This window comes from Coffea eugenioides, chromosome 4, assembly GCF_003713205.1.
Source record: "Coffea eugenioides isolate CCC68of chromosome 4, Ceug_1.0, whole genome shotgun sequence".
NCBI classification, from domain to species: domain Eukaryota; kingdom Viridiplantae; phylum Streptophyta; class Magnoliopsida; order Gentianales; family Rubiaceae; genus Coffea; species Coffea eugenioides.
Window position 1 is genome coordinate 5,395,861 of NC_040038.1, and position 242,603 is coordinate 5,638,463.

General features: G+C 37.0%; 33 protein-coding genes and 3 non-coding genes across 46 annotated transcripts; 16 read left to right on the forward strand and 20 right to left on the reverse strand.

The window, feature by feature from the left end:
* Positions 1-706: 706 nt before the first annotated feature.
* LOC113767972 (lipid phosphate phosphatase 2) lies at positions 707-2,656 on the reverse strand. Its single transcript, XM_027312180.1, has 7 exons — positions 2,414-2,656; positions 2,207-2,294; positions 1,998-2,107; positions 1,814-1,907; positions 1,277-1,465; positions 1,125-1,184; positions 707-861 (listed from the first exon to the last, which is right to left on the reverse strand). Exons 1-7 carry the CDS (start codon positions 2,630-2,632, stop codon positions 707-709), a joined length of 915 nt encoding a protein of 304 aa, XP_027167981.1. The 5' UTR covers positions 2,633-2,656.
* Positions 2,657-6,181: 3,525 nt separating this feature from the next.
* On the forward strand, positions 6,182-8,937 carry LOC113767353. The gene is made up of 2 exons (XM_027311412.1): positions 6,182-7,371; positions 7,875-8,937. The coding sequence occupies exons 1-2, from the start codon at positions 6,182-6,184 to the stop codon at positions 8,722-8,724; spliced, it is 2,040 nt and encodes a 679-aa protein (XP_027167213.1). The 3' UTR covers positions 8,725-8,937.
* Positions 8,938-9,597: 660 nt separating this feature from the next.
* LOC113768258 (UDP-N-acetylglucosamine--N-acetylmuramyl-(pentapeptide) pyrophosphoryl-undecaprenol N-acetylglucosamine transferase) lies at positions 9,598-12,485 on the forward strand. Of its 2 annotated transcripts, XM_027312535.1 has the most exons (5): positions 9,598-9,726; positions 9,829-10,689; positions 10,838-10,946; positions 11,478-11,613; positions 11,996-12,485. In XM_027312535.1, exons 1-5 carry the CDS (start codon positions 9,668-9,670, stop codon positions 12,106-12,108), a joined length of 1,278 nt encoding a protein of 425 aa, XP_027168336.1. In that variant the 5' UTR covers positions 9,598-9,667; the 3' UTR covers positions 12,109-12,485. The 2 variants fall into 2 exon arrangements, with proteins under 2 accessions (XP_027168336.1, XP_027168337.1); XM_027312536.1 differs by lacking the exons at positions 11,478-11,613; positions 11,996-12,485 and adding an exon at positions 11,045-11,469.
* A 1,164-nt stretch (positions 12,486-13,649) lies between these two features.
* On the forward strand, positions 13,650-17,811 carry LOC113767973. The gene is given in 12 exon segments (XM_027312181.1): positions 13,650-13,907; positions 13,999-14,076; positions 14,610-14,824; positions 14,962-15,023; positions 15,065-15,208; positions 15,211-15,356; positions 15,543-15,645; positions 16,378-16,478; positions 16,585-16,759; positions 17,184-17,356; positions 17,448-17,548; positions 17,634-17,811. Coding segments are annotated over 11 exon segments (1,464 nt in total). The 3' UTR covers positions 17,457-17,548; positions 17,634-17,811.
* A 352-nt stretch (positions 17,812-18,163) lies between these two features.
* On the reverse strand, positions 18,164-22,449 carry LOC113768331 (E3 ubiquitin-protein ligase RNF126-A). The gene is made up of 5 exons (XM_027312640.1): positions 21,304-22,449; positions 20,406-20,561; positions 18,855-18,953; positions 18,598-18,753; positions 18,164-18,490 (listed from the first exon to the last, which is right to left on the reverse strand). Exons 1-5 carry the CDS (start codon positions 21,955-21,957, stop codon positions 18,356-18,358), a joined length of 1,200 nt encoding a protein of 399 aa, XP_027168441.1. The 5' UTR covers positions 21,958-22,449; the 3' UTR covers positions 18,164-18,355.
* Positions 22,450-30,493: 8,044 nt separating this feature from the next.
* On the forward strand, positions 30,494-31,566 carry LOC113769483. Its single transcript, XM_027313939.1, has 2 exons — positions 30,494-30,736; positions 31,170-31,566. Exons 1-2 carry the CDS (start codon positions 30,502-30,504, stop codon positions 31,364-31,366), a joined length of 432 nt encoding a protein of 143 aa, XP_027169740.1. The 5' UTR covers positions 30,494-30,501; the 3' UTR covers positions 31,367-31,566.
* A 1,117-nt stretch (positions 31,567-32,683) lies between these two features.
* LOC113768065 lies at positions 32,684-36,419 on the forward strand. The gene is made up of 4 exons (XM_027312295.1): positions 32,684-32,966; positions 33,609-34,007; positions 35,194-35,605; positions 35,915-36,419. The coding sequence occupies exons 1-4, from the start codon at positions 32,753-32,755 to the stop codon at positions 36,114-36,116; spliced, it is 1,227 nt and encodes a 408-aa protein (XP_027168096.1). The 5' UTR covers positions 32,684-32,752; the 3' UTR covers positions 36,117-36,419.
* A 1,742-nt stretch (positions 36,420-38,161) lies between these two features.
* Positions 38,162-38,242, reverse strand: TRNAL-CAG. The gene has a single exon. It is a non-coding gene; the product is annotated as a tRNA-Leu (tRNA).
* Positions 38,243-40,687: 2,445 nt separating this feature from the next.
* On the reverse strand, positions 40,688-42,435 carry LOC113768435 (reticulon-like protein B9). The gene is made up of 5 exons (XM_027312783.1): positions 42,135-42,435; positions 41,758-41,938; positions 41,417-41,558; positions 41,257-41,326; positions 40,688-41,173 (listed from the first exon to the last, which is right to left on the reverse strand). The coding sequence occupies exons 1-5, from the start codon at positions 42,235-42,237 to the stop codon at positions 41,004-41,006; spliced, it is 666 nt and encodes a 221-aa protein (XP_027168584.1). The 5' UTR covers positions 42,238-42,435; the 3' UTR covers positions 40,688-41,003.
* A 14,950-nt stretch (positions 42,436-57,385) lies between these two features.
* LOC113768310 (L-Ala-D/L-amino acid epimerase) lies at positions 57,386-62,282 on the forward strand. 3 transcript variants are annotated; one of them, XM_027312605.1, is made up of 7 exons: positions 57,386-58,157; positions 59,251-59,361; positions 59,543-59,759; positions 59,996-60,329; positions 60,627-60,688; positions 60,817-60,889; positions 61,803-62,282. In XM_027312605.1, exons 1-7 carry the CDS (start codon positions 57,657-57,659, stop codon positions 61,816-61,818), a joined length of 1,314 nt encoding a protein of 437 aa, XP_027168406.1. In that variant the 5' UTR covers positions 57,386-57,656; the 3' UTR covers positions 61,819-62,282. The 3 variants fall into 3 exon arrangements, with proteins under 3 accessions (XP_027168406.1, XP_027168407.1, XP_027168408.1); XM_027312606.1 differs by having other exon boundaries at positions 61,806-62,282; XM_027312607.1 differs by having other exon boundaries at positions 61,851-62,282.
* Positions 62,283-63,878: 1,596 nt separating this feature from the next.
* LOC113767697 (non-specific lipid-transfer protein 2-like) lies at positions 63,879-64,531 on the forward strand. The gene has a single exon (XM_027311875.1). The coding sequence runs from the start codon at positions 63,993-63,995 to the stop codon at positions 64,275-64,277; it is 285 nt and encodes a 94-aa protein (XP_027167676.1). The 5' UTR covers positions 63,879-63,992; the 3' UTR covers positions 64,278-64,531.
* A 3,463-nt stretch (positions 64,532-67,994) lies between these two features.
* LOC113768131 (kinesin-like protein NACK1) lies at positions 67,995-74,071 on the reverse strand. 2 transcript variants are annotated; one of them, XM_027312377.1, is made up of 15 exons: positions 73,961-74,071; positions 72,778-73,136; positions 72,539-72,625; positions 72,357-72,457; positions 72,094-72,210; positions 71,918-71,999; positions 71,756-71,823; positions 71,596-71,655; positions 71,388-71,512; positions 70,540-70,738; positions 70,316-70,426; positions 70,125-70,214; positions 69,057-69,992; positions 68,585-68,910; positions 67,995-68,477 (listed from the first exon to the last, which is right to left on the reverse strand). In XM_027312377.1, exons 2-15 carry the CDS (start codon positions 73,013-73,015, stop codon positions 68,153-68,155), a joined length of 2,865 nt encoding a protein of 954 aa, XP_027168178.1. In that variant the 5' UTR covers positions 73,016-73,136; positions 73,961-74,071; the 3' UTR covers positions 67,995-68,152. The 2 variants fall into 2 exon arrangements, with proteins under 2 accessions (XP_027168178.1, XP_027168177.1); XM_027312376.1 differs by having other exon boundaries at positions 72,778-73,161.
* Positions 74,072-76,523: 2,452 nt separating this feature from the next.
* LOC113767637 (protein NPG1) lies at positions 76,524-81,969 on the forward strand. Of its 3 annotated transcripts, none has more exons than XM_027311792.1 (6): positions 76,524-76,833; positions 77,395-77,633; positions 78,315-78,564; positions 78,747-79,957; positions 80,230-80,377; positions 81,408-81,969. In XM_027311792.1, exons 2-6 carry the CDS (start codon positions 77,460-77,462, stop codon positions 81,725-81,727), a joined length of 2,103 nt encoding a protein of 700 aa, XP_027167593.1. In that variant the 5' UTR covers positions 76,524-76,833; positions 77,395-77,459; the 3' UTR covers positions 81,728-81,969. The 3 variants fall into 3 exon arrangements, with proteins under 3 accessions (XP_027167593.1, XP_027167592.1, XP_027167594.1); XM_027311791.1 differs by having other exon boundaries at positions 77,438-77,633; XM_027311793.1 differs by having other exon boundaries at positions 77,447-77,633.
* A 2,196-nt stretch (positions 81,970-84,165) lies between these two features.
* Positions 84,166-85,427, forward strand: LOC113767976 (LEAF RUST 10 DISEASE-RESISTANCE LOCUS RECEPTOR-LIKE PROTEIN KINASE-like 1.2). Its single transcript, XM_027312184.1, has 2 exons — positions 84,166-85,004; positions 85,109-85,427. The coding sequence occupies exons 1-2, from the start codon at positions 84,166-84,168 to the stop codon at positions 85,425-85,427; spliced, it is 1,158 nt and encodes a 385-aa protein (XP_027167985.1).
* Positions 85,428-90,006: 4,579 nt separating this feature from the next.
* LOC113767639 (LEAF RUST 10 DISEASE-RESISTANCE LOCUS RECEPTOR-LIKE PROTEIN KINASE-like 1.2) lies at positions 90,007-93,011 on the forward strand. The gene is made up of 4 exons (XM_027311794.1): positions 90,007-90,949; positions 91,209-91,244; positions 91,358-91,618; positions 91,706-93,011. The coding sequence occupies exons 1-4, from the start codon at positions 90,202-90,204 to the stop codon at positions 92,632-92,634; spliced, it is 1,974 nt and encodes a 657-aa protein (XP_027167595.1). The 5' UTR covers positions 90,007-90,201; the 3' UTR covers positions 92,635-93,011.
* A 468-nt stretch (positions 93,012-93,479) lies between these two features.
* Positions 93,480-102,648, reverse strand: LOC113767977 (LEAF RUST 10 DISEASE-RESISTANCE LOCUS RECEPTOR-LIKE PROTEIN KINASE-like 2.8). Its single transcript, XM_027312185.1, has 7 exons — positions 102,093-102,648; positions 101,193-101,222; positions 99,960-101,111; positions 99,791-99,844; positions 95,974-96,756; positions 95,036-95,065; positions 93,480-94,948 (listed from the first exon to the last, which is right to left on the reverse strand). The coding sequence occupies exons 1-7, from the start codon at positions 102,565-102,567 to the stop codon at positions 93,825-93,827; spliced, it is 3,648 nt and encodes a 1,215-aa protein (XP_027167986.1). The 5' UTR covers positions 102,568-102,648; the 3' UTR covers positions 93,480-93,824.
* A 1,064-nt stretch (positions 102,649-103,712) lies between these two features.
* LOC113767558 (LEAF RUST 10 DISEASE-RESISTANCE LOCUS RECEPTOR-LIKE PROTEIN KINASE-like 2.4) lies at positions 103,713-106,725 on the reverse strand. Its single transcript, XM_027311696.1, has 4 exons — positions 105,830-106,725; positions 105,544-105,618; positions 104,292-105,438; positions 103,713-103,778 (listed from the first exon to the last, which is right to left on the reverse strand). Exons 1-3 carry the CDS (start codon positions 106,716-106,718, stop codon positions 104,330-104,332), a joined length of 2,073 nt encoding a protein of 690 aa, XP_027167497.1. The 5' UTR covers positions 106,719-106,725; the 3' UTR covers positions 103,713-103,778; positions 104,292-104,329.
* A 2,412-nt stretch (positions 106,726-109,137) lies between these two features.
* LOC113767307 (protein SAR DEFICIENT 1) lies at positions 109,138-112,593 on the reverse strand. Its single transcript, XM_027311354.1, has 7 exons — positions 112,426-112,593; positions 112,185-112,260; positions 111,255-111,813; positions 110,543-110,703; positions 109,995-110,189; positions 109,754-109,850; positions 109,138-109,659 (listed from the first exon to the last, which is right to left on the reverse strand). Exons 1-7 carry the CDS (start codon positions 112,518-112,520, stop codon positions 109,430-109,432), a joined length of 1,413 nt encoding a protein of 470 aa, XP_027167155.1. The 5' UTR covers positions 112,521-112,593; the 3' UTR covers positions 109,138-109,429.
* A 2,618-nt stretch (positions 112,594-115,211) lies between these two features.
* On the reverse strand, positions 115,212-118,733 carry LOC113767978 (glycine-rich cell wall structural protein 1-like). Its single transcript, XM_027312186.1, has 2 exons — positions 118,648-118,733; positions 115,212-115,452 (listed from the first exon to the last, which is right to left on the reverse strand). Exons 1-2 carry the CDS (start codon positions 118,731-118,733, stop codon positions 115,212-115,214), a joined length of 327 nt encoding a protein of 108 aa, XP_027167987.1.
* Positions 118,734-120,952: 2,219 nt separating this feature from the next.
* On the reverse strand, positions 120,953-126,390 carry LOC113767979. Its single transcript, XM_027312187.1, has 2 exons — positions 125,752-126,390; positions 120,953-121,714 (listed from the first exon to the last, which is right to left on the reverse strand). The coding sequence occupies exons 1-2, from the start codon at positions 126,388-126,390 to the stop codon at positions 121,073-121,075; spliced, it is 1,281 nt and encodes a 426-aa protein (XP_027167988.1). The 3' UTR covers positions 120,953-121,072.
* Positions 126,391-130,075: 3,685 nt separating this feature from the next.
* Positions 130,076-132,063, reverse strand: LOC113767981. Its single transcript, XM_027312190.1, has 2 exons — positions 131,482-132,063; positions 130,076-130,714 (listed from the first exon to the last, which is right to left on the reverse strand). The coding sequence occupies exons 1-2, from the start codon at positions 132,061-132,063 to the stop codon at positions 130,076-130,078; spliced, it is 1,221 nt and encodes a 406-aa protein (XP_027167991.1).
* A 1,503-nt stretch (positions 132,064-133,566) lies between these two features.
* Positions 133,567-136,804, reverse strand: LOC113767323 (AP-3 complex subunit delta). The gene has a single exon (XM_027311374.1). It carries the CDS (start codon positions 136,690-136,692, stop codon positions 133,774-133,776), a length of 2,919 nt encoding a protein of 972 aa, XP_027167175.1. The 5' UTR covers positions 136,693-136,804; the 3' UTR covers positions 133,567-133,773.
* A 972-nt stretch (positions 136,805-137,776) lies between these two features.
* On the forward strand, positions 137,777-144,437 carry LOC113768785 (HBS1-like protein). 4 transcript variants are annotated; one of them, XM_027313267.1, is made up of 13 exons: positions 137,777-137,948; positions 138,388-138,578; positions 138,681-138,809; positions 139,889-140,053; positions 140,358-140,561; positions 140,734-140,811; positions 141,040-141,359; positions 141,468-141,578; positions 141,657-142,141; positions 142,562-142,730; positions 143,409-143,648; positions 143,748-143,882; positions 144,021-144,437. In XM_027313267.1, exons 3-13 carry the CDS (start codon positions 138,692-138,694, stop codon positions 144,150-144,152), a joined length of 2,157 nt encoding a protein of 718 aa, XP_027169068.1. In that variant the 5' UTR covers positions 137,777-137,948; positions 138,388-138,578; positions 138,681-138,691; the 3' UTR covers positions 144,153-144,437. The 4 variants fall into 4 exon arrangements, with proteins under 4 accessions (XP_027169068.1, XP_027169069.1, XP_027169070.1 ...); XM_027313268.1 differs by having other exon boundaries at positions 138,413-138,578; XM_027313269.1 differs by lacking the exon at positions 140,358-140,561 and having other exon boundaries at positions 137,778-137,948.
* A 1,873-nt stretch (positions 144,438-146,310) lies between these two features.
* On the forward strand, positions 146,311-158,113 carry LOC113768539 (zinc finger protein BRUTUS-like). Its single transcript, XM_027312941.1, has 14 exons — positions 146,311-146,981; positions 149,921-150,130; positions 151,364-151,558; positions 151,706-152,076; positions 152,287-152,515; positions 152,829-152,997; positions 153,089-154,291; positions 154,411-154,582; positions 154,742-154,960; positions 155,038-155,175; positions 156,462-156,696; positions 156,840-156,899; positions 157,299-157,370; positions 157,722-158,113. Exons 1-14 carry the CDS (start codon positions 146,652-146,654, stop codon positions 157,878-157,880), a joined length of 3,762 nt encoding a protein of 1,253 aa, XP_027168742.1. The 5' UTR covers positions 146,311-146,651; the 3' UTR covers positions 157,881-158,113.
* A 3,564-nt stretch (positions 158,114-161,677) lies between these two features.
* LOC113767982 lies at positions 161,678-162,367 on the forward strand. The gene is made up of 2 exons (XM_027312191.1): positions 161,678-162,148; positions 162,278-162,367. The coding sequence occupies exons 1-2, from the start codon at positions 161,678-161,680 to the stop codon at positions 162,365-162,367; spliced, it is 561 nt and encodes a 186-aa protein (XP_027167992.1).
* A 7,691-nt stretch (positions 162,368-170,058) lies between these two features.
* On the reverse strand, positions 170,059-171,599 carry LOC113767434. Its single transcript, XM_027311537.1, has one exon. It carries the CDS (start codon positions 171,153-171,155, stop codon positions 170,295-170,297), a length of 861 nt encoding a protein of 286 aa, XP_027167338.1. The 5' UTR covers positions 171,156-171,599; the 3' UTR covers positions 170,059-170,294.
* A 3,939-nt stretch (positions 171,600-175,538) lies between these two features.
* On the reverse strand, positions 175,539-181,447 carry LOC113768805 (AMSH-like ubiquitin thioesterase 1). The gene is made up of 14 exons (XM_027313301.1): positions 181,129-181,447; positions 179,651-179,715; positions 179,397-179,472; positions 179,160-179,324; positions 178,983-179,077; positions 178,371-178,476; positions 178,252-178,298; positions 177,700-178,057; positions 177,406-177,495; positions 177,241-177,303; positions 177,092-177,166; positions 176,323-176,385; positions 175,975-176,027; positions 175,539-175,892 (listed from the first exon to the last, which is right to left on the reverse strand). The coding sequence occupies exons 1-14, from the start codon at positions 181,264-181,266 to the stop codon at positions 175,718-175,720; spliced, it is 1,569 nt and encodes a 522-aa protein (XP_027169102.1). The 5' UTR covers positions 181,267-181,447; the 3' UTR covers positions 175,539-175,717.
* Positions 181,448-186,518: 5,071 nt separating this feature from the next.
* Positions 186,519-189,755, reverse strand: LOC113768153 (probable pre-mRNA-splicing factor ATP-dependent RNA helicase DEAH3). The gene is made up of 2 exons (XM_027312401.1): positions 189,286-189,755; positions 186,519-188,812 (listed from the first exon to the last, which is right to left on the reverse strand). Exons 1-2 carry the CDS (start codon positions 189,517-189,519, stop codon positions 186,764-186,766), a joined length of 2,283 nt encoding a protein of 760 aa, XP_027168202.1. The 5' UTR covers positions 189,520-189,755; the 3' UTR covers positions 186,519-186,763.
* A 1,475-nt stretch (positions 189,756-191,230) lies between these two features.
* Positions 191,231-194,883, forward strand: LOC113768412 (G-type lectin S-receptor-like serine/threonine-protein kinase RKS1). The gene is made up of 5 exons (XM_027312756.1): positions 191,231-191,760; positions 193,291-193,501; positions 193,590-193,827; positions 193,940-194,090; positions 194,201-194,883. The coding sequence occupies exons 1-5, from the start codon at positions 191,563-191,565 to the stop codon at positions 194,579-194,581; spliced, it is 1,179 nt and encodes a 392-aa protein (XP_027168557.1). The 5' UTR covers positions 191,231-191,562; the 3' UTR covers positions 194,582-194,883.
* Positions 194,884-196,305: 1,422 nt separating this feature from the next.
* On the forward strand, positions 196,306-199,285 carry LOC113768762. The gene is made up of 10 exons (XM_027313232.1): positions 196,306-196,564; positions 196,713-196,808; positions 197,086-197,170; positions 197,282-197,403; positions 197,760-197,784; positions 197,873-197,956; positions 198,106-198,135; positions 198,218-198,323; positions 198,448-198,512; positions 198,944-199,285. The coding sequence occupies exons 1-9, from the start codon at positions 196,475-196,477 to the stop codon at positions 198,509-198,511; spliced, it is 702 nt and encodes a 233-aa protein (XP_027169033.1). The 5' UTR covers positions 196,306-196,474; the 3' UTR covers position 198,512; positions 198,944-199,285.
* A 524-nt stretch (positions 199,286-199,809) lies between these two features.
* Positions 199,810-202,798, reverse strand: LOC113768115 (40S ribosomal protein S7). Of its 2 annotated transcripts, none has more exons than XM_027312356.1 (6): positions 202,714-202,798; positions 201,578-201,662; positions 201,427-201,500; positions 201,216-201,339; positions 200,515-200,697; positions 199,810-200,160 (listed from the first exon to the last, which is right to left on the reverse strand). In XM_027312356.1, the coding sequence occupies exons 2-6, from the start codon at positions 201,650-201,652 to the stop codon at positions 200,041-200,043; spliced, it is 576 nt and encodes a 191-aa protein (XP_027168157.1). In that variant the 5' UTR covers positions 201,653-201,662; positions 202,714-202,798; the 3' UTR covers positions 199,810-200,040. The 2 variants fall into 2 exon arrangements, with proteins under 2 accessions (XP_027168157.1, XP_027168158.1); XM_027312357.1 differs by having other exon boundaries at positions 201,578-201,719.
* Positions 200,960-201,053, reverse strand: LOC113769747. Its single transcript, XR_003468292.1, has one exon. It is a non-coding gene; the product is annotated as a small nucleolar RNA snoR69Y (small nucleolar RNA).
* Positions 202,799-214,198: 11,400 nt separating the features above from the next.
* LOC113768594 (transcription factor MYB62-like) lies at positions 214,199-215,780 on the reverse strand. Its single transcript, XM_027313019.1, has 3 exons — positions 215,538-215,780; positions 215,298-215,427; positions 214,199-215,011 (listed from the first exon to the last, which is right to left on the reverse strand). Exons 1-3 carry the CDS (start codon positions 215,701-215,703, stop codon positions 214,360-214,362), a joined length of 948 nt encoding a protein of 315 aa, XP_027168820.1. The 5' UTR covers positions 215,704-215,780; the 3' UTR covers positions 214,199-214,359.
* A 7,232-nt stretch (positions 215,781-223,012) lies between these two features.
* LOC113767930 lies at positions 223,013-224,168 on the reverse strand. Its single transcript, XM_027312134.1, has 3 exons — positions 223,882-224,168; positions 223,680-223,749; positions 223,013-223,450 (listed from the first exon to the last, which is right to left on the reverse strand). The coding sequence occupies exons 1-3, from the start codon at positions 224,021-224,023 to the stop codon at positions 223,306-223,308; spliced, it is 357 nt and encodes a 118-aa protein (XP_027167935.1). The 5' UTR covers positions 224,024-224,168; the 3' UTR covers positions 223,013-223,305.
* Positions 224,169-225,443: 1,275 nt separating this feature from the next.
* TRNAN-GUU lies at positions 225,444-225,517 on the reverse strand. Its single transcript has one exon. It is a non-coding gene; the product is annotated as a tRNA-Asn (tRNA).
* Positions 225,518-226,911: 1,394 nt separating this feature from the next.
* Positions 226,912-228,767, forward strand: LOC113768741 (transcription factor BEE 3). The gene is made up of 6 exons (XM_027313203.1): positions 226,912-227,316; positions 227,437-227,565; positions 227,753-227,818; positions 227,935-228,003; positions 228,093-228,170; positions 228,436-228,767. Exons 1-6 carry the CDS (start codon positions 226,915-226,917, stop codon positions 228,565-228,567), a joined length of 876 nt encoding a protein of 291 aa, XP_027169004.1. The 5' UTR covers positions 226,912-226,914; the 3' UTR covers positions 228,568-228,767.
* Positions 228,768-242,603: the final 13,836 nt, after the last annotated feature.

Below are 242,603 nucleotides of genomic sequence, written 5' to 3' on the forward strand. Positions count from 1 at the left end.
AGTGGATCTCCTTGATGATGGGCTCCAAGAACTGGAAAGCCGACAAATTGTGAATTTTGATCAAGTTTGATCCTAAGCAATACGTTTCATCTGCTCTTTCAGACAATTTATATGCTCAATATGTTGTGGATGGTTAGATAATTCTCTGCACAATTTACATGTGGCAGTCTTGAAAGCAATGAACATGGCAAAGATACCAGGTGAATCCAGGACAGCAAATTTTGCGGGTACACGGGAAAAAGTTTCTATCGCCGTTTGGATTACTATTTTCTGGAGTTCTTTGTAGAAAGATATATTATAACGATTTAATATACGTGAAATAAAGAAGTAATTGAAAAATGTGTTCATGAAAAAACGTAAAAATTTTTGAGGAAAAATGGCAATCCAAACAAGGTAATTTAATGTGCAACATCCAATGAACCATAAAGAGAATGTAATAATTCAGGATTCATGTCAAATCAAAATTGAATTTAAGCAATATCTGCATAGCTACAGAAAGAGCCCAAAAGTGTGGGATAATTGGCGAAGGGGGATAAGGTTATGTGTGATCTTTGAGGCTGTAGGTTGTACTTGATTCTCTTACGCTTCTGATAACCAGATTGAGATTTTACAAGTACAAACAAAGAATTTGTAGAAGCTATATATTGATAATTCCTATGTAGCAGCCAGGTCTAACATAATATGTACTGAATCTGAGAATTTGCAATCAATATCTCCTTCCATTTTCCATTGCATCTAAATCTTGGCTTCTGGATTCAGGAGTTGCTGTTACGTGGTTTCGCATGTGATCCATTTCTATGTTTGTTGAATTCTTTGAACCATTTTCCTCCAGCAGTCGAAGAAATGTATGAGTAGCCCCCCCTGCATTTTGCAGAAAGAGTAAGAGAATCAAATTACTGAAGAGTTCCTATACAATATTTATTCAGGATCAAAATGGACATTCGAAAAACAGAATTATGGATATTCAAAGTTAATGTACGACTTCGAATGCATGCTTTGTTTTCTGATAAGCTGAACATTTCAATCAACAGGGACCAAATGCTTAACTTATTAGCTGAAGGGATTCAGCTCATATTCTGGAAAAATGACTTTCCCAGAACCACGAGCAAGTTGTTTAAACTCACCATTTATGCCATGTGGAAAGGGGAAGAACTGCAGGTAGCACAAAGAGCAAACTACTGATCCTGCATTTTGCAACAGGTTACTATTAAGAGATCTTTACAGTGCTTGCTCAAGGAAGAACTCTTTCAACTTTCGTTTAGTTAGTTTGACAAACCTATTAAAGCTCCAGCAAATACATCCGTCCAGTGATGCCAATAGTCATCCACACGTGAAATACCAATTAGTGCAGCAACAAGAAGAGGAAGAATGACAAGGCAGAGTTTTGCCACATGCCCCCTCTGATCAAATGCTTTAATTTTCCCGCATAAGTACCATGACAAGAAACCAAGGCCAGCAAAGGACCCTGCATGGGGAAGGTACTTCGATTAGATTATCAGAAGTTAATTAGATGGAAGAAAGAAACATGTGCACAATTACGTTTTGTGTCTGTAGACTCTAGTCAGATGTGACCTTTTACTTAAGGTGGTGACCTGTACCAAAAACACTACAATTACAAACACATTTTCCAAACATATTGTCTACAAATGGTGTCATGAACTGGTGACAAGAAAAGAGCATGTGCTATCTGTTAAAGAGATCAAAAGCAAGAAAGCTTGAATGAGAAATCACAGCTCATTATTGATGAACTGAAGGCAGATTTTTCATATCCAGACTGAAGAATCATCTGATACTGACAGGTATTCTGACTTACATGAAGTATGCCCGCTTGGAAAGCTTTTGTATCCTTCTTTGATAATACTTTGGTCTCCTGAGCACAGCACATCCCCATTTCCCTTCTTAAACACCTAGACATTAACAAGACAATCCATTTAGCAGGTAATACATAAAGACTGGCATAAGCATAAGCCCTTTGCTGAGCAATATATAGTACACACCGGCACTCCATCAGGGAAGCACCTCCAGAAAAAGTCAGGGCGTGGTCGACCAACGGCATCTTTGATGGAATCCGTGATGACTGCAGTTACGAGTATCGAAAATAGAATGCCTGCAATAGGATTGCCCATCAATGACAAAATGAACTACTTTAGATGAGCAAAAACCAAAGAATAATGAAATCTTAGTTTCAGTTAACTGTAAGTATTACCTAATGTAGCATGATGCAAATCATAAACATCCCTTCTGATGAGATAATAGATGAGAAATATTGTGCAGGGGACAATTATTGCAAAAATCTGTTATACAGAGAGCATGATCAGGAACACGACAGGCGATAATATTTCATAGAAAGCTACAAATTCCAAAGGCAGTTTTGCGTAGGCCAAAACAGGATTTGTAGGATTGGCTTACGTACTGGAACTGCCCAAAATGGTATAGTGTCTGGAATTTTCAAGGGGTATTTCAGATCTGTCATCATCTCAGGCCCAACGTAGCGATGAAATGGTTCTATAAGATTTAAGCCAGCATCTATTAGTACCAAGAGCAGGAGAATTATCCAGTCATGCAAGTGGACTCTTGCAACCTTTGTTCCATGGGATTTCAAAGTGTGCCCCCCAAATTGAATTCCTGGCATCTTTACAAGTAATCTGCATCAACAGAATTGAATTGTAAACACTAAAACTTGACAACAAGGAATAAAGCATTCAATTAGCATCTTAGACGTGTAAGAGGGAAGCTAATACAACCATGACAAGAACTCAACTAAATTACAAAGAGGAAGTTCTGGTACTTTGATTTCCATAACAGCCTTGAACAGGAAACTTGAAGCATGAGATGGAAAGTCCAAAATGCACTTCTTAAGAACTAAGAACTGTATGCAATAATGCAAAAGTGCATGTCTTTCCTAGGGGTGAATGGAATGAAAGGACTCTGTGAAGGTTTTAGCATCAAATGTTTATTGCAATACATGGATAACTATGCAGATGCACTTAAACTGTAACAATATCCTTATTGCAGTATTAAAGTCCTTTTTCAACCAGAATGAACTGTGAACCAATTCTAGTGTTTTTCACAATTAAGGCTCAATTGATTTTGTAAACAAGCAAAAACAAGAAGATACGTACAATTTAGTTAACTATATGTAATCACCAACATTATGTCTATATGGTAGAAATGACCTGAGCTGAAACAGCATCAAATTCAAGAAGAATTAGCCCCGTATGACTTCTGAGACAGATGAATGGACGATTTTATTCTTGAAATAAATTTATGCGAGGAGGAATAGCCTCTCATATCCTCAAAGAAATCCAGTAAATCATCAACCAAATCATAAATGCTAAGCATTTCTGCATCTGACATTACTAAAATGAAAGAGGGAATTCGTACTTCACGGAAAACTAATCCAGGGATTGCAGGAGCACGCGAACATGGGGGGACTCCTCGGAATGTGGCTATGAAGAACACATGCAATGACCTGAAATTCAATAACTGAATAGATGAATAAGATTCTCAAAAGGGTTTATGGCATAATTGTTTAAAAGTTGGTTATCCATTGAAATCGGCAACAAGAAGAAAACCTGAATAGGATGCTCGAAAATCTTGTAAATTTCCTAAAAATTTCTTAAAGTGCTGACTTTTGGGGAAAAAAAATTAAGGTAACTTTAGCATATATCATTAATACATCCTTGAAAAATAGTGTAAGCGGAAATAAATTATTGATGCACCTATGATTGTGGCTAGAAGAAAGGATCCAAATCCTGACGTCCAACACATTCCAGAGAGTGTCCAGGATTATTTCTAGTGGGGGAGAGTTTTACGTGCATGTGATACTTGGATGCTGCATGCCAATTAATTAGTACTGCTATATAATAGGAAGCCCCCTAACCTTAAATTCTTTATGCCCATATAGTACTTGAGGAGGTATGCTAGCCTAGCACCCATACTATCTGAAGACAGCATCTAGTCCTGAAGATAAAGAAGAAGATCATTTTAGAATGGCTAAGCATATTGTGTTTGGTAGAACTTACTTGACGTGTCTATTAGGATACATCTGCAGGAATTATGCATATCAAAGGTTGGTATGGTCAATATTTTTTTTTTCACTTTTTGATCTCATAATCCTTGCTACATTTTGCTTTATCCATTTGACAACAAAAAGATATATATCCCATAATTCACTTCATTCTATTTAGTGATAGGAGAAAAGGTGAAAAGGGATAAACAATATACAGCTAATTAATGTCCTCTAGCTACTAGCATGATTTTCAGAGTTTTTACTCGATTGTTTGGTTTAAGCCATAATTAATCACTTGACACAATGGCACCGAACCTATGATCATAGCCCCTTACAGGATACAATGGCTTGTGGTTTACGCAACTATTATTGCAAATGAATTAAACATGCAACCATGAGGTGAAACCTACTAAGTGCATGCAAATATGTATATATTTATTTGGTTAAAAAAAAGTTTAGATTCTTATTAATCGCTTATCAATACAGTTCTCGCCTCGTCGACAGCAGAATTCAAAACACATGAATTTTGTTGAGAAAGTGGCTCAATTGTATACTCCTTTTTTTTTGTGTGTGTGATCAAACTCAGAGAGATTTGAAAGTGTTAACTACCAATGAATGGGCTATAACATCCTTAAAGTACTAGCCCTCAACAATTAAATTTCGGACAAGGGGCACGGACGGTTGCAGGTACAACCGTCTCCAACGGTTTTGGCCATTTTCAATAGCGCGTAACTTTGATTACATACGGCATAACTTTATTTGTACAACGTGTAACTTTAGTACAAAATTTTGCGAGCCCCACACACGGCGTAAAAATCAATGTACAGCTTGTTATTTGAACCGCACAAATTTTTTTGGCCAAATCATGACCTTTTAACTGCTCAGGAACGGTCATCAGAATGACCGTCCCTGCCCCATTTCCTTAAATTTCGAGTTTCACCAAATAGATTGGGATGGTTCCATTGCCCACTGGCTGGCTACTGTGTGCAGTGTTCCCTACAAATCGTTAACTCTCTTGGGATCCACTCTTGACTCAACCATCACAAGTTCGCAAATCTTAAGGAAGCACAAAGCCAGAAGATTTCATAGATTTGAGGATTGCTTTAATTGCCCGCCATTTTACTCACTATTATTCATGCATTTACCATATTTTTAGGTCACCATTCATCTGCATCAATTCATTCTTTTATCATATTTTCTGTTGTACCACACGTGATCCTTTCTCCTAGCGTGTTTTTCTAGCCTATTCTTTCTTGACAGTTGTAAGTTGATCATACAAGTATTATATCAATGTGGGATCCTATATTTCTTTTGCCTAACATGAAGTTTTTTGTTTCGTGTGGATATGCTATTGAGACTTCAGAGAGAGTAAAAAAGAAAATGAACTTTAAACTTCAAAGAAAGGATCACAAAATACGTTTTATGCTACTTGCACTACTCGTGAGAAAGTGGCATATGCATTCTTATCCATGATTGAGAAGTGAAGCAAGATTATCCATCCAATTTCAACTCAAAATCTCCAGAAAATTACACAAGTTTCATAGTTGATCAATATGTGATTTATGTGGATCCAATGGTTTTTTTTTTTTTTTTAACCGAACTTAGAATGGCACACCAGACATTGAGCAAGAAAATTAACAGTAGTTGACACCCAACTTACATTCCTTTCGCTTTGTATACAGACTCACGCACACCCCCCCCCCTCCCCCAACAGAAAAAAAAACCCACAAATTTGTCAGCTTAAGATCAGCTGAACCATGTACATTTTGTTCATTAGTTTGGTGAAATCACTTTTATCGTGCTCGCCATTTCTGTTGTTTAGTAAGTAGTAAATTTTTTGTGCTTTTTAACCAACCCTCGAACAAAGCAAACAAGCTAAGATGTAAACATGGTGTGGACTTTTTTGCTGCGTTAAGTGCTAAGCCTCACTTGCAACTACTAGATGTAAATTTAAATTTACTTTGGATTGTGCAGATAGGCAAGCTGTATCCATTGAGTAATCCAAAAGCACTTTTAGGAGTTGTCAAAAATAGTACAGGACATCAGTAAAAATCAAGCATTCAGGATTCAGCTGGTCCTTGTACATCTTTTACACTAGTGTTCCCCATCTAAAAGGTCACAACCCTTTTTTCTTTTGTGAAAAGCCACCATCCTTTCAACACCAGGCTGATGGATCCACCACCCCATCCTTCCATGATACCTGCATCTATTCAAACTGCTACAACCACCAATAATCACCAGATTCACCAGAACTACCCTGATTCAACGAACTCTTCGCCACGGTCTCAACATATAGATACATGGGATGAACCTCTACCACCAGTTCCGGGTGCCAAATTGCGCCTGATGTGCAGCTATGGAGGTCACATTATTCCTCGTCCTCATGACAAGTCTCTCTGCTATTTAGGTGGTGATACACGCATTGTCGTGGTGGACCGCCATGCCTCTCTCTCAGACTTCCATTCGAGGCTCTCCCAGACACTCCTCAATGGCCGCCAATTCGTTCTCAAGTATCAGCTTCCCAATGAAGACCTGGACTCCCTTGTCTCCATCACTACTGATGAGGACCTGGAAAACATGATAGAAGAGTATGATAGAATAAACTCAGCTTCACCCTTGAAACCTCCTCGCCTTCGCTTATTTCTCTTTGCTGTCAAGCCTGAAACTGCAGCTTCAATGGGATGCCTGCTTGACGATGCAAAGTCTGAAACGTGGTTTGTTGATGCTTTAAATGGTGCTGGTTTGCTTCCTAGAGGACTTTCAGATTCAGCTGCTGTTGATAAGTTGCTGGAACTTGATGAGCCTCGAGTAAACGTGGATTCTGGTACAGTTATAGAGGCTCAAACTTTGACTTCAGGTGGCAACAAGCAAGCGATTAATAACGCCATTCAGGATGTACAATCAACATTTTCTGATTCACCTATGGTTGAAACAACCTCTTCAGTTGAGTCTAGTGTTTCGTCTCCATCAATGTCGAATCTTCCTCCTATTAAGGTTAGGATTGATGAGACAAATGCAAGATTGGGTGGATTGGATGAACAGTTCTCTCAGATGAATGTTGCTTCAAATGCGCAAAAGCAAGATGATCGATCCATTCATATGGGAACTTCACAACCACCTATTCCTATAATCGTTGGTGGGGTTGGGGTGCAGTCTGGAGCTGTTACAGGGGAGAATGTGACTCGCATTATCTCAGATGATGAGAAATCAGATCTTGGAGCACCACCTGGTGGACCCCGGAAACCTCCTCTGCCTTTGCAGTCTGTACCAAGAAAATTTGGAGATGCTTATAATTTGCCATCACCAGATTCGAAGCATGCTGGAGGTTACAACTTGCCTTCACCTGATTCTGTAGCCAGGTAACACAATCTCTATGATGTTCTCTGTTTCTTGAGTACCTTATTTTTTTCGGCTGAACAAGTTCATAGAGGACTAAATAGCCTAAAGGGATTATAGAGGCGGCTCAATCAGACTCACAAGCTCGTCTCCATCACTTTCAAATATAACAGCTGTAGAAAAAGTCTCAACATTTATTAGATCTTTTACCATTTTCTTCCTTATGCCACATTTGCGTCTCGCTTTGTTAAAAGTAGAAATGTAGTTATGTAGCATGTGCTACAGACAATCCTCAAATTAGGGTGAGACCATTCCTTTTAGGAATTGGGACCCAAAATTTGATGGATGGAACAAAGTGACATATACAGGGTTATTTTTTCACAATGGTTTAGGTATTGTTGGAAATGAACCAGAGATTGGAGTTCCTATTTCTATCTGACAAGAAAAATCTGTTGAACTTCAGGATAATTTTCTCTTTCTAGCATGAGACGTTTCATTGACTTACATTAACGATTTCATTTTCCAGTGATTCAAGCATTGCATCTTCTGCCTCTCTTTCCAAACACACAATTTACCAGGACCCTGCTTCCTCTGCAACCAGAGAGAATAGAATTCCTTCTTCTGGGGTTGATCACCAGAGTAATATTACGGATCCAAGCCCTCTATTTCAAATGCAGCAAGTTCAAGAGACAATGGTTCTGCCACCCTCGCAGCAAAACCAGCTCCAACAACAGTTCATTCAAACCAGTGCACATTATATCCAGCATGCTGCAACGGGTCAAGTGCCAGTCTCATCTTACTATCCCGTTTATGCACCCCCACCGCAACAGGCAATTCATCAACAAATTGATCAGCAGTATCCAGTGTACTTGCTGCCTGTTACTCAAACCCAACCTTACAACCTAGCAGTGCAGTCCAATATAGTTGATGCAACATCAGTAGCCGCAGCCCGACCACCAACACCAACTCCAAGCTATGTTCCTTCCACTGCTTACAAGGAAATTGCTCCACAAATTTACCCTGCAAAAACAATTACAACAAAGCCTGAAGTGCCAGCCAATTTATACAGAACAGCTGGTACTGCAACCCCAACATTAGTTCAAGTTCCTGCCAACCAGTTTCAGCAACAATACTATAGCCTTTCTCAAATGCCTCCTCCATCACAGTCCATTCCAGGTGTTTCTGCATCTGTTACAAATTATGGCTATGAATATGCTCACCCAACACATGATCAGGCATACTATGCTCAACATCCAACTGCAACACTACCTCAGTACCAAACAATTTCCCCAGCTGCAGCAATAATGTTATCACAGACTTCTACTCAATTGGCTACAGACGACACCTCACAACAAATAAGTAGCACACAATTATAGATCGAACGAGGATTCGATTGAGGTGCTCCACTTATTCAGGCTCTGATTGGACAGTTTCTTTGCAGGCAATGTGGTAATTTGGATTGGGAGTTGTGGGCTGTTTTGGCATTTTGGATGTGGTTGCAATAGGATTGTGTCTTTCATGTGTCAGGTGGTGGTGAATGTGGCTGCTAAATTATTGTCTAATTACGTATTTGTCCTTCATAATCATTTGTGCCCTTATGGTTCAGTTGGTGGATTATAAAATAATAATTAATGGTGGGATAATGGGTACTAGCCTGGTATATTGTTTACTTTTTATGTACTCTTGTTTGCTGTTGGTTTCAATTAGCATCAGACTCCAAGTTTTCTAATTTAACGATTCGCTCTGCGTTTCTTCGGACATCTGGCACTTATTGTTGAGTTTTAATTTTTGCATTTGTTCTTGATTGTTGTTTTATGAGACTAGTATTTTACTGTTAAGTTGGGCTGTGTTTGAAGAGAGTCCTCCTCAACAGGAATGAGAGTAGCACCAATTAAACCAGATCCGTTTGGGACCGTAGCATACGTTAACAAAAGAACCTCTTACTGCATTTACTTCACATGTACGACGAACACATGTTATGTTATTGTCTGACTATTCCAGTTCCAATTTCCACACTCCCAATGAGGACGTGATGCAAAAGAAAGCTCATCAAGTATAAACAACATTTTTTTTTTTTGTTGGGGTACGATGTATAAAGTATAAACAACATCTAAACTTGTACTTGGGGACCCATCCATGACTAAAATCCTAAGAAAGCATGGACTTTTGTAGTTTTTGAGTTCTGTCCTCGTGATGATATAAATTGGAATCTAGTAACATCTGGATTTTAATCCTTGGAAGTATCAAGAGCAACCCCTGCAAACTGAAAGTGAAAGATGTTTCACACACTAGTTCACCTTCAATTTCACACACTGTAAAATGGCAACCATTTCCTACTCTTTTTCCACTCCTAAGCTCTCAACGCTCCACTATTCCAGGCAAGCTCTGGTCTTTCTGAAAGTGCCAAGTTCACCATAACAGATACTTAAAAGCTTCAAATCAAGGTAAACTAACCGTTTTTTCCTTTTCTTCTTAAGCAGGAATTTCAAGACCAACAGCTGTCTTTCTCTCAATCAACCTAGTGCAAAAACCACCAATGCCTCAGCAGCGGCAGCCGCCTCAGAAACTCTCAAAGTTGCATTCGCCGCCGGTGGGACCGGAGGCCACATATCCCCCGCTGTGGCAATTGCAGATGAGCTTAAAAACCAAAACCCTGACATCCAAATCCTCTTCATAGGCACCCCAACCGGGATGGAAAGCGCCGCCGTCCCCTTCGCCGGCTACCCATTTGTCGCCATCCCGGCAGCCCCTTTAGCCCGCCCTTTAATCTCTGTTCACAACATCTTCATCCTTCCTTTCCTTCTGACAAAATCCCTCGTCAAAAGCTTCCAAACCCTTCAAGAGTTCAGCCCACAAATAGTAATCGGCACTGGTGGCTATGTTTCTTTCCCCATTTGCCTTGCTGCAGCAATGAAAGGTTTAAAATTGGTAATACAAGAGCAAAATTCAGTTCCTGGAATTGCAAATTGGGTGCTTTCTTTATTTGCTGAGAGAGTTTTTGTAGCATTTAATTCTAGTGTGGACTGTTTTTGGCAAAGGAATAAGTGTATAGTCTGTGGGAATCCAGTGAGGTTTTCTTTGAGCAAGAATGTGGTGAAGGCTGATGCAAGAAAGCATTTTTTCCCTAAGGCAGTTGAGGGTATAGGGAAGGGACAAGGGAAGGTAGTTTTGGTTCTTGGAGGATCTTTGGGTGCCAGTGCGATCAATATTGCATTGTTGAATTCTTATTATGAGATGTTGAATCAGCGTGAGGATTTATTCATCATTTGGCAAACTGGGGTGGAATCATTTGATGAAATGGAAAGTCTTGTCAAGAACCATCCTAGACTGATTCTGAAGTCGTGAGTTTTTGTTTCTCTCGAATGCTTTCTTGTTTTCTTATTTATTCTTATTTGCTTGGATTACGGTTAGTCCTTACATCGTTTTAGGGCTAATGTTCTCTGTTTCTCGTTATTTTTTTGGATTCTGATTAGCTTTTGTATTGTGAAGGTTCTTGCATTCTATGCATTTGGCATATGCTGCAGCAGACCTAATCATATCAAGGGCTGGGGCAATGACTTGTTCTGAGATTTTGGCAACCGGAAAACCTTGTATTCTGGTATTAAAGAATTCTTAGTTGTCTGATATGTATCAAATGTGGTTAGTTGATTTAGTTAAATGATTCATCGTGCCAAACTATGATTTCGTGGTTGCCAGGTTTCCAACCCTGAGAATTTTGATGCCACTAGGTTGCAGCTTTGGTTCCCTTCACCTCACACACCCCTCTCCTCTGGACCCAAAGATATTCCCCCTACTTCTTGAATAACCTTAGAGAAGACACATGATTTCTTCTGATAGTACTATCCTTCCATTCGAGGACAACTATTGCATGCTCATGACGATTAGCAAAACGTTGCAAAGTCTTTGATAGGTTTCTCTGACTGCAGAAGTTAAGCTCTGCAATTTGTATTGATAACTAAATACTCCTTCATTGCTAATCATAATAGAAGAATTTCATGGGAATTTCATTGCTGATCTATAAGCTGTAGTTGTGGTATTTACATTATTAGATACTTAGAAAAACAACTATCCATACAAACTCTATTGGTGAGTTCAACCATGATTGTTAACCATCTTTTGAGTTTTGTAGATACCATCACCCAACGTTGATGAAGGGCATCAGCTTAAAAATGCATTTTTGATGGCTGATTTAGCTGGTTCAAGAGTTATAACAGAAGATGAACTTGACTCAACAACCCTCAGAACTGCCGTTGAAGAAATTCTAGGTATAATCAGTTTACCACCCTGTAAGATCCTTGCTACAGTAGTTCAGAAGAAAAAATGTGAGTTATTTCACTCATGCAGTTGTTTTGATGGCTCTGACATATTTATGCTTCTCCTTCTGTCTTTTGAAGGTCATGTATGCGCAATCTATCAGAAAATCAGAACGTAGTTATTTTATCTAGTGTCTGCTCCTGTATATTTTTGTATATATTCGTCCAAATGCAGCTGTGTTCTTGCCAAAGAGAACCCTTAGTATAGTCCTAGCATATTTGTTCAGTAGCAATATTCCTTTGTGGACTGAATATCTTTGCTTCCATAGTGATCCATTTCCTTACTCCAACAGTGCTATACCACTGAATAGTGTACATACTTCGATATATGCAGACAATGAGAGCTTGATGGTAGAGATGTCTCAGAGGGCTCTCCAGGCTGCAAAGCCAAATGCCTCCATTGAAATTGCTCAATACATTCTTTCTGTTGTCAGTTCATCAAAGTGAACAAAATGAAGGTGAATCTGTGAAGGATGTGAAATTTAATGTTCAACAGTTCTGACAGAATCAAGGTGTGTCGACTTCAGAGACTGCCATTTCTTTTGACCATTTAAAGTGATTAAGGATTCTCGAACCAATCAGATAGGTATCTCACTGGAGGTCAGAAGATTTGTCCCGAAGACTGATCTGCAAGTCTAAGTTTTGAGATGGTTGTTGAGTATTCCTGTTCGGTGAGACTCCTTGCTGTTGCTGGGCTCAATCTACCAATTTAGACACATTAGCAAAATTGTGGATCTTGCTTTGATGTTTTTCTTTTTCTTACCACGATGAGAGATACGTATACAGGAAGAATTTATTAATCATTTCAACTGATTCGTTTCTTATCATGCTTGGTTTTGTCCTGATTGACATTTTGCTTTAACTTCATGATTATTTTATTACATTGTATCTAATCATTGCTTTAACAACATAATACCTTTTTAATCATGGCTAATTAATTTGTGTGCATTGGATTAGATCCCAAAACTGGCAGCACTTCCAAAAGAAGAGAATTTAGAGGACTAACGAGAAAAAACCAGGTACAATGTATGAAAATTGAGTATATAATGAAGTATGGGTGGACGTGTTTGAGCTTTTCGACAAAGGAGGTCATAAGCCAAGAAGTTATTCAACAAGTTTCGTCCACCAAATGTACTAGGACACAATTGCTATAGAACTTGCCCCTATTCCACCTCCTACCAACAAACTGAAACAATTGACTACTTGATGATGCCTGTTTCAGTCTCCAGCCATAGTGAAGAACTTATTAATTGTTTCAATTACTATGGATCATTAACCTAATTTATGATTTTCTAATGCTGAGGGTTCTTATTAATTTCTTTCATATTAGAACAGGAAGAAAACAATAATGTAATGTACATTATTACATTAAGCATCGACCCAATTGAGCTCATTGAAAACCAACGAGAACTAAACTATTATCAGATCACATGAGTGCACAGACCTCCTATCCCATCGAGACTTTAAGTCTTATGTGATGGCTAACAGCCCAAACAGCTGTTGGTCAATAGATAGTACTACATGATAAGCTACATTCTAAAAAATTAGAAACAAGGAGGTTTAACATCTCTACTTCTATTAAATGCAATTTAATTGCTAAAATTAAATGGAGAAATAACTGTCAGCCCTTTACCAAAAGATAGGTGTTATTTTCCCTTTTCTTCCTACCTTCAACAAATAAATTCACTTGTGTCAACAAGCAAGTTTAATAAAATTTTGTTTTGACTTAAAAAAAAAAAGAAGTTAATTCCACTTCAAATTTTAGATAATGATTTGTACGCATGAAGAAAATGATTTATAGGTATGGTAGGCCATGTTGCGACCATGCACGTAATATCTCCAGAAGCAGTAATGTTGGCTGTCCCCCAAGCAACTCTACCTCTTTCTTGGAAAAAAAGACACTTTACTATTTTCTCCACAAATATCTACTAACTAATGAAGAACCAATGCACATTTAGATTTGAGAGAACTTGTAAAAAGACCCAATCATGAAACATGTTGGTTTTCTCCGATTGGAAGTCCGGTCGCCGACCCACTTCCCAGCCGGTAGCTCCAGACCTGATGCCCCTGTCATCGTGCATTCGGCGGCGAAACTTAACATGCGAGCTGTTAGCAGCATTGCCGGCGCCGGCGGAAAGGTTTCCGATAAGCCCTCCATTTGTACAGCTGACGAGCTCCACTACGTACCGGTGCCGGACTCCCATTGGCGCCTCGCTCTATGGCGCTACAGGCCCTCCTCCCCTGGGGTATGCATTTAAATTAACGTCCGTTTTCTTATTTGCCTTTCTGCACTTTTACGAAATTTAGTTTTGTGCTGGCTATCTTTTTCTTTGGTAGGGGATTAAGAGGAACCATCCCCTGTTATTGTTGTCTGGATTGGGAACAAATGCAATTGGCTATGATCTTGCTCCCGGGGTGAGTTTCCTTGATTTTTTTTCTTGGCCTTTTTTTAGCTTTTTCTTTCTGCTTTAGCCTTCTTTGGGCTATTTTCACCTTGATTGCTCCTTTTTTTTTTTAATTCCATATTACAAAACTGCTGATACTTATTTCCATGAGTATGTAGACGTCTATTCCTCAGAAATCAACTTTAAAGTTGAATTGGTACCAGTTTTTGGCCATTCTATTGAATAACTTGGATTTATGTTCATTTTTTCCCCTGGTGATTATAGATGGATTTGTGGAAAACAAACATTTTTCAGTTCAAGGGCAGAAAATTGGTTTGTCAACTCTTGGAATTGGATAAGAGTATACACTAGAAATCAGAACAGCCATGCTAGCCATCTCCACAAGAAGCGCTCTATTATCCTGTATTTGTAGATTGGCATTTTGCTGAGCTTTGTCCTTTTACTGCCAAGCTAACTGCTAGCTGACCTTGTCATTGCATGTCATTGTATTGTTTTGGGCATCATGTATTTACATTCTTCGGGTATGAACTGACCTTATTGCAGTCTTCTTTTGCACGCTTCATGTCCGTCCAAGGATTTGATACTTGGATTCTGGAAGTCCGAGGTGCAGGCTTGAGTGAAAATGATGGTATCCATGAATTAATACCTGCGCTTCAATGCTACTTTTTATCAAGTTGCTTCAAGTATAAACATTACGCAAAGAATCAATCATCCAAAGAAATCAGATGGTTAACTTTCCAAGCTAATTTTTTATCCAAGTTGCTTAAGTTATAAACATTTCGCAAAGAATTACTGGCAAATATTAATTCCCATACTTCTGAAAAATCCAGAAAGTTTGTTCACTTTAAGTACAGAAATCAGAAGCAGTCAAAAGATCTGATGATTTTCTCTTAAGGGAGAAACTGAAGGATGCTTTTGTGCATATAGCTGAAGGATTCTCTAACTTGCTGAATGAAGGTGAGCCGGTTGTGTGCTTTAGGTGTTTGAATGAAACATAGAAGCGCAGAATATAGATACTAAATTGTCAAACTTATTAAAGATGCTCAGTAGTTTGAAACCAATTGCACTTGGCAACCTATCAGGCTTAGCACGAGCCAGACAAGATTCTGCTGCAAACCAAGTAAGGAATTGGAGCCAAAGCTTGGAAACATCTTTGCAGGTGGTCAAAAATCAGTTGGTCTGCAGGAGCAGTTTTCTTTGCTGATGGATGACTTTCAGAAACAGCTTGATCTCATTCTCAAGTACAATTGGGACTTTGATCACTATTTGGAGGAGGATGTGCCTGCTGCGGTGAGGTGACATTTCCCCATTAGTGATGAGTTTAGACCTCATACAAACTCTCTTCTTCTGTTTAAGTTATATTTCTATTTAGTACTTATCTTGATTTTAAATATTTTATATGTGCAAATTCAAGAGAATCTTGATATTGGATAATATTGTATGCGTAAATTCAAGTTAAAGTTTCTATTAATGCAGATGGAGTATGTAAGGACCCAATGTAAACCAAAGGATGATAGGTTGCTTGCAATTGGCCACTCCATGGGAGGCATCCTGTTATATGCAATGCTTTCTCAGAATGGTATGATTTTATGATTATTTCCTCAATCTTTTTCCTGTCCATACCGTTAAGAGATATTGATGCAATTGTTAAGTTTACTTTTGAGGACTTTGTTCTGCTGATTTTCAGCTTCAACGGAATATAATTGCTCCTGTGTGCTGTCATGATTGTTATTCTTTGGTAGTATTTAGCACATTTTGGCCCCTCAATTTACCTTAATTCAAAAGGTCATGGATGTGATATGTTAAACTCAAATGTGATGGCATAAAGTGGGAGAGTTGAAGCTCCTAAACGCGAATGGTCCGGTGAAACTCTTTTCTGTATCCATCCATCTATTTGTGTAGAAATTGCTCACTTGACTACAAAAAGAGAAGAAAGGAAAGCATGAAATAAAAAATCCTTTTTTAACTTTTCTAACAGACGGGTTGATCTTAGGAGGTTGAAGTTCAATATTCAAGCCCTCATTTGACGTCAAGAGATGACTAAAGAGAAAGGAATACACGGAGCCATTTAGCAATATTAGACACTGAAAGTTCTCATCGCAATACTTTTGAACATTCTTCATATAATGCACACCTTATCTGATTTGAGCATTTATTTATTGCTGGAACTTATTTTCCAGAATTTTGATCTCTTGGCTTTTCAACATGGACATTGCATACCCAGTTCATAGATCTAAAGATATCCTCTGTAGTCTGCTAGTATTGTATCAAATTACGTTGTTAAATAAGCAATATTTATTCACTCCTGAAGGTTACAAAGGACGGCACTCTGAGTTGGCATCAATTGTCACGCTGGGATCATCTCTTGATTACTCTACTTCAAGATCATCACTTAGACTACTGTTGCCCCTAGTAAGTCAAAAGAAACATATCCTGCTTCTTCCTACTTCTAAATTTCTCAAGGGTGGCTTCTTTGTGCATTCATCAAACCTTACGAGACGATGGTCTTCTTTCACAGGTAGATCCTGCACAAGCTTTGAGTGTCCCTGTTGTTCCATTAGGAGCATTCATGGCAGCTGCTTTTCCTCTTGCATCTCGTCCTCCATACTTTTTGTCTTGGTTAAACCCACAGGTTTCTGCACAAAACATGATGCGACCAGAGATGCTTGAGAAGCTTGTCTTGAACAATTTCTGTAAGTATGAGAGCATTTTTCTTCTCTCTCAACTATTCAGGGGATAATTTATTGAAATCAAACTCGTTATTTGGTGATTGAATGCTGGAAAAAGTTAGCTGACCTTGGCATGATTTCTTCTCTAACACTCTACTTAGGAGCAGCCTTCAAACTTGAGCATTAAGGAAATGAAGTGGCTTCGTGCCTTTGCAAGTGCTTCTGAACTAGTTTGTAATGCCAATCGTTTCCTGTCAAAGCAAAATTAACACCTACAGCTAGTTTTATGTCAACTTGTTTGCAACACTGTAGACCATTGCACTTAACCCCTTGGAGTTGAAATCCTGTGCAGCCCTTCTACCAAATATTTCTTCTGCTATTATTTTATTGCACTTATTCTTAATATCATTGTGCTATCATATGCTTTAAAGCTGTGTATGATATGCAGGCACTATACCTGCTAATCTTCTCGTGCAATTAAGAACAGTATTCCAAGAGGGTGGACTACGTAATAGGAACGAAACCTTCATTTACAAGCATCATCTGAACAAGAGCAAGGTTCCCATTTTGGCACTTGCGGGAGACCAAGACCTCATATGTCCTCCTGAAGCTGTATTTACGGTAGAAACTCACTACACTTATCTGTAGGTATTATAGAAGATTGTATCAACCTATTCTTTATGTTCTCTCCATCTCTTTTCACGTTGACTAGAAACTGTAAAGCTAGTTCCGGGAAGTTTTGTGAAATTCAAAGTTCTTGGAGAGCCGAGAGGTCCACACTATGCTCACTATGATCTAGTTGGGGGTCGCTTGGTATGTGTCCATTCTGTAACCTTCCAATTTGCAGATTTATGGTTCCTCAATGCAATTCATTATTGGAGCAAATTTCCAACTGCAGGCACCAAAAGAAGTTTACCCATGCATTGTAGAATTTCTTCAGCATCACGATCTGACTTGAAATCTTCGGGAGACCACAGAGTGCATATGATATCTGTCTCTGTTGATAAAGAGGGTAGCCAAATGAAGAATTGCGCCAGAAATTCTGTACAAAAGTGCTGGCCAATTACATAAATCTGAAAATGTACTGATATCTTGTAATGAAGAATTGCTGGTGTCTATGTCCATCAACCTGTTCTACTTCAACTGCTTTTCCTTCCAACTTGCAGTAGTCTTTTTTGGCTGTGTTATAGCAATGTTTCTGGGGAAAAGTATGATAACCAAACAAACACTCGATCTTCAGCATTCTAATTGTTCCAGAGTCCATTAATTCACTTTCAATTAAGGACTTCAAGCCTGAAGCTCTCAAGAACCCAAAAAGCACCGAGTTTTGGTTCACTGAATCTACAGAATGACACTGTATGTCCATCTAAAACACCGAGTTTTGGAGGCATATGGAAGAAAATTTATAACATTTGTAATGCAAGACTATTGAAAGCTCAAGTCATGCTCTCTGAATTTCATAACCACAATCTTACATGATGATGAGGTTGCTGAAAACAAAAAGCTCATCAATTCGCTGAGCATATAGAATTGAGATACCACCTCAAAGAATAACTTTGATTTTCAACATAATGAATTCTATACAATGAAAACATTAACCGTCTGCAAGCTTCATCTAATCTAACCACGTGAAACAGCCTCAGTCTTACAAATAGGACAGGCATTTTTTTGGGTAAGCCACTTCTTTATGCATTGAATGTGAAATTGATGTCCGCAGTTCAGCTTGCCCATCTCATCATCAGCATCATATTCCTCCTATACAAGAAACACAGAAGCAAAATTTACGAAAATAAACAAAGAAGCAGCCGATGGATGAAACTCAAAATCAAGAACTACGGTAACAATATTTTTGCAAAACAAACCTGACAGACACTGCACTTCTTTTCCACTTCTATGATCAAACTGGACCGCAAATTATCCGTAACAGGGTTTCTCGTTCTCCTCAGACAATGAGTTATATCATCTTCTCTCAATCCTGTGCTTACATACCCAATTCTATCACCAAGTTCCAGCAATTCCTGTTTATCCCGGGCCAAGATTGTATATGTGTCAGATGCTATATAAAAGTGAAAGCAAAACCAATCAAAACAAGCGCAATATTCATGATAAACTCTCTCACCTCGTACGACATACTATCAATATCAAGTCTCCAATCCCTAAATCGATCTGCACCTTCTGATCTTCCTCCCATCAGAAGATTACTTTGTAGCATCACAATCTGTATTTAGACATTTAGACTTCAGCTATTACTCGTACACTCAACAGAGACTATAAAACTAGCTGATGATTTGCGTGTTAAACTTAGAACTTCGAATTTATTGCATACAGGGACACGACTTTTTCAAGAAACAGCATCCCATAGAACTTGTGACATCTATATTTATGGAATCAAATCCAACATTAATTCTACCACCTATCAAATACCATCCTTTCTTTTTGGAATCTCATACAATTAAATGATACACTCAAACTTTTAATCAGAAGCGTAGAATTAAGCAAGGGGACCCACATGACTAATTAATCGTGTGGCAGCTTACAAGAGTTGCGGGCCATATCATGAACCTTGGTGTAGGCAAGTTTTTACCTCTTTTAGATCATATAAAGGTAAGTAACCAAAAGGATTCCCAGTCTCCTCGATTGAATTGTGGTTCTCAACTAGTCAATTTTGGACCAATCCTACATATCATGGTTTAAATTATTCTAGAATTTTATTGAATTCCATGTATGGACTGGTTATGCCAAAAACTGTACATGAATTTTGCTAATTCTAACGTTTCCAAATGTCAAAAGGAATGACAGACAAAATATAAGGGATTGTAGGGAGAATAATTGCAAAATAATAATGATAATTGGACCATAGGTTCTTTTGTGCAAGTTAACGTGACACATCACAAAACAAGTTGCACTATTTACATAGAGAATAGGAAAGGAGCCTGAGTGTTGTACAGAAACCATTCATCTATTATATAGTAATTGGGTATGATTTTGCGCTTTCTGTGGATTAGGATTCTTCAATGTATACTGTCTTCAAATAATGATTTAATTGCAAGGAGAAAGCTTTTTGCCATTTTATCTACATAGCTTGCAGTAGAAGCTTCGAGGGAAAAACATATTGAAGCATTTTTTCCATCTTAGGATTCACTAGTTTTCAACTCTTGGACTTGATTTTTAAGTGGCAAGACTGCATTATTGCAATAATGCCAAAACTACACATCTCAGAGGATTTGGCAACTGCAGTCATGGTGGACAACCTAACCTACGATGCCAAAACGATAATGGGCTCATAGAGCTTTGCCTGAAGTGTGACATTTTGACATTCACATGCTCAGTGGCTCTAATCCAAAGTAAGGTTGTCCTCTGCAACCTTGCATATCAGAAGTCCTGTAGTAAAAGTGTATATAGCTTTATCGCACTAATGAATAAATTCCTCACGGGCAAGCGATGTGCCAAGTATAGATGGTAACGGTAGAGGCATTATATGCAAGAACGCTAATCAAGACTGCAGAAGCATGCAACCTCAAGGATCAGTCAGTAAGGCCTCTCTATCCAAATGGAATTTGATCTGCTTCAGAGTTGAAATGTCATGGTGCAAGATATTGAGGGAAGCATTAAAACAGATTTTGTGCTCAACACGGAAAAGACTAAGCAAGGAAACAAAGCATAGACAAACCTCAGCAAGCCCTTCTGGGAAACCATGCCGAGCATGGCGATGATGCCTCGATCCAAATGCATCTAACCGAGAGCGTGGGATGGAAAATGTAGCATCAGAATCAAGAAAAGGGATCTCCTCAGGGGTCACCATCCTCCTTACAGAATATGAAGGACGCTGGCAAAAAGCAGAGTCAGTTCAAGAATACAAAAGAAAGAAAGTCCATTACAAATTCCAAACCACTCAAAACAGTAAGGTCCCACGAGAAGGAAGGAAACTAAAGGTACAAGCCACGAAAAAGGAATCCAAAGATTGACAGTGAATAAGGAATATTTGACAACTGCAATGAGGGGAAAGACCATCAAGTGGAAAAATGCAGTAGCCATAAATTAAAAATTTAGATGCAAAACTAAACATTGACTAACTCGTTGGTGCAGATTGCAAAAGCAATATAGAGTACATAGTAAGGTGATTACCACACGACATGAAAAGCTATCTTTCTGAAATAATTCAAATGGCCTAAAATTACAGACTCCTACAACATAAGAAATTGAAAGAAAAATAACCTAGCCATCCAAAAACAGACCAGTGGAAACAATTACTCAGCCCGAATGGAGGGCCGGAAAAAATGCCTCTTCAAACTAATTAACTAATCCTCCCAAGATTCAATTTTTCTTAAACAAATCCCAGAGTTTAGCTATCATCCTTGACAAAGACATGTCAAGGCACATAAACAAAGTACAAATAAAACATGGGAACCACGTATTATCACAAACCAAGACCAAACGAAGCAGCAAATGGAAACAAAAAATGCACAAGCCCAATTCCTAAGCAAACAAAAGTGCTATCTTGGATACAATTTCTTTTCAGAAAGAAAACAAGAAGAATAAGGCAATTTGCCACAGAAGCCAAAGATTACCTCCCTATGGCTCGTCTTTTCAACATCAACTTTTCCTCTCCCAGTGACAGGCCTTCTTGAAACAACACAATCCACAGAAGCAGCATCAGTGGTTAACCCCATTCCAGGGCCACACCAAACATCAGGTACAGCCACACAACTCGAAGATAATGATAATGATAAAGGATTGGTATTGTTGTTGTTATTATTATTATTATTATGATTACTATTGCTGGTGTTAGTATTAGTCAAAGATGCCGTTGAATTAATATTTGTTCCGCCCAAAACGACAGCTGCAGCTGCAGCTGCTGAAGAACTGTGGTCCTTGTTTTTCTTGCTCTTCTGCTTTTTCTTCTTGACTTTCTTGGGGTCCCAATCAGCTGATGTTCTGATAACAGCAGGAACTGAGACTTGTGATGATGCAGTACAGCCCAATCCCCTGAAAGTTCCTGATGAAAAGTTCTTCTTTTTATGAGAGGCTGATGTGTGATGGTCATTGGTGGGGAAAAGTAGAGAGGAAATGGTTGATTTTGAGCGATTTGAGTCGACAAGTGAAGGGATTGGATCTGTTTCTGAGATGGGTTGGTGTTGATTTTGGCTGAAGTTAAGGTTTCTTGATCTTCTATATCTACCGGTATCGCCAATTGCTGAACTTTCTGGTATCACCATTGGCATGGCTGTGTAGGGAGGAAGAAAAGGATAGACAGCACACCAGTTTGAAATGATCTCTAGATAGAGACAGAGGAAGAGGGCCACTTTTGTTTTGATGAAGAAATTGAAAGAACAGAAAAAATTTTATATCTCTCCCCCCCAATAGGAGCCTGTTTCTCGAATGCGTGTAGCGTGCGTGATTTGAAAGGGCGTTTGTGCGTGAGAAAGAGGAGAAATGTTAAAGGGAATGAGCTGCAGTAGAAAGTGAGAAGTTTGTGAGATGAGAAAGCAAGAAAAATGGATGCTCAAATAGTGGAGGAGGAATGGAATTAGAAGCAGGAGGGAATACGGGAAAAGAGATTTGAAGACAGTAGTGGGATGGGGAGGTGGAGTAAAGAATTGGAATTTGTTTGGAGATATGGGATTTCTCTTTATTTGATTAGAGTTGAATTTGGTAAAGGTGCAGAGAAGGATGAGCACATTTCTTTTCTTTATAGATTGGAAACGTCATAAGTGGGCTCAGTTTTGTCTTCTTGTTGGCAGTGTGGGCGACTGAACGACTTAAATAGTGGCCATATATGGCTGCAGAGGTGAGAGGCCTGCAGGCAGGCTGCAGTCCTTAGGTCCTTAGGTCTGAATTCCTGCAATGTACGTCTATTTTTTTACTAGAAATTTGCTTTTGCTTTAGCATATAGCTTAATGATTTAAATTAGAAGGAAAATACTACACTTTAACAAAATGATAAAGACCTGTATCCCTCCCTCCTCTTTATTTGGATTCTGTCTCTTTTCCATACCATACATGTACCAAGTAATTCTCTTGTTCCTTGTGATTTAAATTTTGAAGTTTCTTCCTTTTTCCCGACAAGTCAACCCCATCTAGGTGCATTTGAACTTAAACTTGGAACCTGAATAATCGAACTGAATGTTAAACGATGATCAATTCTAGCTAATTGGATTAAGAGCACACGATAATTCATGTGTTTGATAAAATCCATTAGACTGTCTCAGTTGGGAGGAGAGCCTGCTGCAAATTCACATCTTTTGTCACATGAGGAAGAAGAAGAGTCAACAATCATGACAAGGGTAAGTACTTAATGCACCATGATATCATCCTCGCAGTTTGTTGGGGAAAGAACAGATTTAATCATGCGAGGAAAGTCTGTATTGACTCTTGGGATGTCTTCAATGGAAAGCATCAAACAAGCAGAAAGGGAGGGTCCAATGAGGCCATGACTCCTTCGTAGTCTTTGGACTGTCATTCTTCTGAGTTTCTTTCTTGGTAATTCCAGCTCTTTTTGCCTATAGTCGTATTTGAGGACCTTGCTGCCAGATAAGAGTACATTAAATGATGGTTGGAATGCATTGATGGGATTGTTGCCAATTGTTCATACATGAACATGATACATCACTCCAATTTTCCTTCATGCCCACTGCTCTATACTACTGGCTATTTCCTACTTTTATCAAATGACGGTGATATGTGAGCAGTAAAATTTTACTAGTAAAGTGAATTATTTTCCATTATGGACAAGAATGTTTCAACACAAAGCCCTGTTTGACAATTGAATTTTTTTTTATGTTTGTCTGAAATTTTACTGTAACTTATTGTAGAAGTTGTAGAAAAATGTTTTGAAGTATGTAAATTTTTGAATATTTTGAAGTGTATAGTTTAAAATTTTTAAGAAGTTTTTAAGGTTACTGTGGTTAAAGTTATTAAAAAACTTGTAGCAGATAAACTTGACCAAAAACTTGCTTGCCAAACAACGCCAAAATCTTCCTCCCTTGAGACTTTAGAGAAATGCAGGTTTAGTCATGTACATCTCACTATCCAAACAAACTCAAACTTGTGTTTTTGGTGGAAAGAAGATAATGATGATTGATGTAAATTTCTTTTTCTTTCAATTGATGCGGTCGTAAGTATGAAGTACTAGTAATTAAAGGTGATGCATCTTTAGTTTGGACCACAAAACTTTCTTCTCATACGCGTTAGTGCAACATGTAAATGCAATTTTGAGATTTTTTTTTTCTTTTTTACTATAATTATGTGAAAAGTAAAGATAAAAAACGTGTAGGACTAAGGTGCAACTTTAGTTGCAGAAAGAACTTGCCCTAATGTTGAGGCTTCTAACGGTGGAAGTCGGACATTATTTTTCTCATGCATGGCGACATTGTACTTTAGGTTTGTGCCATGACCAGTCATATTGCAGCTTAGACCGTACTTCTGACTTTTTGTACTTTGATCCAAAATTGAGTGATGTCTTTGAGTGAATAAATATGAAACATTGATCATTTAGTGTACCTAGATAGGGAAAATGTATTTATGAGTGAATAATTTCTATAACATTTTTTGCGATGATATGATGTACATGAAGTAAAAAATGATTGAAAAGATTAAAAAAATTGTGTTAAAAAATGTATTTATGATGCACGTAATAATTTTTTAGCAGATAATTCCTATCCAAACACACTTGAATTCATTTATTCTTGAAAAGGACCAAAAAAACAAAAACACTACATAATTGGGTAGAGGGAAGGATGGCCTTCTTTCATTTATTCTTCTAGTGTACGTACAATAAAGAACCGGCAAAGCAATAATAAGAAAATGGGGCTCAAAACATTATTGATCATGTTGGATTCATTAATTTGGATGGAGCCATTTAAATTCGTTTATTTATGCCTGTAAAGCTAATTAGACAAGTACTAGTATCCAAGGCATTGCCTTCTTTTTTTCCTCATTCATAAAATAGATTAAATGGTTTGTTTGGATAGTGAAATTATCCCGAATAATATTTCGCTTGCATCATAGACACATTTTCCAACTCACCTTTCTATATTCCCAACCATCTTTTTATCTCACATATATCACATCACAGAAAGTGCTACAGTAATTATTCCAAATAATATTTCAAATAATATCCTATCCAAACAAACCGATTCGGTTGAGTGGCACAAAGGGGACACACAAAAATCCGAAAGAGAAGTGTGCAAGTTACCTCCACAAAAACAAAACTGATACTACTGATACTCCCATCCCATGCATTATTGTTTTAGGGATTAAGAACCCGACCCTGTAATTATTGTTCTTTATCCATTGCTTTACGTTAGCAGAAGGAATAAAGTTATGCTTATTAGAAACAAGAAGATTATACATGTCTCAGTTCACTTTCAAAATAATTACACTTCTTTCTGATTTAGTACCCTCTAACTCACTTGCAAAGATATTTCCCAAATTGTTGCCTGGCACTTTTTCTAGTGTGTATTCTGTCTTTCATCAAAGCAAAGCTTCTCATTATGTGATAGAAAATCCAAGATCGAGGTATCCCACACGCTTCACATCTTTTGTTCCGTAGAAGAAAATTTTGTAGCCCAAAAAAAAAAAAAGGTGGGGGATTTTTAAGACCCTTTTATTTGCATTGTTTTGGTTATAGATTGGTTTGAAACTCTTCTTTTTTGAAACTTTTGACAAAGAAAACAACCAAACGGTGAAAGTGAAAGTGAAAGTGATTTTATTGACAAATGTGAAACTACAAAAAGAAGAGAAGCTGATTGGTACTTTTCATTTGGTAGCAAAGCTGACGGAGTTAACCATTATTGGTGCTTTTTGACCATTCTTTTTTTTTTTTTTCCATTGGTGATGACAATAATCATATTTTCACTGCTCCCAAAAATGTTTTTTTTTTTCCCTTCTTCTTTTTCTAACTTGTCAACACCATAGCTGTAAAAAATTAATCGAGCACTGTGTTATCTTATACTACTATTCTTCCTCGCATTAGCTTAGAAAGGACAACTACTTTTGGACTTGTTAGGAATAATTATACTTAAGTAGAAGATTAGAAGACACATGCTATGCTAATCTACTCTATGCATTGCTATGTAGTTTGTTCCACCGTTTTTGCTAGCAATTAGGTGGATTACTAACACACTGAGAAGATCGATGTCAGCATCTTTCCAAATTGTATATTCAAGAATCGATGATAAAAAATACATCAAACAAATATGACACTAATATAAATAAATTTGAAATTAATGACAGATTTGTTTAAATGAAATGATCTTTTCTATATATATATATAAAAAAAGAATCCATTAACTAAGGATCATCATAGGAATATCAGTGGAATTTGGATTTTGGAGGTGAATTTCTAACCCATTAGGAAACTTTATTAGGACGTCTCTTCATTGCTTATGATGCTAACTAATACAACAGTGAGAGGTGAGACTGTGGGTGATAATCATGACAGGGTTTCATGTGATATTACAGTTGTATCAAATTCATGATAGATGCATTCAAATGTGACTGCTGGCTCTTCGGCTCAATCCATTCAATTTGGCTGGCAAAGGAATGACCCAATTCGACCGCTTGATGTGTCATAATTAATTTTAGGGTTAAATGCAGAAAACCACCTGAACTCTCATATGAGTTGCACAATACACCCTCAAATATGTTTATAGGCAGAACGCACCCAAGGTCCCCTGAAAAGTAACGGATATTTATACACCGTTTATTTTAGGACTCAAATGACAACTTTATCCTCAAATAATAACTGAACGGACAAAATCACCCTTCTTCTCCTCCAAACCCATCATGTCGGCCCCACAAATTGATCCATAATAAATTGGGTGTGTCAAAAGTCCTAGCCCCCACAATACAGATTATAAACATTACATGCCCGTGTCCGCTTGCTATATAAACCATCACCCGCTACTCTTCTTTTGCTCCCATACTATTATCATACTGCTACGAACCACCACTGGCAAGATTGCAGCAGTTGTGAAAAAAACACAGGCGAAGGCGAACAGCTCCAAAACTCCGAAAGGTGGGTGAGTGGATGGGTGATCACTTATCCGTATCAGCGACGAGTGTGGTGTGGTGGTGATGTCGGCGGACGAGTCAACAACTTTGGAGCTCATAAGACAGCATCTGCTTGGAGACTTCACTTCTAATGATACGGAATCTTTTCTTAACAACCTTAGTCTTCGTTTCGCAGATGTCTGCAACGACGATGATCATAATAAAACCACAATCAGCTCCGGAAGCCCGACCCAACAATTTCCGAGTCGGATTCCGGCTCTTTCATTTCAGACCCCCCAAAACAACCCGACACCCCCGTTTCTCGTTACCTCAAACTCGAGCCCGATTTCTTCGAATTCGAAACGAAACCCACCGTCCTCATCGACTCCATACTCAGAAAATCCCTTCAGGCCCGCTTCGGCCTCGGGAAGTCCGACCCGTTTGGAAATGGGCCCGGCGGGCATTACAGAGGGGTAAGGAGGAGGCCCTGGGGAAAGTATGCCGCGGAGATCCGAGACCCGGTCCGCAAGGGATCCCGGGTCTGGTTGGGGACGTTTGACACCGCCATGGACGCTGCAAAAGCCTATGACTCTGCAGCGTTCAAGATGAGAGGAAGAAAGGCCATCCTCAACTTCCCCTTGGACGAATTTTCTTCCTGGATTTTGAATGGTCCATGAAGTGCGTACGGGTGCTTTTTTTCCACACCTGTATCTTGAGTTGAAGTTTGTTGCATGGTGTGCATTGCTTGAGCTGCAACTATTTGGACTGTGTTCCATATGAGTAGAAATTGTGTATCTGTGTAGAAGAGGAAATACAAGGGGGAAAATGAGAAGTGATGGTAGGTTGTTCTCATTTATATGCACTGGAAAGAGGGCAATTCTGTCAGCAAATTCAACGGACAGAAAGTGGCTTCCACGCGTTTTGTTTCACCGTGAAATGTGTGAACGGTCGTTTTTTTAGGGTGCAAAATGCCTATAAACATATTTCTGGGTGTTTTGTGCAACTTCCATGAAAGTTCGTGGGTGTTTTCTGCATTTAACCCTTAATTTTAATGTATCTACCTTCTGTAGACTACGTGTGATTAGAAAAAAAAAGTCATCTTTTCCAAAAAAGAGCACCATTCCTGATGATAATAATGATAATAGCATTTCAGTTCCACACAACTGTATCCCTTTTAGCTTCGTTCGGATTGCGGTGTTTTTGATAAAAAGTACTTTTAACTGTTAAAAAGTATTTTCAAAACGTTAGGTGAATTTTATCTCATAAAATTTGAAATAGAATTTTTGATGTTAAAAGCATTCTTTTAGAGCAGCTTTTGTGATTTAAAAAAAATAAAATATTAAATTTAATTATTTAATCTTATATTATAAACTAAATAAAGAGATAAATACATTTAAAAATTTTCAAATCACACGCTATCCAATACAATAAGTACTTATTGAACTATATCTCCAAACAGTATGCTTAAAAATACTTAAATATTTAGTAAGTACTTTTATTAAAAGTTCCATTGTGAGAGTACCATCGCAACTCCAAACGAGTTCTGTACTAATTCTTAAGAGATGAAATATTACTCATATTTGCTTATAAAGATAAATTCAATTTTGTATTTTTTTTATCGTATTAAATTAATCCTAGAAATAAAACCACATCCGGCGATGTCAATATCAGCATCCCTCGAATGAAACGCAGCGGTTGGAAGAATAATTTCTTAGCATATCTTGGCTTTGCCTAGTGAATGTAATATGACTTTGGGTATGCTTTGTTTAATGAAACGCAGTGGTTGAACCGATAGATTTTCAAACTGTCGCCTCCTTAAATGTAAAAAATTTAAAGAAAAGATGTATTCTTTAATTTTTGTACCCATCTTTGTTCTTCTTTACAAATTACTGTTTGAAGTTTGAACTTTATAAATTTTGTTTGGATAGTGTATTATTTGAAATATTATTTGGAATAATTACTGTAGCACTTTTTGTGATGTGATGTACGTGAGATAAAAAGGTGATTGGAAATATAAAAAGATAGGTTGGGAAATGTGTTTGTGATGCAAGCAAAATATTATTTGAAATAATGGAGATATCCAAACACTCATAGTACTAGTATTTCAGCAGAACCCAGATTAGAAATTTTCTTGAACTCCATCAATCGTCATTTGCCACCCCTATCAGCAAATCAATTCATAACCAAAATTTTTTCTTTAGGTACATCCAAAGTGTAAAGTAATCTTCTCATACATCATGTAAAGACAGACAAAAAGGCAAGTGACCAACTCTTACCAAGCTCGCAAGGCTCTGAAGTAGTCTGAAAGAGTGAAGAGGCAATTATTGACTAACTGTAGAGTCCATACGTCCAAAAGGGTAGACTATATCCCTTGATGTTTCTTCTGCAGAAGGTATAGAAATTGGCACTTTGCACCTACTTTAGATTGGTTGAATAAGTCCAATATTGCCAAGCCACCTGCCTCAGCTGACCCTGATCGAGTTCAAGGATATATACATATGCAACCACATACTTTTAATATAATCTGTATGTTTTAGCAGGATGGACTGTTATGTGCATATTTCTGATTAGTCTCTCTTTTGTTTTCTAATGAACGTGAAGAAAAGAAGTGATAAGGTTGCAGGAGATTTCATCACTGAATTAACGATGACAGTTGTATACTTAATTTGGCAGGTCTCTGTTGTCAAATCACGAGGGAATTAGTCTTGCTTTTCATGAATCTCTTCATGGTTTTCTAGGAGATGAGAGAAATTAAGAAGGGAAAGAGTAGTAGTGTTAAAAGTGAAAACAAGACATATTATTTAGCCCAAATATTTGGATGAAATATCTGTTCATCATTTTATTTCAAGTGCATGGGGCAATTTTTTTTAATCAGACGGTAATACCTAGTCTAATTAATTCCTATTCCTACTCCTATTCTAGTTTACATTAGAAGGGGAGAGGCCTAACAGGTCCAGAGAAATCGATGAGAATTGAACCACCATCGAATTAGATAGATGTACTGTGCACCTGTATGAATTTAGAAGAATCAGCGTATAATTTGACTCTTTTTTTTTTGGCCTTTTTCTTTCCAATATTGACAAAGGCAGAACCTTGGAAGTCATCAATCCGTGTCAAAGTAGGGGCGAATCAATGGATGCTGTCCTACTAATCTAAAGGGATTTTACCATATGGCAAACAAACCAAATCCCTTGTACACTTTTATCAGCACTCGTGGCGAAAGCCTACTAATTTCCAATGCACTGGCACAGGTCTTTAAACTTTTCATGATACTTATAAACTGTTCTTGATAAACTTCAGGGGTGAGCTCCATGATGAGATTGGACCATGGGCTTTGTAAGCCTACTAAATTTCTTTAAACTTGTTCTTAACCCACCAAAGTGAAAGCATTGGGAAAAAGTATTAAGAACTGTTTGCAATTTTTCTTAAAAAAAAAAAAGAAGAAGAACTGTTTGCAATTTATTACGTTGCAGGTTTCAGTTATCTAATTTTACAACTTAGGTGGCATGGTGAAAATGTAGCAATGAGGCAATTTTGGCCAACAGCAATAATTCTTCTTTCCTTATTTTTTCCTAAATTGGAATTACAAAGTTTTAAATAAGCTTATTTTTATTTAAATATGTTTATTTTTATTTTCCTTCTTGGCCCAAAAAAATGTGAAAATAAAAATTAAAATAAAGTTAAAAACCATGATAAATAATGCCCAAGAGGACAACTACAAAGATCAAAACCCCTTCTAAAACCCCCGCAAAACTACAGAGGGAAATTGGAACCATGAATCGATTTCTTGCTAGAAACATCTCGTCGTACGCTGCCAATCTTGTTCTCCCTTTCCGTTCCACTTCTGCACCAAACCTTCTTCATTTCTCCTCACCCGTCTGCTCTACTTTCTCTTCTTTATCTGCCTTGAACTACAACAGGCTTTTCTCGTCGGAAGCTTCTAAGCCGTCTGACTCAAATTTGGGCCCATCCCAGGGCAGTGATGATGCAGACAAACTCAGCAACCAAGGTAAGTGTTTTATAGAATTGAAGTTTCAGCTCCACCAATTTGGTACCTTATATTCAAGAAATTGTGGAAATAGAAGGTGAATTAGTTAAATTTCTCGTGGATTAAGTGATGAAAAGGAGGGACTTTCTTACTCTTCTTTTTTTTTTTTTTTGGTGTTCAATTGTTTGATACTATGTTATAAGAATTTGATTTTGATATTAGGGTCAGTGATGAAGTTAGTAAATGGTGAGTTTTCAACATTAGCCATTCATTCTGTAAGAAAGCTGGCTGCTAAAGATTTTGGAGGGTTGAAGATGGAAATAGATTTTTGATACATGCTTTTATCCTATGATTTGTTCTCAAATTGATTGATTGACTCTGGGGAAAAAAATATGAAACAATATCGGGGATTAAATGTGGGGTCTTTGTGTTTGCGTGTGTTTTTGTGTTTCAGAGCTGAAACAGCAGATAGAGAAGTTGTATGGCGGGGATGAAGAGGCATTTGCATCAGTTTTTGAAGCAATATTGAGGAGGAAGTTATCAGGGAAGACTGATGAGATAGATGAGGAGCTGATAAAGGAATTGCCGAACCAGCCACGAGTGGATGGTGAGGAGAGTGATGATCAAGAGACTGACAGCGATTCTGATTAGATCTTGTTTCTTGATGAATTAGAAAGAGAATTAGTAAATGTTTGTTGAAGTATAATTATCAATTATGGATAGTTTGTTTCTTAATGTATGGTATGGTGATGGTGCCTCGTTAATTCAGGATTTTCATTGGACACAGAATCATGTATGAGGTTTATAACTTTCATACTCACTCACAAGCACAGCTTCATGCTGCATGAATTCAAGGCTTCAAATTTGTCCCCTTTTTTCGTGTCTTCTGGTTGATTATATCTTGGCTGATTTTGGATAACGGAGACATTCATATGCCAACTGGAGCAAAAATCTCCCTAGAGGATCACATTAATTATCTGGTTTAGTTCTTCAAGGCTAATCACAGTGCAGAATGTAGAACTCTGATTAATGTCAGCATGGTTTAGTACCTCTGGTCTCCCCCATTCTTGCCCCCAGATTGAGATGTTTGTTGGCTGGATGAACTCAAGTTACTCAACTGATAATAGAAGTAATTCAGAGTTTATCGTGCATTCATTTTCTTGGCCAAGATTAGCGCTATAAATTAATAACTTTGAACCGTATGAACTCTATTAATTTAAAGAGGTATTAATTAATCAATAAATCAATGATTTATTAAGTGTACTTATAATTCAAAGAAACACTCATTTAAAATGGATCTAAATTACCCATTGAATTATATGGGGTGAAAATGATAAAAGTTCAGAGATCTTAAGTTTAGAAGAAATTATTGCTAGCATCATTGAAAATCTTGCTAATAATGAAGTTGAGGATGATACAAAAAAAACTTTGGAGTTTGTTACACACTCAAAGCATCAATAATTTTTCATAATTTCTTATTGCAATATGAGATTTTAAGAAAATACAATATGTAATTTTAGTGAATTATTAATTTATGATATGAATGGAACCAAAGGATTATATAAAGTTTTAAAAAATATTATCTTATTATTTTATTAAAAATATTAATTTAGCTTAGTAGGTTAAGTCGAGACTACAAAAAATTATTATTTAATAGAAGTTATTAATTTAGAGAGGTTTTGCTGTACTTTTACACTGAGATGTTTTCTTTTTTCCGCAAAAAACAAATATTAGTTAGGCGCGACATCAACACCCTACACAATATTTCCCCTCGTTGTATTAAACTAAATAGACAATTTATTTCCCCTCATTGTATTAAAGATTTTCCCAAATTCACTCCTTCTTTCGCCACTAAGAGGGATTTTTAAAAAAATAAAAAAAATAATTGTTGCCTCCCCCTCCCATATTTCCGCTACTAAACGACATCGTCCTTCGCTTTCCCATTCACTATGCTCCAGTAAACAGGAAGCCACTGGTTCACTGACAGCCGGAGCTGGGTAATTTCTGGAACTAAAACCCTGAAAAAACCCAAGAAAGATGCGGAGAGCTTTATCTCTCTGTCTTCGCAATCTCCACCAATCTCCCCACCTCAAACTATACCCTAACAATCTGAACCACCCCAAAAAGCTCAGATTTTTCTCTTCTTCCTCAGAAACTGGAAATGATTCCTCTAACCAAACGACCCCTGATCCGAACCCAACCCCACAACCCGACGAGAAAGAGCTCGCGCTTGAAGATGTCGATAACAAAGGTATATAACGTAGGAATTCAGGATGAAATGTTTAGTCTTTAGTATTAAAATTCTTCATAATTTTTGTCTGCTTTCTGTTTTTAATTGGGATTGTAATGATGCCATGGGTAAAAAGGAAAAAAGATGGGACTTTTATTTGGCTGTGGAGTTATCTTGTCAATTAAGTAGCTGCTTTAAGCGTAATTATTCAAAGTTATTACATTTAGAATTTCAACGGCTTGGTTTGCTAGTTGGGTTTTACTTTGGTTGTGAACTTGTGAACGTTAGAAAATGTAGTGAGATTGGAATTTTCGAATATACATATTTGGGTTATATCTGGGTAAATTACATTTCTCTGGTTAAACTTTTGTTTATAATATGTACTTATTACTGATTTAGAAGGGGAGGGTTGGGGACTGAAGAAATAACTAGGGAGGGGAATAGGGTTGGTGAGAATAATGGATATTGCTTTTCTTCTGCTTTGCTATGTTGTTAGGTTTTTCAGAAAGAAGCTTGTTTAACATGCTTGTCGATTGTTTGAGTAGATTGATTAACATGCCTGTTAAGTAGTTAATTATTCCGAAGTTTTAGTATGCTAATTGAAACCTACTGTGATCTCATGTTCTATTTAATGATGATTCATCTTGTTTTCTCTGGTTTCAGAGCTGAAGCTGCGGATAGATGATTATTTCAAGAAAGGGAATGAAGAGGCACTGCCATCGATCTTTGAAGCGATCTTACAGAGGAGGTTGACTGGGAAGCATGAGGAAACAGATGATGAAGTGATGAGTGAATTAGAAATGCAACCACTTGATGACGTAAAGGACCGAGATTTTGAATCAGATTTTGAGGAGGTCTATGAGACTGATGAGGAGATTGAAGACTTGTACAATGCAAGGGATATTGTGACAAAGAGGATGGTTCAAGATGAGTATTTCAATATGGATGACAGGAAATGGGATGACATGGTTAGAGAGGCAACTGAGAAGGGTTATCTCAAGGATACAAAGGAGTGTGAGGAGATACTAGAGGATATGCTTAACTGGGACAAGCTTCTACCAGGTAGAACTCTCAATGTCCCACAGATTCTCTTTCAATGCAGATTTTAATGTTTGATTTGACTGTTTAATTGATGCTCATGGAGCTTGAACGCTAGTCCTCCTTGTTTTCTATTTAGTTATTTTTGTTTTTAAAACTTTTTTATGTGATATTTACTTCTTTGTTTCTTTTATGCATGACAATAAACTCTTCTGATTCGCTCTAAGTTAATGTGGCTCGCTGAACTTGGTGTTTAAGATGCTTGGTTTGGCTGTCGAGTTCGTTCTACCAATTTTCATTCTGCTTGGTCAGATGCTGGGCCCTATCTTTTAAGATTATTTATTCTGCTTCAGAGAGTTGTGTTCTACTCCTGTCAAGATCCCTTTTGGGTCTTAGATGATTAAAAATTTGCATTTACATAGAGAAGAACCTTTTTAAGCAGAAGAAGAATACAATGAGAATTTGAATGGTCTTTGTGGTTTGGAGTGGAGTCAATAGGCAATTTCTGAAAAAAAGAGGCTAGCTGACTCCTGAGATCAGATTGAATTAGATAAACAGAGTGAGGTATGGCTGCTGTCTATCTGGACAAATGTGGATTGAAGGTGGAAACAGATTTTACCCAAAGTGCCTACACTTAACCTGGGAAATTGTCATGGAAAGTGTACCATTTGCAAGGAGGCTTGTAGAAACCTTCTAGGGCTTCGGTGAGCATGATCATGTGCTTCTATGCCAGTGTAAAACCTCTCCACGACATCTTCTATTTCATCAAAGGAGGTGGATATTGCTGTTGCATGTGGAGTAAAAATTGTTTTTGCTCAGGCAGTGCTTCAATCTAGGATTACCATGTTCTGCTGTTAGTTTTCCCTTTTTTTTTTGTTTTGTTTTGGTATCATGCTATTATTCAGGGGACTTGTAAGTTTCATCAGTCTATATAATGTTCTTTTCTTTGATCCATTTGCCTGTGATGGTTGGATTCTAATTAGTTGTCATCATATATGGATTTGGGTCTTTAGTTATGTTGCAAATTGGGAGCACTATTACTCAGTCTGAAGCTTAGTAGGGAAATCGAGAGTACCGGAAACTTATGTTTTATGTTCTATAAACCTATTCAACAAATTTATTATGCGTGCGTTCGAAGTAGATGTTGTTTATAAATTTGTGCTGTCCATATTATATTTAGTCATGTTTTTCTTTTCGTATTGACCCTCAGACGAGATTAAGCAGAAGGTGGAAAAGAAATTTGATGAGATAGGAGCTAGGGTTGAAAATGGTGAACTTGAAGTTGAAGAAGGTTATGCTCTGTTCAAGGAGTACGAGGACCAGATGGTCATGGAATGTGCTAAACTAATGGAGGCAGAGGCTCCACAGTTTGATGACAGTACTGTGCCTGATAAGAAGAAGGATTTGGATGATCCACCTGGTGAGGGTCCGATTCTTAGGTGGCAAACACGTGTGGTCTTCGCTCCAGGGGGTGATGCATGGCACCCAAAAAATCGCAAAGTGAAATTGGCTGTTACTGTGAAAGAGCTTGGGCTGTCAAAGCATCAGTTCCGCCGTCTCAGAGAACTGGTTGGAAAGCGGTACCATCCAGGCAAAGATGAGCTCACTATAACCAGTGAGAGGTAAGTCATCCGTGCAAGTTGCTGTTCACCTTATCAACGTAAATGTTTGCACTTATTATAAATTTGTGCAGAACTTTGTTCCGTTCAGCTGAAGAGTATGGCTTTGCATCTGGTCTTTAGGTTCTTGCAATACTATTCAGAATCATATGCTATTCAGATTTTGATTTTGGTGTAATTTGACTCTGTATCTACTAATAGTCATGACCTTGTGTCTAGTGGCTAGGTTCTGCATACAGATTATTAGTGCAATACTATTTCTCCCTTGCTTGCCTTTTTAAGAATAACACTCTCTTACATTCTGTTCGTCAGGTTTGAGCATCGGGAAGAGAACAGAAAGGATTGTCTCAGGACACTGCTTTCTTTAATTGAGGAGGCTGGGAAGGCAAACAAGCTGGTAGACGATGCTCGAACTTCATATTTGAAGGAGAGACTTAGATCTAATCCACATTTCATGGGGAGGTTAAACGCGAAGATTACGAGAAAAGGGGAATTGAGCCTATCATCTGCATGAAACAGATTGTCTCGACAATGCACTGGCTTTGAAGTTTCAAGTTAAAGATGGACAATGGCTTCTGCTCCTAGTCTTTGCATTACTTATGTGGGAAGCTTTTGAACAGGAATTTTCGAGCATTGTCTCTTTTTGTTAGCTATTTTTTCAGCCCCTCGTGGCTAATTTGTTTGGAAGAAGACTGAAGGGAGACTTGGTCCCTAACGTGCCTGTTGAAGTGAAGTTGTCCTCGGGAGCAGGGACGGGTTTTTTCCAATTGTACAGTAATGTGCTGTCCTGAGAATGTCAATTGGGCCTGGTTCCGTTCAATAAAGATGAAGAGCCCATAAAGTATAAATACGGAGTTTTAATTCTTCCAAAAAAAAAAAAAAGGTAATGAACAAATAAAAAAGAGAAAAAGAGATTAGAAAAGTGTGCAAGTTATATAACAGATAAAAGTTTATTTTCAAATTTAAGCTTTATTAAAATTCTTTATAATTTTGTTGTCTGGCTTCTGTTTTTCATTTGGATTTTAATGATGCCATGGGTAAAAAACAAAAACGGAGACTTTTATTTGGCTTTTGTTTTTCATTTGGGAGTTTTTTGTGTTTGATGGGGGGGGGGGGGGGGTTTACTTTTGGTTGTAAACTTGTGAATGTTAGAAAATGTAGTGAGATTGGAATTTTAGAACATGCATATTTGGATTGTCTCTGGGTAAAATACATTTCTCCAGTTAAACTTCAGGCCGTGTGGGAGTGGCTATCAAACGACCTGGATATAACTTCAGGCCTTGAACAATTGTGGCTGATACAGAATGCGAATTTCTCTTGGTAGTAGGATTATGGGCCTAAGGTAAGGGCTTCCTGCACGGAATATCTTTATCACCATGGAACCTGACATGCGGACGGCAAAAAGATATTCCACCTTGAAACTAAAGGAATGAAAAGGCAGAGAGAAAGAACAAAGATGACCATAAAGTTTGAAGCGTAAAATGTGTTGTTATGATCCTATTTCGATCATGATAGCATTAACACCAAGATATGAGTGATTATGTAGGGAGAACTTCTGAAGGGTTTGATGACATTTGTTAACTTTCAAGCTTTTATCACCCAAAAAAAAAGGAGAAAGAAAACAGAAAAGTGATCAGCTATCAAATATGAACCTAACTTTTGAGGTTAATTATATGCATGTGATGTGGCCTGAAAGAGTGGTCTTTCTCCCGACACTAATTTAGCATAAGGAATGTCAAGGAAATATTCTCTCTTCATGCTGAAGGAATAAAAGCAAGAAAAAGCAAGTATGATTGAGGGTACAATTTTGAACTATATAATTAATGACATATTCATGCCTTGGTTGCTCAGGAGATAAGCTGCTGCAGTGCCTCTTGGGAGTCTGCAAATGGCTCAAAGGGGTCCAAATTCTTGCTCTTCTTCTGGGCAGTTTTCCTACGCCAGTCTTGCTACTACCACTTCTTCCTCTCCTTTCAAGGACACAACGTCTTGCTGGTATAAGGTGGGGGAGTGCGTATGTAGCATGTGCCTGTTCAGCGTATGCTGTCCATTGTCTACGGTTTGGTGTTGTGTCAAGATGCCTTGCAAGATTGGGTGGAGTTTGGCACAGCAAGCTAAGAAGGGAGCTTCTTGTTGTTTTGGATCACAAAGGAGGATGCATGCATCATATTCATCATTCTCAGATATGGATTCTGATGATTACATGCCTAAGGGGAATGATTCTTGCAAGGACATTATACCTCCTGCCAAGAAGAGGTGGAAATTATGCTCTTGATCCTAAACTTAGCATCCTTGTTCTTGTTAACAAGTAGTTCTTTGTTTTTCTTGATTTTTTTTCTTTTTTTTTTGGGGTTTTGAAACTTATTCCTATTACGGTATTACCAAAAAGAAAGCTTGCTGCTGTTGATGGGAAAAATTCATTTCTTTGATTTCAAGTTTTCTTCCCAGGTTTCATTAGGAAAGGAAAAGGGTAGGGAACGGCATCATTTTTACTTGCAATCCCTTGCTAGGGATTTTAGTAGTTTAGCATCAGCGTGTGCGTCGATAAAAAGTTTTGGATGTCAAGAATGGGATTCGAACCCATGCCCTTTCGGACCAGTACCTGAAACTGGCGCCTTAGACCAACTCGGCCATCTTGACTTGATGTTTAGGGTTGCCTCGAGTCTTTATTTCTTCCCTTCCTCGCCCGATTGCATCATCTCAAAAGCGGGAATGCGGACAAAATGGAAGTTGGAATCTGATGTTGGCCCACTTTGGACGTAGGTTGGTATATCATTCGTGTCCACCCAAAGAAACTGTATATACATTTCTTGGCTAGAACTTGAAGTAGCAGTAATTTAGGCAGCTTAGCTTAGTCTCTCATTCACGGCTCGGGATGCTCTTTTTTTTTTTTTTTCCTTTCTTTCTTGATGAGAAGGAAAAGAATCACCAGTCTTCTGTAACAAGAAGAAAAGAGGGCTCAAAAACTATCTTCTTGACATCTCATTAGGTTGGTTGCTATAATAAGTCCACTTTAGAAACAGCTTTACCACAATTCCTTCTCCATCAGTTCTTTTCTCGTAGAATATATTGGTGTCAGCAAACATTGGCATACCAACTACAAATTACAATCCCAATAAATGGTTTCATTATTAAATCATGAACTCATGGCGGCAACAGAGCAGAAACTCCCATGGCGAAAATAATATTTGACGTGATTTTTTAAGGAGGAGACTTATTCAGTGCTGCAGTTTGTCTGCACAAGGAATGGTTACTTACATCTAGGATACATCATGGAGACACTGGACATGATTTTTACTCCCAAGAATCACTGCATAAAGTGGACATCAAGACGAAATAGAAGAAAGAAGTAAAGAGAAGAAACATGAAAGGTGTCACTCATGACTGTGAAGTGACATGGTCTAGTCCTCTTGGGTTGACAAAATGACGATGATCGTAGTAGGTTAAGGTCGGGTGAGTGAATCAGTAGAACTATCCTAACCACTGCTGCTGGTCAAGTTTGGGAGATGCTGATGATCAATAGAGGGCGAAGTCAGGCACCGCAGGCTGCACCACACGCAGTAGCACATCCACTAGTAGGAGCACCAACATAAACACTTGATTCTGCAGCATCATCTTTGTTTCTTGGTACAGCACCATCAGCACAAGAGAAGACTATGATTGAGATGAGAACAATGGTGGTAAGAGATAGCCACAAGACAACAAAAACATTACCACCAAAACCATTTTCTCCTCCTCTATCTATCAATTCTTTCCATTCCCTTGCCATTTCTTTATATTTAACTCTCCTTTTTGTGAATATCTCCTTGTATTGTGAAGAGTTGACAAGAATATATTAGCCTTTTATAGTTGCTCGAAGAGTCAATTTAACTGTTCTCTAACGACCTTTCCTTCTTGCTAAACGGTTATTATAGATTTATAATCATTGTCTACTCAGACCTTCACGCAAGCAATGGGTCTTCCAAATGTGGGCATTGAGCCTGTGGGTCAATACCACCACTATAAATGAAGTTTCTGTTCGTTGGCACTCCTGGTTCCACTCTTCCTTGTCACCGTGGATAATGTGCAAGAAAAGTAGCAATCTACGACCGTTGTAAAACACTTTTACATGATGAAAGTTAAACAAGGATCACGTTTCTTGAGAGAAATGTGTGATTGGCATCTGGCACTAGCAAGGTTCAATAATTTGAACCTTTTCTCCCCATCACACAATTTGTTTAACTTTAACTTTATTACCGACTTTAACTTGGGTAGGTTTGATTCAGTGTTGGTTGATCTTATCCATAATGAGTGCCTATATAGCCTGCAGACATTTGATTCAGTGCCCTCCTCTAGTCATCTTAAAGTTGGCATCTTTGTAATAATGGGATATTTGTAACAGTAGCAGAAACAGTTCCATGTGTCACCAATTCCGTTGCTTTTAGGCAGGAAATCTTTGGAAGCTAGAACTTGCAGTCTCTTCTGTCTTTGTTTCTTCTTGCCCTTTCTGAATTTATCTCAAATAGTTATATAAAGATCTGACCTTACTTCTACATTTGTATAAAGCTATGTTTCATTCCTGTTGGCACAATAGAGACCTACAGTTACCAGAAATTTTGGTTACTGATAAGCTTAGAATACTCAAATAATAACAGTTACATAAGCGTCGTTTGAGCTTTCCAGAGGGAAATGGATGGTCTATGTACCTCGTAACTTCTTTGATGAAATGGACAAATCCAGAAAAACCTAGTAAAAGATTTTCTTTGTGGCTGTCTTATTCAAAGTGACGGGGATGTGTAGCATATCAGCTGTGATTTTCTTTTTATGGTGATGACTGTACACCCCACAAGGTAGTAAAAACAAAATGCGAAATCGAATTAAGTATGCGACAACTACCATGCAAATGACCTGTATCACTGAGTGGTGGTTTATTCTAGCATTTGCATTCTGGAATAGCCAGATTTACCCCTTTTGCTAATCATGGAGATCTTGTGAACATGTCTTCTTTTTGGATAGATCCAGTTGAAAGCTAACAATCTTCATATAGAACGTAAAATTTTATGAAGCAATTTTCTCAGACTTTATTTGTTTGTATTGCATCACCTCTTGAAAATTGCACCAGGTCTTAATTCATCAAACATTACGCAAAATCTTCTATGCCAATTTGAAAAGATATTTTCTTGCACCCTTTTGTGAATTGATAAACATTCTATCTTCTGCAACTAAAAGCCTTATAACACAGTAATACTTATGGTTTTGGCATGCTTGTATTGCATGTCATTATATTGTATGTTGGTCCGTCTCAGCAAATAACTTTCATGGACGCAATACATAAACCAATTATGTACACTTCGCTTTGTGGTGATGTGGAACTCCAATTGGAGAACAGTTGGAAAATTCACTCAAATTGTGTCTTCCCATACTAGGTCTCCTTTTTCTCCTTCACTGGTCCTCTAGGTATTTTTGCAAGAACATCAGCTTCAACTTTCCTATATGTGCTCCTCATCTGTTTGTACAGTTTACCAGCAAGATTATCTGCTTCTTCCTCGTATTGCTCGTAGAGGAATGGTAGGGTTTCCGCACAGAGTATGCCTGGTTGAAATCATTGAAAATTCATGACAAAATCAGCTCAATGATCATCACTCAAAAAATGGAGGGTGGAGGAACTTTCTTACTGAAAAACAGGAGGTTCAAGGTGCTTATATAATTCCCTATTACTCCGAGGATCCAGAGAGAAATCAATCCCTGGAAATTAACAAAAAGTGAGGAAGCAGTCATAATTTTTTGCAAGTTCTTGTCTGATGGAGCATCAGAATTATTCATTTCTTCACTTACCAGAAAGAAGAGCTTTGGTTCATTTCCACAGGCTACACGAAGAAGTTCGGATAAAATCTGGTTAAATTTTGAGTGGAAGGTTGAAGCAACTTCTGTAAATGTGGACTCTTTCAATACGGTTTTGGGAATGTTTGGAGGAGTCCTGAAGAAAGATAACCCCAAAGTTAAGTTTCATCCAACAATCCAGATGCAAAAATATATATATATATATGATGAAGTAAATTATTTCTGGCAAATTACCCCTTGTGTTTACTCTATTCAATTCCATGAACTTTCATACTTCAAATGCGAATGTAGAATAAAGAGGTGGTAACACGCATAATATCAAGTAAAGAAGTTACCATTGGAAGAAGTTTGCCGCTGTAGACCAAATGAACAATGCTAACATTGAAGTGATCAAGACATGGCAGAGCAGAGTTATGAAGTTGTATTCAACAACCTCAAACAGATACCACACAACTGCAACTCCAGCTAGAACGGCACCTGCAACTCTTTTCTTCCTCCATAACAACAAATCAGCAGCTGCAAACTCAAATCATCATGACCCTTTCATCAATCAAATGCAGAAAAAAGAAGGATTAAACTAAAACCATAGGATATGTATATTTGGCTAGTGTCCATGAATTTTGAGCTAACTGAGTGGAGTTAGCATCCAATGTGCGAAAATAGTACATATTTTCTCGTACCAGCAAGTTCAATGTGCTTGGATTCATAATACCTTTGCCACCTCCTAGAGCATCATGAATTGACCTTTGGCCACGGCCAAATAGCTTCACCTTTGTTGCTGTTCCATTGTCAGAAGCACGCAGACGAGAAGCCATGTTAAGAACGGGAAGTTATGAACCGAGATGGAATTCATCCCACCAAAAGTTATCAGATTTGAGTTTATAGTAGATTGGCCGGTTCCAAGCTTGTTAACAAAGGAAGTAACAATGCCAGAAGAAAGGGATTTCTTGAGCATGATTTTTGTATTAACTTCACATTCCCGCATTTCACAGATTGGTTATGCTTTTTGGTGTCTGACAAAAGGTAACATACACGCATCCTTTCCTTGGTGGCTTCTTGGGTCCGGTTATAGAACATACGAGTGACTTTACTTTGTGATTGTTCTACTGCTTCTCTCCATAAAAAACACTAATCCGATAAATGCCAATCTGCTATAAATTACATTTACAAGTTGATCACAACAGTTAAAGAATCTTCCTTTTCTTTGATTTGATCTATATAGTATCAAAAGAATCAACATTTATAAGGTCAAAAGCTATCAACTTAAAACTGGGAATGTCGATTTGCATCTTGCTAGGATGCAAAGATATAAGAAATGGAACACAGCGAAATACAACAGACACTTCCTAACTCCACAACAATCTTCGCCTTTGAAAAAAAAAAAAAAAAAAAAGCTTCAAAACAGTTTCCACATGGTTGCAATTTTCCTCTGTCAACATAATTATATATTTTTTGCCAGACGGGACGGCATTGACGCATGTGAAGACGTTGGAGTCAAGAAACAAAAGGGAGCGACCCGATCTGATTCAGCAGCCGCTTTGTGCCAAAATAGGGATATTAATGGTCGTTCATTATTCTGCTGAACCACATGATCACAAATTAAGAAAGCGGTCTTTTTTATTATGAACTCACCTATGCCTTTTTTATTATGAACTCACCGTTGGGTATGACAACTCATTATGTTGAAGCCTCAGAGACAACCGTCTTAGAGCAGCTGGATAGATTTCACCCACCGGAGTAGCAAGCGATGACAACGGCGATACACCCAGTAGAGCCTCTAATACCAGACCCTGCCATTTCTCCCCAAACCGATATTCATGTAAGTTCAACAACCACAACTGTAAACCATAGTATCTCCCAGACACAACTTCAACTTCCCTCACACTCTGTTTCGCCTGAAATTCATAATTCCACTTCCATCCTCCATGCCCCAAAGTCCCCAAAACGCTCCTACAAGGACTGCCTCATATCTGATAAAACCTCTTCAATCATTCAACTAGACCTCACCCAAACTGAAATAGCGTCCCCTATAAACTTTTCTGAAACCCATACCCAAACCGGGTCCCTTACCATAGATTTCCCCCCCAAACTCACAGATAGACTCAGAGAACCTTGGAAATTCACTCTGATTGCTAAACCTCTGGGGAGAAGCACGGGTTTTAGATACTTCGACCAAAAAATTCGTCATATCTGGAAACCTAGTGGCGAAATAGCAATCCTAGATCTGGGTAGGGATTTCTTCGCAGTTAGATTTAAAAACCCGGAAGATCATCTTAGAATCTTTAACGGGCGGCCCGTGGTTTATCAATAAATCTCTTATTTCCATTCGCAACTGGTGCCCATTTTTTAATGCTTTCGATGCGAAAGCATCCACAACAACTGTCTGGATCAGACTACCAGGACTCCCCCTAGAATTTTATGATCAAGAAGCACTCTCTCTCATTGGAAATAAAATCGGGAAGCTCATTAGAATTGATGCAAGGACGGCCAATACAGAACGTGGAAGATTCGCCAGGATGTGCATCGAGCTAGACATTACTCGCCCTCTGCCTACCTCAATCCAACTAGATGGACACCATCAGTTACTGATCGTAGAAGCTCTGTCCTTCTGTCCTAGTTGTGGTATGTTGGGTCACGACCAAGCTTACTGCCCTAAGCCCACCTCCGATGAACAAACGGAAGCACAGCCGGGAGGAGGGACATGGAGACGTGTTCAGGCGTTCGCCGGCAAATCGTTTTCTATGTCAGGAAAGCGACCTCTCCTTCGTAAACCCAACGGTCAGCATTTTTCAATTTCAAACGTTAAGTCCAGGCCTTCCCGACCCATAAGGCCTCATGGCCCAGGTGTTGGTCAACCCAAAACCCAAACCTCTAACCGGGTCCCTATATTCGGTACCACAGATATCCCTATTAGAAATAATTTTGACTTGCTTTCTGATGTTGACTCTGTGCTTTCCAACGGCGCCAAAATTGCTGAGCCACCCAGACCTGCCACCAAACATCAGTCCCAAAATTTCCTGCCTAGTGCTCCTTCTCCTACATTGAAACTTCCGAGCAAACAGTTGGGAGAAATTTTGCGGGAAGTGCACTTTCCAACCTCCTCCACCTCCTGCTTCCAAAAATGACCTGTCGAAAGCCAGCTTCGATTACCTCCCTTCGGAAGACAGGCTTAGGCCCCCCGCCATCAGCTACATATCCAAAACCGGAGAAGTTCTTTCATCCACCTCAACCTCAGAAAAACCCTACGTTATTCTCACCAAAACCTCCCCAGCTCAGTATGAACCACCAACAAGCCTCAGCAATGTCCCGGAGGACGAGAACCAACCTGAGAAACTCTCACCCCTCTTACCAAACCCACCAAGTTTGGAACCACTACCCCCCTCACAGATTGGAAGAACACCCCCAAGCACCGCATCTCAACCACATGTTCAGGGAGGAGGAGTGATGCGGTGGAGCACGAGGCCCAAAGTGTACAAGTAGACCCTGTGAAGGTGCCCCAAGGCACAGTGACACGAGCACGAGCTAAGAGATTCAAGGAGTCCCTCCAAGCCTTGGTACGTGCTATCCAAAACCAAGAGAAACCGAGCATTGAAGGGATTGAGTTGGAATATCCTTGCACGACTACTAAAATGCTGCTTACAATTGAAGATGCAAGTGTCCAAGCTCCAAACGGTGGGCTGAGCCGCAGTTAAGTACCCTCGCTGAGCCGAACTTTCCTTAGTTAGTTGGGCTAGCTTTCGGTCAAGTGAAGGCCCAAGGGGCTGGCCGAACTTTCCTTGTTATTTTTCCAGTTTATTAGGTCTTAGTCACGGCTATTAATAGCCTCAAGCCGCATGTTACATTCAGTTTTTGAGAGTATTGAATAAAATTTCCAGAATTTCGTCCATCCCTTGTGGCAAATTCCCTTAGCTTGTGAAAGCTAAGTTGAACATCCTAGAGTCGATCCTAGGCTGTTCTTGACTTATCAATCAAGCACACATACTTGATTGTGGCGTCCTCTACCGTTAAATCTGTTCTTGAGTGGTCCAAGTTCGGGTTCAACTCCATCAAATCTTCATCGTGTTCCTCTAGATCCGAAGTAGCTTCCGCGTCTCGCATCAGCTGGCATCAGAGCTAGTTAGAGGTATCACGAATATCCTTTTTTATCATTTTTAGATCTATTTTAGTCTTCTAAATTCGTAGCTCAAGTGCTCGGGTTTGTCAAGTCCGAAATCTGTCTTTGTTGTTTCCTTGTCAGAAATCTGTCTTGGTTGTTTCCTTGTCAGAAATCTGTCTTTGTTGTTTAGTTGTTGTCCGAAATTTTCTGTCCAGTTTTGTCTTGTGTTTATGTTCTGTTTAAATCCAGAAAAAAAAAAATCTCTTGTGTTGCATACCTTATTGTCATTCCCTTGAGTCGTTGCTGGAATTAATTGCTGGGTTGCCGAATCTGTTTGCACTTGTTTCTTGAACCTTTGTGTTGTTGCTTTGCAAAACTCGAACATCAAAACCTTATTGGGGAAGTCTTGAGCTTCTTGGATCAAAGAGGTTAATCTTCGCAGTCTTGAAACCTGAAATAAACCTTCAACCGTGTTCTTGTTTTCATGGAACTTTGATCTTGAAACCAAATCTGTCCAAGTTGTTTACGTTAATTGCTGTGAAATTGTGGTCTAAACTAGCTGGCTATTGTGTGAAAACACCCCAACAGAAGTCAAAAAAAAATTTCAAGAAAGACGGCTCTAGTTTCCAATTCTTGACCAGCCTTCAAGTTTTACCAAATCTGATTCAAAGGTCAAAAAAAAAATTTTTCAAGAAAGACGGCTCTAGTTTCCAATTCTTGACCAGCCTTCAAGTTTTACCAAATCTGATTCAAACTTGGACTTTCAAATCTGAACAGCCCTAGTCTTGGTCAGCATTCAAGCCACCAAATCTGATTCAAACTTGGACTTCCAAATCTGAACAACATCCAATTCTTGACAGCCTACAAGTTTACCAAATTTGGTGCAAAATCTGACTTCCAAATCTGACCAGCTCCAAAATTTCGAATTTGGACCACTTGGGACTCCCAAATCTGACCAAACTCCAAGGTTTCTAATCTTGGCAACCCCAAGTGTCCAAATCAGATCACGGACCAAAAAGACCACGGACCAGCAGCTCAACAAATTCCAGAAAATTGGGTTTCGGGTAGAGTTTTCTAGGATTTTCAAAATTTCAGCATTCAAGTTAATTGTCTTACTTTCTTTTGAGTCGTTAGTTATTGTCCAGCTATATTCTGAGTCTTGAGTCGTGTCTAGGTCGTCAGTCATACACCTCCATTTATTTCTACTAGCTTGTGTGTCACTTGTTGACTAGTCAAGAACGTATACTGCGGTAACACCTAGTTTGTTCAACCAAGCAACTAGCAAGCCAAGGAATTGCTTGGTAAGATTATTAGAGAGTGATACACTTGAGTGAAATACGAGTGTGAGTGACCTATACATCGTATTTAAAAAAAAAAAAAAAAGAGAGCAAGGAACTCGTTTTTGTTTATTTATTTTGCAGGTGGACTAAATATGTCTAGTGAAGTTGGTGAACAAACCATGGACATCAAACTACAATTGTAAGCCATGTGTGGGAGGAAAATTCCTTTGCACTACTAACCGTTTTGCAGGTCACATAGTCATGGCCACTAGAGTTGCATCTTGCTCATACAATCAAGAATTCATGGAGACCGAACCTTTCAAGAGGAGAGGTCCCAAGCGAAGTACCTCCAAGTACTTTAGCCCCATGCAATCCAGTTCACAATGTGGGTATCATTCACTCCGGGAGGAGATGCAACGCCACCGTGCTTTGTGTGTGTATGAAAGGTATAAACAAGATTGTGATGAGTATGAGAAGGAGCAAAGCAGTTTGCGTAGAGCATCTAAATCAAGGTCAACTTCAAGCAAACAAGGTTCATCTAAGAAGTGTCTTGACAATCAAGACGAAGGGCTCGAGAATTTTCGAATTGAGTCAAAGCTTCGTGAATCAATGGATAAATTCGAACGTCGGACTGAAGCATTGATTGATGATATGATGGAAAGACTTAGCCAAGTGCTGGATTCACACCTGGAGCAACTTAACCATGTGCCAACCGGTGGTAATAAAGGGAAAATTCATCCTAGTCCCTCGTTGATTGAAGAGCCAAATATGAATGAGTTACAACTGAGCCATGAACATGAGCTAGACAATGAAAATCAAACCTCATGTACAATGCGTGAGCAATGGTCCGAGAAGAATGGAGTGGAAAAAGACAAGAATAATTTGGCCTTAGTGAAGAGTAAAAAGGAGGAGTTGGCCATGTTTACAAAGGCTGAAAGTGTGACCATTTTGTTTGCTAACCGGCTAACATGTGTTTTGTTTAGCACCTCTTCTTTTGTTCAAGTTACACAAAGTCAAGTAGAGTTGATCATGGCATGTTCCATCCCGAAGTCACTTGGACACTTTGCGAGTTTCCATGGAATTGGTCTTCTAGGAACTAAATCTCTTTGGTATCAATTCATGGAACAATGTCCATTCAAATCTGTCCGCACCATTGGAGGATTCATTCGAGCTCATCTTAAAAGGGAAATTCCAGAATCTACTTCTTGTTCTTTACCTATGTGTCAAGGACTAGCACTGGAATCTCAAGTTGAATCAATTGGTGGAAGGAATATCGAAGTGTCAAAGGGAGTTTTCTCATTTAAATCTCGTTCTACACCTTCTTACCATCTAGCTAATAATGTCCCATTAGTCCTTTACCCGATTTCTGAATTGCTCCAAGTTGAAGGTTATTTTGTTTTCATAGGTTGTAACGCTGTCCACAATTTTCCAACTACGGCTAAAGACTTGCAACCCGATTTCGTGCTTATTCCTGCTGCAAGTGGTGCACGTTCGTGCTTCTTCACATGTCCAAAAGCTAGTCACCACGAGCTTACTTCACCAACCCCAACTTGTGCAAATTCATGCGATTCGTATGGAGTGCATTTCACTTCATTGCTGCCACTTATGTCACGTGACAATATGACAATCCATGGCCGAAGGTTGATTAGAGAGCTTTGGATTGCTACCTGGAAGTTTCGTGAGCCTTACACAAGCTTTTTCCTATCTTGGCGCATGTCCTTGTTTGAGGGCCTCATGAAACTGACCAAACGACATTTAACTTGGCTCGTGACCTTTCATTTGTTCCCAACGTGGTTGACCTCCAAACGCACTGTCGACATCCCCATCTAGATTTGAGGACAAATCCTTTTCAAGAGGAGGGGAATGATGCGGTGGAGCACGAGGCCCAAAGTGTACAAGTAGACCCTGTGAAGGTGCCCCAAGGCACAGTGACACGAGCACGAGCTAAGAGATTCAAGGAGTCCCTCCAAGCCTTGGTACGTGCTATCCAAAACCAAGAGAAACCGAGCATTGAAGGGATTGAGTTGGAATATCCTTGCACGACTACTAAAATGCTGCTTACAATTGAAGATGCAAGTGTCCAAGCTCCAAACGGTGGGCTGAGCCGCAGTTAAGTACCCTCGCTGAGCCGAACTTTCCTTAGTTAGTTGGGCTAGCTTTCGGTCAAGTGAAGGCCCAAGGGGCTGGCCGAACTTTCCTTGTTATTTTTCCAGTTTATTAGGTCTTAGTCACGGCTATTAATAGCCTCAAGCCGCATGTTACATTCAGTTTTTGAGAGTATTGAATAAAATTTCCAGAATTTCGTCCATCCCTTGTGGCAAATTCCCTTAGCTTGTGAAAGCTAAGTTGAACATCCTAGAGTCGATCCTAGGCTGTTCTTGACTTATCAATCAAGCACACATACTTGATTGTGGCGTCCTCTACCGTTAAATCTGTTCTTGAGTGGTCCAAGTTCGGGTTCAACTCCATCAAATCTTCATCGTGTTCCTCTAGATCCGAAGTAGCTTCCGCGTCTCGCATCAAGGAGTGGGTTCTGATATGCTCCCACAGAGTGGTAGACCCACTCCTAGTCGCGAACTCACATCTCTCCTTGGAAGAGATCCGCTAAATCCAGGACCAACACAGTTTGGGAAGAATACAGATTTGGGCAACTCAAACCAGGATAGCTTTTATCACAGACCTGGACCCAGAAGACCAGCTAACATCAAGGAACAGGGAGGTGAGGGGAATCGGAGCAGGGAGACCTCCATACGAACAACACCACCAAAGGCCAAACCGCCCACACAACCGGCCACATCAGCCCCAGACTCAGCCAGAAAGGGACTACCCGGAACCAAGGAGACACTCAAACCGCCACTATCGTTGGAACCCATCATGGAGGAGGACTCAGAATCGCCCAGCGACAGCTCAGGAGACTTCTCAGAGGAGAGATGCCCAGGAACCCACGGGCTCAAACCCCGCTCCAGAATACGAAACATTGCCACAACTGTACGTCCGGCAAGAAGTACTCTCCATATCCCCACTTTCAGTCACTGCCAGAGACTCTCAAAGCTCTGTCACAATTATCACGCCGATAAAAGAAATGTTAGCCGTAAAAATATTCATGACGGCCATCGAACTGCTAGGCGTAGACTCCAGAGACCACTCCTTAACACTACGCCCAAGATTCAGTCGAGAGTTTCACTTTCCCGTCAATATCTACGACGGAAATCCCAGCTCCCAAGTGAGGCCTCAGAGCCCACCAGAGCCGATGATGCCCAACCCATTTCCTGACTCTATGAAGATCCTTTTCTGGAATGTCAGGGGTGCGGGACACCCGAATTTCAAAAATCACTTTCTTCAACTTGTCCAGCTCCATAATCCCGCAATTGCTATTCTAGTAGAAACTAAACTCCACGGAGACAGAGCACGCCATATTTGCAGTCAACTCCCGTTTGACAATTTCTCAGTGGTCGACTCTTCCGGGTTCAAAGGTGGAATGTGGCTACTGTGGAACAAGGCAGAAGTTCGCGTAGATCCTATCTCAAACCTTTCGCAGGTCATCCACGCTTCAGTCCAGGTAACCCCCTATTCACCCCCTTGGATTCTTTGTGGAATTTATGCTAGCCCACGGTTTCAGGAAAGAATCCAATTATGGAATAGTTTGTGTTCCTCTAATAACCCCAATCTCCCTTGTGTTTGGATGGGGGACTTTAATGAGATTTTAATGAGTTCGGACAAGAAAGGGGGTAACCCGATTAGTCCAAATAGAGCCTGTTTATTCAAAGAGTGTTTGGACTCTTGTAACATGTTGGACTTAGGGTTCAATGGGCCTCGTTACACCTGGCGGTGTTTTAGAAGGGATCTAGGCCATATTTACGAACGGCTGGATCGCGCCTTTTGTAACCCTGAATGGATTAACCTTTTTCCTGAGGCACAAATACACCACCTTGCAAGAATTCATTCAGATCATTGTCCAATTCTTCTAGACCTCCAACCGGCTATTAGTAATTCCTTAAACAGACCTTTTAGACTGGAGAAATTTTGGATGTCTCACCCAGAATTCCCACAACTCCTTCATCAATCTTGGTCTGGGCCCCCCTCTGTTATCTCCAATTCTATCGAAAACCTCACTTCTAACATCCTTTCCTGGAGTAAAAAGACCTTTGGGAATATTTTCTTTAAAAAAAAGAGGATCCTAGCCAGACTCCAAGGGGCTCAAAAAGCGATGCAATCTCACCATTCTATATTCCTAGAGTCTTTAGAAAAACAGTTGCTCTTTGAGTATGAGGAAATCCTTCATCAGGAAAAATCCCTCTGGATTATGAAATCTAGATTGGACTATGCTATATCAGATGACCTCAATACCAAATTTCTACAAACTTCTACCCTCTGTAGAAGGAAACGGAATAAAATTGTTTCCTTGAGAGATAATGAAGGTAAATGGCTGACCAATAGTGATGTTGTTAAAAACCATATCCTTGATTTCTTCTCTTCCCTATTTACTTCTCACCACTCTCAGTCATCCTTTTACCCACAGAATTTCCCTTTTCAGAAATCTTATCTGGAGGAAGAAACCAAAATATCCCTAGTCACCCTCCCAACCATCCAAGAAATTAAAAAGGCTGTTTTTGATTTGAAACCTCTCAAATGTCCTGGGCCGGATGGCTATCACCCTATTTTCTACCAGAAATTTTGGAATTTCCTTGCTCCTTCAATCACCCAATTCATACATGATGCTTTCAATCAAGGGATAATTTCAGAAACCTCCCCTGAGGTTTCTGACACTTTCACTGACATCCCCTGAGGTTCTCAAAATTTCACTTACCTCCCTTGATAAAAAATTGGGCCCCTTTTCTGACGTCATCAGGGCCAAAATTACAGATATATCCCAAGTAGTTGGGGTTAATTACTACCGTTTATGTTTAAGTTACATAATGAATTTTCTTATTCTTTACGTACCTATTCTTGTCATGCAAGATTACACGCCTGACTTCAAATTACGTACTTTGCAAGAAAATGTCTGTGGAGTCATTTGTTACAAGACAAGAAGTTCAATCAAATAAGAACAATTTATGTACACAGGTGGGATTGGGAATTCAAGCTTGTCCTTTTTGGTATTTAGGATAATGTTTTTATATGAACTCAAGGAAGATGGATAGCCTATTTTGCAAGGTTATTAGGTAATTTACCTTTGTGGAATTCTTGATATCAAGCCATTTGATTGCTAATGTGGACAGGTGGCTTAAGCGCGTAATAAGTGCCATGGATTCGAAGTTCGGCTGAAATATCACATATCGAACGAAGTCTTTATTAGAAACCTAATTAGAAACCTATTAGAGTTCAGTGAGCTCTCGTACTAAGCTCCACCGCCAACCCTCCATTTCGAAAAAAAAAGACAAAAGCAAAACAAAAGCAAACACACGAAGTGCAGAATAACGTTGAAACCCGCAAGCGGGATTATGTGTTTTTTCTATTTCAAGGTTAGCTCGCATGCGGGTTAATGTTATATTTGAGCGCGAGAAGAAAAAATTGGTAATTAGGCTCTTTGGGCATTATAAGTAAATATTTAAATTAATGGCAGTTTTATTACACCAATATTATTGTATTATCATTATTATGATTATTGTATTATTTCTTATGCAAATATAACATTTAATTATTTAAATTTGATTTTATTTTTACAATTTATAAAATTTTTATCACTTATATAATATTTTTAAAACCCTAATACATCTAAATTTGATTTTATTTTTCAAATTTATAAGATTTTTATTTAAAAAAATGGGATACGGATAAGATATCCGGTTGGTTCGATTTGCATAGGTGCATATGAGAATATCCGAATACTCCTGAAACCCGCAAGCGGGATTCTGTGTTTTTTCTATTTCAAGGTTAGCTCGCATGCGGGTTAATGTTATATTTGAGCGCGAGAAGAAAAAATTGGTAATTAGGCTCTTTGGGCATTATAAGTAAATATTTAAATTAATGGCAGTTTTATTACACCAATATTATTGTATTATCATTATTATGATTATTGTATTATTTCTTATGCAAATATAACATTTAATTATCCAAGCAGTTTGATTTTATTTTTACAATTTATAAAATTTTTATCACTTATATAATATTTTTAAAACCCTAATACATCTAAATTTGAATCTAATTTTCTACAAGTCATACTTATAAATGCGAAATCTAACAAAAAAGTTAAATACAATTTTTGCAGGTCAAATTTAACAAATGCGAGCTATTTGCAAAATTTTAAATATTTGCAACATTTTTTAAAACAAAAATTAGAAGCTTTCTGCAAATAATTCCCTACCTCTCAAAAAATACCAAAATAAAAAAGATAAGAGCTCGCATTTGCTTCCTAGAAATAATTCCCTAGCTCTTAAAAAAGGAAAAAAAAAAATTGAGAAGAGCTCGCATTCGTGGAATGCGAGCTCAATAACCAGAGCTCGCATTCCACGAATGCGAGCTCTTGTAAGCTCGCATTTGTGAAATTCACAAATGCGAAGACCCCCCTGACGGAAATTAAACCCAAAATCACCCCTTTTGTAGAATTTTTTTAAAATTCATCACAAAGTTGGAAATTTCTCAATAGAAATACAACTTGTCTGGATTCCTTTCACTCTCTGATATCATTACGGTTGCTTTGCGATTACAGCGGCAAAACCTGTTTTTAATGGAGAAAGATGTAGGTGAATTCCATGATTCTCCCCTATGGCTTGAAGAGGCCATGGTTGCAGCTAAAACTTTTTACTCAGAGCTCTAATTGTAGCACAGCAAATGCACTTGTTATCACTCCAAATTAGTAGCAAAGAATGTTAATAGCTTGAAACCTCAGAGGTAGTTAAGTTGCTTTGCTTTATATGCTATTGCTACTGAAACAGCAAACCTTCTGGCCGTTGCAATTTGCAGCTAGCCGTTGCAAAATCTGCCAAATAACTGTTGCATGGCACATCTGGTGCATGCAATTTTTTGTATTGCACTTACCCCCCCTCAACTTTACTAATTAGTCCAAATCATTTATTCTTCTTTGAATCTTCTACTAATACAACTTCTGCAAAGGGTAGCTATGGAATAAAAATACCTTCTCACACATGAAAATAATATTTTAATCTGATTTGGACTGGATTGTTACCACAAAATCAAAAGCAAGGGAGGTAAGTGAAATTTTGAGAACCTCAGGGGATGTCAGTGAAAGTGTCAGAAACCTCAGGGGAGGTTTCTGAAATTATCCCTTCAATCAAAAGCCCCTTCCAGTCGGGATTAACGATACTTTAATTTGCTTGATTCCCAAACTTGACAACCCGGATATCATTCAGCAGTTTAGACCCATAGGACTCTGCAATACCACTTATAAAATACTAGCCAAGACCATTGTTAATAAACTTAGACCAATCCTTTCAACCATCATCTCCCCTCTCCAATCCAGCTTCATCTCGGGTAGAAGTGGAACAGATAACATCATGCTTGTCCAAGAAGCCATTCACAGGCTAAAAAATAAAAAGGGCAAATATGGGTTGTGTGCCATCAAGCTTGATCTTCATAAGGCGTATGATAGTCTTGAATGGTCTTTTATTCATCAAGCCCTCACTTTCTTTGATTTTCCCCCATCCCTCATCAACCTCATTCTTCATTGCATTACATCTACCAATTTGGCCATACTCATAAATGGATCCCCAACAAACTTTTTTTCCCCTTCTAGAGGCATTCGACAAGGAGACCCTTTATCCCCATACATCTTCATTATTTGCATGGAGTACCTGTCAATGGCTATCACCAAAGAAGTGGATGGTAACAACTGGACCCCTCTCAAGTTTGGGAGATCTAGACATTGTCTGTCACATTGTCTGTTTGCAGATGACATCATCCTCTTCTCAAGGACAGATGATACCTCTATAACCACTATCCAAAATATTCTGAACATTTTTGGGGACCTCTCTGGCCTCCGTATCAACCACTCCAAGTCAAGGATTCTACTTTCCCCAAACACCCTTGAATTCACTAAAAACTCTATCACCAGGACTCTAAACATTCAGGGTACCCGAGACCTAGGAAAATACCTTGGCTTTCCACTTAGTGTTAAGAAAGCAACAACCAAAACCTTCCACTTCCTTTTGGAAAAAATTCAATCCAAACTCCAAGGCTGGAAAGCAAACCTGTTGTCCTTTGCTGGGAGAAAGACAATTATCCAACAATGCATATCTTCCATCCCTACCTATTTCTTCCAAGCAGCACATATCCCAAAAAAAATCTGTGATGCCATCGATAGAGAACAGAAAAATTTCCTCTGGGGCTCCACAGAGGGGAAGAAAAAACTCCACTTGATTAAGTGGGAAACTGTTACCCTCCCCAAAAAGGAGGGTGGTTTGGGATTGAGACAATCAGCCCTTTTGAACAAAGCTAATTTGGCCAAACTCAATTGGCAGATGATGAAAAACACACATCGTCCTTGGGTTCAAATTCTTTCAGATCTCTACTTACATAGAAACCAACCTTTGAAAGAATCCCCTCTTAGCTTCTGCAAATCTAGAGGTTCCATAAACCTCAGGAATATCATACACGGTAACAACATCTTCAACCAAGGGTTGGGTTGGAACATAGGAGATGGTAAAACAATTAAAGTGTGGTCTGGAAAATGGTTCTCAGCAAGCACCCTCAGATCCTTAATTGAAGGACCACTCCTACCAGAGGAAGATCAACTACTCCTATCAGATCTTTTTGACAGCAATGGTAATTGGAATTTCAATAATATTTCCTTCCATCTACCCCCTTCCATTACCGACCTGCTAAAAGCTATTCCTAGACCTCACCATTCTAAACAAGCAGACAACCTTATATGGAGGAATTCTCCTGATGGTGAGTTCAGTCTAAAATCTGCATATGAGATCACTAGTTTGCTATATATTCAGGCCAAACCCAATGTCCAAACACCCCATCCTCCAAGCCAGTCTTTCACTTGGATTTGGACTACTCACACATCCCATCGAACCAAATTATTCCTCTGGTTAGCTTCTCAAGACAAACTAGCAACAAGATACCTCCTTCATAAGAGAAACATCCTCCCTGATAATATCTGCCCTTTCTGCCCAGGACTGATAGAGGATACTAATCATGTCTTGCGCAAATGTGTCCACGCCCAAGCTGTTTGGATGGAGCTCAATCCCAATTACTATCTATCCACTCTACACATTCCTTTTCACATCTGGATTAGGGAAGGTTGTAAACTTTCCACACCCTCCCCTTTCTACAATATTCCTTGGGGCACACTCTTTGCCTTTACTTGCTCCACCATTTGGAAATCCAGGAATAAAAAGATTTTCGAGCCCAACAGAACACAACCTCCTCCAACCAAAACCAGCATCAAGTTGGCCACTGAGTTCTACTCCCTTGGCCCAAATTCTGGCCACCCCCCTCGCAGAAAATCCCATATTCTTATCAGATGGATTCCTCCAATCCTCCATTGGTTCAAGCTCAATTCAGACGGCTCAGCCTTAGGAAACCCAGGTCCAGCGGGAGCTGGAGGTGTTATCAGAGACGCCTCCGGATGTTGGATTAAAGGATACTGCAGAAACTTAGGTTCTACAAACAGCATGCTGGCGGAATGTTGGGGTATCTGAGATGGACTAGAAATAGCCCTTTCCTTAAAAATTTCTCAACTTGAAGTTGAAGTTGACTGCGAAGCTATTATTACTTTGTTAACAGCTGTTGCCAATCCTAATCACCTTTTGAACTCTATCATTTCGGATTGCAGATCCCTCCTTTCGCAGCTGCGGCATGTTAAAATATCCCACATATACCGGGAGGCAAATAGATGCGCGGACGCACTCGCAAGAATGGGAGGCAGATTACAATCCAACTTTGTAACTTTTGCTAATTGTCCTCAAGAACTCGCTTTTGTCTATGATGAGGACTTGAAAGGGATCTGTTTTCCCCGCACTATCTCTTTTGCTTTGTAATAGATAGGGCTAAACTCTGTTGATTATTAATATTTAATCCCTATTTTCACCAAAAAAAAAAAACAAATTAAGAAAGCAGCCTTAGGAGGAATTTAAGAGACATTAAATGATTACAAATTAAGAAAACAGCCTTGGGAGGAATTTAAGAGACATTAAATGACTACTAACAGCTCCATATAATAATTTCCTAAAGGAAAAAAGATTAATCTTCGGTTCCTTTGTCTACCACACTATGCAAGGTTATTGAACCTCAAATCAAGCTGACGTAGAATCCAAATCAGAATATACCTAGGTACAACAACAATAATATTTGCCAAGCGATATTAAATTTACAAAATGATATCAAATTTTGTGTTATTGACTTGAGAGAGTAACTAGGCTAAGCACATATTGTTTGACTATAAACACAATCACTACAAGTCTAATAGATCATTACCTGACTAGCAAACTAGCATGCAACTCAAATTCTTGATACCGTATTTTTACTAAAAAATAAAAAAAGAAAAGAAAATATTTTAGTTACATTAGCACGGAAAAAAGAAGCGGAAAAAAAAACAGAAAACGCTTTCTTTATCATGACCTTGGCTGAATAATGGCTGCCTTCCTTCCACTGGCACCCTAATGATGGTCTCAAGTTCTGGCCGCCGCCAAAGCCGGACAAAGAGCATCGGAAAAACCAGCACATGCATGATGAAACAAAGAAAGATGAAATTTTTATGCTAAAAAAACTCACCTTTTGAATTAAAAAAAAGCCCTCCATTATTCAACTCTTCGCGATCACCTAACACAATACAAGAAATTACAGTATATAACAATGGCAGCTCTTCACATCAGCTTTTCCCTTTCGGTTTCGGAACCCAATCAAACACTCCCGAATCACTCCAAACCACTCCAAAGTTCCTCTATACCAAATGGGTCCAATTGGGTTTTCTCTATGCTCCCCATCTCAATCCCTCTTCCTCTCTTCTCCCCTGCATGCAAGAATATATAAAGCCCCAAACTTTGCGCCCAATGTCAAGAAATCCGCCCCCAGAATTACAGCTTCTTGCATGGAGACGGTGCAGAAAGGTAAAGGTACAACCTTTGGGTTCAAGAATTTGATGGCAACGTTCACAGTTAATGTTCATAGAGCAGAGGGAAGGCGCCTGAATGTGCCTTTGATTGCCCCTTTTACAATTGCCACATCAAGGCTTGACAAAGTGGAGAATGTGGCAATCAGGATTGAGTTGAGTAATGGGTGTGTGGGGTGGGGTGAGGCTCCAATTCTTCCATTTGTGACGGCAGAAGATCAGCCTACAGCTTTAGCCAAGGCAGAAGAGGCATGCGAGTTTCTGAGGCAGAGTTCTGGGAAAAGTATGTGTTTCATATTGGGGGAGATTGGTCAAATTCTTCCGGGACATCAATTTGCTTCTGTGAGTTACAGTACAGTTTATTTGTTTACCAGTATCATTTTCCTATTGACTCAAAAACAATATCATTTTCCCTGTGGTTGATAGAATTGTACTTTAATGGGCATCTGGGATATCTTGGATACCAAAAATAAAAAGACACACATCTGGGCATTTGATTGACAAAATTGGATACTTGGTGATCATCTTGCTGCATTACTTTTCTTTATTCGATGATTTTTGTCTGTCATGAAATTGTTTTAAAAGGTGCACTATTTGCAAACCAATATATCACACAATCTTTGTAGGAGAAAATGCTGTGTTTTTCTTAGTTAATTTATGGAAGAAAGAAGCATTACCATTTTACTGCCTCAAACATACGTCTCTAAGACATCCTCTGTTGCCAGTTTTCTTGCCAAAAAGTAGATGTGTCGAGAGTCAAACCAAGGATCTCTTAGTCACTTAATTTAGTACTAGGTTTCAGTGAGGTATCAATCTATGCTTTTAGTTTGTGGCTGTCAAGTTCTATGTCATACATGTCACAAGAAGTATCAATTGCCTACTACGGGGCTCCTTCTATTCTGTTTCTCCATTGTTTCCAGTTACTGGCAAACTGAAAAAAAAATTTCATTTATTTTGTTCACTTTTCAAGTATGATACCATGTTGACTAGTTGAATTTGTTTCCCATTAACTTCAGAATTTCACTTGCTACAGTTTCTAGACCTTTTTCACTGAAAATCAGGAGAGAAAGAAAAAAGTGTAATTGGTGAATATTTCTACTTCAGCAAACGAGACATTATTATATAGAATTTCCTTAAACACATGAAGTTTGTTAAACTCGAACTAGTAACTAACCTCATGACAAGCCAAACCAAAAGCTGTCTAAGCCCTTGGAATTACTCAACAGTTTTCACTTCCTTGAAATCCCTAAATGCCTATTGCCACAACCTTTTCTACATTAGGTCCATCTACAAAAATTGCTTGTAAAACACCTCTAGTCTACAATAACATGCAGAAACATTCAATTGGCATAAAATGCAACAAAAAAAATCCTTTCAATCATTTAGTGTTCTGAATGGTTTTGTGGTACTCACCCGGTTACATTTGTCACTGAAGGTAAGAGCTGGAATTGAGATGGCATTGATTGATGCAGCTGCAACCAGCACTGGAATACCTTTGTGGAGACTGTTCGGTGGAGCTTCAAATACTATTACCACTGATATAACAGTTCAGTTCTAATTTTTCTACTACATCAACAGTAATATAATTTATTACTTCTATTAACATCAAATGAATCAGATAGGTTGTAGCTGTCAAATGCATATGCTAGTGAATATTGTGATAATGGAACCAAAAATAAATGTTCTTTGATGTATCAATCTAAGTTATAAGCTTATGATCTTTATAGATTCCAATAGTTTCAGCTGCTGAAGCATCTGAGCTAGCTTCAAAGTATTGTACTCGAGGATTTAAAACATTGAAGCTCAAAGTAGGCAAGAATCAATGTGGAGACATTGAAGTGCTTCAAGCTATCCGCAAGGCCCACCCAGATTGCTTGTTCATCTTAGATGCAAATGAAGGCTACACGTCCAAGGAAGCTATTGAAGTTCTGGAAAAACTACATGGTAAAATGTCGTTCAAAATAAGTTATTGTATCCCCAAATGTGAGGAAACGAATGAAAATCTTCTGTTTTGTAGCTGTTCATTCTTAATTTGAAGGAGAAAATGAAAAGATAGAAAAATATTGTCCGCCTGTTTCTTTGTGTGTGGTTGTAACTACTGTGTATGAGAGTAAAGTACACCCTCAGCCATGCTTTTGTGATTTAAGCATCATAACATGACTATCATTGCCATCATGCAGAAATGGACGTGACTCCTATCCTTTTCGAGCAACCTGTTCATAGAGATGATTGGGAAGGTCTTGGTCAGGTTACAGCCATTGCAACAAACAAATATGGGGTGTCGGTTGCGGCTGATGAAAGCTGTCGGAGTTTAGCTGATGTTCAGAGGATAGTGAAAGAGAAGCTTGCAGATGTGGTTAACATTAAGCTTGCTAAAGTTGGGGTACTCGGTGCTCTAGAAATAATTGAGTTTGCAAGGGCATCTGGATTGGATCTGATGATTGGTGGTATGGTTGAGACTAGACTAGGAATGGGCTTTGCTAGTCATCTTGCTGCTGGCTTTGGGTGTTTCAAGTAAGCACTAATTCTCCTTTCATTTTACCAAGTATCTTGTATATTTTGTGATTATATAAAATTCTCATTGAAAGTGTTTGTTGTTCCAAGACATGCACTTATCAAATCAAATTTCTACATACTTCTCAGAGTACATTTGAGCATGGTGGTATTGCAAAACTTCTAGCATTATGGGAACTAAGCTAGGTTTGGTGTTTAGGAGATGGCATATGCAATTTTCAAGGATAAATTATTGATGATAAACTCCATTACTAAAACGATTGTTCGTATGTTCTTGTTCTTGTTTCGATGATGCAGATTCATTGATTTGGATACACCCCTTCTGTTAGCAGAGGATCCAGTTCTTGAGGGTTATGAAGGTATATCAACTCATGAAATTTCTTCCGAGTCCATCTGTATGAAAATGAATTGATATTCTTGTGTGATGCTTGTAGCTTCTGCAGTGACATCTTCCTCTAATTAATAACTTGAACTTTTTCTTGGATAGTGTCTGGGCCAAATTACAAGTTCTCAAATGCTAGAGGCCATGGTGGTTACCTTCATTGGAAAAATGTTGCATGGTGAGTCTGTGACTTTTGATGTTCACGTTGACTTCATTCAGAATTTCAAGATGGATAATCTCTGCATGTACTAACATACTTTCATGTTCATGCACTTGCATCACCTATGATTTTAGATATGCTGTCATCTAAAAAGTGTGAATCAGATTACACATTTTGGTCATGGAGTTGAGGATGGTTCAAGTGGCATAAAAGTTTATAACTATGTCGTTTCCTAATCCTAATAGGAGAAACTGATAGCTCGAGTATCAATGTTTTCTATGCTTTTCTGGTATAAGATCAACCAAAAAGTTAGCTACATAATAAATTATATTGACTTAGAAATAAAACTAATGATAGTCAAAACTTGTTCTGCCTTTTTTAGCTCCTGATGACAAATTAAAATTCCCGCTTCTAATCTGACACAATAACTTTGGATCGGCTAACCACAGAATCTTCATAAAGTGAGTATAAGTATGAAAAGATAATTGGATATCTGTATTAATATTTGAAGTATGGGTCAGCATTCTATATATACATTCAATCTGCTGCAGTACCTCTTATTTTTTGCTAATATGGCGTCAATCTAGAAGTTATCAAATTCGATTAGACATTGTGTTGGTGGGAGTCAAGTCAGCTGGGGCAGGGCAAGAGCCCACATTACCTAAATCCGTAAAATTATGATGCAAATTACAAGGAAGATATATGGTAAACCTGTGTGTTGTTTGTTCGTTCATCTGTATAACTTACTTTGTGTTGGATAAGGACAATGATACTCTAAAATTTGCTCTACATTTTAATACTTCAAATTAAAAATCTCTGAAACGATTAAATTAGTATTGTCCACCTCATAATGTGGTATTTGGCATATTTTCCCTTTTATATTCTTGTATTTCAGCAGCAATAATATAACTAATGAACATTTGATGCTTAGCAGAAAAGTGAACTAGTTTTGCTCTCTCTCTTCTCCTGACTGCCAAAGAGCTGTGCTTCTTTGAGATCCAAATGCTGCCTATTTTCAGAAGGTTAGGGCTGGGACAATCTATTGAGGATGGGTTTTCTTACAAATAACTTGGGGTCCGAGGCAGAGTCCAAATATGAAAGTTTCTGTATGATGATGAGTAATGAACGTGATCTGCAAGTGCAGAAGAATCCCTTTTACATGGATAGATCCAGAGACTATAATACACTTGGAGCAGCTTTTTGTTCCTGCAGATGTTACTCAAATGCAGAGTACTTTCTGAAGCAGTTCTCATTTTACTTCAAATCATGGATGATGCTTTCTAAACTGCCCTGTACAAATTATGATGTCTATGTAAAATTTCTTCTATTAACATCCTCATATAGTATTTCTTTTCTGTTTGACTAGAACGATCTCTATGCTCATCCATTTTGTTTGGTTAATGGTTTAACATAAGAATTTCCTCTTTGTCACCGATAACAGATAAATTACCTGCATAACATGTTTTTTCATCTTTCAATGTAAATCTGATGCAAAGTGATTTTACACAATGTTGAAACTACTTATATGGCCATTAAAGGCTGGAGTACAAGAGAAATGGACGTTAGACAATCTTGAGGGAGCTGAATTTACTCCCGTGATAGGTGAAAAAGCTGATGTTTTCAATGAACTAGTTTGTCAGGTGCTTGAGAAAACCAAATCCAAATCATGGGTTCTAATGAGTGCTGTACTTTTTGGTGGCAAGCTTACTAAGGTGCCACCACCCTCCAACCCATGGTGTATCAATTGATTCTTACGGCTGTTTAATTACAATTTACAAAGAGTGCTACACATTTTCTATTCCCCATACCAGCGATGCATATCTCGTTTGGAGAAACAATGGTAAGTTTCAATCATCAGAACAAAAGATTTACAATGGGTAAAACTTCAGCAGAAGTATTTCTGACTAGTCTGGTATATATGTCAGAATAGGAAGAGGGGCAGGAACGGTTCCTATCAGTTCATGGTCAAGATTTGGCTAAAAAAAATTATAAGGTTCAGAGTTTATCTTGTACCTCATTTTTAACATGTGTGAGACCCACAAAATTTTGTTCTAAAGTTCCACGTTGTTGAAAGTAAATTATATTATGTGCAAACAAAGTTACGCCGTATGCAACATGCACGTAACCTTCAGAAGTGGTTGTTTCTGCAACCGTTCCTGCCCCGGGTCCATCAGAATAATACCGCAGACCCAACTTTGTGTTGCTTCTTGTAGGAAGTCTGAGGACACTTGGGTTAATTGTAATGCATCAAAGTCGAATCAGAAGGTTCTTCAAATTTACTCCAAAAAAAAATTTTTTAAAAGTTGCTGAAAAAATGCTTCCAATAAAGTCGGTGATTTAATTCTCATATCGACATCTGAACGTGGCACTTGCAAACGCCACACTTTTGCTGCAGAAACCCATCGGCAAGTACCATGCATGTAATTGTGCTTGCAGCTAATGTGTCTAGTGCTCCCATTTTCCAGCCAAACTTAAAATCGTGTAGTTTTCCTTCGTTTTAGTACAACATTTTTACAACTGGTCCTGTACTATGGCAAAGGAGGAGGGGAATAGCAACGGACTCAATTAAAGCATTGAGAATTCGGTGAGAACTAAACTATCTCCGAAAATGTTCCGGAAAATTGGGTGCATTGAGTACAAAAAACCAACGATATTAAATTCTCTTGTGAAGACACACTTTTAAAATTCTAGAATGACTATACTGTTTAGTAACGTGCAACTCCGTCCATAGTAAATAAAATTATTCCATACTTTGGACGAGGCAAGATCAGATTGGTAATTAAGCAGGTGCCTCTTATTTCATCCCAGTATACTTTGAAAGTGATCTTTCACCACCAACCAAAGGAGAATATTAAATTCGAAGTAACCATTTGTTTCTCGCATGACCATTAACCACATTGATGGGATATTTATTAATGCTGCACGTAAATTATGCAAAAGTGGTTAAACACCTCGCATTTTTTTCACAAGGGGAGGCTAACTTCACCTATAAATTGAGCTCAACAACTTAGCCCAAATGAATCTCGTCCCAACTCCCTACTTCTAGTCCTCCCCCACCTAAACTGAAGCCTCGATCAACTATCAACTTTGCAAAATCCTTCAACAGGGCTAGCTAACAAAAATGAAGGCATCGCCATTCAACACAATTGGTGCTGTGCTAATGCTGCTTTTGTTGGTTGAAGCCAACTTCTCAGAAGCTGTAACCTGCAATCCAAATGAGCTGAACCCTTGTGCTGGGGCAATCCGATCGTCCTCCCCACCAAGTTCACAATGCTGCAGCAAGATCAAAGAGCAGAAGCCTTGCCTTTGCCAGTACGTCAAGAACCCTATGTTCAAACAGTTTGTTACCTCTCCCAGTGCCCAGAAAGTTGCTAAAACTTGTGGGGTTCCCATCCCTAAGTGTTGAAAAACACGAGACTGAATTAAAGCCTATTCTCGAGGGACTTTGCATCTTATAGCTTCTACATATAGCTGTATGCATGGTTAATGAATCTATCTTGCACAACTCAGCAGTGTTGTGGAAAGAATATCTATGCTTGCGAATAATGGCACACCACATATGGTGTTTGTGAGAAAATTGTGTTACGATGTACCACTATTTTGAATGCATGAAGCATCCAACTTTTCAATTAAAATCTAGTTTGGTCCCTATTTTATTAATTATTACCGGCAGCGGATGCAAGAGTAACAATAATTAATTGTGTAGTAGCAACATCTTTCTTTTGTATCACCTTGGCCAATACTTTGGAGTACAGGTGAGAAAAATATTAATTCCAAACGACAGAAAGAGTGATAACCTGCAATATCAAAGTGAAACGAAGTGGTAAAAAAATTTTTACAAAAAAAAAAATTAAAATCAGGAGCTGATAAATCACTAATCGATTAAGCTTTCTGGCCAAGCCCCAGAAAGCCTGAAAATTTTAAGGATATCGAGGACAAATTAAGGAGTCAAATATGTCTTCCTCATTTACATGCTCAATGCCTCGACAATGTTTTAAAAAAAATATATTCCAAGAACATGATGATTTTTCTAACCTACGTAACAAATTAAAATAAATGTGAACAGAATAGCCTCCTCAGCCTAGGCATGGGGTAAGTGAATAAGTGGAATAAAAGAAGAATGAAAAGAAGCCACCTATCCAACACATTTTGTCTTCTCTCTTAACCCTTTCTTGAGAGGAGTTTGGTAGGGGTTGTAAGTTGTAAGGGAATGTGATAGTCATTCACTCATCTATAAATTGAGGTGAGCATTAGTAGAGGCAAATGAACGAAACTCATCCAAGAAAACTCCCCTCCAACTCTGATTACCGAATTCAGAGCGCACTCTTCAGAAAGCTAAACCAAAAATGAAGGCATCATACCTCGCAGTCTTTGCCATGCTGGTCCTCTTCTTGTCTGATCAGCCAAATGTCTCGATCGCAGTAACATGCACCCCAAATTCAAATGAACTGAGCCCTTGCGCTTCGGCTTTCAAATCACAAGTGAGTCAAACTTGCTGTATTAAGCTCAAGGAGCAGGAGCCTTGCTTTTGCAAGTATGCCACAGACCCCAAGTATCGAGCTTTTCTTGACTCTCCCATTGCCCATAAAATTTCTAAAGCTTGCAACATTGCCATCCCCAAGTGTACCTAAAGATACTACCATATAGGAGAGTCTTCCCCTGCTGGAATTCCCAAATAATTTTCCCTATCTTACAGCTTTAATTTCTAGCTAAAATAGTAGTATCCCCAATTGCCTTTTGTGATGTATTTCACACAATAATGTCACTCAGTTGTGGCCTCTATGCATCTGTGTTTATCTTTTGTACAATGGTGCACTAGCACTAATATATATTACAAAATGTTTGCCACGCGCATTAACAAATTTCTTTAGCAATTCGATACAACTCAGTCCAACTCGCCGATTTATCAAAAATACGCATCAAAACCTTGCAACTCGTCTGATATCGACCGAATTATTGTGAGTCATCTTGAATATAGCTAAATCTGTGATTCGAAGATCAATATCATACTGATTTCCATCGTTCCGGTTATGTTTTGGCCGAGATGACGAACCATGATTAGAACATCCATAAGTGCAAACATAGAAAGAAGTAAAATTTATTTTTCCCCGTATGTCCGCACAAGTTCATCTAACCACAAGCCAAAAAGTAAGTCCATCACAAAAGGCAGAGCCCATTTGAAGAAAAAAAAAACTTACATAATAGATACATCCTCATGTTTATTAGGTTTTAAGAAATTATAATAGAAGAAGAATTGAGAGTCTGATAAAGCCATTGTTAAACTGAGGAGAGGAGGAGAATAGAAATAGGAGCAGCGTGTGAAGTGATTCTTATTTATGACACGGCGAATTGTGTACCTTTCGACCCACCTGTAGACCGAATCTACTCAAGTTCTTGTCCCAACGCATCAGTTGTATAAAGTTATTATTCAACAAAAAAAAAAAGTTGCATAAAGTTGATATTTCACAAGTAGAACGTTATTTTTCAGACAAAGAAAACAACCAAGACTATATCTAATTTCATAAGTAGATGGAATCACCACCAAACCTCCAAACACCATCTGTACTCTATGCTACGTTTTAGGTGACTAGTTCGAAGCCGGACGTTACGGAGGAGCAAGTGACCCAATTTTTCATCTCAATTGGTGCTCTGCAATCCGTTCATATCTGCAGAGATGGAATTTCGCCAAACTGCTGTGTTTTATTAATTTTCTCCTCCTTCGGATGGTATTTCCTCTCTGCTCTTTATTGAATAATAAATTTTATATACACTGATAACACTGTGAATGCACGGCACATAACTAAAATTAAAATTCTTGATATCAATTGAACAAAAACCTGTTCCGCGGATCGTGTTTTGAGACAAAGAATCAATTTCTACTGACCCATATTTGGAATATTCGCATTTTTATGCGTACGCCTGAGTCATCTCAAATCACAAGTTATACAAACTCCCTGTTTGGATTGTCATTTTCTGCCGGAAAATTATGTCGTTTTCCGTAATCACATTTTCTTATTATTTTTTTTCCTCATATACATCAAATCGTTACAGTATTTTTTCCATGAAAAAGGCAATCCAAACGGGCATTAAAGGTTACTAAATACGATGTCACAGGATCCCCCTACTGCTATACTGTTGTAGGTTTGCTTTCACATATAAATATGTTGTATATTTATGTATAATTATTACGTAGAGAGAGGATGCTGCATGGGAAAAGTCGAATCCTGGAAGGATTTAGCTTTCAGTCTCATACGAGGAAGTGCAAACCTTTAGGAAACTATGACTCCCGCTCTTTTTTGCACTAATTATGATCTGGGCTTTTACGCCCAACCCATAATCACTCCCTCATGCCTCCTGTTACTTGGGCGTGTTTTCTAAGTCCAAAAAGTGTCGTTCGCTTCATTCATACAGTGTAGTCTAAAGCATGATCGTCGAATAGAATGCTCGTTCAACATTTTCGTTGCCAACTCTTATATTAAACTAAGAATTAAACTCCTATCCTGCCCTAATATTAAACTAATTATAAGTTCTTTACGTATTTCATGAGCAATGTGCCTTTTGTTTTTTGTCACTTCAAATGAGAGAAAATAGCCTCACTTAGAACGAGAAGGTCAAAGTGTGTTGTTCAATTATTATGTAGCTTAACATTTTCGATTATTGTGACAGAAGACCCCATATCAAAGTGTTGAAATTAGTCATGCGTTACGTACAAATTCGTGAGCATATGTATGCGTCAAAATGTCATTATTATGAATGACAATTGAGATTAATACTAGTGTATGTTGAAAGAAACTCACATGTGGTAACTGGAATCTGAAGCTCATTTTATGTGTCTATTTCAAAGAACTAAGTTGTTATACATTCTCTCTGGTAAATGTCTATTGCTTGGAGGTAAGTGATTTTTTTAAAAATATTAAAGATGTTAAGTGAAATTGTTAGAAACCTTAAGGGAGGTTTTTGAAATTACCAAAAAAAAAAAAAGGCGACAAGGGTCCTTGCACACCATATCCTCGACTCTTGCAGAAAAATCTCACACTTAACTCTCTGGTTGGATATTATTGTTATTCATCAATTAGGTACGTAAACATTGCTGTTGTATAAAGTAACTTGTAAAAATCCTTGGTGCACTCAAATTCAATAATGAAAGGTGAATGGAATTCAGCAGCATGTAATTAACAAGAACAAATCCAATAGACTCCAAAATTCTAGGAGTCTCCAAAATCAATATACAGGAAAAGAACATAATTCCCTAATCTAATTACACAAAGGAATTGTTATCTTTCACAGATGAAGAAGATCTGAGATTTGGTTCCAACCGACAATCCATGGCCTCTTATCAGATGGAAGCACGAAATTGAGCTCAAACATCTCTTTTGACATATTTCCACTTTCGCATAACCCTACAAGCTTGGCAATTATGTCGGCACTCTCTTTAACGTGCTTTTCATCATGTGGATTCCTCCAGAGCTTATTGATGAACTGGATCCTCCTTTGCTGTCCTTCCAGTGGAACATCCCATTTTATGTACAGTGCATCTCTTTCTTCCTCTGGCAAACGCTTCAACCTCTTCGCAAGAAACTCCCTTTCCCGCTTCAATGCTCGGATGCTGAACAGAGAACAATGTTTGCAATAAACAACAAAGCAACGTGTGATCTATGTTGCAATCGTCAAAGGTAAAAACACCACATTCCATGTCTAGAAATGAGAAAGAACCTGGATGACAAAGAGATTGTGGGCTCATTTCCCGTGTGAGCCGGGCTTGCATTTCCAAGCTCTGCTAGATGCTGTTGCAGCCAAGTCAAACGCCTCAGTTCTACTTCCAAGTATATCTGGTCAGCAGGGTCACCTTTAAACAATAAGTAAAACTGTGTCCTATGAATTATGGAAACATGACAAACATCCCATAATTCAATAATCTGCTGTCTTTGCTCTCTAAAAATTGCTTGCCAAGATGCTGGAGATTCCTCTTGGATTGGAGGGATGCCTTCATCATTCTCCAAATCATATCCAGCTGCTTCATTTGCTTCAAGCTCAAGTACCTGAATACATATGTAGATCAAAATCAAACTAATCTTTGTATTTGTGGATAGATGACAAGGAAAAGAACTCTCCTCAGTTAACCAGTCATGCATTTCTTCACTTAGAAACAGATTTCAAGAAGAATGTATCTTGAAAATGGAAATACCTGGCATACAAGAAGTTGCTTTTGGTACTGGAGCTTGGCAACACGCTCTTTAAGTTCAGTAACATATGCTTTGATGCTTCTAACATTCTCTTCTGCTGCATGTTGAAACATCTTCTGCATTTTCCTCATGTTAACAGAACTTGAACGTCTGTATGGAGTCCCTTCCTTTGAAGAAGTATCTTCACTCTTTGAGGGAGTCTCTTTCTCAGCCACTGGTTGAGCTTCATCATATTGTGGAGCATGATTTTCTATATCATTATCCAATACATCTTGAGTAGCCGACAGTGGAGAGCATGGTGATCTTATGAAGTTCTGCCTGTTTATACTGTTGCTTGAAGCAAGTGGAAGCAACTTTTTCCTTTTCAATTGATTCTTGGACTTCAGAGGCGAGTTCTCAGAGTTTGGTTCCTGTTCTGTGTTGGCAGGAAGAGACATAACCAATTTGTCAATTGATCTCTGAACATTTTCCAGCTGCTCTTCGAGATCAGCAATGGTGCTTCCTTGCGAGTGAAGTCTAGTTATCTCTTCCTTGAGGTTTGCTCCGACACTCTTATTGACAGCAACAACATTATTGACTTCAACTTCCTTGGGAGCTGGCTTGACAGAACGCATCTCCCTTATCTCTGCTTGCAGTTTAGCAATAGTCTCTGCAGCATCTTGGTTACCTAGCCTGTGGCATGCTACCTCCTTCTGCAGTATTTCCAGTGCTCGATTTGCTTCTTCTCCAAGTTGCTCTTGGAGATGCTCAAGTTTCCTAATTTCATGCATAAGTGTGAAAGGAGCAGTTGATGATTGTCTCATTGTCTGCCTTCCCATGGTATTTCTAGTTCTATCAAGACGACCTGGCTCCTGTCCGTCAAGGTTCGAAGACAGTACTGCAGAAAATGAAAGACACTTCTTTGCAACTGGGCTTGATGACTCAGAGGGCTTCAGCTGCTGAAAAAGTAAAGACCAGATACACAAATGAAAAACATATTCTGATTTAAGAATGATAAGTAAAGGAACTAATAGAAATTGTAAAAACACAGACAGTTAACACCAACAGACCAATATACACTTAACACAGACCTGTTCATCCTGCAGTTTTCGACGCAGGTCATCTACTTCTGATTGTGCAAGATCCCTTTGGCGCTTCAGTTCCTCCATCTCCATCTCCATCTAAATGCAACATGCATAAGCCATGTTCAAGTATGACAGGATAAACATTTAAGATCAAAATAAATGCACACATACTAAGCTAGATGTAGTCAATGATGAACCTGACGAATTTTAAAATCTTTCTCATTAGATGGATCAGGTGTGCGTAGTTCTGCTTCTAATCTGGCTACTTCCTTTTGCAAATGCTTAACCAGCTGTTTTTCTGAAACCACCTGATAGAAAGTTCGAAGAAACTTAAGATCGTATTTCCAGAAAAGAAAAGAACAAAGCAAAAACAGTTAATTTTCTGAATTTATCTGAATAGGTAAACAGATTCTCGAGTTACCATGTTAACTTGTGCACTATTTGTCACTTCCTTTGCACGTGTAGCAAACAGGAGAGTGTTGCGGGTTTGCTCTACGTGACTAGATGCTGGACTGAGAGTACATATGATGGCTGTACGGGCATTTCCACCAAGTGAGTGTTGCAATATGCGAGTCAACTTTGAATCTCTATAGGGTATGTGACCACTTCTTTTTCCCACACTGCAAATAAGATCATGGAAAGACCAGAAGTTTTTCACTTCACATTTAGTGAGAACTCAAAAACATGCATGATAACCAATTTAAAACAGCAAAAGATACAAAAAGAGGAGTGAAGGCCCTTTACAACGTAGAAACTCCATCAGACCCTTTACACTTAAGGAACTGTATAAGAAACTCCCAATTGGCCCTTTATTGGTCAAGGTCTGAAGAAGGTAAGCCAAGTGAATTTTATATCATAAATGCAATTGCAAACTGGAGCAATCACAAGAGTAGTAGTGATTTCAATTGTCCCACATGAAAAGTTAAAAGCAAAACTGTATTGCTTCTATTTACACTGTGACTTAGATATAATAATAATTATTCACATTATCTTTTAGCATTATTTATTGTTTGTGCAATTATCCTACAAATTTCACAGGGATGGAAAATATAATCTTATGTGAGTTTGTGTAGGTCCAGTCCTGCTAACAGATTGTATTGGGTTTGTGTAGGCCCAGTCATGCTTAGAGATTGTATCAAACTGAATATGAAACTTACAATACTTTATTACTTCTGCCAGAGATTTGGCATAAGAAAGAACGTGACTTTAGGAATACTAGACACACAATCATATCATCTATCTTCTAGGATAGTGTATGGAGATCTTTACCTCAACTTCCTGATCACAGTGGTAAGAGTCATCAAACTAAGGTTTATATGGCAGCCTTCCCTAAGTCTAGCACCATCTGCATTTGTCTGCGAGGCTCTTTCACTTCCAGCCAAGTCAACAAAGTTCTGCAGAGACAAATAAAAGATTCGTATGAAGGCTTTGCAATAAATCATATTTTATATATAAAAGCCAAAGCAAGGATTTTTACCAAACTAGCAACATAGGATCGGACACAATCTGCACTTTCACGAAGTGTACTTTCTATTGTCTGCATACCATCAAAAGGAATTTTAGTGAGTGACAGAAAAGGAGTTTGTCTAACTATATTGATGCCCAAAAACTGGAAAAGACTTTAAGCCACTACATACCAGCCTGATTATCTGGTGTGATCTTGAACTGGTATCGTTTAAGGCAGTCTCACCAACTTGTCTTTGCGCTGCAAATTGTTTACAAATATGAACTCCACACCTTTAATTTGATAGGTAGAAGGACTCCAACTAATTTGTGCCAAAAGCCTTAGATGCACTTACCTTCACAAATACTGATTAAGCTTCTTAGATGTTGATCATCATTCACTGTTTCTTCTACCAATTTCTCAACCATGGTTCCTTTCTGTAGGAGGATAAAATGGAATGCATCAGGGAAGATTCCGAAAGCAACCAAGTACAAGAAAAGAAAAGTTAGCCAATGTTTCTCATCAAATTACCTCAGGATCATCTAAAAGTTTGAGATTACGGCCAGATTCTGAATTCAAAAGGTCTCTTACGTTCTCATTGTAAATTTCTAATCCGGATATCTTTATCCTGAACTCTCTTTCTGGAGTCTGTGAAAAAGTCAAAATTTACAATTACATCAGCATAAGGTATGTGGCTGAGAAAAGTATAAATAATATCAATCTACTTGTCCAGACAAAAAATGCAATCTCAAAGGATAAATACGCCAAAGCGACAGACTTTTGGCACAGCTTACATTCAAAATATGCATATAGATATCATTGACTGCTTTTTCCGTGATCCCTCTCATTGTATAAGTCTTCCCACTGCTCGTTTGTCCATAGGCAAATATTGTTGCTGCAGTACACATGATAGGTAATCGCTCAACATTGAGTGACGAAATATGGATGGAGGAAAGAATATGAAGATGAGAATTACCATTGATACCCATTAAAGCAGACAAAGCCACATCCTTTACTCCGTCATATACCGTTTCAGTTGAACACTCAGGACTGAATACTTTATCTGAAAGTTTATCAAAAGGCATTAGTCCGTACTTAATGTTACATAATATACAACAGAAGGAGGAAAAAAAAAAGATATACAGCAGAAGAGTCCGACTCAACTTACAAAACGCCATGAATAGGTGCTGAACAAAATGACAGGCTATGACTTACCAAATGTAAATGAGGCTGGTTGAGCTGCACGCTCCTGGGGTGCTGGTTTATAGACAATGGTGTGATCATCAACACAGTGCCATGCTACATGGTCTTTTGCTGATTGTTCCCTTTTATTCAGTGGTCTCAACCTCACTGTCACAACAATTTTCTCCTCCTTTCCTTTGTGACCACCAGGGGTGGTTGCTGGGGTCCTGTCTATCTTTGAAGCAGGTGTGCCAGGAGTTTTAACTGTCATCTTGAATAGAAATTATAGTAGTCCTTGAAGAGGTCAAGGCCTCACCTCAAGAGGTAAAGGTCTCTTCCCAAGGAGCTTAAGCAGTAAAACTGGCTTCTGAGTGAAGTGGACCAATGGACAACTGGTACAGTGCACAATCCAATGACCTTAATCATATTGAATATAAGATTAAAAATTGAACAGCCCATTAATGAAGACATTATGCATTAATCAATTTTTCAAATCTTTAATCTTTAGGCACAATGTCATTAGCTTTGATTTATGAAGCATAGGAGCTCTGTTAATCTATGTAGACTAAGCAATTTCAACCAATTTCGTTTCCTATTGAACCAGCAAATTCTGATAGCTCGTGAACACCCAAATTGAGGACCTCATTATCTTATAACATACCATAGAAAAGCATCCACCAAATCTTGAAAAAGATTTCATCTCCACCTCTCCAAGTCCTTCACCCCCTCCCCACCTCCTCCTCCAGAATTTTTAGCAGAATTTCCCAATTCATTAATCTCTACCCGATTATCTGAATATGTAACGTTCTAGTTTGAATATGATCCTATCTGAAATTAATTTAGTATAAACAAGTAGATAAAGTCCTGATTTTAATCTCCTTAAAATAAATTTAAAAATTTCTTTACAAATATGCAATTTTTACGAAATATTCCTAATTTGGAGATCATTTTATCTCCATACTTAGTTCTAATTGTTTCTAACTGCTACCAAGTGATTAAAATTGCACACATTTCTCAAAGTATTTATTTGCAGCCCCAAAACCCTAAATTCTAATCCCCGATCGGTAAACCAGAAGAAAAATTGGAAACTATTACACTTTCCACTTATACAACCAGATTTGGGAGGAAATTATCAAACATTTTCCAAAGCAAATTTTAGCCTGATAAATTAAGGAATCTGAGGAAATGCAATACTAAAAAGAATCCCGAAACTTACCTGAAAATTAGAGCTGATTGCTTTGGTAATCTGGATCCAATTAAGCAGAGCAAATCTCGGAGGAAGCGAGAAACTGAGAATGGAGAGAAAGGAAGAGAAAGGAAAGCTAAATCTGATTTGTGAGAGTGAGAGTGAGAGTGACTGATTATTAGATTTTTGAATTTTGAGACTGCTAACGGCTAGTTCAATTTCTCGAAGTATTTAATTACGTGTCGTCAAAATATCGTCGGCTCCAGCGGCGCTTTCTTAACGGGTTTTGTGGGTAATCGCTATTAATTTCGTTCCCCGACAAAAGGAGCAAAGTAGCATGAGATTTGCCACCTTAATCCCCAAATTCTATAGGAATTACGGTTCAGTTCACTTATTTTCTATTTCTTTTCCATATGGTGTGAGATGTTATGGTGAAATAGCAAGTAAGAGGAGAGAATTTTCTTGTTTGAATTTTATATTTTGTGAGTGATTTACTTAATGTAAGTGACTGAAGACAATAAGGATAGGTATGTAAACTTATTATTTTGTTTGTTTACTGCACAGAGTTTTAATTTAGAGATAATTATATTGTAAAATTTAGCACTATCAATTAAGAAGTGAGATTACTTCTTGTTGCAATATTCTTGAACAACATTGGCCATCAAAAAACCATGAATGCTAAAGGGCATAAAACATAACTTTTTTGGCTATTGAAATGTGCAAAATTGCTATTAAAAAGTTCTTGTCACTTGATCTAAAAACATCAATTAATTCCTTTTTTCTTTCTATCCTTGTATGAGAAATTTTGTAAACCAAAAGATCATTTATTAATTAAGACATTTACATGTGTTTAACCTAATGGTAACAAGCTGGGGATTTCACAAGAAAATCTCAAGCTCCATTGTTTGAGCATTTCTCTGAATTATTAGTATAGTCTTTTCTTTTTTTTAAAATAAAAAAAATACTTATCATAATGTTGGCACCTACATGCTAACTACCTTCGTGGTTCTTTTATAGAGAAGTGTTTTTTTTTTAATGGATTAATATGCCAGAATAAACACTATTATAGAGGGTAAAAAGATATTAGAGAATAGCTAATTTTGCAGTTTAGGTTCTTTTTCCCTTTGGAAATTTCAATGGCGGATACAAGGAGATCCATCAATTGCTGTTACAGCTAGCCATGCTAAAGTTGTCATGATGCTTTGCATGCATAATTTCACCACTCATTGTCAACATCCAGAAGTATGATTGTCAAATGTAAATGTGCATCATGACATTATTGTTGTTCTAAAATTTCTCCACTAAAGCTGTCATTCATACGTTATTGATCCATTTTAACAGCCAAATTATCATATCTCTGTTTGGATTGTAAGTTATTTGGGATTATTTGGGATATTTTTACTGTAGCACTTTTTGTGATGTGATGTATGTGAGATAAAAAGATATTGGGAAGATAAAAAGGTGTATTAAAAATTGTAAAGATGATGTAAGCAAATAAAATTGGGAAAATATGAAGCAATCCAAACAAACCCACGTACTGACCAACTCGAAAATGAATGACTACTAAACTTTATTTAGTAGCACCAAATAAAAGTACTTTTTATCAAAATGTGAATGCCTTTTTTTTCGTTGTATTTTTGAAATACTTTATCTGTTCACGAGATAAAAATCTCTAGCAGTTCATTTTGAGATGAGATATGACAATTTTCATTGTTTCTTATTTTTTTTGGAAACCCAAATTTCATCTTAACCCTAACTCACAAAATTTATTACAAAAATGTTAGAATAGGACTGCTAGAATTTACTTTTTTGATTTTCATAAGTCCTCATCTAAATAAATATTGGATTTATTTTGATATGATTTTATTTGCATAAAATTATTTGATTGCATCAAAAGCACATTTTTTAACTATCTTTTTTATCTTTTCAATTACTTTTTTGTTTTACATACATCACGTCATGAGAAGTGCTGCATTATTTTTTCAAAATATTATTTCCAATAATATCCTATCCAAACACACTCTATTAATAACTTTCAATCTTTAAGACAAATTCTTAAATGTCAAAAAGTTTAATTTTGATAGCGTTCGGAAGTCAAAAAATAAGTGCCAAAAACTAAACATGAGTGTTTAAGAGGATAAAATCAATACTCTTTAATAGTAAATTACTAATTAACATGACTATAATAGGACTCCTTTATACATAACATACATTTTGACAATTTTGATGTTCGAAAACTTTGACACTATCAAGAATTAAAAAATGCTCATCAAACAAATGACAACTGCATAGGTTTCTAGTATGGGTTACAAAAGTTAAAAAAATTTCCTTAACTAAAGATGAGCCTAGTTGGTCATGGTGAATGTGAATTGGCAAAGATTTGTTCATTTTCCCCCTGTCTAAAACAAGGCCAAAAATGAAAACAACCAAGGAAAAAGAACAACCCCCCGCAAAAAAAGAAAAAAAAGAAAAAAAAGAAGATGAATAAGCCGGCATTCTTGCGAGTTACCCCATTAGAATAATCTGTTGAATATTTCCTTCCAATTCCAATTGTGATGGGGAAGGTACGTGAGCGTTAGAGGGTGGGCCGTTGTACTAAAAAAGTAGCACTTTCATCTCTCTTTGTTTGTGTATTGTGTTTGTTGAAATTCGTGTCATAAGTCAAAATCTCAAAAAACAAGACCAGAAAAGATCGATCATTAAACAAGAAAATTAAAAAAAAAAGAAATAGAACAGTACCCTTTTCTGATTTCATTCTTCTGAATCTCTGATGCTGAATCCAGAATTCTTCCTTCCATCCCTTTCTCCTCCTCTAATGTAATCCTCTTTTTCCTCATTCTTTCCGTATATTTGCCAATAGACAACAACAAGGACATTGCTTGGCTGCTGCTCCAAAATCAGAGGTAAAAAGCACGGCGAAAAAAGATCTCTCTCTCTCTCTCTCTTTTCGCATTTGAACGTTCTAATGTTTGTCAATTTTCTCGTTTTCTGCAACCTGGAATATTTTTGCTTGATAATAATGATATTATTATCTCCAATCCAGTGTCCAGGTTAGCGTTTTCCAAATCTCTATTGTTAGAGAGATTTTTTCTAGCACCATTTTGTCTGTAGATTCATAAACACAAATTTAATTGTGCTATATCAAGTTCTAATGTTTCATTGTAACGAACTAATGCTTTTGTTTTTGCAGGAAACAAAAAAAAAAGCTCTCTTTTTTGGATAAATTAGTCCAAAATGAAAAGGGTTCTATTAAATTGATGTCCCACAACTATGACACCCCCATAATCTTTTAGAATCTATAGGAATACACGTGCAATTGTGTATTTTTGAGTTATATGAGTATACATGTACCAAGCAAGCAGCTTCTTTATTTGTTTATTTATTTTTTGTTAAAAACTTGATGCGTAATTGGAGTTATAATTGATGAGGGTTTTTATATGTGATCATGGGGTGGTTGTTTGAAGGGACTAAAAGATGATGGGACGCTGCTGTTTTTGTTTGTTATAGTGAGCATAGGGAGAAGTCAGAAATGTCTGAAGGGGAATCCGAAGAATTTGGTCAGCTTGAGATTGATCCATCTGTCCGGCAAGTATGTGCAAATGGGATTTGTATGCAGACAACTGTAGTAGAAGCCAAGCTCGATGAGGGCAATATTCAGGAGGCTGAATCTGCCTTACGTGAAGGCTTATCACTCAATTTTGAGGTTGGAATCCTAACTTTGAAGTCGTCTGTTCAGTTGAATGTTCATGGTGTGGCTTGTGATATGTTGTCTGGTTTATGTGTATATGATGCGACGAATGAAACTTGAGGTGGTTGTTGTGTAGATCAAACAATTTAAGTCATATACATGAAGAATTATTTATGCATTTGTTTGGCCTTACAATCGGTTGGTTGTGTAACCAATGTGGTCCTTGCAAATCAAGAAGTTACTAATGATGCAGTAGTTGTTGGTACTAGCAATCTAGTGTTTGCAGTATATAGCTTATGCCTTCTAAAGTGGCTTTTACAGTACAGATGCTTTTTACTAAACCTAGTATGCATCTAAATACTCTGCATTTTTAGCCAATGGTTTAATGTGGAGCTGTGATGAGCAGTTCACAGAAAGCCTTTTATTCTCCTAACACCCTTTAAGCATGTGTGGAAGGTCTGCATATTAGCTGAATAGTAATGGTATGGAACCTTTTGTGGTTTCTGTAGTTCGACATTTATGCAGTAAAAGAAACAGATCCCATAGCATTTTGGTTTGTCCATGCATTTCCAAAATATATGTCATCATTGCATTAATATTAGTATGTCTTGGATTGTCATTACTCATGTCACTGTGCAGCTCTAGATTAATTTATCTACAATGCGTCAGGATAATGGATCGGTCATTTTGTTATAGGAAGCAAGAGCTCTTCTTGGAAGGTTAGAATATCAAAGAGGAAATGTTGAAGGTGCGCTACGGGTTTTCGATGGTATCGATCTTCAGGCTGCTATACAGAGGATGCAACCTCAGGCTGAGAAGCCGCCTTCGAAGAAGGGCCGATCTCGCTCTGATTCTGTTCATGCTGGCTCACAGCATGCTGCAAGCCTTGTCCTTGAGGCTGTGTACTTAAAAGCAAAATCTCTTCAAAAGCTTGGCAGAGTAAATGGTACATAAATTAAACCAAAATTTATTTCAGACTTCTGTGGAAATGTACCTGCCATTTTCATCTCTCCACTTGCTAATCATATAGTGATTCCCAGTTGTATAAAGAATTAGATGTAGAGTTCTGTTCATTTATAATTCCTTGATTTGTTATTTACAGAACTTCGTTTTGCTGGGATTTTGTAGAAGCTGCTCAGGAGTGTAAAAGTGTACTTGACGCAGTAGAGAAGATATTCTGTGATGGCATACCTGATGTATTAGTTGACAGTAAGTTGCAAGAAACAGTTAGCCATGCAGTTGAGCTCCTTCCAGAGCTTTGGAAGCAAGCTGGATGCAACTCTGAAGCAATGTCTGCTTATAGACGTGCTCTTCTCAGCCAGTGGAATCTCGACAATGACTGCTGTGCAAGGATTCAGAAAGCATTTGCTGTGTTTTTGCTATATAGCGGTGTAGAGTTTGGCCCACCCAGTTTAGCTGTACAAATTGATGGTTCCTACGTCCCGAGAAACAATCTTGAAGAAGCAATTTTGCTTTTCATGATTCTTATGAGAAAGTTTTACATTGGCAAGATCAAATGGGATCCATCAATTATAGAGCACCTTACTTTTGCACTATCTTTATGTGGCCAAACTTCTGTTTTAGCAAAGCAACTAGAAGAGATCATGCCAGGAGTAATTCATCGTACTGACCGCTGGAAAACATTGGCACTCTGCCATAGCGGAGCAGGACAAAATGATACTGCCCTAAATCTCCTGAGAAAGTCTCTACACAAACATGAAGATCCAGATGATATTTTTTCCTTGTTGTTGGCTGCAAAAATTTGTAGTGAAGACACCTTTCTTGCAGCTGAGGGCGTGGAATATGCACAGAGGGCAATTGCCAACTCTTCTGGACTGAATGAACATTTGAAAGGTGTAGGTTTCCGCGTGTTAGGTCTTTGTTTAGGAAAGCAAGCAAAAGTTTCTTCTTCAGATTTTGAAAGATCCCGTCTTCAGTCAGAAGCACTAAGATCATTAGCTAGCGCAACAGCTTTAGAGAAAGAAAACACTGATCTGATTCTTGAACTAGGAGTTCAATATGCAGAGCACCGAAATCTCAATGCAGCTTTGCGATATGCGAGGCGTTATATTGATGCAACAGGAGGATCTGTACTAAGAGGCTGGAGGCTGCTTGCTTTAGTTTTGTCTGCTCAACAGCGTTATTCAGAGGCCGTGGTTGTTATTGATGCTGCTTTAGATGAGACAGCAAAATGGGATCAAGGACCGCTGCTCAGGATGAAAGCAAAGCTGCAAATTTCCCAGTCCCTACATACGGATGCCATTGAAACTTATCGTTACCTGCTTGCATTAGTCCAAGCTCAGAGGAAATCTTATGGACCTCTTAGAGTTTTTCCTCAGGTGCTGTTGAAAACTTCCCCTTTTGATGTCTTACTTTCCTGTTTGCTTCTTACAGATTTAAATGTTTTCTTGTGTACCCTGGAGACTGCTACCTCTCTTGGTTTCACAAATTCTATTTCATGCTGCATAGTGCATCCCTCTCTTTTGGTATTAAGCTTCATTTTGTCAAGAAGTTTGAAGCAATGCATGGCATCTAAGCTATGCTAATTGTTAAATATTGGGGGAGTTAATCATTTTGGGATTATTCAGGTTTTCTCTTTTGTTAATTGTAGGTTGAGGATGATAAAGTAAACGAATATGATGTTTGGCATGGCCTGGCAAACTTATACTCTAGTCTTTCACATTGGAAGGATGCAGAGATTTGCTTGGGGAAAGCTAGAGCTCTTGTAGAGTTTTCAGCAGATACGTTGCACGCTGAAGGCAAGGCACAAAACTTTGAGAATTTTTACATATAGTCTTCTATTCTTTATCAGTTATTCAAGGCCATTTCCTGGTACTGTTTGTGAGTAAAATCCATATGATTCTGATTATCCAAGACCAGGATTGGCTAGTTATCACAAGGCTGGTATCTGCTCAAAATTGATTCTTGAGCAGAAGGCCTCTATAATTTTGCTATCACATTAGACAATAGATTGAGAGATAGTATTGCTAAGGTGCAGTTTTAGAAGCATGACGAATACTGAAATTTCTACTTCATCTGTATTTTAAATTGCCAAATGTGTTAATATTGGTTGATCACACATTTATCTGACAAATTTGTTGAAAATGATTGGACGTGACCCTCAGCTATGATAGCATATGCATATACTACAGGATGTGAGTTTTCATTGCTTCTTACCTATTGCTAAAGAAGTGGAATTTTCATTTCGCATTCTTTTGGAAGACATATGAGTGGAGAAGCTAGATGGATGTATCGAGAATCGAACAACCATTCCAAGAGGTGGAAGCAAGGCCATTGAGCGCTAGTATTTTCAAAGATTTAGAATATCAGTTGGCTTTTATTTTGATGAAGGCCTGTGTAATAAGTAGTCATTCAGTTGTTTTGTTATTCGTACTTCTTTTCTTAGATGACTAACATCTCTGTCTGTTCAAGGTAGAAATGTGAAAATCTTGGTGTCAAAAATCATCAGTGGTTAGGGTTGAAATAGGAACCAAACTACTTGAAACTCAACTTGCTACAGGCAGTGTTAGATTGATTTGTTTAACTTAGCAAAAGCTACTTAACGATAAGCAAATCCCAGAGACCACATACAAAAGAATGAAGTTAGGTACAAGCTTGAATAGTTAACACGCAAAGCTTGACATAGTTTTCAAGCTATCTGCAACTTGCAATACCAAAAAAGGCTTGCATAATAGTGTTGGCTTGGTTGGTTTCTATTAATGGTGTTGGCTCAGTCCATTTATGGCCTTAAGAGTAATTTCGATTTCCTTTCTTTTGTAACTGTGTCAGGTCTGATGCTCGAAAGACGTGGAGAACTTCATGAAGCTTTGAGTGCTTACACTAATGCCCTTTTATTGGAACCGAGTTATGTACCTTGCAAGATTCTGCTTGGATCTTTGTTATGTAAGATGGGTCTTGAGATGTTGCCATTGGCTAGAACTCTACTCTCTGATGCACTACGGATTGAACCTACCAATCGCACAGCCTGGTACCACTTGGGTTTGGTTCATAGGGATGATGGTCGGATGGCTGATGCTGTAGACTGCTTCCAGGCAGCTTCCATGCTTGAAGAATCTGATCCAGTTGAGAGCTTCACTTCCATTCTATGATGAACCTTTCATCAACAAAAGGTTCAGATGTTCATTCTTTCATTCTTTTCCCCTAGCCCTGTGTATAAGTTGTTGCACTACTGAGCATTACTACTATATAGACCAATGCTTAGGGAGATTTTTTTGGGAATATTTTTTATTCCACCTTTATTATTCCAGATCTTGCTATCTGTGTTGTCTAAAGAAGGATAATAAGAGGAGATGTTTCCATTTAAGTAAAAAAGAGAAACTTTTGTATCAAAGCCAAAGGCTGAATTAGGTCGGTCATTCATATGCAGTCAGCATGGTGCATGGCTGCCACCAGTTGAGTTTTTGAACCTTAGAAGGCTTCGATGGCATCTTATGCGAGCATACCTTCTTCATTGTTAATGAAAGTGGGGGGAGAAGAATGCATTAACGAAGGTGCAAGAATTAGTAGAATTTCATGTTAGTTAACATTATTATTATTTGCCACTCTTTTACTTAGTATTTTGCCTCCAAGGTCGGATAGAAGAGCTCTTGTTTGTATTGAGTTTCGGAAAAGTCTGATGTCTGTAGCCATGGTGGCATGATTGCTCCAAGAAATGATGGAAGAAGAAAAAAAAGATGTTAATCAATCTTATCTTGGAGTAAGCCGTACAAGTGAGGTATTTGTTGTTCCAGGTGGGGTTTCTTGATCAAGAAGACCTGGAACTACAAAGCAAGCGAATGAAGTTTGGAGGGGCCGAAGACGAAGACGACGACTTCTAATTTTTGTACGAGGAAATTTTACCCCTTTTTACCAATTCAACTACTAATAGAGAGGATTCCTCGTTCTCTCATGAACAAATAACGAAGAAGTTGGGCACTTTTGTTTGTTCTTGGACGCTAAGGTGGAATTGATCAATGAAATTTGCCAAATTGGTAATGAAATTTCATTCTTCACTCATCGGATCAAGTCTCAATTCATTCACTGGAGAAAAGTAAAATGGTTCAATCACATAGACCGGACTTTTATTTAATATATATGGCAGAAGATGCAAAACAGATTTTCATATGAACACTATAATAATGTTCCAAGGAGTACTTCGAATGGAGGTGCGTTGTAAAATGAATCTTAATGATTCGCCGGTCGGGATGGCGGAACAAACCGGAGACCAATTCATCTATTCTGAGAAGTAACGAGATAATTCTAAAATTGAAATGAAAGAGTAAATATTCGCCCGCGAAAACTTTCTTTTTTAAATTCCTAAATTTGAACGATAAAAAAAATAATTTATAAAAAAATAATAATATGATTTCTGAAATAAAAAATCTACTAAAAAAAGATACACAAATTACTTATATATTAGATGAAATCTCAAAGAATCCCACGATTCAATATATTAAATTTAAAAATACATGTCTATTTTATTAATTAATGAAAATTGTGTATTTTTGGATTCAAGTGGCCGCGTGGATTGTTGACATGCATTCCTTTCATCTCCGGAGTTGACTCCAATCACGTCATCATTTATGATATATTTGAAGGCACCACTATTGATCTTTTTATTTTTTATTTTTTTGACTTTTATTGATCTTTAAACCTTGAAAACCCAATTCATTGATCCCCTGTAGGGGCAAAAATCGGAAAAGGAAAATGAAAAATTGAAAATTTCCAACTGGCCTCAACAAACAGTAGTATTAGTTTTTTTTTTTTTTTTTTTTTTTTTTTTTTTTTTGACAAACGAGTTATTTTGTCTCCCCCCTTTTTGGTTCTTGAAGATTTTTCGTGTAAAAACTTTTGCATTCTAGAGGTCGATTTTTTCATATACGGACTTTGTAACATATATTGGATAGAGTATTATTTGAAATAAATACTACTGTTGTACTTTACTATGATGCGATGTATGTGAATTTAAAGGGCGATTGATAATATAAAAGATAGGTTGAAAAATACATTTATGATACAAATAAAATATTATTTAAAAAAATTTGATATCCAAACAAACCATTATTCTGGCAACATTTCAAATGAAAGTTCCAAACACTTTCTCTCGATTCTTGGCTATGCTAGGTAGTATCTTGGGTGCCAAAATGGACAGAAATTAATTTTAGTAGCATGCATTTCCTATATTTGACTACTTGATAAACATCTACTCTTTTTTTTTTTCCTTCCCTTTCTTTTGCCAAAGGTTCACCAATTAGTGGTAGACAATTTATAAATTAGTACTGTAACTTTCACCATCCAAGTTGCACTAAAATCCCAAACACCTAGTTAGCCATCAACCATTACCACCCCTATCTGGACAAAGTTAAAATTTGTCAAACTTCAAAGGCAGCAAGTCAAAGAGAATTTGCTGTCAATATATGACACACGAACCCCACCCCAGCTTCCCCACGCAGCCCAAAAGAACCCCACCAAATTTATATTTTATAAGCAGCCATAGACAAAATAACATCCCAATCCTTGTCCAAAATCTTCATTCAAACATTTCAAGATGCCTCATCAACCTCTCCTCCTCCTCCATCTTCTCCCTTTCTTCATCTCCTTCTTTTTCATGAAATCAAGCGCAGGCAATAATAACTCCTCCATTTCTGCACTCTGTAAGGGGTCCAAATGTGGTAGCATTGAAGTCAAATATCCATTTTGGATTAAATCCAACGCTACGGCCATCCAATACTGTGGCTATGAAGGCTTCGGCCTAGACTGTACACCATCTTCAGTTCCCGGCAATTATAACCTCACTCTTCACCTTCCCCCGGTTGATTTCCACGTACAAAGCATAAACTACACAGATTACAAGCTAACCCTTGTCGATGCCGACGTCACAACAAATTTATCTTGCCCAAGACCACGCAACAACCTTACTCTTGTGGACTTGCCATTAAACTATTCCACACAAGATTTGAACCTCACTTTTTACTTCAACTGTACTCGTCCTCGCCTTCCTTTTTCTGCTTATCCTGTGGATTGTCTGAAGTCTGGTGGGAACATGTCCTTTTTTTCATTAGAAGCTGGTACTACTTCTGATCCTGATTGGTTTAAGTTCTGTGAGGAAAAAGTAGTAGTAACAGTGACTGAAGGGGAGATTGAAGGGATGATTAATGGGAAGGATAATAATATTATTCGGAATAGTTTGTTCTCTGGATTTGTGCTTGATTGGTATAGGGGATTTGAGTGTGCCGGGTGCGAGAATTCTGGTGGGGGCTGCGGCCACAACAACAGCACCAAGGAGTTCTTGTGTTTTTGCAATGACGGCACAATTACGCATGATCACTGCAAAGGTACGCTGCACTTTTTCGAGTCTAATGAAAAGTTCTTTACAGTGACAATATTGTAAGAAATATCAATCCTTTGCCATAGTGTTATACCCTTTTCCTTTACAATCGCGTTATTACCATTGCTTGGAATTATAAGACTTCATTAATTTTAATAAATAGTCCCCCTGCGAGAGAACGAAAGAGTGCAGAAGAGAAGGTTGACAAGAAATTTGCAGGTGGGAGTTTTGCAGAATTAGATAGTTCCAGCTGTGAGATTAAAAATCAGGGTTACATGCAAAAATCCAAAGTGCATAATCATTTGGATAAAAGCATTGCAAATATGCAAAGTGCTATCACTTTGGATATGCATCCGGTTGAGGCTGTGCTAAGCCTAGTACTTACCTATATGACCAAGCCCACAAAAGGGGTAGTTCATGGACAAATTCAGAGTCAATGGCGTTTTTGGCTTGTCATCAAAGTGGTTGGCAGAGAAAATTGAATCTTCCAATTTGATCTCCACCTGATTTTCACCTTCTAAGTACTAGTAGTATGAACTGCGAAGTCAAAACACAGCCTTGCATTGACTTTTCTTTTTCCCCCTTGTTTTGAACTTTGACAACTTTTAGTTCAGTTGATTTGGTTCTTCGAAAGTTTCAAGTACCCTGTATCCTATAGGCGGCTGACAAGGTATATATAGAAGGGCAGAAACAAATTTGTTGGTAACGGGAAAGCATAGCTAGGTAAGGAGGTGATGGTGTTTCCGGGGAGAAACCAACAAAGTTAAGGTGGGCAAATTCTTTGACCAGTTGTTTAAAAGCGGACAATGCATGCCGCCGAGTTGATTAGTCTGAGCTGTCAGCGTCGGAAGTTGTAGTATTTCAGAAGTCTTTGCTTTCGATTTATGTATTATAGTTAATCTTCCTTTTTTTTTTAATTCGGCTGATTTAGCTAGGTTCGGATTGAATATTAATTAATTAATTAATCAAAGAGAAAACCCTTCAGCTTACAGCTGTTTTTTCTACTCTTATTTATGCATTTATACCCTTCAACTTTTCCAAATTGTTAAATTTTCTCGGTCAAAGTCCAAAAACCTTGTGTGGAATGGAATTGGTCCTATCCCCAAGAAACGCCTGCTAAAAGTATTAAAATAAAACAAAATAAATTCTCAATCTCGAAAAGGTTATACTTTTTTTTTTTTTCTTTTTGCTGATTTTAAAGAGAATCCAATTAGCATGAAGCAGTCCGCCGTCTGGTTTCCTTATTCTCATGAACATTCTGACTCCTTTCTTTGTCAAATACAATTGCCTAGTCAACCTTTGTACATTTGAAAAATAGGAGTTGTTTCTTAGTACAGGCAACCTTACTATTCCCTCTCTTCCTTTGAATAGTGTTCGACTTTCTCCAACTATTGTTTTCTGTCTACATCAACAAAATCAACATCCTTCTTCATATATGATCGTACCAAGTCCGATTTCATATTTTCCGTCAAAACCAACAAATTTAGGAAATGCATAATCAAAACCATCCTTCCCTACTGCTCCACTCAATCTCAGCCATCATATTCATCTTGATCATTTCCTCAACATCCTTTGGCGATGAAGATGAACTATTCTTGAATTGTAATGCCCTCTTCAGCTGTGGCGAGAATTTTCCCAACATCACCTATCCTTTCTGGGGAGGCAATAAGTCCCAAGAATGCTGCCTACCAGGAATTGAGGTCGACTACCACCAAGATGATCATCATCTTACTACAGATATCAGTAGTCAAACTTTTCGGGTTCTTAGCATTTAATGAACCAAATCAAAGCCTCAGGATTGCCCGCGATGATCTTTGGGATGATGTTTGTCCTGAAAACTACCAGAGAACGTCCATTAATCCATCCCTTTTTCGCCCTGGACCTGATGTCCAAGATATTACCTTGTACTATGCTTGTGATGGCAATGTTGAAACTTTCTTGCACCGGTAATGGTCATACAAAGAATGGGTTAGCCCTATTTGTTGAGGCTTCAATTGAGAGATTCGAACCGGACGTTAGTGTCCCTGTTATGGTAAGGGAATTAGAGCAATTCATAAGCAATGCATCACTGAGCTTACAGGAGCTACTGAATCAGGGGTTCAAATATCAATTTGAAGTACAATATAAATAGCACAGCTTGTTAGTTTGTGAGAGATCAAGCGGGTAGCGTTGGTCTCGGACAAATTCAACTTCACCTACCTGCCTTTGCCCCGATGGAACTCCTCAATTCATATGCTCGAGTTATGGAGGTGTGTGTGTCTTTAATTCTTTCTATCTGCCATCATGTTCAAATATTTGCTAGTTTCTAGTTAATAGAACTGTCCCCTAAGGAACAAGGTTTTCTCAGTTTGAAGGAACCTCAAACGAGATAGCTGGTTTTGTGTCTTCTAGGCCTTGGATAAAATGACTAATGGCAAATCTAGATAGCTGGTTTTGTGTCTTCTGGTTAATTAATTACTCCGCTTTCTTTACAATCATAAGCTAACTAAATCCCCAGGGGCCAAAGTCCAAATCAGCCAATCTGGACTGCGGAGGAGCTGAACAAACCGTATATACGAGATACTGACTGATACACTTCTGCCGTTGCACATTCATAAGATTGGCACAACACTAATAGGATAGGATGCAAAACTTTTTGCACTCGTGGCTTTAGTACTTTAGTGTTTGTTGGCTCTGTACCAGGTTGATATAGGTGGACTGAAAATTGCAGTTAATAATTTTCACAAGAATTAAAACATATGGAAGCTCTAACTCATCAGTGAAAGTTTATGATTTAAATAAGGTAAGGAGCGATATGTTTTTGTGTTTTGTGAAATTTAGGCTCAATTGGCTTAGTTCCATTCAATGTGGTATGTTTCAAACAGTCAAGTGCATGCTTGGGGGTTCTTGGGGACCGTATCAATACAATCTTTATAAGGTTCCTCCTCCGAATGAAATTCAATAGGATTCAAAGAGGCCATGTCTTCATTCATCGGATGCCAAGTACCAGAATCGATCGAAAAGTTCGATTCTTTCTGAACTATTCATTTTCAAATGATATCCACATCTATATGATTTTCTTGAATCTCCACGCTTAGCTTATTGAATCTTTCTTGTTCTATTACTTCTAAACCTTAGTTGGCTCTGAAGTCTGAAAATGTCCACCGTCCGTGGATGAGATCTTCTGGGATTTTCTAAATTCCTTTATCTTCCTTTCTCCAAGAATTTTGGGGTGATAGTTGTATGGGCCTAATTGTATAGTTGTGAAGCCAAGGTAGGCTTGGTCTCCAATTTCAGTAGTGGGTTTTGATCAGCCCAACAAGGGTAATGGGTAACACCAGGCTCAAAGGCTTTGCCAATAAGCTAGCATTCGTTAATCTTCTTATGGAAATTTTGTAACTCTCTTAGACTTGAGATGATGGACGAAAAGTTTTAGGCCCAGATCAAACTGGGAATGGATCTTTTTGATGGCCATGTCCCTGGAACCAAGTAGACGAGCTTGACATATCATTGACCCAAAAAAAAAAAGTTGTAATTTTCTATCCATATTTCATCATTATCACTTCTCCATCACTATCTATTTCTAACAATCTTTAAAATTACACATACCAGCGGCTATCTTTTTCTCTTTCCTTTATTTATGTTTTCTTGTTTTCAAAAATTACTTCAACCCATAGAAATTTTCTCTTTTTAATACTCTAATTTTGAAGAAAAATAAAATTTGCAAATATTTATCATATTTGCGTCATAAAATGATTCTCATGGAAAGATGCCATCTCAGTTTGACTTTGATGACACTTAGGACAATAATATCATTCTTGAGTTCACATACTATGCATCATATTTATATCACAATCTTTGTCATCATAATGTGATCATTAATGTGTTTGGATTGGCATTTTTTCTTAAACAATTTTTACAGTCACATCTTTTAATCATCTTTTTTATTTTAAATATATTAAATTTCTATAATTTTATTTTTTACAAAAATTTCTAAAAATAACAATTTGAATGGGCTCTTAATTGTTGAAGATGTCCATGGTAGACACTAGACATGCTTTAGAAGTTCACAAGTCACCTGTGGTGAGCACGTAGGCACAGCCGAATAGCTATCAAATCATTATGATACCCTCCTGCGAAGAAAACAAATACTGCTATTACATCTTTCCCGGGATCGGAACTTACCGGAAAAGCAAGAAAAAGCCAGGACAGAGAAGAGTTGCGTAAGCGCGTGGTCGTCTTTGTCCAAGTAAACGGTCATTTTCCAGTTCCATGATTAAGCCCCATGTGAAAAGGTTGACCAGGGGAGCTTCCTCCATCCTCATTTCGTCCCTTTCGGTTCACCAACCCAATCCCTGAAGCGAACTTCATGCAAAGTCGTGCATATGAAAGAAACTTTTTGACGTTTTATATTTATTAGTTTGTTCGTATCTCCATCTGCAATCGGTTTCCCATCATTAGTTTGGACTTTTTATAGGATATAGTAGTGTTTGTAAACGTCATTGGCCTCCACTTGGTCACGCTTCAACCTTTGCTCATGGACCATAATATCTGCATTGGCTTTTTAATTTTTGTTATTATTAGGGAAAAGCAATGAGCATTTGTAACTGTAAAAAAAAATGAGGTTTCATCATGCTAGTCAATGCATAAAAGATTTTTTACTGCTTAAACTTAGGCCTTTTGTGTGTGTGTTGGGGGGGGGGGGGGGATGATAATAGAGAGTAATAAAGAGTGAGATCAAGGTTAGGAATAGAGCCTTTCCAAAAAAAAAAAAAAAGGGTTAGGAATAGGGGTGCAAGGATTAAGTATTCCTTATTTATGCTGGGATAATATTCCAAAATTTTTAACCAACAAGAAGAAGTCTTGTACTAGGGTATTCATGAAGTCAAACATCGTGTCATCTTGGTGGTCTATCATTCACCTACACCCCGGTTGAATGATAGACCATTTGCTTTTGAATAATTATTCTCTTGGTGAATAATTATTCAAAAACAAGAGGTGGTCTATCATTCACCTACACCTCATTCACCAAGAGTGAGATAATTAGTCTCTTGTTTTTTGCTTAAAGTCTTGAAGAAAAATTTGTCCTTCTTCTGAAGAATGTCAAACCTCAGTTCGTAAGGTACAACAAACCAAAGGTGAAGCTAACACTTCCTTTTGAAATTTGATCAAGGCAGCTACTTTTTGAATTTTGATGCCAATGCTTCCTTGCACTCCTGTGCCTAACTTCATACATCCCTTGGCTCTCTTCTGCTATTTTCTTTCTTTTCCATACTAATGGATCATAGAACTTCCCACAAATGTCATTGTATTCAAATTATAGCCATTCTCTTCATTATTTTGATCGATGGAATTGCATGCTTTTACACAAATTCAAGTGCTTGCGAGCCTCAAAACTGTGGGAATGGATTGAACATAGAATATCCCTTCTGGATCCCAGGCAGGCAAGAGTCATATTGTGGCTCACCAATGTTCAATGTCACCTGCAGGGACAGAAACCCCATCCTGAAAATCTCTGATGATGATTATATCATCAGGGACATATTTTACACGAATGATTCAATTTTGCTATCTCAAGCTGAGTTGTATAATGTTAGTGACCAGTGTCCAGCCCCACAACATAATTTTAGCACCGGAGGAACTCCATTCAGCTATGGCCCTGAAACTGTGGATCTTTTCTTCTTCTACAATTGCACTGAGCCGTATCAGGAAGAGAAATACCCCTTGGATTGTGCATGTAATGCTAGTCATCATGCTTTTGCTGTTTTCCATACTGAACTCCTTGATCAACGGAACTATTCGGAACAGTCATGTCAGCCTCCAGTGAATGCGCCAGTAACTACTGACAGCCTGAAAAGATTGTTAGCAATGAATTATACTGATGTTTTGAAGAAAGGATTTGTTCTGCAGTGGGATGGAGATAGCTGCAGCAAATGCAGGAGGAGTGGAGGGGAATGCAGTTCTTATTACGATGATTTTGTGTGTTACTGTGATGACCATATCCATCCAAAAACCTGTGATGATGGTAACAACAGTAGAGCTTACTAGGATAAACAAAACTTTTTGGAAATTCAATACAAGTATTATTGGTTGAATGCTGTCTATTTCAATACTTTGATCTATTTAGTGTGTTGCTTGAAAAACAATCCTTTTCTTGCTGTACCTAAAGTTATGGAATTGATTGTGCCCATCAACCGCTATTCAGCATGATTTACCATGTTACCAACAATTGTAATCTTTCCAAATGGTACTTACATATTGTTCCGTTTGATTGAATACTGCAGGTGGAGGGTTAAATTTGGGACTGAAGATTGGAATTGGTAAATCCCCTTCCTCCTTGGACTGAGTTTTTGTCCATTTCTTTAACTATTTCGTTTATTTAAGAGTCAATAACTATAGATAATTCCTTTTAAATCCTACAATTTCTTTGCAGGCTTTGGTGCTGCTGCAGGGAGTGCCCTTATTCTTTGCGTTATATTCTTTGTCTATCAACGTAGGCACAAAAACCACGATTCTGGTTCAACGTTGATATCTCGAGACATTTCTTCCTATTCCTCTTCAGTGATAGATCCTGAAAGGGCTAGCGGCTACCTTGGAGTGCACATCTTTGCTTACACCGAACTAGAAGAAGCCACTAATTGTTTTGATCCGAATAAAGAGCTTGGAGATGGCGGCTTTGGCACTGTCTACAAAGGTGAGCAGACATGAATATTACTGTATGCCTGATCTTTATGGGCATCACAATTTGATTGACATATATACCAATGCACATTTTGGCTAGGCAAACTGAGAGATGGGCGTGAAGTTGCTGTGAAACGATTATATGAAAGCAACTTCAAAAGAGTTGAGCACTTCAGGAATGAAGTTGAAATCTTGACACGCTTGCGCCATAGGAATCTGGTTTCTTTATATGGATGCACTTCTCGCCACTGCCGTGAACTCTTGCTTGTGTATGAATACATTCCTAATGGCACCATTGCTGATCACCTTCACGGTCCATTAGCAAGGCCCGGATCCCTTCCATGGAGTACTAGAATGAACATTGCCATAGAAACTGCAAGTGCATTGTCCTACCTACATGCCTCTGATGTTATCCACCGAGATGTTAAGACCAACAACATCCTCCTGGACGACAATTTCTGTGTTAAAGTAGCAGATTTTGGTCTATCTCGCCTCTTCCCAATTAATGCTACACATGTTTCAACTGCTCCACAAGGAACTCCCGGATATGTAGACCCTGAGTATCATCAATGCTATCACCTTACAGATAAGAGTGATGTCTTCAGTTTTGGAGTTGTGTTGATTGAGCTCATATCATCAATGCCAGCAGTAGACATCACCAGGCATCGGCATGAAATAAATTTGTCAAACATAGCTGTTCACAGGATCCAAAACCACTTGTTGCATGAACTTGTGGATGATAATCTTGGATATGGTTCAGATTACAAGCTGACAGCAATGATTGAGGATGTAGCAGAGTTAGCATTTCAATGTCTACAATATGAGAGGGACATGAGACCGACTATGCAGGAGGTTCTACAAGCACTGCTGGAAATCCAAAACAAGGATTACAATGCAGAAAAGAAAGAAGAAATGGATAATCAAGCAGATGACGTTGTATTGTTGAAAATTAATCAGTTAACTAGCTCGCCAGATTCAATCCTTACAAATTCGGTGAGCAGTTCAACAACCACTAGTACCAGTACCTGAATATCTGCCTGGCTTCCCCTAACTAGTCGCATGTATGTCATATCCCTTTTGTGATTTTTGAATTTTGCTTGCTTCGATCTGCCAGATATTTGCACCTTAAAGGAGCTGTACATATAAGGATGTAGCAGCATTAGTTAAATTGATTCCACTCATTCATTTTTGTCCTACAAATTAACATGTATCCAATGCACCCATTTTCATCTCTTATGTTGATGCTATCCACTGTGGAACTGCAAACTATGTCAGTTAGCTATATATATACCCAAGAGCAAAACAAAATTCTGTCAAACTGTTTCATCAAGTGAGAACAACTGTTCCAGAACCGTTACATCTACCAAAGTTCAAGTTAAATGAAAAGGAAAGTCATTATTATTGTAATTGCAGAGCTGTAATTTTACATTTTAAAGGCTACCAGAGTTTGTGTTTTTCCATGGTTGAGGCTACTAATTTAGGAGGCTTAATCTGATTGAAAGAGTCTGGTTCTACTTAAAATCATTTCAAGATGTGTACTATGTAGCAAAAATGTAAATCATGTGATTGACTAAAATGATTATTACAAGGTTTGACATATCAAAATCATGACCTGCATCTATTGAAGACTCTGCAAAATTTTCTTTTTATTTTTTAAGGACTCTTTTTATCCCATCTGCCCCACAAAGATGGATATGTTAGAAGCAAATTTTACTAACAATTTCAACTGTTCCTAATATTAGAGGAGTTTTCTCCAGAGACGCACTAATTTTGCACACAGAAAGTAGGAAACCACGAGAGGATTAAAGGAAAAAATCACATTATCAACTGAACCAAGGAAATAGTACTTTTCTCATATTAAACCCGCAGATCTCGGCATACTGCCCCAAATTATGGGCTGCAGCGCTACGAAATCTTCTTCTTTGCTATAAAAGAGTTACAAAGTAAAGGAATTTTTTTTTTTGTCATTCTCCTACCATCTTGAATTTAAATGCCAGAAGTCCATAAAAATCAGAGACTTTGTCATCCAGCCAATTTTCTTGTGCTTACCAGTGATCAACAGAGACAATTATTGCAGACTCAACTAGTGAAGTTTGGGTTGATTGACGAACTTTTTCAAGTGTGCATCCACGTATTGCACAACTTCTCCTTGATGCATTAAAGATCGCAACTATGCAAAAATGTCTACTTTAAGCTTAAACCTTACAGTTCTGTTATGCTTATCTGGTGCCAGAATCAGCAGGTGAACTTGAAGAAGTAGATAAAACTTTTTGTGGCAGCATTGTAATCTCCAAAGATACTACTTCTGATCTTGAAGGTGAAGATAAGAATGGTTTTGGGGGAACTTCCAAGGACTCTAAGCTACCTTCCAACATATCAATAACCTTGCTCATTGTCGGCCTATGTGCTGGATTAGTCTGTATACACCATAGTCCTACCAATATCATCTTCCTTGCAATATCATTTTCTTCTTTTGTCATGGTATGACCATGCAGTTTTAGGTCTTCATCAGTCAGAACAAGATTGTATACCCAATGTGGAAAATATATGTCACTAGAATTGCTTACTTGAACATTTATTGCATTTTTCCTTCCTCCAACCATTTCCAGAATCATCATACCATAACTGTAGACATCAGATTTATAGGAGACACCACCAAAGTTCCTGCTGAACACTTCAGGAGCAATATATCCAATTGTTCCTCTAGCTCCTAACATCGACACAATACTCTCTTTTCGGGCGCATAACTTTGCCAGCCCAAAATCAGATATCTTAGGACAAAATTCTTCATCAAGAAGAATATTATGAGGTTTGATGTCAAAATGTAAAATGCGTGTGTTGCAACCTCCATGCAAGTAATCAAGTCCCTGAGCTATTCCAATTGCAATTTCATGCATTCTCTCGAATCCCAAGCGGGGCTCAAACTCATGATGGATATATTTATCAAGCGATCCATTTGGCATGAATTCATAGATGAGAGCTCTTTTGGTACTATCAAGGCAAAATCCTAGAAGAGTGACAACGTTAACGTGGGAAGTTTTGCTGATGCTTGCAACCTCATTAATGAATTCCTCGCCATTGCCTTTGTTGGTTCTCAGGACTTTTACTGCAACAGGACGTTTGTCAAAAAGATTTCCCCTGTAGACCTCACCATACCCTCCTTGACCAAGTTTCTCTTTGAAGTACTTCGTCATTTTCTTGATATCAGAGTAGCTGTATCTTCTTGGTGTGAGGGATCCAAATTCCTTGATCAAGGCCTCGAGTTGTTTATCAGTTTTTCTTTTCTTATAATAACAGTAGCATATTATTGAGGACAGTATTCCCACTCCAGCCATCATTGCTCCTGCAACCACAGAAGGGATACTGCTTAATATTCTTTAATCACTGATATCGGCAATTCCTTTGAAACAACGATGGAAAGATAACATACCAATGAGCACCTTCAACAAATGACCCTTTCCTGCAAGACTAATACAATGTCAGTAAGGAAGAGCTAAGACAAGTGACAATTGGTCTCATTTAAGGTTATTTGGCTGTTCTTCTTTGTACTTGGTACTTTAACCATTTCGAATCCATTTGCTAAGTCATGAAGTAGCTACAGAAAATTCAGATATCTCAACCAAAAGTGAAAAAGAGGCACGAGTTGCTGGTCAATTCTATATTAGGATAACAGGACCGACAGCAAAACACCTTTTTGAATTTTAACAGCAGATTCTGATACATATGCATAGCATGTTTCGTAAACCTCTCTCTCTCGGTTGCTGCAATAGCCACAAGTTTTCTTTATCTTACTATCGCTTATCGCCACTTTTTTTAGGTTATTGTGGTCATCACGTTATTCTTTATTTACTGACCTTCCTGACTAAAACAATGACAATTAGCTTGAGCATTGAGGTAACTTTTCAAGCTCCTAGCATCACCTACTGCAGTGCACATTCATGTTGTTTCGTATTCTACCATGTTTTCACAAGCAAAGACTGCCTTTTGAAAGGTATTTCTCAGTAATCTTTTATTTTCTGAACATCAGGTACTTGAAGTACAAAACTAAAAGGGATACAAATTCTTTCTGGAACTTTCAACATAGGTTCATTTTTTTTTGGTCTAGTTTAGAAGAAGTTTTGGGTTTGGTCGAGGTGCAAAAGGCACAATTCCAAGCACCTGCAATCGTTTGCGTGCGATCTCCAACGTTTGCGTTTGCTTCAAACTTTTCAGAATCCTATTTGCACTAAATTTCAACATTTTCCGAGTGATGTTGTCTACGGTGAAGGTTCATATCATTGCATGCCCAAAAATGATTACTAGGACAAAAGAAAGCAATATGAAATTAAAGATTTAAATAAAAACATGAGTAAGAAAAACACACCATACCACGTTTAGGACAAAGCATCGGATAGGACTGATCTTGACAAATGCAAATAAATTCATATGTTGAATTAGATCCACATTTTCCCCCAGAAGCCTCACATGAAGAGCAGGCCGCAAGGGCAGCATTATACTCGACATCGAACCCCTGAGTCAAAGCTTCTTCAAGTGTGATTTTCCTGTCCCAGAGGTCATTGTAAGCTGCCAACTGGATCGAAACAACCAAGCTGACCTTGCATCCCTCAACACCAGATACAAATTCATCTGCAAAAAAAACTCCACCCTTTTCTCCGTCTATTGAACAAGTAACATTACTTTGAACTTGTACTTTGGCTATAACCTCAGCAGTACAACCATAGAATATGTGGAGGTTCCTTACAGTTCTAGCTGAGTTGAGGTTAAAGTTTGACAAGGTGGCATTGTTATGGAATGAATATTGGTCTGGACAAATGTTATTCCAAAGATCATCGCGAGCAATGGTCATCTTGGGAATTGATGCATCAATTGCCAATACACGATAACTCACATAAGACAGATCATCAAGCAGCATGGTTGTGTATTGACCATCTACACAGTCCAGACCAAAGTCTTGGCGACCACAATAGTCCGGCCTATCACCTCCCCAGAAAGGATATCCTATTCCCCGTAAGCTTCCACAGTTGTAAAGAAGGCTACAGTTTCTAAACTCATCACCATCGGCAGACGAACAAAATGAAATGATGAATAAGATATAGAAGATGATCATGATCATGTACGAATTTGTCATGGATGAGGTAAAAAGTTGGAACGCTAATTACCCAAACCAATTGAAATGCAAATTTGATCAGATCATAAACTAGCTGTACTGATACTATAACCAAGTCCTTTGACATTTTTCATGAGCTACTCCTCACGACTTGACTTTTGCAATTAATAATTTTTTTTACAAAAAAAAGGATTTGAGTGTCGAGTTGATCATGGTCCCGTGTGTTTTGTCCTGGCTCCATGAGCAATTACTATAAGATGGGCGGCGCAAACGGGCCCAGGATGCTATCACAAATTTCAAAAACCAAGTGGGAAAAAAAGAGAGGATGAGTTTCTTGGTGATTGTGTTGATTCCATTTCACCGAATTCAAATAGTATTTAACCTCATTCATTCATCAAGATCCAGATTTCCGTCAGCAATATCTTGTTTAATAACCCAATTCAGTATCATCTGTATTACTTAAATAATACTACTGAATTTTCTAATTAAAACTTACTTTAAAAAAAAAAGTGATAAATTGCTGACTATACTAACAAGGATAAGATGCCGTTTACTTTGACTAAAAATGCAGAGACAAAAGTCCCAGTACGTCGCTGAAGCCAATGACCAATTCCAATTTACAGATCATGACAGGGAAAAAAGAGACACCGACACTAGGAGTGTAACGCTCGATCAAATTATCGTGCCGAGTCTTTACGATTTTTTCCGACTACCATCCTAACTAGTGAAGGATTTGGACTAAAGTTCAGGCATTTAACATTTTGGTACCAGATTTTATTTTTTTATTTTTTTACAAAATGGAGGCCTAAGCCATTCAAACCATAAAACAGGGAGGATAGAGGTCAAGAGCGTGACTGGCAACTGAAGATTGAGGACGCACAACTTACTTTCATGATTTATTTGTCAAATTTCTGGGTATCATGAACCGGGAAAAAAATTGCAATGCCTAATTGAACAATAGAGAAATGGAATTGGAGCAAGGATTGAAGAGGTTGTTTTTAACGTTAGGAGGCTCTAGAGTATCGAGAGAGAATCGGGATGTTTCCGTTTTGTTTCTTCAAGAGTCAAGACACATTATTGGTCTTTGCTGCAAGTGCCTGTGGAAATGTGTGTTCCCTTATCTGCCATGAGTTTCTTCATCTTATCTGTCATTAGTTTTGTTCTTTGGATTGGAATAGAAGAAGTAGCTTTAATACACTTGAAAATGAAAACAAAAGAGTGCGTAGCTTAATAAGACTACAAACCAACTCCTACTGCAGTCCATTTCCGGTTCATATGGAGAACCAAACAATTTCTATTTCATCTTCTTGAAACGTTTATGATATCCAAGATGAAAATGACCTGATATATGGGATATCTAAACTGAATCACTACGAAATTATTAAGCAGCTAACATTAATTAGCAACTTAAATCACCATGAAATTATTGACATGACGGGCTATACGAAATTATTATTCAATCGGTCTTTTGTTTTACTTTCTATTCAGTTTCTGTTCCACCTTGCATTATATTGCCTTTTTTTTCTTCACAAACATTTTATTTTAATTTATTTTTTATTTGTTTAAGTTTCAATAACCAAAATACAAGAGGTTAAAATGACAAATAAAACAAATATGTATTCATAAAAATTCCATTTTTGTCTGATACTTTGTTTTTGTAGTCTGCCATACTTTTTTATTTTTGCCCTGTTATAATTCCTCAACTTGAGTATAGCTTTCAAGTATAAATTGAATGGTCGCAGTCCGAACTTGACTAGCAATTGTTTGCCGTCGAACCGATTGTATCATCTGGATTCATTGGCGGAATTGCATTCAGGTGAGCCAGTAATCGGTTTACCGCACCATTCATGAAAAATTACAAAATGACCCAGAGTTGATGTTATTTTGCAAATTGCTTTATGTTTGCACTCTCTAAAATTTGAGAATACCACTTCCCTCCCCACAATTTCCCCCATAATGGGACAAAAAAAAATTGTACACCTTTCTGGAACACTCATCAACAATTTGAAAGATATTTTTGGAGATTTTTTTAAAATAATCTTATGCTGAATAAAGTTAAATATTTGTAGTGTCTAAGTTTGACCTTCATAAGAAAATAAAACTTTATAGGATCATTTTCTAACCAACCCCAAGAAATTTATAAAAAAAAGTGATTAATTGCAACCTTCCCAATTGTCTTGACTCTGCCAGTGGCTCGATTTACTGCGTTAATTAGTTGAGTAGTATGCATCATAGTTATTATATCCGACTCGACCCAATAGTTGAACCGATCAAATCGGTGAATCGGCCATGAAACTGGGTTAGTTTAGCAATTAGATCGAACTTGCAGATAATTCGCTTGGAACCGTTTGACTTGAGTGATCGAACCAGTGACCTGTCAAATCCGGTGGTTATTGATGAACCCATCGGGTTTTAAAAATTTTCCTGAAATTACCTTTTTACCCAATTTTTTAATTTGACTAGTTACACTAGCATGAACATTGTCGTCTTTTCGACATTATGCGGCCAATTAGATGAGAAAAATCTAAAAAAGATTTGAAAATTAGGGTTTCTTTCTTTCTTTTACACATAGATTTATCATTTATGTTTGTGTATAATATCAATATTAATTTATGAACTTAGAACCACGTATGAGTATGGCTTGTGTGTATGAACAAGGTTATAGCTTGCTAATATTTAAGAATTTATGTACTTATATTATAATTTATATATTTATTTTATTATATAGTGTGATCCAACGGTTCAACTACTTGAACCGCGATTGAACCGCCAACCCAGTCCTCCTGCCGGGTTGGTTTTAATAAGTACCCATCGCTTTACTGCTCAAGCACCTGTATAATTTGTGAACGAAATTGAAGTTTTTACAAATGGCAAGTTAATAGTATTTAAATATATACAAGTCTGACCCAAATTATGGGCTGCAGACTTACGAAATATTCCTCGTTGCTATAACAGAGTTCCAAATTATAGGAATTTTCTCCTATCTGATTTGAATGTTAAATCCCAGAAGCCCGGAAAAACCAGAGACATATTGTCATCCAGTCAATTTTCTTGTGCTTACCAGTGCTCAGCAGATACAATCATTGCAGACTGAATTTGTGAAGTTCTCATCGACTGATGAACTTTCCAAGTCTGCATCCATGTGTTGCATAAATTTTGTTGATGCTTCAAAGACTAGCATATATACTGAAGTGTCTACTTTAGGCTTAAAAATACATTAAAAGTGTGATTTATGCTTATCTGGTGCCAGAATCAGCTGGTGAACTAGAAGAGGTAGGTAAAATTGATTGTGGCAGCAATGTCATCTCCAAAGATCCTCCTTCTGATCTTGAAGGTGAAGAGAAGAATGGTTTTGGGGGAACTTCCAACGACATTAAGCTACCTTCCAGCATATCAATAACCTTGCTCATTGTCGGCCTATGCAATGGATTAGTCTGTATACACCATAGTCCTACCAATATCATCTTCCTTGCAATGTCATTTTCTTCTTTTGTCATAGTATGACCATGCAGTTTTAGGTCTTCATCAATCAGAACTCGATCATATAGCCAATCTGGAAAATATGCCTCACTTGAATTGCTTAATTGAACGTTTATTGCATTTTTCCTTCCTCCAGCCATTTCAAGGATCATCATTCCATAGCTATAGACATCAGATTTATAGGAGACTCCACCAAAGTTCCTACTGAACACTTCAGGAGCAATATAGCCAATGGTTCCTCTAGCTCCTGACATCGATACAACACTCTCTTTTCGAGCACATAGTTTCGCCAGCCCAAAATCAGATATCTTAGGACAATATTCTTCATCAAGCAGAATATTATGAGGTTTTATGTCCAAGTGTAAAATGCGCGTGTTGCATCCTCCATGCAAGTACTCTAGCCCTCGACCTATTCCAATAGCAATTTCATGCAGCCTTTCCAATCCCAAATAGGACTTGCTGTCATGATGGATATACTTTTCAAGTGATCCATTTGGCATGAATTCATACACTAGAGCTCTTTTACGACCATCAAGGCAAAATCCAACAAGATTGACCACATTAACATGGGAAGTTTTGCTAATGCTTACAACCTCATTAATAAATTCCTCTCCATTTCCTTTGGTCATACTTAAAACTTTTATTGCCACTGGACGCTTGTCAAAAAGATTTCCTCGGTAGACCTCACCATATCCTCCATGACCAAGTTTCTCTTTGAAGTAATGTGTCATTTTCTTGATATCAGTGTAGCTGTATCTTTTAGGTACGAGAGATCCATGTTCTTCAAGAAAGGCTTCGAGTTCTTTATCATCTGTTTTTCTTGAAAACAAGAAAAGCGCAGTTTTCTTTGAATATTTTTTGTAATAACAATAGCAGATTACTGAACAGGATAGTATTCCTATTCCAGCCATTATAGCTCCTGCACGCAGAGAAAGGGACACCGCTTGAGATTCTTTTAATGTCGGTGGCAATTAAGAGAAAAAATTGTTGAGGTACCTACCAATCATCCGCTTCAACCAACGCCCCTTTCCTGCAAGGCAAATAAAACATGCATAAGGAAGAGCGAAGACTGCAAAGATTGGTTTCTTTCTATTTATTGGTTTTCTTCATGTCCCTCCATGTGTATTAACTAAATCACCATGTAGCAAAACAGATTCTCGCTTGCTCAACAAAAAGTGGCAAAAGAGACACGAACCATCTTAGTCATGCTGACCAAGTTGCTATAAATACCAGGAACTCAACATTGTGATAAACAGGACAAAGCAACAATTTTCTAGATTACTCATTTTGACAGATTCTGATGCTTAAACATATCATTTTTTCTGAACTTTAGAGCAATTCTTGATATTATGCTTACGTAGTCAGATTTTTATTCATTTCATTTGGATAATTTCCTAGCGAGCACAATAGCAATTAGCTTGAAGGACATGTTTAGTGCTCGTAGCATCACTGAGTGGGACACACCTGTATCTACAATCCAAGACCACTCTTTGCACCAGATTAGTCTCCTTTCATAAGTTACTAGAAGTCCAGACTGAAAGGAATTCGATTTCTTTGTAGAATATCAGTCTACTGCTGCTGTGTCTTCAATTTGGAATGCCTTTTAGATTTTTCTAATATATATCTGGAAAGGCATAAAGTTGAGTACTAGCAATCTCTACGGTAGAGGAGGTGCTAATTTGTCTCTAACGTTTTGTGTTTACTTGAATCTTCTCAGTTCTCAGTATCTCATTTGCACTTAAAATTTAAGTTTTTCAAGTAATGTTGTGTAAGGTCAAAATCATGCTGCCATTCCCAACGATAGTTTATAACAGAGGTCAGTAAAGACAGCAACACAAGAACGCAAAACCAAAATGAACGCATGAAAAAAAAAAGATAAAAGAAAGGAACCCTTACATACCATGTTTAGGGCAAACCTTTGGATGGGATTGATCTTGACAGATACAAATAAATTCGTAAGTTGAATCAGATCCACATTTACCACCCGAAGCCTCGCATGATGAGCAAGCTTCCAAGGTATCATACTCCACATCAACTCCCTGTTTAAGAGCTTGTTGAAGTGTTATTTTTCTGTCCCAGAGATCAATATAAGCTGCAAACTGAATGGAAACAACCATGCGGGTCGTACATCCAGGAGCACTAGATACAAATTCACCTGCAAAAAAGACACCACTGTTCTGTCCAAATATTGAGCACGACACATTACTCTGAATTTGTACTTTAGCAATAACCTCAGAAGTGCAACCATAGAAAATGTGGATATTCCTAAACCTTCTGTCTGAACCGGGATTTAATTTTGACAAGGTGGAATCTTTAATTCGATTAACTGATACCGGACAAATATCTTCCCAAAGATCAAGCCGAGCAACTGTCATCTTTCGAACTAGTGGATCAATTCCTAATACACGGTAAGCTACAAGATCAAACCAAATATGTGTGTACTGGTCATTCGCACAGGACAGTTCGAAGCCTCTGCGACCACAATAGTTTGGCCGATCACCTCCCGAGAAAGGATATCCTATGCCCATTAAGGTTCCACAATTGTAAAGAAGACTACAGTTTTTGAATTGGTCACCCTTGGCAGAATAACAAAATGAAATGACGGACAAGATAAAGAAAATCAATTGTGAATTCGTCATAGATGAATGAAAATGGTCAATGCTCATAACTGAAACAGGAAAGGCTGATAGATAAAGCTGAACTTAAACCCAAAAGGCATTAATCCTTTCCTCCTATGACTCTTTGGAATTCAATCTCGATTATTTCATGATTTGTTGTACTAATACTGTAACCAGGTCCTACAGTTCCTAACTCATTTTTGATGACCCACACGGTCACGACTTGACTTTGCATTAAATTAGCAAGAAATTGAGCGTCAACTTGCCTTTTGGTTCTCTAATATAATACTCCTACTTGTTTGACTCCAAATACCGCTGGTGTTCGTCTTTGAGATCGGCTCCGAAGGTAGACCGCAAAGGGAATAATAGACGGTGTGCCCGCAACTAGCCCAGGACAGTAGCGCAAAAATTTTTTTCCCCTAAAGGAAGAAAGATGCTTTTGTTTTAGGTTACTCTTTTTATTATGTCCTTCAAAATCCACATGCATTAGTCCATTTCATTCATCAAGATATATTATCTCTGGTACTATAAAATCTAATCCCTTTTTAAGATGTCGAAGATGCTAGCAGATGACTTTTCTTAACTACTAACTTGTTCGGATGGGATGCTGTTTTCTTCGACTTGCAAATACAAAGATGACGTGCAAGTCGGTGCCAGTTACTGAAGCCAATGTTCGCTATGCCAATGACTGATCATGACACTGATAAGAAGGGCCACTGACATATATGTGAAATAACGGATCAAATTATTCTGATATGTATAACAATATAAAACGTAGGCACTTTAACCTTTTCGTGCCATCGAAATTTTGATCTACAACCTAATGTCATGAGTTTGTCAGATATTAACTTCCCCTATAGTTTTGAACTTTGGAGGAGCAGACGTTATACAACTTTGATGAGTCCTTGCCGGTGAATTTATGTGATCAGTACATTATATAACTAATGGAGGAGAAGTTGAACAAAAATGTGTTATGGTATTGAACCTAATTATAGCAATGGTGACAGATTTCTTGCAGCAGAAGTGAGCTAATCTCTTAGCGAGTTATTTGAATTGGAAATGGAGAACAAATAATGAACTCCAACTTCTCATTAATAGCGGGAAAAGATCAATTTCAGAAACAGAAACAATGGATACAGAATGAAGGGGAAAGAATGAAGGGGAAAAAGAGAAAATGGAGGGAATTTGGCAAAGCCAAATCACCTTTACAATCACTTGGAGAATTATGACAAAATCTGCCTATCATCCGGATTCCTTCATGCTTTTATGGACAATTCTGGACTAACTAACTTCTAAACAGACTAATAAGGTTATGACACGTGGAGTTCTAGAATTATCAGCTCCACTTGCGCATAACAGAAGTATAATTCTGTTAAACCAGAGGAAAGGCGTGGTTTCGAAACCACGCCTGTCTTCTTCAGGCTGATTGACCGCGCCTTCTTTGTAATCTTGGACACGCCTTTTTCACTCCATGACAAAATGTAAAAGAAATTTGATGGGTTTAAACAATTCTGTTAGTCTATTGCAGAACTGGAGAAGAAATACCACCATCAAAAGGTTTTGGAGGTTTCTCTAAGGCCTGCAAACTACCTTCGAGCATTTCGATCACTTTGCTCATTTCTGGCCTTTTAGACGGATCTTTTTGTATACACCACAAACCTACTAGCAACATTTTCCTTGCCATTTCGTCTTCTTCTCGAGTCTCGATGCCCTGTAGTTCCAAGTCTTCATCAAGCACCACGCGCTGGTAAACCCAAGAGGGATAATCGATTCGACTTATACGACTTACATCCACCTCAATGTTCCTTCTTCCTCCAACCATTTCCATAAGCATCATACCGTAGCTATAAACATCAGACTTCTCGGAAGCTCCTCCAGAGTCCCTGCTGCCAAATTCTGGGGCAGTATAACCTGGAGTTCCTCTAGCTCTTATGTTTGATACGATACCTCCTTTTTTAGTACATAGCTGTGCTAACCCAAAGTCAGATATCTTAGGATAGCAATCTTCATCCAGAAGAATGTTATGAGGTTTTATGTCAAAATGCAAAATTCGAGTGTTGCACCCCTTATGCAAGTAGTCTAGTCCTCGAGCTATTCCAACTGCAATCCGATGAAGCGTTTCCCATCCCAGGTGATTTTCAGTCTTAGTTGCAGTTTCTCCATGGATATATTTGTCTAGAGACCCTTTTGGCATGTATTCATAGACAAGAGCTCTTTTTTGCCTGTCCAGGCAAAATCCCAGAAGGGTGACGATGTTGACATGGGAAGTCTTACTAATGCTTAAGACCTCATTGAAGAACGCTTCTCCATCTTTTTTGGATTCTCGTAGGATCTTTACTGCAATATCCCGACCATTGGAAAGATTTCCCTTGTAGACTTCGCCGAATCCTCCTTCTCCAAGTTTATCCTTAAATGAGCTTGTCATTTTTTTAATATCTGAATAATTGTATCTTCTTAGGGCCAGAGGTCCATGTTGCTCCATCAATTCGTCAAGATTTTGGAAATCTTTCGAAATTCTTTTAAATGGTAACAAAATGGCTCGGCCATGTTGCCCTTTCTTGATTTTACAGCACCAGATAACTATACAGATACCTACTACTAGTATTATTCCCACTATTACTATTCCAGCTGCAAAAGGAATCAAAGATATGCGGTATTCTCAGCTTGTGACTCAAAAGGCTAGAACATTAGCAAAACAAATTAACGACAATACGAAGGAGAGTAATTTCATACCTACTACTGGCTTCTTCACTAGAAGATCATTATTGTTTCCATGGTTGCTAGGAGGGGAGCCAAAAGACTGATTTCCTGTGACGGGAGGAAAAATTGATAATTACTCCTTCATTAATAACATGTTGATTGGACAGTTGGGTAGTCTTGATTTTTTCCTATATTAAATATACTATTGAAATCTAAAAAGAATTCCAAAAGAATAAAAGATTTTACTAGTATGCAACAGAACAGAAAGCACGCTTGACCGTAAAGAAGGTAGAAAAACCATAATATACACCATATATACCGTTAGGCGAATTTGGACATATTGTTGGGTGAATTTCATCTTGACAGTAGCAATTAACTTGTCGATCTTTGTTAGATCCACAGTTTCCTCCAGAAGCCTCACAACCTGAGCAGGCAGTTACTAATTCCCTGTACTCAACATCAAAACCTTGATTGATAGTTTCTTGCAATAGAGCTTCTGCAGCTGACAGTAGGTCTTTCGAGGCCCAGAGTTCGTCAGAAGCTTCCTTAAGAACTGGAACTACAGCAAGAGAGCTACACTCTTGGCTATGTGGATAATAATCAGCAAAACAAACTCTGCTTGCTATCGAGTTCGTGATCTGCTGATAGCAGCAACTGTGAAAGTTGTCAGTTGTGTTGTACTGCGTCTGATTCGAACTGCTATCCCAGCCAAGTAATGGAAGATCCAAGCTGCAACCGTAGTAAATTGTGAGATTGCTAACAGTTTGCTCCTTGTACTTGAGAAAACCGTCTGTTGGCAAGGAAATGTTTGTGTATCCCTGTGGACACGCATTGTCGCAGATATCGGTGCGTGCAAGAGTCATACTTCCAGCAGGCTGATCGATGTTTAGGAGCCTGAACTTTTGTATATCATCAAAAAGAATCAGGGTTTGCTGTTCTTCTACACATTGCAGCTGAAAATCACGGATCCCACATGATTCAGGTCGATTTCCCCCCCAGAAAGGATGAGCTATGCCCTGTAGGTTTCCACAGTTATAGAACAATCCGTCACAGGAGGATTCATTGCTAATGGCACAATAAGAGGATTGAATCATGGTTGAGATCATGAGAATGCTGATAATTGGAAACATCATTTGCAAATTGTAAGAACCAAAGAGTTGAACGGTACTCATCTTAGATTTTAGGAAACGAACTGAAGCAGCACTCATTTTTCTTCAAGAATTATAGATGGGCACTTTAACAGGAGAAGACCGACATTAGTCTTCTCTTGTCAACGAGTAAATGAAATGCGCAACAGTAAGGATTCTGGTATAAGGGACAGAATTTCTGACCCACAGCCACCTGGTCTGGTAGTGAATATGGACTTACTTTTCAGCAGAAATTTGTGTTTCATTTAACCTTAGATATCAAATGGAAAACTATAATGTTATAATGAATGAGCTTAGCTTCATACTCTGTCGCCAATGTTTTGAAACTTCCGTGAACAGCACTTCCTCTCCCCACATGGACTAGCAGGGGGGGGGGGGGTAAACAAATTGAATCGACCTTGAGTAGATCATTAGTCAAGTTCGATATAGTTTTAATTTACTCAATCTTGAGTTTGGACTCGACCGAACCTACCTCAATCGAGTTTGTGTAATATAATTTAGAGCAAATTACCCAGGTAGCCTTCAAACTTTTCGATGAAAATTTTTTTATCATTGAACTTTTAAAAGTACGTATTTATTCACTGAAATGTCAAAAAAATAAATTTTGGGTCATTCCATCTATTTTCATTGTTAAATCTGCCAAATATAATTATGTCTCGTGACTCATGCGACCCTTAAATATGGTAGATTTAATGATGAAAATAGATGAAATGGCTCAAAATATATACTTTTGATAGTTTAGTGGGTAAATACATCATCTTAAAAGTTAAATGATCAAAACTTTATTATTCAAAAAGTTTAGTATCTTTTCGGGTAATTTGCTTTATAACTTACTGTGTTATGTAATTTTAACAAAGAATAAGGTAGAAATTTCACACCAACAAATATGAAAAATAAAAACGTGTTTGTTGAGAATTTATTAAGTTTGACAAACTTTCAAGTCTATTGGAACACGATTTCATTCAATACGAACTTTGACCATGCAAATTTGCAAATAAGCACCCCTGGCAAAGAGAAGAAAATGAACCATTTAAACCACTAAATAAACCCGAAAATGCTTAAGCTCTCTCCTTAACGGTTTACCTAGGACAGATCAAATTGGGAACAAATAAACCCTCTAAAACTTTAACCATGATAATATCCTTAAAAAAAAAAAAAAAAAAAGAAAGAAGGAAAGAAATGACCTCTTTCGTGTTGTAGGTCCAAAATAGGTAGAGGAAATTTGGGTTGGATTGAGTCAAGTAGTTTATCCGTTCAAAGGAGAAGAAAAAAAATGTTGAGCACTTTCTCACTGACTTTTTTTTTTCATTTAGAGCTTAAGCATTGGGGTGGTGAATATTAGCATCTCTCTCTTTGTGCTTATTACTCATTATATTTAAGTTGTGACGTTCGGTGACCCTCCGCATTAATTATCCGAAAAAACAAGAATGGGGAAAATCTCGGACCACCGTTCGAGTTCCAATTAAACTTGCTGGAAAGAGCGTAGAAAGCAGAGACTCTTCGTACGATCCAATGACAGAGAGGGCTAGTTCTTTTTCCTTTTTTTTTTACTCAAACAAGCATTCTCCTAACCCTTGCCTTATGTTCGAAAATCCAGATTTTTTTGAAAATTTCGCCAACAAGTTTGTAGGCACTGAACAAGTTTGTAGGCACTTGTCTGGACTCTGGACCGACGATAGCTCATCGAGTTCCTCTTTGATGCCTTTCGATCCTCCTCTTCCTGAGGTAAAATAGTAGTAAGTATAGAATAGAATCTATTATGTCATAAAAAAAAAAAAAAAAGTATTCTCCTGATCAATTTACTAGGCTCCAAAAAGGAAAAGCGAAATTAATTTGTCTGTAAACATCTGAGAAAAAGGCTGGAAGACAAGGAATTGACTAAAGCAAAAGTTGCCAGCGAAACTTGTTTGAATTTTCTTGATGGGGTAACCAAAAGCCCGGATATGTATTCTCTTTTACTTGACCAACTTTATTTAACTTTTGCTTGTTTATTTCTGGCCCCCCTAATATTACAACTTTGTGCATCGAAAAATTTACAGGATTAAACCTCACCACCAAAATTGGATTGCCAGGTGTTAAAGGTGTTATTGGACATTCTCACTCTACAAGATTAATTTATTATATACTTCATTACACAACTAATATGGGATAGTGGATAATTTTTTAAGATTATCAACCGGATTACCCAACAATTTGATTAGGCCAGTAAAATTGTTTTAATCGGACTCTGATACCAATGCTCGATGTTGTTGGGAATTTCTACCCCAACAGTTACCTTGAGATATCGATGATGTTCTTTCCTAGCAGTCACAATTAGTTAGCCCAAGAGAAAAATTCCCCCCCCCCCCCCCCCCACTTCTCTTCAAAAACATCTTCAAATACTTTATTTGCAATAAATTGCAATCGAATTCAAGAAATTGCAATAAAGAGACACTCATCAGTTAAGGTTGGTGTATTAGATCAATTTTCAACATGTACAAAGGGACAAATATCTGATTTATTTGCTTGCTTCGTACAAATTATTGATTTAACTATTTGATCTTCTCCTTTGTACAAGAAGAAAAAAGATCAATGACAGTTGACTACATCGCATTACTAGGAACTTTCCGTCAGCAAAAAAAACAACAATCCTAATGCCAAACCACAACATTTTACAAAGGGGTGGCATAAATTAAAAGTTTCTACTTGCTCGGAAAAAAAAAAAAAAGACTTGATAATTATGTACAACTGCTGCATCTTGAGCCTCGGCACAAATGGTATAACCAGCCACTTTAATGCAAGTCACCCTCGGAGGAGGACTCGGGGAAATAGCGGCCACTGTTCTGCGCGGGAGTCCACAGGTAGCTGCAATTGAGACCCCAGTCATTATAGGTCACTTGTTCATTGTTTGCAATTGATGCCATCTGATTTGTGGATCCATCAAGTAATAGTGCTTGTCCACCCTGATAAGAACTGCCCATTTTTGGCTGTTGATGATTTGGAACTTGGTCCCCAATTTCACCTGTTTTTGCATCACGAGATTTAATTGTCAACAAATTCTTTCCTTTCAAAATAACTCACTATCATCATATATAAGACCATGGTGAGTTACGTACCCATGGTTAATAATGCAGTCTCGTTAACTTGACCTTCGATTTCTTCCAAAGATTTCCAATTTGCATAAGCATCTTGGGCCAACTTCTCGACATAGCCCTGATGATGATAGCGAGCAACTTAATTAGTGCCAAATTATGGATGTACCAATCGTAATAGCTTTCCGACGAGAAAAGAAAAGAAAAAAAAAAACAGCTATGAATGAATACATGTGATTAAGAATATAATCAATCTTTGTCATACCTTATTCATCATCTTTAAATCACGAAGAACATAATGTTGTCCATTGATGACAGCCTTAACAACTTGACAAACTGGATTAAGGATGATTATGTAATTGGATCCCCGGGACATGTAGAGCTTTGTCCCCATGTTACAAGTCCACGCATGTTTCAACGTCACCTCCCACATCTTCTCCGACATCCCAAGTCCAAGTATCTGTTGAATCCAAAGAAATGATTCCACTTTATATATGTTGATGAAACACTAATTTTCTGTACAAAAAAAAAAACTTGCGTATTTGTTGTATGTTTCTTGTGTTTTGGACTGATAAAGAAGTGAATAAATTAGTAACGAGTTAGGTGTACATAACATATGAATAAAAACACTTTCAAGTCAATCGAGTCCCATCAGTAATATAGTATGGTAACACATTAATATAGTTTGGCGCATACAAGAAAGATCCAAGTTAGCAAATGTGCAGGTTTTTTCTTTTCTTTTTTTTTTTTAACATAAGACAAATCCCATAGTTATAATAATGTCTGCATAAATATAAAATGCTTTTGCAGTACCTTTTTAAGCTTTTGGGGGTCAATGACATTGAGCTTCAAGAAATCTTGCACAGTGTTTACACCTTCTGCAGATAGTTTCTTGTGGAAAGCTCCATCTTTTCCTATCTTTTCCAGACGCCATACATCATCATCTAGTGATGGTGGATAATGTTTCTTGTACACTGCGTGACAACAAAACCATTTTTAAGTTCTAAATCTGAGTCTAATTAAAGGCAGAGGGAGCAGCAACAAGGACCATACATGTAACCCCTAGTTAGAACTTAGAACAAGATTTGTTGAACAAAGTCGAATGTTAGATGCATCATTCATATTTCTGTTCTTTTTCAGAAGCTGCATGCTCTCGGGTGTTGAGGTTTGGTTACAGTTTATAATTTTGTCCCTTCAATAAATGTAACGCGGCTAAACAAATGCAGGCTGCGAATTGGAAAATGAAACAAGGTAGGACAATGCAGCAACCTACTTAACTTAAGACTCTTCACAATAATGATTTTATTTTCTTGGAAAGGAAATTTTAATGTAATACCATTTAAGTCCTAGGGTTTTCAAAACCAATAAAGATCAAGTATTGCATTAAGAATTATCTTCATGCACGAACGGTGTAAGTACCTACCCCATCAATCCAAATTAAAGAAAAAAAATACATAAATTAAAGCACGAAATGGGAATTTGGAATAAAAGAATGTGTAATTAGAGAAGGGGAGAATAAACTTACATTCACCACGGTGATCTTTGACAACAAAGGATTCAGACATGGCAGGTCGAACTCTGGCAACTTGACCGGCAGCACTGGTCCCTTGAACCACTTTTGCACCAAGCCTGAATCTTCTACTCCGAATCCAGCTCGAATTGTCAGTAAATTCAATATCACCAAACGAGCACAATCCATCCCTCATGATGGCATTCAATTCTCCAGCAAGCAAAGGCCTCTTCCCAGTTCTTTCTTTCACAATATGCTTGTCGAATTCTTCGTTAGTCCAATTTTCACTGTCCCCAGCGGGGAAGTCGCCATCCAGAACCACGATTTCAATCTTAAGGGAGCAGGGAAGAAATGCTGGGACCTTTCCGTCACCTCTAGTGTCAACGAGGACGACTTGAAGATGGTTGCTTTCGGTGTCTGTAATTTTGCTTCCAGTGAATATTGGGAGTAAAAGCTTTTTGTTGAATATCAGTTGTAGGGTCGGTAGCTCATCAATGGCTTGGATTCGAAGTGATGGAGCCTTTGTTAGAGATCGAAGATTGCGTCTTAGCCCGTTTTCCACCTCTTCATGCACCTGATACAATTGTCATATGAAGCTCCGTTATTCATGAGGAATAAAAACGGTAAACCAATGCCTAAATTATATTGGCCTCCCTTGATGTTTAATTGTTTATCTGTGCCTTTTAATTTTGAAAACTATAGTAACATTTCTTCGGTCTTTTTGTATTGCTACGTCCAAATTATCCCTTATCAAACCATAGAGATGTTGGTGGTTTTTGCTTAATGTAATTAACTTGAAGAAACTTTCTAAGAGAAGTCATAGAACTAAGAAAAACAAAAAAAGATCGATCAAGATGAATTTCAAGGAAATATTATTGATTCGAAGAACTTAGAATGGTAAACTAGATCAGGTAGTTGATGAAAAATGAGAGCTAACAACCATACCACTCTTCTGAGCATTGGCTCTAAAGATGAGCAGAAGTTCTCCAAGAAATTAAGTGTAACCACCTCTTTAATCACACTGTTAGATCAAAACAAAAGGAGAAGAAAAAGTTATTTCAAACTTTAGATCAAATAACAATACCAAAACAAGATGGGATCATTTTTAAACTCAAGATATTAGACCTTCTTGTGATTGAAATGAAGAATAAAATGTGATAAATCAAGAATAAAACGTAGAACATACGAAGCAAAAGTTGGTTTGGTAGTTTTGATGCGCTTGGGGTTAGATTGGTCGGAATGATCATTGTCGGAATCATCAAACAACCGTTTGGCAGCCATTCTTCAGGAAATGATTCCAATGATTTCTGGTGCAGCGTAGGTGTGTAACTTACAACTGCTGAGAGAAAGAGATAAGAACAAAGGGGAGAAGAGGGCAGAAGATTTTGAGGAAGGATTTGGAATACTTAAAGGCAAGTACCTCTCTCTCTCTCTCACATCCTGATGAAGGGCAAAAAGGGTATAATACTCGCGATTTACTATTACAATATTGTAAAAAGAAATTTCCAGGAACGATGGAAGAACCAGCGAGGTAGGATCGTAGCTATGAAATGAGCTAAGTTTACTAGTTTTGATGATGTAACGACTTTGACGTCAACTGATGTCTGAGTCAACCCTCGCTCCCAAAAACCACACTCTATACACACATGGATACACACACAAATAGGGACAAGGGCACTGATCAGGGGCAATTGTTTTAAGCTTTAAATGGTGAATTAATACTTCAGGCCCCGAGATCCAAAACATTGATAGACCAAATTTGTAAGTGTTTTTCTAACGGGTGTTTCATTAATACATCTAAAATTTATTAAAATTATTATATATATATACTAATAATTATTATTTTTTCTTGTATTTACATACCATTCCTAATTAATTTTACCTACTCTTATTTGTTTTATTTACTTTTTCTAATTAATCTTACTTTTTAAAAAATAGGATACCTTCACATACTGTCGCTATTTAATCTTACATACTCTTGCTTGTATTTATTTATTTATTTTAATTAATCTTATATTTTAAAAAATATGACACTTAATATATATCTTAACGACTGTCCATTAGACAGACCCAATTTTGTAATAGCTCTATCAAAATTATACATAGTATATGTTGCAATTAGCACCTACGTATTTCATGCTTGTACAAGTTAGGATAGAAGTAGACAATAATTCAAGAGAAAAGGGAAGTGAATGGAAATTATGAGGAAGATACTTGACATACTAGGAAAGTGGTAGTTTCTAATAAGATGAGAGGAAATTCTTGGTAGTTCGTAAAAGTCATTTGGTTGGATCACACTCGTATCCTATAATTAATTTAGGTGATTACTATCTATCCTACAATAACAAACACTAGCAAACATGAAGTCTTGGTCTTCAACTGTTTGGCTTTCATTAATCATTATTAGATCCTAAGAATTTTCATCCTAATTTGTAGCGATTCCCTAAGTTAATTAACTTCTGCTATCTCTACAGCCCTAAATTTCAGGATTGAAAGAACATTTTTTGTTACAGTTTCTTGCCAATGGTTTACAACTGCTCCGAATAAGTCCCTTGAACAAAGCAACGCATATAATTAATTTCCTCTCTTTCTCTGACAAAAGTAATTAAATTAATTGAGTCCAACATACGTAATACATATAGGTACAGTCACAAATAAGCAAAGTGTCTCCTACAAAACACACGAAAACTCGATACTTGTTGGATTTCTTCAATTGGTTGGAGTCTAAAATAGCAAAGCAAGAGTTGAAAAATGATGCTCAATCCAGCATATAGAGATTTGGAAGACTGCGTGTCACTCATAATTAAGACAGGTATGGCCCAATATTTAAACCATAAATTGTTCGTCATAGAGGTACAAGGAAAACGGACAGAATATGTATACGCGGATGCGCGTTACTTTAATTTTCTTTTGCGTTGAGTCTAAATCAAACTATGAAACATCAGTATAGTACACTATTCATCGTACTTGATTCTGATTATCAAATGCTACATTGAAGTGATGTGGGACGTGTTTTTCCTCTTTTGACTCAATCATTCAACTTGTCCCTTCCCTCTTTTTAAGCATACTCTGTTTCTTTGCTAACCTAACCCATCTTAATTCTCGACATCACATGGGGTTTTTGCTAAATTTTGGTTTAGTCTCATTATTCTCTGGAAAACATTTTTGCATTTGATATAAAATGACAAGCGCATGGTAAGTATTTGCAAACACATATAACGGTGATATAACGGTGCAGATCTGTTAACCCATTATTTGTTGGCAAAGTGCGAGTCTTCTTAAGAACTTCTCATTCTCTGAAGCAAGAATTAGTTTAGAGCAAGACAAGAGAAAAGGTAGTCTAGGGAAATTATGAGGAAGATGCTTGGGAGGCAAGGAAATTGTGTAGTTTCCAACAAAATGAGAGGAGATTGTATGTGGTTATGAAAAGCCATTTGACCAGATATATGAATCTGTGTGTTGATTTTGTAGTCTAGGTTATTACAATTTATAACAAACATTAGCAAACTTGAAGTCTTGGCCGTCAGCACTTAGGCCCGTTTAGCAAGTGAGGTTTTTGGGTGTTTGTCTAAAACTTTGGACCTATTTGGAACCTGAGTTTTTTGGGAGTTTGTCTAAAACTTTACTGTAGTGCACTGTAAAAGTTTTTGAAAAAATTTTGTAGAAGTTTTTTGTAAGGTGAAAAACTTTTTTTTCCTTTTCTTTTTTTTTTCTTTTTCTCTTTCTCTTTCTTTTTCTTTTTCTTTCTTTCCTTTTTATTTTCTTTCCTCTCTTCTTCTTCTTCTTCTTCCTTCCCCCTCCCCCTTCCCCGTGACCTCTGCCTCCTAGCAGCAACGCAGCCTACTCCACCCCCTACTCCGCCACCGGCCCCACCTCCAGCACCTTCGCCAAGGCCTCCTCCAACCCCTCCTCCCACGCCTCCACCTGCTCCACCTCCGGCACCACCACCAATGCCTCCACCAGCCCCTCCTCCTACTCTCCCGCCTGTTCCACCCCAACTCCACTACCAGCCCCACCTCCTGCACCACCACCTGCTCCTTCAGCAACACCTCCACATGTTCCTCCACCAGCACCTCCTCCAACGCCACCACCAGCATCACCACCACTACCTGCACCTCCTCCAACTCCAGCATCACCATCGGCTCCTCCATTAGCACCTCCTCCAATGCCACCCTTCTCCTCCCCTCTACCCTTCCCCCTCCCTCTTCCCTCGCTTGGCAGTCAACGCACACCTCCTTCACGAGCCAGTCAAATTTTTTTTTTTTTTTGCAATTTTCAGCCTTCCCCTCTCCTCTCCCTCCCCGCAATCTGGTGCGTGGAAAAATCCCCCTCCCCGGTGCGATCTAGCCTCGCTACTAGATCGGCCAGAGGGGAAGGGGAAGGGTGATGGGGGAGGAGTGGGGAAGGGAATTTTTTTTTAAAAAAAAGGGGTCATACCAAACTAGGTAAAAAGAGATGATGGCAGGGGAAGATGGCGGGGAGAGGAAGAAAGGCAGAAAAAAAAAAAGGAAATGGCGCCGGAGGTGGTGGTTGGCGACGGAGGTGATGGTGGGTTGAGATAGGGGAAGAAGAAGAAAAAAAAAAGAAAGAAATTTTTTTGTGTGTGTTTTGTGTATTTTGAAGTGTGTAGGTAAAAAACTTAGAAAAGTTTTTTGGGGTCCTTAAAAACCTGGCTTCCAAACAGGCCCTTTACTATAACGTACTGTAGAAGCTTTTTAAAAAATTTTTGAAATATGTTTTTTTTAAATATTTTGAAGTGTATAGTTAAAATTTTTAAAAAGTTTTTTGAGGTTACTGTACCTAACGTTTTTAACAGGGACGGATTTAAGGTGGGGGCACGGCCCCCACTGCTCCCTTTAAATTCCTATAATACTTATATAATTTTAAGTGTGCCCCCAGAGTTTTTTTAGAAAGGATGTGAAAGAATTACGTAATTTTTTAAGTTAATTCATAAACTAAAATTCTAAAAAGATACGTTGAGCACAAATTCCATTTAAATAAGCTAAAAAAAAGCCTTTTCATTTTAACTAGCAAATACCAATCATATCATTCACTTTCTTTGGGCCCCACTCCCCAATTTTCCTTCCCTCCTTTAGTCCCCCATTTTTCCCCCACAATCGAGAGCCACTACCTTCCACAACCAAGCAGTTAGCTACTCTTTCTCTTGATCAATTCATCCAATCATATCATTCACTTCCTTTGTCCTCACTTCCCAATTTCCCTTCCCTCCACTGGTCCCTCATCTTCCCTCCACAACCGAGAGCCATTCTTACTTCCACAACCAAATTAGTTATCAAAATATAAAAACTCGCAGTGAGCAATTGTAAATAGTTTAGTTTGTTTTTGAAATAAAATTATTATTACATTAATAATTTTGAATTTGTCTTTTTATGTTTTTCATGGAATATATGCATCATTTGTACTTGTTGGTGAATTTTTTTTTTTGCTTAAAAAACTAGAAAAAAGGTAGGTAAAAAATTTTAGTATAGTTTTGCCCCCACTAAGAATTTTTTCTGGCTCCGCCCCTAGTTTTTAAAAAACTTGTAGCAGACAAGTTTGACAAAAAATTTGTCTACCAAACAAGGCCTTAGTTTTTATCATCATTCGGTTGTACATAGTTAACTGCCACTCTAGAATTTTATAGTGTGATTTTCATGTTCATTAGTTTTTAGTACCATGTAAATCATACAGAATTAAATGAAGATCTTTTATGAGAGATTCCTATAATTCATTTTGTTCTTTTTTTAAATTTCTAGTAGGAGAAAGGTGGAATTTAAGAAGTTGGACAGAGAAAAAGGATTTGAGCCTAAGAACTCTCAAGTTTTTAGACGAAAGAACAAAGCAGTGGATGAAATCCCTAATCCAACCAATGAAGAAAACTGTTTTATTTTTGTTCCCTCTTAAAAATCCAACGGTGATAAAATTTACTCTATCAAAAGGATTAATCTTTTATACACTGTCAGTTTTAAATAAATGACAACTACGCAAAATTTGAAATCCAACTTTTGTACATGTGTCATGGATCCAACTGTGATAATGTATATACTATCAGTGTATATAAGATTTACTCTATCGAGAGGATTAATTTTTCCAACACTGACAATATATGCACTGTCAGTCTTGGATGAATGACACCAGCTTTTACACATCTATCATGGATCCAACGGTGATATTGTATATATTGTCAATGTAAATAAGATTTACTCATATCAAAACCATTAGTCATATATTTAATAATCTTCGGCGATATGAAATACATTATAAATTAAACATAAACTTATAAAGTGTTTGGTATTAGAGATACAAAAGTTAGATACTTTTTGGATTTGATTAGACAATGAACAATCCTAATCAACTAACAACCAAGAATAAAAAAAAAATGCATTTTCGCTCTGCATGGAGTAGTCCCACTCAATCGATTACAGTAAAGTTGAAAGTTGATTATTACATACTATTATAGAACGGCACGTCTCAATATTTAAACCATTTTTGATATATATAGAGAGAGAGAGAGAGTTCAAATGTACACGTATGAAAGTAGAAAAACTTATTATGACGCGGATCCGCGTTACTTTCATTTTCATGAGGTCTTTATAATTTTATAAAGCCATCAATCAATTCGTGTACTTGATTCTTGTTTCCAAAACACCTAATCGAATTTTTTTATGTCAAATTTTGAGTCTTTCCCCCTTTACGTAAAATTCAACTTGTAGTATATCTTTTCTATTTTTAGCACACATTTATTTTCCTATGTTCGACTGGACATGGGTATATCCCTTTACATTAAATTTCTCACCGTTTGGGCCATGTTTTGGCATTTTTCCAGTGAAGTCGTACAACTTTTTTTTAACAAAAAAAGATATTCATGTTTCTTCTTTTGGCTGTTTAGAAATTGAAAAGTGAGTGCAATTTTTGTTTGAGAGAGAAAAAAAATAATTCAGAAAGAAGCTAAGGGGTGTCTCATTAGTATAAAGGGACATTGGTATAGAGACAGACAAGAAGGGTTTGTTCGTTTGTCAACGGCGCGTACCAGGAATTCCTCATATTTCAAACCATGAACTAATAATAGTAGTAAAGACGAAACTGAAACTCCATAGTTTGTGGCAAATAATTAATAGATTTGTTGGTTTCTGTTTGAGTTGGTGAATATTCTGCGCTTAGGATATTTTCTCTGTTTGTTCTTTTCTCCCGCAAATTGCCCATTATCAAGAAGGTGAAGTCCACAATCCCGAATGAATTTGTCCTTATTTGTTCAACACGTTTGCTAATTTTCGAAAATCGTGTAGGACATGAAATGTGCTAAAGTTGGTAATCTTATAATATTCTTACACAACCACCAGCTCTTGGGCTGGTGGCCACCATCAAGCCCTTAAGGCTTTGATGGAGTGGGAGGCAATCACCAAAATACCACTCTTGTGGCTCTGCTGCAAATCCAGACGGGTGCGTAGTGCACCCGTCTGGTCCGGTGGTGATTCTGTCCCCATCGGTCCCCATAGGCTCAGTTGAGCCTCCCCCGTAGATAGAGTAGGAGTAGGAGTAGGGATGACAATTGACAGAAAAAAAAATTATAATATTCTTACACAATCAAAATGAAAAAAAAAAAAGAATTTAAAACAACAATCTTTCACATATATTTTTAATTTACTTTAGAGCTTGGAGAATTTAAACATGAGTTGCTGAGTTTCCAATTGAACATAAAAGATATAATAATCTACAGCATGTACATGTCATGATCCTTGAACAAGAACTTCTTCAATTTCGAAGGAGACATATCACACATCTAACGACATAATTTGTGATAGGGCAGATGGGAATGGTCGTTATCATTTGAACTCTATTGAGATTTTTCCAAGTAGACCCACTAAAAATCAACACCCCTTTTACACTTTTGGGCAACTTAGTTATTGTCCGACCCTTTACACGGTTTCTGTGAGAAGACGTGTGACATTTTCTAAAGCATAACGCGATTGTGTGTGTGTGTGTGGGCGCGCGCTTGTGTGTGTTTTTGAAAGCATAACGCGATTTGTTTTCTCTATGTGACGCTTTTGCTCTGATTGTGGTAAATATAGTGGGAAACTTAATTAATAACATGATTATAGAAAGGTGATAAGATTCATCAAGACAAGACATGGTAAAAATTTGGTGTTATTCTTGATGTTTAACGTTGAGGGCAACAGATCGATAATGTTCCGTTTCAGCTTTAATTAGGGTTTGTTCATGTTCTTTATATATATTGCTACGATGTTAACGATGTCCTACTGAAGATTATAACTAGATTATATTCATATTTTGACTAGATTAGAAAAAGGAAAGAAATGCATAAGAAAGGCATAGGAATCTAGTCATTACTACTTGATTGCTACATCAACGATGCATTGGACTGCAAGAATTTACGTGGTGTTCTGCCTCTGTCAGTGCAATCAAAAGTAGCCTTGGTGGTCTTGCCAAAGTTACCACGAAATTTCGTGAACTGGACGGACAACTTCATCGTCTATTCTATCAAGCGCATTTATGGAAAGTTGGAAACCTATTTGAGATTTAAGAAGTCAGGAGAGGATATTTGAATCCAAAATTTCTGAATTTTGAATACTAGACTAAAAACATCCGACAATTAGTTTTCAAGTTTTTTTTTTTTTCCATTACTTTCATATGAATGCTCTAGTAGCAGCATCACAAAGGTTGGTCGAAGAGATTGAGGACTTGGTAGAATGATTTGCGTTTGTGAATTTTAACTCCCATGATTAGGTAAATCACACGGGATCCTCAGTGCCACTGTTTCAGTGACAACTCAGTATCACTTCTATATTTATGTCAAGTGTCCTGTTTATTTAATTTGTCATGTGTTATTTATTTAAATTTCTTCTACCATCACGTGATAAGTAGAATTGGCACTGAATTTGGCACCGAGTAGTGGCATAGAGGATCCCAACTGGACCTACGTATTTTGCACGAAAGTACAAATAAAAACTTCATAAATTTAATTATTTGGTGAATGTGGGGTTAAGCTATCTGCACATGATGGCACATTTGCTCGCAAATAGTTATTTTCAATTGGAACTTATTTTGATTTTTTTATTTTCCTACATGTGACTCATTTCTAACCAAATCATTGCATTTATTTTCTGTTCAACATATACATTTTACACAACAAAATCCAATGGATTGTTTTCTTTTTTCTTTTCTCGTCAAATATCCAATGGATTTGTTGCTAGGTTGATTACATTAAATTAGGAAAATTTGATCCAATTAAATCATGTGGGGGTAAAATGAAAAAGTTATTAAAACTTTCTGTGGGGGTTAATGAGAAAAGGTTCAATTACTACTCGATTTGAATTGGTTTACAAGAATCATCCTGCAATCTTTTTTTTTTTCTGGATAAAATAGAAGCCAATATTATTAATAAAGTAGTTGAAAATCGTTCAATACGATTTGCTTAATAAAGAAAACTACACTAATAGTAAAAAATACATAGAACATATCACAGGTATATTTAATTTAAAAAATTATTAGATGTAACAGAATTATAAAATAAGAAAGATTACATTATTTGGATAGATGATTATTTGTCAAAATTTATTTGCTTACATCATCATTACAATTTCCAACACACCTTTTTATCTTCCCAATTACCTTTTTATCTCACATACATCACATCACAAAAAATGCTACAGTAAAAATATCTCAAATAATTTACAATCCAAATAGAGCCTATGCACGTACAGTCAGACACTAACCCTCTCAAAACTATGAATTGCTGTGTGTACAAATTAAAAATCGACCCCCAAAGAATCTTACAAACACAAAAACGAACCTTTATTTTTATACCTATGTTGTCAGTTGAACTCCATGACCTTTGGAGCATACATGAGTAGCCTATCCAAAGCCGTCCACGAAAACTTCCTTGCAAATAAGTGGCAAATATTGGTCTTCCGCCCATTGTACTCGCAAGTTTGTCCATTCCTCATCCGATTCAAGAAATCAGGGGTAATCTCATATCTACTGAATCTATGGGGGTGGGCTCCACCCTTTGACCAGTCAACCCAAGTCAACGTCCTATCAGAATTTTTCCTCCCATATTTCATCCCAACAAAAGTTGGCAAATAATGTTCATCTGCATAACAACTAGACTTGCAATGTCTTTTGAACAATGGGAAATAAATCCGGTCTGAAACCACCTGGATTGCGAGTTCCCGGTCCATTTCGAACCATTGGGCACCTTTTCTCCAGTCTGATTTGTTGATAACCGGTTTCATCTTCTTGTTATATCGGCCTTGGCCGGTTGGACCGGGTAGATCGTAGGAGTCCACAAAGGTTTCGGTCGAGTTAATGAGGTAATTATAAATTGTAGAGAAATTGAACAAGGGTATGCATGATTCTGAGAGAAGAACAAATCTTTGGTTAGAGAAATCAAGCAAAGCATTGGCTAGCAAACGCCTCTCTGCTTCGATCATGTTCACTTTTCCCCACTCAACGTCCTGCATGAACGTGGGCACGAATAGTTTGAGATTCTAAGACTCCGTTTTGCTCCCGGATCCAGCAAAAGGAAAGTTCAAGAAAAAGAAATGTGATCCAAATAAAAAAAATCATATTCTCTCTAGTAGTTTCGCACGCTAATGAAATAGATGAAGGTAACCATGTACTGATAAAACAGTTTGCCCTTCCAAATAGTAACCTATGCAGTAAAAGTAAGGGATAATTTTGGAAACCTCCCTTTATGTTTCCGACAATTTCACTTAATATTTTTGACATTTTAAAAATTACACTCACCTCTCTTACCCGTTTAAAATGACAATACAAACATTAACATTCTAATGAAACTCCTTTGTTTACTATATACTTTGCTATGCTTGTACAAAGGATGGATTTTATACTTTTTTATTTTTCAATTTCCCTTCTTGTTCATTACTCTTATATTTTGTTACCAAAATCACAATGCTATCAGTCCCCAGTCTCCATCGTGATTAAATGTCAAACTACTAATACATTTTTGATAGCTTTGAATATCAATTAATTTTTTAGCAGCTCTTGTTTGTTTATTTATTTATTTTGATATCAAAATCAACAATAAATCAATAATAACTAAAAACTAAATAGCCCTCAGGGGAGGTTTCTGAAATTATCTCCAAAAGTAATCAGCAAGATGCCAACGTTGGCAGGCCTGCACCTAAGGCCTTCTCAAACTAGGCCTTTTAAACTTAGGAAGATTGGCCGGCCCTGCGCCAACAAATATAGAAATCGGGTTGAACACTAGGAGAACGCCTTAAAGTACTTAATGTCATTAACCAACTGAAAAGCGCGAGATTTGTAGTTTGACTGTCGACTCTTAATCTTACAATTAAAGTTTCATATGAATCCAGAAAGGAAAAAAAGAAAAAAAAGAAGCACTGTGTATCTCCAAAAGTAATTAGTTCCCCAAAGTACATCTTAAGTTGATGTATTGCTGCATTAAAATAAGGATTAATCATTTCTACACTGACAGTGTATACACTATCAGCGTTGGATGAATGACAACTATGCAAAATTTGAATTTGAAATTCAACTGTTACACACATGTCATGAATCAAACGGTGATAGTTTATACACTGTCATGTCAGTGTATATAAGATTTACTCTTAAAATAATAGTAATCAAGTTGTTGAACATGACTTTGACTAAAATGACTTCCAATTGGTGAACGATTAACAACTCTTTTGGCTCATGATTTCGAACTTCATAGAATATGCTATGTTTAGCAGCTCACACTTGGGTAAATCTGGTTTTCACATATCCACTGGTCCAGATTGTATCACACCACTTGGTGAGATGGTGTGGTATAATATGAGCCATTGGATATATAAAAATCAGGTTTACTCAAGTTTTTGATCATGTTCACTGCATCTAAATCTTCTCTGATATCACATGAATAAAAGGCTTATGTACAAATAAGAAAGGGTTTTATCAGCTACTTGCGTGCTCTTACTTCCTAGGGCCAACCAATTTGTCAATACAAGAATTTATGCCGGGATAAAGTGAAACAACACATAATAAGATAGGGCCGTATAACATTCCCCTAGTGAGTTTTCCTTTGCTTTCTCTTTTGCTGTGACTTTTCTTAATCTCTTTCTTGCATGAAGAAAGGAATTTTGGAAACTTTTATAGAAAATTGAAATGAAAGAATTTAATTTCCTTTGGTTTCAAAAGAGCGGAACCTAAGTAACATGAACTTTGCCCATTCCTGAAATCACTACTGTACTTTTCCTGTGTGTTTTTTATTCTTGCCAGCTACTATATAATATAGTGACTGAAGCAAAACAAAAATAAATATGTAACTAACCAAAACTAATTCAAATAGGCCATATATATAGATGAAACGTGTCAAAATGAAGAACTTCTCCTATTAGTTGATGAGTTACATGGTTGATTGCCTCAGCTTGCTTTAGGTTCGCGCATGTCGCGAGTATGAACATTTTCTTGAAAGATTCAAGATTGCAGAAAGGCTGTTTGTTTATTGGATGGAACCTATAAGGTTAATTAATATAGACCAAGACTTTCTCTTTTTTTTTTTTTTTTTTTTTTCTTTTCTTTACTTTTTTTCGGGTTTTAGTCTAGATTGACTAGGACCTTGAAAGTGAAAATTTTGAAAGTCGTTTTCATCCCTAAAATTCAACTTCTTTCCTGTAAAGGACGAATTTCAACTTCTTTTTATCAGAAAAAAAGAAGTCCACAAAAATGATTTCAGTCAAAAATTCGTAATTGATAGTATTCAACTAACTAAACTAGTGAGTGAATGGTGGGTGATCTTCCGCCGAATCACTAAACAGCAACATTGAACTACGTAAAAGACTATAAAATACAAAAACTCCTGAATTCTCCCCCAATTTTAGCCGCCACCACCTCCCCAGATCATCCTAAGAAGAAGTCTTTCAGACTTTGAGATTGAAACTATGCAATACCAAAAAAAAAAAAAAAAAAACCTAGGGGATCAATTGCATGCGACAGCTTATGTGACTGACGTATATGTAATAAACCTTATTAAAATGCTAAGGCACAGAAAAATTATCTAGAAGTCTTGCGTGGGATGCAATTGCTTTTCCAATTTCAATAATTTACAAGTTTGCATCTCAAATCTCAATCCTTGAGTCTCCAAATTTCCTCCAGCAAAGGCAGATTTACCTTCCTTAGAATTTGAAATTTTATGTTCTATTATTTTTTTTTTGTTTTTCTTAAAAGATCATTAAACTGTTAACTTTAAGCTTGTCCGTAAGAAAACTAGGAACTATATATCTCCCAAAATTTCCTAAGACTGAAAATGATAGATACCCAACTTCTTCTTGATTACATCCACTATTTGCAAGAGTTGACCATCCCAAAATTCTATTTAAATTGTCTTGAAAAACAGGTCAATGGTCTGAACTAAACCTATTAGCATGCATGAACCCAATAGTGATTTGGGTTCATCTGGACAGGTTTCCTAGAGTGAAATTTTGCCGTATAGTTAGGCACGTCACACATGTCCCACAGGTTTCGAATATCTAAAACTGTTCAAAAAATCAAGATTAATTGGCGGCCTTTGCTACAATTAGATCGATTACTGGATTTAACTAATCAATATATATATGTTGGTGCCAATAATTTGCCCCCAAAAACAAAAAAAGAGAAAAAAGTCCACTTGTTAATCAGCTTTTTAAAAACTAAACTTCAAGCCTAAGTGCACTGACTTCACATCTTATGTTAGTGCTTTTTTATCGGAAAATTTTACGCGCTTAGCCCTGTTAATGGCCGTAAGCTTTGACTAGCTACTTCCTATAATTTCTACGAGACCATTGAAAACTTATAACACCAGATGTTTTGCTGTCTTTACTTTCTTCTTTTAACTTTGAAGGAGGACAGACATATCAGATCAGTTAAGAAGGACAAGAAGATGATCAGTCAAAAAAACGAAATGGTGCTATGATTTATTTTCATTGCTGGCAGCTGGAGATTGTAATTTTGGTAAATTATGAAAACACTCCTTTAAGTTCAAATATTCTAGTAATTTAGCTCTTTCAGGATTCAAATTATTGAATTATAGAAGCATTTGCTATTACAATTGTTTTTTTTTTTACTTGTCACGTTTGTCTAAATTTAAAAAACTATAAGCAAACACCCAGTGACACGCAATGTAATTGAGAAGGAACATTCTTTGCAATCTAATCTCAAAATTCTAATCATATTAAGAGGTCGATAAAACAATGTCATGAATGTAAATGTTCCTACTATTAGACATGATTTTTAACTACTTGTATTTCGTGTCCTCTCTCGTTGGATCTCAATGCATCCTTTTTTGAATACCTTGATCTATGAGTTATGAGTAGATTTTAAAAATAAATAAATAAATAAGGGATCACGAAGAACACCAAATTCGCATAACATAAAACAATTAATAATGCCAGATATTAACTACACAAAAATGCATAATCCCTAATGATTAACGTACAACATGATGAAGATGATATAGAAAATGAATGTGTGTGGAGAATTGCTTGAGACGTACCTTACTAGGGATGTTTCGGCCATGAAACACTGAACCTTCAGGCATTGTACCGTTGTAAGATGGGGAGGAATGAATATAAATGGAGTAAAGCCCTTCATGCCCTTTGAAAAATCGTTCCCAAAGACGTGCCAGTGGCAATTCTCCTCTAACAAGAAACATGAATGCAACCTTAGGGGTGCGCTTGAATGGATATTCATTGATCCGGGGAACCATTGAAGCCCTCCAAAGCAACTGCTCATCGGTCATCTGGTGCGTCAAATTTTTTGGGGTCGTGAAATCTTTTAGTGTGATCAATCTTGGAGGTTGTGGTGGTGGAAACACTATCGGCGGCGGATAGGAACCGGGTACCGGTGCTGGTGCAGAACATAATACAGGTGGCGGAGGAGGTGGAGGGGATGGCGAAGGTGGTGGAGGTGGTGGCAGTGGTAGAGTTGATTGGCTGGTAGAGAATAACTTGAATTGCAAGTTGAAGGGATTCTCGGCTAGATAAAAACTTAGACTTACTCCGATAACTAATCCAGAGCCAAAGAACATAAAATAGAGAACAAGGTTATGGAAATGTCTTTGAAAGCTGAACAAATTTGATATTTGCAATTGTTGTTGCTGCTGCTGCTGCTGTTGCTGATGACCCTGTTTCATCTTCTCGGGTGTGTCTTATTTCTGCCGTGTTCGATGGGAGGGAATAATTGTGAGGACTAAAGGGAGGTGGGAAGGTTCACAATAGAGGTTTTCTCTGTTCTGTTGAAAGATATATGTTGAAGAACATATATATATGTATATAGACTTAGTAGACCCGATCTATATACGGGTCTACTTGTGAAACCTGATGTAGTCAATAGTTACTTGACATTTCCTTCCTGCTGATTTTCATTTCTGTCATATCATCATACAACTATGTGGCTATTAAATACACCACATAGTTTATCAATAAATTCGCGCATCAAACCAACCTAAGTTGTTTGCCCCTGACGAAAGGCATATACTATTACTATATGGTACGTAGTGCCTTTTTACAGGGATGTGGAACAGCTTTGTTTTGGGCGTCACACACACACACACACGCACTAACACAGAGAGCGAGAGATGGGGAGGAAAAGAAGATTGTTGAAGTTGGGTACAATGAGTTTAACCTCTTCTCTTGAGGGTGGTGCTGGAACTGTGGTCAAATAACTTCACGGGCTATAGAGTAGATAAAAAAAGATCATGTATGTATGTAAAAGTTGTAAATCACCTTGACAGACATGTAAAATTAATTGGAGATAAGCCACTTCTTTTTAGCTAGGCGGATAAAAAGGTTAATTTCTTCCTTCTTGTCTTATTCCAACATGCTTCTCAAACAGTCAAAGGTGAATATTATCACGCAATTCTTGAGATTCCCTAGAACAATCAAGACGATCAATCTTTGCTGTGATGAAAAAAAGAAAGAAAGATAAAAAGGAATCTAACTGCCTTTTGACTTGATAATTTTACCTGTTGCAATAAGCTGCCTGTTCTTTAAATGGAAAGGCCTTTCCAATTGCAAATGAATAACTCAAAAAAGTACCTATTTCTCCAAATCAAGTAATCTGAAAAATGCAATTGGCCGTGCCTCTTGGAACAAGACAGAAGGAACAAGAAACTGGGGGTCGCTCGTGAACGTGTTTTTGCCTGTGTATAAGTGTGTGTGCTTTTGTCTGTGTGGAGAGAGCGAATTGATGTCTTGTCATGAAAGCGAGATGAATGTAATATTCCAAGTGGAATGCAAATGTCTAAGCCACTATACAAGCTCCTGAACTTGGGGAGTTCAAAGGTCAATATGCCTCATCTTTCTCTTCAATTTTCCTAGTAAAGTTTGTCCGCAATTTTAGCCTCAACTATCTAATAAAAATTTTGTGGATCTGTTACACCTTATAGTTAACTCTCTGGAAAACCAATAAAACATTCTGCAAGAACTCGATTAAATCAAATTTTCCTATCTGGCCGTCTACTCTTCAAAGTTTTATTGAGTGGTGGCAGTCATTTGTAAAACAGCAACCACTGGAAAATAGCAATTAGACTAGTGGGTATAGACTTGGGAGAAGGGAAGAAAAACAATCACTCAAAATGCAACTTCATGGCCTATGAGCATTTTCTACTTTGTTATCTTTTTTTTCACACACACACACACACAGTATATATGTATATCTTAAATAGGCAAATGTCCTTGTGCTTATAAATTATTGGTTGCTGCATGTCTCGGCTACATACCTTAACCAATGAACACGGCAAGGGCAGTACGTACCAAGGCATTTAGATATGAGAGTATAAAGGTTTTCTTAACGTGCTCATGACTAGTTCTTACGAAAATGGCATCTGGGCGTTCAATTGCTGATTTCCACTTTTGATGGGACGAAAATCACTTTCAACTTTTCTCAAATACATGTGATTTGCCAGCGACTAATATTCAACATTGTCTGCAATTCAAAAGAAGCTGCATGGGTTGCTTTCTCTCATTTCCTCTTGCTTTTCCACGCAGGCTGCTATAAGGTTTACGTTTAAATGGTTTACATTTGAACCAGAAGAAAACTTTTGATATGAGGAATCACTATTGTCATCAGCCACAGCCCCTTTTCATACTCACATGTTGTGTCTATCCAATTCTAGAAAAGAAGAAATTATGGATTCGAATAATCCAAAATTGTGATACTCATCATTGGTTAAAAAGAATGTATTAATGTATGAATTCTTCTATTCTTTGTCCTAAGAGCACATGATAAGAGATAGACTTAATATATAATTATCTGTAAAAGTTTAACTGAAGTATTTTATCTTGTAATTTATTCTGAAAAATTATTGGGTTACAAAAACAACATTTTCCCTTCTTGGTTAGCCCAGACTTAGATGTCCTAGAAGAAAATTATTTTTCTCCTCTTCTCTAACCTTTTTTCTAATCTTGCAAACAAAACGTCTTTTTCTCATGGAATTGGTCTCCCTCCCTCCCATGTCTCTTTTTTTTTTTTTTTGGAAATAAAGTCTCCTAGGATCCTAGTGAGAGTTTTCTTTCCCCTAGAGATTCATAATGAGAGTTTTCTCCTTTTCTAAGGATTTCTGGTTAGAGGTTTCTCTTCTTTTAGAAATTTCGAACGAGAGTTTTGTTAATTTTTACATTTCTTTATTAATCTAAGTTTTCTCAGATTTGGTTATCAAATTAGAATTTTTTTTAGAACTATCTCATTAGATCTCACATTAATATATGAACTTGTTTTCACAGTGTAATATTCTCATAACTAGTGAGATTTATGTTCTTCAGATCTGTTTATATATAATTTTTGCTATTAATGTAGATTTGATGAATGATGATGTTTTTTATAATAAAAAAATACTACAAAAATAACAAAAGCCTTTTGGTTTAGCCCATCAGCGTAATTAGAAAATTAGTTGCTGACAAGATGCTGGATATGGACCTTTTTTTTCTTTTTGGAAAGATGTTGGACCCTATTACTACTTGTTACCGCGCGTGGCGCGATCTCATGACATGTAGCAACCCAAAAAATTAAGGAGATTATCCTGTCATTGTCCATGTGTTCAACGGCGGCTAAACCACGCCATAGATCGATTACCAGCTTTCCTTTATCGGAGACTACAAAAGTTGACGTCTTCTCCTCCTAATTTTTTTACGTCTTTGATCACATGAAATCTAGCCAGTCGTTCCAAAAACAAAGAAGACCAGTCCCAGATATGCACCAGTCTTTTAATGTGCCATCCTGAGAAAATGGCTACAAGGACTGTGACCTTCCATCATTTGATTATGCGGACTCTAATTACACCCTAATTAGTTCAAAATGCATAAGACTTTATGATAATGATCTCTCGTAAATTATATTTTTGTCAACCTAGTACCGATGTTTATATATATTTATATATATATATATATATATATAAAATACTGATGATTATACATTAGAAATGTGTTTTTTTTGGGGGGTGGGGGGTATATAATTACACAACAATGCAAATGACTCGTAATCTTGATGATTATCGCAAGGTGAAACCCGTATTTACGTGATTGAAATAGTTTATGAACTCAGGTATTGATTTTTTGATACATCGATGAACCAAAAAGAGATTAAATATAAATTACATTAATAAACTAGAGAGTTTTTATTGGTATTGGGTAGTTACGTGATTAGCACGAGTAACTAAGCATTTAATTGTTCTGTTCTTTCCTTGTTATGGATTTTGAATGTGTAGGGGCAGGTTATGAGAAAGCAGCAAAAGACAGAGGGGGAAGAAAGGATCGGAAATCACTCGTAGAAATGAAATGTAACCTTTGATTAGATTGAAATATATCGTATTTCAAAGAGTTTCAGGCAAACAACAACGGAGAAAGCTCTAGCAAACGTTTAAGAGAATTGGGAACAAATTTTCTAGCAAACAAAAAACATGAGGAAGAGTTCTTACCATTGTAAGTACAGTTCGTAGTACCAAACCTTACTTGATTCATAAACTCTGCATTGACATTTCTCCAATCAAATCTTCCCGGATGAGGACCTTCTCTGGACCAATCTACCCAAGTCACGCTCCTGTTTGAGTTCTCATCTGGCAAGAGAATATTCACAAGCGTGGGAATGTAGTGCTCATCATTATAACACGGAGGGCTGCAATGCTCAGCAAAAATGGGGTAATATTTTCTGTCTGATATAATTCTTATGGCAACCTTGCGGTTGACCTCAAACCACTGGGACCCTTTTCGCCATTGAGATATTGATATTGCAGGCGACATTGCTTTGTTATATCTGCCACGACCACTTTTTCTTGGATCGTCAGCTGAGCCAATGAAACTGTGATTTGAATTTATTAGGTAGTTGTAAATTGTTGTGAAGTTGAACAAAGGAATGCATGTTTCTGATAGCAGCACAAATCTTTCATTCGTGAAGTCAAGCAGTGCATTGGCTAGAAGTCGTCGCTCAGCGTCTATCATTGATGCTGTTCCCCATTGCACCGGCTGCGGTCAAATGCAAAATGAGCACTCTGTCACTTGCATGGTTGATTTTAGTTTTTTAAGGCAGAGTCGAATGGAATTTACCTCAATCTTGTTATTCATTCAAGAGAAAGGAAGAAAATCAGTTATTAAATGTCCTTTTTGTAGCGCCTTAAGAATTAGAAGTTCTAGATTTTAATCTCACGTCTCTCTCAATTTCTTAAATTCTACCCATCTCCCTGCAATTAAAAAAAATATTCTTTTTATAACAATATGATTTATTATACTACATCTCATTGAAATTAATTGCAAGTTGTTCAAAGCATCATTACAGCTTCCTCCCTAATAAAATTAATTGCAAGTTGTTGTACATTTGTGAGGATATTTTGCATAACATTTTTGGGTCATTGTAATGTACAGGGCACGAAATTGCAAAGGAGTGGTAATTCAATGGGCCATTGTGCAATTAACCTGTATATTTTCTGCTCATGCTTCCCCAGTTTTCTGCGGTAAAAAAAGTAGTAATTTCATCAGAACAGCATAGATGATAGAACCCATCTCTGTGTAACTGTGTTGTGTAATAACTTGGAATTTATGAAGTTGACAAATGGAACACAAACGAAAGTTGGAGGTAAAAGTCTTTGAGAAAAGAGCCATTTGATTTGATCCTAATGCTTGGGCATTTTGAAAAAATTAGGAAAAAATTGTATTGAGAAAGAATTCACTATTCAAACAAACCCTTTAATTCTCGAAGGCTAAAATGCAGTCTGAAGTATCAAAGCATTACGAACCTTGCTAGGAACTCTTCTTCGATGGAAAACAGAATCTTCAGGCTCTTCTCCAATGTAAGAGGGGTCTGAATGAACATAAATAGAGTATGATCCATTGTGTCCATCAAAAAACCTCTCCCACAAGGGAGCCAATGGTATCGGCCCTTTGGTCAAGAACATGAAAGCAACCTTCGGAGCATACTTGTAAGCAAACTCCTCAACCATAGGCACCATAGATGCACGCCAAAACAGTTCACTATCGTCCATTTTGTGCCTAAGAAATTGCAACTGATCCTCCGGCACGAAACTACTAATAGCAGGCAGGGGAAAACCGCCTTCGTGCGGGGATGGTGGAGGCAGTGGTGATATTCTTGGCTGTTTGAATGGTAATTCTATCAGGGTTGATGCCTGTTGGAACGATGTAAGATTAGGCATTGAGTTAATGTTCTCTAGTGAAAGAAATCTCTCAAGATACATACCACCGGTGACTCCCAAAGACAAGCCAATGACAAAATACAGAACACCAAATGCATGATGCAACTGCACTAATCGTGCAATATAAAGGTTAGCCATGAATTGACGTTGCAGCCGCTGCTCTTCCATTCATCAGAGAGATAAAGAAGAGAGCTTTAGCATACAATGAATATGAAGCAGTAGCTCTGCCCCATTATTAAGGGACGGACTCATTGGCCATCTTGTAACATCACTTCAACCGCAAGGTAAGATGAAACGATGTTCAAGAATCCTCAGATACCGGGCGATAAGCACCTCCCGGTCACCCCTTAAGCATCGGGTCAACTTTGGTTGGCTTGCTTAAGCACGTTAATGGTCACTGGCAGAATACAAGATCGAAACCCTTTTACATTGTGAGCCAAATTCACAATGGTACGATGCTTCGACAAGTTACCTCTTACCTAGTCTTAGTACCTAGTTTGATTCTTCGAGTAGACCTCGATGTATAGAGTACATTCAATGACCCGGCAAGTTGCACCATCTTTCCAATTCCGAAAAGTTTCTGTAGACCTCGACATCTGTTTCCTACCTATTCTATATTCTACTGATGAAGTCATGTGCCCAAGAACAAGAGAAAACGTTAGAGAGGACTATATGGTGCTTTGTTTTATGCCTAAGCCAGGGCTTGCAAACTGGACTAACTTAAAAAACAAAACAGTTCACTGGATCACGCATTAGCTGATTATACGAAGGTTCTGAAAAAAGTCATCAAAAATAGCTATTAGCGACTAACACAAATATAGCATGTGGTTGTATTTTGAGTCTTTTTTAGGTAACGTAATTGCTTGCCAGCTAAAAATGGATGAAGAAAGAAATAATCTGAGGTGAACCTCATCCAGTAAATCCCATTTGGGAGACTAATTGTGTAAATTAACCATAATAGCTTGCTTAAAACGAAGTTCTTGTATTAATCATATTTGAAACTGTTCAGTTATTTTTTTCCCCCAAACAAGGGAGGAGGGTGAGAGGGGATTTAAGAAGAGGAGAGGGGTACAAAAATTTTGAATTTATGACCTCTAATTCTTAGAGTCTTAACCTTAGCCACTAGTTCCGGACCTCCTCGGTTACTGCCTACTAGACTGGCCATCCTCGCATGAAGGAAAATTGGGACTTAGTATTAGAATGGGGACATTATTTAATTGTCTTGTGTAATAGAATAGAGTACTTCTGATGTAACTGAGGTTTCTACCTCTTGTACAATCTTCCGATCTAGTCTTTAATTAAAAGAGTTTGATTGTTGCTCGAAAAGAATATACCAATTGCCCCTTCTGTACCTTGACCAGCAATTTTGGTATCAGACAGTTTCGTCTGGTAACGAATAGGTTCCTAACCACTCAAAAGCATTCACTCACCAACTGGTAAAAGACGCAAAGATTAAAAGCTGTACCTTTTCCAGTTTGAGAGTGACAAAGTACTAGTTATTCAATAGGATTCCTTTCCCAGTTTTAGGGTGACAAAAGTATTAGTTATTCAATAGGATTCCGCAAGCAAATAAGTATCAACTGAGGCTTTGAAGAGGAGCATATACAAATAAAAACAAGAAAACCATCAATCCTCGACACATTTCATCTGACAAGCAGCAAGATCAAGAAATGCTCAAACCAAAATCATTCTGTATTGAATGAATTCTATCGTACACAAAAAATCAACAAAAGAAATGAAAATTTTGAAACAAACCACAATTTCTTTTAGGGAAAAAATTTCTATACAATTTACAAGAAAACTGACCTCAGACAAAGAGAAGTTTAATACAAGGATAGTCAATCTCTGGGTAAGATAAAATACCCCAGTCCTCTAATGCTATAGAAGAAAATCAGGAATCACCGGAGATTCTGCTGCCACATTCTCCATTCCATCCGCTCTTCGCCGTGACTTGTGCTTGCCATGGGGATGACTACTACTAGGCCTATCTGATCGATCAGATTCACCAGTTGCCTTTTTTGAACTTCTATGGCTTCTCTCTTTACCATGAGTACGGTGTTTGATCCTTCTAGAATTCTTGTTTCCAAGCTCAGCAATCTCCACAGTTGTTGAATCAGCATTTGATTCCAAAGGCCTAAAGGCCTCCTTCCTACTTCGCCTATTTGACGATTTGTCAGACTTGTCAGTCCGTGATGATGATGCCACAGCTTGATTGCCTAGAAGTACCTCTTGCACAGCATCTGAGATTAAATCCTCTTTCAGCTCAGTTAGCTTCTCATTGATGTGTATTCTATCTCCATCATCCAATTTTACAACCACAGGCCTAGGTTTTGCTATTGGCTTTTTCTTAGGGACAAGTGATTTCTCTGTAAGTTTAACCAGATAATCTGCCTCATCGTTTACTTTATCTTGCATACTGAGGTCATTAGCAGGTGGATAATCATTTGGAACTTTTTCCTTTTTCTCTGAAGGAAGATAATATATCCCATGCCGTTTGCGATGCTCCGTGAGTAGAGATGTTGACTCACTTGACGGTTCGCACTCTTCCTCATTTTGTTGGTCAGAAACCGTAACCACATCCTTTTCCAGGGATCGAGGTTTTTCAAGGGAAAATGAACTCAAAACAGGTATTCTAAAATCACCACATATTGCTTCTAAGTCGCTGAGATTCTCCTTAAGCTCCAAACCATCAGGAAGAGGCACCCTGCCTTGAGCACTCAACGAAACTGGCCCAAGCTCTTCAGATAAGGCATTGTGCATCACTCTGACAATTTCACAGGCTTTTAGTTCTCCCCTATCATTTTCTTCTTCCTTTGGGACCAAGCAACCATGTATTTCTTGTCGAATCAACTCAATCAAACCAAGGACATTCTTCACCCTATCCTGTATCTCCACTTCATGACTACCTGCCATTGGTCTCAGTGTTGATTCGACAAGATTTACCATCCCAACCAAACAATCTTTGGTGAAATGACCCATCTTCACAGAACAGGAAGACACCTGCTCAAGATCGCTAATCATTTTCTTCCCATCATTTCCAGAAGCATCTTTTTGCGGTTGATGCAGCATTCTTGGATTAAACCCCTCATCTGGTTCACTAAAAGTAACAGTTTGACCACTAACAGAATCAGAACTTTGTTCACACCAACCATTGTGTACAGACTCTCCCACTTCTGAGATAGATGCAGCAAGAGCTTCTTCTGGATAGAAATAAAAATACGCAGAGAATGTCAATACCTTAAATGCAGACTGGATATACACAGCCCTCACTGAAGGTGGCAAAAGATTGGTTCTTGGTTGCAATAATGCTTCCATGAGCTCAAATGGATTTTTGCAGAATTCAACATACTCCCCAGAAACCCAAGCAGCCGCAGATAAAATTCTGTGGATGAAAGAATTTCCAAGCAACGCAGGATCAATCAATAAATCACGCCCAACATGAACAACCTCCGGTCTAACATCCCTAACTCTCATGCCAATGTCTACAAGCTGGTTCTCAATTTCCTCTCCCTTCTGGCAATGTGGAACCCTCGCCATTTCCCCAAGAAGTGAAACATACCAGTCAAAATCAACAATTGTCTCATAATAATTTCTCGAACAAGTTGACAAGATAGACCCTAGGATCTCATTACAAAATTCTGGGTCAGACTTGAGTGCATAATTAATCAAAACTCTACAAATTTCTGCTACATTGTCCTCTGAAACCATAGCCATTACAAGCCTTAGGGCCTCAAATTTAATATTGACATCCTCATCACTCAAGGACTTAATCACAACCTCCTTATTCTCCACAACAGCATTCAAGGACTTAGGTGCAATAGCAGCAAGCGCTTGCAATCCAAGATACTTAAGATTCGGATCATCTTCAGTCAAAAACTCCCTAATCTTCTCAGCTGCAAGCTTCACGGCTAACTCATGCTGAGTTAAACTACACACAATCGTCCTAATACACTCAAAAGCCAACGATTTTGCCCCAGTACGCCTCAAATGCTCACAAATCGGCTCCACAACTCTTTTCCCCAACCTTGGCTCTAAAGGCACCAACTTGGCAAAGATCTTCAAAACCTTAATCAAAACCCAATTGTTCCTAGAATCCACCAAAATCCTATAAAACTCGGGGGCTAGAGGCAAATACGATCTAGGTTCTTTGTTAGCTAGCTCACAAAACACTCCAACGATGGCGGAAACAATACCCACATCAGCATTCTCTAAATTCTCGACTAATCGCTTAAAACACACCCTCACGGAATCTGGGTACAATTCAAAAACCCTCAAAACAGTAGCAATAGCTTTCTTCTTAATAAACCCCTTATTGCTATTCAATAAAGTAAACAATTCGGGCGTCAAATCGCGTGCTAAATCGGGAGTACAAATCGAAGAAAGCGTCTGAAGAGCGAGGCTTACCTCATGGGGGTTGCCCGAATTGAGGTCTTTCCGGAGCTGATGAGTGAGGAGGAGTATGACATCCGTGGAGGAGTTGAAGGAAATCGAGGCGGCAAGATAACCGGTCCGTTTTGAATTGAAGATGGTGGAGGAGGAGAGCTCGATTGCATGGAAAGCGGCCCAGGACATGTCGATGGCATAGAGGGAGTGAAGGTAGGTAAGCTTTTGAAGCGCGGTGGTTTTGGTTTGTTGGTCCGTTGATTTGATCTCGCGGCGAACCTCATCTATGGATTTCGAGACAAAAGTGGAGGGTTCGGGTGTTCCGGCAGCGAGGTTGTGGAGACGGAGGCCTTTGATTAAATCCTCCAAGGATCGTTGGAACAAGGAATCCATTAGTGAAGGACCTCCGGCCATTAAATTTGGGGAAGGCCAATGAATTGAAGACAAGGTCCGATTATATGGAGTTTGATGAGGTTTAGTGTGTGAGTGTGTGTTTTTGGGATGCCATGATGATCAGGAATTAGTTCTGAAGGCTGAAGGAATGAGGGAGAAGGAAGAAAGAGTATTTTTAATTTATGTTTTTTTTTTAAAGAAAAAAACTGGTGTGTGAGTTTTTTAAATAAAGTCGTTTGAAGCTGCACGAGTTTATCAACTACCACGACTTTTGGCTGAATTGTGGAGTCCATTGGAGGTTGAACTCATCGTTGATGGAATCATTTTTGTTAATGGAGCCAATGATTTGTCACAGTGCAATAAGTAAACTGAAATGATAATTTGTAAGCAACTCACAACTGTAAAATGGGTAAAACGAATTCGTACAACTTATTCAAATTAAACTCTTCTATTTGATGGAATAAATATTAACATTAAAACTAGAACAAACTCACAATTTGTCGAGGTTCATATTTCAGAGCTTTTGATTGTGGTGCGATCTCGTTATATTTTGAATTGTAATTTTTCGTAAAAAAATTTTTATGTTTATCACGTGCATATTTTTTAATTATTTTTTTATTTTACATAAATCAAATCGTTATAACATATTTTTTTATAAATACTTATAGTAATAATAATAGTTTAGCTTCTTCCCAAATAATGTAGGGAAGGAAATTTCTTCTTTTATTCTTTTATGACACAAAAATTAAGTATATAAAATTGAAAGTTGAAAAAGAATTTTCGTGTAATTAATCTTTTAACTTATTCATTACTGTTAGTATTACTTTACCACATTACTATCTTGTTCGTTGGATACTAAATATAAGAAATGTGGATTTTTTCTTGACACAAACACAATTATTAATACATGCCAAATAATTTAACATGATTTTCAAAAATAAAAATAGAAAACAAAATCAATATAAAATACTAACAATTGCACTTGTACTGTTATTGTTAATATTAATATTAATATTAATATGGATGTTATTATTTTGGTTATTGCTTCGGTTAGATTTATGGATGTTGCACGTACTATAACACAAAACCGCAAATCAATCAATAAGGAAAGAACAAGGGGAAGAGTAGAAATAAAGGTAGAGAGATCCATAGAAGAGAAGAATGAAGATCACCGACTGCTAGAAGCTTAAGATAGCCATAAATAAGCAAAGGAAACATCAGCCAAAAAGCACCACTTGTCACCAGCCAGCCAAAGCCCTCTTTCCAGCAACCAGCAGGTAATAAATCTTTAGCCTTCCTTCTCTCCTCTTCCAGATTTTCATGTCTTTACTAAAACCCTAACCTTTTTTATTCTTTTAACTGTCCCCAAGTGCCCATAGCTGCACGCCCATCAAAATCCTGCGGCAATGTATGAGCATTTTGGAGCAACCCAAATAGCCAAATGACTTCCGTGGCCTAAATTAGAGCTGGGTTTTTTATTCCTAAAAAGAAAAAAAAAAGATGATGACTTGGGTTGTGGGCGCAATTTAATTATCTTAATTCTACTCATTTTGATTTCGTTAGTGGGCTTGTTGTAAATTTACTGAATTTGGTCTAGAAGTAGTGTTGAATTATGTTTCACTAGTAATCAAGAATTGTAGTAGTATTAGTATTCGGGAGAATGAAGTAGAAATTATTGCTACTAAATAGAGGCTTTACAATTCTATTTTCCTGCAGCTTACACAACTGTGGAGCGTTACAGGAATTCTGTTTAAGAGCAGTGGAATTTGTGAGATTTGTTGATCAAGTGAATGGAAGGATTGCGAGTTGATTGAATGTAGGTTGAAAAGTTATTGTGGGTTGCATTTTCATCAGCTTTCCAGGATGTCTATGTTCTAACACAATTTTAAGTAAAAATCAACGTTAAGGTATGTTGTTTCTGGTAATTGATTAGCCTTTTCACATGTAAAATTTTTATATCGTTGGGATTCTGGAATTTTAACGTAAGCTTTCTTTTTGTCATTTGACAGAAATTAGCAAGATGCCTCGTAAGGGAAATTATCGAGTTGATTATGAAGATGACTATGATGCGTATGAAGATTATGAGTACTATGACAACGACAATGACTATGATTATGGTTACAATGCCAACGAAAATGGTAAAGATTGTCTTTTCAACTTGGTTTTCTTGCTCACCCGCTAAATGCGGGGCTTATACTGTCTTTGGCATGGAAATTTTTGGCAAAGAGGTCAGAGTTTTACCTGTACTTGTGACTTGAAGTTTCAGGTCCTTTGGAGTAAAAGTTCTAAGAGTCCACAATTTTCTTTTGCATTAAGCCATCGGGAAGAAAGTAGACAAAAAAGTTCTTTTGGTACTGTTTTCTAGATTAAAATGTGATTTTGGAAATTTACATGGATTCGTGAATAACTAGGGAGGACAATCTCAGAAGCAGGAGAAGTAGAAGTACATCTGGATAGGGTGAAACTTTATGTGGAATTTGGGCATTACATCTTGAATAAAGCATGATTAGTTGGGAGACTGGTAAAGTGAGCAGAAGGATGCTATAGGATAAGGCAAATTATGTCTTGGTTGAGAAGAGTACGAATTCATTTTCTAAAATTAAATACTAACCATAATAAGCAACTTCCTGCAAGGATTGTTAACTTTTTCTCGAAAGGTGCTTTTTTCACTGTCGTATCGCATGTGTAACAAATCTAATAATACATCTTTCATGTAATATGTCTGTATATGTAAGGAAAGAATTTGTAATTCTCAAAATCAATGGAGTTGAGAGCCAAGATTCTGTTTGGATGGATAAGGATTGCTATTCCTAGAAGGTCTGTTGTGGAATGCTCATCCCTCGGTTTACCATCTATGTTTCTGACATAACAATGAGTATGTGATTGTTAAGCTTATGGTTTCTTGTTGTGGATAAATTACTAGCAATGGGGAACTTGTTTTAAAGATAAAATCTGGAATAGGATTTGCTTTATCTCATTTCTATGGTGTTGTGTTTTGCATATTTGTAGGGTACACATTTTATGGATATATATATCAGATAGTTATTGCACTGCAAGGGCGATTTCTTCAATGGAAATCTTTTAGGAAACAGCTTTCAAATTTTTCCACCAATCAAATGCTATGTAGACCTACTTGTATTATATTCTAATTTCGGACCTAACAACTAAAAATCTTCTCCAAATTGAATTAATTGCTTGGTGATAACTACTGAAACAGGTGTAGTGCCTGAGTCTAAGGAAATACAAGAAGCGGCGAAGATTGGGATTTGGCGCTGTCCAATATGTACATATGATAATGAAGATGATATGTCTGCATGTGAAATATGTGGGGTCCTTCGTAATCCACTGGTTAAGGGCCATAGTAAGAGTAGTTCTGGCCCAGGTGAGCACCTCCTCAAATACTCTGTATCATTTTCTATATACTTTTTGACATATATGCAATGCTATTTGTAAGAGTACCCTGCTGTAAGAACTATTATTCAAGTGAAAAGAAACAGGAGTTTGAACCCTTCTTGTTCAGTTTTTCATTTCCTTGTTCTGATCGAGTTTGATCTTTAAACAATGGGGAGTGGTTTACCGATAGCTTGCTTCTAATTTGCCCAACGAGACCTATTTTTATCTCTGTTTTTATTCATTTAGTATCTAAATTTGCTAGCTCCTTCATAGAGTAGATCGTTTCTATGCAGTTGGTGGCATATGCAAAGACTCTGGAGTATCCATAATGGCCAAGTCTCTTTTTGCATCATTGCCGCAACACAAACCCAAAAAGGCCGTAGTCTTTGAAGCAAAGAATGGTGCTCTTTTGAAAGGGGAACCTGGAAATATACTTGGGGACTTTCATGATTTCCATAGGGCTTTTAGCTCTCAAAACAAATACAAGTTTAATATAGGTTTGGACATACTCTGATACAGGAAAATAATTAATGACAGGAAAATTTTCAAACTCCAAAAGTGTAGTCTCTTTCTCTCAGTTTTTGCTCCTTTGCTTGGCCATTATTAGAGTCATATCATCGGATAGCATCCATATATGAATGTTCTTACTTGTACTATTTGTTATGGCAGCCCCTTATAAGTTTGATGGTCCATCTCCAGATGACTTGGTGTCAAGTGGAATGCGTTCCTCCACACTGGGTTCTAAAGGTTTCATTTTTTTTCCTGCTCTTTCTTCTTTTCATGTTGGCTCATTTGTCTTTGGTCTATGCGATTGTTTTCATCTGTGCTGATACATTTGCTCTCAGCTTTGCCAAATTTTTCTGCAAAGACTAAGCGATTTTATGTTTCACATTCTTTACTCATTAAGTGAAATGATGTGTTGTTTAACTTTGGAAGGATGTATCTTCCTGATATGCTGCCTATTTTCTACTGCAGCCAATTTTAAGACTTCTTCATCGCCAGATGTTTCTAGAAAAGAAAAAGAGCTTAAGATTGAAGTAGAAAGAGAAATAACTATTGAAGGGCATGATAGCTCTTCTGCATCAACATCAAAGGAGAAGGGTCCTCTTTTAAAGATTGAGGGCAAACCTCAAACCATTTCTGGTGATATGATGAAGATGTCAATATCTTCGAAGTCTGGAAGTGCAAAAAATGCCAATCGTGCAAGAGCTTCGGTAAGTGCACCATTTAAACCTGAGAAATGGATGCTTCCTGACCAGATTGAAGATAAATTGAGTCAACTAAATCTCGCAATTGTAAGTTATCCATTTGTTTTCCTTTTGCGACTAATAGATATCTCTCCATGTGCATTTCCTGCTGTTTGCTGTAGATTTTAATTCATCTTCTTTTTACTATATTCATAGGTCGGCCATGTTGATTCTGGAAAGTCCACACTCTCAGGAAGACTGCTGCATCTTTTAGGGCGTATATCCCAGAAGGAATTTCACAAATATGAGAGAGAGGCCAAACAACTGGTATTTAAGCTAGCATTTGTTATATTCATAATGGTAGGTTGGCTTCTAAGATTGGTGAACCCTATGTTGTTCTATCAGGGAAAAGGGTCCTTTGCTTATGCATGGGCATTAGATGAGAGTGCTGAAGAAAGAGAAAGGGGGATAACTATGACTGTAGCTGTTGCATTCTTCGATACCAAAAAATATCACATTGTTCTACTTGACTCACCTGGCCACAAAGACTTTGTTCCAAACATGATATCTGGGGCAACACAGGCCGATGCTGCAATTCTTGTTATTGATGCTTCAGTGGGTGCATTTGAAGCAGGAATGGATGCTTCTGGAGGGCAAACAAGGGAGCACACACAACTGATTAGAAGCTTTGGCGCAGATCAGATTATAGTTGCAGTTAACAAAATGGATGCTGTGGAATACTCCAGGGAGAGATTTGATATTATTAAGCAGAAGCTGGGTGTATTTCTTCGCTCCTGCAGTTTCAAGGAATCTTCTATATTGTGGATTCCCATGAGTGCCATGGAAAACCAAAATTTGGTTGATGTTCCTTCTGATACACGATTATCCTGGTTAGTTTACTTGTGCTTGCCTACTCTGAAGTCCTTCGTCTTCCAAAATTCATAAGGATAGCTAAATTTGAAGGGAGAGCAATTTATAGTGTATCCTTTCTTGGTCAGGAATGATAGTCTAATTTTACTAGTTCTCTGTGAATCTGATATGGATGTCATCCTATCTGCTTTGTAACTCAATTTAAGTATTTCAATGTGAGTTTAGAATTTCATCTAGCCCCACTATACCGAATTGATGTCATGAATTTCTGAAACATTTTTCTTCTTTTCTTGTTTGACACAATGACCATTTTAAACTATATTTTTAGTAGCCTTTTAATTATGGTGTGTTCCCAAAAACTGGTTAATCAGATGTATAGAGAACAGAACTTTAATCATGTTTATAGTTGCTGAAAAGTTCAGGGTGATTGGACTTTGCAGGTACCAGGGACTTTGTCTGTTGGATGCAATAGATTCTCTCCAGCCTCCTGTTAGGGACTATTCAAAGCCTCTACTTCTGCCAATTTGTGATGTTATAAAGTCACAATCACAAGGACAACTGTCTGTAGTGGGGAAAGTGGAGAATGGAGCTCTTCGTTCTGGATACAAGGTAAATATTGATGGCTAATTTCAGTTGTCATTTGCAAAAGAAAATTTTGTTAGTTGATATCATACCGTCTTCATAATGTCCTTGAAATTTCTAGGGGTGAAAAAAAATTTTGGTTTTCTGGATTCTTGACGTTGGCAGTGGTTTGCTTAAATCCAACTTTATGTGGCTTATTTTGGCAAGGAATTTTTCAGATGCTCATTCTCTATTGATCTTTCACATTCATCTGATTGAAAGCCTTCTTCTTTTCCATTTTGTTAAGTACAGAGTTTCAAAGCTTTATCCAACCATACGCATATAATCAGCCTCAGACATATCAACTAGCAACTAACACTAAAAGCCCTAGTGGATAGTGGCAATAATATGTAAAACCATCAGTGCTGTAAGTTACAAGTCGGTCGAAGCAAGGGCGAAGACATGGACTACCATTTTCTCCATTTCTCAAACCTTCTTCTTTCTTTATTGTGCAGTTGATTTGGCCCTCTTAATGTGGTTTCCTCTCCCTCTTTTGCCTGACCATGGTTCTCTTTTTCTTTGGGTTGCTATAGTACTTCGCTCCAGTCTATCTCAATCATTGTTGTGTAACTTCTAAGGTTTCGGTGGCTTGGAGACTGCAGAGTGATTTGAGTTTCTAGAAACAGTTGCTGGTTTTAATGTTTTCAGTCATGTTTATTGGCATAGGTTTTAGTTATGCCATCTGGAGAAATAGCAACAGTGCGTTCTTTGGAACGGGACAACCATGTCTGCAACATTGCGAGAGCTGGAGATAATGTGACAGTCAGTCTGCAAGGTGTTGATCCGAATCGAGTGACAGCCGGGGGTGTGTTGTGTCACCCTGATTTCCCTGTTGCAGTTTCTAAGCATTTCGAATTAAAGATTGTTGTGCTGGATGTTACAACTCCAATTCTGATTGGTTCTCAGGTGGAAGTTAATTTAATTTAAGATTCTCGTCCCTGGATATTACTTGTCCATTCAATTTCTTCTAGATATTTATGTGTATAATATTTGTGGTATGGATAGTTGGAATTTCACATACATCACACAAAGGAGGTAGCTAGAGTGGTCAAGATTTTGTCCCTGCTTGACCCAAAGACTGGAAAGGTGTCAAAGAAGTCGCCAAGATGTCTGTTATCGAAGCAGAATGCTGTAATTGAGGTTTGTACAATTTCCAATAATGCTTCTCTCTCTCTCTTGCGGAAGGAGAGAGCCTGTGATTGTCGTTGGTTCGCCAATTTGCGATATACTCGCAAGCATTTAAAGAATTTGATGGGTTGTTTTGCTTCTCATGTTTAGGTGGCTCTGGAAGAGGAGGTCTGCGTTGAAGAATACTCGAGATGTAAAGCCTTAGGAAGGGTATCCCTTAGAGCATCAGGGAGAACGATAGCGCTTGGTGTTGTTACTAAGATTGTACAAAATGAGCAGTAGTTTCATTGCAAAAACAAAGGAATTTTTGCATGTCGGCCAGAGCCCACGCCCGAATAGCTGCTGACTGCCAGCATCTCTAGCCTGAAACCCATGGTGTAGTGCAGAGTTAGCACCCTGTATTGGGTATTCTTCACTGTACATTATTGCTGATCCAATTTTGGTAAATTTGCTAGTCACACCCCCTTTGTCTATCCTCTTGTTTTTTTTCCTCTCTCTTTCTTTTCCCTGAATACAAGCAACATACACACAAAATTTTTTAGAATCCACGAGTACAGGCTCTTTGGAGAATATTGACATGACATTGATCTTATTTACGGTTAAGTTGTGGAAGTATGAGGAAAAGATGGCGGCCTTCTCTGCTGGGGTGGGGTGGGGGATTTCGCAAAATCGTAGAGGTGAGGCTGAACCCAGAATATCAGTAGAAATGAGAAATGAAAGTATGAAACAGCCTGAATGTTAATAGAAAATGCTGGTCTTCCCTCTATAGCCCTTTTTACATTCCATTCCAATTAAGTTCCTCCTTTCCTTGTGGAGTAAGATGGTATAGATTTTGTAGAAAAAACGTAAAAATCAATAGACCGATTGAGAACGTGTAAAGGAAAAGCCAAGAACCGTTTAGTCCTTCGAGGGCACGACTCAAATTGGTCAACTAATCCATCCCACGCTCTAGACACATGCCTCTTGTGTGCCATCTTGTTGCCTCACCCTTTGAAAAACTAATCAACACGTATTACAAATATTAATCAATTACACTTAAGCTCCACATTTTTGGTTATTGCTGATCATTCTACATTGGAAAAGAAAGTTTGTCACTTTGGCTTGTTTTTTGGTAGGTTATTTTGATTGATTATAGGCTCTGATTTTTAAAAATTAGTTTTTTTTTTTTTTAAATTATGTTCTTGTTTGCTCTTTGTATTTAGATTATACTTTTTTTAAAATTTAAAAAAAGCTAAAATTTATAATACACCAAAGAATAGCTTTTGCTGATTCAGATTATTCTTTATAATCACTTTCATAATCAATTTAAGCAAAATTTAAAGTGAACAAGAATTAGGTCTTTTTTTTTCCCCAAAAGAATAAGGTCTTGTCAAATTTTCAGGAGATGATGGTATCAAATTAACCTAGTACTAACTTTTTGGATGACTGATGTTCATGATGTTAATCATTCTGGTATCCATTAGCAATCAGTAGACAACTTGATAGGGAATTTATGATCAACTGATCATGATATTCTGATTCTTCTCCAATGATAAAGACCGACAGTTTATGCTTGCTTTTAAGAAATGGGATAAAAACTCGCATATTTTATCTTAAAGATTGAATTTCAAAACTGTCATTAAATTTCTAAGTTCCCGTGAGTATTAATGAAATGCTTAATCTGTGTAAGAAGAAAAGATACATAGTTTTTTTGTAAACGTGACAATTAATGATAAGCTTTTTTATGTACAAAATACGTCAAATTATGTGAATGTAATTTGACTATTTTTGTTGAGATGCACGAAAAAATGAGCTTCATTTTGAACTTCTTTTTTTTTTTGGCTCAACAAAATGCACACTAACTAGCAACATGATAGGTTGAGTGCCCCCCCCCCCCCCCAACAACAACAAAACAAAACAAACACAAAAAAAAGAAAAAGAAAAAGAAAAAAAAAGAAGTTTAAAACTGAAATCGGTTATAATGGCTTTAGAATAAAATTAAAGGGGCCTCCCTTGGATTTTAAAATTGGTACAGGACTAAATTTGCAAATTGCCCTACATGCTAATCCTATACGCTACTACTCTACTCTTTACATCCACATCTACGTAGCGATCCCTCACAGCACGTGGAACCACGCCAATCCATCTCCCTCACGTGCCACAGGCACGTGTCAGCTTGGTCTCCCCTTGAAACCATCCATCCTACGTGGCTTAATTTAAACTACGTGGATCCGAGTCAACCCTCACACCAGAGAATTCCCTCCTTCTAATCCCGCATCACAGATTGTACCTCTCTTCCAAATTACTACCCTTTGACCTGCCGTACAACCCCCCCAACCAAGACCGAAATTTTTTTTTTTTTTTTTTTTTCCGGAAACGTTAGAAATAGACGGAAATTACTATAGTAGCTTTTGTCAACGGAAAATAATCCAATATCCGGTGCAGCTGAAGCCCACCGACTTCGATGCTCCCTCAGTCTCCACCTCATCCCGTCATCATCCTCTTCAACGTTGAACGAGTTTAAAAAATTCAACAGCTCCACAGCAGGACAAACATTCACAGATAAATATAAAACAGGACAGAAGTCTCAAAAAGAAAAGAATTTTCTAGAGGGAGAGAGAGAGAGAGTGTGTGTTTGAAGTCAGCTCCAGAGAAAACTGTAATTGATGCCTACAGTTTTCTGCATATATTTAAAGCTTCCGAAAAAACATTTTGCTATGCTGCATAAAATTTTCGATATTTTTTCGTTTCGGTCGTAAGGAAGCGAAGACTTGAGGGTTGTGAGAGTTTTTGCGAGGCGGAATGGCCGCGCAGGGAGGAGAGGGAGGTGGAGGTGGAGGTGGAGTGGCGGTGGTGTTGTGTGGCGGAGCGGTTAGCAATGCGTTGGACTCGCTGTCTCCAGCTCCGGCGCCTGATGATGGAGGAACTGTGGAGGAAAATTCTGAGCAGAATTCGAATTCACCGATCCTGTTTTTTCTATTTTTTCATAAGGCAATTAGGTTGGAGCTGGACTGTCTGCACCGCTCGGCGTTGGCGTTTGCGACTGGGAAATTGGTTGATATACAGTCGCTGGTGGAGCGGTACCATTTTCTTAGGTCAATTTATAAGCATCACTCGAATGCTGAAGATGAGGTATGTAGCTTAATTTCATTTGCCTCTTTTTTTGGCTCTCTTTTAGCTGCTAAATTCATAAAGACTACTGCTTTGAATTCATTTCTTACTTCTGAATTGGTTGTCTAGCGACGGAGTTTTGTTTATACGTGGAAGTACAAGAGCAACGATTATATGCATGGGTGGAAGTATCCAAGTTTTTTTCATCGGATTTTGTGTGTGGTTTTCGAAATTTGTATATAAATGTTAGTTCTGTAAGATACTGATACTCGTGCATGTGTTTATGGCTGGGTCACCCGATTATAAGATTTGTCAGTATACGGAATTTGTTGAATATCTATTTCAGAGTGGTATTTCCCATTTCAGTCAGGTGCGTGTTCAATATGTATGTGATCACCTGGATTTGCAGCTAAAGTTTGTCTCTTTATATGAGATTTTGTGAAGTTTTCTGAATGTGGTTATTGAAAATTGTGTTTGAACGTCGATAATTCAGATACCTAAGTGCGTGCTGTATGCATCTATGGATCATGTGATCAGAATATTTTGCCATTGTACATTTTAGTCATGGACATGTAGATTTATATTTGGTATTGGAGTTTCCTCTTTGGTTTTGTTTAGTTTGTTTGCGGAAACTCGTATTTGCACTTGAAATTTTCATGCAATGTCATTTTATTTGAAGCTGAATGCATTTAATGAAGTGGACATTGTTGTTTGCAGATAAATGATGTTGTTTGACATTTTTTGGGTTTCAGTTTTAAATTGTGTTTTGCTAGTTCAGCGTAAATTATTGATTGTTTTAATTTTATGTGGTTTTGGGAAATAAAGGCATTATGGATCGGGCAGCAAAATATCGATTGCGAAAGGAACATTTTGTGTGTTGTAAATTATTCAAGTTTTATGATTGCCTGTGTTTTAGCTGTTAAAATGTTTTCCTGGAGCCGCATTTACTATGTCGGTCTAGTGATATGTCAGACACTTGCAATAAATGAGAAAAAAGTATAGCCACAAGAGACACCAACATCAGTATCTATTTTATCTTCTTATTCTTCTTCTTTTTTTTTTTCTGTGTTTATTGTGATTCTAGTATTTAGAAGCCAATGTAAAATGGTTAAATCTAATATCTTTTTCAGCAATATTGATGGAAATACTAATGTTGAAAGTTTGTTGATTTCTCTCCAAAGCATCTCAATTAATGGAGATAGCGATTAACATTTAAAGGAAAGCTATCGATATCTTGAAGGCTGTAAAATTGCAGTTGCTAGGGATTCACTTTGAAGGAGAGGAAAAACATCATTTTCCTTGCTCTCCCCTTTCCTTAATCTCTCTTCCTTGTACGGTAGATACCAAGATGGTCTCACAATTATGGTCCCACGTGTTGAGACTTGAGAGGCTGTGGAGCTTCTCCATTTATTTGTTAGCATTTAGACCCAGATGTACATTTACTTTGGAGCATGAGTACTACCTCTCCTTTTGTTTGAGATAAACCATTCAATGATGATGAATGGAGATTCTTCTTGGAGTTTAGTGTGAAGTAGGACATAAAGGTATATTGTAGCAGCTACACATTGCATGACTTTACTTGAGTGACTAGAAGAAAGTGCAGGTGCCAAAAAGTGTTTTTGTGTTGCTGAGACTTCGGCATCTGATTCTGCAAAAGGTGTTTGTTTCCCTTTAGCCTTTGGAATTTATTTTGAAGGAGCTAGTAGCGTGTTAGGGATATGATTATACCATAGTTTTCCTCTTCTGATGGGCTCTAATCTAGTAATGAGGATCCACATTGAAGTAGTTTTGATCTCTTTTTGACTGACAAGAGATAAGTAACGTCCAGCATATTGACACAGTCAATATCTCTCTTGAAGGATAAGGCACATGCCCTATTACCTGACTGGTCACTTGATTGTTCCTGATTTTTACTGTAATGATTGCGTAGCAAAACAAGTGTCATTGAGATTTATTTTTTCTTGTTTTGAAGAAGGCAAAAGGAGTTCAGCTAATACCCGGAATGGTAATATCAATGAACTTTGTGTTGAAACCTAGAGGTGCGTAATGTGGAACTTTTAAAATGTCTGTAGTTAATGGAGGATGTAGGTCTTGAAGGAAGAGATTGATTCTGGTTGGGTGGGCAGCAAACATTTCTGGAACCACTGAATGTTGTAAGCTATAAAATAACATGAGCTTCTGAATTTTCAGAATTCTGTGTGGTAATAGGTCTTTCAGTAGGAGATACATGGAAGATTGTTGCTCTCATAACATTCGGTTTGGATAGAAGTCTCTCCTTATCATAAATCTGATTATTCACTTATCTGCATCTTTATTTTATCTTGTATTGCTTATCTAATGTACTTAGTTTCAAATTATTTAGGACCCTCCATAATTTGAAGCTGAGGTTCTACCTTGTTTAGTTTCTTGACCTTGCCTTGCCCCTTCACTTAGTTTTATGTTATATATCCAGGATACTGATTATGCACTTGGAAAGGGCGAAAATGCAAGATTTTTTTCTTTGAAAATGCAAGATTGTATCTCAAAAGGGTGAAACACATTTACACATGGTGGCCAACTTAGGCTACTTATTCCTACTATTTTATCTGTTTTGTGGTTATAATTGAAAGAATCACCTACATTCATTTAATTGGCAAGAAGACTATAGTACCCTCTGTAGATGCCCTATGTACACAAGCACAAAGTGAGAGCTTCCTTTTGGTATTATTCTGCCTGCATTGAGGAATCAAGCATTCCAGTATATAATGTACACAAAGCCTGTTCCTATAAGAATCTGACCTTTTAACATCCAACTTTTGTGTTGACCACTTTCAGTGCAAGTAAATTTGCTTGCTGTTACATTTGAGGTTGCCTTTGTTACTGATAACTAGTTTGAAGCAACATAAGAAAGGAGCTTGTTCTTGAGCAATCTCAGTTTTTGTGTTTTCGGAAACTAATTGCTCAAAATTTTGTCATACCAGGTCATTTTTCCAGCTCTTGATATACGTGTGAAGAATGTAGCCCCAACATACTCCCTGGAGCACAAAGGTGAAAGTGACCTTTTTGATCACTTGTTTGAGCTGCTAAATCCTAACAAACAGAAAAATGAGAATTTTGCAAGGGAGTTAGCATCTTGCAGTGGAGCACTCCAAACATCAATTGGCCAGCATATGTCCAAGGAAGAGGAACAGGTATTCAACAGCTATTTCGATGCTTTTCTTGATCAGAATGTTCTGGAGATCTTTTGCAAAAAAAAAAAAAAACACTTCTCAGATTTTGTTGCTTGTTTGAATTTCTCAGGAGTGTATAACATTTTCTTAAATTGTCAGTTTAGATATCCTAATGTTTTCATTGGGTTTTTCAAATCAGAAGGACATGTAATAGCTATATACCAGCTCCTTCTGGTTTTGTCATTTATCTAACTTGCATATTCTTTACCGCCAGCTTAACATAATTGGTAGCTTCTGGATAATTTGTTATTCCTTTTGATTATTACTTTCCTTATATGCTTAAAGTCTGTGATGCTCATATTTTCTTGCTTTTTCCTTTCTTCAACTGGAATCTTGTTTTTGGTGCTTTGAACTCTATAAGCAAACTCTAGTAACTAATACGTATAGTTGTCAATAATTTTCTTTGGATAACTTAATTCTTCTGCCTGTTGAGGAACTTTTTTTTTGGTCCAGAGAGCAGAATACTTACTTTGTGAGTTTTTCTGGCATCCATATAGCTATGGAGAATCTCTTAATGATCCGAAGCCTTATATCCTTTTGAGAATTTTCACCAGTAAAGCCTCCAAATTGAATTCCTTAAGAACAAGCTGCGTGGTTCAGCAATTTCTGAAACTTTTTCCCGCGAGATGGGAAAGTGCAAGAGTTAATTTATTCATGTCCGCCATAAATGTGCTTCATATGCCGTGGGATGGCTGCCTAATCACTTGTATGTAAAACATCATGTGCTTTACAGAGGACCATGACATCTGTCATTACCCAAGAAGTTGCAATGCTGTATATTTAACTCTTTTTTACTCAACATCAATCTGATTACGTCTTTGGATGGTAATGGGGTCAAATCTTATTTCATTTTGTGTCAATCTGTAAATTGCCATTGGTCAGAAAATTAGTGGAATTTTGGGTTTAAAAGCTCAGACTGTCATGCTTCCATAATCGCAGATGCAAATGGACCATCTCTGGGTGATGGAAAATTGTCAATTTTATTCAATTGTGTTCCTTTTGCTTATGTGGAGTACTGTTCCGACTTGAGCTTGTCATTTGGTGATTTATAACTGGAGATTTGTTTTCTGTTATTTGAATTATTCATCACCTTGCATCTGGCATTTTTGATTGGTTGTTGAATTTTGAATTTCAAGAACACCAGCTTTTGGGCTTGATATGTTGGGGCTTGACTTAGAGTATTATTCCATACAGGTCTTTCCTCTGCTCATAGAAAAGTTCTCAGTTGAAGAGCAGGCATCCCTGGTTTGGCAGTTTTTGTGTAGCATTCCAGTAGATAAGCTGAAAGAATTCCTTCCCTGGCTTTCCTTTTCTATTTCACCTGATGAGAATGAGGAGATGCAGAAGTGCTTGTGTAGGATTATTCCAAGGGAAATACTCCTTCAACAGGTAGTCTCGTGTTCGATAAGAGACATATGGTTATATTTGTTAATTAAATTCTGTGAACTCTCTCTTTCTCTTTCTCTTTCTCTCTCTCAAGTTTCCGTTGCCTTTATGCTAGCAACTCTCTGGCTGATGACTAATCTTTGGTTGAAGGTAATTTTCTCATGGATAAAACATAGAGAACCCACCACTACTGTTACAAGCAATAGTGTCAGCCCTCAGATCCAACGCTCCTTATATTCTTGTGCTAGCAAAGCGAGTCACGAACATTCAGGGGGAAAAAAGTGTGTATGTATACCTTCAAGGACTGGCAAAAGAAAACATACAGTTGCTGTGAATGATGCATCTGATTTGGATGGTGATCATCCGATAAATGAAATATTGCATTGGCATAATGCTATTAAACAAGAGCTAGAAGACATTGCAGATGAGGCTAGGAAAATTGAGCTCTGTGGAGATTTTTCTGATCTGACATCATTCTATGAAAGACTACAGTTTATTGCTGAGGTTTGCATCTTTCACAGGTATTAAAGTTGTGCATGATTGCTTTTTCTTCTCAATTTTACTGCAAATAAGATGCTGTCAGATTATGTTTGCACTCATGATGTCGAGTTCCATATGGAACATATCTTTTGTCGATAACTCTTTAAGTTCCCAAAGAAATTTCTGTCATTAAAATCAGATTGCATTTCTGTTTCTGACTTAGTAGTAAGGTTTTGTGTTATAAATTGCAGTGTTGCTGAGGACAAAGTAATATTCCCTGCTGTAGATGGAGGAGTCTCCTTTTTCGAGGAGCATGCTGAGGAAGAAAGCCAATTTAATGAGCTACGGTGCTTGATTGAAAATATTCAGAATTCAGGTGCCAATTCAGCTTCAGCTGCTGACTTTTTCACCAAGCTATGTTCCCAAGCTGATTTAATAATTGAAACCATCAAGAGACACTTCCAAAATGAGGAAACAGAGGTACGCTCATTCTTAGCAGTAGTCGGATTTGCAATGTATGCTTTGATAACAAGGTCATGGAGCAGCAAAATAAACTTGCATATGTGGATGAAAATCACCAGAGTTCGACTTGCAAAAAATACGTTAGATGTACTTTATATGTGAGGACTCATGATCTGATCTATTTGTGAATTACAACTAACATTCAATACTTCAAGACTAATTAGTAGGACAAATTCAGATTATGTAGTTGTGAATGGCTTTTAACTTCTGTCACTGAATATTTCCTTCAAGACTTGAATGCTCATTGATTATGCTTTTGGAAAATATTTAGGTTCTTCCTCTTGCTCGAATGCATTTTTCCTTCAAAAGACAGAGGGATCTTTTGTACCAGAGCCTGAGTTTGATGCCATTAAAGTTGATTGAGCGTGTCTTGCCATGGTTGGTAGGATATTTGACTGAGGATGAAGCAAGGAATTTCCTGAAGAATATGCAATTGGCAGGTAATGCATTTATGTATGATTAATTGTCTGGGTTTTAATCCAAAAAGTTATAGTCATTTCTCTTCTAACTTGCATGTATTTGATTGCACAGCACCACCACCTGATGCTGCTTTGGTTACTCTATACTCTGGTTGGGCATGTAAAGGTCAACATAAAGGCATATGCTTGTCCTCTAATGTCACTGGCTGCTTGGTGAGACGATATACTAACCTTGATATAGAAGAGAACTACATCCGAGGATCCTGTCCATGCACAAATGTTTTTCAGAGTGAACGACCAGTAAAAAGAAATCTCCCAATTCCTAGTACAGAGGAGACTTTGTGTGGAAATTCAGTAGATGAAAACTCTCTTCATTCAGCTGGTAATGAACAGTCCTGTTGTGTTCCAGGGTTGGGAGTTAATGGTAATAATTTGCGACTGAACACTATTTCTACCCCAAAGTCTTTTTGTCCGCTGTCCTTCAGTTCTTCTGCGCCTTCTCTTAACTCCAGCCTTTTTATCTGGGAGACTGATAATAGCTCTCCTGGTGTTGACCGCATCGTGCATCCAATTGATACTATATTTAAGTTTCATAAAGCAATACTGAAAGATTTGGAGTATTTAGATGTTGAATCTGGTAAGCTTAGTTACTGTGACGTGACTACCCTTCAGCAGTTCGTTGGAAGGTTCCAACTACTTTGGGGTTTATATAGAGCACATAGTAATGCCGAGGATGAAATAGTGTTCCCAGCACTTGAATCTAAAGAGGCCCTCCATAATGTAAGTCACTCCTATACATTAGACCATAAGCAGGAGGAAGAATTATTTGAAGACATATCTTGCGTGCTGTGTGACCTATCAGAACTTCATGAAGGCATGAATAGAAATAGTAAGATTGCGGATCTTAACCTGACTTCCTTAGATAATGCTGTCTACGGTGAGGATTGCTGGAGAAAATACACTGAGCTGGCAACAAAACTTCAAGGCATGTGCAAATCAATCAGAGTCAGCCTGCATCAGCATATATATCGGGAAGAACTTGAGCTCTGGCCTCTGTTTGGCAAACATTTTTCTGTGGAGGAGCAGGACAAAATTGTTGGTCGGATAATTGGAACCACTGGTGCTGAAGTACTTCAGTCAATGCTGCCTTGGGTGACTTCTGCTCTAACACAGGATGAACAAAATAATCTGATGGACACACTGAAGCAGGCTACAAGAAACACAATGTTCAGTGAATGGCTTAATGATTGCTATAAAAGAACCCCTGAATTATCTGGGCAACCTGACAAATCAGATAGCAGCAGTTCTAGTACAGGTTTCATATAATTCTTGCCCTGCGTTCCTGTCCTGTTGAAAACTATGATTTTCCATTAGTTATTTATTCTAAGGATATATTCTGTCAGAATTACAAGTCTAGTTTCAAACATTCTATAGGTACTCAGTCTCAGGAAACCTTGGATCAGGGTGATCAGATGTTTAAACCAGGTTGGAAAGATATTTTCCGCATGAATCAAACTGAACTTGAATCAGAGATTAGAAAGGTGCACAGAGACTCCACTCTTGATCCCAGGAGAAAAGCATACCTGATTCAGAATCTTATGACTAGGTATGCTTCAAAACTGTACTCTCAAATTTTTGGCAAAATGTGGGTTCTTCTATTTACTGGTGTCACTGATTTTTATCTATTTGTTTTTAAATACTTAGATGTTGATAAATTGCTTTATGGTCTCTGAAAGTAGCATTTTTCATTGGTTTTTGTTTGTAGTCGTTGGATAGCTTCTCAGCAGAAATCACAAGTATCAATGGATGAAAATTCAGTCAGTGACGAAACTCTTGGACTTTCGCCTTCATTTCGGGATACACATAAACAAGTTTTTGGGTGTGAACACTATAAGAGAAACTGTAAACTCCGTGCTGCTTGCTGTGGGAAGTTGTTCACATGTAGATACTGTCATGATGAAGTGAGCGACCACTCCATGGAAAGGTAAAGAAAAGTTGCATAATTAAGGATCTCTATACTGCCCTTTATTTCCATTATTCATTCTCATTCCACCTTTGCAGGAAAGCAACAGTAGAGATGATGTGTATGGTTTGCCTGAAGATTCAACCAATTGGGCCAGTTTGCTCAACACCTTCATGCAATGGATTTTCCATGGCAAAATACTATTGCAGCATATGCAAATTTTTTGATGATGAGAGGTAGATGAATTTGCCACTTCTTAAAGCAAAAGTTGTTCTTTGCTCTTTTTCTTCCATAAAAACCAATAACCGAGATAATGGATATCCATGAATGAAAATAATGATAACAATATTTACAAATCAATAAGAGAAACACCTCATTGTAATCTCGTAGTCACTTTATTGTATTTCTTTGTACCACCATAAAACTTGTTTAGTGGTGGAATTATTCCTGTTCACCCACAATTAAAGTTAAACTTACATGACAGATAAGTGATGCAGCATTGTTTCCATTGAACAAGTGTGCGATGATGCAAATCAGGATTGTCATTTTAGTTTCTACTCGTGCTTTTCATAATCCATAAACAGAGTAAGGCACCATAAGATATGTTTTAGAACAGGTTTATCTCAGCATTGTCTTTGGTTGGTGAACATTAGAAATTCAGTATATGGTCCGCTGGAAGGAGAAAAAGGATGGGATATGCAATATTAACATTTAATGAAGCTTAGAACAATTTAATCAGAAGTTCTTTGGGTTTCTTGTTTCTCTATCTCTTCTCCGTCCTGTGTGCTGTGCCACCGCTTCACTTGCATGAATCTTTGTGAGTATTTTTATAAAAAGGAGTCTTATCTTCGATGGTTTGTTCTTTTAAAATATTGATAGCTAGGAGAAGCTAAGAAAGGCCAGGATATACTTTTGAATTCGTCTTTGTTCTATTGACTTTTATGCTTCCTAGCTTTGTTCCCCTAATTTCGACCATCTAACAAAACTTTTATGATAGATTGTACTTACAGACTTTAAGCACTGTCAAATTTGTCACAATAAGCACTGAAACAATGAATCCTGTGATGCTTATTATAGTGGAATTTTTTGCAGATATGATGGTTTTTGTATTGAATGTGGATTATAATGCTTTGTGGTATTGATTTTGTATGTTTATTGGTCTATGTCAAGGTTCAAAATATGTTTTCTGTTCTCTTTTTATTTTTTTTTTATTTTTTTTGGTTGGGGATTGAATTGGCTGTTTTAACATTTAAATAATGACTATAATTGTGCACCTGTAGGGAGAGATAAAGGAATTAGTATACTGTAAAACAAAACACAGATACACACACACTCTCTCTCTGTTGTTTTACACTAGAGTGTTCTCAGTAGTATTAGTACTCATGCCAATTTGGAAGTTTTCATGCCTGTTCAGCATTTTGATTAATTTAGAAATCTTTTGGACTTTCTTACTTAGTGATTTGTATGTTGTTTTCATAACAAATGCACTCAGTAGTTCTTCTTCTTTTCTTCCCTGTTGCAGGGATGTTTATCATTGTCCATCTTGCAATTTATGCCGTCTTGGGAAGGGTCTTGGAGTTGACGTTTTTCACTGCATGAAATGCAATTGTTGTCTGGCTATGAAGTTGGAAGATCACAAGTGCTTGGAGAAGGCTCTGGAGACAAATTGCCCCATTTGCTGTGAATTTTTGTTCACTTCCAGCGCAACAGTTAGATGTCTACCTTGTGGTCATTACATGCATTCAGCTTGCTTTCAGGTTTTAAGTTTTCTGAATATTTAGCATTCTCTATTTTTTGTTATGCTCGGTCTGTTGCTTCTATTTTACATAGATTAAAATGCCCTCATACACCACTGATTGTCTCTCGACTCTCATTATGTTTACTTTTTGTCATATTCTAGGCATATGCTCGCAGTAACTATATATGTCCAATATGCAGTAAATCCATGGGTGACATGGCGGTAAGAAATACTTTTTCCTTCCCTCTTACGTATATTTGTTTCTTCTTGGTAAAAATAACCTTATAGGTGCCATACTTGCAAGAAAGCAAGGCTCATACGTGTTTTTGCATTGATGATGGAACTATTTCATTATATAACGATCATTTCCCCTGTTCTTCTGTGCTGTTGGTACCTGATAATCTGTCCAAGTTTTTCTTTTTTAAACATTTTTTACCATTTAATTGGGTTACAAGATTTTCAGACTTTGTATTCTTTAATGATGTAAAGCATTCTGCTTGAATGGTTGGGAGTGGCTGCTTTGTCATTTTAGACTTTCACGTGACTAACTCATTTTTAAAGAACTCTAAAGGTGAATATGTTGATGTCTTATGGTTTATATATAACTGCCTTTTCGCCCAGGTATACTTTGGCATGCTCGATGCTTTACTGGCCAATGAGGTGCTTCCAGACGAATATAGGAGCCATCAGCAGGTCTGTGCACATTCTTTTTCATGCCTTGAGACCTATGCTTCTTCAGTGAGAAGCTATGGGCAGTTTTAGTTAGATACACATAGGGATACATGCAAACACACAAAAACATGCACAGACACTCGCAAGCATGCAAGTGGAGGAAAACAGGCAGGACTTTTTATCCAAGTCATTAATTGGTAGTTGTTAACGATCCTTCTGTAATTCAATTATATAGAAACACTTTTTGTTCTAGATTTAACTTAATATCCATTAAAGGTAGCTTGCATCTTGCCGCAGATGTTCTTTGCTAGGTTATGCCTTTTAAATTAGTTTTATTTTTTCCTAAATTGCTCTCTTGTAAATGTCGTTTAGGATATCCTCTGTAACGATTGTCAGCGGGAAGGTGCAGCTCAATTCCATTGGTTATATCACAAGTGTGGATTCTGTGGATCATATAATACAAGGGTCATCAAGGCTGCATCTGCAAATTTTGAATGCTCTACATCCAATCATGAGGTTGAACCCTCTTGAAACGGGTCAGAGAATCTGAACTTGTAAATAGCACTGTACAGGAATTGCAAAATTTTTGTAACCATTCTCCCCCCCTCCCTTTTTCTCTTTTTTGAAGTTTGTAGAGAGAGTAGTTGTCATATTAGCTGACAAATTATTGGGAAAGTTACCCCATCTCGGTTAATAGAAGACTTTAGATGGTAAACTGACTGATTGATAAATGTCTCAGCTTTGGCCATGACTTTTGACGTTTACAGTTTGAACAGTTTCTGCTTCTTGTGAATAGGGCTAGGGCTGGTGATCATAGTCCAAACCGTGGGGGGATGTAGGTTGCTGTAAATTTCCTTCTACGGCTTCTAGTGCAAAGCGCAAATGATTATTATTAACAACGAAAGCAAGGTGAGGAACCGAACAGAACCGGAGATTAAATTAGTGTTTCATTAAATTTTTGAAGTTACAAATTGAAAATTCCATTAGCATCGAGCCTGTAACGCTTGATCAACCCCATTCCACCCCCAACCTCAAATAAGATAGTTCTGTGAACCATGGATCTAATTTAATGAATGGATTGGCAAAGCGCAGTTGTTGAGGCTGAGGGGACAGGAGAAAGGTTATTAGTGCAACCGTTTTTTAATGATATGACCCCTTTTGAGTATGACCGTGGGTCAATGAAGTAATAAAATGTCTTTTGAATATAACGGAATTCATGAAAAATTATTGTAAGTACTATTTTATAGAAAAAAAATATTATAGTATTCAGTTAGTGTGGATATGGGACCTGTGTACGTCAGTTACATTAGTATTATACGGCATACTCTAAAACTTATTTTAAAAGAAGAGATTGACGCAAGTTTGTCCCTCACCAGGCAGTCACATAAAGAGGCTAGCTGGAGGGTAGCAAGGCTGCAAAAGCCTAAATTTCCTCCAATGCTTTTTGAAATGAAAGCTTTCAAGGTGGGGCAGAGCCACCCCGTAGGCCTGAGAAAGGGTAACTTACCTTTTACCCCTTGTGTGATTTTGATCCTTGACACATAATTCATATATGATTTAAAAATCTATATATAACTTTCATGATTTTGGTTAAAATGTCTTCATTAATTTTTTCGTTAAAATTAATGATCAACGGTAAAAATTAAATTGATAAATTGACAAATTCACCCTTTCACTACCTCTTTTTCTTTCTTCTTTTTTTTTTTCCTTTTTGCCCTCTATCTCTCCCTCTCTTAAAAGAGAAAAGCTGATTTTGAAAACATATACCTTGGTGTACAAAATTTTAATTTTCTCCAAATATAAAAGTAAGAAATATAAAACAAATAAATAAGAAACAAAAAATACCAAATCTTTTTTTATTACAAATATCATTATAGGTTTTTAAATCAAATGTTTAATGATATTTTCTGGTTCTTATTTATCTATTTTTTATTTCAATTTCTTCTTTTTATGTTTGGTGGGAAAAAAGAAATAATGAAAGGGTAAATGTGGTCCATGTTTTAATGATGCATATGTTCAACTATGTAAGGAAAAAAGTCCTCCATTAACTTTATTTTTGTGTAATTAAATTGTTAGGAAATGACTCATAAGAGACCAAATTATCTACGACACCAAAGAAATATGCCAAAATAGTTTTTAATGATGCGCATCTCAAGCATGCAACAAATATTATTGTTAGAATTTTCCAACCTTTTGTTACAAGTCCTATATTGACTTTATTTTTGGGAGATGAGAGACTAAATTGGAAAGAGATCCATGATGAATTTTCACAAGGAAAGCTATCACTTTATTCACGACAAAATTAGATATTTTGCACTCACATATTCATAACTTGAGGAAGAATATCAATACGGCACGTAAAAAAAGTGAACCCTGTATCCACAAAAAGAACTTATTGGTATCTATTAACAAAGTAATTTATAGGCTTTTAGGTTAGTGACATGAGAAATCCATCTTCTGTTGGTAAAACTCCAATTCCTTCCTTCTATTTTGAGAAAAAAAAAATTACAATAAAAATGGGGCCATTATCAAAGATTAGATACCGAATATCTATCATAGTCATGTTGTTATTCAAAACCATTTTATAGGGAAATTGCAATTTAGGTCTAAGATATTCAAGGCAATTACTGCAATATGGTCCCAAATGTTTCATAAATATCAAATTTTGGTAAAATTTGAGGGCAAATTGTTCAACACCCCAAATAGTAGAAATCAAAACACTCATACTACTAGGAATTTGCCTCCAAAAAGAACACACATTTGATCGTCTATGTCAGCAATTGTATAATTTGTTAATTGTCCTCCATTAGTCACAACAAAAAAGTTGGCAAACTATGTTCTAGTGAAACATTAGAGGTCAGAACGGCTTACAATTCAAAAAATAGGGACTAAAATTGCAATTGAATCTTATCCAGTAACTTATCATAGAATTTGATTTTAAGAATTAACATATAAAGTTACCTCATGTTTAGGGGGGAAAAAACCTAAGAAGTTACTTTATGTTTGTCAAATGCTTGAAAAAGCATTTTCATGGCTTAACATTAATTATAATTTTATTAACTTCCATGATAGACACAAAATAACGAATTAAGACCAAAGTAAAAAAAAAAAAAAACAAATGTTTACGACATTAGTGTGTTTGTCTCAAGATGCTTTGAAAACACTCATTAATTAATTGGTGCCTCGAGTATTAATATTATAAACATGTACAGGTCCATTAAACCAATATTAATATGTATCAATTCTCATAATCTCCCTATAGGTGAGCCTCATCCGCTTCGCAAAAATAGTTTTAAAAAAAAATTTTGCTTATTAACTTTTTGAATTTTAAAAGTCCAAAATTAGATTTTGAATCATTTAACTAGATTTTACATTTATTGTTAGAAAAGCTCCATTAAGGAAATTGTTTTTTTGATAGATGTGATAATCAATAGTATGAATATTAATGATCGAAATATTTAATGTCAGTACTGTTTGCTCCTTGTAAAGCTAAAAAAGGAAAGTGAAACCCCTAACAATAATTTATCAACAGCTAGTTCTGTAGTTTGGAAATAAGAATTTATCTAGTATTCGAAATTAAATTTAATTTAATAAAGCCCATATACAAAGAAAAAACAAAAAGAAATGATAGCAGTCCACATCAACCAAAAATATTGTTTTTTCCCTAATTTAGCCTATTAAATTGCCATCAATAACTTCCATATGCATTATTATGGCTGGCCAAGCAAAGGCGGAAGGAAAATTAAACTCCAAGAGCAAAGATGTGTCAAAATTATTACAATATCTGACCAAATTAGGATGATTGCAGTTGAATCATCTGCCCTCTTTTCCCTTCCCCATAAAAGTAAACCACTTGCTCACAATTGGATCCCCTAACTCAAATCCATCGTTTCCTCAACTGTATTTAATCTTTCTCATAAAGGCATTGAGAGAAAAACAAAGTTTGCAACCGCCCTCATCAAAATCTAGTGCAAAAGCTCTAAAAATCATCACAAACATCCAAAAACCATTACTCAAAATTTTTGGTTTTTTTGAACCATTTCTACTCTTCATCCTTTCTTTCTATATAAACGCTCCTCCCTCTCCCGTTTACACACTCCAAATAAAATCTACACAGTTAAATCAACGGAGGCAAGCTTTTTAAGCATATATTTCTCCTTTATTTCGACATGGATGGTACTGCGGAAAGAAGCCTTCATAACTTCATATTACACTCTCAGCTCAAATGGGGTCGCCAAAAGCATCTCCGATGTGTCAAATCATCCCATACCTCCTCCTCTACCTCAGCCAGTCCCTCTCCAAAAAAAACCCCTAAAGGAAAACTTACCATGCACTCAGCAACAATAATTGCAAGTGGAAGAGGAGACACAACCACCGACATTGAAGCTGTACGTGAGAAGCTGGTGACCGACCTCAAAGTCACGATAGATAATCACCTGAAACTGAGGATGTTCGATGATCAAGAGAAAGAAAAAAAATCCCATAAGTATCGTCGGGAGGATAACAAAAAACCCTTTGAGGAGGGGTTGCCCTGGAACTTGCGAAGTCGTCTGGCTATCGGTAAGGCTGGGCATGGTGTGTCAAACGTAGGTTTGTCCCCCGCCATGCGGCAGTCACAGAAATGGAATGATGGGGAGGCTAGCAAGAGTTTAGGGGGGCTGCAAAGGCCAAAGTTCTCAGCCACTCTTTCAAAGGAAGAGATTGAGACCGACTTCTTGCTCATGACCGGGGCAAATCCACCTCGTAGGCCTAAGAAAAGGTCTAGGTCGCTTCAGAAGTCGCTTCAGAAACACCTTGATGTAAGTTACCTCATTTTTTTTCTTGTGATTTTTACCTAAAGCATGCATATATGTGGTCTGCTAGAATCATTTATTGATTCTAGATTTAACAATATTTCTTTTTTTTTTCTCTCCTTCAAATGATTATAGAGATTGTTTCCTGGTTCTTGGCTGAATATGATAACACCAGAGAGTTATAAAGTTCTGGAGCATCTTGAACCAAAGGTTGAAATTATGTAGTTTTCTGTGTTTATTGGTTTATATTAATTCACTTGGATTTAAATAAAACGTTCTAATTTTTTTCCTTTTTTTATTTTGTATTTCGTGCTTGTACGATTGTGTTCTAGCAGCAGGCTGACAAATGAGAAGAAGATGAAAGCAATGGATGTTGAAGATTCTATGTTCTTATTAAGCAATACGAGACAAGCATTTTTTAGCTTTTCTTCTGTTCTAGCCTTCTGCTAGGGTTTGTTAGGGAGTGGTGATATAGAGTATCATGGCAGTACTGATGTAGAATTGCTATTCCGATTGTGATAAAAATAAATTTGGAATCTCAATCCTAGTTTTATTTTGTGTTGTAGTTATAGCATCAAGTTAGATCGTTTAAGCCTTTTTATTTGGACAAATAAACGTGAAAGTTTATAAACTTTGTTTCCCTTCATGATCATTTCATTTGATCTCATAAAATGAGAAAAAAAAATGTGGTATCAATTTTAAATAAGTAATTTGGATTTCATTTTTGAAAACCAAGTAGATGCAGTTTGATTTTCTGAACAGAAAATGATTAGCTTTTGGGCACTTGAACTACATTCAAAATGACACAAAAAAGTTCATTCGTTTTTTTCCATTCAAGCTTTAGGCTCTTACGTTTAGTCACTGCTATTTAAATGTTGTTTGATTTTTTAAAAGGAAAAATGATTAGTTGTACGGCACTTGAATTACACACTGAATGAAATAAAAAAGTTCACCCGTTTTTTTTTTCCGCATTTCGAGCTTTAGCATCTTGTTTTTCTTTGGTCACCATTATTTAACCTGTATCACAAAATCATTTAGTTCAATGTAAAGGATTAATTGGGCTCAATGGGGGTAAATTCTTTTATGTATTTCCCACATAAATTACAGACTATTTTAATTTTTAAGTAATATTCATTTTGCAAAGTTATAAAATAGTCACGTGAAACCCAATCTAATGACATTTTAATCTTTGTTCTTGACATAATTTTGGGAAAATCGTCAATTTAGTCCTCAAACTATTTCACTAAAGCTGATTTGGTCCCTTAATGTTTTATCGCATGAATTAAGTCCTTTAACTAAAATTCTTGTGCCAATTGAGGACCTATACGGTGTTGCCACCCAAAACATATGTTTTTATACCCAGAACAATGGCGAGACAGGAACATTTTTGGAAACACAAAATACAATTTCCGACGAAAGGGAAGATAGAGGAATTCAATCGAAAGTACCAGTACCTTTCCAAGACCAGGGACCCCAAGCAAGCTCTCGCCTGGGTCAAGGCCAACGTCCAACCCTTCCTTCCCGCCACCATAATCACCTGCATCACCGTCGGCAACGAGGTCCTCACCATCAACGACACCTTCCTCTCCTCCAACCTCCTCCCCGCTATGCAGAGCGTCTACTCCGCCCTCTGCTCCCTCAACCTCCAGGACAAGGTCTCCGTCACCACCGCCCACTCCCTCGTCGTCCTTCAGACCTCCTACCGCCCCTCCGTCGGCAAGTTCCGCCCGGACCTCTCCCCCTGCTTGACCGCCATCCTCAACTTCCACCTCAAGACTGGCTCCCCTTTCCTCATCAATGCCTAGCCCTACTTCGCCTACAAGGCCAACCCCAAGCAGGTCCCTCTGGAGTTCGTCCTTTTCTAGACCAACCCCGGGATCGTCGATCCCGCCACCAATCTCCACTACGACAATATGTTTTTCGCCCAGATCGATGCCGTCTATTTGGCCGTCGAGTCCCCGGGGTTCAAGGACGACGCAGTGTGCATCCAGATCTCCGAGACCGGGTGGCCCTCCAAGGGGGACGCCGACGAGGCCGGAGCCATCCCGGAGAATGTCAAGAAGTACAACGGCAACCTCATCAACAAGCCGGTTGTGTGTGCCCAAAAAATGCCTGGGCATTTGAGGTCTTTAACAGGATTTGAGGACGGCCTGGATGCTAAAATAGGCTGATGATTAATGGGTCGGCTTTACTTTATCAACTTTGCCTTCAGTTGAGAAGCTTGTGATTGTGATTCCTGTTTTCTCTTTAACTAGTGTTATAAGTTTTAGAAATAGAAAATTTTTTTTTGTGATTTTTACAAATAGTATTAACTAGTAAAGAAGCCTTTTCTGGTAAATTCCCAAGCGTATTTGATATTTTTAGATTCATGTTCTTATGATGGTAAAGCAGTTCTTGGCATCCTTGGCTTCTTGTCTCCAAAAGCTTCTTCTTCTAAGCAGTAATTTTGGTAGTAAATAAAAAGGTGAGAGTATCAATGAGGTGGTGTTCAAATTTAGTACAATCTGATAAGTATCAAACTTTGATCTGCTTGATAAATTTTCTGCAAATTACTAGTGTTTTTTATGCTTTTTTTCTATTTTTCCTTTTCTTTTCTAGATGTTGGATGAGAATTGGAGTCGTTCTAGTTTCTAGATTCATTTTTGGCACTGAAACACATCTCCTTTCTCCTCCCCGACTAGTTTGAATAACACACACACCCACTAACAGCTCCAGTAAATTTCAAGTAAAGCTGGCTATGTATTTGCATTACGCACAGGCGTTTTGCCTGGCACGATCTCCAGAAATGGAACTTCAAATATTGTTCGTTGAGACCTGCTAGATTTCTTAATTCCGTTATCCAGGCATGAAAAGAAATCTTCATCCAAGCAAATGTGCAAAGAAGCTGGAAATACTACTGAAACCGGTCCCAAAACGATCGATGTCTTGCTCCCGTAGAAAATTGTATTTTGTGTTTCCAAAAATGTCCCTGTCTCGCCGTTGTTCTGGGTATAAAAACATATGTTTTGGGTGACGACACCGTATAGGTCCTTAATTGGCACAAGAATTTTAGTTAAAGGACTTAATTCATGCGATAAAACATTAAGGGATCAAATCGGCTTTAGTGAAATAGTTTGACGACTAAATTGACGATTTTCCCCATAATTTTTGTATGGAAAGAAAGTGTAAGCAACTGGATATTTCGGTTCGAATCTTTTTACTTACACTGAAATTTTTTTTTTTAAAGCTTACGACTGGATTACAAAGTCTCGGCCGGGACTACTAACCAAATCCTAGGACTATGGACTCGTCGACCGACATTTATTTTATTTGGGCCAACCCAGGGAAAATTGCAAGTTCAACCTTGGGCTGGACGTCAACGGCTTCGACCAGAGACTTGGAAATCGTGAAGCTCCAATAAGACATAAACGTGAATGTAACCTGACAGTTTTGTGCAATAATTAGTAGACAAGTAACGTACAAATCCAAATTTCATTATTGGGTAGATTTTTCGGACATCTCAATTTTATGTAGCAATTATGGGGAAAATGAATAACGTACGAAATAGGAAATGAACAGCTCTGTTCCTCAGCTGTTACTACCGTATTTTATTAGAAAATAAAAAATAGTGAATCACGGACGAATCCACGAGTTTGTTTGAATTGCACATAATTTACATCTTATTTACATACACTGATTTACTTGCATCATCAATACATTTTCTAACCACCTTTTTATCTCACATATATCACATCAAAAAAATGTGTATTTTTTTAAAAAATTATCCCAAATAATCTCCAATCCAAATACTCTATTTTTCTTGAAAGGTTAGCCATTGACATTACAATGGCACTATCTCTTCTTCTCTTGATTTTTTGGTTGAATTAATCTTCTATACACTGCCAATGTATACACTTTCATCATTGGATGCATGACATATAATCTGAATTTGAATTTGAAACTCAAATTTTGCATGTGTATCGTGTATCTAACCGTGATAGTATATACACTGTCAGTGTATATAAGATTTGCTCCTTTTGATTTTGGCGTAGTATAAAAATATAATGAAGAAATTGCTTTGTCCTAAAATAGATTAACAAAAGGATGGAAATCTAGGATGTAAAGTAGAGATCATCGCTTAGATAATACAAGGTCAAATTTACATGAATAACTAGTGCAGTAGAATGAAAATAGATTGAGAATGTGTTTACGTTTTTATAAAACAAATACGGCTTAATTGTGACTTGATTATGAGGTGTAAAATCATTTTTATTAAAAATAAATAAAAAAAGGAAACAATAGCTATTGAATTTTCTGTAGCCCTCAAAAAACATTAATTAAAAACCCAAAAACCAAGAAGGAAGATTGCCCAGAAAATGCTAACCAAACTAAGGTAAGTAAATCTAGACACCTACAACTTACTATCTTAGAGAGCATATGATTGTCATTAATGAACATTGAATTATCCGAGAAACATTTCACCCAATCTAGTACATTTTTCCAGTGAAGGTGGTCCAGGTAATTATGCAATACCACTGATGATGTTGCTACGGCATTTTCTCCTTGCAGACGTGTATCAGCGTACGTCTCTTGAGTTTAGTTAAAAAGAAAAAAACAGAGCCCCAACAAAAAATAATTGCTAAAAATTCCAAGTATGCATGGTGCATTAATGATGCGTGGCTAATTATTCTGCTTTGCCACCCTTGAAAAGGAGACAAAATTCAAAAAGCCATATTCATCGAAGCTACAGAGTTGGATTGATTTTTACTCAATCCATCTCTTGAAGCAAGTGGAGTTAGTCACAGAAAGCAATGCCTATCTTTCTTATTAAGGATAGTGAATCATATGCCGTGACCAAGGTATATACCCTGCTACACTACAAGAAATAGTACAATAATGTAGCTGTAATTGATCTTTATATATATTTTTTTACTGTGACGATAACATTTTTATAACCTAATCTATTTTAATTTAGAAGAAGGGGAGCCTAAACAGACAGTATGTAAGGGGCTAGTAGGTATAAAAATCTGACTAGATCAAAGGAGTGCTTGGACATGTCTTTTGAATTTTTTTCACTGCATTGGAGCCCAAATCTTTGACATTCAGCCCAAACCAAAAGAAGAACTTAGTCCCTTTTTATGCCTTGTCCTTTATAATAGTAACCTGCAGTAGGTAATTGATCTTCATATGACCTTGTCCTTTTTGTGCCTCCCCTTTCTGATGCATCGAGGATTGTCTTGTTTCGAGCAAGAAAATACGGTTTTACTTTTTACCTTCAAGAGTCATGCATTACCTTACGAAGCTATGCCTATGATCTTCTATTCATTTACACGCATCAGATAAAGTTTTGGTCAAAATGATCCCCAGGTTTATAGGACTATTCGTTTGAATATCCCCTCAGACAGAGGTAGATAGGACACTTCAGTGGATTGAACTGGGATGCGTTCACGTGGACGAGTCTCTCTTTACTTCTTTCTTGTCCTATGCACATTCTTGATTCCAATAAAAATTTTGTGCATGCAAGGTAAAAGGCACTCCACTGATCCTGTACTGGAAATTTTTGAATTCATATCTAAACTCATGGTTGAAATTTGGTCCATTTGGAAGAGGGAGGGTCCTACATCTGTGCAGACCAGGTGCTACGCAGGTGCTGGATTTGGGAATCTTGCAAACCAGCACCATAGGTACATATGTACGAGAGGAAATGAGAAGCTAATACGTATGTAATGTGGAATGGGGGTGGCAAATGGCAATTTCAGTTTCTGTTTCTTTTTTTACTCTTCTTTCCTTTTTCTTTATTGAGTCTATTGTATAATTGTTCAATCCGGTCCGAACATCAATGGCAAGGCCACCGATTCAAAGGGTTAGCAGCCTGAGATTTAAATGTCACGAACAATTAATGAACTGATGTTGAACATATGGTGGAACCTTTGGCGTTCTGAAATTTTATTCATTGAACCTGTCGTTGGTGAACCATTGACTAGTAAACAAGTTCCTTCCTTATAGAAGTTTCACAATTCATGCCCAAATTCACCGGCTCAGTAGCCATTTTTAGAGCCAACAGCCTTTTGGACTATTGATACCACCAAGACATTTAAGTCTTAGTAGAGGTGAAAGGTCAAGAATTCAATAAATTTTTTCGACGAAAAAATTCCGTTGACTTCCTCTTCCTTTATATTAGAATAGAATACAATAAAAAATATAGCCAGTTTTAGAGACTACAGGCAGGGTGGTGGCAACCATTTTTGTTCAACCACTTGCGATAAAATGTGTACAGACAAGAGAATCGTGACGCAGATGTCTCGACAATTGACCGTAAGATTGATGCTAGTGGTCTTTGACTGCCAGAAAGTAAGAATTTTCTACAGTTTTTTCTGTCCACTGAGAATGGTATGAAACGAGTGCTTTCGCCCCAAAAGTTTACTATTCTTGCATCATTAATGAAAAAAGCTCCACAGCTGAGTCTACAAACCTAAATTAGAACCAAGGTAGTCAAACCAACACCAGAAAAATGTCTACTGAATTCTGGTTGCCCTCCATCAACGGATTCTTTAGCCCCCTGATTTTGCAGTGGGAGGCAAAATGCAGATGCACCATGTTCCACTATTCAAATTTTATTTTTGGGTCCTGGGGACCAAAGCAGGATTTGCAACTCAGTAGTAAATCTACGGGTTTTTCATAGCCAGGTTGTTTTACCCCCTTCAACAAATTTTGACGGTTCATTTTCAAAAGTGGTTCAACGGGAACTATTGAAATAGTATGGTATGGTAGGGCTTGAAGTTGGTGTAGTATTTACATCAACAATATATTACGGACACTGACTCACATTACATACGCAAGGATACAACATCAATCAATGTCAAGTGAAAACTCGTCATATTCTTGATACCTGGAACATTTGTAGGACAAAGGGAAGGAGATTTCTGCATTCAATAGCCGAAAACAGGGTCCAATACAGATTAGAGAAATAACTCACTGTCGGAAAATTATCTGATCAAGGACTCTTCTAGTTTTCTTCAGCTTCAGCATTGGTTACATGGCACTAAACAAAGCAGTAACTAGCTCAGCTCATGGAGCTGAAGCATTAATAGCTTGACTTGACATGCATTATTGTCATGTTATATGGACTGAAAATAATGATACAGTATAAATTATGAACCTGTTGGCGTGATCAATAGCTTCCGAGCAAATTCCTTCAAAGGCTTCAATAATTCAGGGAATGATCACAGTCGGCAAAAGCATTTAAGGTTTGCTAGTTATTAAAGATTATAGAAAAGTTAGGCCTATTAAGGATTTCTTTGCCCCTCACTTGGTACAAACTGTAGTTTGTTCCTCTGGATCCGGTGGTCAAAAAAGCTGGAGTTGCAAACTGGGAAGACTTGATGTAAAGCTTCACTCATCGATCCCAGAGGCATTATTCGAGTTTCAACAAAGAGGAAAGTATGGAGTTAGGTATCCAAAGCATGGCCCGCAACAGTTTAAAATATAAAAGTAGGTTAAAGCCTAAAAGAGCCTAGAAGGGCTTTTCCTGTTTGATTTGGTCCTCCAAATCCGCTAGTCATTAACGCATAAATCACATTCCTCAGAAACAAACAAAAAGCAAAGACAAAGCAAATCTAAGGAAAGAAGGACCTAATTCCCATAATACATGATTTACAAACATCTAATCAGAGTAAGACCCGGAAAGCTGCAGGCTCGAAAATCTAGAGGAGAGCATGTCATAGAGAACCAAAAGAGGGAAGCAAAAGGCCAGCCCTTGAATAAAGGTTACCTGCTTCTATGTCCCCCAAGCTCGTGACATGCGGATATGCACTGCCATGACCATTCCAAATCTTCCATTCTCTATATCCCTCTACTTTTCTTCATCAAATATCTTTGTACAATAATATTTCAAAATTTTGACAATATAATTCATCAAAAGATGGTTACTTTCCTAATAAGCATGACAAGGTGGAATCTCTGACCATGTCATATGGCAAAAAATTTGCATGTTTAGCGTACCATTAGCATATAACAATCCATCATCAACAACCTAAAATGAGCAAATTCTTCAGGCTACTAGCTAGCATAGATTGAATTAAGACCTACCGTGTAAAAAGGTCTTGCAAGATGGTTCATTTGCTCGGAGATAACGGTGAATTATGATGTTACAGCTAAAACTGCAAAAGTATCATCATTTTTTCATCCTCTTATCTTTTCCGTTTCGGAAAAAAGACCCCAGACCAAGAAGATTGGCAGTTCCCTTGGAAATATGAGATGATGGAACTGGCACATTGAGCACTGGGCTAATCCGGATCCCATTTCCATTAGACCCCATATAATTCTTCCTGAGAGGAGGTTTTTGTGACAATGGATACACATAAAAGCTAGGGGCTGATGTTGCATTTGCACTTGCAGAGGCGGAAGCAGAAATCCCCATAAGATTCTTCTGCTGTTTGGAAGATGCATTCTGTTTCTGACTTTCCCTCAAGCCCTGTTTTGAATTTGGTACAGAACCAGTTGAATTGCTCCTAGACAATAGTGGTAATGACCAAAATGAGCTCTTTTTGTGACTATTGTCACAATGAAGGCTACTACTTCTCTTGATACCCCAAAAAGATTTTGATTGATTCTTCTGCTCTGCTTCAATATTTGTCAAGGTGGTTTCTTTTTCTTGCAAAATCTCTTGCTTTGAGCCTCCATTTGCCTGAGGAAGAAACGGAAGAGGTGGAAGAGAAGGCACCCGGTGAGCCTGAGCTTTAGATTTCGAAGCATTTTTTGGAGTATGAACAAACCTTTCTTGGAGCTGCACAGGGCGAATTAGGCCACCTGAGAAAAGCTCCTCAGCTGAAGAAGTTTCATGAGCCCCAGTGCTATTGCTGGTGATGCAGAAAGCAAAATCATCCGAGTCTGAGTCAAGCTGTAGCATAGAATCTAGGCGATAAGGTTTATCTTCGACAGCCGCGGCCTCATCTGTTTGGCAAAGATCATGAGAAAATGAAATTCTTGGACTTGTATTCAAGCTTGAATTCTCTGTGCTCGTATCAATTGCCATGGTTAACTAACTTTTGCCTCAAGAATTTGGGAAACCTGATGATAAAAAGCGCATCCAGGATAAATCTAAATGGGATTCTTGTACTTAGAAAACAAAAATTTTTTTAAGGATTCAAAAAAGTTGTGGAACGACAGCCGCTTGAAGAAACAGAAAAGTGACAAGATTGTTTAACAAGTCAAAGAAGAAACGTCAGCTGAGCTTTGACAGTGTCAAAATTTTGGGGCTTCTGGTGGACTGCTAGGATTACTTTCATGGATAAATATTACAAGTGCTCAGTGACTACAGATCAGAGAATTTTCCAACTATGACTGTTTTGGGAAAGGAATAGTTTGAGAAAGAGTAGAGGAGAAGGCAAAAAGACAGAAAAAGAGGAAGAGAGAGATGCAAGGTGGTAGAAAAGTTTCATCGCACTCAGAGTTTCCTTCTTGCAACGGCAAAGAAAAACTGATTTGAGGAGTTTAAGTAGTAGACCAGTCAGTCAGTACAAGCACCTCATCATCTACTCTTAAACCTCCTTTTTTGTTGGCTAAACTCTGGTGCTTATTGACTCTGTAGGCTTTTGACTTCCGAACCAAATGTCAAAAAAAAAATTGAAAAAATTGTTGCCACTTATTTAGGAAGACAAATCTTTTGTAAGTATTTGTGATCCTGAGATAATTGTCAGAATGTGTTATTTCTTCTGAATCTTCACAATGTCCTGTTTCTCGATTGAAGATCTAATACTGCTTAATAGTATGCCATACTAAATGACAAGATTGATCCGAGCAACATGTATTTAAGCATTGGCAGCACTAGATTAGCATTTAAAGCAAAAGACTCGGTGGCTTTCGAGCTGATTCTAGCAAAATACCATATCACTTTAGTAGATTATTTGGGATAATTTTATTTTTTAAAAAAAAAAGAACAGTGTAGCATTTTTTTGATGTGATAGAGTGTGAGATAAAAAAGTAGTTAAAAAATATATTACTGATGTAAACAAATAATTTTAGCAAATAAAACACCATCCAAACAAACCGATCGAGGGGTCAATAAAAACAAATGGATCAAAATATATTTTAGTGAAAATTGTTCTGTAATACATTTATTATTGAAACTTTCATGATTTTTCTGATCATATCTAAGAGAATAAAAAAGCCACCTTATTGTATATTACTAAGATATCCGTCGCTACTTTAGTTCTATATTATTTGCCAAATTTGACACTATATAATTTAGAATTAATATTTTATACACTGACAGTGTATACACTTTCACCGTTCGATGCATGACACATAATCCAAATTTAAATTTCAAACCCAAATTTTGTACACGTATCATGCATCCAACTGTAATAGTGTATATACTGTCAATATATATAAGATTTACTCTATAATTTAATGAATCTTTTGAAATGTCGCCAAACGAGCAGTATTAGATAACATGCTAAAAAATAAAAAGCCAATGTAATAAATCATTTTAGGAAAATTCCATAATTCCTTTAGAAAACCATTTCCTCGATTTGGGTCCGATGGTGAGTTGCCATATCACTTAACAATCGTAGTGATTCACATATTAAAACATTTGAAATTTTTGCAATTCAAAAGTTTTTTTTTCTAAAAAAAAAACTCTTATTTCATCATCCGACCGACACAGAGTATGACAACCAAGAGGAATTGTTGCATCTTAATGACATAATTTCTTTTTATGGCTGATGAAATTGAAAAAAGTATTGAGTAACAGCACCTATCCTTCATTTGCAAGGTCTACTGCATAACTGAACTTCGGATTCAGTGTTTGTATCTGCAATAGAATGACGTGTATATGCATGTATGTACATTTGAAACAGGATGAGCATCGAAATACACAATTTTGAGAGAAAAAAGGTAGGGGTGTGGTTAAACCCCTTTTTCTTGCATGATTGAAGTTTTGGTGGCCTGCCATCTCAACAACCGACTGGAGTTGTTTTCTTTTCCAACAAAACAAAATCAAGGTTTCTTGTAATTTGGGTTTTTATTATATATCTTTGAGTGGTGAGTATTTGTTTTTTCTAGCAAATTCATTAATGGGAATGGGCTAAAAACAGTGGATTTGATTGTCACATACTTTCAAGTTCAACACTCTCGTAAAATTTTATTAGGAGAAACAAAAATTAAATTACCACGCAAAGGGAGAAATTAACAACAACAGGGTCTAACCGTGGGGGAGGATTGCATTGGATTGTAACGAAAAAGAGATTGTAAATAAGAGATTCTGAATTCAAGAATTCTCACTTAAAGGAAAAAGATCAAGTTAAAAGCAAATAAACTTCGAGATAATGGGAATAAGATATGATATTTTATTCAAGATGAAGTTTCGTTTGATTGAAACTAGTTGAAAAGTTTGACAGGGGCCTTTGGAGCAATTAGAATGCTAAATTAGATGATACATGGACATTTGAATTTGGATTTAACACAAAATTTTGGAGCAATGATTAGCTAGTGAGCTGTTAATATCATAATTCATAACCAGTTACAGTGGCATGTGCAAATGTAGAAATTGTAGGCTTTGGGGTCCCTTCACCTGTTTATGATTCAAATTATTGTTATTAGACTTAAAAAGACTTCACAGAATGGGTTTGATTTGATTAACCACACAGTTCAACAGCATACTTGCCTTCAAGTGTTAGATTAGCTCATAATCATTTGCTTGGACAGATCATGTAAGCATACTTGCCTCCGAGTGGCAAACGTGTCGAGCGAAGAAGACAAATTGATTAACTTTTTAACATAGGATCATCCCCGACAATTGATTAATGAAGTTCTGGCATGCTTTGCTAATTACGTAATTAAGTTTTGAAGTGTACCACACTATTATTCAGTACACGATACGTGTCAAAATCTAATCTAAGTTGAATATGTCAGATGAGCAATTAATATTGTTCCAACTTCCAACAATAAAAGATATCATAGTTTTTTTTTCCTCTCTCTTTTAAGGCATGAAAAATATATATATATATATATATTTTTTGGTGGTCAGAAAAGAATACGTGAAACAAAGACAACACGATACCGAAACAATTATTGCACACGAAACAGCATTATTTCATGCTCTCGACATCAAGATATTAGTATTTGGAGATCATCAATTCCATATATATTGAAATCATTGAACGAGTTTGGGATTAACTACAACTGAACCTAGTCATTTGCCTAAAAATTGGCAAGTGCATCATCACTATTTTGAACCCCATGAATACGACTGAACTATAAATATTGTAGAAAAACATTAATAAATAATCACGACTGATTGATTTACAAAATTTTATCAGAACTTGGATTGAAGCTTTTCAACAAATTATGTTTACATTTTTCGTGATCATATTTTTCAATCGTTTTTTTACCTCACACACGTCTGATCGTTACAGTATATTTTTCTATAAAAAGTTGAGAAGATAGCAATCCAAACGGGTTAAGCAGAGCAGCCCTGTTGCGGCTGCTGTGAACTCGAGGTCACTGATCTGATGATGCACCTATGGCATGGGAAGTAGGGCATGTTGGAGAACGATGGGAGGCATATCACCGCTATTTTATGTCATTGTTTTAGTTTTGACAGGTGAGCCACAATTGTTACTTGTCATGTGTGGGAGCTGTCTACCTAGACAATGAAGAGACATGGCTCCTTTGCTGCAAGTGTTTTCCCCCTCGCCTAGCCACAACCTTGGACTGCCCCACCCCTACCAGATAAGGGGTCCTATAAGCATCTTCTAGCAGAGCATAAGACTACAACTTTATCTGCGAATGGCCAAGCACTAGGAAGCAAATCAAAAATATTGCAACTAAACCAATCCAACATGTCCAACCAATCTTGCCTATGACCGCAAATTGTAATTGTAAAAAGGTGCACATGGAATGCGGATTATTGTTGTTGTGATGTCCAGAAAACAGAACCACTTAAAAAACGAATGTGATTTTGTCTCTCTGGTTATGCTTTTGCTCCCTCCCCAAATGCTTCGATTCGAGTCTGGAAAGCGAAAGATCGTTAATTTAGAGACATATCAGAGGAATAATGGACCTCTCTTTAGTCCTTATCAATGCCCAACAGCAACACAAGCTGTTGATCTAAATGATTAAAACAGCAACTGTTGCACATTATCCAAGCACTGATACTTCTTTTTTGCAACTACTTTGTCTCCAGAAGAAACAGAGGAATGCTTGAACCGAATCCAATGCTGTATGCATTTCTCCAACTAGTGTGTTGCAGTCGTGAATCTGGCAAGGTACCTGTTAGATCCATTGCGCCTTGTAATTCTGTGCAAGAAGGTTACTTGTGTGCTTTTCCATGATAAGTCAATTAAATTCTACTGTAAACAATTTGAAGGTTTCTATTATAAAACAAAAAAAAAAAAAAATTAAATGAACGCAAGGGTACCAGAATATGAAATTCCATATTTTTTACTGCACAATTGCAAAGAAGGTAGCATATTTTACTGTTACACGAGAGTGTACTTTTACATCTCATGGATGGACCAAACACCACGGCCAAAACCAAATTCACTTATGGAGTAAAAAAATTTGCAAATCAAATGAAACAATGTGTAACCGTTGTCATCGCAGATCGATTACGTCGAACTTCTGCTTAGGATTCATATAAACGTCTGTACATTGCTTGTAAATTGGGCTACCATCAGACGGAGGGTCATGAGCATGAAAACCACGTCTAGGGCATTGCCTTATGACATTCATGCCACCTGGAGTTGTTAACCGGAATATGCCATGGGTTCTGCATGATGGAAAATCTAGAGTTACTCGTAATCAAATTGAATTTCTTTAACTATCAAAGTATGTATAGCTACTACATTCACCTCAAGCCATCTTTCGGCGCCATCACAATTGCAATAGCTTCGGGCAACATGATCTGTTTAGGAAATCAATAGAGTGTAAGAACAGATTTCCAGCATCTATAGGAAGTGAAATCTTTCCAAGACAAAGAGCATTAAACTGATCAAAAACAACTCAAAAACTCGTTATATTGGTGTAAGCGTCAGAGAAGATTTTTAGGTGGAAGCATGAACAGGCATAGCGTGCTAAATCCCAACTTCTCTATGCAAAATAAATAAATTTCCACAGACCAAAACAAGATGAGGAAAGTAAAAATAAGAATACGGAACCGTGTAAGGATAATGATGAGGTGTCTTAAGAGAGTACAAAACCTGATAAGAGTATTGAGTGTGAACATCTATCGATGACATAAAACACGATTGTGTGGGATGCGTCTGCAATAGAATAAACATCATGCAATCAATAACTCCAAAAATTATAATTGCACAAAACTGACAAGTTGTACATGTTTAGGACATTAAAGAAGATTAACTAAAGAAACTGACAGATCCTTGCAGCTACAAACCAAATTCTCCTTCCCCTTTTTCTGGCCTCATCTTATGGAAGTGAAATGCAGCTTTAATTTTCAATTGATCTTCTTTAGCAATTGAGAACATATTAAGAAGAGCTATGAATTTTTAAAAATAGCTCTTCGAAAAAATCAACGAGTGAATACCAAAAGCAAAAAAGTTCCAGGAACGTTTATCAAATTTATCAGCTACTTGAATACTTAAAAATGAATAATGACCTCTAAAAGTTTAGGTTGAATTAATAAAATAGAACTCTTGAAGGAAAATTATCAGCTAGCAACTCCAAAGAAAAAGTTGACAGCAGAGATTTTTGTCCTTGTTCTTGAAGGTAAATACAAGTGTTCCCAAGTATCTTTTTTATATATTCTCAGACAGGTAATTCCACTACACAAAATTATATCTAGAGGAGACCTCTCAGTTAATATCTAGATGGTAATATTAATATTTGCAAATAAACGCATGCCAGGTTTTAAATTGTTGTATCAACCTAAAGCAGTCATCTGTCATTGTAATATTATGCGAAAGTTGAACAAAGTGCAACCAGACTTCAATTACCAATAATTGCGCTTACATGAATCCACCCTAACGGGAAAAGAGATTGCTTATCCTGCACTTCAAATATTTCTTCCTCATTTGTTGTTTGACACTGCTCAGAGAAACAAGTAAATGAGAATAACATTTTAAACAGGGTTGGCAGGGGCAAATGACATTAAAACTTACCGAATCTGATGTTGATTCTTGCTTCGGGATGATAAGAGCAGTAACACTAAATCTTCGGTTTTTCTGTACACAACAAATTAAACAATGACAATAGATAATCTGTTAAGATAACAAGTAATACATGGAACATCAGGTCAACTGTGCCATTAAGTTGATGTCACATACAAGTGAACCAGCAAGAACACCACAAGTCTCCAAATTCTTGTCCGTATTTGACTTAGCCAGCCTCATAAAACTGTCCATCAATGCAGTTGACTGTCAAAACAAACATAGATAGAATAATCTACTATCAATTTCCTTATTTAATCTAACCTCCAGAGAGTTCCAACCAGGTGCCTGAGAGCACAGGTGACAACCAAACATCCCAGAAGAAATCCAAGTTTGATACAAGGAGGGGGAAGGGGGGGGGGACACCAAAAAATTAGGGAAAAACACAAAAAAGTTGATAAAGATCCTCACAATATGCAGTTCCAGAGGAGCTTCAGCACAGATGACACCATCAGCATTAGAAGTCAGTCCGCAATCCCTGTCCACAACTGCGGGTGAAGTAGATGGGATCAAATCTTGTATCTCAGCAAGAACAGGAGGAGGAGAAGGCTGTCTGATGATTTTCGTTTGCACAGGACTTTCCATTGTTTCAAAGGAAATCAAGGAATCAGGTTCTTCAACCTGATCTTTTTTGTCATCTTTGCTTTCCAGGTCCAATGGTTTCAATTTTGATACTTCAGATTCTAAGTTGTTATCATGCTTTTTTATTGAGGTACCATCATGCACAGGCTTCTGGCCATTGCTTTCTCGTGAAATATCAGCAAATGTCCTAGATTAATTAGCATAAGCAGAAAGGACAAAAGAGACACTAATTAGAAATATGTAAGGTCCCACAAGAAAGTTTTAATCAATTTCCATTGTAAAGTTGTCATAACATAAGTATTAATTTCTTCAACCGAAATCATACACTAATGGAGATATAATTTGAATAATAGTCGACAATAAATCCATTTGGAGCCTAACCTTGGGATCTCAACAGGTGAAAAGTCTATATTACTTGGATAGCGCACCTGCATTAAGTATGAGAGTTAAAACTTTATCGGCTTCTGAGAAATTGAAGACAAAGAAGAAAATCATCATACCCCTGTATCACTAGGTGGAGGTTGCCATTGCCCATTAAGCCCATTCGGGCCGAAAACGGAATGTCTGGAAAGAGTTTCCTCCTTTGGACGGGGAATGTTTAATCTTCTACAGTAGTGATAAATGTAAGTAATGCATAATGGAGAAAAAAAATTTATGGAGGCTAATACAAACATCAGACGAGCCTAAAAAAAGATGCTTATTAACATCAAAGTACACCCAAATTAGGAAAACACGGTCTCATGAACTTTTAAAATGTCTACACTAGTACAAATAAAGTTGATTCAGGAACTGTAATGTTATTCAGATGAAATTCATTTAGTACAGCAATGTGATGCAGAAATTATCAACATTTATATAAAGCATCAGAGCCGTACATATCACTTAAACCTAAAAGAGTAACACAGAATTGCAACTTTTCTGGTCCTATTTTTCATGAATATCAACAAATTATAGAAAACATTTGGAAAGAAGGAATATCTGCTTAGAGAAGTACAGAAACAGCAAGAACAAGTATATAACAAAGGACAAAATACCTAGCTTTACATAAAATTTTACTACATTTTGAGGCAGCTGAACCAACAAAGCTTGTGAGTTCCTAGTAGAAGACTTACATTTGGCGAAACTGTTCATCTACTGGCTTAGTAAGAGACCATTGCTGAGTACTTGGAGCTTGATGATTGTATTGTCGAGCAACGTATGGTGAAGTCTATCAAAAGAAGACGAGAATTTCTAATAATAGTTTCTTAAATCTGAGATTTGTGATGTCCACATTATAGAGGAAGTGTTACCTTAGTCATGGCATAACTATTCAAATTTTGCTGTTTACCAGGATGGTTAACAAGTGACAAATTCAATTGAGGCTGATAACCCCTCTGTTGTTGGTTAATGTCTTCAAGCTTCCTTTGAACAACTGGCTTAAGTTTCTCAAGCTCAGCCAAGGCATTCATTAGTTTCTGCATATAAAAAAGGACCATTGTCAGGTATAAACCCATAAAACAATTACAGGAGCAGATAAACAGGTGTACCTTCTTCAAATAAATCTTGTCACTTTGCAGAGCTGCTCTATAATCACGATGACATGGTATTGTCTCAGAGACCAAACTAGAACACAAGAACAATGAAGGTCAATTACATGTGCCACTTCAAAATGAATTTCAGACATCCACAAACTTGAAAGCACCATTTTCCTACCAAACTAGATAGCAATACATGCCAATCAGGGAACACAATACACAAAGCGACCAAATACTGACCTTAAGTCACTAAAACTCAATCTCACCTTGAATACCTTAGGAGCATAATGTACAAATCAATTATATTATCCTCTTCCCGAAAGATGTTAGCCTAAAACAACAAAAAGTGTCAGCTTTTGTTGGGTCCATTTATAGCCAAAAAAAAAAGGATGCGCATGCACATAAACTTCTGCTAGTTTATACAATTCGAATGCATTTGATTAACAAAGATTATGTCTTTGATAGTTCCTTTAAGAAAGAGCTGAAAGTCGCAAAGGATGAGACTGAAAGAACATAAACTAATGGATAATGGATATCCAATCATATATCTAGTAAAAATTGATAATGGATTAATTTTACTAAAAAACCAGGACAGCATTATACAAGAATAATAGAGGAAATGGGAAATGGCAAGACTAGTACGACAACAGCTAGAACTGCGGTGTCGTATAAGCTCTCTTCTGTTGATTTCGTGCTTGTATACATAAATCATCAGACACTGCAAGCTCTCTCATATCTCAGGTTCTTTTATAATTGTTTCATGCCCAGTGTAGCGCTGGTTTCAAGACCATTACACATCTGACAGTGCAAACTTGAAAACAAACAAATTGACAACATGGTTGTGATTATCACAGTATATATAAGCCTTGGTCATGCTGCTTCAACCAAGTTTGAGGTTCAATTTGAACCCATGTGCAACTATCAAAGAACACGAGCAAAGGAAAAAAAATCTTTGAACTGATTTCTTAAGAAACCAATAATATTCCAATATCCCGCAAAAGAGAAACACAAAACTGAGGGTAGCCTTGCCCCTCTTCCCCCTGCCCCCAACCTTGAAATCCTAATATATCCTCATTTTTGCCTTCTATTTTCAAATCCGAGCTCCACTACATCCAAATTTCTTACATAATCTGTTAGCATTGCAGCCACATCAACCACTTCACTGGAACAACAAAGCATGCCTATATCAAAGTCCAACTCAAAGCACATTTCCAAAGCGACCCGGAACTAGTTTCTAACCGATAAACTATACTTAGCACCCATTTGATATGAAATAGAACACGAGCATAAATGCCAACAAACTCCTTAACAAAATTCCCAGAGTTGAAAAGTTCCCTACTTTATTCTAGTTATTTATCCTCTGCCCATACTACAATATCAAGTGTTTGTGCATCAAAGCTAAGACCTTGGATGAATAAATCAAGCAATCTAACCATTTCAATTTTTCAAACTCAGAACACCTTAAGCAATTCAATTTTAGAAGCATTTCAACATTCAACCTACAAGTCAAAATTGCTGAAACATCTGCTCTTCTTTGACAAGTCCTAAAAACTCTAGCTAATCATAATTTTGCTCCTAAATATGCAAGTCTACAGCTGAAATGCAAGCAAGTTCTCCGCAGTATTCCGCTAATGTGAAAATTAATGCATAATTCACCAAAAAATAAATAAATAGGATTATAAGTAGTTGTTGTTTCTAATTGTCCCGGTACTGGCATAAGCATACTCATGGGTGCATAGTTCACCTGCTTGAGGACATTATCGGCGATGCGATAGTAGAATCCCAGAGCGATTCGATTGTTGACGTCGAGTTTCCGAGCACTGGAGGCGATGTTGATCCTCACCGCCGCCGTCGACGACGATGACGACGACCGAGTCATCATGCTTCTGCGACTTCACTATTTACCTTTCTTTTCTATTATTGGGTTATGGGGAATCGTTGGTGGGCAAGGGCGAAGAGCATGTTCAGGGTCGGATCGGAGAGTTCTGGTGGGCTATGTACCCGATTTCTCAGCTGCGGAGCTCCAGATCGCTCTAAACGGCAGAGCTGGGGAAGAATTTGGGCTGCGAAGCGGTCAGCAAAGACGCAGAAGGGTAAAAATGGGTCACAAAAGATTACGCACAACAGACAAAACCAAGAAAGTCTTAAAATCATAAATAACTCAAAAAAAAAAAAGCCCAAGAAACCTCGACAGCATAAATCACTCAAAAAAAAAGCCCAAGAAACCTCGTCAGCATAAATCACTAAAAAAAAAAAAGCCCAAGAAACCTTGTCAGCATAAATCACTCACACACACACAACGACGACCCAAAAAAAAATCACCCAATCAATAACCCAAACCCTCCCCCCGCCCCCCAAAGCCTCGCCATCATAAATCACTCAAACAATACTAAAAAAAAAAACCCAAATCACTCACAACACACACAAGACGACCCAAAAAAAAAACACACTCAAACAACAACCGAAACCCCTCCTCCCCCGCGCCACAAAGAAAGCCTCGTCATCATAAATCACTCAAACACTAACCCAAAAACCCCCGCCCCCGACCCCCGCCCCCCCCCCACCCAAGGAAAGCCTCGTCATCATAAATCACTCAAACCCACACCCAACCCAACCCAACAGCCCCCGCACGCCCCCCGCACTCAAACAATAACAATAAAAAAAATATATATTTAAATTAAACCGCCCAACTTTGAAAAAAACGGTCCAGCAGTCACATACCCTGCACAAGGAAAAATCCAGAGTCCTACTTGCCCTTCCCCTCGTTGCAGCCATGGAGTCTCGCATAAGTACATTCTTCTCCTCCTCTCCTTTTTTCTGTATTTCTTTGGTTAATTTTTATTTCTTATTTTATTTTGTTTGGGAGTTTTAGATGATGAAGGCGGAAACGGCGACGATGTTGAGAATATTGTTGGTCACCAGGTTAATAACGGGGAATCAGATGGCGAAGAAGAATTTCAATTTGACATCTTGGAACCCGCACATATACAACTCAACTTCTGCATGACGCACAGAAACCTTCGAACCCTACTACAAGAGTATAGTTCTGTCCATGAGGCCTGTCAGCAAGTCCACGAGGATGTTGAAAATATGAAGACAGTAGCAAGACTCTTCCCACCTAGACATGTATTTTCTGCATTGGGTTTGTGTTTTCAAATTTTGACAACGAGGCCTGATTATTTGATTAAGAAAAAATTAACGGAAGAAATCAAAGCTGCAATCCCATGTGGCAGTAACAAATCAGTGAATGTGATAGTTTCAAAGGTGGATGACGTAAGCTTAGTGCAGATACTCTTAAATTTTATACAGATGTTGGAGGAGAAGGACTTGGGTCCCGGCTGGATATATGTCCAGACTGAGGTCAACATGCTGTATTATCAAAAATGTGACGATGCTGAACTGATTGCCAGGCAGTGTGAAAGTTTGGGATTCGCAGTTTATCCATACCGTGAAGAAGAAGTTGATCACGGGAATAGGGAATAGACACATGTTGCCGTTTGGAAAAAAAAAAAAAAAAAAGAATAGAGAATAGACAAAACGAATAATTGCTAGGCTAGCACATCCTATCCTAAACTACATAAAGCCGCGAAGCCTCACCTACAGTTAGTTGTGCCGGTTTCGCTGTGATTTCGCAGCTGATTTCATCCTTTTTGGTCTTTTCCCAGGCTCCCTACAGCGGCTTTGGTTCTTGTTGCGCTTGTCCTCATTCCATTTGTTGTTGCTTTGTTCCCATTGTGCCCTTTTCTCTTGGTTCGTTTGTAATTTGCCAATCAATTTTGTCCTTTTGTTTCTTCCATCTTCTGCTTCGGTCATTGCTATCTTCCAAAAGGTTGTATTGACCCATCTTCTGTTTTCCTCATTGCTATCTTCCACGCGTCAATATTGCTATGATTTTTTTTATATTTATTCGCTTACTTATTAACTTTTTCTAAAATGTACATATTAACAAAAATATTAAATACCAAAAAATATGCAAGTTGCTAAAAACCCTATGTGCATCTAATACATACAAATGAATAAGAATTTTATGTGTATCGAATTAATATATATATAAATCAATTATATTGTTTTGTATTAATGTGGATCAATTAAAATCATATCTGTTTAATGTGTATCTAATATATATAAATTAATAATATCACTTTGTATTAACGTATAACATGTGTTATTTATATCAAATAATTATAATTTTGAGGCTATTTTTCTGTTTACAATTTTGGCTCCTTCTTTATATTTATTCACTTATTTATTAATTTTCTCCAAAATGTATATAATAGCAAAAAATTTAATATGAAAAAAAATTCCAAAATCCCTAAAAATCTTACATGTAAAATGTGTATATATAACAAAAATATTAAATATTAAAAAAATATGCAGTTCGGTAAAAATCCTATGCACATCTAATACATACGAACGAATAAAATTTCTATGTGTATCTAATCAATATATATAAATCAATTATGCTATTTTGTATTAATGCAGATCAATGAATATTATATGTTTTTACTGTGTATCTAATATATATAAATTAATAATGGTGCTTTGTATTAACGTATACTATATGTTATTTATATCAAACAATTATAATTTCGACACTACTTCTATATTTATAATTTTCGCTCCTTCTTTATATTTATCCGCTTATTTATTAACTCGCTTATTCATTAACTTCGTCGAAAATGTGTATATTGACAAAAATATTAAGTATTAAAAAATTACGCAGATCGCTAAAAATGCTATGCACATCTAATACATGCAATACTTTTCTTTTTATATTTATTCACTTCTTTATTAATTTTCTCAAAAATGTATATATTAACAAAAATGTTAAATATGAAAAAATTGTGCAAATTGGTAAAAATCTTACATGCATCTAATATATACAAATAAATAAAAATTCTATGTATAACCAATTAATATATACGGAGTATAAATCAATTATGTTGTTTCATATTAATACAAGCCAATGAAAATCATATATACTTAACGTCTATCTAATATATATAAACTTCAAAATAAATCAATCCAATATTTATTGATTTAAAAAACAATTATTTGATCAATAAATATAAATATAATTTCTAAATTTATAATATCATATTGTTAAAAATCCTTAATTTGTATATATTATATGAAGGAAGTGTCATCCTCTTCACTCTGCTAAATGAAAACAATTATCATTTGCACCTCTTCAGCAGAGACTTTATCCAAAAATCATAATTAAACATCTCCACCGCAGTTCTTCCCCATACCAATTATCTATTCCCTCAATTTTCTATATTCTACTTCCATTTGTATTTAAAAAATATAAAAATAAACATATCAAAATTATTTCCAATTATTAATTTATCTCAACTCTTACAAAATCATTTACAACGTGTAGTTAAACGCTTCATTTATTTCTATTATTATTCCTATTTATAAATATATTAATCCAATATATTGTTCCTCTATTTATTATTCCAACCCTATTATCATACAAAACATTCTAAACATTAATTATTAAATAAATCTTACATTACTCTCAAAACAATCAATAATGGACACCCCGCGAAAAGAAATATGCTAGACACTACTACTATATGCTAGAAATAAGTCACCGGTGCATAATATAGTCATTATATATACTTTTTTTCTCCAAAATATATATATCAACAAAAATAATAATTTCTGGAAAATATATATATATCAACAAAAAATTCATACATATCCAATAAATATAAATCAATTCTACCACTTTATCTTTAGCTTCCATTAATCCTGCCAATTATTTTGAAAAATATATGATAGTTTCTCTCTATTCCAAAAATCTTATTTCAATAATATATATTAACTACTAAATTATCAACTTAAACCTTTTGCACTTCAAAATTGAATAATACAATATAGATAAGCTCGATACAAAGTGATAATTCATTTTCCACAATATATATCTATATATATTGACAAAAATATATATTCTCTACAAACACAACTTTAATTCCATAATGCAGACACAAATTTTTTTTACTATACTAATATATAAATATATTTTTGTATCCTATTTGCGCCCCTTTTTATATATCTTCATTTTTTTCAAAATATATTTTAATACCACCAATTGTTTTTGAAAATATATTTAAGGCTAATCAACAACTAAATTATTAACTTAAAGCTTTTGCATTTTAAGATTAAATAACATAACATAGATACAACCAATACAGAGTGCTAATCAACAAAAAATTTATATGTATCTAATAAATAAAAATTAATTGTACCACTTTGTATTAGTTTGCATTAATACAACTAATTAGTTTTAAACATATAAAATATTTTTCCTCTATTTCAAAAATATTGCTTCAATAATATCTCAAAAATTAAAAAAAAACTACTACAATATTTGTTTTGACATGTACAAAATTCATTAAATAATGTTAAAAATTTCACTTATTTTCCATTACAACAATTTCATCTATCTTTTCGTACATTTGTTTTCCGCGTTTCTTTGACATTCACTTTTTTGCTCTTTACTTTTCATTGGGATCTGCATCTCAGTTGGAATGTTCAAAAAATATTTTCTAAATAATGGGCATTAGATGGTGAACAAATTTTTAAGAAGGCTTTTATTGTAATTTTAAAATTTATTGCATTATTTCTTCCGAGCACAACCGGCTTTCTCCAGTGCCCGGTACGTTATTTCTCTGTCCGTCTTTGTGCGTCCCCACAGAACACAGTTGACCTCCTTGTATTGCTTCTGCCTACTATGGGCAGAAAAGTGAACTTTCCACCGTCGACATAACCCTAGTTTGTGAATGTCCTATTTAATACTTCCTCCGTCCCGTTTTGTTAGTCTTGGTTTTATTTTCACACAGATTAAAAAAGTCCCGTTTTGTTAGTCTTGGTTTTATTTTCACACAGATTAAGAAAGTGTAATTAATTTGGTTGGAAACATAAATTTAGATTAATAATTTCCTAAACTACCCTTATGCTAAGATAGACTTTTCATTTATCTATGCATTGGAAAAGCTCAATGTATTCAATGTAGTGGGTTAGTATTTAATAACAATGTATTAATAACAAGATATTTAATAAGGGTATTTTAGACAATTTGAAAGATTACTACATTCCTTAATGGGAAAGTGGACTACAATTTGGGACAGACGAAAAAGGAAAATAAGACTATCAAAGTGGGACGGAGGGAGTACCACATATGAATCCGTGCTTATTGTGTAAGCGCGCAGAACAGAACACTATCATCATTGCAAGCCAATAAAGCCACTCCAGCATTACAACAATGAGAGTCTCCAAGACCAGAGTACTTGTTCATCTATCCAGCCGATATTAACAACTTAAATTATCAAAAGCAACAACGCCCTGTCAAAATGATCAATACATATTTGTTAATAACGGTAGGACATCAATCCAAGCGCCATTTTGATAATGCGGATCTGCTTCTTGGTCTGCTCCAGCTCTTTCTCCTGCTGCTCCTTCAGTATCTCAAGAACACGCTTCGCCTCACGCCTTGTGCGCTCCCCTCTCCCTTTCTCCTGCTGATGCTTGTATAGTCTCTCAAGAAAACGCTTAGTCCAACTATTCCGCAACTTTGTGAGATCAAAATAACGTGAGGTTAAGTAGGCCAACCATCTCCCACGAACATCCGTTACCATACGGATAAACTTCTCTCTTCCAGTAGTTGATAAATAATCAAAATAAACAACCCACTCGGCTTCGTGGCTGAGGCAATTTGAAGGGTGCAATTCAACTGTTTGGTTGCCAATCACAGTCAAGTAGAAGCCAGTTGGGTGCTCCAAGCGAGCCACCTGCGTGATATAGCCAGATAATATGGCTTTTCTAATGTTGATAAAATAGTCAGGGCTGTTGACGTCTGTGCTACATAACTTAAGTCCAGACCTGACCATGATGCGAGATAGGTGCTCTCTTGCATTTTCAGCATCTACAAGTACTCTGCGATTTATAAAATTTCTTTCACACCAAAGCAGGTCCTCCTTGTTCTGCCTGTACGCATTATAGACATTTAACAGCATGAGATGATCCCCATCACCGTGAGTGAAGCGAGCTCTTGCATCATCAGCAGCAATCTGAGCCTCCTGAGGCCGGATAAAGCAATTTGGAACCAGAAGCATCGCAGAAACAGAGAGAGCTTCATTGGAGCAGTTCAAACCTGAGCTGACAACAAGCATTTTAGCCATATTTGGATCCACGGGAAATTCACTCAGAATCTCACCCAGTCTGGTCATGTTCCCATCATCATCCAAGGCATTCAAGTACTTCAATACCTCCACTGCGCTCATTAATGACTCCCCGGCTGGAGGGTCCATGAAATCAAAATGGACTATGTCATCTATCCCAAGTTTCTTCAAAGTAAGAACAGTACTTACCAGATTAGATCGAGTTATTTCTGGTGTTGTGTGTGGCTCGAGGTCATTGTGGAAGTTTTTCTCTGTGTAGAGCCTAAAACATTTTCCTGGTTGTGTTCTTCCAGCACAACTGGATCTTTGGTGAGCACTTGCCTTTGATATCCAAGAAACAAGGTACTCTGTGCCGATTCGAGGGCGTACTTTTTGCTTGGAGAAACCCAAATCTACAACATAAACTATTCCATCTATGGCCAAAGAAGTTTCAGCAATATTTGCAGAGACAACAATCTTCCTTCCAGCAGCACCGCCTTCCACCAGTGGAGCAGGAGCAGGTTCAAAGACATCCTGCTGCATGGCCAGCGGAAGTGTAGAGCAAAGAGGAACAACTTTTACAGGCCCAACCTGACTTCCTAAATTTGCCATTTCCAAGGCAATCCTACGACAAACACCTTCAATCTCCTCTTCTTCCTCATTGAGAAAAACAAGTATGTCTCCAGGGGGTTCAAAACTATGAATCTGCGAAAGAGTCTGAATAACTGCCTCCAGGTGATTAGTTTCAGGCTGCTGCTCCTGAAGTGAGTAGACGATATCTACAGGGTGAAGCCTTTGAGGGACTTCCACGACAGGTGCACCACAAAAATACCCTCTAAACTTTTCAGCTTCGAGATTAGTGGCACTCATAACCACTAGCTTGAGATCATCGGGTCTTTTTTTCAGCAGCTTCTTAAGTAGCGCAAGGAGAACATCTGTTTCCAGCGTTCGTTGGTGGGCCTCATCAACAATGATCACTTTGTACCTTTCCAGCAATGGATCTGTCATAGCCTCTCTCAGAAGCATACCATCTGTTAAGTAGTTCAAAACAGTAGTTGCACTAGTGCAGTCTTCAAAACGAACAGAGTAACCAACTTCCTCTCCAAGGGTCACATCCATCTCTTTAGCAACTTGTTGAGAAGCAGACATCGCAGCAACCCTTTGAGGCTGGGTGCAGCCAATCATGTACTTGCTCCCCTGACTCTCTGAGGTGGTGGACTGGGTATCATTAGTAACAGCCTCCAGTACAAATTGAGGAACCTGTACGAGAGAAGTGGATAAGAAACAAATGCACTAGTAGGTCGTAAAGCACAAAAAGCTCAACTAACGTAGAAATACACATTAGGGTGCTGAACAAAGGAAAAAAAAATGCCAGTACTTTGCAGATTAGGAAAAACAGCCAGCACCAACAAAACAAAGGAAAACAGCAAAACCTAATGAGGGGTCCAATTCTAGCTCGTTACCAATCACAAACTCTATAGATGACAACACAACAAACCAACCATACAAGAGTCAGTAAATCATGTAATGCTATTAACCCAACCAATCGAATTTACGGGACCGTATATACAGAGTCCTATAGGCCAGTAGGTAGAGGGTTAAAGAAACAGAAGGCTGAGGCAGTGTCAAAAAATTAACTCGATCGCAGAATTCTTGAAAGAAAGACATAACACTAAGGTCTGCAATATAAAGTAGTAAAAATCTAGATAACCGAGATCTAGACAGAGACATGCCTGGGTGGATTTGCCGCTACCAGGTTCAGCGACCAAGATCAGGGCTTGATGTTGTGTAAAGACCTTCAGGAACTCATCCTTGTGCTGCCAAATTGGGAGATTACCCCTCCTCCCCAGAATCTCACTGTGCAGGCCCCACCTACTGCATCTCCGGCCAAAGTTTCTAGTCGCCCCCGCCACGTGTCCACCATCGCCGACCAACTTCGCCAGTTCAATTTCCGTCCCAATTTCCATCTGATACAAACACGCCCCTAAAACCCTTAATAGGTAGAGAGAATAAATTGATGACTCTTGATCAGCAAGAGATGACTGACCACACTCAATTACTGATTTTGGAGGCAAAACTTAAATTACTACTACGATGATAAGAAGGTTACAGAAAAGGATATATGTATATATAGTGGGTAGTGAAGTTATTGAATCCTGGAAGGAATAAGGTTCATCCACCGATTCAATTTTCAACCAGGAAAAGGACGCGGAAATTTCGGAGAAGTACAGAAACCCGACAAAACACGCCGCCCTTTTCTGAAAAACAACGAGAAAAAAAAAAAGGAAAATTGCAGCGCTTAATCTGGGCTTCGACAGCCAAGTCACACTGGTTACAAACAGAACACGCCTGCCGATTCATTCAATCATCTGACCATGTGTTGTTCATTGGACCGACCCATAAGTTATGGGCTTTGTTGTTGTGCCCAATTACTCGTGTAGCCCCTTTTTGGTGGAAAAGAAAATTTGGTCGAAATAAGTCCCAAGGCAATAACATCATTTAGTCTGTGAACCAAACAAACCCACAAAATTTGATGTTAATATATATACGGTGGGCAATTTATATCTTCAGTCGTAAGGGTAAAGTGGTCCAATTATTTTGAAAAATGAAGCGCGTTCTAAGTTAGAATATTTTTTAAGGATTAATCTTTCCTACACTGACAGTGTATACACTATCAGCGTTGGATGATTGACAACTATGCAAAATTTGAATTTAAAATTCAACTTTTGTACACATGTCATGAATCCAATGATGATAGTGTATACACCGTCAGTGTAGGAAAGATTTACTCATTTTTTTATTTGCATTCAAATTACCCTACTGGTTATAACTATTTCACTTTTCCATTTCTCGATTCCATGCTATAATTCCTATACAATTTTAATTCCGAACTCTTCACAATTTTTTTTTATTTTCTACAATCTTGAATCTCCTTTCATTTTTTATCGCAATAACTCGTACAAAATGTTTTAAGGGTAATAATTGTTACCGTATGCATTAAAATTCACATAATGATTAACTATTGCACACCCATTAAAAAAATATCCATTTTGATACATTTCCACAAGTAATAAATTCATTCTAAGTAAATATCTATCGTAGTAGTAAAGACTAAAGAGGTTATAAAACAATTGTTCTAATTAATTAGTAAAAGATTTGTCTCAGCTCATTTATAGTTTCTTAACTGCATTTTGGCCCCAATAATATGTTAGTCTAAAAAATTCTCTATCAAAACAAAATCAAAAGGGGACGTCCCTAACTTTTTTAGTTAATTGAGTGCGTTTGGATAGAGTATTATTTAAAATAATTATTTGTAATATTTTTTATGATACGATGTATGTGAAATGAAAAGATAGTTAAAAAATATAAAAAAGATAAGTTAAAAAATGTATTTATAATATAAGCAAAATATTATTTAAAAAAAAATTTAACTATCCGAATTATTATTAGCTGCCCCTCTACTTTTCTTTTCTTCTTCTTCTTCTCTTTTTTTGATTTATCAAAATCTAGACTTTTTTTGTTTTTGTTTTTTTTTTTCAAACGCACTTGAACCGAGAATGGATCAAGTAGTCCAATTCCAACTTGCAATTAAAGTGTATGATGGGACAATAAAACGTCACCTGCTTTGACAACCCCATTTGTATTGGTCGATGAAACATAAAACTTACTGCCAAGTGCCACTGCCAACCAACCCAATCCGGCAAACTAGTACAGAGTATAGACAGCACAAGGAGAAGGTCTGTAATTATTGCGCATCTGAAAAGTCAACGGGGAAAGTAAATTGTGTAAACGTGTCCAGAACTTCAAATTATACATTCATCCCGGTCCCGGGAAACTTCTGAGTACAATTCAAAACCAAACTATTTAGTTGTCTCCATTCATCTTCTCCTCTCATTCTTAGCCGTTACTGTTGTTGGGTTCCGCTCAAAATTTTCTAAAGAAGTACAGTAGTATGGAGAGTAGATTCTTGTCCTAATTTGGAGTTGCAGGGATTCTTGATTCAAGTCGACATGGGTTTGATCTCGAATTGCTGCTCTTGCTTGGCTAAATTCCTGAGGCGGGGTGCCTCCTCCAAGGCCGACGAGGATGACGCTGATGAAGAAGCTGCATCGGGTTTGTTTTTCCAGCTCACGGCTCTGCAGATTGCTACCAATTTCTTTTCTGATTTAAACCGGCTCGGTCATGGTGGCTTTGGCCCTGTTTACAAGGTAAGGTAATCATTAATCAAGAAATTCAGATTTCCTTCATTTATCTTTGTGAAATAGGAGATTTCCTGCTTTTAAACATACATGTCATTTTCTGTTCAGAGATTTGTTAATTTTCATTCTTTTCGTGTTGTCCTAGCAGTGAATTCCCATAATTAGTTCTTGTTAGACCTCTTTCCTGATTATTGTAGCACATATTTTCCTGCATGCTTGGCAAATTGGTCATTTAGCTTCATAATTATGACATTGATTCTTTCATACTATTTCCTGTGATTCATTAACTTCCTACGTTAAATGTAACAATCTTGGATACGGAATTGAGATATGGTCAAGTGAATACGTTGTTGTCTAGTTAGGTTTTTAGTACAGTACTATAACCTCTATTCATTGTGAGTTGTTACACATTTAATGGTAGTCAATTTCTCTGTACCACTGAATGTATAAATTTGTCTGCAGATTTATGCTAGTACCATACATAATAGTGGACAAAGTCGGAAAAAAATTTACAGAATATGGAATTCCCCACCATTTTTAACCAGGGCATGTTGGATATGTATGTTTTCTGTTTGTGGTTGTTGTGACTTTCCCTGCTATATATTCTTACTGGGTCAGAGTTTTAGGTGCTTGGGTTATGTACTTTGACCGTTGAAAATGACATGGATTGGGTTGCACCTAATGACAAATTGATAGAGTTTGGATCATTGTAGAGATTTCAACTAGGTTGTATTTGACCAGCCAGTAAAAAAAGTAACAAGTTAATTTCTTTGGAACTTCTTCCATGACCTGCTTTGAATTTGAACGAGGGTTTGACTATATAGATCTAGCTTACGACTAGTTCTTGTGCAGTTACTTTTTTTACGATTAAATTTTTTGCGCTCATAGCGATAGTAGAAGAAAGCCATGCCCTTGCTGTGGACCTGCCTCAGATATAGTTTCAGTTTATGAAGCATTTGTGAGGAGGCGAGAGAGTTCAAGCGTTTATAAGGAGATATAAAACAAAAGATCTTAAATGGTAGCAAGCATTTTGTGCACTTTTTTTTGTTACCTTTCTACTTTAGTAGTTGCAAGGAACAGAAACGGGGAAACCTAATTGATAAACTTCCTGTCAAGAATTTCTACAAGGGAGAATCTATTACATTGTCTTAACAAATATTGCAGGACGATCACATTTGCCTGCATAAGTATATGAAAAAATTGACATTTCTGATGTGTTTCAACTCGATTTGGGTTGATTTGAACCATGAGATGATATTTGTATAAGAGACAAGTATGAAACAATATGATACCAGAACGTAGTTAAAGAGTCCTTTCTCAGTTTTGAGTACCCATTCTTTTTGCTGATGGGACTAATGGTTGGGTTTATTTTTACAATTAGGTTGATTGAAGTGAACAACTTTGACCAATCTATTCTCATTTTGTTGATTAAGCCATTGAACTAAACCACTCGTATTGGTTTCTTCTTTTCCTTAAACAAGTCTCTTAGTCCTAAGTACATCCTTTAATTGGATCTTCATAATTTTCCTGCACCTTCAGGGATTGATGCCAAATGGTGAAGAAGTAGCTGTGAAGAAATTATCATTGGACTCTAGACAGGGAGTAAGGGAATTCGCTAATGAAGTGAAACTTCTACTGAAAATTCAACATAAAAACCTAGTCACATTGCTGGGGTGTTGTATAGAAGGACCTGAGAAGATGCTTGTATATGAATATCTTCCAAATAAGAGCCTTGACTTTTTCCTTTTTGGTAAATATCTTGTCCATTTTAAGAAATTTTAATCAAACACTCCATCCTCTCAAAGCATTACAAAAGTTTGTAAGCTGGTGCTTTGCAGATAAAGAGAAGTCTCCATCCTTGGATTGGACAAAAAGGCTGCAAATAATTACAGGTGTTGCAAGGGGGCTTCTCTATCTACATGAGGAAGCCCCTGAAAGGATTATCCACAGGGATATCAAAGCTAGTAATATATTGTTGGATAATCAACTGAATCCAAAGATCTCAGATTTTGGTCTGGCAAGACTTTTTCCGGGGGATGACACCCATTTGAATACGTTTAGGATATCTGGTACTCAGTAAGTTTCCAATTATCTTTTTCTGTTTATTCTCCACTCAGTACCACTCACTATCACTGATAAAGTGTTGTCGGCATAATATTCTGAGAACCTAGCATCTCTATCACTGCAGTGGTTATATGGCACCAGAATATGCACTGCATGGATATTTATCTGTGAAGACGGATGTTTTTAGTTTCGGTGTTTTGGTTTTGGAGATAGTAAGTGGAAGGAAGAATCTTGATGGGCGGCTAGGAGCTGAAAAGGCGGACCTCTTAAACCATGTAAGCAACCTTCCCATGTTTAACCAGTCAAATGCTGAATTGTTAGTCCAAATAGGATTCATGTGCTGATAATAGAAGTTTAAGAGTCTGATCACTTGGTTCTTTTCCAGGCTTGGACACTTTATCAAGCTGAGAATGCATTGGAATTAGTTGATGCAGGCCTTAACAAGTACAATGCTGTTGAAGCAGCAATGTGCATCCAGTTGGGTTTGCTATGTTGTCAAGCTAGTGTTGCAGACAGGTTGGATATGAATTCAGTTCACCTCACATTGTCTAGTGACTCGTTTAGCCTACCCAGACCGGGAAAACCTGGGATTCAAGGCCGTGTAGGACGGTTTTCTCAAACTGGTTCCGCGGCTTTTACTGATAAAACCAACACCAACACTACCACCACACATACTGGTGCCACCAAGGTTTCATCAGCTAATAGTTTTCTCGAGGAATTTTCCAGGAATTCAATCTCCTATTCTTCTCTGGACGAAGGCAGATGAAATATGCGTGAGCTTTTTTTCATTTTATTTTTCCAGTATAGACAGGATAGCTTTTCTCCCTTCTTCCTCCTTTTTCCTCTCCCTCGCACCGCCTTTCGCGATTTGTTTCCTTTTCGAGTTATTTTGTAGAATGTTATCATTCATTCTTTCTCAGTATATCCCCCCTCCCCCTCCCCCCAAAGTTCGTTGTTTATAGTACTAGAAGAAGATGTACAATATTTGATATTGTCTAGGAAAGATGGCTTGTCCTCTGGTTAACTGATTATTATAAATTCTGATTTTGGGTAATAAATTTTTTGTAATATTCTTGTTTACTTTTATATTTAGATTATAGTTAAAAAAAATTAAAATTCATAATCAACGGATCAGTAGCTTTTGGTGATTGTAATTATTCTCCCTAATCACTTCTCAGATTTTCCAAAATTTAAAAGCAAACAAGAACAAGGCTATGCTGATATATTACCTAGCTTTTGTATGCTAAATTAAAATTGTTCACCAATAGTTACTTCTCATCCATGCAAAGGAAGAGTAACTATGAAGTTCAATATTCCAGTTCAACGTGTTTTCCTGATCTCCTTCTAATCAGAAGAATGCAACTGATACTAAAAAAAGACTTTTTAATGTTCAAAGTCACAACTTTCTACAGATTACAAATTTACAAATTTTTTTTTTTTTTTTTACACTTTCTATTTTCAGCTGAAGTCTATATCAGCTCTTTGATCTGATATTCTGAAAATCAACTTCCTCACTTTTGGAAGATAAATTAAAGTAAACAATAATACAATTTTTTATTTACTTTTTATTTTCAACTGAAGTCCATATCAGCTCTTTGGTTTGATATTCTGAAAATCAACTTCCTCAATTTTGGAAGACAAAATAAAGTATCAAGATTTTATTATTACGATTAAAATGGCAAGATTTGGTCAAATAACCCTTCAACAAATGCTAGAAATTGGTCGAAAACAAGACAATTGATGTAATTTTCCTAGTTGGGCGGTGCAGCAGTCAGGAACACCGTTCCCGCTGCCCATTTCGCGTCAGTACAAAAAATAATACGGCGCGTATCTCTAGTTAGCTTAGGAATCTTTTTCAAAGAAGAGAAAATTGCAATTTTGGTATCAAATGTTTGGAGCATCCACGATTTTAGTCCTTAAAATTTGGACAAAAGCAAATGTAGTCCTAAATGTTTCAGTTTGCAAGCCTATTTGATTTCCGCAAATTGTTACCAGAATTTTATCACCTCAGTAGCAAGTGTCGGCGGCTAAATTTTGAAAAAAAAATTAGGAAAAAAGGAAGAAGTACTGGTAGCCATAATCTAAAATTAAAGGGCTCTAATTAGTCACATTCTGAGTAATTAATGTTTATTCTTTAGCCATTTGATTACTCTGCATACTAATAATTAGTACTCTCTAATTACAAATTATGATCACTAAAAATTTTTCTTTTTTATTTTTTATTTAAATTTAGTTGCTGATGCTACTTATATGATCGAATTCCAGTAACTGTTTGACAAAATCATAGGAATTAAAATATTTAAAACTAGTTTTGCTTTTGTCCAAACTTTAAGAACTAAAACTGCCAATGTTCCAAACATTTGATACCAAAACTGCAATTTTCTCTTTAAAAAATGTATTTCACCTTTTCAGCTCAACTGCCAAAAACACCCACTTCAATAGATCGTTCTTCAGTTTAACTGAACTGAGCAACTGCGGTGTGAGCACCACAGTTTCCAAATCTTCAAACAAAGGAAGCACTACTGACCAGTATTTAGTTTGTAGGAGAAGCCCAGCTGGGCTTCTTCTCAATTTGAAGAATATAGTTATATGCTTGGGTGCCGATTGCTACGTACTAGATTAATACTAGCGTAGTAAAAGGATTTTGTACTGATATTCAATGGCCAATTGGGAGTTGAACCATTGCTGCAACCATGAGCAAGTGGTCTTCCTCACCTTTCTTGGTGTCTGTAGTGTTGTCATCCTTGCTGTACTCATCTCTCTCTCCCTCTCTGTTTCTCTACCTCACACACACACGAAAACGCAGGGTTGATTCTTAAATATGCTGTGAATGGAATAAGTTTATTAATTTGTTAAAATGCACTTATCAGTTTGTGAATACTTTATCTGGACTGCAGCTTTGGAGGACTGTATTGATGATGCCGTTCAAACTTATAACTGTCTTTATTCACGAAGCTAGCCATGCCATTGCTTGCAAACTTACTTGTGGCCATGTAAGAACTGATTCTCTCTCTGTCGTATTTTGAGTTTCGACTTGAAAGGATATCCAAAAATCTTGACCATAGCGTGTAGATTACTGATTTGGCAACCTGGCATTTGAGTACTAAGTGAAAGATGGATCCCAAAGTTCATGGCAACTTGTTGCAGTAGTTACTTCGACCTTTTTGGCAACGCTGTGGTACAATGTTACCATGTTCATCATATGAGGTTCCTGTGCTGGTCTATATATGATTTACCTGTATGAGAATAGTTGTGTGTGTTGCTATTCAGGTGGAAGGGATACAGGTTCATGCTGATGAAGGTGGCGCTACACATACACGTGGTGGAGTATACTGGTTTATCCTGCCTGCTGGATGTAATTCCTCTCATATTCTTGATAACGTCTTCTAACTCGAAAATTATAAGATATAGTCGTTGATTATGTAACAATATGATGGAATCAAAATACGTTCTTTGGCTTCTACAGATCTTGGTTCGTCATTTTGGGGAATGGTTTTGATACTTGCTTCTACAAATCTTCTTACAGCTAGAATTGCTGCTGGATGTTTAGCTGTAGCTTTAGTCATTGTACTTTTTATTGCAAAGAATGTAAGTGATTAATGATTTCAATAAGTTTCTCTGTTATGCATATGATGCTGCAGCGGCTTTTGGACATTGCATGTTGCTCTTAGTTTCTAAGCCTAGATCTGCAAAATCTGCATGGTGGGACTTTGCACCTGAATGAGCTAAACTGAGAATGAAAAGCATGTCTTAATGGAAATGAGAGAACATTGTCTGAATTGATTTTAGGAAGATAGGAATGTTGTTTATTTGCATGTACAGTAAGCAGGAAGCTTGTTCATTAATGAAATTTGTGATCATTAGTCTCGTTTGCTTATGATTGCCCTTCAGAGTCATCCAAACATATGTAATCCACTAATTATGGCTATTTTATTGGTTAACAGTGGACACTTCGCGGGCTTTGTATTGGTAAAACCTTTCAGATCTGGCAGATATTCCATCATCTGGAACTTAAAAAAGTACTGATCTTACTGATATCTTCGATTCAAATTAACAGGATTTATAATTTTCATTGTTATTGTCTGGGTTCTGCAAGAAACAACAAGGATTCGCATTCTTCGGTACATCATCCTATTCATTGGTATGTGTGTTCTCCTTGCATTTCCTGCTTAAGATAACGCATGTAACTGCACTATCCTCCCCTGACCGTAGACACGCACAGAACTCAGAGAGAGACTTCTCCATACTGTGGCGATATGACATTTGATTACTTTGTTTGGCAAAATGCAGGTGTCATGAACAGCTTGTTTTCCATTTATGGTATGATTTACACATATAGAAAACTCATAACATGTGCACCAAATGCTTTATAATTATAGGTTCTCATATTGGATTTTTGCAGACATATATGGTGATCTGATATCTCGTAGAGTCCACATTAGTGATGCTGAGAAGTTTGCTGAGGTGTGCCCATGTCCTTGCAATGGCGTTGGTTGGGGTGTCATCTGGTGAGCATAGTTGTTAGTACCCTGTAGGGACGTCAATCAGAAGATCTTTCTCCCTCACTGGTTTTAAAGTTTTTAGATTGATGTTACATTGCTGACTTCAATCATTCAAAAATTTCATTTTCAGGGGATTTATTTCTTTGCTTTTTCTGTGTGCGGCTGCATATCTTGGTATCGTGATCCTGTCCTGAGGTATGGCTAAAGCTCTATAGAAGTTCTGAACACTTCACCAAAACTGCTTGCTACACAACATAGACATAAAACAAGTAAACAGGTGCATAATGCACACATTGCATTTACTGATCATAGAATGCAGGAGAAAGTTTTAGATATCTTTTGTGCTTATTCATGTGCCATGTTTCTAATACTATTTTGCTGGCTGGATCTATGCACACATATATAGGCAGAGCTTATTCCCTGCCAACATTTGTATTCACCAACTCTCCCAAAAGGTGCTAATCCCCTTAGTAAATTCCACTAACGTGAAAACACACTTTCTCCAAGGACAAGAGAATGGGAGAAAAGCAGGGATAGAAAGTTAGGGACCCTGCCATTCATAGGCAGAACTGTCATGTTTCTGGGTTTTATCTCCATTTTGACATGAGATTTTTCTCCTGCAGCAGCCTTGTCAAACCAACCCTTTATAGACGCAAGTGACAACTGTGAGACAAAGGAGCAACACGGGTGCACTTCCATGAAACTGCCCTACTAGTACAGGGTCAAATGCAGATACAAGATTCCAGAATCAAGTTTATACTCTTCTGGACCTCATGAAGAAGCTCAATATCTGATCTTTGAGGAACATTCATTGGATACCGTAGCCGTGTTACAAAGTTAATATGCCAACATTCTAGGGAACCACGAGTTGGTTGTTTGCCAAATTGCTGTGCCTTGTAGCTTTCATGATGGATTATACTAATTGTTTGACATCATATGCCACGGGCTAGTTATTATCTCGTGTTTATACAGATGCGTATTTAGATGCAACTACAACATAATTATTAAGTCTCTCGTGCTCTTTATCTTCCGAACTTAGCGTTTTGTCTCCATACTAACGTATTTACTAATTTGAATATTGGTAAAATCATGCACTTTCGACAAATACTAATGCAAGGCGAAGAAATACAAGGGATCAAATGTATCAAAGGAGAAGAATTTTCTTTTTCCTAACTTTGGGTGACAAGAAGATCGCGAACTAAGACTCAGAACAGAACAAGGAACTTGAAAGTGACACCACTAGAAAACCTAGGGCATTAAATCTAGATTGAGACTCTATCAAAGACTTGGACATCGGATATCAGAATTTGCAGGCGTCTTGCATGCATAATTTAATAAATTGACAAATAACGATCCGAGAGGGCTTAATAATCTCAGCAGACAGTTTTGGCTTGAGAGCAGAACGATACAGATTGAGAACCAACATTTCATACTTTTCCACGAAACTCGGAACATCTTCCATACAACACAAGCAGTGTACCATCCAAGTATATAATATTCAGCAGTGAGAGGATTGCCTGACGATTCCATTGCAAAGAATTGAAAAACTTCTTCAACCATTCAGAATCCCAGAACAACCGCTATATATTGAAAAGAAAGAAAACTCGTTGGCAAGCGTCACAAGTTCAGCATATTCTAAAACATAAATTTGAGCATCAAAATTTCAAAAGAGTTGCACCAAGTAGGATCTTAAAGATCTACACAAAATAATCTGGTACTAAATCTAAGCTTCCGCCATTGGGAACTCAAACACGACATCTTTGCCAGAAAGCTTTCTGTAAACAGCAGCAAAGGTCTCTAGCTTGTATTCTGTGTTGTTTCTTTCCTTGGGGTCCAAGAAAACCTGTCAAGAAAAGCAACAAATAAGGGCTAATCTTCTAAATTTTGATTATTAAACAAACATTATAGTGTACACCATTACTGTGAACCATACTCATGCTCCACAAGAAGGAAAAGTGTCAAAAGCAAGAAAAGACTTCATAAATAAAAATCAGAAAGCCTCCAAAGTAGAGTCTTTATGTCATACTTTTTAGAGTAAACGAAAGATGCATATACACTTCAAGTCAAAGAAAAATTATGACAGTGACTACTTTTGACTGTCGTCAATTGTGCATCTAATCCCACTACACCAATTAACTTGATCACTAAACAACCAAAAAACTGTACAGAGGTATGCTAATCATTACCAAACACATACCTTCATTATCTTAGATCCATCAATGCGATACCTAACACGCTTCCCAACAATCTCAGCAGGGACAACAACATCCTCTAGCATGGCATCATGCACAGCAGTTAGAGTCCTGCTGCGGGGGCGCTGAACAGCAGAACCTTTCTTTGGGGGCCTCAGAATCCTACGGGTTGCAATCAAAATCACATCCTAGAAGTCATAGTTCACAGTTAGGACGGCATTACAGAAAGAGCTTCAAGTTATGCACACACAAATCAAATGTTATGGTTCAATAAGCAACCCAGAATGTTGTTCTTATACAGTACAAAGAGAGGGAGTTATGATAAGGACAGCCACTTCAGAAGCACTCCAAATTTTACAAAATATAGTAAAATTAGAAATAAATGCTCGAACTCATTAATTAATGCCCTCCACAACAAAACTTTTATTAGTCATAAAGCCTCGAGCCAAAATGTAAGCTCAGAAAGATGTTTAATCAGTTCAATTCCCTGACCTAGGAAGGTCTCATAATGAGCTGGAATTAACACTTATCATCATTGCCACATCATATGATCTAGTGGAGAAGAGAATTGTTCCCACAAAGGTATCATACGTATGTTGAGCAGTGAACATATATGCACAAGACAATGTTCAAGGAAATATGTGACTCACTCTGAATGACCTAAAAAATTTCAAGTAGAAAAAGAAAGGCAAAATAATACAGGTACCTTCCCACTGAACTTCTTCTCCAGCTCCCTGACAAGCCTAACGTGAATCTTTCGGAAAGCTTTTCTCAGTCTGTAAGGCACATGGATTACAACAGCTTTCCTATTTCCTGAGACATCAATTTGGCTGCAGAAAGACGACAAGGAATTAAACATCAGAACCATTCAAAGGCCAAATACCTTCAAGTGGCTGCAAATATTAAGCTATTCTTACATAGCTGAATTGATGTACAAATCCTTCAAGTCACTTTTGAGCTCTTGGTTGGTGTTCTCCAAATCAAACAAGGCCTGCATTAGAAAGTTGTCAAAACCAGTATGCCCAAATGCACAACTAACAAATTTGGCTTAGCAAAAAGCAAAAGAACCTGTGCCACAGACTCTTCAAATTCTGAAGGTTCAGCATCCTTATCCTTGTGGATCTTTTTCCTCGATGTATACATCTTCACAGACCTATTTGAAATGATTGATTGCGAGTCACAAGTATATTCAAATGGAGAAAAAGAAAACCAGTATAAAAGAAGGAAGGTCCATTCTTGTTCAGAGACTATGCAGGAAAATAGTCAAATATTGCCTAACAGAAGCATTCATGGAAGCACAAAAACGAGTAAGTGGGTTTACTTTTGCATTTAGCTTTAGCTCATCTACAACTAGTCAAGATAACTGAATAAGCTCCAGATGAAGATGTACAAAAATCATGAACTTGTCCTCTAAGTTTCAAAACATAGGATCTACTTGAAGAATCACACTTGTCAGCCATAACTTATGAACGGCCTTTTCTAATATAATGAAAAACTAAGAGCACAAGCAAAAGTAAAATGAAGTGCTCCAAAACATCTTGGTAGCAGAAGAGAAGCTGAAATGCTCGTGTTTTGTGCAAAAAGAAAACAAGCCCAAGGAACTCTAGCCTAATTCTTATATCGTGCAAAATAAGGCTTAAAAATTTAAATCAGCATTCTGAGGCAACAAAAAAGAACTACTAAGTGTCACATCCCACATCAACATCCGAACTTAATCAGATTAACATTTTGCAACGAGTTCCATTAAACGCCTGTAAGCACAATTTCCCACACTTCCCCAGACAAACAAGCAACAAAATAAATGTATTCAGTACCAGATATAAGAGCCGAAATCAAACATTACCCAGCCATCCAGAAATGTTTCATCAATTAACCCCATGCAATAATAAAAGGCCCTATTTTTCCACGTAAACAGATAGAATTATCATAGTTTCTCACCTAGTTTAACACTTTTCTCAACAAGCAAAAATCAAAAGAAGCTCAACTTTTCTTCACGAAACAAACATCATTTACTTCTAAATCATTGGATGTAACAAAAACAGAGTAGAGGGTCTCTTTTATCTCATCATAAAACGTTAATTTCCATGCTTTCTCTTCTGCCATCTTCTTCCCACCAGAGGAAAAACCAAAAAATGGGGGCGTTGATTCGAGAAAAATATGGTTTTGACCAATCAATAAATTGAGGTTGAGAAGTTTTGTAGTACCTTCTGGGGAAGAGAAGAGAGAGAGCAGATCTGCTAATAAGCCGGAGGGAACGGCAAAGCCCAGCTCTTATTTTGTCTTCAGAAGTGAAACTGAAAGAGAAGACTAGGGTTTAGAGGGATGATATATATTCATCTCTGGTGGAGAATCAACGGTGGGGATCGCGTGGGCTTTAGTGAGTAAGAATGCAAGCAACTCATGTGCAATCTTTTGTGGATGAGGATGACGGATGGTCCGATTATATTTCTCCAAACAGGCCCAAAGAAGTTTGAATAGGTCCTAATGCAATAAATTGTGAGGCCCAGAATGCGTTCAAGGTTTCCAAAAGTAGTTCCACAGTCTTGGGAGAGGCCCAATTGCACAGGTTTTTTTTCATAATGGATTTGGTGTTTTTTTGGAATTGATCTCTATTGGTTGTTTTTTTTTCCCCACTTTTCTTGATGCATAAGTATAGTGGCGATTAAAATTTTCATATTAATCGTTGTCCATTGACAAATTGGGTCCCTGAAATGGTTAACCTCTCAATGATATGGTAAATTCGTTGAAGATGAGTTAGTTAGAAATGGTTAATTGAGTTATTGTTGTTTAATCATTATATTATAGTACCAGATTGGGTCTCTTGAAAGGATTATGAAACTGCAAAGTCGGAAAAAGAGTAATTCAAATGGCAGTGGCCAAATGACAAGAAAATTGTTAATCAAGCAACAAGTGAGCAATCACTAGGTCTTGGTCGAAGTATTGGTCAGTGTTGATTAGAGTTTCAAAAACAAAAAAAAAAAAGAAGAAAGAAAAGCAAAGAGTGGCAAGTGAACCAATTGACGAAGCCCATGTTTATCTGGTTTTGTTCAAACCACTCAAGACATCGTACTGGGGCTATTTTGTTAACAAAATTTGCAAGTCCAAACCACTTAATAACCCATCTCACCCATGGACAAATCCACTTAATGAACTAGGACAGTCCAAATTCAGCAAAGGGAGACAATGAAAAGAAATGGAAAAGCCCAAGAGAGTTTTTTTTTTTTTGCAGGGGCAGAAAAAAGAGGGGGTTGTGGTGGGAAGGCCACCATATAACAAAATTTGAATATATAATGGACCAATTTTGTGCTTTTATGAAGCCTAACATAAGAATTTCTTTTTGGAGCCTCCCATGAGCTAAACAACCAAAAGAAAAAGCCTAGAAACAAATTGTCTCGTGATAACGCATAAAAACATTAAAGAGGTACTCTAAATCAGTTGGGATTCTCGATATCACTATTTGATGTCAAATCGAGTGTCAATCCCACTTATCATGTAAGGGTAAAAGAAAATTTGAATTAAACCAAATCAATTTGAATTATTAAAAGATTAAAGAGCACTTGACAATTTAAATAAATAAGATAGGTTGCATAAATATAGAAGTCGCACTGAGTTGTCACTGGAAAGTGACACTGAGGAACCTATATGCGACGACTGTAAATAGCTAATTATTCCAATAACTCTTCTTGATTGATCAGGTCAAATGAATTTCTTCTTGCGATTATGATTTCATGGCAAGTTTCACAAGGAAAACTTCCTTTTCCACCAAAGCCATGAGGAAACAATAAGACCACTCATGAAAATCCAGAAAACCGATCTTGGAGTCCACAAGATCATCATGAAGATAGAAAACAACAATGCGCAAGTTGGCCACTGAGAAGACCTTCGAGAACTGCATGCATATTCTTAGACGGAGTCACACTTCAGTCTGTCGTCTACATTCTGACGCTTCTTCAGACAGAACACAAGCTGTGTAGTAGCACATTGTAACAAAAGATTATTTCGTCTAGCAAAATCAAAATCTTTTGAATGAGCTTTGCAATTATTACCTCGTAGAAATTAATTCGGCACGACAATTCCTACAAGTTGAAACTGCGACGTCAGGAAAAAGCAGGTCCCAGTATCCAAAAGTTCTTGCAGGGCACTAAATGAGGCTGCCTGAATCAGCATTTTGACTATATTCGACACCAAAGCCTAGTCGTGTTAATCGACTCTCACCCTTTCATATACTCCTTTTGTTTTTCTTTTCATAGTAGATGATACCTATTTTAGCATGATATAATGGTATTACGCAAATCTTAACCTACAATCATTCTTGTTAGGCATGTAGATGTACAACTCTAAACTGCAAAATCCTGCCTCATTCAACTTTGGGTCAATAAAGATGATTTAAATAATAACGCATCACGAGTCTAAAAGACCTATGTCATCAAGATGAAACCGAATGCAAAATGAATTGTTGCTAATAATTTCTTACCTCAATAGCTCTTGCAATTAGACCGACAAAAGCTTTATCCGGGTTGACATTGGATTAGGATGCTCTTCATTCATCTCTCCGTTTATTCATATCTAGATTATTCATATGATCTCTATTGATCTCTAGACCAAGATTCTAAACAATGATATTCTTCTGAAAATATTTTAGCATTTGATTTACAAAAAAAAAAAAAAATATTTGAATGGTGAAAAATAGGTTAAAATTCGTAACAATTAATCAAGTAGCAAACCCTAATCAATTTTATGTATAAGTAAAAGAATTAATGAAATATATTATGAACGGTGTTATTTTTAAATTAATTTTTTGAGGTGTAACGGGGGAAATTTTGTCTAATTTAATTCTTTTTAAAAAAAGTCTAGTCCGTTGACATTCCTATTTTTCTGAACATTTTGGTTGGTTAGTATGACTTCCAAATGGGGTTGTTGGGGTTGACAACTAAATCGTTTTCCAATTTTATATCTGCGTTCCATTTATGTTATGACTTGTAAGGTCACACACATGGTATTCAACGATCCATCCTGAGCGTTATCATCTTTCCAAGTCAACTTTAGTTTATTCTGAAAGTTTACGTGAATAAATTTTTTTTTTCAAACTCATTTTGCGAGATAACGTTGAAGGACAAATATTAGTGCAGCAGGTTCTGTAAGGTTTGAATTCAAAGTAATATCTTGCAACATAAAAAGTAGGAAATAATTTAAGTTACTTGAAGGCATTAATTAATGCTCTATGCCAAACGATGGCTCAATATAATAAAGTCATGATTTACTTTTACATAACCGACCGACTTGTGGAGAAATATGCTATTGCTAGCATAATGGTTGTGATGTCGTTTCAAGAATGTGAGCATTGTGCATGGCGGTTCGTTGCCATTGGGTTAGTGTTTTGGCGATAACGTTTGAGCGGTTTTTTTTTCCCTTTCATTTATGTGTTCTTTTTTAAGATTTATTATTTAATGTCTCTACCTATATAAGAATTCTACGCTTTTTGATTGAGTTCAAAATCAGTGGTTTTGAAATGAGAAATCTCAAAATCATAATGTATCCTAATTCGACTATTTTTAAGTCGAAACATGCGATTATTTGACTCTGACTTACTGATTTCATTTTTTTTGATTGAGTTCGAAATCAGTGGTTTTGAAATGAGAAATCTCAAAATCGTAATGTATTCTAATTCAACTATTTCTAAGTCGAAACATTCGAATATTTGACTGAATTCTGACTTATTGATTTCAATTTTTTAAATTCACTGAGTAAAGAAAAAATTCTTAAATTCCTAAAGAAAATATTGGAATACGTTGCCTAAAAAGGGTACAATTGAAATATAAAATAAGCTATCAAATGAATTGATCATTAATGAAATTTCAGAAGTTGATTACGGAGTCCAAAGATTATCAAGAAGATAAAAAGCAGTAACGTGCAAGCTTGTCATCAAGAAGACCTTCAACAACCGCATGCATGTTCTGATTTTCCTTCAGAACAGAGCACAAATTGCAATGTGCTAAAACATGCAATAAGATGCTCAGAAACGCTAGATTTTTGTCTAGCAATATCAATCCATTGAATGAGCTTTCAAATCATTACCACACAGAAATTACTTTGGTATGACAATTCCTAAAGTTAAAATTGCGACCTAGGGAAAATAGCAATGTAGACTACCCTTTGTTCCTCTCTTTCTGGTCCAAAAGTACTTGCAGGTCACCGAGTCAGGCTGCCTAATTTGGTATTTTGACTAGCCTCATCGCGTTAAATGACTCTTACTCCCTGATCATATGCTCTTTTAAATTTCCTTTTAGTCCCATATAATAGTAATAGATGCAATGAGCGTGACCCTAATAACCTAAAGACCCCTGCAAATTGAGTAATACCTATTTTAGCATATGATATAATGGTACAATTCCAATTTAAACCTAAACCTACTACAAAAAAATGAACCTTGAATCAAAGTAGTAAGGCATGTAAACACACTATTCTAATAAGTAACTGGTTGCAAAACCTACTTCTTTCCACTTCGGTTCAGTAAAAATTTTTTTTTTTTAAAAAAAAAAAAAGTCATAAAAGACCTATTCATCGAGGATGAAGCCAAATCCAAAATGAAAATGTCCCTCGTGATTTCTTATCTCAACATCCCGTCTAGTAGACCAACAAGGCTTTCTAGCTAGCCATCTTGGTTGGCAACTCTGACGCACGCTTATTTGTCTCAGCTTTTCACTTGTTTAGTACGATTTCCAAATGGTGATTGGGGTTGACATCGATTATTTTCCACTCATATATGATATATCTCCCCTTAGGTGTGTGTTGTGACTTGGAAAGGTCAAAGATAGTATTCAGCCGTCCCAACACAAATGCTGTCCTCTTTCAATGTCACCTCTTTAGTTTTTCCAATGCCCATAGAGGAAAAAGTTGTGAAATTCAGACGGGACAATATGGTAGTTGGCTTTAATAGTTTAAAGTCGTAGTCTTTGCTTGCAAGAAAAAAACTTTGAATTTGTTTCAGTTTCTTAAATGGTACATATTGAATATGAATTAATCCTTTTTATACTCATAAGGTATACATAAGGAGACTAACTGCATGCAAGATGCACAAAATTTGGAATTCAAATTTAAATATGAAGTGCATGCATCTCTTTTAGGCGCATTAATATATATGAAAGATCAATCATTTGAATATTTACTTGACATTCTAATTTCCTCATAATATCTAGTAAAAACGTTTCTTTTATTTGATAAAACCTTCGAAAACTTAATAAAGTTTGCTCAACCAAAAGGAAATTAAACTCCTTTTTTGAAGTCATGATTTCCTCCCACTTAAAATTGCATGTGGACCATATGGAATTATATGAAGGTTCCCAGGAGCAGCAGGAGGGCAGTAATAGAAGAAAGTCAATTTCTCCATTCATGCATCTTAACTCGGATCCACCGACTTCTGTGAAGAAATCTTTGTGTTGCTGCAGAAGGTTGTTTCAAGAAATGTGAAAACGTGATGGCTTTTCGTTGCTTTTGGGCTTCAGAAGATTGTGAGCACTAAAAAGTAAAAACTGCAGAAGAAGACGGATCATGAGAGTTCAGTCTGATCACGGATTTGGGATTGCGACAATAGAATGAAGTAGGTTATTCGAAACCCACGAGGGAGCCGCTTCGGCAATTCCATTTTTATTATATTACACACAATTTGTCCGTGCAGCTTAGTGGCCGAGAAGATGAAACGTCGGCATTCTTATTTGCTAGCATTAATTTTGATAGTTTGAAGGATAATATCAGAAACCTCCCTCCTGAGGTTCTTCTTAATATCACTTAACTTTTCCAAAGTTTTAAAAATATCACTAGTACCAATTCATTTTATATGTTCAAATTTGATTTTTTATGAGCCTGATTCTTTTTCCGCCAACCTCTTCTCGATCGATCCATGGCCAAACTTTTAGGTTGTGCTAAATCATTATAAAAATCAGATTAAAATAAATACAAAATGAAAAAGGCGAACAAAATTCAATTTACTATAATTTACAAATAAAAGATAGCATAGTTATCCAAAAAAATGAGTAAGAAAGAGTGTTGAAGAAAGGCAAAAAGAGAATCAAGAAAGTGACTTTTGTTTCTTTTTCTTTAATTTTTTAAACTCCATCTGTTTGATATGTGAATTATGTATCGAATGAGGGTTAATATAATCATTTTACAATTATCAGGAGGACGTAAGTGATTAATTTAAAAGCTCACAAGCGATAAGTGATATTAGGAGAAACCTCAATGGAGGTTTTTGATATTATCCCTAGTTTGAAATCACCTAAGAAGAAAATGGTAAATTGTTGTTTGATCTTTACACTGTCGCTGGGGGACTTTTCACAATTCTCAATACTTTGGAATCTTGAAGATGTGTTTGTTTAACGTGACATTAGTCTAAAGAAATTTTTGTGCGTTGTGAAATTAGACAGTAGAATGTAACACGCATGATCAACGTTTTTACCGTTTATTGTTTTCACCTACACGATGTTGCTGATAGAGTAATTGTTAGCGTTCCCGACATTAAAATTGTTTTTAACGAAAAAAATAAAGAGAAGGGAGCAAAAGGGGGTTGTCAAAAATCACTCACAATGGGAAGTTTATAAGTAATTAATGTATTGTAGGTACGTGTTTTCTAATCTTTCAGTCCACGAGTCCACTATAGACTAAGTCGATTTTTAATTTGTGACCCATGGTCATGCAGAAATGTCGCCAAATTCAAATCAAATCTAAACTTTGGTGGGTCATCATCCTAATCCAGTGAAAGCTACCTCATTCCATAGTTTTTGAGATTTTTCTAATTCTGGGAACCCGATTCTCCATGGTTTTATTCTACAACGAACAAGGATTTGTCAATTTTTCTCCAGTGCTGGCAGCCACCTATCCTTTTCAACATCTACCAGTCCAACTTGACCATTATCAGTTATCAAGATCAAGATCAACTTTTAATAGCTTGAAAACAAGAAAGACACTGAAAACGTGATTTGTGAATGCAAATAAAAAAAATCGAAATGAAGTTGTTTGTGAAAAATCACTTGACCTTTTTGGTTAGATTAGATAAGATGGATGGGATCAACGATTGCTTTAGCCTTAAGGGTGCTTCTCAGCTTTCTGCTTGCCAATGAGCATTCTCCACTAATGCATGACGATTGATAATACTAATAATCTATGGATTACCTAAATATACTGGTCCAACTTACTTTTCGGTAGCAAAGAATAGCAATTTTATTAATAAGATTGTTGAAAACCGTCCAGCACAATTCATTTGACAAAATTTGGAAAAAAAATTTCACAGGGGTCAACAATTAATGTCTTCTGATTTACTGTTAAAAGCCAACCGCAAGATGCAATATTTTCATCAACTCCAAATGGTTGCAAAAGCTACTCAGCAAATGAAACATGTAAGCAATTAGTTAAGACGAACTAAACTAGCTTTCGTATACTTTGACAGAATATTAACTTACCAAACGAAAAGTCTGTGGTTACTAAGTAGTGCACACGTGGTGCAATGAGTGCCGGTAATACATAGCCTCCAGTGAAGGCCTTTTTTTTTTTTTTGTCGCCTAGCAGCGAAGAATTATACTACGGCTGTAGAAACTTACACCATTTCAATCATCAATATCTTGGGAAATTTTGAAAAAAGAAAATAAGGCGATTAAAAATTCATAAGTAGGATATGACTATTAAAAATTTTTAAAATGAAATATGGATTACCGTTCAGAAATTGTAAAAAAAAAAAACATCATACATGCATAATTTAGTATACATATGTGCACATATATGGGTTTGAACATGCACATTCACACACACACATATATATATATATATTTATGTGCGCGTGCGCGCACATATGTTCATCAAAATGCAAATTTTTATTTATTAAGTTGAGTAACCGTGCAGTGTTATTGAACAGGGTACACATTATTACAAGGGTGGTCTAGTCATTTAATGGTAAATTTATTACCTATTTAAATGTGCGAATAATAACCCATTCCCATTCACAAATCTATCAATAGACAAGCTACACTCTTCTTAATTATGACCATTTCATTTTCCTATTCCCATTTTTCAAAAATTTCCGAGTAATTTTACCAATTGTGTTCCAATTACAGTTCAAGACGCGTCACTCTGAATCTCTCATACGAATTACTGAGTCTATTACGGTGAAATACTAATTAATTGCCTGATATGATATAATCATCAGTCATCACTCGCTTTTCTTGGTTAGTACATCTTTCATTCTTTACAGAATTATTCGCCGCAAATGAAGTACATATTCAAACGAATATTAGACTAAAATTACAGCGGTTTCTCCACTTAAAATCTAGATTGATAGTACTTCATGTTGTCACATTAACGCTCCATAGCTTCAAATTTCAAGCATCATTATTAAGTTGGTATGTTCTTCACCAGCAAGCTTATCTGTTATTGGTGTTTTAAGATGACGTATCACTGGAAGTCAAAATATAACTATCAAACAGTAAAGAAATTGTGTTTTTTTTCAAAACAAAAAGTCAATGGTTGGAAAGGAGCTCGGTGTGTTATTTGAATACTTCAAACGAGATTCGGGTTGAACTGGATCGATTTTCTAATTTATCTAATTTTGACATGGTTCAGAACTACTTTTCCACACTCCACATTCGAGGGATTCGAGTGGAGAGGTGAAAAAAGAACGGCAAGGTTAGGAGAGAACGAAAAAGAGGACCGGGGAGTTGAAACTTTAAGTGTAAAATTATACAAACTTTAAGTGTAAGATATGACAGGTTTTTTAGTTATACTCTAACTTGAATTTAGCCAAATTTTGGCTAAATTTCATTTTGGTCCTTTAAACTATTGAACCACTTTCATTTTATTCCTTTACTTCAATTTTGGATATTTTATTCTCTAAAGTATGAAATCCGTCCTGTTTTAGTTCTTAAACTTTGAGAATCGTTTACTTGTCATTCTGTTAGTTTTGACAATTTTATGAGATTGGTTTCATACTTTGAGGAATAAAATATTCAAGTGAAGTTTACGAACTAAAATGTGATAGATTCCATATGTAACCTATAAGTACAAAGACCAAAGTGAGAGACTGCATCTTTAGTTTAAGCAGCCAAAGTAGAATTTGCCCAAATTTCTGACCTAAGTTGTTGACATAGTGTGTTTTGATCTGCACGCTTAGATCACATAAAACAAGTTTTAGCCCAAAAGATAGACCATCAATAATTGCAATTCGTAAATTTAAACCCGTAAAGACAAATAATTTATGTTAGTCCACTATGAAGGAGTGGTTTGCAGAAGTGCTTGTGTTGGACCATTGGTTGGATAATTCAATTCCAGGGCTTAACATGTTATTTCATGGCCATTTGGCTAGGTGAATTGTTATATATAAGATGAACTATATATATATATATATATGAGCCATTGAACACGATCTTCACTTAACCCATGTTTAATAATTCAATTCATCACTTCAGATCTTAACATATTCAGACGCGTTTAATAACAAAAAATTGAACATCATTAAGTGACACTGAATTTTCTAGGCAAAACTTGCTCTCAAAATTAAGTGATAAGTTATTCACTTATCACTGAATGTAATATAAACTCAAATATATTAGATTTAATACTTAATAATTTAATGGATTCAGACTTCAAGATTTCAGACTTCAATTTTATCAAACGCACCTTTACTTTGGAGGCAGACACAATTCAAACATACATATTGCTTTTTTTTTTTTCTAGCAGAAAATAGAATGTATATTATTCCAACCAAATCCTCTAAACTTCACATGCATCATGTAATGATGATTTATTTGCATCAAAGTTTGTGATTAACGTGATGTCACAATTAATCATTAGTTAGACCACGATGTTGACTATCCCCATTAACGAAATTCGTGAGGTAACATGTGCAATGTTCGCCGCGCCAAAGCAAATAAAAAACACAGGCCAAACCAAGAAAAAAAAAACCACTCACATACTTAATTCCAATCTTTTCAAACTCGAATGTGTTCACAAGCCGAATTCTTAAAGCTATTGTAACTTCGGACTTTTTCTTCGTTCTTCTTATTATCACACCAAATTTCTCCGTCGTGGTTATCGTTCTGGAAAGCCTTTCATTTTTCAAAGAATGCGGAGTCTGCGGGAAAAAAAAAAAGTCTCTTATGTAGTGGAGGTGGTGATGATGATTACCGGAAATGAGATCCTTGTTTCCTAGGATTGGTCCCAGGAACCTAAATAATGAAGTTGGGAAGCATTATCTTACGTACTAACATATGATTGAGACTTTAACAACAGTTATAAGTTAGCTACGTATCCGTCCAGTGATTGCTGAGAACTCTTAAAATTCTCTCTATTGCCAGTTTTAGAATTTGAATTTTAGTTTTTAAGTTCACATTTGAAATCTACGTTTAATAGTTAAGGTTAGGAAATCACTGGGATTGGTCTAGTAATTCGGAAAAACTCTTCAGGATTTGAATTCTAGTTTTTAAGTTTAGGATCCAAAACCTAAACTTAACCATTGAGGTTAGGAACTAGGAAGGGTGAGAGATAAATAAAAAGGAAAAAAAAAAACGTATCACTTGTCGTGGGGCTGTTAAGACTCAAGATTGTGATCAAACATTGCTACTTGACAATATACCAAAATTTGCCTTGTTTGGATTGCGGTTTGCCGTCGGAAAATTACGTCGTTTTCCGTAATCACATTTCCCTATTACCTTTTTCCCTCACATACATCAAATCGCTACAGTAATTTTTCCATGAAAAATGCAATCCAAACACAAAGCTAAAAGACAACGAGTAAAAAATTTCTAAAATAAAACCGAGAGACAATTCAGATAATTTATTTAGATGAGTGGGAGTAGTTCAATATCAACTGGTTTTAATTGTTGAATTTTGCTAAATAAGACTTTCTCTTTATATTTTTTTTTAAAAAAGCTGGTTATAACTGGGCAGGAATTGAAACTGGCACCCGTTTCCAGAAAAAAATTATGATTTATTGATTCTTACCAAGTCAACTGAGATTGTTACACTAAAATGTGCTTTAGTTCCCAAAATCCCGCAAACTAGTAATTTCCCTGCTCATGGATGAAAATCTTTGATTGAAACTTGGTAAATATGAATAGTAGCCTGAAGAGGGAAAAAACTTAAATAAGACAATAACCACAATAATCAAATGAAGCACAAATAAAGCAGCCTATCTCTCCCTCTCTCTCTCTCTCTCCCCAAAATTAGCTCAATTTGCCTACATATCATTGTTCATAATTCTTTTTTTTTTTTATTAAATCTTATATACACTGACAGTGTATACACTATCATCATTGGATTTATGATACGTGTACAAAAGTTGAATTTCAAATTCAAATTTTGTATAATTTTCATTCATTCAATGTTGACGGTGTATACATTGTCAGTGTAGAAAAGATTAATCCTTTTTTTTTACTCCCAATCATGTATATAACAATTATTTAGAAAAAAAAAACTTGAAAAAAAACAATTATTTACTCCCAATCTTGAAAGATTAATCCTTTTTTTTTTTTGCTCCCAATCTTGAATATAACAATTATTTAGAAAAAAAAACTTACTTTGAAAGAACAGGTCTACAATTCCTATACAAATTATTTCTCCCAATCTTATTTTATACACATAATGCAAAACAGACAACCCACATGTGTTACGGGATTTTTGGACTCTCTGCTTAATGTCCAAAGCTCGAAAGGAATCTCCAAATCATCAGTGAAGTCTTTCTGTCTAAATCTGTATTCTACATTTAATCGTCCTCATCTTGTATGTTGCGTAAAGAAAAATATCACTCTGCTTAAAAAATATCTAATCATCCCTATAAACGACAAATTTGCTTTACTGGGATTATTTCACGATCAAATCTGAGTGCATCTTTCTTGCGATTGCTTCAATTGCCAGAGATCATCCATATTCCACAAGCAACATCCCAGATCATCACTCAGCCAATTGTTTTGTGCACAGTAGTTATCACCAGCTGGCCCTGTAGAGCCGCCCATCGCTGTAACAGGTGCTGCTGAGCTCAAATTTTCCATATCTTGATAACTAGTGCTGTCAACATTGTAACATTCATTTTGAGAATGACCATAGGAATTGTTGGGAGCCATGTCATAAAAGGGATTTTCTATGTATTCGGAAAATTGAGGGACTGGAGAGATATTCGTGGATTCTGATGAAGACATGCTTGATGGGCTGCTGCTAATCATGTTTCTCTGATGATTATCCGGAAAACTGTATGGTAACTGTTGCGGTTGTTTTGCTGCCAGTGAACTGCTAACTGCTGCCTGAATTTCAGCTAAATTGTCATGTTCTGATGAGTCCCAATATGCGATATTTCCTTGTACCTTTTGAAGCAACCGAGGAATCCAGACACGGCGAACTAGTTCTTGAAACTCACTGCTGTTGGAGTCTATCTTCAGATGGCGGGCCTGCTTTTGTACTCTTGTTCTCCAGTAGTTCTTGATTTCATTATCTGTTCTTCCCGGAAGATGTTGTGCAATCTTTGACCACCTTCATTATCATTTATGAGAAACAAATTAGCTTCATCGGCGTCCAAATTCAGTATTAGGAAGCAAATTGAATTTGAATCGTGTCCTTTTAATTTTCTTTACATCCGAGTACAACTTCAACTTCAGAATCCAAAATCATATGGGACTGGACAAGTATGAATGCAGAAGGTGAAACATGCAATGGTAGGGATGAGGATGCAAATTCGGGCCCAAATCCGCACAAATTTCATCTAAACAGACTTAAAAGTGTGCATTTGAGCGCAAAAAGCCAATTACCAAATGAATACCTGTTGCCCCACTTGGAATGAAGCTCAAGAATCAAGAGCTGTTCCTCTGGACTAAGATTTCCTCGTTTAACATCCGGTTTAAGATAGTTGAGCCATCTCAATCTACAACTCTTGCCAGTTCTATTCAATCCTATGTGTACACAACACGAAATTTCAGCAAAACTGTACAGTTGAAACTTTGGATGAAAAGAAACATTGATTTTGAGCTCAGCTTTCGTGGCAACGAACATATGTGCTTACCTGAACGTTTCGCTAGCAAGTTCCATCGGCCTTCACCATGAGCAGCAATGTAATGAACAAGAAGAGAATCTTCTTCAACAGTCCAGGGACCTCTCCTGAGCTCACCACCTGCAGCATCATCATCACTACAACTGCTTGTAGTTGTACTCTTAGACAGGGAACACATGGCTGGCTTCTATTTTGAGTAGGGTATCGAGAATTTTGAGAAATTTCAAGACAAACTGATAATTGGGCTTACGAGTCTTAAGCTTTGAAGGCGAAGCACTGACGCAACAGCAGCAAATCCATGATTTATAAGGTACGAGGTCTTAGTACTCTAATCCACTGTTCACATGTTACTTTTCAAAGGAAGTAGCCGCGAAAGCAGACTTTATAATGCACAGCTTCTTTTCTTTTCCCTATTCTGTTTTATTGGTCTATGTGGTATAGGATTTCTATTGGAATTTTTACTCTCCTTTAGAATTTCAACCAGTCAAAACATAAGAAATCACTGGAATATTGTACCTATAACATCGCCCACAAGCAGAATTCCAGGGTAATTTTTCTTTTATTCTTCTACATCGAGAAATTAAGGACTGAAATAGGGGTGGCCATGGCTTAGGTTTAAACCAAAATCGGACCGAAATCAGCTCGACGGATTGTTGAATTAGATTTTGGAAATCGAAACCGAAATCATAACCATGACTAAAGGTTCAAGTTTAGATTCACTAAAATTTTGAATCAGAATCGGCGGTTTAGAATTTGTTCAAATCGTCTAAAAAAAATATTTGCTAATTAAAACTGTTTGTCTTGTTTAGAGTCCACTATCAATAGTTAGCACCTAATACCAGTAATTCCAGTCCTAATCTAATAACCTACTGTCCCATTCTTTTAGTAAGTCTATAACCAATGATTAACCTAAATGTAAAACCAATCTAATCTAATCAATAATGTGATATTTTTCAAAAAATTTACACATTTTTTCTTTTTCATCGCATATGATAATACAATAAACATCTTATATATATATATATATATATATATATATATGAGTTCAAAAATCGCAACCGTAACCGTCCCTTTAAGGGCTAATTCAAGTTCTACCTTTCAAAAGAATCGAAACCCTTGGTTTTTAAATTGGAACCAATGGTTTTGGAACTGTGACCATGTCTAGATTGAAATATGAAAATAGTTGTGCTTTTAGTAGAGTTCCACCATATGCCAAGATAGAGTAGTACAATTCTTTTTTTTTTTTTTTTTTTTTTTTAGTATAATTGAAAAGGTCTCGAACTCGAAATTTCCCACTTACACTTCCTTCTCCCCATACCACCTAATCCTTTCCTCCCCCTAATATAATGTGTGTGAATATGTTTTTTTTTTAAAATAATATGTTTTGAATATATTTTTCAACCATTTTTTAATTTTAATTCTAGCAAAACCTTATATTTTACAATACGAAGATACCTAATATTTTCCCCTATGTAGTGAAGTTGAGAACTAAAACTATACATGCACTTTTAATGGAATACAATAATTTTTTAGAGACAATTAAAATCCCAGTATGCCACCTTAAAGAAAATCTCAATATGCCATCCCCGTAAGTAACACAGAGTATCAATATCAAGGAACAAAAGTAGGGTCGATTAAGGTGGCCGGATCAGGACTTTTACCTTGTAAAGTAAATGATCAAAATAGCTTTTGGTCTTCTTCAATATGGTAAAGTCAAGCTCAAACCATTTTCTTGAAAAGAAAATTGGAGGAATCGGGTGATTTTGCGAAATTGTTAAATAAGCTTAGATACCACGAGGCTTGGGGTTCCTTTTTAATTACATCATAGGTCTACTAAAAAATAATTCTCTAGTCCTAAAGTTCCTACATGGAAAAAAAGATAATACCCACCGTTATCAATGAAGAGCTAGATCATCAAAGAAAAGGCCGTTTTGACAAAGAAATTGAAGGCAACACAGCATTCTTGACAATGACAATTACAAAATCTCGAATCGATCGTTAGAAGGAATTAGTTTTTAAAAACTTCCACGGTTTGTTATTTCTAGTTTCTTCCAATTATAAAAAACGTACTTGACTAACCAAGATGAAACCCTGAATCAAAACCAAAACGTGCGTTAATTTATGTTCGTCTAACTGATAGGGGCGGCAACCATACCTCTAGGCTTCTAGCTTTTGCTTGGAATCTTAAAACACAGTTCCCTTTTCCAATTGCATGGCTGTCATCTGATTTTCTGTCAATTTTGCTTAAGAGTTGTAGTTTTCTTTTTCCAGTAGAAGTGGTACATTTTTTAAGTATTTGGTACTTGACTTCTGGTTTCTCCAGAGTACATCCATCCATTTTGGAAACACACTACTAGGAGTTGGACAATTGTAAGAGGCTGCTAATGCTTAATGCAGCTAAATTTGACTTTTATAGTCCACATCTTGCCTCCAATTTATGTTTCGGGTTGATGACTCCTTGAATATCAGGAATCCCTTGGATGCGATGAAGGAAGGTTCTTGTATTCTCTTATTCTCTGCTGATATGCTCTTGCCATAATAATAATATTCAGCCTTCTTTTAATGGAAGCCAGTTGTTTTAGTGACGGTATTATTTCTGCCATAAATGTAATTACTAGTATTTTAAGTTGAGAGCCCGAGTACAGGTCACATACTGTTCGCAGAAGGGCTGCAATTCGTCAAGATTCAGGGCAAATAGAATATAAACATCTGACGACAATCCTAAAGGAATATATATAAAGAATGAGCTGATTCTATGCTTCTAGATGCCATTCAATGCTTCACACAAAGCTAATATATCCAGCGCAGAACAACTTTAGAGTCTCCTGATTCTAGTCAAGGTTATGTGTATATAGCTTGGACGATGTTAACTTAATAACTTAAAAACCAAAAAAAAAAAAAAAAAAAAGAGAAAGGAAGAAAAACAATTAGGACATGCTAGTGCAAAGCAATCAAATTCTCACGTTTTTTTTATAGAAATTTTCAATAATAATAATAATAAAAGAATTCCTCATGTTTCCTCGATCTTACTTGAGAGTCAGCGATTGGAATTATTCGCTTGGACTGATGGAAGCGGGTCGTGGTTCTCTTCATTGCATTTCTATTTTTAATTTCGTACCACTTTTTACTTATAATTTATTTTTGGTAAGACAACATGCTCCCCCCCTTCACAACTCAGGAAGAAGAATAATTGGACTTACGTAGCAGTTAGCACAACATTCCTTTTTCTTTTTTGCTTCTTTTAATTGAGGAGGAGAACTTATCAATTATCATCATCATAGTGGTACTTGTGACTTCCACACCTAGCCATTGATATCAGCTTAGAAACAAAAAAAAAAATTAATTTTTAACTGTAAATCAAATTTAACAACTAGTTTGCCAGTCAATAATATTTGATGAGAAAAGAAAAAAAAAGTGAGAGAAATGGAACATTTCATCATTTAGCCAATTTTTTCAAGATTAAAAAAAAAGGGCTTGATTTGGACGAGTTGATTTTAACATTATTATAATTTTAAAAGCTTTCCGCCCATTTATGGACTGATTTGGACAAAAAATTGGAGAAAGCCTTATACAATTTTTTCAAATACTAATAATGCCTTCCTTAGATGACCACTGAACAAAATTTCAATAGCGTATATACATCTCTTCTCTTTCTTTTCTTATTTGTCCCTTTTTTTCCTTCTCTCTCATAAAATTTTCTCTTCTTTTCTTTTCTATCCTGAACTGCCAAACTGGCCGTGAGTGAGAACTGCCATCTACTTATCCATTAACCCCCCAAAAAAAAAAAAAGCCTGTAACTGGTTAGTCTTAAAGCTGAATTGTTGCACTCAAGAGCCCAAGACTTCTCTCCCCACAAAACTATTATGTTGTGGTTGGTAATTCTAGAATAGATTATTAGTTCCCTCAAGTTGAGAAGTCCAGCAGAGCCTATTTTAATACAAGCCAGGCGAACATGGGTATGAATGGAAGAATGATGGATGACCGGATAAGATTACTTAATATACTACTACTATTATTAATCTTTCAGAAGAATTTAAGAAGAACAGAAAGGCAAAGATATTTATATCATATCAAATTCCAATTGGCTCAAAAGAAAGATAGCAAAAACAGCTTTGACTTCATTTCAACACGATGGCCATCACCTCCAATTACGTTGCGTTACGTTTCCAAATGTTGTCTTGTGATTTATTGGTTTGGTATCGAAGTGCAGCTCTGATCTTCCAGAAGTTTGGACTTTTTTTTTTTTCCTTCTTTAATTGATTTTCTACGTCATTTGTATCCCTTCTTCTTCTTTTTTTTTTTGTTTATTCGCATTTCTCAGTAATTTCTCTCTCAATTTGTACGGTCCGCAACGGTTCAACTATATATAATATAACTAAATTAAATATTTTTTTTTTGGGATAGAAAATGCAAAACCAATAATGTTATTAATGAGTTGGGTAGAAATCGTTCAGGACAATTTGCTTGACAAAATCATGGAAACTCCATAGAGAGATTCAGTCTAAATCAAATAGTTTTGGGACTTCATGATTGTTGAAACTTCACCAGAAAATTGATGTTAGAAATTTTAACAGAATTTGATAGGTGAAAGAAACCTATTGTTCCAATACCACGTGAATAATTGGATTAGATTAATAATTTTCGAATATAAGTAGGCGTAATCCTGACAAAATTTGCCAGGTTTCAATTTTCGAATATAAATGCTCACAAAATCTTAATTTATTTATTTTTATGGGATATCGTTAAAATCATAATCTTAGCCGCTGGAAACATTTGCTTTATACAGAACTATATATATATAGTACATATTAAACAAAACGAGTTATTGTTATCTTTGAAAGTTTACATAGTAGAGATCGAGACTCCACCAGTCATTTCAAACAATCATGAAATATGACTAGGAATGTTGAAGATTTGATTAGTAGCTAGGAAGAAAGGATGGCATGGCCTGGAGTCTCAAGTCAGAAGTTGTACAAAGACCACAAGAAGACCACGCAATCCATGGATGAAGATTAGCAATTTCTTTCTCTCTTTCTTTTTTTTCTTCTAACACCAATTGGATGAAGATAATGAAGTTTAAGGATGAGAGTCAAGATAATCAATCATGCGCGATCAATGGCGCAATCGTGAGTGTATTACTTGAGAACTAAATGAAATCAATGACAAAATACTGCACTGTTTCCTTATAGTGACTGTGTCATCACAAGAAAATAAGTTGTATACGGCAAGAATTTGTTAATTCTGAGATTATCTTGATGCAGATGGCCAAATTCTGACACTACGTACATGGCCAATTTCTTTGTTTTTTTTTTTTTTTAAAATTTTGTTGATGTCAAATTCCTGCATTTGCACAACTGCACATTAATTGGCTTATATCAAATTGAACAATTCCACGTTTGGTTTTTTTAATTTCTATTCAAGTCCACCATGCCTGAGGTCTTCTCTGTTTCTTTGAAGGAGGTAATCGGTGCGAAGTGAAAAAGGAGGACCTCTGGGCTTTGATGAGAGAATCATTCAAGTATTACCAGCAAATTAAAACGAAAATGACGAGCAAATAAAAATCAAACGGATGGACCTAGCTCTCAAAATATGCATAACTTAGGTGGTTATGGATATGGTAAACAAAATCAATGGTAAAAGGGATCTGCTTCAGAGAAAATTCAAACGAAGAAAGTTGCATGTGGTTTCTAACTTTCTAATAGGGAGGTGCGAACTTCTTAAACTCTAGCGGCTGCTTCCATGAACTAAATTTTAGGAAAAAAAAAAAAAAAAACTCTTATCATCTAAAACTCTTCCATCATGTAGACAATTATCTATCCCAAGTTTACTTTTACAAATGATTATCAAGTCTCTCAGCTACTGCCCCTCATCAAGAAGCAAAATCCTACAGGAAATGGAGTTCTGTTGAGCCCATGGTTCAAAGTCACGGTCGCAGTCGCGGTCGTGGCCTGGAACGTTCTATATCGGTCTCGGCATATCGGTCGCGGTCTCGGTGAGATGCAAATTTTAAAGTATTTAATATTCTAAAAATTGTTAATAATATAAAAAAGTATGCTAAATAAAAATAATTAAAAAATAGCAAAAGAAACGGCCAAGTCAATCCGTCGCGGTGTGACTCGGCTGATTTCTCGTCTTGACTCGGGATAACTCGGAGTGACTCGGTGTGACTTGGCCTAGTCAATCCGTCGCGGTGACGACTCGGTCGATTTCTCGGCGAGTCAAGTATTTCGGTATCGTTTTGTCACGGTATCGTATCGGTAGGGGCCGAGACGGTGACGACTCGGCCGAGTCGTCTCGGTCTCGGCTGAGACTTCGAACCATGGTTGAGCCTCATCTTTCTTTGATGGCACGTCAGAGATTTAGCAAAATTAGTTAAATATCTCCGCTTCTAAAGTCAGATCACAAGAATGTGTCATGATAATGACAATAATTGAACCAAAAAAAATTCCATCCACTGCAAACACCTCATTAATGCATTATTCGAAGGAAAGGGAACTCTACTGATTAAGCTCACGAGTCCTTTTGATGGAGAAATTGAAATTGATGTAAACCATTAATTTTTTCTTTCCAAGATATTCATCAAATTACCATTTCTTGATCCAGCTCATCCTTGAGATGTCTCTCTCTTTAGGATGCTAGTGCAGATGAGTACCTATTGGATTTACAGTTGCTTCGTAAATAGACTTGGGATTATTCTCTTTCAAATTAGCCTTACCAATGAGACTCCATCTTGATCAGCTTATTGGACGAGGTGTATGACTAAAGTTGTATGGGACGAGGTATATACTGGTAATGCAGCAAGGGTTGTCTTTAGCAGCAAATCTTGATCAGCCAAAGTAGCAATGTTTTCTTGCACCCTCTGGTTCTGTGCATCCTCTCCTTATAAAACAGTAAGCATCAGTCTACATCTACCTAAAGTTGAGTCTCTTTCTGCTAAAAATTCAAGTTTAGAGTTAAGACATCTACTTTTATGCACCATTGAACTTACTCTAAAGGGCTTTACTTGATGTCTTGCTTGTTCAACACATTTAAATCTGCATTGCTGTCAAGACTTGTTTAAATTCGTAATTTGTCCTTCATATTATGATGCAGTTCTAGTCCCTACCGGACAAGACAATTTGTACTAGCATAGCTGATAATTCTTATCTCGAAATTTGCATTGATCTTTTTCAACTTCAAAATGCCAACTATTCACTGAGGAAATGATCCATGGAACATTATATGCTGTTTCTCAATCTTTTTAAGATATCATATTGAACTTCTTCTGTATCAAAAATCAGCGTGAATGCATAAGTTTCTTAATTGAATAGACTAAAGTACGCAAGTGAGGTTCTTCTTTTCTCATCTGTCATCTACATCTGCCATTTATGTTCTAATTCATGTGGATTGATTCAACAAGGTTGCAAATTAAAACATACAGGGAACGGCCTAGGAAAATAAGCAAGTGTAACATCTATACGAGTATATTTGAGAGCTTGAACAAGAGATGCGAGGAACTGATATACCTGGCATTAAATGAAACTGCTATACCATACATGATGGAGAGAACTCATACTGCCAAGGGCAAAACAGCTCAATGGAGAACGGAGATACCTTGTCAAGGCTCTAAGCGTGTTACACATTTTATTATCACAAAATAGTTGTCATCAGCGGAAAATGTGTACAGAACATGGACATGCTTATACTTACAAACTCAAATTATGAAGAAAAAGCCAGAACAACAAAGTCATAGCCATTTTGGCACCCATGCCTGCTCCTGCATTACTTAGCCAGTAACGAATCATCGAGCTGGGACCTTTATCCAACCATTAGCAAAAGCAATGGCCAAGATTACAAAGGGTGTCGACATACCAAATATGATAATGTAAGGTAGAGGCGTCTTCATGGGATTCTCCCCTTCCCTTTCTCCTGCTGTCTGCCAATACCTACACTTAGCAAATACCTTATGCCAATTAATCCCCTCAACAAAAATACTGCTATGAAAAGTTAATGCTATATCCAAATACTTTATTTATATACATTGTTGAAACTAACTAATCATAATCCTATTAGGTCGCCACAGCTGCCAATGTGGACAAGGAAAGTGAGCCAGGAAAAGGCTATCCCTTCATGGAAGATAAGTAAATGAGTGGTTGAGAGTTTTGAGAGGCTTACTCTGTTGGTTCTTCTTCTTTAGTGATGAATTTCTTCTTCCCTCCCTGCTTGACTTCTCCCTCCTCTCCTCCTAATCAGTATCAAGGGGAAAAGGTCATCAAGTTAAAAGTTAGCCTCATTCCAATTACCACATAAAAACAGTCATAAATTAGTAAAACATAAAAAATCAAAAAAAAATGTATAAGCAACTCTTCACCCTTACCCAATTTTGCAGATATTTGGACAGAATTTTGCCTTCTCTTTGATGAGCTGAAAGCATTAGGTTGAGAAGATGGAGACAGGAGCTTGTGGGATGGTGCAAATTTTGTGACTAGAGCAGAAGAAATTGCCACCTTGGCTGCCATTGCTGCAGCAAAATACCAGCACTAGGAGTTATTTTTCAAGTGGATATTATAAGTAGACCATCAAAATCAAACGTATATCTGGAATCTATCTCGTTAGCTGTGGATATGATTGCTGTTATATCTGATATCTTCTTCTATTTTACAATATCTGGAGTCCAGACAGAAAATTGCCTCATCCATACATCAGTTTGTGTTGAGCACGTGGCGCACATTCACATTATGGGCTCTTTGAAAATCTGTTGTCCTCTGCTTGACTTTGAAGTTGGACCTAACAAAGTGATTGCTTCCAATTTTGCCCTTTTGCTCAGCCCAACCCAAGAGGAAACCATATTACCATACTATTAGCAAATATATAAACAACTAAGCCCACTATTTTTCTGTATACTTACTAGCTTCTATTTTTTAAGATATAATTAGGACTGCAATAATATCACAGTTCAATATATTTATCAACCATTCATTAACCTTACTACAATTGATTAAGTCGAAGTTTTCACACGACCTAAAAAAAAGGCGTGAATCAACAAGGAATTGTCATTTTGAAATACATCATTATGGAGGTGATGCATCAGTCCTTATCTAGTGAAGATTTGCACTTTGAGGGATGAGATATAATGCTAAAAGATTTATTTATTTATTTAAATTAGAATTACTAACCTGTATGCGAGTACCCAAGTGTTGATGATCAGATTCGTCTCGTGGATACTGTGGTAAATAACTATACTAACCAAAATCCAAAAAAGGGGTGAGAAAACTAGTCTACAGGACTGTATATTGTTGGTGCTCATACTGCAAAAGCAAACAAACTTGAGGAATAGCAAGTGCTCATACAAACTTGGGCAAGCTAAACTGCTGGCAAGTAGCTCGTGAGCAACTTGGTCATACACTCGGTTCAAACTCAATTTCATATATATAATAAGTCGAGTTCGAGCATTAGTATTTAGCATTGAATGTTCGACAAGCCTAATTGAGTAGTTATATTATTTATATAATATATATTTTTTAATTATGAATTAACTATTATATGTTCATGTCTTAGCAAAAATCGAGCTCGAACTCGAAAAAGCTTATAATATTCTCGAGCTCGAACTTAATTACGATAGCCTTGATTCAAGTTCGACCTTAATGTTACGCACTTGTCAGTAGCACTAGTATCGACCGTGTTTAAACTCAAGTATAGCGATACTCAAACTTCACTAGATTTGATAGCATCCCCAGTTCATACTGCAAAAAACATACAAATTTGAGGAACAACAAGTACCAAATCTCAGCAAGTGCTAATACTACAAAAGCATACAAAGTTGCCGAACAGCAAATACCAAAAAAATAAATTAATACACACTTGAGGAACAGCAAATACCAAAAAAATAAATTATTACAAACTTGAAGAACAGCAAATACCAAAAAAAATGAATTTATACGCTAGAAGGAGGGCTTGAACCTCCGACCTTGTGGTTAACAGCCACACGCTCTAACCAACTGAGCTATTCCAGCTTTGTTTTTGGCTGGTCAAATTTATATTTATTAAATTAGTAGACAGGGCTGTATGAAACTCCTATTTCCAGCAAAAAAAAAAAAGAGGCTTCGGTTAGATAAAGCCATAAAGGTTCAATTATGTCAAGGTTCCTCAAAACAAGAAAGAAGTTATGTAAAGTTTTAACAATGAAAAAAAAACTTTCAAAGAAATTCAAGTTATTGCATACAAAAATTGCACTCACATATTGCATCAGGAGTCAAACATTAGGCAAATGAAATTACAGAGGGCGGCCCCAGAAAATTCATCTAAAAAGTGAATACTCAACGTGGAAACAAGAAAACTGAAGAAATAAAAAGAAACAACTCGTTTCTGCTAGCTAATGATTCTTTGATCCAGTTTTTAAAAGGAGCCGACTGAAAAGTAGCTCTTGCCTCTGAATATGTTAATTTCTGATCGCTTTTTAACAATATTTGTTAGATGGGTTGAACCCATTGGGTTTCTTTAAAAGTTGAAGGCAAATGAAAATGAAACATCTAATCTTTTATCTCATTCCACTAGAAATCTTTTCCCTTTTTCTGGTCATAAGCAAACAACCACTTGCATTTAGTGAAGAGTGGGAAATTGTGGTGAATCTTATCTCATGTCTGTCTGATGAAAGATCATTTTCACCAATGTAAATAATTTTGGTCAATCAAAATTCAATCTGTAGTCCTCAACCACTTCTGAAAGCGATTGCTAATAACCAAATGAATTGCATACTAATCATTCTTATGGTCTCACCTCATCCGTGAAATGAATTATTCTGATGCTGTCTGCAAGATTTCCACACAGAATAGCACTAAGATGGTTCAGTTTTAAACGTAGCAAAAGGAACTGCCTACCAAACCACTGTTTTCCAGGATAGGACCATATCTTGCTTTTACACTTGTCCACAACTTTTGATCATCTTCAGATCAGAAAGGAGTAAAAATTATTCAGCTGATCTTTCAAATTGTGATGTTTCCATTACCACTTTCACTGATGATATTCAGCCGCAAGGATGCGTCTCCCTCAACTTAAATTGTGCCCCAAAAGAAACAGTTGGTTAGACTTCTTCTTAATGATGTTTGTTACCTTGCAAGTATGTTTTTCTGATATGGAAAGCTCAAAGGGAAATTGATGGGTCCAGATTAATTGGATATATATCTCCTGAAGATGGTCCTACCCGGGGAACAAAACTACAGAAACTCAAAAAGCCACGCGGCCCTCTAAAATGCTGCACCATTCCAATCTTCTAATGCTATAGAAAATAGTACCGTAAAAAAAAAAAAGTAGTAGCAGTAGTAGTAATCAGTAGTATTTCTCCGCTATATATAAGGCACTGACTCCCCCACTACCAAAAGAACTGCCAATACAATATATTCAATAATCTTTCATGGCTCAACACTTCATTTCGGATGTGCAAAACATCAGACAATCATTCTCCTTATCTGATGTTGATCCAAACATGGAAATGATGAGTCAGTTTCCAGAGTTGAATCCAGGAGCTTTAGATTCCTCAAACTTTACGAACGTGCAGCCTTCAATGGGATTTTCTTTCCATGAAAGTAATATCAGTCAACTCCTTGATCAGTTCCCCGGAAATTTAGCAGAAAACTTCCCTGGCATTTTCCCTAGCGATTTCAAGAACGTCCTCTCACTTCCTGATCCCATCTGTTCTTCTGCATATGATCATACCCTTCATGAAGGTAAGAAAAGGAAATTAACAGACACCCCGGAAAGTAGTTCAGCTAATTCATCTGCTCAAATCTCCGAAAATGGAAGCAGAACAAAAAATGTAAGGCTCTTAGGTCTCTCAATACTTCAATGAATCATCGTATTTCTTAACATTCTAGAATTCAATCTTTTTCATAGCCATTTATTTGAGGTAGAATTGACATGTTTATATTGCCTTCAGTGTTCACAGATTACAGGAAAAGGAAAAAGGATAAGAAGCAATAGGAAGGATGAAGAGAAACCAAAAGAAGTGGTACATGTTAGAGCTAAAAGAGGCCAAGCTACCGATAGTCACAGTTTAGCAGAAAGGGTAAGTTTTCGAAATGTAATTTCGACCAAATTCCCCATTTTGGATAAGTCAGAGGTTCCTTTTCTTTTACCTTTTTCTGCCCTTTTCTTCAACAATGTCAATGTCTGCTAGAAGCTAGTGTCACTCGACTCATCATAGAGAATAACAATTTTGTATTATGAGTCCAACACATTTGTCGATTGATCAGGTCAGAAGAGGAAAAATCAATGAGAGGCTTAGGTGCTTGCAAGACATTGTTCCAGGCTGCCACAAGGTATATGTCTCTTTAATTGTATTATATTGCTCTATTTCTGATTTTAATTCAATTAATATGCTAAAAAAAAAGGTGCAGTATTAATTAAACCTACGGTGTACGTCATTGAATTGCAGACAATGGGCATGGCAGTGATGTTGGATGAGATAATTAATTACGTGCAGTCCTTACAAAATCAAGTTGAAGTGAGTTGAAACAAATTAATCAAGTATTACACAATTTTAGAAACAAAAAACAAAGCACTAACTAGTTTAATTAATTTGGTCGGTTTCAGTTTTTGTCCATGAAGCTTACAGCAGCAAGCAACTTCTACGACTTCAACAGAGAAACAGACACCGTAGATACACTCCAGGTGCTTTGACTATTTGGAGAAATTTGAACTATCGCATTGCATAGCTCATTAATTTTGCTTATTAATTAAAGCTTGCATGCTCCTTTTATACTTGCAAGAATATAAATATCTCAAATTCAAGTCCCATATCAATGTTGTTGGTAAACCCAAATATGTATTGATTCGTGCCACATTATATATGATTTAGTCCAAGTTATATAGTTAAAAGTACAAAATTTCAGTGCATTTCCTCGAGTGTCTAATGAGAATGTTTTTTGTTTATCAGAGAGCAAAGGCATTTGAAGCAATGAAGATGCAAAAGCTAATGAAGGAAGACTTTGATGGGGTTCCTTCCACTCAACTTGGACCTCTTGACCAGACTTTTGGATGCTATCCTTCACTGCCATTCAACACATGAAGATGTTCCATGTTCCCTAATCAAATTTGTCCCACTTGTTAGAGCAAATCCAAGAAAGGAGAAGAGAATTGCCCCCACTTGATTCTATTCAATTTTACACAAGCTGATATGAAAATTATACTTGCATGATCATGCCTCCTCACAAATGTAGCAAATTAACCAATAATTAATGAAGTGTACAATCTCATTTTTCTTATTCCTATGTTGGTTGATGACACTTGATTGGAATGATTTAAACATTGAAATGAGTGGTTGGTTCCCGACAAGTTGATAATGTGTATTACAATCTTGCCTTCCAATCCAAAGAGTGATTAAACACCTAATGGCTTTAATCAGTGGTGGACTACAACAAGAAGTCAAGAAATGCTTACAATGTCTTCTCAACTCAAATGCCGACTGCATACCACCTAAACATGTTTTTGACTTTAAACTCCAATAATTTCCCATTAAGCATGAAATGGGCACAACTATTGAGCAATAGCGTTAAATGTTTTGTCATTTGGTTTTGGCCTTTATCAAAGATTAGTGGTGATCCTTTGCTTTCTGATTTTGATAGCAATGATTAGACTGATGTAATTGCTTCTTTGTCTTCGTCAAGGAATGCCATCACTTGTTGGATAGAAATATAATAATCGAGGGATTGTTGGTAATACAAGATAATAATGACTTGTATTTTGTCAGCATCACAGGTTATACATCACTAATTCTCTCAAATGCCTGTCAAAAATTATAAAGAAAGAAGAGTAAAATAAAAACTGCAGTCATAGTTGTGGCTCTTTCGTTCTTCTTGAAGACGTGAGAATCATAGATCAATGTCACCAAAAAATGAAAAAAAGAAGAAGATTTTTTAATTTCCCATCGTTTGTGATTCAGAATTGTCAGTCTTGGCATACATTAAAGAGGTGAAAAAGAGGCCTCTTCTATAATTCATTTTCTTTTAAGGTTTACAGAGAGAAGCAGCCTTTAAATTCATGTCTTGAGGCATTATATGATATTATTTAGCTACTTCACCCGTTCTTGACAGATCTTATAAGTGTTATGATGTGATGTATCTAATTAACTCTTTTCCTAAAAACGAACCTAGTAAATCAAGCAGATACAATTTGTTTAATTAAGAGAATTAGAATATCATATACGATTTGCTTGTTTTGTCAAATTTTATAGAACTTACTATTTATTTTTTGTATTTTATTTTTTTTTACAAGTCTTAAAATTTTATTATTCTATGTTTCCTTCCAAAATAAATTGTATTTTTTTCCTTTCAATTTGCCATCTTATGGGCAAAATAGTTCCAATTTCATAATGGTCCTTCTTTATTATTATTTTTTTTGGGTTAGCCGTAATGATCCTATTTTGATTTGGTTTAGAATTTGGGAACCTGCTACTCTTTATAGTTTAAAAAAAAAAAAAAAAAACAATAAGTCATTTTAGGAACATTGACAATATTATGTATCTTCTTTTAGACAAAGCGAGAGACAATAGCACAAAGTTAGTCACATTTTTGTTCTTATTTATAAGAAAAAGAATAATTAGATTTCTAAACATATGTAAAAAAAAAAAAAAAGATAACTACACTTAAAAAGGAAAAGACAAAAGAAGGGATTGAATCTAAAGTAAAAATAACCGTGTCAAATTTTCACTATTTATGTTAGTTTATTTGAAAAGGTTTAATGTTTTTTTCACTTCCCATATGTTATTTACACTCCCACTATTCTATTTTCATTTGATGAGACCATATTACCCCCTCCCTAATTTCATCTCCTTGCCTATGAGTTAACTTTACTAGATTTTCTCTTACATATTAAAATCAATTGATTATTCCATTACACATTAAATGGCTAATTTAAAATTGTCACTAATATGTATTTATGTATTTTTCTACAAAACTTCGCAAAATTATATGATGCCAAAGATCAATCTAAAAATATAATATGAACAAATTCCAAACTTCAAACCTAAAAAAATAAAAAAATAAAAAATCCTGAGCATCAAAGATGACAAAAAATTGAGTATAACTACAATATCTCATAAATAAAACACTAATACTTTAAAAAGTCTACTAAGAATAAGTCATATAACCACCATAGAGGGAGTGAAACTTTCTAATATATTTCAACAAAAGCATAACAACAACTAATATCCAGATGATGCAATGGAACCTCAAATGTCTTCGTAAAAAATCTACAAAATTGAAATTGAAATAATAATATGAAAAATAAATTAAAAACAATTATGTAGAATTAGAAAAAAAGAAGCAAAAGTTAAATTTTTTTACTTTTTAGACACGTACGACAATTGTGCCTAACTTCCTTGCACGTGAACACAAGATAAGGTAGGAAAAGAAATTAGAACAGAGGTAATATGGTTTCATCAAGATGAAAATGGGATAGTGGAAGTGCAAATAACATTACCCTATTTGAAATAGTCTTTTTTTCATTTAAAATTTTTTTTCCTTTCCAAAACTTTTCTAAATTAAATATATCGCCCCTTGAATTCTAAAATGCTTCGTTTATAGTAACTTTATCCACGTAAATAAGTGCCCATTCAGTACCTGCCGACCAAACCATTATTCATATAGTACTTCTTTTTTAAAATGTAATGTATATGAAACAAAAATATGATTGGAAACGTATTTTGTGATTAATAAGAAACCTTCTTTTTCCAAGTAGTTCAATCCAGACGAACTCCATAGTTTTCCAATACGAAGTCGGCATCGACAAATGCAATATCTGAACAATGTGAAGATAAAGCACGACTTATAAATAAGCCGTTTTATCACGCAGACCCCTTAAGTTGAAGGGCAGGGCAAATGGATAAAAGTTCAATTAATATCTCAGAATTATTAGTAGGGTCAAATTTAACTAATACACTAGCAACAACAACTTGAAAAATCTTGTTTGTTGTTGTAATCAAGCAACTCTATCTTGTAGCACTCCCAAATTAAGGTCCTGATTCAATGGTGCTAAAAATGAGTGTCTATTCGAGGAACAACAACATTTCTTGTAACATGAAACACTTGACAAATCCACTTCGGCTAAAGAAAGCAAGTGGTGCCCACGAAATAGATGGATACACCAAATCTAATGGATGTTGCCAATTCATCAAATGCATGATTGATAAAGGGAAAATTTTACGAGACAAAACAGCTTTTTTTTTGTCTAATATTTTACATATACTTTCACTGGTGGCTTGTGGGTTCTAAAATTTATTATTAGGGAAAATTGTTTTTGGTACAGATTCAATGCATCCGTCAAGTAGAGAGAGCAAGAGGAAGACAGCTTACATGGGCCAAAGCATGCCCAAAAGAGGATGGGGCAATGGGCAAAAATTGTGGGTTCTCCAACTTATTACCCTTCCAAAATGATATGATGATAAGAGCTTATGAATGAACATTTAAAGCAACTTTTGTTTCTCTCTTGGTAACTCAATCTTTCTGTTTTGACCCCCTTTTGACTCATTTTCTTTGCCTGTTTCTTGGAGCATGCATGAACAAGGGAAATCAATGGGTCCCTATCTATTGAATTGAATGCAAATTGGATATAGTCATACTCCCAATATAGATTGAGGATCACACATGCACACACATACATTTGCCCAGTAGGTGGATTCTTGGGACAGACTGGGAGTTAACTAATATGGGCAAGTTCAAGGATCCAAACTACAAAAGTTTTATCATCAATTCTTGGAGATGGTGGAGTTTGTTAGCCAGTCATGAACCTTAATGTACAACTATAATATATTGCCCAGAAGGCAAAAAGTTCTTGTAGTGCTAGTAGATTATATGTATTGTTTGGTGGAGAAACAGCAGCTATTGTTACCAGTTTATTCACAGAAGATCACAACAGCAGCACAAGCGCGATTTTGTATTCCCACTCTCATTTTACTTTGTCAAATTCTTCTGCAATCACCTTTCTTTTTCCGTCTTTTGATTCATCTAAATACATACCAATGTCCCTTCCAAAAAAAAAACTTACTATTGTAGGATAGCACATGACAAAGTAGTAAAACAAATGATTGGTTGATACTTAAAACTCGTGGCGTCTGATGTACTACTAAACACATTCACAACTAGCAGGCTATTGATTCTTTGCTTGCATAAATTAATTGGTGATCTCTGGTTGGTTCAAATTTTGGGTAAATTAAAGTATTATAGTACCTTTTTTTTTTTTGGCATTTTTGGCCCCCCATAAAAGACAAAATAAGCTTGGGGTACAAACTTGAGCTAATTCCCATGATTCATTCCATTGACCATAACTTATATGTAGCTACTTCATTAATCTGTACAAGAAAAAAGAAAGCGACTGTATTAATGAACTCCTGTATCAAGATAAACAAGAACAAGAAGTAGCTGGCTTGTTATTATAAATATCAAAATTAGGCAACTGATTGAATTCAGTAGAGCAGATTGTACGAGGATTAGAAAAGATTATTATGGCCTTTCGCATTTGATAACTTGATTTGCTGTCGGATGCTGACAACTTTTTACAACAAGTCTGTAGTTTAACCAACATGCTAAGTGTAATTAATACGATTAGGATGGGAGACAATCTATACGTTAGGTAAAGTATTACTACTTTTGTCATGGCAAAAAGACGAACATTAAAGCTACTAGTTATATACTTACAATGTAACTTTGTCTACTCGTTGGGTTACAAATTAACCTAACAAAAGTGTATGCTAAACATTACAAGTTCTCTCTAGGCAAGATGAGCAATAATTTCATGGCAATACCAAGAGTCAAATCCACAAAAAAAAAATATTTTTTTTTGCGGCCACCTTTTGAGATTTTGGTGACAAGAAAGATTAATTCCAATAAATTAATGCCATTATATACTCCAATAACTCTCTCAATTGATAAAGATTGGAACAAAGTTGGCCACCAGATGAGGGAATAAGTCCTTCCTAGGTGGAGGTAAACGGGTCGAATCCCCTTGATTGTGTTTCCTCACTCACTTGGCCACTAGATGAGGGAATAAGTTCCTCTGTAGGTGCAAGTCAAGGGGTCAAACCCCCCTTTATTGCGGAAGAAAATCTCATTGAAAAGTATTCATTGCATATACATTTCATTTATTCTTTTTTTGTTTGTTTTCCTTTTGTGCGTGTGTGTGAAGGAATGTTCTCAAATTTGAACAGCAATAATAGTTACGTATGCAGAGGTCATTGTACCTAAGTGATGAATGGGCACGGGTTTAGGATGGAACAGTGTGAATTTATGCCCTCACTAAGAAAAATAATCAAGACCAAAAGAAGCCTGAATTTATGCCACTAGGTAGCTACTATGAAAACTGATCTCGTTATATGAAATGACTCGCTCAAACATAATAAACTGGGAAGTACAAGTTATTCAACTTTATATCAAACTCATTTTGATCAGGGTAAAATAAGGAATAAGAAAGTGGTAATTACGTTTATTTCTTGTGTACTACTGCTAGCACATGGTTTTTTTTTTTTTTTTTTTTTTACACTAATAGTAGACATTTGTACATTCATGTGAATTGTGTACATAATTTAAAGAAAATTGTACTTTTTCATCTATTTTTCGGTATAGATGTCAATTTAATTCACCCATATTTACCAGATAATCAACATCAATTTTCTTGGTCCTTGATACAGATTGTGCTAAAAAACAGATCGTCACCAAAGGAAGTAAAGGAAAAAAAGAAAGTAATGAAGAAAAGAGTCTGGTGGTGAGACGGGGAATGATTGCAGGGTTAGTGGCTGTATCTGGTTTTGACACGGATTCATGCCTTATACATGACTGATCATGTTTTTGGTTAACATCACTTCTTAAATATTCATCTCCACCAGACTCTTATACTTGTTTAAGTGCCATCTCTGAGATACCTTGAAGGCCTTAATCTAATTCTGTTGATGAGTAATCTAAGGTGGTGTTTGGTTCGCATGTTGGAATCGGATTCGGATTTAGAATCATTTATTCTGGATTTGGAATGGAGTCAATCATTCCAATACATTTGTTTGGTTCAGTACCAGGAATGTATATCATTACTATAGTCGATGTTTGGTTCGTTGGCTCTTTGTAAATGGGATATAAGAAATTTTCACTCATTAAATATATTAGTATAAATATATTAGTAAATATAGTATAACTAATTAATAATTTATATTTGTAAACATGTATAATCATTAGTATAATTGATAATATCAATTATATTATATAGATTAGTATACATTATATAATACATATAACTAATAACATCATTATTATAAGTTTGTAACTAATTAAATTAAATAATTTATATATATAATTATACAAATGTTATAATATAAATATATAATTATAATTATATAATACATATAAAGATTAATTATACTAATATTTTATATAATTATAATGTATGTTATGTATTAAATATAATAATTATTATATATTATTATAATAAATAAAATTATAATTATATAATTTATTAATATTATATACATGTATATATTATAATTATAATTATATGCACATATAATATATATTTATAAATATACATATATAATATAAATATATTATTATATAATATTAATAAATTTATAATATATATTATATAAATATAATTATATTAAATTAAATAATTATAATACATATTTATCTAATATATTATTTAATTATACTAATATTATAATAAAATATATAATTATAATTATAATATACATTATATACATAATTATATATATGTATATAATTATATATTACTTTTTTTAATGGGTGGCGGGACGGGCCCATTTCTAAATGGAAATCAGACTTGGGTTTTGTCCAAAACCCTCCAAGTTACTAGGGAATTGAGGAATTCTAAATTTTTAGATATGATTCTAAAATCCCAATTCCGATATTAGTAATCCAAACAATAATTATGGGGTTTATTCCAATTCTCCATTCCGAAACCCTCTTACCAAATGCCACTGCACCGAAACCGGCTTTTCCCGTCAAACCATGTTTTGGAACCGGCCTCAAAACGGATGCATTCGTTGCAAAATATCATAATCCCGCATCACAAAGTTATGCTGAAACCTCCACAATCCCCCAGACCTTTGCTTATCACGAATAACAGTTGGGTCTACCCCTAAATCCTTTTCTTGCATAAGAGAAAACACGGCACTCCAATCTTTCAAATGATTCTTAAATAGCGATTCTAAAAACATATTTATGCTAATGAAATGCAAAGGTCTCTCCATCTTCAGATATTTTTTATAGAAATGATTTTCTGGAATGACAAGTGGTGCTTATGGAAGAAAGATGGCAAATCAGAGACACTCTCAGGTCTCAAGTTACCAGCATCCTTCGCGAAACTCTCCAAATCTGGTTAAATTATAGGAATTATAGTCAATAATCAAAAAACATATAGAACTGGAAAAAAAAATCCGAGATAAAGATGGAATTGAAAAGCTACTTTATCTGTCTAAAACCGGATAAAGATAGAATTCTATGAAAAGGATAAATTCTTGTGCTACAAGTTAAGACAAGTTGGAAATATTTGAATAATTTGCTATTTGATTGGTTTCCAATCAATTACTTGAGAAACATTAAATCGTATTCCTGATAAACAAAGGCCCTGTTTGGAACCACAGTTTTTTTTGCGAGTTTGTATGCTAATAGTGTGTCGCGCGACCAGATTGCAGTTAGGGGAGGGGGAGGGGAGGAGAGGGGGAGATAAAAAGCTAAAAAAAAAATCCACGGCTACTTAATCTCTGGCGTCGGAGGGTGAGGGGGAGGGGAGAGAAGAGGGAGAGGGAGAGGAAGAAGAGGGGAAGAGAAAGGAAAAAAAAATTGCAGGTTGGCTGCTGGGCGACCAGATCGCAACTAGGGGGATGGTGGCGGGAAATGGGGAGGAGAGTGGGGAGAGAAAAAGCAAAAAAAATAAAATAAAATCCATTGCTGCAAGTTCTTTGGCGTCGGAGGGCGACGGGAGGGGGAGAGGGAGAAGAGGGGAAGAGAAAAAGGGAAAAAAAATTTTCTTACAACTTCTACAGTAAAATTTTAGACAAACACCCAAAAAACTCACCTTCCAAACGATGCTAAAAATATAATAAATACTTGCTAAATATAAGTAAACTCGAAATAGGAAAAGGAAAACCGTCTGAAGTTACACAAACTCTACCGCTACTGCTGAAAAGGAAGAAAAAGACATCTATTATGATACAAACTCCAATCACCAATATAATTGGAAAATCAACCAGAAAACACTCAACAAATTAGGCTGCTTCCATTTCTGATACTCAGCATCAACTTCTAATTTCTCCTTAAAAGACCGGCTATTAATCACAGACACACAGCTCCTAGCTATACGGTTCTTGCAATTCATGGTGTGGAGGATTAAGCATCCAGAGCTTAAGTTGTTCTGCATTTTGAAAGTTGAGCTAACAGATCTTAAGTTGAGGGAAACACAAAACTCAACACTGCACTCTTGGGCTCTTACATTGTGAGTTTAAAGACCGTTTATGTTGTTTGATAACCGAGTAGAAATGGAGATCGGGTGAAATATGAGAGGAATTTGAGCGATCACCCTTTAAACTGTAATATTTGCTCTGTATTAATGGAGAAAAAAGATCATGCGTGGTTTGATAGATTCAATTTTTCGGTGGTAGACAGTCAGGTGAAAACCCTCGTTAAGAGCATATTTTCTCTTAATTGATCGACGCTGTCAAAATGGATGAGTCGGCGTTGATGTCAAATTGTGCCTCTTTCTGAGGAGCCCAACCACCCAAATAATAAAAAAAAGAAAAAAGAAAAAGCGCCCACATTAACGTTCATTGTCGTGGGATAATGGCTCTGTTTGGAACATCAGTTTTTTTACAAGTTTGTATGTTACGAGTTTTTTAACAACTTTTGCTATAGGAATCCCAAAATATTTATCGAAAATTTTAACCTACACACTTCAAAATATCTTACACAAAAACTTTCCTTCCACTTTTCTTCGTTTTCCTCCCGCACCCAACCTACCACGACCTTCGTCACCAGCCACCACTTCCACCACCGCTCTCGGCGCCGGTCACCTACTCCGGCACTGCCGGCCTTCCTCTTATTTTGTTTCTCTCCCTCTCCCTCATCCCCTATCCTCATCTCCTCCCCTCCCCTCTTCCTCTCTCTCTCCACCGTCACTTCCCACTCCTACTAGCTGCGATCTGGTCACGCGATCAGATCGGGAAGGGGGAGGGGGGCTGCGATCCTGTCGGGGGAGGGTGGCGGGGGGAGGGGAAGAGAGGGAAAGGGAGAAGAGGGGATGAGAAAGGAAAAAAAATTGCAAGTTGGCTGTTGGGCGGCCAGATTGCAACTAGGTGGAAGGTGGCGGGAAAGGGGGAAGAGAGTGGGGGGAGCAAAAAGGAAAAAAAATAAAATCCATTGCAGCAAGTTCTATGGCGTCGGAGGGCGACTGGGAGAGGGAGAGAGGGAGAGGGAAAGGGAGAAGAGGGGCAGAGAAAAAAGGAAAAAAAAATTTCTTACAACTTCTACAGTAAAATTTTAGACAAACACCCAAAAAATTCACATTTGAAACGGGGCCAAAAATATAATAAATAATTGCTAAATATAAGTAAAACTCGAAATAGGAAAAGAAAAACCATCTAAAGTTACACAAACTCTACCGCTACTGCTGAAAAAGGAGAAAAAGACACCTATTATGATACAAACTCCAACCACCAATACAATTGGAAAATCAACTAGAAAGCACTCCACAAATTAGGCTGCTTCCATTTCTGATACTCAGCATCAGCTTCTAATTTCTCCCTAAAAGACCGGCTATTAATAACAGGAACCAATCTCTTAGGTATACCGTTCTTGCAATTCCTGGTGTGGAGAATTAAGCGTCCAGAGCTTAAGTTGTTCTGCATTTCGAAAGTTGAGCTAACAGATCTCAAACTGAGGGAAACACAAAACTCTACACTACACTCTTACGCTCTTACATTGTGAGTTTAGAGACCGTTAAGTTGTTTGATGACCGAGTAGAAATGGAGATCGGGTAAAATATGAGAGGAATTTGAGCGATCACCCTTTAAACCGTCACATTTCCTCTGTACTAATGGAGAAAAAAGATCATGCGTGGTTTGATAGATTCAATTTTCCGGTGGTAGACAGTTAGGTGAAAACCCTCGTTAAGAGCATATTTTCTCTTATTGGATCGACGCTGTCAAAAATTGATGAGTCGGCGTTGATGTCAAATTGGGCTCCTTTCTGCGGAGCCCAACCACCCAAATAATTAAAAAAAAAAGAAAAAGAAAAAGTGCCCGTCAAACCATGTTTTGGAACCGGCCTCAAAACGGATGCATTCGTTGGAAAATATCATAATCCCGAATCACAAAGTTATGCTGAAACCTCAACAATCCCCCAGACCTTTGCTTATCACGAATAACAGTTGGGTCTACCCCTAAATCCTTTTCTTGCATAAGAGAAAACACGGCACTCCAATCTTTCAAATGATTCTTAAATAGCGATTCTAAAAACATATTTACGCTAATGAAATGCAAAGGTCTCTCCATCTTCAGATATTTTTTATAGAAATGATTTCCTAGGAATGGCAAGTGGTGCTTATGGAAGAAAGATGGCAAATCAGAGACACTCTCAGGTCTCAAGTTACCAGCATCCTTCGCGAAACTCTCCAAATCTGGCTAAATTATAGGAATTATCGTCAATAATCAAAAAACATATAGAATTGGAAAAAAAAATCCGAGATAAAGATGGAATTGAAAAGCTACTTTATCTGTCTAAAACCAGATAAAGATAGAATTCTATGAAAAGGATAAATTCTAGTGCTACAAGTTAAGACAAGTTGGAAATATTTGAATAATTTGCTATTTGATTTGGTTTCCAATCAATTCCTTGAGAAACATTAAATCGTATTCCTGATAAACAAAGGCCCTGTTTGGAACCACAGTTTTTTTTGCGAGTTTGTATGCTAATAGTGTGTCGCGCGACCAGATTGCAGTTAGGGGAGGGGGAGGGGAGGAGAGGGGGAGATAAAAAGCTAAAAAAAAAATCCACGGCTACTTAATCTCTGGCGTCGGAGGGTGAGGGGGAGGGGAGAGAAGAGGGAGAGGGAGAGGAAGAAGAGGGGAAGAGAAAGGAAAAAAAAATTGCAGGTTGGCTGCTGGGCGACCAGATCGCAACTAGGGGGATGGTGGCGGGAAATGGGGAGGAGAGTGGGGAGAGAAAAAGCAAAAAAAATAAAATAAAATCCATTGCTGCAAGTTCTTTGGCGTCGGAGGGCGACGGGAGGGGGAGAGGGAGAAGAGGGGAAGAGAAAAAGGGAAAAAAAATTTTCTTACAACTTCTACAGTAAAATTTTAGACAAACACCCAAAAAACTCACCTTCCAAACGATGCTAAAAATATAATAAATACTTGCTAAATATAAGTAAACTCGAAATAGGAAAAGGAAAACCGTCTGAAGTTACACAAACTCTACCGCTACTGCTGAAAAGGAAGAAAAAGACATCTATTATGATACAAACTCCAATCACCAATATAATTGGAAAATCAACCAGAAAACACTCAACAAATTAGGCTGCTTCCATTTCTGATACTCAGCATCAACTTCTAATTTCTCCTTAAAAGACCGGCTATTAATCACAGACACACAGCTCCTAGCTATACGGTTCTTGCAATTCATGGTGTGGAGGATTAAGCATCCAGAGCTTAAGTTGTTCTGCATTTTGAAAGTTGAGCTAACAGATCTTAAGTTGAGGGAAACACAAAACTCAACACTGCACTCTTGGGCTCTTACATTGTGAGTTTAAAGACCGTTTATGTTGTTTGATAACCGAGTAGAAATGGAGATCGGGTGAAATATGAGAGGAATTTGAGCGATCACCCTTTAAACTGTAATATTTGCTCTGTATTAATGGAGAAAAAAGATCATGCGTGGTTTGATAGATTCAATTTTTCGGTGGTAGACAGTCAGGTGAAAACCCTCGTTAAGAGCATATTTTCTCTTAATTGATCGACGCTGTCAAAATGGATGAGTCGGCGTTGATGTCAAATTGTGCCTCTTTCTGAGGAGCCCAACCACCCAAATAATAAAAAAAAGAAAAAAGAAAAAGCGCCCACATTAACGTTCATTGTCGTGGGATAATGGCTCTGTTTGGAACATCAGTTTTTTTACAAGTTTGTATGTTACGAGTTTTTTAACAACTTTTGCTATAGGAATCCCAAAATATTTATCGAAAATTTTAACCTACACACTTCAAAATATCTTACACAAAAACTTTCCTTCCACTTTTCTTCGTTTTCCTCCCGCACCCAACCTACCACGACCTTCGTCACCAGCCACCACTTCCACCACCGCTCTCGGCGCCGGTCACCTACTCCGGCACTGCCGGCCTTCCTCTTATTTTGTTTCTCTCCCTCTCCCTCATCCCCTATCCTCATCTCCTCCCCTCCCCTCTTCCTCTCTCTCTCCACCGTCACTTCCCACTCCTACTAGCTGCGATCTGGTCACGCGATCAGATCGGGAAGGGGGAGGGGGGCTGCGATCCTGTCGGGGGAGGGTGGCGGGGGGAGGGGAAGAGAGGGAAAGGGAGAAGAGGGGATGAGAAAGGAAAAAAAATTTTCATGGCTGCTTAATCTCTGGCGTCCGGAAGGCGTGAAGGAGTAGAGATGGAGAGGGAGAGAGAGAAGAGGGAAAGAGAAAGGAAAAAAATTGGCAGGTTAGCTGCTGGGCACCAGATTCAGCAACCTAGGAGGGAGGTGGCGGGAAAGGGGGAGGAGAGTGGGGAGAGAAAAAGCCAAAAAAAAAAAAAAAATCATTGCTGCAAGTTCTCTGGCGTCGGAGGGCGACGGGGAGGAGGAGGAGGGGAGAAGAGGGAGAGGGAAGGGGAGAAGAGGGGCTAGAGAAAGGGAAAAAGAACATTTTCTTACAACTTCTACAGTAAAATTTTAGACAAACACCCAAAAAACTCACCTTCCAAACGGGGCCAAAAATATAATAAATACTTGCTAAATATAAGTAAAACTTGAAATAGGAAAAAGAAAACCGTTTAAAGTTATACAAACTCTACCGTTACTGCTGAAAAGAGGGAAAAAGACACCTATTATGATACAAACTCCAACCACAAATATAATTGGAAAATCAACCAGAAAGAACTCCAGAAATTAGGCTGCTTCCATTTCTGATACTCAGCATCAGCTTCTAATTTCTGATACACAGGCACCAGGCTCTTAGGTATGCGGTTCTTGCAATTCCTGGTGTGGAGGATTAAGCTTCCAGAGCTTAAGATGTTCTGCATTTCGAAAGTTGAGCTAACAGATCTCAAGTTGAGGGAAACACAAAACTCTACACTGCACTCTTAGGCTCTTACATTGTGAGTTTAGAGACCGTTTAGGTTGTTTGATGACCGAGTAGAAATGGAGATCGGGTGAAATATGAGAGGAATTTGAGCGATCACCCTTTAAACCGTCACATTTCCTCTGTACTAATGGAGAAAATAGATCATGCGTGGTTTGGTAGATTCAATTTTCCAGTGGTAGACAGTCAGGTGAAAACTCCCGTTAAGAGTATATTTTCTCTTATTGGATCGACGCAGTCAAAAATGGATGAGTCGGCATTGATGTCAAATTGGGCTCCTTTCTGCGGAGCCCAACCACCCAAATACTAAAAAAAGAAAGAAAAAAGAAAAAGCGCCCACCTTAACGTTCATTGCGCGTTGAGTCGTGGGATAGTAGCCCTGTATGTTTCGAGTTTTTTAACAACTTTTGCTACATGAATCTCAAAAAACTTATCAAAGTTTTTAACCTACACACTTCGAAATATCTAATACACAAAAAATTTTTCCTTCAACTTTTCTTCTTTTTCCTCCGTCACCCAACCCATGACGTCCTCCGTCGCCAGCCACCACCTCCACCACCGCTCCAGGGGTTGGTCACCTATTCCGGCAGTGCCGGCCTTCCTCTTTTTTTTTTCTCTCCCTCTCCCTCACCCCCTCTCCTCCTCTCCTCCCCTTCCCTCTTTCCCTCTCCCTCCCCCACCACCGTCCCCCTCCTGCTAGCTGCGATCTGGTGCAGATCGAAACCAGATCGCAGGTAGGGGGAGGGGGACGGTGGTG

What these genes read in the sequence shown, in the direction of transcription:
- LOC113767434 (XM_027311537.1), bottom strand. Translation starts at nt 171,155, where the DNA reads ATGGCAATTGATACGAGCACAGAGAATTCAAGCTTGAATACAAGTCCA.
- LOC113768331 (XM_027312640.1), bottom strand. Translation starts at nt 21,957, where the DNA reads ATGCCAATGGTGATACCAGAAAGTTCAGCAATTGGCGATACCGGTAGA. An exon ending in AAAAGACGAGCCATAGGGAG is followed by an intron (nt 20,562 to 21,303) that starts GTAATCTTTGGC and finishes GCTTTTTGCCAG; the next exon opens with CGTCCTTCATATTCTGTAAG. An exon ending in AGAAGTGCAGTGTCTGTCAG is followed by an intron (nt 18,491 to 18,597) that starts GTTTGTTTTGCA and finishes TTTCTTGTATAG; the next exon opens with GAGGAATATGATGCTGATGA.
- LOC113768115 (XM_027312356.1), bottom strand. Translation starts at nt 201,652, where the DNA reads ATGTATACATCGAGGAAAAAGATCCACAAGGATAAGGATGCTGAACCT. An exon ending in TTGAAGAGTCTGTGGCACAG is followed by an intron (nt 201,501 to 201,577) that starts GTTCTTTTGCTT and finishes TTTCTAATGCAG; the next exon opens with GCCTTGTTTGATTTGGAGAA. An exon ending in AGAAGAAGTTCAGTGGGAAG is followed by an intron (nt 200,698 to 201,215) that starts GTACCTGTATTA and finishes TATGACTTCTAG; the next exon opens with GATGTGATTTTGATTGCAAC.
- LOC113767637 (XM_027311792.1), top strand. Translation starts at nt 77,460, where the DNA reads ATGTCTGAAGGGGAATCCGAAGAATTTGGTCAGCTTGAGATTGATCCA. An exon ending in GCTTATCACTCAATTTTGAG is followed by an intron (nt 77,634 to 78,314) that starts GTTGGAATCCTA and finishes ATTTTGTTATAG; the next exon opens with GAAGCAAGAGCTCTTCTTGG. An exon ending in CTCTTAGAGTTTTTCCTCAG is followed by an intron (nt 79,958 to 80,229) that starts GTGCTGTTGAAA and finishes TGTTAATTGTAG; the next exon opens with GTTGAGGATGATAAAGTAAA.
- LOC113768310 (XM_027312605.1), top strand. Translation starts at nt 57,657, where the DNA reads ATGGGTCCAATTGGGTTTTCTCTATGCTCCCCATCTCAATCCCTCTTC. An exon ending in AGTTCTGGAAAAACTACATG is followed by an intron (nt 59,760 to 59,995) that starts GTAAAATGTCGT and finishes GCCATCATGCAG; the next exon opens with AAATGGACGTGACTCCTATC. An exon ending in AGTTCTTGAGGGTTATGAAG is followed by an intron (nt 60,689 to 60,816) that starts GTATATCAACTC and finishes TTTCTTGGATAG; the next exon opens with TGTCTGGGCCAAATTACAAG.
- LOC113768258 (XM_027312535.1), top strand. Translation starts at nt 9,668, where the DNA reads ATGGCAACCATTTCCTACTCTTTTTCCACTCCTAAGCTCTCAACGCTC. An exon ending in CCGGAAAACCTTGTATTCTG is followed by an intron (nt 10,947 to 11,477) that starts GTATTAAAGAAT and finishes TGAGTTTTGTAG; the next exon opens with ATACCATCACCCAACGTTGA. An exon ending in TGCCGTTGAAGAAATTCTAG is followed by an intron (nt 11,614 to 11,995) that starts GTATAATCAGTT and finishes CGATATATGCAG; the next exon opens with ACAATGAGAGCTTGATGGTA.
- LOC113767558 (XM_027311696.1), bottom strand. Translation starts at nt 106,718, where the DNA reads ATGAGTGCTGCTTCAGTTCGTTTCCTAAAATCTAAGATGAGTACCGTT. An exon ending in ATGTCCAAATTCGCCTAACG is followed by an intron (nt 105,619 to 105,829) that starts GTATATATGGTG and finishes CTCCCGTCACAG; the next exon opens with GAAATCAGTCTTTTGGCTCC. An exon ending in AGTGAAGAAGCCAGTAGTAG is followed by an intron (nt 105,439 to 105,543) that starts GTATGAAATTAC and finishes TTCCTTTTGCAG; the next exon opens with CTGGAATAGTAATAGTGGGA.
- LOC113767930 (XM_027312134.1), bottom strand. Translation starts at nt 224,023, where the DNA reads ATGGCAGCCAAGGTGGCAATTTCTTCTGCTCTAGTCACAAAATTTGCA. An exon ending in CCAAATATCTGCAAAATTGG is followed by an intron (nt 223,750 to 223,881) that starts GTAAGGGTGAAG and finishes GATACTGATTAG; the next exon opens with GAGGAGAGGAGGGAGAAGTC. An exon ending in AAAGAAGAAGAACCAACAGA is followed by an intron (nt 223,451 to 223,679) that starts GTAAGCCTCTCA and finishes TGCTAAGTGTAG; the next exon opens with GTATTGGCAGACAGCAGGAG.
- LOC113767639 (XM_027311794.1), top strand. Translation starts at nt 90,202, where the DNA reads ATGGATCATAGAACTTCCCACAAATGTCATTGTATTCAAATTATAGCC. An exon ending in TCCAAAAACCTGTGATGATG is followed by an intron (nt 90,950 to 91,208) that starts GTAACAACAGTA and finishes TGAATACTGCAG; the next exon opens with GTGGAGGGTTAAATTTGGGA. An exon ending in CTTTGGCACTGTCTACAAAG is followed by an intron (nt 91,619 to 91,705) that starts GTGAGCAGACAT and finishes CATTTTGGCTAG; the next exon opens with GCAAACTGAGAGATGGGCGT.
- LOC113768412 (XM_027312756.1), top strand. Translation starts at nt 191,563, where the DNA reads ATGGGTTTGATCTCGAATTGCTGCTCTTGCTTGGCTAAATTCCTGAGG. An exon ending in CCTTGACTTTTTCCTTTTTG is followed by an intron (nt 193,502 to 193,589) that starts GTAAATATCTTG and finishes GGTGCTTTGCAG; the next exon opens with ATAAAGAGAAGTCTCCATCC. An exon ending in TTTAGGATATCTGGTACTCA is followed by an intron (nt 193,828 to 193,939) that starts GTAAGTTTCCAA and finishes CTATCACTGCAG; the next exon opens with TGGTTATATGGCACCAGAAT.
- LOC113767307 (XM_027311354.1), bottom strand. Translation starts at nt 112,520, where the DNA reads ATGGCTGCCAAACGGTTGTTTGATGATTCCGACAATGATCATTCCGAC. An exon ending in ATTTAAAGATGATGAATAAG is followed by an intron (nt 109,851 to 109,994) that starts GTATGACAAAGA and finishes TATCATCATCAG; the next exon opens with GGCTATGTCGAGAAGTTGGC. An exon ending in GACTGCATTATTAACCATGG is followed by an intron (nt 109,660 to 109,753) that starts GTACGTAACTCA and finishes ATGCAAAAACAG; the next exon opens with GTGAAATTGGGGACCAAGTT.
- LOC113768762 (XM_027313232.1), top strand. Translation starts at nt 196,475, where the DNA reads ATGGCCAATTGGGAGTTGAACCATTGCTGCAACCATGAGCAAGTGGTC. An exon ending in GTTTATCCTGCCTGCTGGAT is followed by an intron (nt 197,171 to 197,281) that starts GTAATTCCTCTC and finishes TGGCTTCTACAG; the next exon opens with ATCTTGGTTCGTCATTTTGG. An exon ending in TACTTTTTATTGCAAAGAAT is followed by an intron (nt 197,404 to 197,759) that starts GTAAGTGATTAA and finishes ATTGGTTAACAG; the next exon opens with TGGACACTTCGCGGGCTTTG.
- LOC113767697 (XM_027311875.1), top strand. Translation starts at nt 63,993, where the DNA reads ATGAAGGCATCGCCATTCAACACAATTGGTGCTGTGCTAATGCTGCTT.
- LOC113768539 (XM_027312941.1), top strand. Translation starts at nt 146,652, where the DNA reads ATGGCCGCGCAGGGAGGAGAGGGAGGTGGAGGTGGAGGTGGAGTGGCG. An exon ending in GGGAAATACTCCTTCAACAG is followed by an intron (nt 151,559 to 151,705) that starts GTAGTCTCGTGT and finishes CTTTGGTTGAAG; the next exon opens with GTAATTTTCTCATGGATAAA. An exon ending in AATATAGGAGCCATCAGCAG is followed by an intron (nt 157,371 to 157,721) that starts GTCTGTGCACAT and finishes AATGTCGTTTAG; the next exon opens with GATATCCTCTGTAACGATTG.
- LOC113767979 (XM_027312187.1), bottom strand. Translation starts at nt 126,390, where the DNA reads ATGAAACAGGGTCATCAGCAACAGCAGCAGCAGCAGCAACAACAATTG. An exon ending in GCCGAAACATCCCTAGTAAG is followed by an intron (nt 121,715 to 125,751) that starts GTACGTCTCAAG and finishes ACGTTCATGCAG; the next exon opens with GACGTTGAGTGGGGAAAAGT.
- LOC113767977 (XM_027312185.1), bottom strand. Translation starts at nt 102,567, where the DNA reads ATGACAGTTGCTCGGCTTGATCTTTGGGAAGATATTTGTCCGGTATCA. An exon ending in AAAGGTTTGCCCTAAACATG is followed by an intron (nt 101,223 to 102,092) that starts GTATGTAAGGGT and finishes TTTGCCTTGCAG; the next exon opens with GAAAGGGGCGTTGGTTGAAG. An exon ending in AAATTCAGTCTGCAATGATT is followed by an intron (nt 96,757 to 99,790) that starts GTATCTGCTGAG and finishes TTGGGTAATTAG; the next exon opens with CGTTCCAACTTTTTACCTCA.
- LOC113767978 (XM_027312186.1), bottom strand. Translation starts at nt 118,733, where the DNA reads ATGGGGACCGATGGGGACAGAATCACCACCGGACCAGACGGGTGCACT. An exon ending in GCAGCAGAGCCACAAGAGTG is followed by an intron (nt 115,453 to 118,647) that starts GTATTTTGGTGA and finishes TTGACTGCCAAG; the next exon opens with CGAGGGAAGAGGGAGGGGGA.
- LOC113768594 (XM_027313019.1), bottom strand. Translation starts at nt 215,703, where the DNA reads ATGTGTTCCCTGTCTAAGAGTACAACTACAAGCAGTTGTAGTGATGAT. An exon ending in CTTGCTAGCGAAACGTTCAG is followed by an intron (nt 215,428 to 215,537) that starts GTAAGCACATAT and finishes GTGTACACATAG; the next exon opens with GATTGAATAGAACTGGCAAG. An exon ending in CATTCCAAGTGGGGCAACAG is followed by an intron (nt 215,012 to 215,297) that starts GTATTCATTTGG and finishes ATGATAATGAAG; the next exon opens with GTGGTCAAAGATTGCACAAC.
- LOC113767981 (XM_027312190.1), bottom strand. Translation starts at nt 132,063, where the DNA reads ATGGAAGAGCAGCGGCTGCAACGTCAATTCATGGCTAACCTTTATATT. An exon ending in GAAGAAGAGTTCCTAGCAAG is followed by an intron (nt 130,715 to 131,481) that starts GTTCGTAATGCT and finishes ATTTGACCGCAG; the next exon opens with CCGGTGCAATGGGGAACAGC.
- LOC113768741 (XM_027313203.1), top strand. Translation starts at nt 226,915, where the DNA reads ATGGCTCAACACTTCATTTCGGATGTGCAAAACATCAGACAATCATTC. An exon ending in GTCACAGTTTAGCAGAAAGG is followed by an intron (nt 227,566 to 227,752) that starts GTAAGTTTTCGA and finishes TCGATTGATCAG; the next exon opens with GTCAGAAGAGGAAAAATCAA. An exon ending in ACACCGTAGATACACTCCAG is followed by an intron (nt 228,171 to 228,435) that starts GTGCTTTGACTA and finishes TTTGTTTATCAG; the next exon opens with AGAGCAAAGGCATTTGAAGC.
- LOC113768805 (XM_027313301.1), bottom strand. Translation starts at nt 181,266, where the DNA reads ATGATGACTCGGTCGTCGTCATCGTCGTCGACGGCGGCGGTGAGGATC. An exon ending in ATAGTTATGCCATGACTAAG is followed by an intron (nt 179,078 to 179,159) that starts GTAACACTTCCT and finishes TTCTTTTGATAG; the next exon opens with ACTTCACCATACGTTGCTCG. An exon ending in AAGAATCAACATCAGATTCG is followed by an intron (nt 177,167 to 177,240) that starts GTAAGTTTTAAT and finishes TTCTCTGAGCAG; the next exon opens with TGTCAAACAACAAATGAGGA.
- LOC113767972 (XM_027312180.1), bottom strand. Translation starts at nt 2,632, where the DNA reads ATGCCAGGAATTCAATTTGGGGGGCACACTTTGAAATCCCATGGAACA. An exon ending in ATTTGCTGGAGCTTTAATAG is followed by an intron (nt 1,185 to 1,276) that starts GTTTGTCAAACT and finishes TGCAAAATGCAG; the next exon opens with GATCAGTAGTTTGCTCTTTG. An exon ending in CTTTCCACATGGCATAAATG is followed by an intron (nt 862 to 1,124) that starts GTGAGTTTAAAC and finishes TGCAAAATGCAG; the next exon opens with GGGGGGCTACTCATACATTT.
- LOC113768065 (XM_027312295.1), top strand. Translation starts at nt 32,753, where the DNA reads ATGCGGAGAGCTTTATCTCTCTGTCTTCGCAATCTCCACCAATCTCCC. An exon ending in CTGGGACAAGCTTCTACCAG is followed by an intron (nt 34,008 to 35,193) that starts GTAGAACTCTCA and finishes ATTGACCCTCAG; the next exon opens with ACGAGATTAAGCAGAAGGTG. An exon ending in CTCACTATAACCAGTGAGAG is followed by an intron (nt 35,606 to 35,914) that starts GTAAGTCATCCG and finishes TCTGTTCGTCAG; the next exon opens with GTTTGAGCATCGGGAAGAGA.
- LOC113767353 (XM_027311412.1), top strand. Translation starts at nt 6,182, where the DNA reads ATGGATCCACCACCCCATCCTTCCATGATACCTGCATCTATTCAAACT. An exon ending in TCACCTGATTCTGTAGCCAG is followed by an intron (nt 7,372 to 7,874) that starts GTAACACAATCT and finishes TTCATTTTCCAG; the next exon opens with TGATTCAAGCATTGCATCTT.
- LOC113768153 (XM_027312401.1), bottom strand. Translation starts at nt 189,519, where the DNA reads ATGGAAATTGGGACGGAAATTGAACTGGCGAAGTTGGTCGGCGATGGT. An exon ending in GTAGCGGCAAATCCACCCAG is followed by an intron (nt 188,813 to 189,285) that starts GCATGTCTCTGT and finishes TCTCTCGTACAG; the next exon opens with GTTCCTCAATTTGTACTGGA.
- LOC113768785 (XM_027313267.1), top strand. Translation starts at nt 138,692, where the DNA reads ATGCCTCGTAAGGGAAATTATCGAGTTGATTATGAAGATGACTATGAT. An exon ending in CAAATACAAGTTTAATATAG is followed by an intron (nt 140,562 to 140,733) that starts GTTTGGACATAC and finishes TTGTTATGGCAG; the next exon opens with CCCCTTATAAGTTTGATGGT. An exon ending in CTCCACACTGGGTTCTAAAG is followed by an intron (nt 140,812 to 141,039) that starts GTTTCATTTTTT and finishes TTTCTACTGCAG; the next exon opens with CCAATTTTAAGACTTCTTCA.
- LOC113768435 (XM_027312783.1), bottom strand. Translation starts at nt 42,237, where the DNA reads ATGGCTTCTCGTCTGCGTGCTTCTGACAATGGAACAGCAACAAAGGTG. An exon ending in TGCTCTAGGAGGTGGCAAAG is followed by an intron (nt 41,939 to 42,134) that starts GTATTATGAATC and finishes TTGAGTTTGCAG; the next exon opens with CTGCTGATTTGTTGTTATGG. An exon ending in CTTGAACCTCCTGTTTTTCA is followed by an intron (nt 41,174 to 41,256) that starts GTAAGAAAGTTC and finishes GATTTCAACCAG; the next exon opens with GCATACTCTGTGCGGAAACC.
- LOC113767982 (XM_027312191.1), top strand. Translation starts at nt 161,678, where the DNA reads ATGCACTCAGCAACAATAATTGCAAGTGGAAGAGGAGACACAACCACC. An exon ending in CGCTTCAGAAACACCTTGAT is followed by an intron (nt 162,149 to 162,277) that starts GTAAGTTACCTC and finishes AAATGATTATAG; the next exon opens with AGATTGTTTCCTGGTTCTTG.
- LOC113767323 (XM_027311374.1), bottom strand. Translation starts at nt 136,692, where the DNA reads ATGGCCGGAGGTCCTTCACTAATGGATTCCTTGTTCCAACGATCCTTG.
- LOC113769483 (XM_027313939.1), top strand. Translation starts at nt 30,502, where the DNA reads ATGAATCGATTTCTTGCTAGAAACATCTCGTCGTACGCTGCCAATCTT. An exon ending in AGACAAACTCAGCAACCAAG is followed by an intron (nt 30,737 to 31,169) that starts GTAAGTGTTTTA and finishes TTTGTGTTTCAG; the next exon opens with AGCTGAAACAGCAGATAGAG.
- LOC113768131 (XM_027312377.1), bottom strand. Translation starts at nt 73,015, where the DNA reads ATGACAGTTAAAACTCCTGGCACACCTGCTTCAAAGATAGACAGGACC. An exon ending in TGCTTTAATGGGTATCAATG is followed by an intron (nt 72,458 to 72,538) that starts GTAATTCTCATC and finishes TGTGTACTGCAG; the next exon opens with CAACAATATTTGCCTATGGA. An exon ending in GAAAACTGCAGGATGAACAG is followed by an intron (nt 69,993 to 70,124) that starts GTCTGTGTTAAG and finishes TTACTTTTTCAG; the next exon opens with CAGCTGAAGCCCTCTGAGTC.
- LOC113767976 (XM_027312184.1), top strand. Translation starts at nt 84,166, where the DNA reads ATGCCTCATCAACCTCTCCTCCTCCTCCATCTTCTCCCTTTCTTCATC. An exon ending in TTCTTTACAGTGACAATATT is followed by an intron (nt 85,005 to 85,108) that starts GTAAGAAATATC and finishes TTTAATAAATAG; the next exon opens with TCCCCCTGCGAGAGAACGAA.